We start from the raw sequence: 244,226 nt of genomic DNA on the forward strand, positions 1-244,226 counted from the left end.
TGGGTGCAGGGGCCCAAGCACCTGAGCCACCCTCCACTGCTTTGCCAGTCCATAACCAGGGAGCTGGATCAGAAGTTGAGCAGCCAGGACACAAACTGGTATTCATATGGGATGCTGGTGCTGCAAGGTGAAGGCTTGGTCGGCTGTACCACCATGTAGCATCTTAATACCCACCTTACTGAATGATAATGTGACGCTTACAGGGAGGATACACTGGGTCAGTGGAGGAGCCTGTCCACAGGCTTTCACACATGGCTTGCTGAGGTTTTATGTATCCACGCGCAGGAAGAGCTGAAGCATGACAACAGCTGGGGCCACAGGTGCTGACAACTTGGCCATGTTATGAGTTTTTTTTTTTTTTCTTTTCAGATTTATTTGTTCTTATTGCAAAGTCAGATATACAGAGAGGAGGAGAGACAGAGAGAAGATCTTTTATCTGCTGATTTACTTCCCAAGTGGCCACAATGTCTGGAGCTAAACCAATCTGAAGCCAGGGAGAGTCTAGTTCTCCCATGAGGGTGCAGGGTCCCAAGGCCTTGGGCCATTCTCAACTACTTTCCCAGGCCACAAGCAGGGAGCTGGATGGAAAGTGGAGCCGCTGGGATTAGAATTGGTGCCCATATGGGATCCCAGTGCATTCAAAGCAAGGACTTTAGCCACTAGGCTACCTTGCCAGGCCCAGTGAGTTTTGAATCGTTCATGTAGAGTTACATGGTTTAAGCCTCAAATCTGCCAATGATATACCCAAAGACATTGAGATGTGTTGAGGTGTTGGAAGGTTCCCAAGGGCAGGTGACTAGAAAGTGGAGCTGGAGTTACCTGTGTGGTGAGCAGGAAATGGGGTGTCCATTTTCCAGTGCACTCAGCCAGCAGTCAGCAGTCAGCAGTACCCTAGTCTGGAAATCCAATTCAGGGCCCAGGCTGTGGGGAGGCTGCTCACATCAACTGTGAGTGCAGAGTAAGTGAGCGCAGTGCTGGCCCAGACATGCAAGTGTCCAATGGCAGCCCTGAGGGGCGCGAGAAGAAGCTCATCTGTCCATCTCGCAGGAAAGAAAAGTCCCTGAGTCCCAGAATCAATGTCAGGGCATGGTGGCGAGGAGGGGCCTAAGGGGCCCAGCTGCAGGCTCGCATGGATGGTGGAGATGGCAGTCATGAGGCCCGGGAGAGTGGGAGTAGGGCACAGCCAAGGTGTCGGGGCTCTTGATACAGGTGTGCTGGGTGGGTGGGGAGATGGCATTTCCATGTTGGAGTGGACCCAACAAGGCTAACCAGACTCTGGGATCCGTGACAAAGAGTGAACCAGCCCAGGGAGGGGCAGGCTGGGATCAGCACTGAGGGGACCTGGAGCCTGCTGAGTGGGCTTGGGGACAGAAACTTCTCTGGATTTTGAAATCATTGTAGGAAGGGCACACTCTTCTTCAGGGAACAGGAAGCCCAGTTCTTTCATTTTCTTTATTTTTAAAGTTGTATTCAGTGCCCCCAATATTAAGTCTGACAAATTATTTATTTTTATGTTTGACTTGTAAGGAAAAGAGAGAGACAGACAGACAGAATGACACGGAGACATCCCCACCTGCTGGTGGAGATACCTCAACAGCCAGCGCTGGGCCAGGCTGAAGGCAGGAAGCTGGAACTCAGTCTACGTCTCCTACATGAGTGGCAGGAACCCAATGAATTGAACCATTACCTGCTGCCTTCCAAGGTGCACATTAGCAGGAAGCTGGAACTGAAAGTGGAGCCAGAAATTGAACTCCAGCAAGACAATATGGGATGTGGGAATCCCAGATGGTGTCTCAGTCATTGTGTTCAGCACCCACTTAGGAGCATCACTTACATGGCCTGGGGAGTGGATAGGGTGTCTCAGTGCATGTGCCAATGAAGAAGGGCCCTCCTTCCAGTGAGGGGTCTTGTGTTGGTTGCACCACCCTAGTGCCTGCTGGAAGAGGGACAACCTTAAAGAGCCCAGCTCTGAATGCTGTGAACTGGGCAGGGTCAATGGGCTGCGCTGCCTGGGAGGAACTTGACCCAGAGAGGGTGACCTAGAGGAAGCAAAGCCTGGAAGGCCAGAGATCTTGGGGGTCTGGCAAAGCTGGGAACCAGGATTATGGGGTGAAGTCCTTGGAGCGTAAGAAGTAGGTAAAGATCCAGAAAGTCTTGGCAAAGGATGTGAGCACAACACCCACTGTGCAATGGAACCATACCCTGCACAAGCTACCCCTGGGGACTGCTATATGAGAAGTGGACTGTGAACACCGTGCAGCTGCACGGGAACAGATGCAGAGCACACAGAGCGGGTTGGTTGGCACTAGCGCACTTCCATTCATAAACTGACACAGACACGCACAGTCCCAGCGTCCAGCTTACCCTGTGTTGTTAATGCAGCTTGTCCATTCATTCCCCCACCCATCTTGGCCATGCATCTATGGTAACCCACAGAACGCAGGGACATCAGCTGGCTATCCTCCTACCAGGGGTCAAGGTCTCTGCTGCCCTGGGCCCTGGAACAATCAAACCTACAGAAATCCCAGGAATTTAGCTGCTGCGTTTCCTTATGGTTTACACGGCCCAGCTCACTGTCAGACAAGAGTATCTTAAGGGACCGGGAAGCCTTTCCCAGATGGGAATATTGGGCCAAATAACCCCTGTGAGGTGCCAGACATGGGTGAACCCTGAGATCTAGACCCTGGTTCAAGGGGTCCGGGGTATAACTGCCTACCACGCCTAGATGGGCCCTTTAAACTCTGCTCTGGGCCTGGCAACATAGCTTAGTGGCTAAAGTCCTTGCTTTGAATGCACTGGGATCCCATATGGGCACCGGTTCTAATCCCAGCAGCTCCACTTTCCATCCAGCTCCCTGCTTGTGGCCTGATAAAGTAGTTGAGGACGGCCCAAGGCCTTGGGATCCTGCTTAGCAGGAAGCTGAAACTGGAAGTGGAGCCAGAAATTGAACTCTGGCATGACAATATGGGAGACCCATGTGGGAGACCTAGAAGAGGCTCTGGGCTCCTGGCTTCAGATTGGTTTAGCTCCAGTTGTTGCAGTCGCTTGAGGAGTAACTCAACGGATGGAAGATCTTCCTCTCTGTCTCCTCCTCTCTGTGTATCTGACTTTGTAATACAAATAAATAAATCTTAAAAAAAAAAAAAACCTCTGCTCCGTTGAACACATGGGCAAGGGCAGAATCACAGGTGGACACTGAGTTACTGCCTTCCCCAGATCATCACTGCTTAGGTTGAGTCTGGGACTCCAGCTTTGTCTTCACAGAATTGTTGTCTAAGCCTGGATTCCCAAGCCTCCAGACTTCAAGAGCTCCATTTTTAAAAAGATTTATTTATTTTTATTGGAAATGAACTGATCAAAGCTAGGAGCCAGAAGTCCAGGGACTTGCCATGTGAGTGTGGGGTCCAAGGTTCTGAGCCATCCTCCACTGCTTTCCTGGGTGATAAGCAGGTAGCTGGATAGGAAATGGAGCAGCTGGGACATAACCTGGCACCTATATGGGATGCTGGTGCTCAACAGCCAGAAGATTTACCAATTGAGCCATCCATTGTGCCAACCCCATGGAAGTTCATTTTTTTTTAAAAGACATTTAGTTATTTTGAAAGAGAGAGAGAGAGAGAGAGAGAGAGAGAGATTCATCTTTAATATATTGGTTAACTCCCCAGATGTCTGCAACAGCCAGTGCTGGACCAGGCCAAAGCTAGGAGCCAGCTACAGGTCCCCCAAATGGGCCATCCTCTGTTGCTTTTCCAGATGCGCCAGCAGAGAGCGGATGGGAAGAACAAGTACCATGTGGGATGCTGGCATTACAGGATATGGCTTTACTTCGTATGCCACAGTGCTGGCCCTAAAGGGCTCCATCTTCCACTTTCAGGCCGAACTGATCTCAGAAGCCATGGAACTGCCTGGTATGGAACACAATGATGAGAAAGGCTGCTGCCCAGACACACCCCCTTCTTCCTTCTCACCTAGCCAACGACACAGCTCCTAGTGTGTCAGTGCACGCGTGGGCTGGCAAAGGCTAGGAAACTCAAGAAGGAGCAGGAAGGACGCTCCCTGCAGGTCACCTGACCAGCATGTTCTGTTGGATCAGCATTCCCCTGGCAGATTGCTTACCAAGGGCCATTCCTTGCCGGAATGCTGCCAGTGCATCTGATGGGGCCACTGCACCTGCTGTTTGCCAGCTGTGGAGCTGGACAGGGCTACTGGCTTCTGAGGCCCCCCACAACAAGGTCATTAGCCCCTCATATTAGGTATGTTCTACCAAGCAGACCAGGGACCCCCCTGGGGCTGCAAGAGGCCAGACTCTGAAGCTTACTTGCTGATTGGCTTGGCAAGTCCTGCAGAGGAAGATGACCTTGTCCCCAAGGTAGATGACCTTCGGAGGGGCTGCTTTCTGTGTGGGCAGCAGGGTCCAGGGATGGTTTTCCAAAGTCTGTGCTGGAAGATAAGGGCCAGAAGACAGAGAACCCCGGGTCTCCCAGAGAATGCAGGGACCTTACCCCAGGAACAGCAGGAGCTGACAGGACCCAGGGGCAGCTTGTGACACTCAGGATGACTGGCAAAGCTCCCCATCTCTGCATGCCACAGTCCTGGGGAGACTTCCAAGGGCTCAACTTCCCATTTCCCCCAAACGCTGAGCTGATGTATATCAGAGCTGCAATTCTGGTGCCTCCAGGGAGCAGGCTGGCAACCAGCAAGAGCAAAGGCAGGTATGGTACCAACGGGTGTGGTGGAGGCTGTTAAGAAGGCCTGGGTTTAATTCCCAGCCCTGGCTCCTGACAGTAGTAGCTTCCAGCCAGTGCAGACCCTGGGAGGCAATAGTGATGGCTCAAGTAGCTGGACTCCTATCACCAATGTGGGAGACCCAGATTGAGTTTCTGTCTACCAGCTCCAGCCCTCAGCTAGCCCCTAGCCAGTCATTGCGGGCATTCAGGCATCTCTCTTTGGTTCTCAAATTAGACAAAACAAAACACACGCAGCATGCACTAACCAAGTGTCCGAATAGAGGTGGCCTCCATGGTCCTTAGTTTCTATGAGACAGACCAAGTGAAAGAGACGATCCAGAGCTGAGAATACTCGTGGATTTGCATCCTGCTTGTTGGAGGGGAGAGGGGTGTAGACAGCAGTGTGTGTTGATGGTGGGGCTATCTTCCAGAAGAGGGAAATATTTGAATCCTGGTAGTATGCAGTCAGAGGTATCGTTTATCTTTCTTCCTTTGAAGCACAGAACAGATGATCAGGAAGCTGCAAGCCTTTTCCCCCTGAGCACTTACCTGTACCTTCAGGTGCATGTTTTTCTTACTCATTCACTCAGTCTTTTTGGGTATCACTACTGGTTTACAAGATCAGGCTGCAAGGAGGGTGGTCTGTCTCTCATTCATACCTGCTGAGGCCGAGGGCTCATGATTGTGTCTGGGAGGAGTCTCAAGAGGCCAGATGTAATGTGCGGAGGAACAGCTGCCCGGGGCGAGTCAGGAGTGTCAAGCAGCTGCCTTCTTGCTCCCGGAGTGAGCATCCTAGGGTGTGCAGGATGATTCAGTCTTGTACACCTGTCAGGAGATATCAGGGACTCACTCGACGAGAAAGCTATTCCTTTTCTGCTCTCCTTTCATCCTGCCATCATGCTGGTCTGTCTTAACACTTCCGTAACACTTGCTGATCCGTCAGCCGCAGTGTCTTAGCATGCAGTAGTAGCTGGAATCTGATAACGTCCTCCCCACCCCCATTTTATTTTTATGTTTTTGCAGATGCCTCTACTTTATGGTAAGATGTTGACTTCTCCATTTAAGGCAAAAAATAAAAAGTAAGTAAATCATTAACTGCTGATGGAAGAAATAGTGGCAGGGGCAGCTGGATGTGGCACAAAAGTGGTCAGGGTAGTTGAAAGTGACCCCCTGACTGGCGCTGTAGTATAGTGCTAAGCCTCTACCTGTGATGCCAGCATCCCATGTGGGCACTGGTTCGAGTCCTGGCTGCTCCACTTCTGTTCCAGCTCCCTGCCTCATGTGCCTGGGAAAGCAGTCCAGGATGGCCATGCACCCACATGGGAGACCTGCAGGAAGCTCCTACTCCAGGCTTTGGACCAGCCCAGCTCTGGTCATTGTGGCCACTTAGGGGAGTGAACCAGTAGCTGGAAGACTTTCCCTCTGTCTCTCCTCTCTCTGTAACTCTGCCTTTCCCATGAAAATAAGTATTTTTTTTCCAAGTGACCCCTGAAGCAGGAGAGAGTTCAGGGAGGACAAAAGGCCAGGCATCTCAGAAGGCATGCATCTGGCATCCCAGTACAGCACCTTGCTGGGTGCTCCATGCCGCTAGGCTTCCCCAGGCTCTAGGAGTCCACAACGCCACATCCTACAGGAGGGCCTTCTGGGTGCGGGCTCTGGAGTCAGGACTCTTCTGTTGCACTGGGATTCCAGTTGTAAATTTGTCTGTCCCCAACCAGGTCATGGGGGGGGGGGTGCCTGACAGGAGTCCGGGGAGGGGACTTGCAGCACGGGACAGGCTCTGTGCCTACTGTGGCCAGTTTTTCAAGACAAATCAAAAAGCTACATTTTTTGTTTCTGTGAAGTCTATCTCACCTTTCTCAAGTGTTCTACCTTTCTCAACTGTTGAACAAATGTCCACCATGGCTGGGGGTCGGATCCAGCCTGACACCCTCAGGTGAGAGAGGTTTTCCAGTGAGGACATTGTCAAGTCGCAGTGCCCTCACACTCGGGCCCCAGCAATCGCAGCTAGATTGAGCTGTGCAAGTCATGTGTTTCCCCGAAAGACTGGGCCTTTCTGGCCAGCAGGGAGGGGCCTGGATCATCTCTGGATCCTCTGCCACACAGGCCTGGGGCAGGACGCAGCAAGGGATGGAGGGGGAGGGGAGTGAGGCAGGAGCTGAGGGCCCACAACGCAGAGTTGCGCTTCCTCAAGGGGAGCTCAGGCAGTCAGGGCCCCTGCCCTGCTGGACCGAGGGATGCTAGCTGGCCAGGAAAGTGCTCTGGCAGCCAACCTGCCCTGGCTTGGATGCTGCTCAGCTGGGAGAGGCAGAGGGCCGAGAGGGGCAAGCCAGGAGGCTGGAGTGCCCAGGTGGAATGGAGAACGGGAACTCCACAGCGTCCCGTCTGCGTGGGAGGCCTTGGCCAGAGGCCCGACGAGGGAGGGGAGGCAGAGAGGAGCTCAAAACTCCTTGCTAGCCCTTTCTCTCAGTAACTGACAGAAGTTGATCTTTGGGGTAGCCAGGGAGCTGGCCCCTCCCCAAACAGCATCATCCGACCTCCCCGGCCTCCACCTGGACTGCGAGCCCACCAGCCCAGGCAGTCCCAGTCCCCCCCCCCCCCCAGAACTTCGCCCGCGCCCACTCCCCAGGCCTCGCAAAGATGGATGGACGGCCCCAGTGCCCCGGGACTCTGCGGGGTGGGGATGCGCCGGCCGCCGCCTCTCCTCGCGAGGGCACCCGGCACACCCAGCTTGGCGGGCGGCGGGGTTCCCTGGCTGCCCCAGGCCGCCCGGCCCACGGCGCTTCTCGGCCGCCGCCTCGGGGCTTTTCTCTGCTGAGAGTCCGGCACCGCGGCGGCGGCGGCGGCGACGGCCGCGCCAAGAAGCGCCGGGTCACCGCAGGCTGAGGCGCCCGCCGCCGCCCTCCCCCCTCCGCGCCGTCGCCCGCCCTCCCGCCTCCCTCGCGCGCTCGCTCGCCGCTTCCCTCTCCCCGCCTTCCCTCCGCGCTCCCCGCCCTCCCCGCCGCGCCTCGCCTCCTCCGCCCCGCGCCCTGCGGTGCTGCAGCTGCGGGCGGCTCCAGCTGCCCCCAGATGTGGGCTGGGCGGCGCGCGGGGAACTTTCGCGCCGGCTGCGAGTGCGGGGCCCCGGTTGCGGTCCGGCTGCCATGGATCTGCCGGCGGGAGCGGCTCGCCGCCTGTTCTGCCCCGCTCTGCTGCTGCTGCTACCGCTCCTGCTGCCGCCGCCCGCCAACACCCGGCTCGCCGCTGCCACCGACCCCCCAGGTAGGTGCGGTCGGGTCCTTTCCCTACTCTGTCTCCCACCCCAGGCACCGCGACCCCGCCGACTGGCCCTGCCCCACGCCCCACAGCCCCCTCCCCAGGCAGTGTCCAGCCGGACTTAGGCAAACTCCTGCGCGCCCCGCCCGGGGCCAAGTTGGCCAACTTTGGGGCCGGGTTGGTCGCACAGGGGGCGCCCCGCGCCTCACCCGGGCGTCTCTGGCCGCGGTTAGATGGGGAGCACGGACACACTCGCCGACTGCCGGTGAGCACGGCGTGAAGACCGAGGGCCGGGAAAGCCCCACGGCAGGAAGCGCAGAGCCAGCTCCAGTGGGACCCGGGGAGCCAGGGCGCGGCGGTGCTGGAGCTCAGGTCCGGGGATGCTCGGGAGGTGCTGGATGCAGAGCGCACCGACTGGGGGCCCTGAGGCTTTGTTGGGGGCGCCCCAGAGTGGGATCCCCGGAGACCGGCGGGACCCTGCTCCATGCTCTGCTTGCCCTAGGGTGCGCGCGGTTGGGGGGGGGGGGTTGCAGGAGCCGGCTGCAGGCTGACCGAGCACCGGACAAGGAGGACAGGCGGCCTGTGCTCCGGGGGGGCTCCGAGGCAGCGGCGAGTGCGCTCGTGCCACGGGAGCAGCCGAGGGGACGAGGTGCACTGACAGGGGCCAGCCGGGTTTGGCTTCGGAGCAGCCCCTCATCCTGCCAAGGACGATAGGCTCAAGGGGCCGGGGACGCTCTGCTGGAGTCCGTCCTCTGGGGAACTGCGAGAAGGAACTAATGGAGCCCTGGTCCCGGATCAGGGCGGGAGGAGAGCTTTTGGCTGGCAGGGTCCCGGAGGGGCAGGGCTGGGCCCCACAGTAGGGGCGGGAAGGGCGGCTTGGTTCCGGAGCGGGGGGCTTTGCTAACATCCCTTCCTGATTGCGAGAAAGCCCGGGAAGTGTAGGAGCTTCTGAGGGGCCGCAGGGCGGAAGGAATGGCCCTTCCCCTGGCAGTGGGGCGGGACTGGGGGCTGCGGCGTTCACTGGTAGCCCTAGGGCTCACGGTCTTGGCGGGTCTAACGCCCTTCCCTGTTGCAGGAGGGCCCCTGGGGCCCGCAGCGGAGCGCATCCTGGCGGTGCCGGTGCGCACTGACGCCCAGGGCCGCTTGGTGTCCCACGTGGTGTCGGCAGCAACGACGGTCGGGGTGGGAATACGAGCCCGCAGGGCTGCCCCAGTGGGGACCCCGGACTTCCCCGGAGACAGCGAGGAGGATGCCGGTGGCCGCCTCTTCTACAATGTCACCGTCTTCGGCCGAGACCTGCACCTGCGGCTGCGGCCCAATGTCCGCCTCGTGGCGCCTGGCGCCACGGTGGAGTGGCAGGCTGACTCTGGCGCCACCCGCATGGAGCCCCTGCTTGGGACCTGCCTCTACGTCGGAGACGTGGCGGATCTGCCCGTAGCCTCCTCCGTGGCGCTCAGCAACTGCGACGGGCTGGTAAGTGCGCGCTGGCTCCTTTCTGAGCCTGGGTTTGGGAATGGGGTTACCCGGCAAGTCCTTGGAGAGGGCAGAACATGAACTGAGACCACATCTGCACCGCGACTGGGATGGGGGAGCAGGAGGGGACCCCAATGAAGAGATTGGCTGGAAGGCAGGTTATTTCTGCTGATCTGAGCAGAGGTGATTTATGTATTCAGAGGTGGGGTCACGTCTCCCAAAGTGCTTGTCAAGTGGGAGAGCATGCGTCCCTGCGCTTGCTGACGCCTGTGTGTGTGGCACAGCCGGGGCACCCATTCGCACAGATGATTTGGATTGGCAGGGTGTGCATGCACGTGCTGTCGCCTGCCTCTCGTGCAGGTGTGTGTTTGTAGGGTCTGTGCCGTGTAAAAATGTGGAAGTGTTTCAGCCTGTGTAATATGCATGGGGGGGGGGCGGGTGGACGTATGTGCTGATAGACTGCCTGCTTCTGTGTGTGCTGATAGTGCCAGCCCAGGAATCAGGCACTGGCACTCGAATGCCCAGTTACTCTGCAACCCCTGGCTGACCGGGAGCCACTACTTTTGATGCTGTGGTTTCCTGTTGAACTCCAGCTGCTTATTTGAAAAGTTGGTTTTCCTCGCTATTTTGAGCCAAGGGGAGCATTTGGAAATGAAGGCTCTAGTGCCTGTGGGCTTTTGATGTTGTTGGGGCAGCCCATGAGAGACAGGAGACAGAATGGGTGGGATAGAGTAGGATGGGCTGGGACCTGGGGTTGGGATGGACTCCCACAACTGCCTGAGCCCCCCAGTGTGGCCTGGGGGCCCACTAAGACTCTGGCTTAGTACCAGAGGGCCTCTGAGGGAGCGTGGATCGATGCTCAGGGAGGAAGCTGACGTTGGCGCTGCTGTGTCCGGCTGCCCAGAGGCCTGGCATGGCAGAGGCCACTGCAGTTTTTTCTATTTTAGATTGGGCGTGTGGTAGGCATGCCGTGCTGGCTGACATCTGCTGCCACCCACCGTGGGTTCCGCCCCTGACCGCTCCTGCCGCCTGCCCTGCTGGCCGCCCCACCCCACTTGCCCCTGCCCCAGCACATTGATCCTCAGGCGGCCGGATTGCCCCACTGTCTGCAGCCCTGTGATCGACCAGTGAGATGCAGGAGATTTATGTCACTTGTTGCGTTGGAGAAAGAAAAATCGCTGCTTTAGATTAGAGTTCCTTAGCAGCCAGGCACATTAGAGCCAACTCTAGAGAACGTCCTTGGGCTAACCTGGTGCATCCTTCACATTCCCCCTTGGCCTTAAGGACATCCTGGGACTCACAGAACATCTTGGAGTGGTCTAGTTGCATGCATGCATTCATTCATTTGTTTGTTTGGTGATTCATTTGTTCAGCTAGCATCTTCTGTGTTTATCTTGGGGACCGGTCAGCTATGCTGCCGGCCTAGAAGGCCTTCAGAGAGCTCGTGTCCGCAGGGTAGCTGAAGGGAGCCAGTCAGGGCTTTGAGAGTAGGCTCCTAGGGGGCTGACTGAAAGAGCTCTGGAAGAATGGTTGTCAGCTATCAAAGGCACATGTGGGCATTTTGTGCGGAGGAAGAGCCACCCGGTGTGAATTGGCCTGGGCAGGAAAAGGCAGGCAGAGATGGCACCGGTACCGGACAGACGCGCAGAGAGGCACAAGGCAGAGCTCAAAGGAGTGTGGGGGTGGGGAGGGGTGGTGGAAGGGAGGCTGGACCTGCCTGAGTGGCCTCAAATGCCTTGAGACACGGTGTCATCGCTCCGTCTCCCTTCCTAGAGGTGTCCTTTTGGGTTTTGCTTTTCAGCTTACAGGTGCTTTTGTGTTTCTGTGAGGGACCTACTGGCTGGTGAATGCCATGCGTGGCACCCTGCTCCTCATGGAGGCCCCTTAGGGGAGGTGTGCTCATCTTTGGTGCACAGAGGAAGGCCCGAGACTGCAAGAAGTTGCGAGCCTTGCCCAGGACCATACTGCTGGTGAAGTTGGGGTTCTGGCCTGGATCTGGGTAGCCCCTTATCCTCACAGTGCTTCTAAGTCTCGGTGGGGGGTGGGGAAGGATGCTGAGATGCAGGGTTATTGCTATGCTCTCACTCTCCGTGGGAAACGCATGGGCTGCAGCCAGCTGCACACAGCCCTCTCCCGCTCTTCCTTGCCATGTGGCTGAGGGCACCTTGCTGGTGAGTCATGCATGGGGATCCCAGGAATCCTGTTAGCACGCAGCTGTGCCTGAGGAGGCTCTTGCTCCTGGGGACACCCGTTGAGAAGCATGGCTCCTCTGCAGCCATTTCTGCTCTGGGAACACCTGCAGGCCTGCCCTGGGCACCGCACTTGCTTGCTGTGTGCAACCTGCACATGCGGGCTCGGAAGTGGGTGCCCGGCTTGGGGGGGTTCCCTCACTGGTCTCTAAATGTTGTTCCTAGACCCCTCCTCACCCATCATCCTGCACTGTGCACGCAGACTAGGCACAGGAGCCTTTCTCTGGACACATGGAGACCACAGCAGGCAGCTGGACTTCTGTTGTTCAAGGTGGGGATGAGTCTCTCCAAAGACATAGGCAGGTGAGGCCTGCCTGGTGTCCTACCCCAACCTGGGGCACATCCTTGCTCAGCTGCCTGCCTGGCCCCAGGTCTTTCTCTGATTTGAAAGCAGGTAGTGGTTGCCGTGTTATGTCTTCTGACTTACCCAGACAGGGATTGTGCACATGATTGTGTCAACCGTGGTCATCTCAATTTCAGGGGATGGATAAGCTGAGGCAGATTGGTTTCATGGAAAGGTAGAGGACCAGAGAGAGGCTGTGGGAGACTCCTGGGTTCTTGTAGTTATTGGGGCCCTTCAGGTCAGAGCTGAGGCACCTGCTTGGTGTCTGCTGTTACTGATGTACGCGATCACCTAAGGTGGTCTTCACTAAGATGTGCTCAGGTTAAGTGACAGGAAACCAGCCCATCTTGGATGAAGCATAAAGGGCCTTCCTGGGCACAGCTGGGAAGTTCTGGGAGTTCAGGCATGGCTGGATTCAGAGACTCAGAACTTGCTGTGTGTTTCTCAGGCCTGCTGCTCTCTGTGTTCATTTTATTTTAGAGATTTATTTGCTTATTTATGGAAAAGTGGAAAGAGAAAGAGAGAGAACTGATCATCGTCTGGTTCACTCCCGAAATGGCTGCCACACCTAGTCTGGGTCAAGCCAGAGCCGGGACCCAGAAGCGTCCCTGTGGGTGGCAGGTGCAAACTTGGGTCATTCCGTAGTGTCTTCTTAGGTGTGTCAACAGGGAGCTGGATCAGAAGTAGAGCTGCCAGTCTCCCTGGTGCACCAAGGTGGAATGCTGAAGTTGCAAGTGTCAGCTTCCTCCACTGGGTTTGTGTTCATTTTGACATGCTTTCCAACCTCTGGTGACCACTCAGGCCTAACTTGCCTGCCAAGGACACAGACTCTAAAATGGAGACCTGGATGATGCATGCCAGAACCCTGGGGAGGGCTCTCTTGAGGTCTGTGCTGCACCTGGAACTGATCTCACCCACATGTGGGGCCAATGGTGAGGGTCAGATCACCCTGACTCAGGAATGAAAGGGACTGGAGTGTAGGGACAGGCACAAGCATTGCCAACTCTCCCCCACCCCTGCCCTACCCAGGCTGCAAGCTCCTGGACCTGCTCCGACCTCCCCTTTCCTGGCTCCACCTGGACATCCTGTATTCCTCCAGAGGAGCTCAGGTCTCCCTATTTTCTCCAGATCGCAGCTCCCACCATCCCAGAGTTCTTGGGACCCAGTTCCCAGCTCGCTACTGCAGGTACTGATTTAAGCCCCATCATAGACTCCCCAGTGGTTCCTCCCTGAGGTCCCTCCCCTGCGTGGCCCTCCTCCCAAAACTTGTGTACCTCCTTCTGAGTGGCACTCCAGACCTCCCTTTTCAGGACCCAGCCCAGGAGCCCCCAGCCTTAGCTGTCCCTGTGTCCCCCTTATATCTGCATTATCGGTACATTGTGCTTTCTGTTCCTCTCACTCTGGACTGACCCTGAGCCTTTGTAGCTGTATCCTTGCCCTGGCCACCCTGTTGGTCTCAGCTGAAGTGGCACCATGTCTGGGACAAACCCAAGCCATTCTTCCCATGTACCTCAGGCTGTGTCTGCAGGGTGAAGCTGAGTGTTTGGAAGGCATGCAGGAATGGAAGGGTGGAACGGGGGTGGTGCTCCTATGGAGACCTTGTGCTCCTGCAGTCTAGGGCTGTTCCCCCGGCCCCCCACTTCCTGGTCTTCTCAGGGGGTAGGCCCTGGAGAGTGGGCCAGAGCACTGCTGCCCTTCCCACAGGACGATGCTTGTGCCTGCATGTTCTTGGCTCTGCCAGAACCCCAAGATCACCTCCTCTGGCTCAAACTCAACTGAGTAGGGAAGGGAAGCCCCCATGGGTTATCTGGGCCAAGGGCTGGGAGGGCAGGGGGCGAGGAGACCTGGAGCTCTGGCCACTGTTCACCTGGCCCTGATTAACTCACTCTTCTTGCCCACTGAATTTGTGGGGGTGGCAAGTGGATGACTCCAAAAGCAGGGCTTTCAGACTCAGATACCTTGGGGGCCAGGTGGGGTTGAGACAGGGCCTGCAGAGGGAAAGAGGGTGGTCCTGTCTAGCCCAAGCCCCATCCATGGCCCCATGGCCTTGCTGCCAGCCCTCCCCTGGACTTCCAGAGAGGCAGCACTTCTGTGCCATGTCTTGGACCCTCTGGGAGTTGTCTGGGCCCAAGAGGCCAGGCTGTCATGAGGAAGCCATGGTGGTAGCTGGTGTAATGCCGGTATAGTGCTGGTGTCAGGATCCTAGACCAGCCTGGAATCCCTGTGATGACCTTGGGAATCAGGGGCTGAAGGACTCGGCCTGACTGACCATACCACCCTTTTCTCTCCTGGGCTATTTTTTTGGTGGGGAGCAAGGGATGGGGCTTCCCTGGGGCCCTGTTCTTTGTGGAGTGTGGCTGCGGAGCACTGGGCATTGACTTGTGGCTACCAAGACCAGGCTGACTTGTTGGGCTGGGATTTGTGCTCTGGGTAGCCAAGCCACAGCCAACAGGTCCATTGCCTGACCTCCAGAATTTGTACTGTGTATCAAATGGTTATGGCCAAGAAGGCCTCTAAAGGACCTGCCACGATGGCTCGATGGTTAAATCCTCACCTCGGAAGCCCCAGAATCCTGTATGGGCACCGGTTCATGTCCTGGCTACTCTACTTCCCATCCAGCTCCCTGCAGTAGAGGGCAGCCTATGTGGGAGACCCGGAAGAAGCTCCCGCCTCCTGGCTTTGGATCATGTCAGCTCTGGCCATTACAACCATTTGGGGAGTCAACCAGTGAATGGAAGATCTTTTTCTGTGTCTCTCCTCAGTAAATCTGATCTGTCTTTTCAATAAAAATAAATCAATCTTTAAAAATAACAAAAAATAAAAGAAGGCCTCTGAGGGTTGGTAGGCTTAGCTTGGGGACACTCTAGATTGAGCAGCAACCCAAAACTCCACCTGCTGGTCCTCTGTGTGATTGCTCCTGAGGGGAACTCCTGACTGTGTGTGACTGTCCTCACACCTTGCATGGCCCAGGGATAGCATGTGGAAGAGAGGAGGGACTTAATTTCTGCAGGTTTCCCACACAGCCCTGAACATCGCTTTGATTGAATAGACATCGGTGCCGGGACCTTTCTGCAAGCAATCATTGTGGCCCTGGGAATGCAACTTGCTGATTGTGGCTTGAGTCACATGTTCCACCCCATGGCCTGGTGTGGTAATGAGGGAAGCAAGGGCTACTGGGAGACAGAGCCTAGCAGTGTGACCTCATCCCTGTTACCTGATCTGAGGGCCTGAGCTGAGGCCCTCTGCTCTAGGGGGCCAGGGGTGTCCCAGGAGCCATCCTTTGGTCAGGCTGCTTCTTCCTTGCACAGGGGTCCTGACCCAGCCAAGCCCTGCAGTATTTCTATGAGCCAGGCATGGCTCCAATTCTATAGGAGGGAACCTGGGCTTTGGGAATGTATGCAGGTCCCCAGGCCCTTGCCTTGGGATTCTTTAAGAAAAGGGAGGCCCTGGCCTGATCCTACGGGGCACCAGCTTGTCCTGGTCCATCCTCCCACAGTGATCTGCCCCTTGTCTTGCAGTTCTTCTGGCCTGAGGACCAGGTCTGTTGGCACCCCTGTGGCCTGAGCCTCCTTAGTCTGGGATCTTCAGATAGATTTACAGGGTACTCATCCTCCTGGGATCCTGGGACTGTATGGGCAAGGCAAGCAGGTCTTGGTCAGAGTTTCTTCTCTGGCATGTGCAGTCCGCATGACCTTGTTTACCTGTGCCTGGGGAGTGTGTGAATCTGTGTGTGCCTTTGTGTGTCCTATATGAAGGAATATATGGGTACATAGGTGTGCATGTGTCCCTCTACATGTGCACCCATATCTGTGCACGTGAGCATGTGCAGTGTGTGTCTGTGTGTGCACTTGAACCTGTGTGAATGTGTGTGAGCATTTAGGGGTGTGTGTGTGTGTGTGTGTGTGTGTGTATGCACTTGAGTGAGTCTGTGTTAGTGTGTGTAGACTTTGGTGTATTTGCATATGCGTGTGTGTAAGCATGTGCATGCTCTTGGCAGTGTTTCCTGAGAGCGAAAGGGGCTGAGGTGGGGTGGCTGTGCGTTTTGTTCCCCTTCCTCTGGGGGGCGCTCTGGAACAGGAAGCTCAGGCAGGCAGGCGTCTCCGGCTCTGCGGCGTATGTCTTTTATTAAATGTCAGCTGTTCACTGGGCCTGTGGTGCTGCCATTAATATGGAGAACTTATTACCAGGCCTAGAGCCGGCTCCTCAGGCTCATCTGTGAATTTCAATTACGATGCACGCTGTCTTCATGGCTGCAGAGTGGGATGCACAGCTTCTGCTTGCGGGTAGAGAGGGCTGGGGTGTCAAGGCCTGAGGTTCAGACCCTGCCAATGGGCCAGCAGGCTCCCCTTGCCCCTCATCACACCCCAGTTCCGTGGTTATCAGGGGCAGCAGAGAACTCATGTGTGCCAGAGCAGCTACAGGTCCGCAGCCCCTTGCAGCTGTGTGGCCTGCATACAGATGTAGCACAGCACACCCCCCCTCAGAGCAGCCCCCTCTCTGTGCTTTGGGCAGATGGGGAAATAGCACCTTCTCAGGCCAGGTCTGGGTTGGGCAATTTTTGCATTTTCCTAGCTCTAAGATGACACCAAAATAGGATGTGCCATGACTCTGTGTCACTGCTGACCAAGAGGAGATATTCTCACTGCACCTGCCGTGAGGTGCCTCAGACACAGACCCCTGCAGTGGAGGCCCAGCTCTGACAGCCCTGCTCTGTCCTGGTTGCTATCCTTAGCACAGGAAGGAGCCCTTCTCCTGCCTGGCCATTACTTTGCCTGAGTCATGGTGACCAAGCACTATCTGGTTAGTGTTGTCCCCTCCTCACTCCAGGGTTGAGCGTGTGTCTCGCTGATGCCCAAGCTGCACGCTCAGCCCTCTCTGGCCCTTTTGCACATGCTCTGACTCTTGGTGGTCACATCTTGGGAGACATTCTGAGTGGCGAAGGTCTCCACCTGAGAGGCACTATCACTGCCCAGTCCCCAGGGAAAGCGATGGCGGTGTGGAATGTGTGTCCAGCTTTGCTGTGTGCCATGTGAGACCAGCCACCCCATGGTTCTGAGACCGGACAGTTTCATCTGGGTTTGCAGGTTTCAAATGTGAAAAAAGTGTGTGTAAGAATTCTGAACAAGGGGCTTGATGACTGTGGGATAGCTGAACTCAGCACTCTGTCCATTGCTGCCTTGTGAATTCCATCCCAGGGAAGCAGGACAACACTGGAGGGGGCTGTGGGTGGCAGAGGGACCAGCCTTTAGCAGCTCTGTGAGCCAAATATTCAAGGAGTCATCTCTGAATTTGAGGGTTTTTCCTTTGAAGGCAGGGATGGGGACGCCTAAGAAAACCATCTGTACACTTCATGCCAGGTTGACCTAAGGTCCAGTGGCCACTGTGGCAGGAGCCTCTGCCTGTGTCATGCAAAGTTCCTGAGATCTGTGAACATGCACGTTTGTATGAGGCTTCTTGGCAGTGTTCATGGAGTAAATTAAAACATAGTTTATGTTGGTACCACAAAACTTGAATTCCATGTCTTTAAAAGGTGTTCAAAAAGTCCCTGAACATGCTTACTATGGAACGATAATAGGGATTGGTATTGGGGTATGGCATATTAAGAGCTTTCTGTAATGGCAGGTTCCCATATAGATGCTGACTTGAATTCTCGCTGCTCTGCTTTCAATCCAGCTTCCTGCTGGTGCACCTGGGAAAGCAGCAGAACTTGGCCTACGTCTTTGGATCCCTGCACCCATGTGCATCTGTGTGGGAGACTCAGATGGAATTTCAGCCTTCTGATTTTGGCCTAACCAGCCTGGCTTTTGGAACTGTTTGGGAAGTGAATCAGCAGATAGATTTCTCTCTCTCTCATTTTTTGTCTCCCCTTGTCTCTCCCTGTCTGTAATTCTGCCTTTCAAATAAATAAATCTTTAAAAGAAAGAGCTATATATGAGTTTCAACTTTTGGGGGACACCAAAATAAACTTGCTTTTAAATTCCTCTTTTCACAATGTTCGAGAAAAACCCTATGGCTGTGTGTGTGTCATTTTTTCCCCCTTCTTTCTAGTTATGTCACATCTCCATTCCATTGCACATGGGTCGTGGAGTTATGTGTATTCCAGACTAATTCTGTTTTTCTGTCAGTCTGTACTGCATCCATCCATTTTCCGTTACTATAACGAAATGCCTGAGACTAGATTACATAGAAAGGAGGTTTATTTAGCCTGTAGTATTGGAAGCTGCCAAGCCCAAACAGCATGGTCCTGGCTCTGGTGAAAGCTGTGCCACTCCAGAGAGGACAGTGGCTGCACGGTGACAAGGAGCTGAGAGCACTAACCATCTCATCACCACCCACCAGGCCCACCTCTGAGAGTTCCTCTGGGCTCATGGCACCACACTGGGAGCACCCACCATTTCATTGCTACCCACCAGGCTTACCTCTGGGAGGTCCCTTGGGTTCACAGCACCACACTGGAAGCTAGAGCCCTGGTGGACGCACTCACACAGTGGCATGTGTCCATTAGTTGTGCATGTGAAGTAGTGAGAGCTCACGTGTTGGAGACTGGGAAGCTGCTCTGTGCAGTCCCATGGTGGTAAGCTAGGTGAAGTCCTGAAGCACAGGATGTGGCCGTTCCCAATGGAAGTACACACCTGGCTGCCCAAAGTTTGTGTATGGAGATAAAGAGGAGTTCACCGAGAAAGTGCTGGCTGCAGATTGAAATGATAGCATGTTGGATCTGTTGGGGTTTAACAAAAACTTGACTAACATCAATTCCCCCTGTGCTTCTGCCTTTCTTCCTCCCTCCTTCCTTCCCTTCCTTCCCTCTCCCGCCTTTCCCCTCTCCTTCCTTCCTTCCCTCTCCCACCCTCCCTCCCTCCAACCTTTCTCACACATGGTAGAGCTGCAGAAGTTGCCCTGTGTTTCCCAGACAGTGCCAATCCAGCCTTGTAGCTGGACATGTACTGCTTTGCTGTAAGTCCTTCACCCAATTTTCTCGGCTGGTCACATATGTTTATTCTTCTTGATCAATTTTAGAATTGTTTTGTCAGGTTCAAAAATCCCTTGGGAGTTTGATTGACTGACATTAAACTTTGAAGCTAATTACAGAAGGAATTGACATAATTTACAACCTTTACCAGGAACATGGTGTATTTCCTGATTTATTTAATTCTGCTGTATTGTTGCCTCATACAGTATTATAAATTGTTGTTTTTGATTTTTAAATACAGGCTGCCCATTATTCTGAGTCCAAGGTTATTTCAAGGATTTGGCTTTTCTTTTTGAGAATTGAATCCTTTCCATCTGCATTTGGTATCCAAGAAGGCCACTGGTTTTTATATGATCATCTTTTATCAAGTGACTTGAGGGAACTCGTTAACCCTTCACTCTCTTTGTGGATTCCCTAGGGTTCTCGGGTTATAGAGTTGTTCTGACTGCGGATGATGACTTTTGGCTCCTGGTTTCCCACCTGGGTTACCTGGACCCTTCCTTCCCAGGGCCATGAGCTCTGGCAGTGGCTGTGATGGCAGCATGGCTGCGCATCCTCCTCAGTGCCTGGCTCTAATGGGAATGCTCCGGGCACTTCTCTGCTTAATATAATGTGTGCGTGCATGTGGATTAAGATGGATTGCAGGTGAAGGCAATATCCTCTGAATGCTAGTTTGCTGTGATCCTGGTTTCATCGGCAAAGAAGCAGAAATCTGCATACCTCCCCAGCCTTTCCTCACAAACCCCACCAGCCAGCCAGAGGCACTGCTGTCCCCCCTATCCTGCACTGCTCCCTGCCAGTACAGTCCAGTGTCCTGCTCACAGCACATGGGGTACAAGACTTTCCTGAAAGTGCTGCTTCTGGTAGGATGGGACCGGCCCCATGGTTGGGGTCTTCCATCTTGAATTGTGGACTTCTTTCCTACACCTGTACCCCATCCTCCCTCTCACAGGGGCCCTGGCTCCATTCCCAGCTTTGTCCCTCCAGGGCCTGAGAGATTCTGGTCAGCCTCAGCTGGGCCGGGGGTGTGTACCTTTTCTGGTTCCCTCCTCTCCAGGCAGCTGTCTGCAGAGCAGGATGCGTGGCTGCTGACCCGAGGCCAGCCATGGGGTATAGGAGTCCACGGCCCAGAGCCCCCCGGTCTCCCAGCCATGATGCTGCCTGACTCCTAGGGCATGTGCTCATGTGACAGCAAGGGTCAGTAAGGCTGGCTGGACTGGGCCAGGAAGAAAGGAATTGATGACCGATAGGGGCAGGAGGGATGGTCAGGCCTGCTGGCAGGTAGGGATGCAGGAAGTTACCATGGGGGTGGTGGCTCCTGCCTGTACTTGGGTTCCTCACTTGGGAGTTCACGGTCCTAGCAGAAGGACTGGCCGCTTGCAAGCTCATCCCCTAGGCTCCCACAGTGGGCAGCAGGGGCAGTGGAGATGGTGGCAAGCTGGTGTTCCATTTCTGCAACTCTATGAGTCCTGGGCACTGATCTACAGACTGGGTGGGGCCTGCTTCTCTGTGACCCCAGCTGGGCCCTCAGCCCCTTCTCTTTGGCTGAGGCCTGGCCACTGGTCTGAACTCAGCAGCCTCAAGCTAAGGTCTGACCTTCCCTGTGGAGGCTTGTTCTCCAGCCTCCACTCCCAGCTCAGACCTCCTGAGTGATAGGAGCAGCTTTTGTCACACTGCTCTCCCTGAGCTTCCTAGTGCTGAGGTCCCTGGAATCACTCCAGTTGGTTGGAGGGCAGTATTGGAGGGAAGAGAGCGACTCTTGGGTGCTAATGGGATGACTTCTGGTGTTGGGGGGATGCTTGTGAAATTCCAGGGGCAGGATTAAAGTGGGCACCCTTTAGTAGTACCCTCCCACCCTCCAGGGAGGGGAGTAATAGCACTTGCTGGAGACCCCTAGGGCTGCAGAATGGAAGCCACTGTGCAGTTATGGCCAGGTGGTACCATTGTAGCAAACTGTGGAGGGCTTGGACTGTAAACTGGAGGTCAGCATCAGCCAGGCGGGCCTGAGCTCTTTCACCCTGTAGGGTCTGTGCTCAACTGCTCTAAGCTGTGCCTCGCCTACTACACCTCTGCCACCAGTTCCCCCACAGCCCCAGTTGCAGCTGCAAGGAGAGCTGTCGGGTGAGGGGAGGAGAGCCTTGTGGGGGGGTCCCTCCTCTGGATCCCTGGCCCACCCCTCCCTTCTCTCTTAGAAGCCCTTCTCTCTTCTTCCTCCCCTCCCCTGTCCTCTCTACCCCTTCTTTCCCAGAGTCTTGCATCGGCTGGGATGCTTGGGGGGGCAGGGCAGCTCAGGACTGGGGACATCAAAGGCAAAGCCAGGGGAAGCTGCAGGGAGGCTACTGGCCACAGAAAGTGGCTCTGGTGTCTTTGTAGCCTCTGGTGTCAATCTGCCCTGATTGACTGGTGAGGCTCAGCATCCTCACTTGTGGCTTGAGTGACCTCTGTCTGCCTGCCTGTGTGCCCTCTCCATCTTTGTAAACTTCCAGGAGGTGATCTGGTTTATTTCTGGTCTCTCTGTTTTATTTATTTATTTATTTATTTATTTATTTATTTATTTGCATGAGTCCCAGGCTCTTCCATCACTGTTGTTTAGGAATGTGTTCAAATAGCTGATCACCATCATGGATCAAGGATCACCATTGTGGCTAAGAAAAGGTTGTAGCTGCTTCGGCTCACTTTCCAGGTGGCTTTTGGGTTTGCTTTCATGGTCTGAAGCTGCCTCCAAAGAGGCTCTTCCTTCTGGCTGTTACCTGTCTCACGCAGCTGGGCAGCCAGCAGTACCGTCTCAGCTAATCTTTGCTGAGCAAGTGATCGACATCTTCATGATGTTTAATTTTCAGAGGGAAATGAGAACATTGATTTGAATCTCTGAAATGTATCCCGGCAGGCTTATTCCTTGGTTTTAGAATTTTGTTGCCATTACAAATAGAATCTTTTCCATTACATTTTACAGCGATTATTATAGATATCTAGGAATACATTTTTTTTTTAAAAAAAAGATTTATTTGAAAGGTAGAGTTAGAGTGAGGGAAATAGAGAGGAAAGAGAAGAGAAATCTTCCATTTGCTGGTTCACTCTCAAGAAGGCTGAAACAGCCAAGGTTGGACCACGCGCTCCATTTGTATCTTCCATGTGGGTGGCACGGGTCCCAGTATTTGGATATTTTTTCTCTGCCTTTCCCGGTGCATTAGCAGGGAATTAGATTGGGAGTGGAGCTGCCAGGACTCGAACTGGCACTCCTCACGTGGGATGCCCATATCACAACAGCAGCTTAACTTGCTGTGCCACAATGCCAGCTCCTAGGGATACTTTTAATTTACAGTATGTGCATGATCATTTCCTCAGAGTACGTGGCACCTACTTATTGCAGCTGAATGATATTCTCTAAGTCTTTATGTCTCCCTTACCCATGAGCAAACAGAGCAGATACCAATGATGTATTTGCAGAAATGCGGCCCAACACTTGGCGAACCCCCAGCCCCAGCACTGCCGCTGCCCTGATGTGGCCCCCGGCCTCTCACCCTGTGCTCCTGCTCACTGGCTCCCAGCGGCTGGCATCTCACCCTGTGTTTCAGCACATCAGTCTTCTGCAATGGCAGTGGCATGGATACAAACCACAGATAATCACCAAAAATCCTTTCAAAATAAATCTCTTGCTTGGATGTTTCCCCTGTTTGCATTCCCAGATATCCAAGGGCCTAAATTTATTTTGCAACTAAATGTTTTCATAGAGTTCCTCATCGTTATATTTTTTTCCTTCTCTTTGGATTTCTTCGTGCGCATGAGGGTAGGGAGGCTTTTCTAAGCATGCAGTCATCTTCTGCAATTCATAATATATCAGTGTGTGCTTTTTCAATATTCATTCACTTTCTTACTATGTGGACTAGAGTGTTCAGTGGAATTTGAGTAGTTTTGCTTTTTGAGTCCTTCTGTATGGGAGCCACAACTGTGTGGCTCCCTCCAGACATGTAACCCAGCATCTCAGGAAGTGGAGGCCCAGGGTGACCCAGCCCAAGTGGACAAGTCAAGTTCGAACCCGTGCCAGGGAGCTTTTCCTTTCCCTGCTGTGTTGCATCTGGTAGACCCTCACCCATGGGACATGCCTATGCATGGTTTTGTGGGTCCCTTTGGGGCTGGGGAGCAGCTCTTAACCCTTGGTAGGCTGGGAGGTACCCTTGACACCTCCTGCCCCCTGCTGTGGCCCGGACATGTACCAGGTCAGGTGTGGCACTGCGAGAGCAGCTGCCTATGCCATATATCTGCTGTGACTGTGGTTCCAGGGGCCACTTTCAGGAGATGGCTAGCGCGTAACCTGGGAGTTCCATGCAAATGTGGATTTAGGAGCTCCGTTGGCATCCCTGTCTTGCCCCTTCCCAATGAGCTCCTGTTCTGAACTTGCCTGTTCCTGTCGTGCAGGGTGGGTGGCCTTACATTCCCATGAGCTGCCCCTCCCACCCACCCATGTCCAGCCACACCTGATTGCTTTGCATTCCTGGTTACTAATAGATATCTCCCAGAACTCCTATGTTCAGTTTCTACAGAAAGCTTGTTGAGGAAAGAGTTGCTTGGCCCCGTGACCTGAGGGTTGGCAGTGAGCAGAGGCTCCACCTGCATTTGCTCTAGCTGTCCTATCGTCTTCAGCCATGTCCATTTCTTGCCCACTTCCTTTGTGAGCACCTGAGACTCTGTCTGGCATCAAGGTGAGCTCTTGCATGTGCTTTGGAGCAGGCTGTGTCTGCCTCCTTCCTTCCTGTGGCTTCAGTCAATGGCCCACTGGCTCTGGGCCAGATCCTGATGTGGCACCCAACTCCATCCAGTGTGACTCCAGTTCCCTCCAGCCCTGACCACATTCCCGTTGTTCCTCTGTGAAGAGTAAAAGTCGGTTGCGGTGACTGCCTTGCTGGGTGGTGACAAAGAGGATGACATTCAGCCTGGCCTTGGTGGCCAAGTGTTGTTGTCACTTTGAAGTAATGGCTCCCTCATGGCACGGTGGGTAGGAGCCAGGGCATGAGGGGGCTGAAGCTCATGCCGCCAAGGGCTTGCTCTGTGGGTGGGGTGGCTAGGGTGGGGCTGGGGAAGGGCACAGGCCTGGGTCAGCTTGTACCCTGCCCCTATCTTAGGACACTTGGCCAGGCCAGGCTGTGACTGTTCTGAAATGGAATTCCTGGGTCAGAATCAGGAGAACAGATGTTTACGGGAAGAGACCAAGAGCTGCTGACATCACCCAGAGTCCCTTAGGAGACAGCCGAGGCTGTGGGTTCCCGCCCCCCCCCCAACAGCTTCCTGCCAAGGCCACAGGCTCCTGGGCAGTTGCCAGACTAGGGGTGGACGCACACATGCGCATGTGCACACACACGCCCCCTCTCAGCTCCCCCTCCAGACCGTCCCCACCTGAACACAATTAGTTGGGATATGGAAAAGATTTCCATCTGGAAGGAGAGAGGAGGGTCTCGCAGGAGGGTGGGGAGCTAGAAGCATAGGCCTAGGTGATGCTGGATCCTGTGGGCTACAGGGGCAGTGTTCATGGTGGAAAGCAGAAACAGCTGTGGGCCAAGGACTGGGGACACACACATCCCTTCCTCCAGTTGTCTGAGCCTGTCCTGGCCTTGACTGTGGAGCCTGTGATGAGAGGCCACTGGGCCCTGCCCTATCCTTCCCATCCATACTCATGCAGCCAATGCCTGTGGCACAGTGACCAGATTCAGACTCCTGTGGCTGCAAGCGAGAGAAAACAGTACATTTGCTTGGACCAGAGAGGGAAGTAATGGGCCCTGGGAACTATTTCCACTCTGTCTCAATTGCAGTGGCGCCCCTTTAGCACCTCACTTGGCTTCCAGCCAGTCACCCGGGACCACCCAGCAGGATGTCAGCTGGTGATCTGGCACTTTCTGTCATTGGTTCAGGCTGGGTCATGTGCCAGACTTTTAGCAGCAAATCCCTGTGGTCGGGAAAAAGCTGGGCTTCAATAGGCCAGGCCTGGTCACACAACCATGTTAGGGGTAGAGTCTGTTGTCTGAACCGCTGGGCTGGGAGGGGCTGGGAAGGCTGGGCTCCCGCTGCATTTTCTGTCTCTGTGACCTCTGCCCTGGTTCCTGCTCCCAGCTTCACTTGCTATGATCTCGCCATCAGGTGATGTTTAAACTGCCTCCATCCTGAGCCTTTGCTTCAGAACAACAGCTCCTTTTTGCCCACTGGGTGTTGTACAGACCTTGAGACCAGCAGTCACCACTTCTTTTCTTTTTGTTTAAAATAAAGCAGATTTACACAGAGACAGAGATCTATTTGCTGATTCACTCCCATAATGACAATGGCCGAAGCTGGGTCAAAGCTGGTAGCCAGGAGCTTCTTCTGGGTCTCCTGTGTTGATACAGGGATCCAAATATTTGGGCCACTCTCCTTTGCTTTCCTAGGTGCATTGGCAGGGAGCTAGAATAAAAGTAAGACAGCCAAGATTGGAACCAGCATGCATACGAGTTGCTGGCACCACAACGCAGTGGCTTTACCCATGGTGCCACAGTGTTGGCCCCCAGTCCCTGTTTTTTCTAGCCATCATATTCTCACCTTCCTTCTATGCTGTAGACCTGGACAGAGCTCAGAAAGGAGGTGCATTCCCATCAAATGCAAGCTTTTGCCCATGTTGGTGCAGCCCTTTAGGGCAGGTTGAAGGGTCTTGGTCCTTGGATATGACCAAACCTGAAAATGACCCAAGGAATGGTCAACAGGTCTGTGAAATATCAGTATCATGAATCATCAAGGAAGTGAAGTTCAGACCACAGTGAGCTGTCCTCCACCCCAGTTAGACTGGCTGTTATGGGAGAGATAGAAGAAAGCAAACGATGCTGGTGAGGCTGTGGAGGCAGAAGAACCCTCACACACTGCTGGGGGAAATGTGAACTACTAGGAAGACCGCTGAAGACATTAAACATAGAAACACCATGTGATCCTGCAGTCCCGCTGGAAGGGAAATTGGAACGTGGAAGAGATATCTGCATTACTGTTCGTTGTAACACTATTCACAATAACTAAGTCATGGAAACTGTCTGTGTCTACCAGCAGGTGAATGGGTGAGGAAAATGTGGGGCATACACAGAGTGCAGTATCACTCAACCATCATGAGGACAAAGCTATCATTTGCGATGATTTGGGTGGACCTGGAAGACATCATGTTCAGTGAAATAAGTCCAGCACAGAATGACAAGTGGTTTATCATCTCATCCATGTGGACTCCAACAATTGGGTCCTGGGGAAGCAGAGAGTAGAGCAGTAATTGTCTGAGGCTGGCAAGAGGAGGAGAGAGAGAAGTTGATCAGTGAATATGAGGTTACAGTAAGACCAGAAAACTGGGTTTCTGGGGTTCTCATGCACAGTAGGTGACCTCAGATCCTCATGATTGACACAGACATTTGATGATTTCACAGATACCAGAAAAGAGAGAGTTTTGGGTGTCCTCACCATTAATCCATGACACATGCTTGAATACCAGACCATGTCTTTGTTGCAGTGTGGACAAGTTTCAAAGCCATGTGAGCTGAATAAACCTCTTTGCTTCTGAGGCAGCCTATCTGAAGCATTTTGTTATAGTAACAAAAAAAGCTAACATGATGTATGTATATTGAAGCATCTCATGATTATGCCATCAGTATACACAGTTTCTATGCATCAATACAAAAGAATGAATAAGTAGATACAAACCCAGACAAAATAATCCCAGGGCAGGTGATGGAGGACATGGAAGCACTGCAGACCATAGAGTTAGGGCAGAAAGGGTGGACTTGCCATGGAAACTGCTGGACTTGTGTTCCCATGTGCCTCTTTCAGAAAGCCTTCCTGTCCATCGTGTCGTGGGACTGACCCCAGTTACATGGCTGAACTCCTTTCCCAGCTACTTCCTCTCACCTGTTTCGTGTCCCTCTTGTATAATTTGACAAAACTCCTGCACCCCTTCTCAAAGTAATTCCTTAAAAGGTTATTGATTTTCATCTACTTGAAAGGTAGAGTCAGTCTCTCTCTCTTTCCCTCTCTCTCTCTCACACACACACACACACACACATACACACACTTTTCTGTCTGCCAGTTCACTCCCCAAATGCTGGCAATAAGTGTTGAAGCAAAATGAAGGGGTCCAAGCACTGAGCCACATCTGCTGTCTCCCAGGATGCATTAGCAGGAAACTGGACTAGGAAACGGCATAGCTGATACATTTTTTTTAAAAAAGATTTATTTATTTTTATTGGAAAGGCGGATATACAGAGAGGAGGGACAGAGAGGAAGATCTTCCGTCCGATGGTTCACTCCCCAAGCGGCCGCAACGGCTGGAGCTAAGCCCTTCCAAAGCCAGTAGCCTCTTCTGGGTCTCCCACGTGGGTGCAAGGTCCCAAAGCTTTGGGCCGTCCTTGACTGCTTTCCCAGGCCACCAACAGGGAGCTGGATGGGAAGTGGGGCTGCTGGGATTAGAACCGGCGCCCATATGGGATTCCGGCATGTTCAAGGCGAGGACCTTAACCACTACGCTATTGCGCCGGGCCCAGCTGATACATTTTTAAGGCATACAACAGAATGCAGTGGAACTGAATTCTATAGAAATTGTTACAATAGATGCATATACTTGCTCTTTATCATCAGAGCTTTTCTCTTGGTAGTACTTTATTGAGCTATAGTTCAACAAACATATCTATCACCTGTTTAGTGTCAAAATTAGTGGTTTTAGTATACATTCACAACTGTGTGCTCATCACCATGGTGACTTTTAGAACATGTTCGTCATTCTAAAAAAACTGCACACACTTCGCTGATCATGAGTTACTGCTTAGCCCCAGCTCTCATTATCCACTAATCTACTTTGTCTATAGATTGGCTGTTCTGGGCATTTAACGTAAATAGAATCATACAGTTTGTCCTTTGGGGCCTGGTTTCTTTCACTCTGCATAATATTTGAGGTTAGAGCCTGAATGAAAACTCCATTCTTTTTTTTTTCCCTTTAGATTTTTATTTTGAAAAAAAAAAAAAATTTAAAGGCAGCAGAGGCTGGGGTGGTGAAGCAGCAGTTTAAGCTACCACTTGCATGACGAGCCTCCCCTATGAGCACCGGTTTGAGTCCTGGCTGCTCCACTTCTAATTAAGCTTCCTGCTAATACGTCTAGCACAGCAGCTAAAGATGGCCCAAGTGCCTGGGCTCTTGTCACCCATGTGAGAGACCTGGATGGAATTACTGACTCCTGTTTTCAGCATGAACTGGCTGGCACCATTGTGGCCATCTGGGGAGTGATCCAGTGGTGGACGCACCCTCTCTCTCTCCTTTTCTATGACTTTCAAATACATAAACCTTTAAAAATACAGCAACATGCAAAAAAATACAGCAACACATTAAGAAGTTTAAAGTTTAAGGAGTGCATATATTTTAAAGTTTAATATTTCATCATACTCGCTTCATATGTGGATATTATACACATAAATATACAGAATTTTTCTAAAAACAGGAATGTAAATATCATGTGGACTTCATGACAAGGATGATGATGTGAGGTATGCAGTGAATATTAGGGTAGAGGGTATAATTCAGTGGAGACAATTGTTTATCAATTTCTAGGTACCAAATACTACAGCGTTCCCCATGTTTTGATGTTTATTTCAGCTTACACATATGAGGGAAAACATCTGATATTTGTCTTCCTGTGTCTGGCTTATTTCATTTAGAATGCTCTCCATGTCTCTCACTTAGTTGCATAATAGTTGAATAATATTCTGTGGTTGTACCCCACACACACACACATCTCCTATCTGCTGATTCACTCCCCAAATGGCTGCAATGGTCAAGGCTGGACTAGGCCAAAACCAGTACCCTGCAATTCCATCCAGGTCTCCCATGTGGGTGGCAAGGACCCGAGTGCTTGGGCCATTCTCTGCTTCTTTCTCAGGGGCACTAGCAGGGAGCTGGATCAGAAGTGGAGCAGCTGGGACAGGAACTGGTGCCCGTATGGGATCACCAGTGCCCATACGGGATGAGGGTGTCACAGGCAGCAGCATATCCTGGTGTAACTCAGCCAAGGAAGAAGCAAGTGAATGGCAGCTCCTCAGATCCGGGGTTCCTGGCACCTGGGAAAGTTGAGCATGACTGATAGTTTTGTGCTTTCATACGAAACAGCCAAAGGCAGGAAGTGGAGGCGCGGTGACCCCAGCCACAGGCTGAGCACCTCGCCCTGCATATCTCCTGGAGCTGTGCACAGTTACATGCAGGCTGCCCGGAGAGGGCATCTTGTGTTGTGTGAGCTGCTGCACACATTTCTGCCTTTGCAGCTTCCATCGGAACAAGGTGGGGGGAGGCCATGTGCCTGAAGAGCTGAGGCGCAAGTCAAGAAGGAGAACCTTAAGCTTCTGAGATGGAAGGGAAAGAGTCAGGCAGGATGGATGAGCAGTGTGCAGGGGGTTGCACGCTAGGGAGGAGTGGGGAGGCAGGGAGAGTTGGAGGTGAGGACTCTTTGTATGGAGGCTATGGTGCTGTCACGTAGGGAGGGTGGGGCCAAAGGAAGAGACTGGCTGGAGGAGGACAGAGCTGTCTGGCCCCAACCCTGTGGGAGGGAGGTGGGGGAGGTGGCAGAGTTCACAGAGACATGCTGCTGGGTGCTGGGGGAGGTGAGAGAGCCTGCATTGAGTTCCCTGCTCCATGAGACAAGCTCAGCCATGAAGAGAGCCTGGGTCGCACTGCTGGGACCTGGTGGACATTGGACCCACAGGCTGAGCCACCGGGGAGAGGGCATGGAAGGAGGAGTGCTCTGTGGCACCAGTAAGGGATGCTTGGAAACAATGGGCCAAGGAGAGTTTGCATTCGGAGGAAGGGCTGTGTGCGCACATATTTGAACTTGACCACTTCGCACAGTCTAGATGTTGGATATCTAGACTTTGTTCCTGTTCTTGAAAGACTGAAGCAGTTTGAAGCTATGCAAAGAGTCTAGTAGACAGGAATTATTTTTCAAGTGTCAGACATACAAGTGCAATTGCTTAAGCAAACGAATTTGGTTGATAGCTGCAAAAAAAAAAAAAAAAAAAAAATCAGGTCTCTGGTTTTCGGTGTGGCCGAATCCAGGTGCCCGAATGAGTTCTGAGTCAGTTTCTTTCCCCTTGGCTCTCTTCCTCTCTCTGTTGAAGCCTCCTCGGACAGGCCCTTTGCTGTGAAGAGGCTGCCTGGCAGTTCCACAGGTAAGATACTTGGCAAATCCACTTTGCTTTAGCAGAAGTTCCAACATGAGCCCTCCAGCTTTAATCTGATGGGTGAATGTCTTAGTCCCTCTCTCTCACTGTAACAGACAGGATGCTAGAGATAGGGAAGCCACATGTGGTGACGCCTCATGGCTCGTGATGGGAAGTGAAAGGCCACGAGCACACTGCAGAAGACAAAACCCAGGTCAGCCCCACCTTACGGCTGCTAGTGCACTCTGGCTACCTGACTCAGGCCCTCAAGGGAGAGTTCACTAGGCCGACAGGGACACTGACTGTTCTCAGGGGCGTGTTGTGACCCACGCAGCTCCCAACACTGACATGACAGGGTAGAGCATCACCATTTGTTATTATTTGATGCATTTTTTTTGAAGATTTATTTACTTGAAAAGTGATTAGGAGGAGTGGGGTGCATCTTCTGTTTGCTGGTTCACTCTCCAAATGGCTGCAGTAGCCAGGACTGTGTCAGGCTGAAGCCAGGAACTCCATGGAACTCCATCGAGGTCTCCCACATGGGTTTGGGGGCCCAAGCATTTGGTCATCCTCTGCTGCTTTCCTAGGTGCATCTGGCAGAGAGCTGCCAGTTTTGCTGGGGACACACCATGGTCCAGCCATGACTGTGGCAGCCTGTCTCTGAGCTGTGTTGTCTGTGACCACGTGCTGTTACATTCTGCTTCCCTGGGTTGGGTGCTATGCTCTTTCCTCCTGCAAATGGAGGGAGGACAGGTGTCTTCTTGGGGACCACTGTATTATCAGGTCTGTGGAGTCTAGGCAGGTGCAGGGCTCCTGAGCGAGAGGTTGAGGCAGGGCTGCAGAACCCCAGGAGGCTGGCGGGGAGCTGCTGTCTGCTAGGATGAGGAAGGAGAGACAGGAGGACTTGGAGGCAGGAGCCCGTGTGGCAGCAAGGGTTTCTTCTCCTTGCTCTCTGGGCAGCTGGGTTGTTTGACAGGAGGTTGGCTGGGGCCAGGCTGCAGGAGGTTGGTTGGTCGCTCTGTTGCCTCAGGAAGTTGCATGGGGTTGGTCAGCGGGAGTGGCTGAATTTTGAACAAGTGCTGGAACCAGACAGGTGGTGTCCAGCTTTGGGAATTAGAGCACAGGAATGGTCACCCGTGGGAGACTGGCCATGTGGCAGGCTGGGTACAGAGGCACTGATTGACAGAATGTGGCCTGAGAGCAGACAGTTAGGCCAGAAGGACTTTTGGGGGGGGGCTACACTCATTCTTATGTTAGTTCTGTGTGGCTGCTGGGGTAACAGGGTCACAGCTTTGCCTCAGCAGAAGTTGTGGGGGGATTCTGTTCTACTGATACATGTGGGTGGGAGACAGGATGAGGTGGGGACATGAACTATGCAAGTGATTGAATAAATACAGTTTTGTGGAGTGGTGAAAGCTGGGAAAAGAAATGAGCAGGTTATGACTCCGGGTGCAAGCAGTAGGGTCTGAGTGTGTGTGTGTGTGTATGATGTGTGGGCATGCATAAGGCTGTGGTGTGCATATAACTGTAATGCCTGTGTGCACATGCAATGTGTGTGAGGGCATGGATATGTGTGATGCATGTGTGCAATTTGTATACCTCATGCACTTGCACCTATGTAAAACACATGGCACACAGGTGTGGGATAGGTGTGCAATGATTATGTACAGGTACAGATAACACATATCTCAGGCATGTGTGAGTAAATATGTGCCTTACATGTTTTTGCCCATGATTCATGTGCACCTGTATAAAATGCAAGCATGGAGCCTTTATGCAATGCCTGTGGGTGTATTAAGCATGTAGAGGTGAGCATGTGAGTATACATATGTGAGTATACATTGCCATACGTGTTTTGTGTCTATATAGGGACTGCAGCATGTGCCTGGCTATTGTGAGTGCATGCCTGATGTTTGTGTGATTGACTGAGGCCTCTTCCCAGAGTGCACAGCACGTGGGGTCTTCCATGCCTAGTGACCTCTGACCTGGTCATGGCTTTAGACTTAGGGGACTGACCTTGCTGGGGAGTGCATGAGAGGTTTCCATCCCAGAACCTGAAGGACAGCACACATTGCACCCAGAAAGGCTGCTCTGAGAGCTCCAGCTGCACTCCAAGCCCAGGTGGGCTCTCTTGACCCTGCAGGGGTTCTCGGGCAGGCACTGTCCCTTGTTTCTCTGCTGTCTCACAAGGACAGATGTCAGGGACTTCTAATGACCAGGCATTCAGGAGGACAGAGCCCCAGCTCTACACAGCTCTGGATGCCAAAGGGTCACTAATTCCTCCACTTCTACCCCCACCCCACCCCCGGCTCCTGTGAGAGAGCAGCTGGATCAGTAGTTCACAGTGCGTTCATCCCTCCTGTCTGTGCCGGTCTGGCCCGCCCTGCACCCCACCTGCGTCCCTCCCTACCTGGATCCATCCTGCTTCCAGGCTCAGCTTCCTGCTGTCTTAATGAGGGCCTGGCCCTCTGTGTGCGATGCTCAGCAGTGGGCATTTAATTAATAATCTCCCATTGCATGCGGCTATGAATTCCTCACTAATTGGAACAGGCTGGTTAAGCTCTGCGATGGATGACCCTTTCTGCCAGCTGAGTGGCCATGCGTGAGGGTCTGGGTACTCCTGTGGTGGTCCTGGCCTGGGGCGGTGGGGCTTGCTGTATGCTCTTCGGCCAGTGGTCAGGGCAGAGATCCAATCCAAGCTGTTGCCCGTCCCTGACCTTGGGGAGGTCGTGCAGTTTTACTTGGAGGCTCCCCAAGGTCTATTCCTAGTGTTCTGGCTCCCATCCCAGGCCCAGGGAACCTCAGTGGACTCCCAGAACCTTCCTCTGGCCTACTGCTGACTTCCCTCCATGTGATTCAGCCGCTCCCACCAACACCCTGTGTTCCTCATCTTCCTGCGTCACCTGGCAGGGAGTCTGTCCAGTGAATCTCAACTAGGCACCAGCCACAAGGTAATTCTTCGGCTTCACAGATGTTAAGATGATTTGCCCAGTAAACCCTTAACCTTACCCCCTAATAGCATGGAAGGTACCAAGGCTGTAGTGTCTGGGTGACCTGTAGGCAGCCCACAGCAAGAGCTGGAGAAGTACCTGCCCAGGGCGGCTAAGGCAGGCCGGAAGTTCAACCTGCCTTCCTACCCCGCTCCACCACTCTGGAGCTCAATGGCACCCCTATGAGGAAAGCTGTTTGAGCTCTATACCCGAAGCTGGGGCAAGGGTAGAAGCCCCAGGGGCAGATGCACACTGGGCAGGACAATCTGATGGCTATGACCATAGCACAGTGTCCGTGCACACTGAGGATGCCCGCATCTGTGTGTGTGTGTGTGTGTGTGTGTGTGTGTGTGCATGTGTGTGTGTGTGCATGTGCGCGCGCAGGCAGGAACTCAGCTGCCCAGCACACCCAACCCTGTGATTCATTTGGAGCTGATGTGCAAGATGGGTTTGCGGTGATGCCCTCATTGACTTTCTATTTTTTTTTTCAGATTTATTGATTTTTATTTGAAAGGCAGAGTTACAGAACCAGGAGGGGAGGGGAAGAGAAAAATCTACCATCAGTGGTTAACTCCCCCCGTAGCCATGGTGGTTGGGGCTGGGCCAGGCCAAGGGCCAAAGCCAGGATCCAGGAGCTCTCTCTTGGTCTCCTGGGGGCTGGCAGGGGTCCGAGCCATCCTCCACTGCTTTCCCAGGCATGTGTGCAGTGAGCAGGGTTGGAAGTGGAGCAGTGGGGACTTGAGCTGTGTAATGGATGCTGGTGTCGCAGGCAGTTGCTTCACCATCTCACCACAGTGTGGGCCTGGTGACTTTGACTTTCTTTGTAGGGAATACACGTGTGTTTATGTGATAATCATCTGTAGGCATGCCTTGCATAATCCTGAGAAACTGGTGGCAATCTTGTCATTGTGTGAACACTGGAGTACGTGAGCCTAGAGCTGAGAGGGCCAGGATCACATAGGCCCAGGTGAAGATGGTGCAGTCAGGAGGTATGCCCTGTGAGATGCAGGTGGCTGCTGCTGGCAAAACACACACATTGCAGCATGGTCAGTGCCCCAGGAGCAGGAGGGACACTCTCTACCACAGGCTGTGGAACCCCCAGCCCTCTGCCCTACAGGGCTGCAGCATCAGCAGGTCTGACGTCCCAAGGCAGCTGCAGGCAGAACTCAGAAGTCAATAAATCCACAGCAAGCAAATTAAAATAAATTAGTCTACTTATTTGAAAGGCAGAGTTAAAGAAAAATAGGTCTTCCATCCACTGGTTCATTCCCTAAAATGGCTATCGCACCTAGAACAAGGCTAGGCTGAAGCCTGGACCCAGGAGCTTCTTCTGGGCCTCCCACCTGGGTGCAGGTATCCAAGCACTTGGGCCATCTTCTTCTGCTTTCCTAAACATGTTAGCAGGGAACTGGATTGAAAGTGGAGCAGCTGGGACTCCATGAGATCGACAGCTTTACCCTTTATGCCACAATGCTGGCCACTGCAGACTATTTTAAGGTGATTAATTTTGTATCGCCTGCGAGTGATATTATAAATATCCGTATAATCCTTGGCAGGAAAAAAAAGAGGCTTCCATCCTTGCTATAAAACAACAGCAAGTGCATCACGGGCAGTGCAGAAGCTAACACAGCCACTTACTGCCATGATCAAGTCTCCTGGGCAATGCAGAATTGCGCTTGCACTACGGCTAGTGAAGGAGGAGTGTTCACAGTGGCAGTGCCACGTGCCCGGAGTTGGGGGGAACATGTGGCACTTGGCAGTCACCGTGGCCTCGCCGCTAGGGGACAGGAGGTGTCCAGCTCTGTTGTAATCTTATGAAGCCACTACAGTGTGTGGGCTCCATCTTTGATGCAGATATCTTTGTGGCATGTGACTGGGATGAGGAGGAAGTGGGGCGTTTTCCTCCTCTGCACACATGCTGGGTGTAGGAGCAGAGCCATGGACAGTGCAGGCTCCTGTGGCCCCAGGCTTTGTCCTACACCCCTGTGCTCATCCCTTGCAGGGAGTTAGCTGGTGTTTCTTTCCTTTGGTGCCCCTCACCCCACCTGCTGCCACCTTCTTCCAGTGAAAGTCAGTTTAATTGATCCCAAAAGAACATGCTCCATCAGTGATGGGACACGAAGGTGTGTCGCTGTCCTTCTCCTTTTGCCCTGTTCCCTCACTCCGCACAACTCCATGGTTCTCGCCTTCCTTTTGCGACCCAGGTGTTATGGGACCTACGTGGAGGGCCAGTCAGGCCCGAGTCCATCCTCAGCTTGGCCATTGTGTCTTTCAGTATCTTTTCCTCTTCCAGGATTCATGCCTGCCTCCTGTGCCTTCTGTCCCTTGAGTTCTTTCTGAAGCGTCCAGCAGCTTATCTGACCGGCTGACTTTGTCTACTCCATGATGCCAGTGCAACACCAGGCCCTTGCCTGGACCACTGTGTCCGCCCTCACAGATGCTGCCCTGGGCTTCCGGGCCTGTGCTTTATGGTTCACCATCCACCCCCTTTATTTCAGCTCTCCCTCTTCTGTAACAGGATCTCTGGGGGATCAGGGTATTTATTTCAGAGCACCCCCACATGAACTTGTGTCCCCAGGTGGTCAAAGGCCATGCCTGGGGGAGGGGCAATGAAAGACTCATAAGCAGCTTCTGGCTCACCACCCTTCTTGTGAGCAGGACAAGGACCTGAACTGACTTTGCACCATTTCTGTGTGCACCTGCTCTCGCCGGCTCCCATTTCCTGAGCCAGAATGGTGGGAAAAGAGTGCCCCACAGGGAATCCATCAGCCCCGGTTCTCTGTGAGACCCTCAGTGTGCTGTGGGAGGCAAGATGCTTTGTCACCCCACCCTCATCCCCGCTGGTTTGTGTCTCAGGAAGAGTTCTGGAGTGCTGGTTGGGGTGTTGTGCTGAGTGGATAGGGTTTGAGTCAGGGAACCTGACTGAACAGAAGAGAGATGTGAGTGGTGGTGTGGCCAGGCATAACTGGGAGGTGGGTGGGCCTGCCTGGCTGGGGAGGAAGCAGTGTGGAGGTAGAACCCAGGCATGTATAATACAGGGAGACTGGATATATAGAGAAGCAAGGTACCCAGGAAGGAGAGAGCTGTAGGTTCCCAGGGCTGAGCCTGAGGGACATTGCTGCATCTCTTACTGGCCCTTGACACAGGAAATGCACAGGACTAGGAGCATGCCTGGACCCTGGAGTCCCTGTCTACTGAGTGGGGAAATCTACTGGGGTGATGGCCCCAGGGCACTGAACTTGGAAAGGAGAATGCCTGGACTCACATACAGACAGGATTCTGGTTTGAGTCACCCCTGTAGGGCTTTGCAACCTGGTGGGGCTGTCAATCTTGGTTTCCCTTGACAATGAGGGTACAAAGTCCACAACAGTGGGACAGTGGAGACGTGGCCTGGGGACCCTAGTGAAATGGGCAGCCCCAGGCTGAGCAGGAGCTGGGGGTCCAGCAGGGTTGGGTTCCTGCTTATGCTCCAGGCACAGTAAGTTTACTACTCTTGTTTCACAAAGAAAGGGAGAAACAGTTTGTGTTCTGGCCACTCTATGGAATGGGGGAGGAGCTGTCTCTGCCGGCCCCCAAACCCCTTCCTGCACACACTTAGCTCAGAGCTGGCGGCTGCCCAGCTCCGAGTGAGACGTGGCAGCCAGGAGGCCGAGGCCCAGCCAAGCCCCAGATGGCTGGCGCGCGGTGCTTCCCTGAGCAAGACTAGGATGGGTTGGCCTGGCTGGGAGGGGCAGGAAGGGACTTGGAGTGGGGGAGATGCCGTCCCTGCCTGGAGCTGTGGCATAACCTCCCTGTAGGGGTGCAGTAGCCTAAACTTCTTGGGGACTGGGCTGTGGACTGGAGAGAGGGCATGTGGAGAGTACCTGTCAGGGTCTGGTTGATTTGCTGTGGTCCTGGAGTGGATGCACTGGCTTTGTGTAAGTGTGTGTTTGTGTCCTGAGCCTGCAACCTGTGTGTGTACTTCCCTGAGCTGTTTCTGAAGGAGGAACAGTCACTGGTGGGGTTTAGGCTGTGGGTTGGTGAGTCTTTTGTTTTTTGTTTTCGTTGCTATGTTTGAAAGCCACAGACTGGGTCATTTACACAGGGGAGGCGTTTGTTTGGCTAGCAGCTCAGGAGGCCAGCAAATCCAAGGCTATGACACCAGCCTCTGGTGAGGGCCCTGGGCTTCAGTTGCCCCAGGGCAGATGATGTTCCCTGGCCACACACCAGCTGACTGTTTTAAAATAAGAGTCCTTTTTGTTACTTGAAAGACAGAGTTGTTGAGGTGGGGGTGAAGGTGGGGATGGGAAGGGCATCTTCCATCTGCTGGTTCATTTCCCAAATGGCCACAATGGCTAGGGCTGGCCTAGGATGAAGTTAGAAGTCAGGAGCTTCCTCTAGGACTCCCAGGGCAGGGGACCAAGCCCCTGGGTCATCCTCTCCTGCTTTCCCAGGCGCATTAACATGGAGCTGGATTGAAGGTAGAGCAACTGGGACTCCACTTATGCCCAGATGGGGGTGCTAGCATCAGAAGCAGTGATTTAATGTGCTGCACCATGAAACCAGCACCCCTTTCCCTCCCCATGTAAAGTCATGAGCACCACCCTGGGGACCTCCTCTGTGGCCTCCAGGCTAAGGTTCTCCCCCAGCAGGGGGTTATCAACATGTTGTCTTGTTGCATCTCCAACCAAGTTTCTCGTTGTGTCCAATTCCAAAACCGGCTTTCTGAGACAAGGGAGAAGCGCTTCAGCTGGTTGGTGGTCTGGCTTCACCTCCCCATCTCACTCTTCCTGAATGGATGGTTCTGTTGCAGCATCTGGTTCCTGGCCTAGCTCCCTGCTGGTCTGGTTGCTCCTAGCAGCTGTTGACAAGTTCCCACCATCTCACTTTTCTGGAGACTGGGGCCCCAAAGGGCAGTGGGAGGACTGGCAGAACCAGCTGTATGACTTGGGCAGGCTGGTGTGGCTAGCCAGATACTGGCTCCTGGGGACCGTTTTTCAGTTGACTCCAGCCCTTGTCTTTTTGTTGCCATGTTCACACCTTTGCTGCTGATTCCATCTGCCAAGGCTAGGGGTTTGTTGTCCTTTGTGCCATGGGGACATTGTGCCCCTCATCTCCTCTCACATCTGTGTGAGAAGAGCAACTGATGACAGCTGTGCAAGCTCAGGAAAGCCAGCCTTTTGGGGACCCTGTTGTAAGTGCAGGGCCATCACTGCCCCCTCTGCAGCAGGGATGGATGGGGTTCAACTCCTGGGGATATAGCACTTGTGAATGAGTGGGAGAGAAGAGGCAGAGTTTTGCAGAACCCCACTAGCCAGGAGGCTCAGACTGACTGACCTCCTAAGATTCTCGAAGAAGATAGGCCAAGAAAAGGTGATGACCATGGAGCTTATTGGGCTGTTGGTTTTTGCTATGATGGCTTTGCAGAGCCTGAGCAGCTGGGTTTCGCAAAGCTGTGTTACCCTAGGCCCAGGCAGAGGGCAGGGCACCTCCGTCAGTGTCCACTGCTCCCATGCTTAGCTGTAACCGTGCCAGTGCCCACACGTTTACATTACTGAGATTCTTTGCCTGTGGCTCACCCTGGCCCATCTCAGAGCTTCAGAGCTCTGCCCTGTTTCCCCACGCCCCCTGGCCAGAGAGAGTACAATGAGGAGGAGCTTGGCTCACAGCCTGCTCAGGCCAGACCCCAGACAAGGCCCTTCCCTGGAGAACATCCAGTGACAACCAGCTCCTCCTGCCTAGGAGAGTGGGTGGGGATGGATAGATTTGCTGTTCTTGGGGCTGGGGGGGATTCTGTGCAGTGCAAACATCTGTTGAACATACGTGTCCTTCCCTTATATAATCTGGGCTGGAGAATGGCTTGGAAAAAATTGTTTCCTGTTGTTGAGACAGGAGACAGAACAGCCCCAGTCCTGCCTACTGCCAGGGGGTCCTGAGCTGTGAACAGCGGTAGGGGAGGGCAGAGACAGGTGGGTTGCTGCAGGCTGGGGCAGGTGCTGTGGGCCCCTTCAGCATTCTGCTGTCCTAGGCCAGGTCTCCCTGACCCCAGCAGGGTGGCCACTGTCTGTGCTGGTGGCCCCTCACTTGGCCCCCAGAGGCTGGCTGAGTCGCTGCTGCCTCTGCTTCTGCTTCGTGGCTTCTCCAAGGCCTTTCTAATACCTTTGGAGGCTGAGATCTTCCTCCTGTTTTATAGCTGGGGAAAGTGAGGCTCATCGGGGAGCAGGAAAGCTTTGCCCTCCATCCGACTAAGGCTGTGTCCGTAGGCTGGGGAAGGTTCTCTTGGCACCCATAGTTCTTGTTGGGCCGCTGAGCAGGGCTTCTCTTGACCCTCCCTGGGCTCTGGGTCATGTGCCAATTGGGGACTTGCAGATTGGGTTCAGCAGGTGTGGGCTGCATCTGGGAATCTGCATCTCTAAGGAGTGCCTAGCTGCCTGGCTGGTCCTCCACCCAGCCCTGGTTGTAGGGACCCCAGAGGCTAACTGGGTATTTTGTGGCCACCTCAGTGTACCTCCCTCACCCCCACTGAGGCAGATGTGGCTCTTCCTGGGTCGTCCTGAGTGACAGCAAGGGGCAACTGGGCCATGAACCTAGGCATCTGGTGGTGGCTCACAGCTCTGTAGCTCAGTGGCGACCTCAGCTGCAGGTTGGGGGGGCGCCGACTGCAAAGCTGTGTACAGATGGGGCTGAAGGTCAGGCCTCGGTGACTGTTGCTGGGAGAACAGGTGTCTGCAGATGTTAAATGGGGCAGATTGGGGATACTCCATGATGTGGACCTCAAAGAGGTACCAGCAGTAGCCCCAGGACTGTGGCTACCCGAGACAGAAGGTGGTGGGGCTGTGTCTGCTCCAGAGAGTGGCTTGGCCAAGGTCGCCCCATACAAACCTTGGGAAGCATGTTGGCTTCTTACCAGCTTCAGGCAGGGAACACTGGATCATCTAGCGTATGAGTGCCAGTGCTTGTTTGCTGAGCTGCGCCATCTCCCCCACAAAGTGTTATGGGGGATGCAGCTGCAGGAATGCCGGTAGCAGGAGGCGGGTCAGCTGCCAGGGTCCAGGGCGTTGAGATCCAGGACAGGAGCCCACACTCGTGCAGCCCTCCTCCTCAAGCCCTTCCCTGGGCTCAGAGCCTGGTGCACCTGGCTGAATGCATCAGTAGCCTAGAGGGTGCAAAAAACCAGGAATGCTTTCCAAGGGCATCTGTAAACACATCTTTGGTGTCGTGTGGGGCTGGCCCAGCTGTACTGCAGGGCCCCTGAAGTGGGGCGGCAGGCAGAGGGTTGGAGAACCTACAGGAGGGCAGAGCTCTAGGCCTCCCAAGAGTATGCAGGTGTGCCTCAACTTGGGAAGAACTAGTGGAGAATCTAACTTCTGTCTAGCAAAGAAACAGGGCTTCAACAGGGGGCTGTTACAGGGATTCTGGGGGCTCCTTGCCCACCTGCGCTTTCCCTGTGTCCCCTTCCAGCTCAGCCCCAGCTCACCAGGGGGCTTTCTGCCAGATGGTGCTGGTGCCTGCTGCTCAGTCTCAGGGAGTGACTTCCCACCTCTGAGCAGGCAGCCTGACTGGATGCATTACAAACTAGGGAACGCCTCAAATCCAGCATCCCTAGCACCAGTGCTGTCTTTGGGTCTCCCCTTGTCCCAGAGGCATGGACTTTGCTCAGTGAGTGTGACAGGAACATCGATGTACCTTACAGCACCATCAAGTAGGGGCAGTGGAGCCACCAAAGCTGATGTGATGTGGCTTTCCTACCTGGAAGAGGAGAGGGACTTCAGAAAGGACAGAGAGGAGCCCTGTTGCTGGTTAAGCCACCACTGCTTCGAGTCCCAGCTGCCCTGCTTCTGATCCAACTCCTTGTCAATGCACCTGGCAAGGCAGCAGATGACAGCCCAAGTACTTAGGCTCCTGCCAGCCGCGTGGAAGACCCAGCTGGAGTTCCTGGCTCCTGGCTTCACCCTGGGCCGAACCCAGCCAACACAGGTGTTTAGGAATGAACCCACAGATGGATAATTCTGTTCCGTCTCTCTGTTTTCAAATAAATGAATTTTTTTCCCCTGAAGTACATGGAAAATTTGTATTAAGAAAAAATAATTCTGGATTTCTAAAAATGTTTACAACAGGATACATTTTTCATTCCATTCTCCCATGAACATTTTGAAATCTGTTCCTATTTACCAAGGATCTGTGAGGTGCCAGGCGCCAGTCTAGGTGGAACTAGTGAGGAAAGCGCTGCTCTCCTGAGAGCATCTGGTCAGGGACAGCCACTGATCCCCAGCAAGCCCATCTGTGCATGGTTGGGAAGTGGCGCTGAGCAAAAAATAGAACAGGATGACAGGGTAGAGTGCGACATAGAAGGGAGACTTTCAGCCATGGTCCTTCTGGTCAGATATTTGTGTCCAGGCCTGGGCATCTGAAGAAAGATTATTCTAGGTAGCAGGGACAGCAGGTGCAAAGGCCCTGAGGCAGGGACTGAGTTGAAGTGTGCCAAGGACAGAAAGTAGAGCTCTGGCTGGGACGTGGAACCAAGAAGGACTCCGTAGTGACGAGGGCAGTCACGAGGCGGGATCCCACTGGAAGGGGCTGGGCAGGCAGGTTCCAGCTCTGAATTGGGTCACAGAGCTCCATGGGGCAGCCATGTGGGTAACAGAGAATGAGGTCTCCTCTTCACCTCCTTCCCCCAAGGCTCTGTGTGCCCTGGCTCTCAGCCTGGGCGCTCCCTGGCAGATGGGACAGCCCAGCATGGAAGCCCCTGCAAGGTCACAGGCCTCCAGGACTGGGCTGAAGTTGTGCTCAGTTGAGGACAGTGTCAGAGAGGTGGAACCAGACCCTGCAGGTTAGACCTCTCTGCCCAGCTCCCACCCAGCAGCTGACTGACTTCCCATCTCCTGTGGGTGTTTCTGCAGTGCCTCAGCTCATGGCTTCTGTCAACCATTGGCCAGGACAAATGCTTACTATGTTCCCAGTGCCTCTGGGAGCACTGGGTGCTATGGGAGATGGGCTCCTGGCTTTGATTCCTTCCAAGGTCAGGTTCCTCTGCCTTCCTGCCTCTGTTGGCCCAGGATATGATAGGTCTATTGAAGCTAGTACGTGAGCAGGGAAACCTGTGCTCCCACAAGCACCCTGGACCCCGAGCTTCGCTGAGGAGCACAGCTTTGGGAAGCCTGTCTAGAGCCCCTTTTTGCTCAGGCTACCCTGGCCAGAAGGCCTGTTTCAGTGTGTGTATGGGGGAAGGGAAGTAGGGAGTTTGGTGGTGGTGGTGGTGGTGGTGTGTGTGTGACTGTGTCCCCTGTTGAAATGCACAAGCATACTTGAGCGACTGCTACTGTGCCTAGAGCATACATTTGTGCGTGTGTGTCCTTGTGGCCATGTATTTGTGTGTGTGTGTGTGTGTGAATGTGATATGTGTCTGTGTGTGTGTATTTGTGTGGTTTTTGTGTTCATGAGTCATGGTGGTGTGTGGTTGTGTGCATTCTTACTCGGAATGTCTGACTGGCGTTTGGAAGTATGTGTTCATGTGACTCTAATGTACCTATGTGCACAATGAGGTTATGTATTTGCATGGGAAATGTGCATTATTTTCCATGTGTGCATGGGGTGTTTGGGGCCACTGTGCTGGAGGGCTGGGGTGAGGCAGCTGCCTGGAGTCCCCCTCTCTCATTCTGTGCCACGGTGGGCTCCTCCAGGTCTGTGGTCCCCGAAGTTCACTGTCTCTGACCACTAGAGCTTCGAAGATTTCACAGCAGACTGTTCCCCTTCAGAAAAAGAATGTCTAATTTCAATGAATGCATCCACTTTCATTCTGTTTTAATCACCCAAGTTATTTGCATATGTTCTTGTAAAACTCACAGCCTTGCAAGCTTCAGAGAAGCCCTGGGGTTCTACCCAGGATCTCCTTGCCACCACCCGTGAGGGAATGGGAACATTTAAAAAATACCCTATAGGCCACTTGCCAAGAGTTTACAAGCACCTTGGTATGCTCAGAGAAACCAAAGTATTGTTTATACCTTTTGTCTCTTTCTTTAAAAATATTGAAACCCGAGCCCGGCGGCGTGGCCTAGCGGCTAAAGTCCTCGCCTTGAACGCCCCGGGATCCCATATGGGCGCCGGTTCTAATCCCGGCAGCTCCACTTCCCATCCAGTTCCCTGCTTGTGGCCTGGGAAAGCAGTCGAGGACGGCCCAATGCATTGTGACCCTGCACCCCAGTGGGAGACCTGGAAGAGATTCCTGGTCCCGGCATCGGATTGGCGCATACCGGCCCGTAGCGGTCACTTGGGGAGTGAAACATCGGATGGAAGATCTTCCTCTCTGTCTCTCCTCCTCTCTGTATATCCAGCTTTCCAATAATAATAATAAAATCTTTAAAAAAAAATATTGAAACCCATGTTGTAATGGCAATTTTAAAAATATTGAAAACTATTACTGTAATTGCAATCCTTCAATTTGCATTTTCACTCAAAAAAAAAAAAACATATCCTGCAGTCCTAGCCCTACTGTTGCAGACAGAGCAGCTGAGCTCACTGGGTAAGCCTCGCCTAACACAGCATCCTATGGTCAAGGCAGAACTCTGGCTGAGGCAGGGCCCTTTTACTGCTGACAGCTGGCCTCAGTGGGTCTGCTCCCTAGCGCTCCCTGGTGGCAACAGCCCTGTCTGAAGGTGGTGTTTGTATGGCAGGGCACCTAGGTGTTTCTGGTGATCAAAGGTATTGATCCCTGCACATCTGGCTTCCCTGTGCATGGGAACTCAGGCCCCATCAGCTCCCTTCTCTTGGCTTACCTCCAGCCTTTCCAAAAGCTGTGTGGGCCTAAGATTGAGTCTGAAATGAGGAGGGGTCTGCAGATTGAGTAAGAGTTTTCTGAGAGTAGAAGAGTTTCAGGGCATTTAGGAGCTGTGCAAGGGGCTGCCAGGAGTTTTCTGAATGTGGTGTATGCAGAGTTTGGAGAGCACAGTGGGTCTCAAGGGACAGAAGTCAGGTACACAACCCCAGGCATGAGCTGTGGGAGACTCAGTCCTGCTGTCCAGGGATTTGCAGATGCTCATGAAGCTCACCTGTGAGCACTTGTGAGGAAGCATTACCTTCTCCCTGCTGTTGTTCAGGATGGTTTCTGCAAAAGACGCAAGTGTGCTGGAATTGCAGGGACATACTTGAATCTGTGTGCTCTGGTGTGAGCCAAATTGTCCCTTCTCTGGCCACCACTTCCCACCTTGGGGCTGTGGCCCGCAGCCAGCTATCTCTAAGGGCACACATTGGGGGCCTTGCAGAGCCCCTCACAGTGAGCCTCATTGATTTTTCTCTCTCTTTTTTGCCAATACCACATTGTCAGGTATTCAGGGCAGGTAGTGACTCCCACTTCTGCATTCTTTCTCTTCAGAACTGTCACAACTATTCTAGCTTCTTTACTTTTTCATATAAACTTTAGAATAATCTTGCCTATATGTACAAAATACTTTTTTTCAGCTTCTATAGAATGAGTCATGAAGATTTGATATTTTTACACTTTGGAGATCATCAGTCCATGAACATGGTCTATCCTTCTACTTACATGGCTCTTCTTTAATTCCTTTTTATCAGCAGTTTCTAGTTTTGGGAATACAGATCTGCATATGTTTTTCAGATTTGTATCTAAGTGTTTTTTAAAACTTCGTAAATGCCTTGGATTTTTATTTACCTTTCAAGATTCATTGTTTGAATGTAGAAATAGATTGATTTTGTTTTTGTTTTTGTTTTGGACTTGTATACTAAACTCATTTACTAGATGTAGAAATTCCATGTGTAGATGTCTTAGGATTATCTGTAATGACTGTTACGTTGTCTTTGAATGGTGAGTCATATATTTTGTTCTTCCCAATCTGAATGCCCTGAGTGTTTCTTGTGTATTGCATGACCTGGTACTTCGACAGTCTGTGGGAATTTCCTCATCTTAAGGGAAAATGATGTACCATTATGGTTATCATGTATGTTTCAGTTTCTTAAAAAAAGACATCAAATCTCTTTTTGTATCAGTTGGTTGAGAGTTTTAAATCTACTCATGAATAGACATGTTGAGTTTTGTCATATGCTTTAAAAAAATCGTCATTTGGTATGATCACTTGTGTTTTTTCCCTTCTGTCTGTTAACGGTGTATTACACTGATTCTCAATATTGTGCCAGCCTACATTTCCAGAATAAATTTGACTTGTTTGTGGTGTGTTTCTTATTCATTGTTGTATTGGAATTGCCAGTATTTTGTTGATTGTTTTTGTGTTGATGCTCACTTTTTTCTGTATTGAACTGTCTGTCTGATTTTAGTATTAGGATAACATTGGCTTCATAAAATGCATTGGAAAGTGTTCCCTCTTGTTCTCTTTTCTGAAAAACACTGTGTGCAATTGGTGTAATTTCTTCCTTGCGTGTATAGTAGAATTTTCCAGTAAAACCATCTAGGCCTGCAGATTTCTTTTTTGGAAGTGTTCACGTGGTGAGTTGGATTTCTTTAACAGTTGGAGGGTTTTTCAAGTCATTTACCTCATTTCCAGGGAGCTTTGGGACACTGTGGGTTTTGAGGAAATCATGCATTTCACCAGAGTTGTTGATGGTATGTGTAGAGTTATTTGTAGCCTTCCAAGTGTCTTTATAAAGCCCGTGAGATCTTTGGTGACAGCCCTTAAAAAAGCGCAGATGTTGTTAATTTGTGTTTTACTTCCTTTCTCTGTCTCTCTCTCTCTTTTTGTATTTTAGTCTCATTGATTTTCTCTACTATTTTTTGCATTCAGTTTCATTGATTTTTTTTAAAGATTTTTTTATTATTATTGGAAAGCCGGATATACAGAGAGGAGGAGAGACAGAGAGGAAGATCTTCCATCCGATGTTTCACTCCCCAAGTCAGCCGCAACGGGCCGGTGCGTGCCGATCCGAAGCCGGGAACCAGGAACTTCTTCCGGGTTTCCCACGCGGGTGCAGGGTACCAAAGCTTTGGGCCGTCCTCGACTGCTTTCCCAGGCCACAAGCAGGGAGCTGGATGGGAAGTGGAGCTGCCGGGATTAGAACCGGCGCCCATATGGGATCCCGGGGCGCTCAAGGCAAGGACTTTAGCCACTAGGCCACGCCGCCGGGCCCAGTTTCATTGATTTTTACTCCTATTTTTATTATTATTTTCTTCCTTCTGCTTGCTTTTGGTGTATTTTGTGTGTTGCAGGGACTGCACTGTGATGGGGTGCAGCCAACTGACAGCTAGCACCTGCTTGTGGGGTTAACTGAGAGCTGGGACAGCACGGAAAGGGAGGAACCTCTGCACTCTGCCCTCCCGATCCCCTTCAGTGCCATTCAAGTTAATTGAATGCAGGAAACTGGCTTGTGGGGCTCCTCACATGTGCCTTGCCCCTCCTGCCCTGCCGTCCATATCATTCAAGTTAATTGACAACCTAGAAATGGCTCTGGATGCTCCGAGCGCCTGGCCCCTCCTGCCTTCTCCTGTGCTACTTTAGATTAATAAAAATACAGGGAAACTTTGGGCTCTGGCAGCTCCTTTCCTGCCTCCAGACAATCAATTGAATGCGTGGAAGCTGTTCTATACTGCGATTTTCAATCTGATAGGAGTGTGAGAACTTAATAACCTCTGACTTGGGCTGCCCAGTGCAGCGGCTCTTGGAGTGTAGTAGGAGCTGCTGTCACCAAGCTTGGCCAATAAAGACTCCTCCTAACATCCTGCACTTGTGTTTGGCATGATCTCTCGCATCCTGCAAAACAAGCACCTAACCCTGTCATCTGCTGCTGCCTTGCAGGGTGTGTGTTAGCAGGAAGCTGGATCAGACGTGGAGGAGTAGGACTGGAACCAGCGTGCCTGGTGTCAGACGCAGCCATCCCACACGGCACCTTATCAGCTGTACCTGATGCCCATCCCCGCGGCTGCCTGCTGCACCCCTATACTAACTGGAAATCTCATCAGACTGTGCTTCAATTTCTGGTTATTTCAAAGTGCTCAAGAGTCTACTTCATTCCCCCGCATATACATGTACTTTCAGCTGTTCTTTCTTCTTGGTGTTCAGAATTTCCTTCCGGCATCACTTTCTGTCTGAAGAGCCTGCTCTAGCACTCATGTTTTTGTCTGTAGTTTTTTTTTCTTTTTAATTTAGCAACTTGATTACATTATGGGGGCAGTATATTTCCTGGGTTTATTCCATTGAGTCTTCGCTGTACTGTTGAATCTGTAGGTTTATGTCTTTCACAGCATTCGAGAGTTTTCCAGCCATTTTTTTCCCCCAAATGTTTGTTCAGTAAGTTGAACCTTTTTCTCCCTCTCATTTTATGGGGCCTGAATACGAAATCTTCTGGTATTTTCCCACGGACCCATAAGACTCTTTTCATTAAAAAATGTTGACTCTCTGTGGTTCAAATTTGATAATTACTATTGATCTTGCCTCAAGTTCACTGACTCATTCTCTGTCATCTCCATTCTGCTCTTGAGTTTATCCAGTGAATTTTTAAGTTTTTCTTACTGTGTTTTGAGTTCTAAAATTTCCATTGGGTTTTGTAAAAAAAAAAAAAAAGGATTTCTTGTTGAGAAGGCCTTTAAATTAGTTCCCGGAGTGTTTGCCTATAGCTTTATGAGGTCTTTTTGTAATAGCTGCTTTGCCGTCTGTGTTAGATTCCACTGTATGTGCTAGCCCGGTCTTGGTATTGGTTGATCGTCTTCCCAGAGTGGCCAAGACTTTCCTGGTTCTTCCCGTGCCAAGTAATTTTGGATTGTATCCTGGACTGTTTCGCTATGAGACTTTGGGTCTTGTTTGAGCACAGCAGAGAGGGATATTTTTCTTGCACTCTGTGGAATAATTGATCCTGATGTGTTCAAGCTGTATCCAAGGTGTCTTAGGGTCAGAGACATTTTCAAAGTCTTCCCAGAACTGTCCGGATCGCCTCACGCCTGCATCACCTGGTGGCTAGGGTGGCTCACTCAGGGTCAGACCCACGCCAGTTCAGCCCTGGGGGGCCTTCGCTCGCAGCACGCCCCCTGCACCACCCTTCCATCCCTTGCTCTGATCCAGCAGCTTTGCTCGGACCTCTGGGCCTTGCATCTACTATCCCCTCTGCCTGGAATCTGCTGTCCCAGTTCACAGGCTATCTCTCATCTTTCAGACCACAGTGCCAGCTTCACCTCCTCCAGGAAGTCCTCTAAGCTCCACGTTATCCTGAACTGCTGTCATCCTTTGTGTTTGCCTGTGTCCTGCTTGCTTGGTGGCTGTCTGTTTGATCAGGGGGCGGCCCCTGTGGTTTGCAGCTGGCCCAGATCATGGACATTGGCCTCATGTGTGCACGTGTGTGGCCACGTCTCTGGCGGGTAGTGCTAGCCAGGTGGAGATTGGAGAGCTTGATCTGGGCCACAGATTTTCAGGGATTCTTCCTATCTCATGGAGCCCCCCTGGCTGAGGAATCTTGGGGTGCTCTGGCTTGACTACCTTAACTTTTTTCATGAAAGCAGTAGGGCAAGAGGCAGAGAGGTGGGTGGGGAGATGGGTCCCTCTTCCAGTGCCCAAGCTGGGAGCCAGGAACTTCTACTAAGTCTTGCATGAGGGGCAGGAGTTCAGCTACTGGAGTTATGCCTGCTGCCTCCCAGGGGCTGGGTCAGGAGCCAGACCTGGGCACTCTGATGTGGGCTGCAGGTGTCTGGTCTTCGCTGCTAGGCCACTCATCATCTGACTTCTGATTCCTTTGTCAAGTAGATAACATTGCACTATTTTATACTTTACAGGTGAGGAGGGTACAAGAGGAGAAATAGCCTGGAAATGACAGAACAGGGATAAGTCTGAAAAAATGGGTTGGTGAAGTGATGGCTATGTGTGTTACCTTGATTAACTCCTCCTACAGTGTATCCCTGGATTGAAACAGCACGCCACAAATAAGTGTGTTACTTGTCAATTAAAGAGAAAATGGGGGAGAATCAAATTGGCGAAATAGGGCAAGGACATGTTTAAATGGACAGAGAAACATTTAATCAGGATGAAGCAGAGAAGACACATTCCAGGAAGTAGGAAAGGACAGAACAACAGCAGAGGGGTACCTGGAGAATGACAGATACAGGAAAGCAGCAGGCACAGCAGTGTGGTGTTGCAGTGACTGATACTCCAGCAGCATTCAGCTAACAGCGATCTGAACTCCACCAGCAGCCGGAACTCCACCAGCAACCAGGTGGGAAGGGACTTTCACTGGGAGCCTGGGAGGTGAACCCAGACAAAGAACCATCCGTCCTGCTGGTCCGTTTGATTTGACCAGGAGCAGAGACAGAGCAGCAGATCCCAGACGGGCAGTGCGAGAACAGGGTGGATTTCACAGCCCAGTCAGCAACCTAGAGCTGAATTGGGCACCATTTTGCATAAGGAGGCAAAGGAAAGGACGGAGCATACACTGAGCTGGGAGTGAACTCATTTCTGACTCAGTGAACTGCAGCAACGTGTCATTCTACAGGTTCCACCCAAGACAGGTCTGGGTAGCCCTCAGACCTGATGGCCAGCAGATCAAGAACTCTAGTAGTGGTACGTCAGGTGCCATTTTGTACACTGTGGCAAACGCTTTAGGACTACAGGGGACAAAAGTGAACTGTGCATGTGCTGAGCTTGTGAGAACTCACTGAGTTTCATGGATTGCACTGGTCCCACAGGAAAATAATACTGACTGTGGCATCAGACAGGTCAAAATAGGTCCGTGTGGCACCCAGTCCTAACATCCAACAGGTTCCGGTAAGATCAGCAACACCAACAACCTAGCTAAATAGGACACCTGGTGTCTCCCTAATCCTGAGACCTGCTTCGACCGGAAGTGGGAGAAGGGTTGTACAGACAATGGTGCAACCTCAGCACAATATCACAGGAGGTGGAGAGTGGTGAGCCAGGAGTTTGGGGCTACATGAGTTCTTGGTGGAAATCTAACATATGAACCCAGACCTGGAACTCACTGGAAAGAGTGGCACAAGTAGCTGCAAGCAAAGAGTTGTGTACCAATTGCAATAAGTAAAATCGAACTATATACCTGCGGGTGACATACCTTAGAAACCTGCCCCAAGGAGAAGAATCTGATAACCAGAAATACAATGACCAAGAGCAAAAGAAGAGATAAAGGCACAATGGATGTTACTGAAAACTCCCCCGTAAAGGAGCAAAACCCTATGCCAACCTCAGAGTTAACTGAGGAAGACATCGAGAAAATGGTGGACACAGAATTCGGAAAACTCATTTTAAAGCTTCTGATCAACAATGAGAAGCACATACAAGAGTTCAAAGAATGTAAGGAATATTTTACACAAGCAATAGCAGCAATAAAGCAAATCAAGGCTGATATATCAGAAATTAAGAACACAGTAGAGCAAATTTAAAGTACAATGGAGAGTCTCTAAAATAGAATGAAGCAAGCAGAAAAAGGAATCTCAGAACTGGAAGATATTTCCTGTCATCAGGGGAAAGCAAACAAAAAGCTTGAAGTAGAGCTGGATCAGGCCAAAAAAAAAAAAAAAAAAAGTATTCAAGACTTGAAAGACACTGTTAAGAGGCCTAATGTAAGAGTTATGGGAGTCCCAGAAGGTGCAGAAAGAGAAACTGGTTTTACAAATATATTTAATGAAATAATAAAGGAAAATTTCCCTATTCTAGAGAAAGAATTGGAAAACAACATCCAGGGGAGACACAGAACTCCCAACAGGCCTGATCAAAAGTGATCCTCACCAAGACACATGATCTTCAAGTTCTCGTCAATTGAACATAAGGAAAAGATCCTGAAATGTACACGTGAAAAAAATCAATTGACATATAGAGGAATGGCAATTAAACTCACAGGAGATCTCTCACAGGAAACTCTACAGGCCAGAAGAGAATGGAGTGACACATTCCAGATTCTAAAAGAAAAAAATTGTCGGCCCAGGATAACATATCCAGCCAAGCTTTCTTTTGTCTTTGAAAATGAAATCAAATTCTTCCACAGTCAAGAAAAGTTAAAAGAATTTGCCTCTTCCAAACCTGCCCTACAAAGGATACTTCAAGATGTTCTCTTGACAGAGAAGAGGAATAGCACCCAACAAAACCAAAGGCAAATGGGAAGAACATCCCAGTAAAATGACAACAGAAGACTAAACCAATGAACAACCCATTCCTAAAATGACAGGACCAAAGTACCATCCATACATATTAACCCTGAATGTAAATGGCTCAAGCTCAATGAAACATCATAGATTAGTAGACTGGATTAAAAGACAACACCCATCTATTTATTGTGTAGAAGAGACACACTTCACCAACAAAAAACCCAGCGGAATCTATTTTGCATGGGTCTTGATGTTTTCTGTTAGTTTCATCTCTTCAAAGTAGCTTCTTGTGATTAAATTATTCAGTGACTCACAGATCATACAGTAGCATCTTTTTCTTCAAGAAGGTTCTTGATTTTCATTTCTTCACTTACACGTTAATCATTTAGTACCATGTTATTTAACTTCTTGGTGTTAATTTCTTTTTTCTTCCTGATGTTGATTTTGTTTTGTGGCTCTTTATTTAAGGGGATGTATAGTAGCTGTGTAATGGAGACTGTCATACCTAGTAACATGTTATTTAACTTCATGGCATTGTAAATTTCTGTTTTTCTTTCTATTGTTGATTTTGTATTATGGCGTTTCATTTAAGGGGATATACAGTAGCTGTGAAATGGAAACTAACATCTCCAGATGTGAGGATACAATGTAGTATGCATTTCTACTTCCAGACAAATATGGACTCTCAATGAAACTGTTTACTATATCTTGACAATAGGTTGCTGGACTCTCTGCCATTCATTGTCCATGCCTGCAATGATGGACATATGACTGTGTATGAAGAACTATACTTTAGTAATGATATAGAGGAACTAGGCCGGGGGGGTGGGGGCGAAATTGGGGCTGGGATAAGGGAAATGCCAGGAGCCTATGGAACTGTATCATAAAATGATGATGATAATAATAATAATAATAATAATAACAAATAAACCTTTAAAAAAAGAGACAAAATGGGAAAAATTTAAAGGATTTATTTCTTTTTATTCGAAAGACAAATTTATGGAGAAAAAGAGAAACAACGATCTTCCATCCCTTGGTTCACTCCCCAAATGACTGCAATGGCCGGAACTGTTCGAGCTGAAGCCAGGAGTCTTCGGGTCTTCTGTGTGGGGGCCCAGGAAATTAGGTCATCCTCTGCTGCCTTCTCAGACACATTAGCAGGGAGCTAGTTCAAAAGTGGAACAACCAGGACTTGAACCAGCATCCTTTTAGGAAGCCAGAATCACAGATCAAGGCTTAATCTACTACAACGTAATGTCAGTTCCCAAACAGAAATGTTTAAAAGCTTCAGACAGGTGTCGATCTGGCCCAATTCTTTGTCCTTGCCCAGATGGCACAGTCCTGGGCGCCCAGCAGTGTCTCTGCCTATCCCCGCCCCCCTCCAGGGTTCCTCTCTGATGGACAGGCACAGATCACCATGGTGGGGTCTTGCAGCAGGGTCTAGTTTGTCCTTGCTGGCCAGGCTGAGGATCTGAGGCCATGCCCAGGCTGGAGGTCTGGGTCACCAGGGCAGCTGCTGGCTCCAGCCTGGGCATTGGGCTGGTGCTCAGCCATGGGGATCATTGCTTCTGGTCTGTGGGGCCTCCCCAGCTGGTTCTGAGCAGACCAAGGATTTTCAGCAGAGCTGAAGCCCTAACACTGGATCTGTCTGCTGGCTCACTGTTCTCAAACTCCTTCGGAATCAGGTTTCATGCGTGAGGATGTCTAAAGGGTATTGTTGTGTTGATTTGGATCTTGGCTTGAAAGTGCCCATTTCAGCATACAGATCATTCCTTTAGAAAGAGCCAGAGGTTTTTAAAATAAATAAATAAGTGAATGAATAAGTAAATGTGAGTCAGTCTGAGCTTGAGAAATAGCTGCCAAAACCTGTTGTGCTGCAGTCTCTGTGCTTTGTGCTGGGACACAGAAATGAAAGGGTCTGGCCTGCCCTCAGGCAGGTCACTGCAGGAGAAGAATAAGCCACCAGCCAGAAGGAGTGCAACAGAGGCGGCCTCAGCAGGTGCTGTGGGGGTGCTGGTATGCCCCTTCTTTGCCTGTCCTACTCATATCTTCCCCTTGGCTATGAAGGTTTCAGCATAGCAGTTCTGGAAGGACAACGACATTTAGACTGCAGCAGCAGGTGTCAGGTACCTTCCACAGCTGCCAAACTCTGTAGAACAGAAAGAGATCATTTCCATGGAAACCAAGCAGGTGCTGCCATCCCAGCTAGGGTGACCTGGGTGCTCTGAGCCTTGGGACATTTCGGAAATTGCCTTCGCCCCGCTGGTGTTTGCTCAGCTTTTGTAAATGTTAGGTGGGCTTTGGCAGGGAACATGTGTTCTGTGGTTTAGGGTCAGTATGTACAGTGGCAACAGGTGGCTTCTGGTGCCATGGAAACCAGAGGGGAGCCAGAGAGAGGCTATGAGAGAAGGACATGATCCGTGGTGGCCTTGGGGAGGAGGGACAGTGGCCATAGGTGCTGGGTAGGGGGCAGAGGGCAGCTAGAGCACCCTGCTGGGGAGGGTGGGTGTGAAGAAAGTAGGGATGGGTTGTGTTGGTACCTGGAGCAGGAAGTAGGACCTGCATGTTGCTGGGCTGAAAGGAAAGACTTGTAAGCGTAGGGGCTGAAGAAGGCACAACAGGGGCAGGGGACAAGAGCCCAGACCCTGGGGAGAAGTGGGGGCTAGGGGTATGAACTATGTTGGCTCAGAGGAGGAGCCCTCTGATAATGGGATTAAGGGTGTAGGGAGTCAGGTAGGGGTGCTGCCCCAGGTTCCAGTCTTCCCTGGAGAGAGCAGGGGTGTCTTAAGGGAGGGCTGTAGTGGGTAGCACAGGCTGTGAACGCTGGGTGGGTGGGTGGGAATATGAGGAGGGTGTGTACAAGAGCAAGGCCTACTAGTCTATGGCTGGAGAGCAGTGCCTGGGGAGGGCTCCCCTATGACCCAGTCTCTTGGTTCTTGGTGCAGGAAGCTGACTCCAGAAGCAGTCTTCAGTAGTGGCTTTGCTGGGTGGGTGCAGGGGCTGCAAGCATTCAGGATGATGGGGCTGGGAGATTTCAGCCTTGGCAGGCAGGATGGGTTGCAACCGTGGTCAGCTATGCCTCCACAGCTTATAAAGAACAGCCGATTGCCTTCAGTGGTATGTGGTCATGTTCACCCATAACTCAATCCCCTCGTTCCTTTATTAAAATGACTAATGCCCTGTGCTTAGGCCTGGGCCATCTGTCATCTGCTGGGAGTGGCCTGGTGACACTTCCCCCTCCACATGTCGAGCCTTGTATTTCAAACATCATGGATGTTATGTGACTTGATTGCAGAATGTGGCTACCATGCAGCTCAGGAAACAGCAGTGATGTTGCCAGCTGCCCATGTAGGAGACCCAGATTGAGTTCTGGGATCCCGGCTTCAGCATCCAGCTTTTGACCCCAGGGTGAGCCCTTGGAAACATTTGGAGAAGTGAACAAGCAGATAGGAGCTAGCTCTCCACCTCTCAAATGAGCAGAAAACCCCCCAAAATTCTTGCTCTGACTTGTTTGATGACGTTGGACTTACTCTGTTTTCTGCATTTCTTCGCTTGGGTAGTTGTCATTAGTGACATAAGGAGTACCTGATTGTCTCCACTCATTCTCTGTTACTAATAGGGCAATACCACAGGCTGGGTACTACTTGGATTCAAGAGTTGAAACTTTGGAAGAAAAGAGGTGTGATTCGGCACATGTTCTGATCCAGGGTGGAAGGGCTCTGTCTGGTGATGGCTTCTTGTTGGCAGAATCCATGGGGGTCCAGGGCATCCTGTGGTGAGATACAGGGAGCAGATGCATGGGAGACCCAACCAAACTGGCTTTGAGAGCTGATCTGCTTCCAAGAGAGCTCATGGACGAACTCATTCATCGAGTGGCAGAGCCCATGCAGTGAGCCAGGAACTACATCTAGATCTCAGGGACCCAAGTACTTGAGGCATCATCTGTTGCCTCCCAGGTGCATTAGCAGGAAGCTGAGTTAGAGATGGAGAGCAGGGCCGTGAACCACAGTCTGGCAATGTGGTGTCCTGATAGACTTTCCACTGTGCCAGAAGGCTGACCCCAGTTCCATCCCCTGCTGTCTCCTAATGGGGACCATGTGTCAGTGAGAGTTTGAGAGGACACGGAAGACCACTTACCCATCTCCACCCCAGTCCCCCTCACTGCCAAAAGTCTGGCCAGTGGTGTATCCTCCCTTCCCACCCCTGCTCCCATGGTCCATCTTCAGGGGCTCAAAGGGAGCTGATATCACCGTGCAAGTCTGGCCCCAAGTGCAGCTGCTAACCACCACCCTCTCCTTCCCACTCTTTGGAGCCTGCCTGCCTTCTTGCTCTCCATACCTGTCCCAATGCCACAAGCTTTTGCATAGACCCACTTCACCTCTTGGTTCCTATCTGCCAGCCTCCCGCTGACCTCTCCTATAGTTCCCTCCCCCCTTCTCCTCCTCCTCCTCTTTCTCCTCCTCTTCCTCTTCCTGCTGCTGCTGCTTCTTCTTCTTCTTCTTCTTCTTCTTCTGCTTCTTCTTCTTCTTCTTCTTCTTTCTCTCTCTCTCTCTCTCTCTCTCTCTCTCTCTCTCTCAAGATTTGCCTATGTTCGTTGGAAAGGCAGATCCACAGAGAATAAGAGACAGATCCATCTTCTGGTTCACTCCCCAAATGGCCACAAGAGCTGGTTGGTCTGGAGCCAATCTGAAACCAGGAAACAGGAGCTTCCTTCAGGTCTCCCACATGAGTGCAGGGTCCCAAGACTTTGGGTCCTCCTTCTCCATTTTCCCAGGCCACAAGCAGGGAGCTGGAAGGGAAGTAAAGCAGCCAGGACACGAACCAGTGCCCGTATGAGACCCCTGCACTTGGAGGTGGAGGATTACCTGGTTGAGCCAATGTGCTGCTTCCCTGCCCACCCTGCTTGCTCTGGATGCACACTCAGTTCCTGGCCCTGCCCCTGAAGCCCTGGCCCTGCCTGCTGTTGGGGCTCCTGAGCTATCCTGCACTCTCTTCCTCACCAGTTTTCTCAGTAGCCCCCAGCCCCAGGTTCCTCCACAGCCCCTGGCTGTGGCTATTGGAGTTCTTTGCCCCATCTTGGGCCTCCCTGCTTCTCTTGCTTTGGCATCACCATGTGGCCCATGAACCATGAATTCTAGGCTTTCCTCTTACACTGCCATCTTCCTCTGGCCATGTGAACATGGTAAGAGACCTGGGGACTCAACTCATTCCCCTTCCATGACACCTCCTTCCAGAGCATTCGTGACTGTCCTCAAGCCCTGGGAAACACCCATTTGGCTCAGGCCCACCTGCTCTCCTCCCATCCTGCTCAGCTGTCTTAAGGGATCCTTTAACTTCAGCCCTCGTGTCAGGACAGAGACACCACCTCAGTCCCACTTCTGCCCCACTTGGCAGGGTTGCTGCCCACTGGGGATTGTGGCATTGGCCTCTGGCCACACCTTGCCTACCCACCTCTGCTTACAGCCAGCCTCTTTTTGCCTCCAGTGGGAACCTGGGAGCTGGCCTTCCCTGGCTGTGTTAAGGACACCTCCTGTGCCTCCTCCATGTGCCTGCTGTCTTTCGCAGGGCCTGAGCACCTGGCTCTGTCTGGCCCCGATCCAGCTCCCATCCTTCCTTCCAACCTGGCCCTGACCTGGGCCTCCTTGCTCTCCAGGGTCTGCATCTTCTCCAGGTCCCAACAAGCATTTCCTAGAGTCATGGGTTAAAGAGTTTCTTTCTTCTTTTTTTTTTTTTTCCTGCATTTTCCCCCATTTTGTGATGACCTGGGTGATGTACTTCCTGCTAGTCATTACATGTCTGTTTGTCAAATTTAACCTTAAGCTTCTCTGAGCATCAGCGAGAGGGACTAGGCAGCATCCAGGGCCCTGTGCATCTGATGGGACATTTCCCTGCATCCCACTGCCCGCTACCTCCAAGCAGAACCCTTCTTACTGAGCATAGAGTTGGGGACTGTTCAGACTCGTGATCATTGCTGATGAACGGAAATAGCATGTATCTTCTGCTTCAAGGGTGGTCTTAGATTTGTGCTCTGTGTGTGTAACTGTGTTTGCTCAGGCTGAGTCTTGACTGGTTCCTGGTGGTTCTGCTCTTGTTGCTTTTGGCCTGAGTGCTCCCTCTGCCTGCTCTTCATTTCCATTCCTCCTCCCCACCTCTAACTGCAGGGCCAGCTGGGTGCTCAGCCAAGTTGCTTCAGTGGCGGTCTGTCAGGAGGGCTGTTGGGGTGTCATTTGATCCCTTCCAGTACATGTGGCTCACTCCTCTCTGACTCCATGCTGGACAGCAGCAGTGGCAGGTGTGTGTGCCTCCTGCTCAGAATGTTCTGGGCCAGTTTGGGACACTAAGCCTGTTAACAGTTGTAGGCAGCAGGCTAGCCCTGTGCCCTGATTTTGGGGTGGAAATGAGGGTACAGTATGGAAACTCTGTCTCACTCCCAAGAGGCACAACTAGCATGTGTCCCTGGAGAATGAGAGCTGCTAGGGGCATAGGGACCAGAAATGAGAGCCCCAACCTTGGATGTAGCGTGAAGATATCACTCACAGACTTTTGGGCAGAGTCAGTGGAGCCCACAGGATGGGCAGAAATGGTTGCACTCTCTTCGACGGTGAAGAGTAGGGGTGTGGTCCATGCTGGTCCTGGTCTGTGGCCCATCAGCTACTGCTCGTTCCTGAACATGAGCATGTGACGTTCATGTTCCCATGTGGCTTAGGCTACAACCTGTCATCCAGGACGTTTGCTAGTCGCCAGCTTGCTCCAGTCCCCAGGGAAGGGAAAGCTATATTCCACAACTCTTCGGAACCCTGACCCTAAACCATTGCTGTTCAAAGGGAAACGCTGCTGGGGGCTGAGATGTCATCTCTTGCTGTGGGTCAGGCTTCTGATCCGTCTACACAGCCTGCAAGTTTCAGATGTTTCTCCTGCTCTTGGCTGACTGAGGGGACCGTGAGGCAAAGCAGAACAGACTGTCCCCCATGGACAAGGCAGGGCAGCACCAAGATGGCACTATAGCCAGGGCTGCAATAGAGTGGCTGTGCCTCATCACCAAGTGAGCTCAGGGAGAAGGGCATGAAGGCAAGCTCCCAGGGCTGGGGCTGAAGGAGATGGGGAAATGGGATGCCATGGAGGCTCCGACCAGTAAGAACCAGGGTTGGTTCAGGCGGGAGGTGCCTTCTCTTGGCTCTGGTCACCTCATGGCTCTGTCTCAGAGGCACACTCCAGGGAACAAGAGTCACCTCGGGTAAACTGGCCCCCGCCCGACCTGGCCTTCATATTAACATTTCTTCTGGACGATTCCCAGAGGCGTAGCTGGACAGGCTAGCAGGAGCCCTGAGCGTGCTTTTTCTTTTTCTTTTTCTTTTTTGTTTTGGCAGGAATTCTACATATGTAGACAGATTAGTTGAAAATGAGTGACATGATTCCTTCCTGAACCTGTGCGGGGGGTAGTAGGCATGCTCCCAGCAGGTGCATGGAGTGGGTAGAGGTGCTGATGTCATCAGCCAGTGGGTTCAGGTCCATTTCTTCACTTCCTTTGCTGTGCAAAGTGGTGGCCTTGGTTTATTTCATATTATGTCTCCCACAGCAGGGGTGGAACAGAAATGCTGTGCACAGCACACGGCTCTTTGGAACCTGTTTGTGTAGAGACCCTGTGGGTTTTCCAGGTTGTGTTTCCCACCCCCACGTATTGAGTCTGATAGTGCTGGAGGGAGTGCTGGTCTACATGGCCTCATTAGGGATGATCTCTGACAGTCTCCCACCCCCACCCCCGGCCAGAGCTGCGAAAGAACAGGGATTAATAATCACAGCCTGATCATTTTTAGATATACCCTATCTGAAACTTCACAACCTAACGCAAGGGCCAGGTGTCTTCCATCTGCGTCTTCTCTGCAACCTGTAGCCCACAGGGAGGATGCACCTATAGGTGGATTGGGAGCAGGGGATGTTGTCCACTGGGATGTGCAGGGCCCAGAGCTCTTGGTCATCTGAGGTCTCCACGCATGGAGTAGAAGGGAGCCACAGGGAGTGATAGGGCACCCCCTTGTGGATGTGCTGACTGAGACCATTACTTGGGCACCACCGTCCACTGTCACAGGGGTTTGAATGTGTCCCCTGGAAGCTTATATGTTGGACCCCATCCCCAAACTCGTATGTGAATGGGTGGAGGTGGGGCCTTTGGAGGACAGGCTCGAATTGGGTGATGTCATGCAACCGGAGACCCCCTGTGATGACACCAGTAGCTTTCTAGTAGGAAGAGAGGCCCAGTGTGCAGCTAGCTCTGAGCCGGGGCATCATGAAGGCCCTTGCCAGAGGCTGAGCAGAGGCCTTTCTAACCTTCAGAACTTCTCAAAATACATCTCCCCAAAGTGTCAGTCTAAAGAAGTAGCAACATAAAACAGACCAAGACAAGAGACATGTTTCCCTAGTGTTCTTGGAAGGTGTCTTACTCCCTCCCCAAGGGAACTTGGCACTTTGCTGTACCTTTCCCAGAACTCACTGCGTCCTGCAAGGCACAGTCCCTGGACATCTGGGCTGCAAGCGCACAACACCAGCCTCCGATGCAGCAGTGGAGAAAGAAATATTTGGGGAGGCCTAGGGAGCAACTTCCATTCTTCTAGGTTTCAGTGAAATAACTTTAGACTACATTGTTTTGTAAAAATAAAAAGAAGAAAAGCATTATAGATCTCCTATATGCCCAGCACCCAGCCACCCCTAATGTTAGCATCTGCAGTCACTGTCAGTTGAAGTTGGAATGGGAACTTTTGGGCCACGTGTGGTGATGCAACTGGTCAACTCACAGCTTGAGGTGTTCATGTCCCTTTTGAATGCTGGTTTTAGTCATGGCTGCTCTGCTTCTGATCCAGCTCCTTGCTCATGTTCCTGGGGATCAACATATAATGCCTCAAAAATTTGGTTCCTGCCATTCCTGTGGGAACTCCAGATGTAAGTTCCTGGTTCCTGGATTCAGCCTGGCTCAGCTCCAGCTCTTACAGCCACTAAGGGTAGCAGGCTGGCAGATGGATGGGAGAAGCATGACTGCAGCCTGCTCCCAGAGACAGATTATAGTTGTAGGATCACAGGTCAGAACTGGGTGGCCCCCAAATCTGGCATCTGTGGGGCTTCCTCAAGCAGATCGCATGGTGGATTGGGAAGCAGATAGAGAGGGAACAGCTGGGCACAACTTGCACTCGAATAGCCACCTGCTGTAAGAGCATATCCCTGGTGACCTAAAGCATCTGCCACCAGCCCCAGTTCCTGGCCACCAGTTAGATCCATTAACCCATCAACTGTGTGTGTGTGTGTCCAAGATTTATTTATGTTTATTGGAGATACAGATTTACAAAGAGAAGGAGAGACAGAAAGAAAGATATTCTATCTGCTGGTTCCCTCCCGTAGTGGCTGCAACGGCTGCAGCTGAGCCAATCCGAAGCCAGGATTCAGGACGTTCCTCCAGGTGTCTCACACTGGTGCAGGGTCCCAAGGTTTTGGCCCGTCCTTATCTGCTTTCCCTGGCCACAAACAGGGAGCTGAATAGGAAGTGGAGCAGCCAGGACACAAACTGGTGCCCTTATGGGATCCTGGCATGAGGGTTTAACCACTAGGCCATCTTTCTGGGTCCAATCCATCTTCTGTTAACACTAATCCATCAGAGTTGAAGCATCTGTGTGAGTTTTACGGAAGATAAGTGCTACTCAATCCATAGCATTTCCCTGACCTAATTCGCCCAAAATCCATATCCTTTTCACACATTCCATATACATCAGTTCCATCTTCAAGTCCCAAAGTGTCCAGTCAGCCCACCATCCATTCCAAAAGTCCATAATCCAGGAGCCTCTTGTGAGACATGAGGTAGACTCTCTGAGCTATGGACACACCACATCGTAAAAAGCAAGATAGGATGAGTGCCATTTTGTATCCCAGCTGCTCCACTTCCCATCCAGCTCCCTGCTTGTGGCCTGGGAAAGCAGTCGAGGACGGCCCAAAGCCTTGGGACCCTAAATCCAAGTGGGAGAAGCTCTTGGCTCCTGGCTCCTGGCTCCTGGCTTCAGATTAGTTCATCTCTGACTGTTGCAGCCACTTGGGGAATAAACCAGCAGATGGAAGATCTTTCTCTTTGTCTCCTCCGTCTCTCTATAAATCTAACTTTCCAATAAAATTAAGTAAACCTTTAAAAAAAATTAAGCACGGTAGGAACTTCCAAAGGCAACTGGGAGGCTGGCAAAGGGTGTGCATTTCCCTTCCACATGGGCAGGCTGGGAGGTAGCAGTCACCAGGCCAAAGCAAGATGGCAAAGCCACAGTGGGAGCCTCCGTACTGAAGCCCTCTCCCGGCCCGCAAGGTGTTGCTCTCAGCACTATGGCCCCTGCCATGTGGTCTACATTTACTGAGGTCCAAGGTGGGAGGGGCCAGCCCATCTCCTGGTGGCTCCTTCTTCTGCTATTGATATGTACCAGCCCAGAGGCACAGATATTAATTTTATTCTCTGGAGTGTGATCTGCTCATGTGTTTATTTATTGTCTTGATCACATGACCCTGGGTTTGGCTGCTGAGAGCATCTTCACGTGGGAGGCTGTGTCCCCCTCGTATAGAGAGCGGGTGTGGCAATACAGGGCCTGATGAGGGAACTGTGCAGAGTAGGGAGTACTGACTTGAGCAGAGCCCCAGGTGATAAAGGGTGCCTGTGGAGAGCCTAAGTACCCACCCATCGTGGCTGCAGCCTGCTTCTAGGGACAGCCCAGGGTGTGTGTGGTCTGCACCTGGCCTGCTGCTGGCTGCTGTCCACTCACCTGCCTGGCTTCTTTGTACCTGCCAGTCAGCAGGGCTATGTGTGGGCACCATGTGGGGTCGTGGAAGGGGAGTTGAGGCAGGTGAAGGCCCTGGACATAGGCCGATACCAATTTTCATACCTAGGACTCAGCCAGGGTCTCCCACTATGACAGCTGGTGGCCAGGACCCCAGTGACAGTCTGAATGTGTGCCATCCGCCTCCCTCAGTCTGCACTGCCATCCGATGATGGTGACATATTTGTTTGCCTTCGTTCAGGATGTGGCACCTGGGGTCCTTGCTGGCCTTGCAGGGTGGGGCAGGAGGGGCTCCCTGTCCAGACTCCAGTGACTCACAGAGGACACAAAGCCGTGTGGATCCCCATTCCTGCTCTGGAATGAAGAAACTTCCTAATGTCTCCAGTGAGGACTAGCGGAGGGTGTAGGGCAGTAGTGTCTGAAGGCCTGTGGGGTGGCCTGGCCCCGGCCCAGACAACCTGGCCCTGAGTGTCCCGTCTCTTCCCATAAATAAACCAGACGAGATCCTTTGTCAGATGGCATGGCCTGGTTTTTGTTTTGGGAAATCTGGACTTAGAAGGGGCAGCCGACTGCCTTGGGGCCTGGCAGGGCTGCCCGCCCAGGAGTGGCAGGTGGGCAGGCGGGCTGAGGACGGTCGGCGGTCAGCCTGCCCCGGATACCGTGGCGGGCCCTAGAGAATGGGGCAGGAAGGGAAGCCGGATTTTAAGGAAATCAAAGGCGGGCTGGGCGCCAGGCTGTGTTGGGGGGAGGCCTGGAGAGGGGTCTCACAGCTCCCTGAAGCGTGGTGGGGAAAGTTCAGGCCCTTTGTACACCGTCTCCTCCATGTCTCCTTCTACACCTGAGGAAGCAGAGACCAGGGGCTAGGAACAGCTATCCACACCACTCAGTGGAGGCATGGGCTGTATCCACCTGCGCACCCCTGGCCTCAGTGTTCCATCTTCCTTCCGTTCTGCTGTGGATACCACCCAGTCCACTGCTGCCTACGGGGCCTTGGCTGTCCCGCGCTCCATCCAACCCTCATTGGATGTCTGTTAAGGAGTTCCAGGATGACAGAGGCTGCAGGCTCGCTGTCCACCAAAGCTGCCTGCCCTCACTGGACTAGTGGTGGACAGTGACCTCTTCCCTGGTCATCACAGGCTCTGGGAGGACACCCACGTGGGATGCAGCAGGGCCATACCCCTGCCAGAACCCTTAGACTAAGGGCTTCTTCTCTAGGCCATGCTGCCCTGGACACAAGGCATTGGGTCTTCTTAGAATCTACCACTTCTCTCAAGTCCCCGTGTCCCACCTTCTGGCAGCTGCACAGACTCAGCCTTGGTGTGGTTAGGGTGCTGTGGGCGTGTGGGGAGCCACTCAGTCGGGACAGAAGTGCGGTTGGTGAAGGCGGGATGACAGTTCCTGGAGGCACCACCATCCAGTGCAGGGATGGAGAATGCTAGCCAGTAACCTGCTGTGGGGCCAGGGAGGTCTTGCTGCTGCCCAGAGGGAGAGTGTGGCCGTGCTGGGAGGAGGGATCCTGATGGCCACCCACTTCCTGAGGCTGTCCTTCGTTTCTGGGCCTGTGTTCTTGGCTCTGGGATGTGTTCAAAAGGAAGGGAGCCCACAGCCAGCCCTGGTGGGCTTCTACTCCACAGGAGTCACTATGTTTCTCCTGACCTGACCTGAAGTCCACTGAGGGCAAGCAGACCGTGACCTGACCAGGCAAGGCCCTTCTCTCCTGACTGTCAAACCCACTTCCATGACCTCAGCTGCCAGCTCTGACTCTGCTGGGTGATGGTGGTGGCTAAGGTGGGTCCCGCTACTTCTCAAATTTGGGTATTTCAGTCCTGACCCCCAGTATCTCAGAAAACAACTATAGTTGGGAGTTAGAACCTTTGTAACAAGATTTATTTATATATTTAAAAGACAAAGTTAGAGATAAAGGGAGAGACAGAGGTCCTTGGTTTGCTGGCTTACCCAAACATCCACAACAGCCAGAACTGGACCAAGGCCAAGGCCAGGAGCCAAGGGCAGGTGTCCATACTCTTGGGCCATCTTGCAGTGCTTCCCCCAGGTACATGAGCAGGGAGTTGGGGAACACAGCCTTTAAAGACATAGCTAAGTTAAGATGAGGTCCCTTATCCGTGCAGTTGGTGTCCTCCTTCCATGGGACAAGGACACAGGCACACACACAGAGCACTAACCAGGTGGAGCGCAGGGAGCAGACAGACACCTGTGAGATGACCAGGAAAGACTTGAGAAGAATACTTTAACGACACCTTGCTTTCAGGGGTGCACTGCTGAAACTGGGAAGGCTTCAATTCTGGTGGTTACAACCTCCCCCCAGAGCCCCTAACCAATGTTCCTTTGCTGTAACTGTGCCAGTAAACTGACTCTCGGTGGTAGGGCCTTGGGTCATCTGGGATGAGGCTTGCAGGCCCTGTCTGCTCACCAGGGTGTCTCCTGAAGACCCTGGGATGGTGTGTATGACACTGTCTGCAGGTCCTAGCTCCTGTGAATGGAGGTGGTTGGTGACACCTTGGCCCCAGGATCTTCACATCTTCCTTAGGCCTCCACCCCCAAATGCCATGCATGGAGAAAGATGGGTTCATGGGCACTTTGGAGCAAGGACCCTTGCCGGCCCAGCCCCCTGGCCATTCTGTGTGGGGTCTGTCTGCCTGTTCAGATGTGCTGGCCCCCAGGATACAGAAGAGAGGAGGGGCAGTGTGTGTAGGCCTGCAGTGTGCAGGTGCAGCCTGAGTTAGGGTGTGGTGGCTGGTGAGACCTCGAGCCTTCTCCGCTGAGCACCCCTCCACCTCACATCCCAAGGCCACAGTCTGCCGTGGGAGCTCAGAAGAGCTATCTCGTTTCTGGAGAGTTCAACAAATGTTCCTGCAGCCGGAGCCATTTTTCTTCCATTGCAAAAAGAGACTGCCCTGTTATTTATGTGAATGTTAATTTGTGGCTGGGGACATTCCCCGACGCAGTCTTCATGCTGAGCAGGACCCGGGAAATGTCAGGCAGAGCAGCTGGCAGGCATGCACGTTGCTTCTTGTGATGGATGGCCCGGCTCGGCATGGTCTCAGAGTCTGAACCTGACCTGCTGACCCCTCTATGCTGGCCAGGGCATGCAGGCCAGCTCCATTTGCCAGAGGTCTCTCTGATGTTTGCACACACAGAGGTCAGCGTAATAGCGAGATGGACTGGAGGGGCTGAGTCTGGAGCCTTCTGGAATCTCTCAGACAGACAGGCAGGTCTGGTGGAAGCAGTTCTCCAGTGCTGCCTGGTCTGGCGGGAGATGGCCCACCAGCCTCTAGGGAGGCCTCCTGTTAGCATCTACTCATCCCATCCTCTCCGTCTTCCTCCCCCTCTCATCTTGTGCTTTGCCTGCTCTCTCCTTCAAACGAGTTGTCTGATTTGATCTATGCCCTTGGTAAAAAAATATCCCAAAGCACAGAAAATGCTAATAAAAAAAAAAAAAAAGCGAAACTCAGCCCAAACCTTAACACCATTAACTCTTCATTATGTAAGTCTCCGGGAGCATGAGAATGGCAGTGGTAATGAAATAAGCGATGTTGACCAGGCCTCTGCTGAGAGCTGTGCACACAACCTCTCCTTTGTCCCTGCCACCTGCTGGTTTCACTGAGAGGGCAGGGGCTCCAGGGGCCAGAACAGCCGCTGTGGGAGTTAGCGTGGGGGTCTGGAAGGTGATGCCCTTTGCTGGGCTGTACTGAGCACAGGGCTGCAGCCAGGAGTGCTTCAGGAAGTCTGTGGAAAGTGAAGTGAATGCAGCCACATGCACAACAAGAAATCTCCAAAGAGTTTGTGGGAAACTGTATTATACGGAAATGTATATGTGTTGTGCAGAAATGCACATGGATTTCCAAATGTTTTGGCACTAAAATCTGCTCTTTAGTTTCATGTTCTGTATGAACTTTGTTGGGGCTTGGAGCTCAGCCTGCCTTGCTCAATAACCTAGAAGCAAGTGGATCTATTTGTTAATTAAGGGGGTAAAGAGTCTGCAAAACCCTTTGCCTTGACATAAATTTGCAATTTTTGATTTTCGGAATGACTGTTGACATTCATTGAGATGACAGATTTGCTTACTTTTTTTTTAAAGGTTTATTTATTTTTATTGCCAAGTCAGATATACAGAGAGGAGGAGAGACAGAGAGGAAGATCTTCCGTCCGATGATTCACTCCCCAAGTGGCTGCAACGGCCGAAACCAGGAGCCAGGAACTTCCTCCAGGTCTCCCGCGCGGGTGCAGGATCCCAAAGCTTTGCCGTCCTCCACTGCTTTCCCAGGCCACAAGCAAGGAGCTAGATGGGAAGTGGAGCAGCTGGGATTAGAACTGGTGCCCATAAGGGATCCTGGTGAATTCAAGGCCAGGACTTTAGCAGCTAGGCCACCTCGCCAGGCCCAAATTTGCTTACTTTTACTTCTGTCATTGGATTTGTGCTTTTTTAGTGTGATTTCGTCCACTGACCACCTAGTCTTCCACATTTATTACATGATATGTCTTCAGTCCTTGGGGAGGTTCATACGGTTTTACTAACTTGGTGTTCTTAAATGTGTCTCTTGGCACAAGTCGCTATTAACGTGCAAAAGACTGAAGTTGGGTCCCTTCCTCACACCACACAGAGAAATGACCTTGAGTGTATCAAAGAGCTGCATGTTAGCGCTGAAACCATGAAACTCTTAGAAAGTATAGGAGTCAGTCTCTGCTACCTGAGGTTAGAGTCTTAGATATGACATCAAAAGCAAATGTGGCAACATGCAACCAAAGATAAACCGAACTTGATGAAATCCTCCATTGTATCAGCGGACACCTGCAAGAAAGTGAAAGGCAACCCCTAGAATTAGCAAATGAGGGACTTGGGTCCAGAATACATGAACAGCCCTTGAAATTCAGTGGAAGAAAAATCACCCACTACAGGTGGGCAAAGACTCTGACTAAGCATGTTTCTTTCTTTTTTTTTATTAATTTCATTGCATTATGTGACACATTTTTTTATGCACTGGGATTCCCCCCGCCCCTCCCCACACCCTCCCCCCACGGCGGATTGCTCCACCTTGTTGCATTTCCCTAGTTCAAATTCAGTTGACATTCTTTCATTGGAGGTTTTGACCAATCATAAAGTCCAGCATCTTATTGTCCTGGTAAGTTCAATGGCTTCTTGGTGAGACCATCTCTGGTCTGAAGGTAGGACCAGCAGAGTATCATCCCAATCAGGTAAAAAACCCAACATAATATTTACAACCATTTACGACATTATGGCATTAATTGACATGGTATTGATTAACCAATATGTTACTAGGGAAATGCAGGTTCTCAACCACAACCTGTGACTTCTTCATAGACATTTCAATTTTGGTTCATATTCAACCATGTTCTATATACTTTAAAATAGATAGACAGAGAACAACTAGGCTAGCTTAGAAACAGACAGGAAGCGCCAGCCAGGATGCACTTATAACTCACTGGGTGGGACACAAAGATCAGTTACTCCTCTCTGGGGTGATAAAGATTTCTCTGCACACCCCTCCCAAAAACGTTCACCTAAACTGTTGACATATGTCCTGTTAAAGTTATAGAGTTAGACTACCCGAAAAACAACCAGGTTCAGCAAAATCATGCTTCAATGCTATAAAATGCTAAATACTAACATTAAAATAGACAAGAGACAGCTGAATAGCAATCTAAGCATGTTTCTGATATGAGAAATAAATGGCCAATCACAGCAAACAGCTGATGGGAGAGCTGTTGGTATTCTTACCTGTCACGGAGTGTAAATCAAAGCACAGTGAGGTACCAGGTCACATCTTCCAGAATGACTAGAGGGAAGCCCAGAAGCGAGCAAGTGTTGGTGAAGATAAGGAGAAATTGAACCCTCACACATGTGGACATGTATAATGGGGTAGCCACTCTGGAATGCAACCTGATCCAGAAATCCCACCTCAAGAACAATAAGGCCATCCGTCCACACAAAATCTTACGAAAAAGAGATGTTCATAGCATTATTTGTAGCTGTCAGCAAGTAAACAACTTAAATATCCATCAGTCAACCAGCTGATAAGTGATATGTAGTTTGTGTATTGGATGGAATATTATTGAACTGTGAAGAAGAAATGAAATGCCAATCTGTGCTACAGTTTGGATGCATACTAAATATACACTGAATAAAACCAGAAACAAAAGGTCGTGTGCTGTATGTTTCATTTCTTGGGAGTGTCTGGAATAGGCAAGTCACACATAGACAGACGTAGAGGAGGAAATGCCTGGGGCTGGGCAGTGGGAATGAAGCAGAGGTGGGAGGTATACAGGAGATGTGTGTGGGGTTTCTTTTGGGGATGATGAAACAGTCTAAAGTCTATGGTGCTTCTGGTTGTACACTTTAATTTGTGCATCGTGTGGCACATGGACTATAGCTCCAGAAAGCTGGTATATATTTATCAAAAACATTGAATAACATAGTAGAGATAAAATTTCCTTTAAAATTGTCTTTGTAAAAGTTTTTCAAGATTTCTCCTTATATATTAAAGATAAAGTATTTTTAATCTGCTTGAAAGTGGGAGAGACTGAGCAAAAGAGAGCTCTTCCATCTGCTGAGTCATTTCCCAAGTGGTTCTGATGTCCAGGGCTGCGCCAGGCCAATGCTAAGAGCCCCCAGTTTAATCCGGGTCTCCCACAAGAGTAGCAAGGATCCAAGAGCTTGAACTGTCACCTTTTGCCTTTCAGGGCACATTGGTAGGAAGCTGGATCAGAAGTGGAGCAGCTGGGACTTGAACCAAGAACTCCAAGATGGAATGACTTAGCATGCAGCACACCAGCATTCACCCCTCAATTTCTCTTTAGGTCAAGGGGAGTCTCTGTTTGCTCACATGTTTTTCACACCTCTCTACAATCCATCTCTGCGTTACAACTGAGAGACCAATACTCAGGCTCAGAATCTTAACAGACAAAAGTACCGAGCTGAAATGAAAGTCAACAGAGGCAGAGTTGAGGATGGTATTGAAAAGAATGTTGTGGTTCAGTGGCCCCAGTGCCAGTCCATTGCAGTGAAGCAGGCCTGTCTCCTGAGCTGGCAGCTTCCCTTCTCTGCACCCTCATGCCCTCTGTAAGTGGAGGATCCATCTTGCAGTTAGGGGAGTCTGAATAGGCCCCATGTTTGAAAGCCCCATGTGTGACACCCGGTATAGCATGGGGACTCAAGCTTAGCGGTGTCTTGGCTGTCACCACATTTGTTGGGAGAAGATAGGAGTTGGTAGGTGCCCCAGAGGAGGACAGGGAACTGGCCTTGAAGTTCCAAAGGAAGTCCGGACTCGTGGGCCCTCTCAGGGTTAAAGAGGGCTGCCGTGTCTCCCAGAAGGCCTATAATGCCAGGAGACAGCTATGGCCTTTGTCTTGTGAACAGAGGTGGCCCTCTCGTGGGGACAAATTAGTCTGCCTGTTGGTCTCTTCCCTCTGGTTCCATCAGAATTACGAAAGGATAAATGAGGCCCAAGCCACAGGTCAGTGGTCAGCTCTTGTCTCTGAAGAAGTAGGAACTGGGGTCTGCAGAGGGGACAAGATTGATTCACGACTTCCCTGCAGGTGGCACTGAGTGACCTGTAACCCCCATCCATCCAGCCAAATCTCAAGGTTCATTGCCAAAGGGGGAGACAGGGAGAGAGGCTGCCACTCTCTGAATAGTTTCAGGAACGAGTGCCCTGCTAGATGCCAGCACGCTGGGGGAGTCCTGTGACAAGTGCACACCGTGCTGTTTCTTGGGGTAAGATGAGGTTAGGGAGTAGCAGGGGCTGATTGATGCTGCTTTGTCCTCCGTTGAAGTTGAGGACCCCTGAGTTGACATCAACTTCTCTTTTTCCTTCTTCAACCTTAATTTTAACAGACATCTGACCATCTGGGCTAGATGTGGCCACCACAAGCAGGTTGAGTGGCAGACCTGACCTTGGTCACACATGCACACGAGGGCCTGATGGCATAGGGCTTCCTGTGCCATTCATGGAAGCAGCCCATGAAGATGGCTAGCTGGTGCCTGTCCTGTGGAAACACAGGGCAAAGCCCACGTGCATTCAGAGTAATGGTTGGGAACAGTTCAGTTTCTGGAATCTAAGGGATTTTTAACTTTTAGTTTTCATTCTAGGACTTCCCCACCCTAGAAAACAGTTAGGGAGCAGCCACAGAGATGGGAAGAGGAAGAGGAAGGTGTGCCTTTTCTGCTTCACAAGCTCTAATTTGATGACCGACGAGCTATGGTGGCACCCTAGGGTGGGGGCGGAGGCCTGCCTGGGATCCTCCCTTCTTCCCAAAGTGGGGAGATGATGGCTGGATTTGGCAGACAATGCAGGCCATCGAGAGAGGGGAGAATTGCAGTACGAGTCAAGGTCAGAGGGGTCAGTTTGTCTGCAGGACACCGGCTGGACAGATGGAGGCCTGAACAGTCAGAGCACGTCACACTTGTGCTGCAGCAGGATTTCCTGATTTTTTTTTTCTTGGATGGGGACAGAGTTCCGATTCTGATGGATGAAAGTTACATGTAAAAACAGATATGCTTGTCAGGAGCAGGGAAGAACTCAGCAAAGTGCACTCACATTTTAGGCCTTGTGTTCTTGTTGACTGTCTACTGCAGTTCTTCATACAGGCCATTGCTGGGATGCATACTGGAGTGTTTGGCAGTGAGTGAGTGCTGCCTGCTTCCAGACCTGCCCATCCTCCATCATCATGCTGGGCCATGGTGCTGGGAAGAGGTCAGTTCATAGTCTTGAAGACAGGTAGTCACTAGAGACACAGTGGTCTGCTACTAGTCTTGTGCTGGCCAGCTGTTGGTCTTGGAGCAGAAGCTGTTGGGGTTCAGTAGTAAGCTTGGGTCTTGAGATAGCCAGCCATAGGTCTTACAACAGGCCTGTATGTGCCTTCAGCCACCATTAGCCATAAGCAACATGTGGGCGCTAGTGATGGCTGTACCAGTCACTTGGAGGGTTTGGTGTTCTTCAGGAGGCCAAGGAAGCTGGCTTCACGCTCCTGAGTTATCTTGGCATGCCGTTCAACTGGGCACTTGGGAGAGTCTCCTGTTAGGTGGCTTCAAGTCAAGGCAGTGTTGAGTGGATCCACCATCCTCAGATCACCTTGGCCCAAGGACCTCCCTCTAGGAGGACAGCAGGAAGGATCAGGGAGACTCCACACTGTCCCCTGGGGCCACCCCCACCAGAGCGAGGGGTGGCCTTCACAGAGGCAGCCTTGGCCTTGCTGCACTGTCCCCACCCCCAAACCACCCTATTGAGTAAAGCTTCCTCCAGAAGAGGGGGCTGCCCTGCTGGCCCTTGTTGGCCTACCGTCCTGCCCCATCAGAGCTGTCCCTTGCAAGGAGGCCTGGGTTCTGAGTGTGAGCTCCTGTGCCTGTTTGTAGGCTTTCTGCCCCAGGGTTCCCTGTTCCTGTTTGCAGAGCAAGCAGGCTGAATCTTGGGGTGTGGAGCAGCTAGGATGTGGCCCTGATTCTGAATAGGTCATAGGTTCATGCGTGCTGCATGACCCTGCAAGGGGAGGATGGCCAGTCCCACTTACATGTGAGAAATTGCAGGCCTGGGGGCTTTGATACATAGCCTGAGGCTTTAGGCCAGAAAACAAGGGGATACCAGACCCCGAACAGCTTACCCACTGCCAACCTGCTGGAGTTCATTCCCATGCTTCCTCCAACTAGATCTGTTAATGGATGGGGTTGAGATGCCACATTCCCCCTCAAAGCACACTCATCTGTCCAAGATACGCAGGGCAGCAGAGTAGATCGGGAAACTGCTCCCAGCTGCACACGCCCACAGTGTGCATAGGGAACTGCATGTCCTGCTCTCTTCCCATCTGTTAGTGTCTCTCTGGGGGATGCGCCCGGCTCTCGGGGCAAGAGTGGGGGCAGTGCAGGTCAATCCATTCACTCATCCTGCAAGCATTGGCTGACTCCTCACCAGGCCTGGCTGGACTGGGACTCTGGGATGAGTCACAACTGTGGGGGTGTGCAGGGTTCCCACCAGCCCCTCCCCCTGTGGCTCCCCCATGACCTCATTCCCCTCATTCCTGATGCCTTTACTCAGCCTCCTGGGCTGAGTGAGTCTCACGCCCAGGGTGTCTTTGAGGGTCTTCTGCCTGCCCTGGCTTCTACCACCACTTTCTTGTCACCCACCGAGGTATTTACCGTGGCTATTACAACAGAGGACTGAAATGAGCACTGGCTGGGGAGAGAATGCGCTGCACACCTCTCACGATTTCCTGGGGCCCCACCAGTCTGCTTCGAGGTCACGCCTCTCTTTTCGTGTGTCTGATGCCTGTCTTTTTGATGCCACTGTCTTAGCAGCTGCCCTGGTGATTAGGATCATCTCCCCAACCCTGGGGCTTCCACTGAGTGCACCTGCCAATACCTCTATCTCCCTAGAGGCTTTCTTCACCACCCAACAGGGGTTGGGACCTCATTGACCTTTGGGGAGTTGGGGCTAGGATTTTAGCCAGCTTCAGACCCTATCTGCCACCTGAATTGGACCTGTCCTGGATTCCTGCTGATGGGATGTCCCTGGGCTCATCCTGGGCCCTGTCTCCTGGGTTCCTGCAGTCCCACCCATGTCCCCACTATCCATTCTCACTGTGGCCACCAGCTGGTGCTAAGCAGAGGCAGGTGATGGCACTTCCTGCCCAGGAGCCTTGCATGCTGCCTACTGGCTTCCCCCTGGGTCTCTGCCTGTTTGATGATTGGCCCCTTGGTCCCTTGCTCTTCATGTTGCCATCCATGCAACTGGTGAACTTCATCCCTCAGCCTGGGTCCCTTTCCTCTTCCTGCGCAAGCTGGGATGGGCATGTGAGAGGCCAGGGACATTGAACTGGGGTTACCAGCTCGAGGACATGACTCTGATCAGCTGGGGTCCCTGACGAGAAGGGTCCATGGCTAGTACTGGCTAAACCAGAGTGTCCCACAAGCAGCAGCAGACACACCAGCTTCCCTAGTTTTTCTGGAGGATGTGGAAATCTGATCCCTGGTGTAGCATCCCCTGAGCAGCTCCTCATGCCTTTGCACCCCCACCCCCGTCGTGTGAGCACTGACTGGTGTACAGGGTGCAGGGTTTGTTGAATCTGGATGGATCCAGTGAGGAGTTTATAGCAAGGGACGGCCATGTCCAGTCTGGGGGTGGGGAGCAGTAGCAGTGGGTTAGCGGCTTGCAGCTCTTAGGTGGGTGACTGATGTGTTGGAAGGGATTGATGGTGGCAGAGCCACCAGTGTGTCCGAGGCTGAGACTGCTGGGCGGTGTGCAGCCAGCTGCAGTCAGGCCTGTGTTTTCCAAGAAGAGCCAGAATCACATTCCTGGAATCAGAACTCTTGCCCACATGGAGCATGTCTCTGGGCGGATACAGCCCTCCCACCACTGGTCATCTTGACCTTGCTCTTGGAAGTGGAGTTCCCAGGGTTGGGGCTGGCCCCTGGCCTACTGCTGAATGTGAATTCCTTTTGGTTGTTCTTTGGGTTTTGACAGCTAAGAGTGTCTTTTTTGTAAGGAGGGCATGTTATGCTATGGGGTGGGGGTGAGCTGGCGGCAGCAGCTCTGGGCTGGCTCCTGGCTCCAGTTGCTGGAAGTGGAGCCCAGGCAAGGGGGAGAAATCTAGGGGCACCTGCCAGCCCTCCTGCCAGCCCATGGTTCAAGCTGACCTCTAGCCACCACACTGGGTAGCGCTGCCCTCTGGGGCCCTTCATAGTATGTACATGCTGAGAACTTGAACACCTTCCCCTTTGCCCCTGCAGGCTGGTCTGATTCGCATGGAAGAGGAGGAGTTCTTCATCGAGCCCCTGGAGAAGGGGCTGGCGGCACAGGAGGCTGAGCAGGGCCGTGTACATGTGGTGTATCGCCGACCGCCCACCCCCAGGCCCCTGCCTCTTGGGACGACACCACAGGTCCTGGACACAGGTGAGGCCACTGGTGGTGGGTAGGCTATATGGAAGCCCCGGCGTGTCTCCCTTTGGCTGTCTGCAACACTGTACCCTGGGTGAAGGCAGGCTCCCTGGGTGGGAGGATTCAGGCACTCGCTGAGGCTCTGAGGGTCAGCCATGAGCCACTGCCTCGTGGAGCACATGGCACAGTGTAGAGTGCTGGTCTGGGGATCCCTGATGTAGGAACTGAAGATTACCCAAGGGGCAACTTTGCTGCCAGGGGCTGGCAAGTGTGGAGGAGCGAGGGAGGCCCAGACCAGGCCTGCATCTTTGGCTCAAGGCCACACCTCTGTTGGATTCTGACAGGCCCTTCCACCTGCTGTGGTTCCAGCACTTGGCTGGTCACTGGAGGATGAAGGCTCCCAAGTGCTCCTTGTAGATTCTGCTGGGGGGATGTGCTGACGGCGGCTCCTGAAGTGCTGATTTACACAGCTTCCTCCCAACCAGAGTGTCCCCAGTCAGGTTGGGGGAGTGAATGGGTAATCAGGCCTGTGCCAACCTACACCTCCCCAGTGCTCTTTGGAAGCCAGGGTGGGAGGCTGACCATAGCCCTGAAGCTTGCAGTTCCCAGGGTCTCCTGACTTGTGCCTGAGCTCTCAGCCTCTGGCTCCAGGGCTCCTGGTTGGGAGAGCTGCACAAGGGGTGGTGACCTCCATAGACCTGGGGTGATAGTACCCAGACAGGTGCATCTGCCTGTTCATGGCTGGATTACCCTCGGGCACTGCACCGTGGTGAGATGCATTAATCCCTCCAGGGTGGCCCTGCTCATCTGTTTCAGATCCCTGTACTCCCTGGCTTGGCGCATCATTTGGATGTAGCCTGACAGGGCTCCATTCTCAAGTCTGGAAGCCCAGGGTGGCAAGATGTGCCTGCCACGGCCCCTCCACTCCCAGCCCCAGCCTGTGTCCCTGCTGCTTCATGCCTGCCCCTTTCTGCAGCAAGCTGGACAAGGAGTGTCCTTGGCGGGCAGGAGTGAATGGGGCATCACCTTGCTGTCCGTGCCCTTCGTCAAGTTTAGGCCTCTGCTTACCCACCTGACCAATGGGCTTAGAAAGTCCTGTCACTTGGAGGGCCCAGATGGAGGCATCTTCTGCTGAGTGCTAGCTATTTCTGGGCCAGGGTGATGCCAAGGACCTCTGTTCAGGCAGGGTGGGAGGAACTTGCACAGCGGAGCTGGCCAAGTGCCCTCGGCCGCGCCTGCGATCCCAGGCTCCATATGGTACTTCTCTTAGCATAGCCACTCTTCCCCTGTGACTGACTGCCTGGCCTGACCCGGTTTGCTGTCCTTCTGCTCGTATTCTGGTGTCTTCTGCTGAACCCTCTCCCTCCACCCCCCATTCCTACAAGCCCAGTCCACACATCTCTAACACAAGCACTAAATTCTGAACCTGGAGAAGGCATCCCAACTCTGAAGATGCCCAGAAACCAGTGGCCTTGGCAGGTGCTGGGTGAGAGCAGCTGCACAGGCCAGGGGTCAGGCTGGCCTGGAGGAGGGTGGGCTGGGAAGGAGTTGAGCCTATCCTGGCTGGGCTGTGAGCCCAGGGCCTCCCACTGGGATCCCAGGCTGTGGGTGTGCATGTGGCCTTGGGCCAAGTGGCCCTGGCCCAGGTGCCTCTGTCTGGTGTTAGAATGACCCGGCGCAAGTGAGTTCTGTCCTCAAAGTGTGTGTCCCTCTGGAAGTGCCTGCTTGTTCCCACGTGGCTCAGTGCTGAGGTCAGGTCTATGACTGGAGGGGATCCAGACACAGTTTGAGTTGGGCTGGGCTCAGCTGAGGGCCTGGGGTGAACTCGGGAGGTTCACTGTGCCAGCAGCCTGGGCTTGGTCTAGGCCCAGAGTGGAAGCTGAATGTCACAGCCATGTCCTGTGCTGGGCATAGCAAGGGGACAGAATTTGCTGGGTCCGGGACCCAAGGACATCAGGGCAAGGATTTTCTCTGGCTGAAGCAGGCAGGCGGGAGGCACTGGCTGAAACTCCTCCAAGGCAACTTCTGCAAGTGGTTTTGGTGTGATGGGTGGTGGTGATGGGAACCTGAACAAGGGTAGGCACTTGTTGTGACTCTCCACATACACTCTAGCCAGCTGGCCCCCAAGGCCCTCATGGCTTCTCCATGGGTTGCTGAGGGCATTGTATTGTGTCCCCTGAGGAGCCAACAGCTGCCTGGGTAGTTCCAAGGCTCAAGGAGTCTCAGAGAATCATTTCCATTGGCTCTCAACATAGAAGATCAAGGTTTTCGTGCATTTATTCAGACCTAAAGGAGGGCTGGCTGCAGGTGCACCAGGCAGCTTAGTACATGATGGTGCTGCCTTCCAGCTCTGGTGGGGGGTTCGGGCAGGTCAGGGGCTCAGGAAGGCAAAGGGACACTTCCTCATTTCACTGGCCATGCTGGGGACCTGAGAGCCGAGGACCTAAGGCAGAGCTCAGAGGCCAGGGACCAGGGCAGCCTTCTGGGGAAAGGTGCTGGAATTGTCTTCCGGGCCTCCTGGTAATGTGCCCTGCAGCCAGCCCCGTGCCCAGATGTGTTACATGGATAGAATGTCATGTGCCAGCAGCTCCCATGGAGTATGTGTGCACACTTGTGTGTGTGTGTGCGCGCGCGCGTGCAAGCACATGCTCGTACAAGAACATAAACAGGACCCAGCTCTGACTTCTGGGCCCAAGCTTGAACTCTGTCGCAACTTTCATGCCTCATCCCTTCCTGAGATTTTGGAGGAATGTGGGATGGAGAGTACCCCTTTCACTGACCATACCTGAGGAATTCTGTGTTTGTCTCCTCTGACTGTTATAAATGTGACTTACACAGCTGGAGTTTATGGGCTCATGTTCTGGAGACTCCCAAACCAGTGAGACCTGGCTGAAACCAAGTGCAGCAGGACTGTCCAGGGGGGAGCTACTCCTGGCCTCGTCCCGTGCCAGGGGCTGCCTACATTCCCTGCCTGGTAGCCATGCCACTGCAGTCTCTGCCTTTGTGGTCACAGTGCCTCTGTTTCCTCCTTGTTTCCTTCCTCTATGAGTTACTAATTTATTCACTTGAAAGACAATGTGACACATAGCAATAGAGATCTTCTATCCTTTAGTTCACTCCCCAAACAGCCACAAGAGCCGGGGCTGATCCAGGTGGAAGCCAGGGTCCAGGAACTCCATCTGGGCCTGCTACATGGACAGTAGGCAATGAATTACTTGGACTGTTTTCTGCTGCTGTCCCAGACACATTAGCAAGGAGCTGGATCAGAAGTGGAGCCACTCTAACTGGCACTCCCATATGGGATGCTAGTGCCTCCATTTGATTTTGTCTGTGCTGGTCCTGCTCTTAAAAGGACCTGATTGTATTTAGGACTCACTGGGATAACCTAGGATGATCCCTTACCCAGAGACCCCCTAATCTAATCACATCTGCAAAGATCTTTGATTTTTGCCTCATGGACATCCCCTGTAAGGCTGACTGTGGCAGAGGACAGGATGTATCTCCGTGGGGTACTCAAGGAGAGGAGGAACTGCCTCTAGCCTCGGCCAGGCAGGTGGCACACACCCACCCAACAAGGCTGGGCCAGGTAGTGGAGGTTTGCCCCCACCCAACCTGCAAGTAGGGAGAAGCCAGCCTTGCTATTGCCTTGGAGATTCCAAGTGGTGAGCTGGGCGTGTGGCCTCTCAGGCTCACAGCGCCATCTGCAGGGAGTCCTGCAGCCATCCTAAGACAAGGCAAACTCAGCGGTCAGCCTGGGCAGACAGGCAGTGGTGATAAGGATGGAGCTTATCCAGGCTCCTAGATCCCACCTTTCATTGTCAGATGGGTGATGCAGAACATGTCTCTGCCAAGAAGCAGGCAACAGTGAAGGCTGGCAGCTGTGGTTCCAAGCAGACATGAGACCTCATTGGAAGAGGCAGTGGCTCCTTGGTTTACATTACCTTGAACTGTTGGAGACATGTGTCTAGGGCAGCTGGTCTCCCAGTCGAAGAATGTGCACATGAACCCTCCTGGGTGTAAAACATGGTTCTGAGTTTTCACAAAACACTGTGTAGACCCAACAGCACATCATGTCCCTGGCTGGCCACTTATATTCCCTGCCCTCCTCCTCGGGTTGCACTCCCCAGGTGTCTCCTGGGCATGACTATGGAGTAGATAGGAGGTCAATCCTATCCCAGGGCCCTGCTGCTTGGGTTGGCCTGCTCAGGAGCCCCACTGTGCCTGCTGCCCCAGGGCTGAAGGAAGAACGGAAGTCAGACAACTGTGCTAGTGACCTTGGCCAGTGCCAAAGCCTCTGCCTGCTGCTGTCAGGCTGCAGTGTCCTCCCTGATGGGCTGGGGAGGCATGCCACTTTGGGAGCCGCTATGCCCTGCTGCTGTGCCCCTGCCACTGCCAAGGCCAGTCTGCAGGGGCAGGAAGGGAGAGGCTGGGGCACCTCCAGGTGGCTAAGTCTCCACTTGGTGACCCACTGCCAACCCTTTCTTACCGAACCGGGAAGTCTCTCCCTGCCCCCCCCCCCCCCCCGCTGCCCTGTAACTATAGCCTTGAGCCTGGCAGGAATCCGCCGGCTGCCTTCCTGGGAGTTTCTTGGAGGCTTGCTGAGCTGGGAGCTGGCTGGGGTGGAGTGTGGAGTTGGGGAGTTAGTGGGGGCTACAGCCTGGAAGGACCCAGGATCTGTCTCATCTTCCTGAAGCTGCTTAGATGAATTGTTAGAAGCAGGGTGGCTTAAGACAAGCACAGAATACCCTTGGGGGGCTGGAACAAGAATGCTCCCTCTGCACCTGTCCCTCACCTCTCTCCGCTTTTTGGGACCTTCTGTCCTTTGGCTATGGCCACCTTATTGTGGTCTCTGCCTCTGTGGCCACCTCACTGCCTCTGTTGTCTGGTCTTCCTCGGCCTCTCTCCTGCGGGCTCCCCATGGCGAACATTTTTACCCATGTCTGCAAAGTCTCCTTGGCCATGTGAGGCTGCACTTTGGGGATTTAGGGAGTGCATATGTAGGGGGTATGGTCTGAGCTGGGTCTGCAGCCTGAGCTCTGTATGCAGGTGCTCTCCACACATCTGGCTTGGGGATCTCCGTGCTGGCCGCAGAGCCTTCTTGCAGGGCAGCCCCCCAGGGTCTTTCACATGTGGACTTGGCCAGGGCTGTGTTTCAGCTGGCTGTGGCCAGCTCCCCATGCTGCACCTTGCTGGCTGCTTCGTCCTTGGGGCCCCATTCTTCCCCTTTATTCCACTTCCGAGCTCTGCCCGTGGCCCAGGCACCCAAAGGAAACCCAAGGAGAAGCCCTGATTGTGAAACCCAAGGCAGCTGGCCCGGTGCCTGGAGGCATGTTTCTGAGCTGAGCACACCCTTGGCAGAGGCTGCAGGCGGCTTTCCTGTCCTGTTGTGGCCCGGGCCCTGGGATGGCTGTCGGAGATGCTAGGGGTGCCGATGTGGCTCCACGCCGGGAAGAGGGGACTGGGCACCACGGGGATGGCTGGGCCTGCTTGTTCTTTGACATCTGGAGTTGTCTGGGGTCAGACTTGGGAAGAGCTGTGGGCCACTTAGGAAGCATCCAGCTCTCTGGCCTAGACTGCTCATGGCTCCACTTAGGTGCCTTGTCCCGTGTGAGCGCCTCCTACAAACAGGGCGACTGCTTGCAGCCAAGAGCAGGGCTCCAGCGGAGCCACAAGGGGGCCAGTGCTGACACCTGCCCCACTGCCTCAGGTCATCAGTCCTGCCCCTGGGGCTCAGGACTGTAGCTCCACCTGTCCCATCCACCAGCTCTTCGCAGTATGGCCCTGACCATGGCCAAGCCCTGGAGTTGCTTTGCCCTCTCTTCTCTGCCACAGACAATGTGAACAGTTGGCTGCCTGCCTTAGCTATTTGTGTCACAAATTTTCCCCAGAGACCTTGCTGGAAGTTCCAGGGTGAAGTTGTGATCTGCTTGCAGCCACACCTGGGCATTAGAGTATAAAGGGACCTTATACATTAGCAAAACCCCAGCAGGCTGCCGTGTGCAGACACCCATTTGTGGCAGAGATGTGCCATTTCCCAGGGCGACTTGTGTGCCTATGACCCATGTGTCTGAGCTGAAGCAGCCGGGCCTGTGGGAGGCTCCCTCCATGGGTGGCTGTGACACGGTGGTCCCTCTGGAACTTGGAGGGGGGCATGCCTGGTCCCTGCCAGTACTGCAGTAGGGGAGAGGAGCAGCTGCAGGGACATAGGTGGGGATAGAAATCTCTGACACAGAAATGGTGCAGGCAGCCCTGGCTCAGAGCCTGGCCTGGAGCCTAAAGTCCGAATTTGGCTGGTGTCTAGCAGCCAGAGCCTCTGACCACAGACCCCGCTTGCTCTCTCAGAATTCTCGGCAGGTCGGCAAACTCCACTGCAGCCGGCCCTGAGCCTGAAGTGTTTTGTCTCAAAATTTCCAATTTTCCTTGACCCATTTCTCTTTGAAATTAATCCCAAATAGCGCTGTGCTCTTGGCCCTGCAGGAACACTCAGCTGGGAAAAGGTCAAGCAATTAGGTGGCACTATGGCTTCTGCCTCTCGCCCTCCTCCTCCCAGGCCTCGTCTCCTGTTCCCTCCGCCTTGCCTTCCCCTGTGCTCACACAGTCATGCATACCTGGAGACCGTGGACTGGGTTCCAAAGTCAGGGTGTCCCTCCTGAGTTCCTGCTGTGGCCCCCTGGGACACCTGGCCCAGGCCATGGGAGCAGTCTCCTAATTCATTCATTACACCTTCTTAGTGTGTGCCCAGTATGTGACTGTAGCAGCTGAGCCCTCTAACTGGAGGTCAGCCGGATGTCAATGGGCAGAGGCATGCAAAGTGGAGATGGACAGGGAATGAGGAAGGCAGGGAGACGCTCCAAGTACAGGGTGGCAATGGCTGCATAAGTAGTGGAAAGAATGGGAAGGCAAGCCCCAGCATTGCAGGTAGAGGGAACAGTGTGTGCAGGAGCCCCTGAGGCTGGGATCATCTCCCTATGGTCCAAGGGTGAAGTGCGGAAGCCAGGTTGAGGGCCTGACCTGTGATGCCACAGCATATCCCCTTTCACTGCTCCAGGAGGTGCTAGCTACAGACCCCAGACTTCCAGGGTGTGGGACTTTTGGGCCAAGGTGAGCGGGCTGTGGGGTGTGTTGACGGCTGCGGGGTGACCGTGCTGTGCCATGTGTGGACCTCCACGCCCTTTTGGCAGGCCAGGTCCTCTTTCCCCAGCCTGGCACTTGGGGGAAGGCATTGACAGTAGAAACTGGGGCTTAGCCCATGTGGGGTGGGGAGCATGCTGCTGCCTGGCCCTCGAGGTGTGTAGGGACATGTGATACTGACAGTCATGCCCATGCAATGACTGTCCCCTCTCCCGGTGCAGCTGTTCCTGGAATTTGTTTGTGGTCCCAGTCCTGTCTCAGTGACTGTACCTGTTGCCGACCCTGCAGGGTGGTGGCCTAAGCCATCCTGTGTGCCCTGCAACTCTGGCTGTCAGCAGCTGTCAGGGACTCCTTGCTGCTGCTGGGTGGCTGGATGCATTATGCACTGCAGGTGCTTAGCAAACTCACCCCTTGAGTGAAGCCGGCCTGGTTCCCACCATGGCCCCTGGCTCCTCCGCACCTGCTCACCCACCCTTATGCAGGGCCTGGGGCGTTGCCATGGACTGTTTGCCCCTCCAGAGAGGGAGGCTGTGTGGCTCTGAGCTTGCATTTGCGCTGCTTTGATCGCAGCACGGAGGAATGATCTTCCTTGTGTCCAATGCCTTTGTACATCCACTCTGCCACTTAGGTCCTTTGCCTGTTTCTCTGGCATCTCCCACGCCGGGGTACGCCTTTGATCTCTGAGATGTCAGCAGTCTGTCTAGTTGGACACAGGCCTTTCCCCCAGGCTACAGTTCCCCTTTGTGTTACTGTTTTGTAAGAAGCATTTCTTGCACCAAATCCCAGTTTCCCAAAGTGGGTCCATGCATGATTCTTTGTCTGTCCGTCTGTGTCTCTCTATTTCTGCCATTGCCGGCTGCAGGGTAGGCCCAGGATGTGCACGGGTCATTTAATTCACATGGCAGCCCTGGAAGCAGATAAGAAAACCGAGACCCCGGAGGTCCTGCTGTCCAAGTTGCAGGGAGGGAAGACTTGCACAGCTGTGTTGAGCATCCACCTGTACTAACACTGGGGTTCCTGCTGTCGCTGTACCCAGCTTACAGATGATCTGCCTGTAGCTACACAGTTGGTAAGCTGCAGGAGTCCCATTGAGGCTCGCTCATGGGACTCCTGTGTGAGAAAAAGAACAGACTAAAACCAGGGCTGCTGATATCTGATGTGCCTGCCCAGAGCCTGGGGTGCAAGTCCCCAGAGTCTCAGACACCCTCTTCAAGCGTCCTCTGGGTCCCTTCTCCAATATGTAAACTGAGGCCTTGCCATCTCAGGTCTTCCCACTGGCTTGGGAAGAGCCCTCTTCTGGCAGTGGGCTTCTCAGTGTGTCAAGGAGTTTCTGGTGTACAGCTGCTGCCTAAATCTCCATGAAAAAGAGGTGAGCGGGCCCGGCGGCGTGGCCTAGCGGCGAAAGTCCTCGCCTTGAAAGCACCGGGATCCCACATGGGCGCCAGTTCTAATCCCGGCAGCTCCACTTCCCATCCAGCTCCCTGCTTGTGGCCTGGGAAAGCAGTCAAGGACGGCCCAAAGCTTTGGGACTCTGCATCCACGTGGGAGACCTGGAAGAAGTTCCTGGTTCCCGGCATCGGATTGGCGCGCACCAGCCCGTTGCGGCTCACTTGGGGAGTGAATCATCGGATGGAAGATCTTCCTCTCTGTCTCTCCTCCTCTGTGTATATCTGGCTGTAATAAAATGAATAAATCAAGAAAAGAAAAAGAGGTGAGCACATGGCTGCCCGGTGAGCCCGGCCACAGTCCTTGGTCCAGAAGCAGCTGTCGCTCCCCCGTGGGCTGTTGCACCACTGCCTGCGCTCCTGGTGTGCACACTCCTCTGGGGCCGGTGGGACACCATGTGCTGGTGGCAGTGGCAGGCCTTTCCCTGGGACTGTTTCCTGGCCCCCATGCAGGGCGGGCTTTGTAGGCACAGAGGGACCTCTGCTTGCTTGCTTGCAGATTCTGCTGTAATCCCGCTGCTGAGCCCGACTCCCTCTTTGCACAAAGGGTCCTTGCATTTTCCCTTTGCGCTGGGCCCTCAGCTGTTCTGCTCATTACCCTTCCTCCTGGAATTCTGGCTTCTTGGAGCTGTTATTCAGACCCCAAGGTTAAGGATACCAAATGGGTGATGCACAATGGTTCAGACTGGAAAGGCCCAGCAGAAGCCGGCTCTTTCCCTCTAGGCCTGAGAGGCAGCGCTGATGTCTGGTGTCTAACTTTTGTCTGGGAATGCCTGCTGTGAGCATGCCAAGGACTCTGGATTTTGGTGACAGGCCAGGCCTTTGGAGGCGAGCCCCAGAGGCTGCAGTATTGTGCCTCTCTGCCTCTGCCCTGGGGAATCTGCGAAAATGAGGCCCCGCCAGCCTCCGGTGTGCTATGGTTACTGTCCCTGAAAGAGCCTTGCGGAAGCTGTAGCCCTGATTCAGTTACTCATTATCCATGACAGGCTCTGGACACAGGACCAGCTCTGGGGCCCAGTGAGCCCTGGACAGATTCAGGCAGCCCCTGGCCTCCTGTTGCCCTCAGCTCATGGCTCGGGCCACAAATACCTGCACAGCTTGCATTTCCAGGGAAGTGCATGGAGGAGCCCCCACAGGAACTGGGTGTTGAGAGAGAGCTGGGGGGGGCGCAGTGACTGTGGCTCCCCAAAACAGGAAAGGGGTGAGGGCAGTGAGGGCCCTCAGATGGAGAGGACTTGGCTTCCTTGGGGATCTGGCAGGAAGAGCCCATGAAATGGGTCCTGTGCAGGGGTAGAGGCTGCTATGTGCTGGACCAGGGTGACTATGGGCATGGAGTGGCTCTCTTAGTGACCGGAGGGAATAGAGCAGCGAGCATGCACTCCTCTGTGGTTAGAGGAACCCCATGCTTAGGGAGCAGAACCCCCTTTCCCATTGGGAACCACCCCAAGATCAGGGAAGAGCATGGCCCAGTTCCTCACAGAGGCCGTGCTTCCAGGATTCTCCTCCCTTTCTGGAAAGGTCCATGTGCCCCCTCTAGTGCTCTCTGGACACCTGTTTGAGTATATCTGCAGATGCCCAGCTGGAAGAAACCCCGCCCTGCCTTCCAGGCTTTCTTTGGCTTGCAGCAGAACCTCTCTGGGCTGTGCCACAGGGACCTGTGTTCAACCTCTTTGTCCCAAGCCTTTTAGCAATATACGTGGCAGAGGTGGAGTCCAAGGCTGGGTGCCAGGCTTGGAGGAGGAGCCAACGGACTTGGTAGATGTCAGACCATGGAGTAAGGGGGACCAAGGGCTGGGGTAAGGCAAGCTTATCTGGCCAGGATTAACAAGTAAGAAGAAAGACCCTGGGCCACCTGAGCTGCCTATGCCAGAGGCACAAACTGCCAGTGTGGGCCGTGGTGGGGGGGTCAATGGGAGGAGGAGGGTTGGGCTTAGTCTCAGTTGACCCAAAGTGAAGTGAACTTCCTTCCGGTCAGGGACTTGGGCTAAAAGTGAGGGCCAAGGGCCTATGCCACCTAAGCACCCAGCCTGGAGCCACAGCCAAGGGCAGCCTCAGTTGTAGCTTGTGCAGAGGATCTGGGGAATTGAGTCCCTGCCCCTAGATTCAGGAGGGGCAGAGCTGTATGACACAGACCTCTGGGAAGGTCAGAATCCCTGGGGCTAGGAGCTCATGTCCCGTTAGTGCTCCCTGGGGCGGGAAGCAGGGAGAGGTCACACATGCTCAAAGGGTGCAGGTGTCAGATGGAAGCAGTGGTGACTGCTGGCCAGGTGTTGCAGGCAGAATAGGCTGGTTGGGAGAGGCAGGATCACAACTGGATGTGGAGTCAGTTGATTGCAGGAGAACCTCTGGTGTTTTTCAGAAGAGCTGGAAATGAAGATTTTATGTAAAACCTCTTTGTTTGCAAATCTTGGCAGCATGTTCGGTTGTTTCTTGAAGCTGTGGAGGGGCCAGGGCTGGTGTCAGTGTTGTGGAGGGAGACATTGTTTGGTGGCTGCGGTGCCAGGGCCCTTCACTTTGGCCCATGGCACTCAGGCGGCAGCTCAGCTGGGCCTCTTGGCCAGGGCTGGAGCTGTCTCAGAGTTGAAACAGACTTCAGAGGGATTTTTATTTTCATTTCGGGAACGGCGTGAGAGACTGTCCAGCAGTTTGGTTTCCGTGAGGAGTGATCTGGGCCGCTGTTTGTCTTGGAGGCCAGCACCAAGGCCATCTGTGGACCATTAGCAGGGGGCAGCTGGGGTGGCTCCAGCCAGACCCAACTAGAGTTTGGGGTACCTGCTGGGGTGCCTGCTGGCTTGGACCAGCCTCTAGCTCCACTTGGAAATGACTCTTAGCCTATGGCAGCCCCCGGGGAACACGTGGCTGGGAGGGACAGAGTCTGGTAGCAATTGTATGCCTAACATTGTCAAGGCTCCTGCAACATGAGGACAAGTGGTTGAGGACAAGTGGTTGAGGACAAGTGGTGCCCCTCTTCCTCTGTGTGTGTGTGTGTGTGTGTGTGTGTGTGTGTGTGTGTTTGCTGGTCACTGAACCATGCTCTCCTATTCTGGGCAATGTCCCAGGAGCCACTTACGTACTTGGTATTGGTTACAACCAGAATAAAACTGGGCTTGGATTTACCCTAGGACCTTTAACTGGGAATGGCTGTGGGGTCTTCCTGCCAAGCAAGAGGTGTGGCCTGTAGGGACCACACTGAATCACATAAAGCTTCCTGGTGAGGGGTGGTCCAAACCTCTCTTCTGTGGTATCCTCATTGCCTAGGATGTGCTGAGCTCCTTGAGGGTGGTGACAGCCCCAGGAGAAGGCTGGAAAAAAACTTACGGGGGTAGTGTGAGCTTGTCATAGCCTTGGCTTACTGGGTCTCCGCTCTGGTCTGGCTTCAGTTCTGTAATTTAGAAATGCATGGTGTTTCCATTTTATTTGAAAGAGGTGAGAGAGAGAGGGAGAAAGAGAGAGATCTTCCATCCCCTGTTTCACTCCTCAAATGCCTGCAACAACTGGAGACTGGACCAGGCTGAAACCAGGACCTAGGAATTCCATCCACATCTCCAAAGCAGGTGACAGGAGCCCAAGCCTTCAAACCATTATCTGCTGTGTCTCAAGATGTGCATTAACAGGAAGCTGGATCAGAAACAATCACTGGACTTGAACCAGGCATTTCTGCCTGGGATGCGGGGGTCCCAAGCAGCAACCCAGCTGCTGCAACAAATGCCAGCCCCAGTTTTCTGGCTTGTTGGACTAAGGCCTGCCTGGCCCCATCTTTGTGGCTCACAGACTATGTCCTTGTACTTCTCTTGCCCTCCACATGTTTTGCTTGGCCCAACCACAGTGCTTTGGAGAACTTTGTGCAGGAGGTTTCACCTTAAACATTTTCCATTTCTTCCAAGATCAGAAGTCTTGAAAACCATGAGGAAGTTCCCACAAAATTGAGTGGGTGGCACTGAGCTTTTTGCTGCTCCTCTCCCAACTCTTTCAGGTCCACCACTCATTCTGCTCATGCCCATGGATAATGGAACTTATGACTCCTGGGAAAAGGTTGGCTTCGGTTGCTAATTAGATGTGCATAAAGTCTCATCTCTCTCACACACATGCACATATGCATGCCTGTGCACAGAGCAGACACACTCATGCTGGGATGGAGCATGCCTTTTGCTGAGCTGCATTGCTGGAGACCCTGTATGTGTCAGACCCATCTCTGGACAGGTCCTGCTCTCTGTGGGTCTTTGTCAAGTTCATGGGCTCTCCAACTCCTTGATGGGGAGAAAGGATTGCTGAGAGAACTGTGGAAGCCAGGCTGCAGGAGGCACTAGGGGCCAGGGAAGGGAACCGGTGGGTGGCTACAGCCAGTTGCCTGGCTCCATCATGACTGTGTAGAGGCTCCCAGCAGAGGCACAGGTGACGGACACCATGCCACCCTCAACACAACAGCCTGGTCCCAGCCCTGCTTCTGTTCCCCATGTATAAAGATGGCAGGCCCAGGGGGAGTGATGGGTGCAGGTGGTAACTGAGCCCACTTGCTGCCTGTCTGGATGTCTCATGTCAACGTGATTGTATCCGTACAGGGTTTGCCTCCCATTCCCTCTCCTGTTTCTGGATAGAGCAAACAGGCCAGAACCTGAGATGAGAGAATCCTGGTTTCTGTAAGCAAGAACAGGATGAAATAATCGCTTGTGGAGTCAACTTTGCAGGTAATGGCCAGAGATGGGACCAGTGGTTTGATTCATTTTTCCATTCTGTTATAGAATAGGAACGGTTAGATAGTTCATAAGAAAGGAGGTTTCTGTAGCATAAAAGTCCAAGGTTGGGGAGGGCCTCAGGGCAGGTAGTAGCACAAGGAGGGAGTGTGAGTGTGAAAAGTGGGGTGGGGAATCACAGGTATAACAGGAAGCTAGGGACCAAGGAGGAGCCAATCTCCCTCTTCTAGAATGATCTCATGAGAACTGACCAGGAACCCATGGGAATTGCACTAATTCCTTCCAATGTAGGGCGTGATGCCCCCAATGATCTAATGACTTCCCATGGGCCCTGCCCCTTAAAAGTCCCACAGCCTCAAAATTGCCACCCTCAAAGACCAGCCCTCCAGTACACAAAACTCCAAGTACATCTAAAGCAGAGCACCAACTTCCAGGTCCTTCTGCATGGCTCAGGGGCAAAGAAAGGCTGGCCAGGACAGGTGCAGGCTGCAGGGAGCTTGTGTACCTGTCTGCTCTCATTATTGATACAGAAACGGGGTTAGGTGGGCTGCACGGCTGTGTATCTCCGTAGCAGGCTACAGCATGTGTTTAGGGAGGCCAGGATGTTAAAGTGGGGGCTGTGGAAAGAAGAAAATTCTAGCCATTGTCTTGATTTAGGGGTGGCTCCTTTCAGCTCCTCTCCTGGCACAGAGCTGACACTGGGGTGGCATTGGCCATCAGCCCCTATGGCATGTGACCATGGCCTCTGCTCACCTGTGCACCAGCCAGGAGCTGCTGGAGCCACCAGGGACCTCACAGCACAGATCTTCACTTCCCACCCAGCTAGGCTGAACTGCAACCAAATTCTGACCTGGTGTGCACATGCACATGTGTGCATCTCTGTGTGCACCTATGTGTGCACATGACGCTGAGGTCACAGGAAAACAGAATGGAAATTGAAATAATGAATACAATGGTACGAACCATTCCAAGTGATCAATAATCCATGTCAGTGGGCTAAACTCCCCAACGACAAGACAGAAACCGTAACCCAAACTGCAGCTGTAGCCTCTGTCCAGAGGTAAGGAAAGATGCTGGTGCCAAGTGTGAACCACTAAGTCTGGGCAACCAGAGGCCAGCCATCACACGACATCAGTGTCAGCTCCAGTTGTCTTGGAGACAGGCGATGTTGCAGGGGGAAGGTGGGTCACTGCCTAATGAGAAAATTCATTTCCCCGTACCCACACAGCTGCTCCAAAGGGGCATCCATTTTGCAGAGCAGCCAGCATGTACTGGCCATGCACTTTGATATGAAAAGGCATATCTCTCATCATCTTGGGAAGATTTCTGCCATTCTTTCCAATTAATATTGGGTTAAGCAGTCAAAAGGAAAAAAAATCAGTGGAGATAAGGAAGTTCTGAGTAGCACACGTAACAAGCTAGATTTAGTGAACGAAGATGTGTCTTGTTCTGGCGGGGGGGGTTATCCATTTTCCTCCATCGTGTTTGCAGCGCTTATAAAAAGTCATCAATCAAATGCAAATTTCACGAACACTCGGGGCACAGCCAGGACACGGCCTGTACCCACCCACCAGGCCTCTTAGGTTGGGAAATTAATAACCCCCCAAATAAATGTTCTTGTTCCTTGGAAATTAAAAAGAAGTATCTTAAATAATTAATGAATCAAGGCAGAAATAACAGTGGAACTTTAAAAATACTTGTAATAAAAGTACTAAATATGAAAACTAGGATGAAAATATATATTGGAAAGAGGGGGGGAAAGCTGCGTATTAAAGAGATCCATTTCCAGAGTGGGAAGTTGGGTAGGGATCGGGTGTCCATGGAGCAGAAAAGAAGCAGACGATAAAAGAGGGTACAGTGTGGGCTGAGAGGCAGCCAGATGACAGCTGGCAAGATGCAGGGTCTGACCAGCCAGGTCTTCTGGTTTTTCGAGAGATGTTTCTGAATTTTCTAAGTCTTCTGTAGCTGTGAGGAACACCTCTGTAGGATGAGTTCTGGTCCAGATGCCCCCTTTGTGACCTGCCCCCTATTCGTGCACACATGGCAGTGGGAGGGGTCTGTTCCCTGGGATTCCACCAGAGATGACATAGCTGGCTCAGTCAGAGTGGCTGTACTGGGACTAGGGTACCTGTGAAGTGGGGCCGGCATTGCCAGGCCCTATGCCTTGGGACCCTGGAGCTGCCTCTGCACACAACGCTCCCACCATGCACTGTTCCCATTTTGGTAGAGTCTCAGGCCGTGATCTATTGCTGATCACACGATGCCTCAGACTGGGTACACTGCAAAGCAAGTGGTGGGCTCCAGCTGACAGTTCTGGTCCAAGGTCAAGGAGTCACCGTGGTGATGGCTCTTGGTTGGCATGGTCTGAGGAGGCAATGGCAGCATGTGGTGTACCCTCTGGTTTCTCTCTCCCTTCGTGTCAAACCACTGAGATTGGTCATATAGATCTCCTTCACATCCCCTTGTAACTTTTATCTAATCCTGGTCATGGGCCAGCAGCCCCCATCTCTCCATGCCAGGCGGGTTGTTCTCACCCCCTTCAAATGGGCCTCATGATAATTGTTTAACCTTCCAAGGAATGATCAGACTCTTTCCAACATGCCTGAGCATGCTATTGCCAGGGCTGATGACATCCTGGTAGCACCAGGCCAAGGCTGGTGAGTATCGGAAGAACAGCACAGTACCCAAGGATCCCTCTTTTCCCTTTAAAAAAGAATAGATTGACTTATCCAATAGGCAGCTTGGTAGAGAGAACTTTCATCTGCTGTTTCATGTAGTCCAAGCACTTGGACCATCCTCTGATGCTTTCCCAGGCACATTAACAGGAAGCTGGATTGGAAGTGGAACAGTCAGGACTTGAAGCTACACTTCAATATGGGATGCCAGTGTCGTAAGTGGTAGCTTAACCCTTGTGCCACCATGCTAGACTCTCTCCTGCTCTTGCTCACAGAAACCAGGATTCTCTCATCTCAGGCCCTGGCCTGTTTGCTCTATCCAGAAACTAGAGAGGGAATGGGAGGACTCTGAGCCTCACTTCTTGTGACTGAAGAGTGATTTCTGCATTGGGCCTGTGCTAAAGTGGCTCTCCCACCAGCAGAAATACAATTGCTGAAGCATCTCTGGCCTCAAAGTACCAGCCTTGCCTGGGATGCCTCAGTTTTACTCTGGGACTGTGTGGATGTCATTTCCACAGACGTTGTTTCCCAGTTATGGGTAAGAAATGGAAGGCACAGAACTGGAGCGATTGAGGAAGGGTGTCACCCGGATTGGAACCCAGGCTGAACCTGGGCCTACCTGCGAGAGTAGCTGCAGGTGTGAGCTAAGCACCTGAAAGCATGAGTGAACCCATGGAGGCAGGATGGCCTGTGCAGCAGGGGCCAGTGGGAAACCTTCACTCTAGACCTTTGTGGTCAGGGACTCTGGCTTTCTCTTGTCCAGTGTTTTGGTGAAGATTCCACTGGCAGAGGCCATGCAAGGGGACACAACAGAGTCCCGAGGGTACTGACACAGCTATCAGGGGACACAAGCAGGCTAAAAGTCATGAGCAGCTATGTGGGGACTCCGTGGCTTCCTAGATGCTTGAGTACTGTTGAAGCTAGGCACAGAGACCCCGTCAGTGTGGACAGTCTCTGGTCACACACACTGTTGCCTAGGACCTGGGCCTGACTAGAAACAGATTTGGGAAGTCAGAGGTGATGGAAGAGGTCATTTTGTGACTCTGATCTTTCCTTTAGGCTAGCCCCCTGAGGAGCAGGTCACATCCACTGTACTTAAGCCACCGAAAGTGCACAATCCTGTGGGCATCCAGGGAGTCTAGGAGCTCTATGACCCATGGGCAGTCAATCCATGGCCACTTCTGTCACACTACAAAGAAACCCTGAACCAAAGAGCCATTAATCCCTTTCCCCTTTCCTCTCCAAGGTTTCATTTCCTTCTTGTGTGTAATTGCTCAGGCTGACATGTACAGTGTTGTGTTGAATAGCTGTAGCTGAAAGTAAGCATTCTTTCTCATTCCTGATCTTAAAGAAGTGGCCTTAAAACGTTTGCCTTGGGCTTTTCCCAAACGCCCTTTGTTTTACTGACCAAGTTCCCTTCTAATCATGAAGGATATTGGATTTCTGAATCAGCTGAGATGGCCCTGTGTTCATTTTCCTCCACTCTCTGCAGGTGGTGTGTAAATTTGCGATTTTGCTGCACTGAGCCATCCTTGCATTCCAGGGATAAGCCCTGCTTGTTTATAGGGTATAATCCTGTTAAGATGCTGCTAAATACAGATTGCTAGACATTGTTGAGGAGTTCTACATTATTTACATAAAGTACATTTGTGTAGTTTTCTTGTGATCTATCAGGGTATATTAATTCTTTAAATTATTGGTAAAATTCACCAGTAAAACCATTTTGTCTCAGATTTTGCTATATTGGAAGTATTTGGTTAATAATTCAGTCTTTTCTTTTTATAGGCATATTTGAACTTTCTATTTCTCCTTTAGTAGTTTGTGTGTTGCTAGCAATTTCTTCACTTTGTTTTGTTTAAAGACTTATTTATTTTGAAAGTCAGAGAAAGAGACATCTTCCATCTTCTGTTTCAATTCCCGGGGGGCCACAAAGGCCAGGGTTGGGCCAAGCAAAAGCTGGGATCCAGGAGCTCCACATGGCCATCTCTTGCTGCCCTCTGAGGTTGTTAGCAGGAAGCTGAATTGGAAGTGGAGCAGTCGGGACACATATCAGCGCCCATATGCTAATAGTGCAGATGGCACACAGTTTTGTCTATTAACTCCACATAGCTGAGCCCCCATTCCTTTCATTTAATATGATCTAATTTGTGGTGTACAATTATTTATAATATTGTCTTACAATCCACTTTTATTTCTATGATGTAGGTAATATTGTCCCCATTTTTTGTTTCTTATTTGGGAAATTTGAGCCTTTTTAAAAAATGTATGTATCTGCAAGGCAGAGCAATAGGGAAGGGAGCACAGGAAAGAGGAGGAGAAGAGAAACAGATAAATGAGAAGGAAGAGAGAAAAGAAAGGGGAGAGGGAGGTTTTATCTTCCATCAATTGCTTTGCTGCTCAAAAGGCTGAAATAGCCAACTCTGGCCCAGCTGCAACCAGGCACCTGGAGCTCCTTCCTGGTCTCCCTCATGAATGACAGGGACCTAAGCTCTTGGCCCACTATCTACTGTGTTTCTAGGAGCATAAGCAGGAAATTAGATTGAAACTAGAGCAACCAGGACTTGAACCAGTGCTCTGATATGGGATGCTAGCATTCTAAGGGGAGGCTTAGCCTGATGAACCATAATGCCAGATGTATTATGTTCTCTTCAGCTCTCTCTTGTTTCTTTAAGGAAACCTATGACCTCCTTGCACCCTTCTGAGTAGTCCAGAGTGGTTTAGATGCTTAAAGTACTCTAATTTTAAGCCTTTACCACCAAATTGAAAGGCTCTGTATGTCAGAAGTGGACATCTTCAGATATACATAGACTTTTCCATCTATTTGTCACATTGTAATTATCGCTTTATATGATTTTATGTGTACAAAGCTGAGAAAATGGGTGCAAATTTGACATAATCATTAAGACATTGCTGGGGATGCCTGTGTTCTAGACCTATAATTTGAGTCTCAGTACTTCCACTTCTATTCCGATTTCTTGGTAACATGTACCTGCGGGGCAGCCAGAGACGATCAAGTGCTCAGGTCCCTGACACCTGAGGCCCAGGTCGGCTTCTGAGCTGCTAACCTTGGCCTGGCCCAACCCTGGCCATTGTGAGTGTTTGTGGGGATGCATCGGCAGATGGGAGGTCTCTCTTTCTCTATACCTTTCCAAAACAAGTAAAAATAATTTTTAGAAAAAATGTTTTCAAGAATGAGGAAAAGAGAACAAATATGTTCTTACAGTTTGCTGCACTGGTATTCTAATTTCCCATTTCTTGTTCTGTTCCTTCTGTTTCTATGGATTCAGTTGCCATCTGTTGTCATTGCTTTACACCAGTGTGACTTTGTTCCCACCACTTCCATGATGCCACTGTTGTCAAATAGATTACATTTTGATAGATTCGGGCCCAACAATATGTGTGTGTGTGTGTGTAAGATATATGTAACACATGTTTTTAATAGAGTATGTTTTTTCAGTAAAGGGAAGAAAAGAGAAAACATGTGTTTAAACTATTTGTATAATTGCACAATTATTTACTCATCTTTCTTTCATGTGTGAATTTGAGTTATCCAGTGGAGTCACTTGCTTTCATCCTGAAGAACTTTCTTGAACCTGTGCAAATATATTCTCACAACTCTTGTGTATTTGAGTTTGTATTTCCCCTTTGAAAGATAGCTTTGCTGGATGTAAGATTCTTGATTGATAGCTTTCTTACTTGTTCTTCTACTGCCATTTGGCTTCCAGTGCATCCTATCAGAAATCAGCTGTTAATGCATTCAGAAACTCATTTTCCTCTTTCTCATCTCAAAATGTTTCCTCTTTATCCAGCATTTTTTTCCCTGATGGCACTGGGTGTTATGTCTCCATGTTTATCTTTTTTGTGTGTGTGACCATCTCATTGACATTTCAATTTTAGTTTATACACAACATATAACATACATAACATAACATGTTATACATAACATCATATCATCTTAAATTAAGGCAAACATGTGGTACTTAACCTTTTGGGATTGGCTGATTTCCCTTAGCATTATGGTTTCCAGTTGGGCCCATTTGGCCACAAAGAACTGCATTTTGTTTTTTTTAATAGCTGAGTAGTATTCCATGGAGTAGATGAACCATAACTTTCTTATCCAATTCTCTGCTGATGGGCATTTTGGCTGCTTCCATGTTTTTGCAATTACTGATTGTGCTGCTATGAACATAGGGGTGCATGTTGGTTTCTCATAAAACAAGTGCTATAGACGCAGAAAAAGCTTTCGACAAAATCCAACACCACTTCCTGCTAAAAACCCTAACCAAGGTAGGCATAGATGGAAAAATCCACAACATAATCAAAGCAATATATGAAAAACCCAACGCCAGCATCATACTGAATGGAGAAAAACTGGAACCCTTCCCACTAAGATCTGGAACAAGACAGGGATGTCCGCTTTCTCCACTGCTATTCAACATAGTCCTACAGGAGGAGGCTTTTATCCCAAACCTGAAGACTCCTAGATCCTCACCAAGGACTATCAGTATGAGCACCGAGGACTACATCCCTACTGCCAAGGAGACCACGGGGAAATGGAGTGCCTTCGGAGACCAAGAACTCTGAGGTTACCCACTCCCAATTGGATCTACCACATGGGATGGAAGAAGCCCAAATCCTGCCTTGCAGGATCCAAGGTCATTGGAACAACAACCAGGATCCCTGAGCAGTCCGCAGAAACAGAAGAATAGTAAACTTCCTTCAGGACTAGGGAGAGGAGCTTTCTCTGGTCCTTGTCTGCTTCCAATTTTGGGTCCCCACCCCCTCTCGTAATAACCATCAGGAGCGCTCCAGAAACCCCTCATAACAAACAAACAAACAAACAAACAAACAAAACTAGAATAGATAGACAGAGAACAACAAGGAAAGCTTAGAAACAGACAGGATACGGTCAGCGGGGATGCACTTATAACTCACTGGGTGGGACACAAAGATTAGTTACTCCTCACTGGGGTATGGAAGATTTCTCTGCACACCCCTCCTAAACATGCTCACCTAAACAGTTGACATATATCCTGTTAGAATTTAAACGCTTTAGACCACCTGAAAAACAGCCAGGTTCAGCGAAAACGTGCTTCAAATGCCATAAACTGCTAAAGACTAAAATTAAAATAGGCATGAGACAGTTGAATAGCAATCTAAGCCATTTTAAGGTGTATAGAACACGGTTGAATATAAACCAAAATTGAAATGTCTATGAAGAAGTCACAGGTTGTGGTTGAGAACCTGCATTTTCCTATTAACATATTGGTTAATCAATACCATGTCAATTAATGCCACAATGTTGTAAATGGTTGGAAATATTATGTTGGGGCTTTTAATTGATTGGGATGATACTCTGCTGGCTCTACCTTCAGACCAGAGATGGTCTCACCAAGAAACCATTGAACTTACCAGGACAATAAGATGCTGGACTTTATGCTTGGTAAATACCTCCAATGAAAGAATGTCAACTGAATTTGAACTATGGAAATGCAACAAGGTGGAGCAATCCGCCGTGGGGGGAGGGTGTGGGGAGGGGCGGGGGGAATCCCAGTGCATAAAAAATGTATCACATAATGCAATGTAATTAATTTTAAAAAATGAAATGCAATAAAAATATGTTTAAAAAAAAAAACATAGTCCTAGAGGTACTCGCTGAGGCCATAAGACAAGAAAAAGAAATCAAAGGAATCCAAATGGGAAACGAAGAAGTCAAGCTTTCACTATACGCAGATGACATGATTCTTTATGTAGAAGAGCCAAGAGACTCAATACAGAGACTGCTAGAACTTATACGAGAGTTTGGTAGAGTGGCAGGGTACAAAATTAATGAACAAAAATCAACAGCCATCGTGTATGCAAACAGCCCCAAGATGGAAAAAGATTTAACCAGCAAGATACCTTTCAAAATAACAGAGAAAAGTATGAAGTATCTGGGAATAAATCTAACCAAAAATGTAGGAGACCTATTTGAAGAAAACTACAATCTACGTAAAAAAGAAATTGAACAAGACCTCAAAAGATGGAGTAACATCCCATGCTCCTGGATAGGTAAAATCAATATCATTAAAATGGCTATACTGCTAAAAGCAATATATACATTTAACACAATCCCAATCAAATTGCCCAAAACATTCTTCATGGAACTGGAAGCAATGATTCAAAGGTTCATCTGGAAACACAAAAAACCACTAATAGCTAGAACCATCCTGAAGAACAGGAAGTTAGCAGGGGGAATCACAGTTCCGGACCTCTGGACATACTATAGGGCAGTGGTTATCAAAACAGCGTGGTACTGGCACAAAGATAGAGAGGAAGATCAATGGAGCAGAATAGAAACACCAGAAGGGAACCCACACAGATACAGCCAAATAATCTTTGACAAAAAGACAAACGACAATCCAGGCAAATGGGAAGGTCTGTTCAATAAATGCTGTTGGGACAACTGGTTGATAGCCTGCAGAAACCAAAAGATAGACCCACATCTCTCACCATACACTAAGATCAAATCTAAATGGATAACAGATCTAAACCTACATCCAGAAACCTTCAAACTTTTGGAAGAAAATGTTGGAAATACTCTGCAAGATCTAGGTGTAGGTCCCGACTTCCTAAAAAAGACACCAAAGGCAATAGCAATCAAGACCAAAATAAACAAATGTGACCTCATCAAACTAAGAAGCTTCTGTACAGCAAGGGAAATAATCAACAAAGTAAAAAAGCAACCCACAGAATGGGAGATCTTCGTGCACTACGTAGGTGATAGAGGGCTAATCTCCAGAATATACAAAGAGCTACAAAACAACCAAAATGTCAAAACAAACAAGCCACCCAAGAAATGGGCACGGGAAATGGGCAGACACTTCACAAAGGAACAAACCCAAATGGCAAATAAACATATGAAAAAATGCTCAAGTTCCCTGGCAATAAGGGAAATCCAAATTGAAACATCAATGAGGTACCACCTAACACCAGTAAGACTGGCTCACATGAATAAAAGCACCAACAACACTTGTTGGCGAGGTTGCGGGGAAAAGGGAACCCTACTCCACTGCTGGTGGGGCTGCAGGCTGGTACAGCCTCTATGGAAATCAGTATGGAGAACATTCAAACAACTCAAAATCAACATACCGTACGATCCATGTTTATCTTATTTGGAGTTTGTCAAGTTTCTTGGGATACACACACTATGCTTTTCATTAAATTTATAAACTGTTTGTTCATTTTTCCTGCTTATTTCTCTCACCTCTCTCCTGCTAGTACCCTTGTTAGCTGAAGGGAGTTTAGCATTGCCCCACATTTCTCTTCCTGTCTTTTTGTTTCTCTCCAGTCTATTTTTCCCCTGTGTGACCTTCAAATGTTTAATGTCTGTTGGTCTATTTCCCAGAATCCCTCTTCTGCCAGCTCATATGCTGTGTTTCTTAGTTATTGTACTTTTTTTAAAAAAAGGTTTTATAAAGATTTATTTATTTGAAAAGCAGAGCTATAGGCAGAGACTGAGTGAGCGTTTTTCCATCCAGTGATTCACTTCCCAAATGCTGCCACAAGTAGAACTGGGCCACACTGAAACCAGGAGCCTGGAGCTCCATCTGGTGCTCCCAAGTGGATGCAAACACCCGAGCACTTGGGCCGTCCTCCAGTGCCTTCCCAGTGCATCAACAGGCATCCGGATTGGAAGTGGAGCAGATGGGACTCTAACCTGCGCTCATGTGGGATGCTGGTGTTGCAGGTGGTGACTTAAATCTCTTGTGCTTTTTCCAACTCCAGAATTCTTGCTGGACTGCTGTCTATAATTTATTTCTCTTTGTGGTGTTCTTTAGTTGATGATACATTGTCATTATAGCTGTCTGACTTGCTGTCTGTGCCTGTGAGTTCCACGCCAGTAGCTCCTGCTCAGTCTCTGTGTGTTGGTGAGCCCCAGGGTACCATCCTTTGGAGGTCTTTTGTACCCTTTTCCTCTTGTTCTTTGTCCTGTTGGTTCTAAATGCTGTTGACTTGAAGCTTAAAGCTCACAGAAACATGTCTCCACGCAAAGGATTCACCAGGGATAGAGTACAAGAAAGTGAAGTTGCAATTGGGGCCACAAGCATAGACCAAGGTGGCCTCAAATATGCCCAGAGAACAAAGGTCAAGGTTAAGGTGTACTGGAGAAAGAGGGGGTTATGCAAGATGCCTCAGAGAAAGATCCCTGGAGCTGGCCGTTACCTCACAGGAACTACTGAGTTCTGATTTGTGAACATCAGTAGTTACTAGGTGGGATCTGGAATCCAGCAGATATAATCAGACCCTTGGGCTTTGGAACAAACGGTGTACGACACGAGCATTTCTTGCCATAGTCTGTTTAATCCATTTGAGCTTGAGCAGGACATAAGTGACTCACTTGGTGTGTTCATGGGAAATGAACATTTGAAAGATGAGCTTCTTTTGGTGCAAACATACTGAAATTCATGCAATTTTCTCACAGTACACATTCTATGAGCTTTTTCAAAGATTCCGCAGTAGAATCAGCCTTACCCTGGAGCTCGCTCTCACCACCCGCAAGTCCATGTGCACAGGCTGGCCACCCCCATTCCCACAGCCTGGCCCTGGTATGGCCATCCTTTGCTCTTCTGTTCCCTGGCACTCCTGTCTTCAAGCAGGATCTGTATGTCCCTTCATTATTGTCCACCCGTTCTGCTAGCTCTGCAGTGCGGAGAGCTGTGTGTGTGTCTCTGGAGCACCCCTACCGTGGAGTCAGCCTCTGGTCCATCCCTGAAGCATGGCTGCTGGGTCAACGTACAAAAAAAAATGAAATCAGTGTATCAAAGAGATGCCTACATCCAGTGTTCATTGCCAGTGCTTACTAGAGTCTGCTTTAGCAAGAGGTTCCCGTGAAGACGCAGCATTGGGCGTTGAACCCAGGCATCCTGATGTAGGATGCAGATATCTTAAAGGCTAGGCTAACTGTGCACCCCTTAATATGTTTTCTAAAGAACTCAAAAGAGGAGTTCAAAGGCTCCTAACACAGAGAAATGATCTGTGTTGAAGGAAATGGAAAAGCCTGTCAGGCTGATTTGGCATTGTACATTGCAATTGCGTCGTGTTGGTTGATCATGTTCCACTCCGTACATATGCACGATAATTAAGTGCCGTTTAAAATAGAATCTCGGGCCCGGCGGCGTGGCCTAGCAGCCTAAGTCCTCGCCTTGAAAGCCCCGGGATCCCATTTGGGCGCCGCTTCTAATCCCGGCAACTCCACTTCCCATCCAGCTCCCTGATTGTGGCCTGGGAGGGCGGTTGAGGACAGCCCAATGCATTGGGACCCTGCACCCCAGTGGGAGACCCGGAAGAGGTTCCAGGTTCCCGGCATCGGACCGGCGCGCATCGGCCCGTTGCGGCTCACTTGGGGAGTGAATCATCGGACGGAAGATCTTCCTCTCTGTCTCTCCCCCTCTGTGTATATCTAGCTGTAATAAAATAAATAAATCTTTAAAAAAAATAGGATCTCGCGAGACCTCACGAAACGCCAAGCGAAAGAGTAATCTTCTGTTTGTGGAGTTTCAAGTTGGTTTGGAAGGCTGAATATTCATCAGAGGACAGGGGTTCCTTGCCCAGACCCCCAGCTCCTGACACAAGTTTCCTGCTAATGTAGATAGCAGGAGGTAGAAGTGAGGCTTCCTGCCACCCACATGGGAGACATGGGTGGCATTTCTTGTTCTGTGCATCAGTCCCAGCTCTCGCAGGTGTTTAAGGAATGAACCAGTGGAGGGAGAAGATGTCTGATAGTAGACAGGTTGGTGGAGTATGGCTGTCTGAAAGTCCTAGAAGGATGCTTGGAGATCCCTGGAGTCAGGCTGAAGGTTCAGCAGCATGAGGGGTCTTGATGGTTAGGAGCCCCCTGGCTTTTCATCTCCTGGATCATGTGGACTCAAACTCTGTGTCCCATGGACTGGGGTAGGGGAGTTGGCTGTGTGCGTGTGGGAAACTCCTGGGAAGAAGCCTGGTCGCTGTCCAGCAAGGGAGAAGATGGACCCTGGGCTGCCCACTCCAGCCATGGTGCTTGTTCCCCGGCACCTATGGCTTCCCAGGAGCCCAGTGGCTTCAGGCTTAGCTTAGCTTGTATGTTGTGCTTTGTTTGTGTTCTCAACATGACAGTTCAGTAAGCACAGCATTTAAGATACCAGACACTGCAACACACGCACAAAGATACACTACCATGAAAATCAATGTGTTTTGCTTTCTGTGGTATCAGTCACCCATAATCAGCCATCATCCAGAAACATGAAGTTGGAAAATTCCAGATTTCATGCCATTCTGAGAAGTGTGATAAAATCTTGTCTAGGACGTGAATGACCCCTCTGTCCAGTGTATTGACTGTGTGTGCTACTCCCACTTAGCCATTTAGTGGCTTACTCAATTGTTGATCAGCTACGTTCGTTTCAAGTAACCACTGTGTTATGATCCAAGATGTGAGCTTAACAATGCTGGCAAGTAAGACATGCCAATAAGAAGCCAAATCTTGCTTGCTTTCAGTAAAAAAGCAAAAATGCAATAAGGCATTTTGTAAGGGAGATATCATGTCCACATACTGTATTTTTTATAGAGACTTACTTATTTATTTGAAAGTCAGAATGTCAGAAAAACAGACACAAAGAGATCTCCTATCTACTGATTCACTCCCCAAATGACTGCAATGACCAAGAGCTTCTTCTGGGTCTCCCACATGGGTGCAAGGACCCCAGCATCTGAGCCATCGTCCCTGCTCTTCCCTGGCAAGTTAGCAGGAAAATGGATCAGAAGTGGAGCAGCCAGCACTCAATCCAGCACCTCTATGGGATGTCAGCGTCACAGGTGGTAACTTTACATGCTATGCCACAGCACTAGCCCCTACACATAACTTCTGTTACAGTCTGTTTTGTTAGCTTGTGATCTTTTTTTTAAAGTTACTGTTGTTAATCTCCTACAGTGTCTAATTTTATAAGTTAAACCTTCTCATGTGCATGTCTAGGAGGATAGCTAGGATATTCAGGGTTATCCATCATCTGAAGTTTCTGGCATCTTGAGGATCCAGTAGGTGGAACATAGTGCATGTAGGTAGTGGGGTTGACAGATTCGTCTCTCATAGTCGGGGACGATGGTGTGGAGGTTGTTCCACCAGTGAGTGATGACTGACTGAGCAGCCGCAGCAGCACGGGTTTCCTTGCATGGAGTGTCCACAACTCCTCCAGCTGCACGTGACCTCACCGTCCTTATTTATTTACTGGAAAGCAATCCATATAGTAAGCAGTAGCTCACATCCAGTGGTCTGTAATGACAGAAAATATTTTAACTTGGGTTTCATGAGTTTCCCTGGAAAGTTTGGGCAAACATGTGTGCAAGTGCACAGCTTCCCCTGCTTTTGTGTGCAGACCTGTTGCAAAGGCTGGAGTTCTGTTTCTCATTACTGCCGTGAGTGGAGGGATCCAATGTTGAAGCATTCAACCCAAGAGAGTGTCTTTCAGCATGAGGGAAGAAGACACAAGAATACCTACAAATGTAGTCAGGAGAATCAGCAACATCTCTGTGTTTTAAAAATAATAATAAAAGTAAATATGAAAAACTAGGGTCACTGTTGTGGTACGATGTGTTAAGCTGCCATCTACAATGGCCTGGTTTGAGTCCCGGCTGCTCTACTTCCAATCCAGCTCCCAGTTAGTGTGCCTGGGAAAGCAGCAGAGGACAACCCCAGTACTTGGGCCAATCCACCAATGTGGAAGACTGGATGAAGCTTCTGGCTTCAGTCTGGCCCATCCCCAGCTACTCTACCATTTGGAGGAGTGAACCAGCAGCTAGGAGAGTTTCTCTCTCTCTCTCTCTCTCTCTCTCTCACTCTCTCTCTCCCTCCCTCCCTCCCTCCCCCTCCCTCCCTCTAAAGTAAATTAATCAAACAAGAAAAATGTTTAAGATTATAGTAACTGATGGTGCTAGCATGGACTCAAGGACAATCAGCATGGAACTCATGTTAATTCTATGTGCTCTTGTCGGATGGCACTTCACAAACTGTACAATAAAGTGGATTCAAGGTTCAGTTCGTTTTGGTGCCCAGAACTGCGGAAGTGCATGCTTCAGAGGGGGGTCTTCAGAGGGGAGTCTTTAGACTGTTCATGGAAAATTAAGTTAGTGAGCCAACTATGCATGGATTTCAAAACATGTTTGTGCCAAAGTAAACTCGTTCTGTCATTTGCTTTCCACCACTGTTCTGAAACATCCTCATGTGAGAATATTCTAAGTCACACTGCACTGCAGCCAGAATTGTCTGATTTAATGATCAGGGGCCCAAAATATGGTTCACAACATGGCAGGGGTTTCTTTAGGCCGTCTGGATGAGAATGTAACAGCTGCACCCAGAGCAGCCTCCTTAATAAGGCTTTGAGAGGTGGACACTGCAGAGAAAGGCCCGGCTCATGGCCTGGTGCCCAGTAACTGGGAAGTTCAGACATTGCTGATTGGTTTCCTCTTGTGCAGAATGAGGATAACCACATATTGGTCATGCAGAGAGCTGTTGGGTAGAGCAGGCTGGTGGCTGGAGATCATGGACTGGGAGCCTGGCCTTAGTCATTGTAAGAGCCACATGCACAACTCTTAGGGCACTCTCTGTTTCCATGGCATCTCCCAGGAAGCCAAGTCGTAGTTTTAACAGGGTTGACACCACACGTGGCTGCCTTGTAACCAGCCTTCGTAAGTACACTGGCTGGCCACACTGGAATGTGACTGACTCATTTAACAACACAACAGAGTGGAGCATAAAACCCAAGGAAAATGCAGACTTTTATGTGGAAGCATTCATTATAGTTTCTAAAAAATCATTTGGCTTAAGGGTCTCTTATCTGAATTGTGGGGCACCCAAAGAGGTCCAGATTTCAGAGTGGTTTTTGAACTTGGGCATATTTGTATATATGTCATCTTAGGGATAGAACCCAAGATGAAACCAGGAATTCTGGTCTGTTCTGTGTATACCTTAGAAGTAGGACTGCTGGTCACAGTCTTTTGGCCATGTCTGTGTTTTCACTGCCACCATCAGGGTGAAGTCAAGTGTATGATCTTCTGCTTGTAGCATGGTCTCGGTGCTCAGAAAGTCTCCTGTTTGTGAGCATTTAGGATTTCAGGTTAGGAATGTCCAAACTGTACTCTGTTTGTTAATGGGAAGCTTCTCCATGGCTTTAAAGACAGAGTGAGAGGGCAGCAATAGTAAGATAAGGTGCATGAGTCCTGTCTTAACAGCCTGAAAATTTGGTTCACTTTCTGTTTCCTTTATGGAAACTTGGGTACAAATGTAGATAAACTCAATGTGGGCAATATGGATCCAAAGGCAAGTTTGGGTCCTATGGTTTTTGGGACTGAGAGCATGGTGTATACCCATGTATTCTGAATGCAATCAACCTTGAGGGCCTGGCAGCCCTGACTTGTGGCACTTGCCCTGTGTGATGAGGTTGTGCTTAGACATGGTTGCCAATAGGCAGCTTGCTGCTTAAGCAGGAGATGCATTGCTTCATAACTTAAAAAAAATCACATATTTATATGAAAGGCCACAACAGCCAGTCTTGGAACAAGCCAAAGCTAGGATCTCCCAAAGTGAGTGGCAGGAGCCCAGGCATGTGGGCCATCTTCCATCGCTTTCCCAGGTGCATTAGCAGGGAGCTGAATCAGATAAGGATCAGCTGGGATTTGAACCACAAGGGATGCTAGTGCTGCAGGCAACTGTTCAGCGTGCTATGTCACAGCACAGTGCACGGGTGTAGGGGTGGGGAAGGGAGCAGAGGGGTTCCCCACCCAAACAGCTTCACTGAGGGATCATTGGTAAACAGAGCCCTGTGCCTATTCAGTTTGTGATGAGCTTAGACACCAAGGGCACTGCTGGTACCATTCCCCTCCCAGGGTTGTGGGCCCCCTTCCTGGTGACCTCAGTGAAGCAAGGCACCAGCAGGAGCTGTCACACATACAACAATGCCCTCACAACAAAGACAGAGATCATGGGGGATTGCTTCCAAAGCTGTGGCTCCCTGAGCTACGGAACTGGGAGTCTTGAGGGGTACATGAATATGCAGTAGAGGAGGTGCTTGTTGTCGAGTAGAGAGGTCAGTACCAGCTTGCACAGCCGTGGTCTGAAAACGTGGGAAGGCACAGTGTGTTTTAGTATGCTGTAGGTGTTACAGTGAGGAGACCGAAGGTGCTCCTGGGGAACATGGGAACACGCCATATGTTCCAGTGTCCTATAGATGTTACGGTGAGGAGGCCGAAGGTGCCATGGGAACAGATGTGATCATGTGAATGATGTCTGGGTGGCCTTTGGGCACTGGGTGATCCCTGTGCACAAGCATTGCTTGCAGTAGGGTCTGGACACACTCAGAGATGGCTGGGGATTGTGTCTCCCCAGGCCCTCTTTGCAAATGTGTGGGAACAGCTTTGGGTGGTCCAGGCACTAGGGGAGCTTTAGGCTCTGGGCACCAGTACTGGGTAACAGTTGAGGTGATAGAAGTGAGCCAGAGCTCTCATGGTCCCCTGTATCCTCCCCCTCTTCTCAGCCATGACAGCTGACATGGCATCCACTCTCAGCTGGAGTGAGCAGTACCCCTCATCCCTCGCTCCCATGGACCTGACCTTGCCCAGCAGCTGTAGAGCCCACTTGCTAAGTGTGAGTGAAGCTTCACACTCACTGGGCAACAGCTCTGCTTGGCCCAGATCCCTGCTTCTGGCAGGATCTACCTCTGTGAGTCTGATGGATAGAAGTCCCTCATCTGCAGGGCATATGTCCGAGATAGCTCCCCTTTAATGCCTGAGACCATAGATCATAGTAAGCCCAAAATATTCTGTGGGTTTTTTCCCCATGTAGCTTTAATAATGCTTTACATATCAATTAGGCAGTGGTATTAGCAATAACTAAAAATAGAATAGAAAAGTGCCAACCACCTACTTGAACACAAATGATAGAAAACAGAAATGGCTCATTTCTGGAACTTTCCATTTGCTCTTTTAAAAAAAAAAAAGGTTATTTTTATTGGAAAGGCAGATTTGTGGAGAGAAGGAGCTACAGAATGATTTTCCATCTGCTGGTTCACTCCACAAGTGGCTGCAATGGCCAGAACTGAGCAGATCTGAATCCAGGAGCCTCCCCCAGGTGTCACACTTGAGTACAGGGTCCCAAGGCTTTGAACCATCTTCTCTTGCCCCCCGAGGCCACAAGCAGAGACTTGGATGGGAAGTGGACCAGCGGGACATGAACTGGTGCCTGTAATGGGATCCCAGCACTTGTGAGATGAAGATTTAGCTATTGAGCCATTGCACCAGGCCCTCCATTTGCTCTTTTGGGACACTCCCATGCACTTCTTGTCTAGAATGAGTGGGTGAACGTAGTCACAGACCTGAAAGTGCCAGTACATGCATGAAACAGAGGATGGGTTAGACAGGCCTGAGCACCCCACGTGCAGCAGTGACCTCCAGGTTCACCTTTGGAAGTGGGACCCATTCCACAGAGGAAGGCTTGGACAGCCTGGGCACCCCATGTGCAACAGTGACTACCAGGCCCACCTCCAGAAGTGGGACCCAGGTCTGGGTGATTGACCATGTGCTGCCTTCAAGTCTTGTCCTCCCTGTGCCTTGCTGCATGGCTTTCCTGGAGGGCATTCAGGGTTCAGGCCAGATCTTCCAGTGGCCTGCCATGAAATGCACCTTGAGGTGTGTAAGCCAATGACCACAGCCCACATGCACACTCACAACTGAGCTGGGAGAGCTCCGTGGCCAATGCCCCACACCTGCTCACTCAAGTGGCCAAGTCTGACTCTGCAGTGATTCCATCCAGTCCATCCACCCTGCTCTCCACCCTACCCACATGCCCTAACAGCCTGCCCACTCCCTCTGCCCACCAGCTCACTGGGACCTCCCCTTGCTGGGCCACTGGTTTCTGTGTGCTGTGCTGGCACAGCCATATAGTCCTGCCAGTCAAGGTTTCCCAACAAAGCTAGCCCAGGTCGCTGTGGGCGTTCTACCGAGAAGAAATCATCATGGTGCTTTGGTTCTGTGTGTCAAGATGCAAGGATGTCAGGGGTAGAGATGTCAAGAGGAAAGGGCATAAAATGAAATCACCCATGAAGAAAGCTGAACACCAGCAAGGGAGGCTGGCATCAGGCCGAGGCTCCAGTGGTTGAAGGACCGTGAGATGGGGGTGTTTTAAAAAATGAGCCCTTTCAAGCTTAATCACAGATTCTCAAAGTGCTTAAGGCCTGAATGCAGATAGTTATCATAATGAAACAGCCATGGTGTCCAAGGCTTTTTTCTTATCTGGGGATCTCTGTGCAAGTGGGGCAGTTCCATCTTCTTGGAAACTGCTTATGGAAAGAGGCTTCCTGGTGGATACAGGACCTCTGATGACAGCTTATGCTGTGGCCTGTGAAGGCCAGGAGGTGGGAGAGGTGTCTAGGGTTTGTGACTCATGCCTGCATTTTGATCAGGTCTAAGCCACTTGCACCTAATTCTCTGACTGTCATTTCTCGGAGTCTGTGACAGGAGCTTTGTGGACCCTTTCTTGCCTGATATGAGTCTCAGTTTTTAAGATTTTTGTTTTAATTTGAAAGACAAAGTAACACAGAGAAGAGAGAGATCCTCCATCTACTAGTCCACTCCCAAAATGGCAGCAGTGGCCAGAGCTGAATTGATCCAGAGCCAGGAGCTTCTTCTGGGTCTCCCACATGAATGCCCAAGGATTTTGACCATCCTCTGCTTTCTCAGGCCATAAGCAGGGAGCTCATCAGGAGTAAAGCAGCTAGGTAAGACTATTGAGATGCTATCATTTCATGCAGAGGATTAGTCTACTACACAATGGCCCTGGGCCCTACACTTATTCTTTTGCCCATATGTGTGAGGATATTTGTAGGATTAAATGATGCAACCACATTGTTGTTTCAAAGTGTCTCAAGATTTGTCTTATTAATTTGAAAGGTAGAGAGACCGGGAAAGATGGAAGAAAGATAAAGACTATTCCATTCACTGGTTTACTTTCCAAAATGGCTGCATGGTCAGAGCTGGGCTAGGCTGAAGGCAGATACCAGGAGCTCCTTTCTGGTCTCCCTTATAGGTGATAGGGACCCAAAGTCTTTGGAGCATCTTCTGCTTTCCCAGTAGCATTAGCAATGACCTGAGTTGAAAACAGAGCAGCCAGGACTTGAACTGGCATTCCAAGATGGGCTGTCAGCATTGTGGGGAGTGGTTTAACTTGATGAGCCACAGTACCAGCACCTGTCTGTGCATTTGAAGTCTTGAGCTCTGTGATGAGCTGGATCTTTTCGGAGAGTGTGCTGGATACGTTCCTCTCCTGAAGTGCTTCTCATCCACACCTTTTCGGCTTGGCAGTCTGATGCAGGTTTTCCTTTTGTTCAAGGTGAGGTTGAATATCTTTGCATACATTTTAAAACTACTGGATTTTCATTCCTGAGAACTGCCTGTTCATAACACTTGCACATTTCTGTTTTGAATTGCTGAACTGTTGGTTGATGTTTCACTTTACACATGAAGAGCATCAGTCCGTCATGCAATGTGCATGAGGTTGTATGAGCCCTTGGCTGTGTGTGCAGCTGGACCAGGACTTCACTCCCACCCCTGCCCCAACTCTGGCTCAGAAGCCCCATTCCCATGGGACTTCTCTTATGGGAGCAAAGTTGCTCAGTCAGCAGTGCACACACAGCAGCTAAGTCAGAAGGCCACCTGTTCCAGGGAAGAATGGGATACAGCGTGTTTCTTCCTGGAGATGCGGATGACTATTCCGTGTTGTGTCAGTAAGGTCTGGGTCAAGGACGGCATCATGAAGGATAGCAGTCCAGTTACCTGGTCCGATCAGTTAGCAAGGCCCGAGTGAGCACTGCTTTAGTCCCATGACTGGCAGCCCGTGGTCTGAGTGGCACCTTTAAGCTGTTGCTGTGTGCCAGGAGCTGTGTGGCAACTGCTGTCACAGCAGGAAGGGGAGATTATGGGCAGCTGCAGTGAGCTTGTGCCAAATCCACCTGCTCCCAAGCACAGCCACCTCCCTGCTCCTCTCCTACACATACCCCATCTGCAGCTGCTCTGCTTTCCTGCCCTGGCGGCCTCTGCCCATCACACATGGCACCAAGGTGACAGTGGCTTTGCCCCATCCTACACGTGAGTGGGACCTCAGCTTCTTCTTTTTCATAAGTCCTGCATGATTCCTGAGGACTGGGGGAGGAGTCCCAGGCCACCTTAGCTGCCAGGGCTTCCCTGCAGAATGAGCATGAGCTGGTGTATAGATGTGAGCATGTGTGTGCAAGTGTGTGTGTATGTGTGTGGGCACTGGAATACACGTGTGAGTGTGCACACGTGTGACTTCATGTGAGAGCATGTTTGTGCATATGTGTTTGTGCACATGTGAGTGTGCATTTGTGTGTGTTTATGTGTTACCGTTGGGGACAACCATGAGATGATGATGGATTGGGCCTGGCCCACAGTGTGAACAGACAGCTGAATGGGCATGCACTGGGAGTCAGAGAAGATAGCAGCCCCTGGCTAGGTCTGGTAGAGGGCCGGAGACAGTGCTGGCAGACAGAAGCCGTCATGAGGAGGAGCAAGGGTTGCGGGGTAGGATGGGGCTCTGGGGAGGGCACCCTATTCCAGGAGCAGCTGCTACACAGAGGCAAGGAGGGGTCTGGGCAGGAGTCAGAGCAGGTGCTCTTAGTCTCACACACTGACCCAGGGCGGCGCTGCCAGACAGGGTTCCACCGGCGATGCTGTCTACCATCTCTGCAGCCCTGGCCTGGCACAGTGCCTTCTCCCCTACCTCCCTAGTTCCTTGGGAGGCCTGGCCTCCAGCACATGTCCCCCTCACACCTTGCTTTTGTTGGGGAAGGCCCCTGTGAGGCTTAACCATGTATTAAATTCACAGGATTCAGCAACTCACTCTGACTTCCGATTTCCTCCCTCTCTTAAGTGAGGCAGATCAAATTAAGCCTTGTCAACACCTTCGTCTGATGGCAGGCTTGGTGCTGTGTGGGGTGCTTTGAGGACCAGGGGACTCCTTCCATATCTCTGCTAAGGCAGCTGCTCTGTCTTGTGTCGGGTCCCTTGTCCCCTTCAGGCTTGCCCTGTGGTATTACCCTGTGCACCTACACCCCAGCCCCAGCATGCCATTACAGACACAGACCACAGGACTGGCATCCCTGGGGCTATACTGGGCAGCCTTGAGCCCAGGATCCTTGAGAATGGACCCTCTCCGTTCCCATAATTCAGCACACCTGGGAGTTCCCTCAGCATGCAGACACCACGTCCTTTGCCTCCACCTGCCCACCTTGGCTTCCCCAGTTGAGCCCTTTGTTGAACAGGTGAGTGAGGACACTGTGAGTACCACACTACCATGCCACCTTCCCACATGTAGGAACCCTATTCCCCACCAGACAGCTCGGCAGCAATGTGACACCAGGAAGTCCCCACCAGTGATGGTGGTGATGGTGGCACTGGCCAGGTGGACAGTGGGGTGCACTTCTATAGCAAGAAGCTGTCACCATCCCCCAACCTTGCGTCAGAGCCACCAGCCTAAACGGGCCTCTGTGCCTCACCTAGACTGTAACACCACAAGACCAGGAACAACAAAACAGAGACAGGGGAAGCCATAGTCCCCTGTGGGGCAAGCCCTGGCACTTGGTGGGTGCGCAGTGGAGGCTCTGGACATGGACCCATGAGGCAGCAGTTCCTGCCAGGGTACTAGCCTGGGGGCAGCAGGTTCCACACACTTAGGCATGTGGGGTAGGCAACCTTAAAGGACAGGGAGAAGTGGTCCCATTTTCCATGTCAGTTGTGGGTGGATGCAAGTGCCATGTTATGAGGGGAAGGAGTGGGTAGGGTGAGGAAGGTGTCCAGTGCCCCCCTCAGGCTCCTGGGCATGCTGAGTGTGCAGTGCTTGTGGGCATTCCAGGAGCTGTGTCCAGGGGGCAGCCCGTGTCCACACCTGAGACTGAGGTGAAGCAGCGCCCGGCCTGCTCCGCGGCCTGGGATGTGGGCCATCAGCACCCCAGCGTGCTGACCTTGACCTTGTCCTGCCGCATCATGGGCAGAATCCGCAGAATTCCCTCCTGTCAGTGCCTAGGTGTCTATACTTCGTTCTGAAGTTCGCTGCCAGTGTCTTCATATCTGCTTGTCTCTCCATTGGCTCCCTCTGGGTGTTGGGGAACCACGTGCTCAGGGAACTCCTTGCCTGTTTTCCCTGGTCATCTGCCTGATGCCATGGAGACTGGAGGTGGGTCCCAGGAATCCCTGTTAGCTTGCAGGGCATGGTCAGACCAGGCCCTCAAGAATTCTGGGTGGGCTACAGAGACTGTCTGGGAGGTAGCTCCAAGAGAGTGGCAGGTGAGGGAACCAGGCAGTTGAGGGGTAGTATGAGGCAAGGGGCTAGGAAAGCAGCCAGCAGGAATCCGGGAACCCCCACACCCACCTTGATCATCCAGCACTGCCCCCCACCCCGTGGCATTAGCCTCCAGAGCCATGCATTTGGGCACCAAACCAGAGCCTGACCCTGGCCCCTGGGGTCAGAGACCTTAGCCACACAGCATGCTTTATCCTCCCTCCACACTGTAGCCTCTCCAGAGAGCAGGCGGTGCGGGCAGAGGGAGGAGAGGGTGGTACCACCTCATAGCTTGGTGGCCTGGGCGCATATGGTCACATCTGTGGAATGGGGGTGAGGGAGTGGATACGTTAGGACTCAGGTGGCTGTGAGGGCCGGGAAGCTGGAAATGTGGACTCCTTGAGCTGTAGCGTCCAGAGCAGCTTCAAGCACAACTGTACTTGGGGACCTGCGAGGCATCCCCAGCATGTGGCTCCACTCAGGGTAAGGTGACCAGCTGCTCAGGAAAGACACATTATTTTGGTGCAAAAAATCTTGAAGTCCATCTGTAATTTTTTTCATGATGTACATTTTCAATTTTTTTTAATTATTTATCTGAAAAGCAGAAAGAGAAGCAGGGCGTGGGAGACAGAGAGAGATCTTCCATCTGCTGGTTCACTCCCTGAGCTGGCGCCAATGGCTACTGCTGAGTGAGTCTGAAGCCAGAAGCCAGGAGGTCCTTCTCTCCCATGTGGGTACAGGGACCCAAGCACTTGGGTCATCTTCCACTGCTTTCCCAGGCACATCAACAGGGAGTTGGGCAGGAAGTAGAACAGCCAGGACTTGAACAGACATCCATATCAGATGCCAACACTCTAAGCGGTGGCTTTACCCACTGTGCCACAGCACTAACCCTTCTATAAGCTTTTTTAAAGTATTCTTGTATTCCAGCAAGACGAGGGACTGGGAGCTGGAGTGAAGGAGGGCACCCCCCGAACAGGCTGGAGTGTTGTTCTGTGTCTGCTGTTGGGGATCTTTCCAGGTGCAGAATGATGGGGAGGGCTAGGCAGGCACAGAAGTTTCTGGAACGTGCAGCCCTGAGTTCTGGTATGATTGCAACAGGGCCATCAGCCTGGTGGACACATGCTCCAGGAGCTGCTATGGACTTTGCCATTCCACTGTGAGCTATCAAAATGACACTTGATGAGTTGCATCTGCCGGAGCTGGGAAAATTAATTGAGATTGGGTAATAAAGTTATCAAGGACTGGGATGCAATCAATGTAATGAGCTTCTTTTAATAAAGCTCACCAGTGGGGCTCTGTGTGATGGCCCCCGTGGGGCTGGAGCCTGCTCTCTGCTTCCCAAGGCCTCCGAAGAGCCTGCTGCTGCCTCCAGAAGGGTCTCTCCCTTGGGCCCGCCTGTGCCCACATCCCTGTGCATTTGCTGGGTCTTAATGCCCACCATCCCGGGAATTTGCTGTCAGTGTGTGCTTGTCTCTGGTGGTGGAGCAGAGAGGGGCGACCTTCTTCCACGGTGTGCCTTGACTGGTGGTGGCTGGAGGCTGGGCTTTGGTTGTCAGAAGCAGGACCTAGACTAGGCTGTGGCCTGGACATTTGTTCACAACTGTGGTGCTCATCCACTTATGCCAGCTTCGCTCCTGACCCTTTCTGAGCAGTACGGTGGCCCCCATGCTGGCAAGAGCCACTGTTAGGATTTCGGCCTAGGGGACTCCAGAGCGCTGGGGAAGGGACAGTGATTTGTTCTCGTCTGCCTGCTTTTGGGGGTTGGGGCAGCAGAATGGCACCTGGTGCCCACCTACCCAAGAACGTAGCTGGCATTGGCCAGGGGAGTGGGAAGTGGCCCACGGGGAGGGTGCCAGGAAGAAGGGAGCTAGGCCTGAGCCAAAGCCTGCGCATACACCGAATCAGAACCTCGCCTGCAGCTGCGTTTTCTTCTAGCACTTCTGTATCTTGGTCTCAGTGATCCCAGATCGACAACGATCCATCCGGGCTTTGTTTTTGAGGAAGGTATGAGGTGAGGCCAGAGTCTGATCCTTTGCTCTAGCCAACGGTCTTAATATCATAAAAAGCAAATCTAACCTACCTCCTTCCTGTTGCTTCTTCCCTGCAGTGGGCAACATTCGAAGTCATCCCAAGCGTGTGTTTTTCTTCTCTTTTTCTTTCTTTTTTTTTTTTTCTTACAAAATGAGTGTTTCTGCTCTGGGTCTGTGTTTTTAATTGATGTGCTCAGAAATTAAACCGCTTCTCTTTTTTAAAAGTTCATTTAAAAAAATTATTTGAAAGAACAGAAGCAAGAGAGAGAGAAGAGAGCTCCCAACTGCTAGTTTACTCCCCAAATGGCTGCAACTGTTGAAGCTGTGCTGAGACAAAGCAAGGAGCACAGAGCTTCACATGGGCACAAGAGCCCAAGTACTTGGGTCATTTTTTGCTGCTTTCCCAGGCACATTACTAGGGTGCTGGATCAGAAGTGGAACAGCTGGGACTCAAACTGGTGTCCATATGGGATGCTAGCATTTCAGACAGAGGCTTAACCCACTAGTTATGCCACGACCAGCCCCCATTCTGGTTGTTTTTTTTTTTTTTTTTAACTTTTGAATTTGGTACTCTGTTTTTCAGACTTGTCCATCCATGTGATAAACAAGTTTTTATTTATTTTCATTTTATCTGAATGAATGACACAGTGAGACAGAGAGATCTTCTTATCCACTGGTTCAGTCCCCAAATGCCTGTAACTTCCAGGGCTGCACCGGGCCAAAGAAGCCAGGAGATCACAATCCAGTCCCCCAGTGCCCAGCAGGGTATGCATGAGCAAGAAGCTATCAGTTGGGAAGCGAAGGAACCGGGACTCAAGTCAGGCACTGGGGGATATGCTGTGGGCATCCCAGGCAACATCTTGGCTCACCCTAGCTGGTGCCTTCTCTTCTCTGTGGAGCACTGGGTGGGACACACCCTCCACCTCTCACCTACTGACTGCCAGGCCGTTCCCAGCTCCCATCAGTCCACCCAAAGGAACGGTTCTCATTTGCTTTCGTTCCAACTCACACGGGCTCCACAGGGCATGGATCACTCCAAGGAGGGCACGGGGATAACCCTGTGACCACCCTGTGTCCTTAGGAAATGGGCTGTCAGGTGTCCTTGCACACACTGACCAGTAGCAGACTGCGAGAGCACCTGTGGCCACTCTGACCTTGATCACCGCTATTCACCGCCTTTATCATTCACTGCCCTAGTTATTTCACCATTGGACCAACAACTTACAACTTGTATCTAAGTGAATGACAATGTGAGTTACATTGAAACAGGGCAGACACACACACACCAGTGGGTAAAGGGAAGGCAGCACTGCTCCCGCCGGACGAAGCTCCAGGTGGAGGGGGTGGACGAGTCCCCAGGTCATGGTTGGTGTCTGCTTCTTTGGGAGTTGAAGAGGCCCCTTCTAGGAGTATCATGAGCATAGGATTCGGTGCAGGCAGGCACCTGGCAGGGCTGAGGTGGGCCCCAGGTACTGGGTGTGCAGCCAAAATACAGCCAGAGGGAAGGGGCAGCCTGGTGCCTTCTGCCTCCAAGCTCCAGTGGTTGACCCATGGCTCTTGGAGAGAAGAGCAGAGAGCCCCTCATCAGCACAGGATGGGCCAGCCTGGACAGGCCTGGGCTATCCCTGGCACTCTGGCCCAATGGCTCTCAGAGAGGACCTGAGGCCCAGCCACCTTCACACCTGGTGCAGAGCTGTCCTCATGGAATCACCCCTCATCAGCCTCCAGGGGATGCCCTGGTCACTTCTGTGCCAGGCTTCTGTCCCCTGTGTTGGTGTCCTTCCCCTTGCTTGGTTGCACCTTTGTTTCCCTGAGCACATCCTCCACTCCCTCTGAGATGACGGTTGGTTAAGACTGCACAACGTATGAGGCGGCTGTAGAGGAGAAAGCTCACTCAGGCGCCTGAGAACATACAGGTCTGGGGTGCTTTGGTTCCGTATGCATACTCAATTCAGAATTTGGGTACAGTTGTGGTTGGGGAGTGATGATTCTTCTTCAGAAGTTGGAAGGTGTCCTGCTGCTGGCTGCTTTTGAGAAACCTAAGCCATTTCAAATCCAAGTCTTTGCCTCTGATCTCTTTGCAATCTGCTTGTTCTTTCCTGTGTTCTGTGAAACCTTATAGAAAGTTCTGGAATCTCATGTGATCTGTCATGGCATGAATCTCCTTTCACTGCTGTGTGGAGTTGTAGCTTCTGGTGTAGACATTTGTTTGCATTATTTCATAACAAGTGCGTGGACCCCATTTCCTCCTTTTGGTTCTACAAGAGCATTCTGGAACTGAGTTACGGAAGCAGGCTGGTGTCCTGATACTTAGTGCAGTACTGTCAACTACACCCTTATAAGACCTGTACCGCCTTGTATTCCTTCCAGGAGAGAGTGAGCCTCTAGACCAAGCTGGTACAGAGGAGGGGCTGCTCCTGGGACTGGAAGGCAGGACATAGCATGCCAGGCCTCTAGCTAGTCCTGCTTCCTTCGCCCTACCTTCGCTGCTACGCGCAGGGGTGTTTGGTGCCACGAGGGTTGGAGCCTTCGCTGGAACCTGTGAAGCAGGCTGGCGAGCTGCCGCTGTCCCAGGCTGGATGTCAGTTCTCCCAGACACAACCACATCCATACTCATGGAAAGCTCCTCTGCTTTCCAGGCCCTGAGAGTTCTGTTTTCAGTTCTTCCTCTTCTAATGTCCCCATCTGCATAGTCCAGTGGGTATTTGGTGGAGCAGTTAAGCTGCTGATTGACACAAACCACATTCCAAGAGTACATGATCTTGAGTTCTGCCTCTGCTACCAATTCCGGCTTCCTGCCAGTGTCTGCCCCGGGAGGCAGCAGGTGGTGGCCCAAAATCTTGGACTGCTGTCATTTACATACCACCTGGCCTCTATCATTTGGACATTTGGGGAGCAAACCAGAGGATGGGTGATTCTCTCTGTGTGTCTTGCAAATAAGCTGTGTAACTTTTAAACATTTCAAAGCTCCCTTCAGTGCAGTACAATGCTGTTCCAGGAAGAAGTTGAATTATATGTTTTCTGTTTCTCTTCTCACCAGGAAACCCCACACAAACTGGGACCTGTCTGGGGACTTTCTATGAAGTCCCGTTGGTCTGTCTGTCTGAACTCAGTACCATGATGTCCCCTTGGTGTTTATTTCATTTTATGTTCTGTGAGTTTGAAAGCCACATGTATTCTTCCCTGTTAATCTTTCTCCATACTTTTCTGGCTGTTCACACTTGGGTGGTCTCCAGTGAATTCTGGAATTACTTGGTTGGACTCCACAATTCTCTGGTGCAGATGACAAATTTAGATTTTCCCAATCCAGGCTGATATCATGGTATCTCCTTTTCCTAGGTTTTCTACTCTGTTTTTGCATGTTATATTACTTTTTTGCATACTACAATATCGTATTACATTTCTGTGATCTTCACACATTCATATTTTGTTTGTTCCTAGGTATTTTATGGATTCTACTGCTAAGTTGACAAGCCTGTCTCCTTACTATGTTTTTTAGTTCGTGTTGCTATGAACAAGAACAGTATTGAGCTTTGGGTACCTCTGTATGTGAGGCAAGGATTATCTATTCCATGCAGGTTTGGTAGAACTCTGCTGTAAAAGCTTCTGGGCTTTTCTTTGGCCACATTTCCAATTTCTTCATAAGGTTTTGATTTATTCAAGCTTCCTACTTGAGCCAACAATTGGAGTGTGTTTTCTGTTTAGCCTGAGCTTATTAGAATGGTGCTTTTAATTCCTGGCATTAGGCTTTCTTGAAGATTTGTTTATTCATTTGGAAGGCAGAATTACAAGGAGAGATGGGGAGATGGGTGTGGAGGGTTCTTGCATCTGCTGGTTCACTCCTCAGATGCCTACAATAGCCAGCTCCAGGCCAGGCGGAAGCCAGGAGCCAGGAACTCCATCCAGGTCTGCCTCGGTTGGCATCTTCCAATGCTTTTCCAAGTGCATGAGCAACCAGGACTCAAACCAGTGCTCCAGTATGGGATTCCTGTGTCACAGGCTATGACTTAATCTGCTGTGCAACAACACTGCCCTGCATTTAGGGTTTTAAGGTGCCTTCTTTTGGTTGCTGTTTCTGATCTCATCTCAGTGTCAGTGATGGTTGATACTGTTTCTGAATTGCCTGTGTGATTTGGAACTTGGGCCACAAGTGCTTATAAAGGACAATTTGGGGGGAGGGGCCGGTGTGATAGCCTAGTGATTGAATCCTTGTCTTGCATGTGCCAGGATCCCATGTAGGTGCCACTTTGTGTCCCAGCTACTCCACTTCCCATCCAGCTCTGTTTGTGGCCTGGGAAGGCAGTGGAGGATGGCTTAATGCCTTGGGATGCTGCATCCATGTGGGAGACCTGGAGGAGGCTTCTGGCTCCTGGCTTTGGATCGGCTTAGCTTTGGCCATCGCAGCCACTTGGGGAGTGAACCAGCAGACAGAAGATCTTTCTGTTTGTTTCTCCTTTTGGTAGATCTGCCTCTCCAATAAAATAAATGAATCTTTTAATTGGATATGCTGAGACTGATGTTGTGGCACAGCATGTTAAGCTGCTGCCTGTAATTTCAGCATCCCATGGGAGTGTCTGAGTCTCAGTTGCTCCACGGCTGATCCAGCTCCTTGCTCATGTGCCTGGAAAGGCAGCAGATAGATGGTGGCTCAATGGCTTGCAACCCTGCCCCCACATGGGAAATTCCAATGAAGTTTAAGACTCTTGGCTTTGGCTTGACCCAGTTTATGGACTGCTTTGGCCATCTGGGGAGTGAACCAGCTACGAAGATCTCTTTGTCTCTGTTTCTCTGCAAGTCTTCCTTTCAGGTAAATAAATATTTTTTTAAAAGGTGGGGGGTATGCTTTCTGGTTGTTGGGTTTAAGCCTGAGGTTGTCTAATTCAGCCATATCCTCACATGTTTCCCTAAGCTCTGGTGGAACTCCTGTGCTGTGTTCTGGGATCATCATGTTAGCGTGCGCCTGTAGCTGTGGCCGTGTTGCCTGCTCCCCAGGTCCAGCCGCAGCTGTCAGGAGCACTGAGTACACACCTCCCATCTCCACTAGATAAGCACATCCCCTGACGACGATAGCACCAGGGTCCTGTTGGTTGGCAATTACACGGCACACATGTTTGCCGTCCTGCTAATTCTAATCATTCTATCATCTTGTTCCATTGTGCCTCCCACAAGGACTGAATGGCTGAGTTTTATTCTGGTGTGTGCTTTTCCACCTGTCTCTGCACGTTTATTCTCCATCCCTCCTGGCCCTGCTGCACCTGGCACGTCCTGTCAGCCCAGCTCCTTGCCCCTCCAGGGACCCTGACTCCCCTCTGCTGGGCCCTGGCTGCCTCTGCCACAACTCCTACCTGTGGGGCAGTGAGGAAGTGAAGGCAGCTGGACCTCGATCTACAAGGAGGTGGTCCATGCCCGGCACATTCACAGGGGGAGACGAGAGCTGCACTTCCTGAAGCCGGACCCTCAGTTATGGGGGGAAAACGCAGGGCAGGGACTGTCTCCATTTAGCAAGAAATAAGGAAACATGGGGGAAATGAGAGGATGGTTGGTGCACAGAGAGGGGGCTCAGTCCACGTCATTGGAACCCCTGTGCCTTTTGTCCCCAGTGGTGTGCAGTAAGGATGGTGAGGACCGTGGTGGGTGCCAGTGGAGACAAACGGGTCTGTGCCTAAAGGGGCTGCGGTGTAGCCTGAGGGGTGTGGGAGCTCCAGGGCTTCCACTGCAAGGGCTGATGGTCACTTCCCTCTGGACCTTTTTAGGGGGTGTCCCACAGGGGCAGTGAGGGGTTCAATATGAGCAGTTTTCTACCCCTGCCACCCACATGGGAGACCTGGATGGAGTTCCGAGCTCCTGGCTTCAGCCTGGCCTAGACCTGGATGTTGTAGCAATTTGGGGAGTGAGCCAGTGGGTGGAGGATCTCTCTTTCTCCCTCAAGTCTTCGTGCATGTGCGTGTGCCTGTGTGTATATCTCCCTTCTTCTCAGTTGCTCTGCCTTTCAAAAAAATAACCATTTTAAAAAGAAAATACTGATGCAACAATAGTAATAATGCTTGAGGTGGAACTACATTTTCAGAATGTTTGGAGAATTCTGTTCTTTCGCATTGAGCAGTAACATCCACCTGGCTGTAGACTGTGCGTGCCTGGTGGAATCAACCTCACCTGGGGGAGGGAGGTGGGAGCAGTCAGCTCTGGCCCCTTAAGCCCCCCGTGGCTTCTTATCAGAGTTGTCTGGCACTGTCCCTGCACATTGAGCCCAGGGCACTGGTCAGGAGGGCACAGCAATGACTTTGGGAGCAGGAGGCATGGAGGTGGCAGACAGACAGCAGACTCCCAGACTCCCAGTTTATTGTCCAGGCTACTCCCCACCAAGGGGATGGCCCTAGCTCCTAGTTTCTCAAGAGAAATGGAATAGTCTAGATTGTTTAAAAAAAAAACATGAGATCATCCAGTTTTCAAAACTGATAACTAAGCTGGGTGTTTTTTAAGACTCTGTGGCCCTCCTGAGTGCCTGTGTCCTGGCTCTGGCTGGCAGCTGCCCACATGAGGTGGGAGGCATTTTCTGTGAAAAATCACTCTCTCTCTCTGCCTCCCAAGGTGAGCCTTCCTGCTCGTGGGGAAAGCAGAGACAGAAATGTATAGAAATAGAGTGCAGGTCCTCAGCCCGCAGTGGCAGGCTCCAGTCCCCACCGTCTCCTCTGAGCATGGGGATTGCCCCAGTCCTCTGCCAGCCACTGAGCCCAGCGTTGCTGCGCTGTGCACTGGTAGTTCCTGCGGGGACTGCTGGCCCTGGGCAGTGCCTGCCAGGTGCATCCATGTGCATGTGCACACGTGAGTGTGTGCATGGGTGTGGGTGTGTCTGGGGGACACAGGGACTGCAGAGCCAAGCAACAGAAACCCAAGCAGTTGCTAAGCCCCTCTTGCTCCTGCCTGCACCCCTGCCCTGGTCCTGCTCGTGTCTCCAGCCTGCAGAGAGAGCCCTCTGTCACCTTCCAGGCTGACAACAGAGGTAGGGGGAGGCTATAGCACATGGTTAAGAGTTAGTCTCTCCAACTGTGACATGGGGACAATAATTCTTACCTGGAATGCGTGTTGTCCAACTTGGATGAGAAGGTGTGCATGCCGGGGCCTGTTGGGAGAAAGGACCTTGTATGGGGAGGCCCCATCGGTATTTCTATGAGCTGCTGTGCTGCCTCCAGAGCCAGTTGGGGCTATCCCGATGGCAGGATGTGTTTAAGAGGCTGGGAGAACAAAAGAGAAGAGTGTTTGTGGAGGTGTGGTTGGGAGTTGGGGGAGTGGGGGCAGGGCACACTACCAGCCGGACTGGCCTGGCCTCTTAGTCCTTGGCCCTACTCCCCGCCCCACCAGCTGTAGGGACACTGGGCCTGTACCCTACCCATGAGTTGGTGGAGTTATCTGTGTCCCTGGTCTTTCCTTGGACAGGGGTCCCTGAAACCAATGCAAAGGAGGTGAGGGGCACCAGGACAGTGGCACTGAGGCTGCCAACCAGGCAGGACACCAGCTGGTCAGCTTGGCTCTCCCCCTCCCCCAGGGCCCCACAAGAGGGCTGGGGCCTGGAACTGGGGTGCAGGGTGTGCTCCAGACTCAGCAGGAAAGTAGAAGGGAAGGGTGGCAGAAACCACAGCTAGGCAGACAGTGGAAGTGACGGCTTGAGCCCACGTGGCCAGGAGCTGAGCCTGCAGGGGCAGAGCTAGCCAGTGCTTACCCAGGGCAGAATCAGTGGTAGTGGGGCACCATGAGAGGGGCTCATTTGGTCCATGCATTGGTGGCAGGCTGCTGGACAGAGGCAAAGCCCTGGACAGGGGGTTCCTGGCCCAGCAGGACCCTTCTGATGGCCAAGAAAGTTGGGGTGGTGGTCATGCTGGGAAACCCACCCTGTCCATTCCAGGCTTGGGTTTCCCCAGCTACAGTGGGTGGAGACACCTGGGATGCCCATCCCCTTGGAAATGAGTGAGTTGGCAGCAGGGGGCAGGGAACGGCTCTGCTCTCACTATGGCCCTGGGTGCCTGCCTTCCCAGGGCTGGGCAATCTCAGGAAGGCCCCTGCTGAGTGGCTGGAGACTCTGTGAGGCTAAGGGGAGGATTAGCAGGGTGTTGGTTTAACCTGCCGAGTGGGAGCACAGGGCTTGGTGGCTTCCCCAGGGCTTGGTGTGCTCTGTGTAAAATGAGCACAGCAGTGCGTTCCGCTTGCTCAAGGGCGTAGGGTGCCTGGTGATCCTGGCCGCTGCTGAAGCCTGGGTCTTTCTGTTGCAGAGGCCTCTGCCAGCAGCCTGGACAGCCTGAGCCAGGCGCTGGGAATCCTGGAGGAGCGCATCAACAGCTCACGGCGGAGAGCACGCAGGCACATCACAGACGACGACTACAACATCGAGGTCTTGCTGGGTGTGGACGACTCCGTCGTGCAGTTCCACGGCAAAGAGCACGTGCAGAAGTACCTGCTGACGCTCATGAATATCGTGAGTGGGGGGCGGGGCCGGGGGGCTGGGCGGGGTCCAGCACGGGCGGGGCTGGTGGCCTGTGTGCTCTGTCCAGCTGCCTTTCCTGGTGGAGCAGGAGGTGAGTGCTGTGCTCTGAGGGCAGCCCACAGGCGAACCAAACCAAGCATCCCCTCGCCTCCTTGGGCCTTGCTCCCTGGGGAGCGAGTCTGACTTCGCAAGGGTCTGTTAGGAAGAGTCGCTTGGCCCTAGCAATCACCCATCCTCCCCACACAGGGACGTGAGCTACTAGCATGGATGCACTGTGAGTGTTGAGAGTGTGTGTGTGTGCACTTTTTCAGTCTCAGTGAAGGGCTGCTTAGCCCATAGGATCAGATGTAGCCACAACACATGCAGATTTCCCCGGAAGTTGGGTGTCCTCGGTCAGCAATGCATGAGGCTGGGGCTCATCCACCTGCCCCTGTGACAGGTGGTCTGAAACATAACCTCGGCTTTGGCAGTTAACTTCGCTCATTCCCTCATTGTAAGTTGAATGTGATCAAGCCAGCAGTGATAGCGGCAAGATTCCTAGAGAGAAGTCCAGGTGGTTGGCAGACCACGCCTCTTTTCTGGGCCACACAGATGGGTACTGACTGCTGGTTGACCACACGCTTGTGGCGAGGGGCTTGTGGCAGAAGCCGGTGCTGGTACAGGGCAGGATCCTACAGCTGAGTTTCTTGGGACTCTGCAACTCGATGGGCTCCAGGCTGGGGGAATAGGTGGTACAGAGGTTCTGGGGCACATTTGGAGCAATGAAAATTGGCTGGGACTGCAGGCCAGGGGCACAGGTGGCGGGGTGGAGGCCAGCAGGGCAAGGGCAGTGACATGCCTAGGGCTAAGGCTTCCTTTCTGCCCAGCAGGGCGGTACCCCATCCCCATCACCTAGGGAAACCAGGATGAAATTACAAGTCTTCCCCCACCCCCCCGTCTTCATCTCAAAACTCCCAGAGGCAGGAGGGGTGAGAAACACCTGCTGAGGATTCCATGGGACCCATCTGGTGCAGGGAGGCTCTCCCAGCACTGAGACCGCCGTCCCTATCCCCGACAGCCCATTCTGGTACCCCTGCCACTCCAGGCTGCTTCTCCTCTTTAAATCCAAAGAAGTAACATTTTTTTCTTTGCTTATTAAAACGTTCTATATTTAACACAGATACTGTTTTATTTACGAAGGAGCATTAGAACAAATTTATGAAAGTGTGTGCAGCTTTTTTCCCGGCGCTGAGCTATTGCCTCATTTTAACAACTGCATCACCCTGGCTGCACCATCCTGAGTGGAGCGCCCCATCTTATAGTACCTGCTGGGGGAACAAAACTCACTTCCCTTTTAGAGATGGGAGATGCCGTGAGAAGTGCTACCTCTTTACACACCTAAGTATTTCCTCAAACTCGCTTCCTAGAAGTGAAAGGGCTGACACACCAGAGCCTGCCCCAGGAGGGTCCCACCTGCGCATGCGCATCTCCCCCATCCCTCCACCACAGAGGCCTTTGTAGCTGTGACAGCACAGTTGGAGCATTTGTTGTATTTGATGGTGTTGAGGCTATAGTCTCAGGCCGTGGTGTATTTTTAAATGGACCATTTATGTGCATGTGTGTGTGTGGTTGCCCTTAACTTACTGGGATTTCAGTTTCTTTCCTGTTTCTCGGGAGAGTTTTTATTCTCAAATATGTAACCTTTTTGTCTGTTTTGTGAGCAGAAAATATTTTCCCGTTTTGTTTGGCTTCTGTTCTATTTGGATTTTTTAAATTTAATTTATTTATTTCATTTTGTTTGAGACACACACACACACACACACACACACACACAAGGAGAGAGAGATCCATCTTCCAGCTTCCAGTTCAATGCCGAAATGCTGACAATCGCCAGGGCTGGGCCAGGCTGAAGCAGGAATTGGGAATTGGGAATTCCACCTGGGTGGCAGGGGTTCCTCTGCCTGAGCCTCCTGCACTGTAAGTTAGCAGAGAGCTGGATTGGAAGTGGAGGAGTTGACACCCCAACCAGTACTCTGACCTGGGATGCAGACCCCCTCCAAGGGGTGGCTAAGCTGCTGTGCCAGACGCCCGTGGGATGGTTTCCGCCAATGGACATGCTTGTGCATGGTCTGGTTCTGCTGCTGGTCCTGATGCCCAACCTGCTTGGGTACTGTGATGGGCATTTTGTGCCCTCTTTGACCTTCACTGCATCAGTGTTAGGGGTGAGTGCCAGGGGCTGTGATTGACAGAGGGATTTCCAGGCTTTAGCCCCTGCAGCCCTGACCACCAGCTCACTCATGTCATACCCATGCTGAGCTTCAGCAGCCTGCATCTGGAGTGTCTGCAGAAGGGAAGAATGAAGGGCGCACTCCCAGGGGCCAGACTCCTGGGTGGCATCTGTTAGGACTTGGTGCAGCATCTGGCCAGACCACCAGGATATTGCCCATGTCCCGGCCCCTCCCCCTTTGGGGAGCACTGGCTCATGGGCAGAGCAGGTACAAAACTCCTGGGTGGCATCTGTTAGGACTTGGTGCAGCATCTGGCCAGACCACCAGGATATTGCCCATGTCCCGGCCCCTCCCCCTTTGGGGAGCACTGGCTCATGGGCAGAGCAGGTACAAAACTCCTGGGTGGCATCTGTTAGGACTTGGTGCAGCATCTGGCTGCCCCCAGATCACCAGGATGTTAGCCGGGTCCCATCCCCTCCCCCTTGCGGAGCACTGGCAGAGCAGGTACAAAACTCCTGGGGCTGGCACAAAATGAAGAGACAGGAGCTCCTGTATGAAAGATGGGGGAAATGCTGTGAAAAGCATAAATAAATCAAGCCTCTTTCTGTCTCCCTCAGTCTCTCTCTGAACCTCTCAAGGGCTTGAAATTGACTTTTTAATATCTCCCCGCGTCAGGAAGACCGGAATTTAAAAATTGCGATCATGTATTTTGCTGTTCATCTTCCTGTTAGGCCATGCCTGTTCTATATGCAAGTATGAGAGCCTTTGGCTTATATTCAAAATCGCCAGGATTAGGCAAATTTGTATTTCATAGTTCATCCCCAGAGGGTACACCTCAAACCAGGCTGATGGACTGGAGCCAGAAGGCCAGGTAGGGGGCAGGAGAAGAGGATATCCCTCCCCTCCCCACAGCTCCAAGTGACTACCCCTTCAGGTCCTGGCTGCTTGTAGGGTGGGCTGGCACAATGCTGGGACCCCCTAACAAGGCAGAGTGCACTCTGTGGGATCTGACAGCTGCTGGGCCCCCTCCTGCCAGCCACGCAGGATACACATGTGACCCTGTGTCCTGCCCAGGGTGTAACCCTATTCCCAGGGCACATGGTTAAGGCAGAGTCATTGTTCCCACGTGCTGCCTGCATACACTCAGTACCTCGCCTGTGTCGACACAGGCGACACAGGCCCAGACTGGCTACCCACCAGGTGTGCCCACTCACTGTGAGCCGAGGGTGGGAGGGAGCCACTTCTGTGCCCTGTCCTGGAGAAGCCATGGGTATGGTTGCATATGCTGGGGGCAGTGCCAGCCGTCTAGCCTGCTGGTGCATTGTGGTAGGATTTTACTTGCAAGGCACATGAAGCAGTCGAGGGGAGCAGATGGAGTGCAGCAAGTGTGCATGTAGGATCCTCTTGTGTTGTCTTCCCAGGTCCTTCAGCAGGGAGTTAGATCAGAAGTGGAGCAGTTGCTGAGATTTCAGGTTCTACAAAGCCCTAGAAAAGTGTCAGTTCCGACTGCTGCCCTTGCAGGCAGCCCCCACTCAGGCCCACACTCAGCTTCTGGAACCCCACAACCGTAGGCCAGCCAGTGGCAGCTGGACAGATGTGTCATCTTTCCATCCACAGTGCCACAGTGCCGCAGCTTTCCTCAGGTCCAGAGGAGAGAGGGCAGCAATTGCCTGCCCCTGTCCTGCCCTGTGATGGGGCAATGGGTGCTGCCCCCAGGGTTACTGTGAGCCTCCTGGGGGTTGGACAGCAGGGCAATTCAAACGTTAATTTTATGTGACATGAACCTGAGCATATCACTGAGATAAAGCCAGTTTCCTTGAATTCTTTGAGATACACTGGAGACTCTAAAGCAGAACTGCTACACAGTCACCCTAGGGCCCAAACGTGGCCCTTTCATGTGTGGTTGTCCATAAAGTTTCATTAGAACACACCAGGCCCACTCACTCGGTTGTGGATTGCCTGTGGCTGCTTTTGGGGTGCAGAAGCAGAACTGCAGTAGACACCATGTGGTCCTCAGAGCTTCCACTGTCTGGTGCTCTAAGGAAGCCTGCATGCTTAGTGCCCACCCCATGGTGTGGCCTGGGTGCCCAGAATGAGCGCAGCAGGGAGTCGCTGAGCAGAGGATCTGCATGTACTGGGCTTGGCAGGATGCCTGAGTCCTAACTTTGTTCCTTCCCTGACAATGTACCCTCCATTTCCTGAACTCGGTTTCCTCCTTTTTTTATTTTTAAGATCATTTATTTGGAAAGCAGAGTGTCAGAGAGAGAGAGAGAGAGAGAGAGAGAGAGAGAGAGAGAACAGGGCAAAACACACTGAAGGAGAGAGATTTTCTGTCAGCTGGTTCACTCCCTCAAATGGACTGCAACAGCCAGAAATGGACCAGGCTGTAGCCAAGAGCTCCATCTGGGTCTCCCACAGGATATAGGAACCCACGCACATGGGCCATCCTCCTCTGCCTTCCCAGGTGCATTAGCAGGGAGCTGGATCAGAAATGGAGCAGCCAGCACTCAAACCAGCGCCTATATGGCATGTCAGTACTGCAGACGGTTGCTTTACCCACTGTGCCACAGTGTAGACTCCATTAGCAACCATTTTAAAACAGCCAAGCAAGACAAGTAGATTCCCCAGCTGGGTCCACTGCTTGTGCTCCTCTGCTGCTGGGCAAGATGGGGATCTTCTGTGCTCTTTGACTATTCCTCACCTGCCTGAAGCCCAAGGTCCATTCTCTGCACAGTGTTCTCTGAAACAACTTCTGTCCAATGAGTGATGGCTGTGCATGCCAGGTCCAAAGCACTTCCTTTTTTCTCATTGAATCCAGAAGTTAGCCTGGACTCGAACACCCTTGCCAGAGTTCACAAACCATCAGAAAGCTGATGGCACAGCTTCCCCACAGCTCACAAGGACCAGGGGCAGGCAGTGGGGGGACAGAAGAGAGTGGCCCCGAGAAGCGGCTACCAGTGCCCCTGGACACAGGTCTCCAGCTCTGCATTCAGAGGCAAACATCTCTGAAACCAGACTCTAAAACTTGAGTTCCCTAAGATACTAAGGGCAGGGGTGGGGTGGAGTGGGATACAGAAGCCCTTCATCTATCCCAGGTGCCAGGGGCACATTTGGGTTTGGGCCTGACCATGGCATGGGATGGAGAATTCTGAGCAAAAGTTCCCTCTGCATCCTCACTCTCAGCTTCCCAAGGCCCTGGGACTCCATGGTTTTATGGGCTGCACCGGTGGGTGAGTGGATGTTCCTGGCGGTGTTTCTGTTCTTCATGCTTACCCTGCTGCCCGGGAGCCCACTGGACATGCAGCTGTGAGGGCCAGCGGTCTGCAGGATGAGTGAGGTGGGTGTCCCTGGCTGAAGTTGCAGGGAGCAGTGGGCACAGGTTGGGAAGAGGGCTACAGGTGAGGCCCTGCCTTCTACCACCCTAGATGTCCCCCTGGGTTTCAACCACTTGTGGTCAATCAGAAACAAGCAGGCCCAACTGTTGTCAGATCAATTTTTTCCCCCTCTGAGAACATGGAAATACAATTTTCATGGGAAATCTAATTATCTTCCAATACAGGCAACAAATTGAAATTAAGAACCCAGAAGGCACAGGTGGCTTTGAATGGCTCAGAAAGTTGGCTGTATGGATTGCCGCAGCTTTCCTCAGGTCGAGAGGAGAGAGGGCAGGGACTGCCTGCCCCTGTCCTACCCTGTGATGGGGCAATGGGTGCTGCCCCCAGGGTTACTGTGAGCCTCCTGGGAGTTGGACAGCAGGGCAATACCCAGCAGAACATCTCTGGCAGTACCCTATCCTTGGTCAGTCCCAGCAATCCCCAAGGCCCTGGCCTGGGGTACCAGTGTGTGTGAGATGTGCCTGGCACCCTAGGGGCTGGATGCCAGGGAGGGCATGACAGAGTTACCATCAGGAACTACACCTGAAGAAAGAGTGGCCTGGAGTTAGGGGTCTCCGGGTCCAGAGCCCACCCCTCTGTCTGCCGCTCACCCTGGCAGTGGCACAGCAGGACAAGGAGGTGCTCCTGGAACTCTCTCCCACTGCCTTAGCCCAGGGGTCTTCTTTCCCAGGGATGTCACTGTAGTGGGTGGAGCTCCTGCCAGAGCACAGAATGTCCCCCGACTGTTGCAGTATGATGGATGAGAATGCTGGAATCCATCCTCTGCCTAATCCTGCCCCCACACCCACTCATCTTGGCCCCTTGCAGCCTTCCTCCAGCATGGGGGCATTACTGACCTCAGGACCCCGCCACTTCCCTCTGTCTCCGTGACCCTCGTATATCTCCCCTCAGCTGCCCCATCCATGGTGTCCTCACCCTCCCACGTATGCAACACATGGCACCCCCCTTTTTAGCACCACCTTTTGTTTTAGATTTCTTTATTTTTATTTGAAAGGCAGAATTGAGTTCCAAAGGGAAAGAGAGACACAGACAGATATCTTCCATCTGCTGGTTTATTTCCCAAATGGCCATGACCACAATAACCAGAGCTGGATTGGTCCAAATCCAGGGGCTTCTTTTGGGTCCCCGATGTGGTGAAGGGGCCCAAGGCCTTGGGCCTTCCCAGGCTATAAACAAGGAGCTGTTTATGGTAACTGGAGCAGCTGTGCCTCGAACCGGTGCCCATATATGTTCCTGGCATTGTAGGCAGTGGTTTAGCCTGTTATGCCACAGTACCAGCCCCCCACTGCACGTTTGAGCGAAACTTTCCTAAATGTTGGAAATGCCCAGTGGGGCTCACATGCCCCAGGGTAGTGGGGTGAGCTGCAAAGCCGTAAAGGACCAAACACCCTCCACGCACCCCCGTCTGCCTCGTGGCATCTTTCCCCACTCCACTGACAGCTGAGACAGGAAGCTGGAGAGCAACCCGTCGTTGGCCTCCCTTGGGGAGCTGGTGGTTGTCAAAGCAGGAGTTAGTGTCCCAGTGGACAAAAAGGGCTGGGCGTCATCACTCCTTGGTGACAGATTGAGATGGCTATGCAGCTCATCTCGTGCGGGCTCCTGTGGGGAGGTGACAGCTGAGCCAGACAAGCAGACAGGCCACGAAGCGCCACACTGGCTTTCTCAGGCGGGGCTGATGATAGCTGTCATTCCGGCCCAGCTGCCTCCCAGGCAGCTGCCTGTGCCAAGGCAGAGGCCAGCAACCCTGGCTCCGGCTCCCTTGCCTGGGGAGGTGGAGGGGGCTCTCGGTGGAGTATTGGGGTGAGCCTAGAGCTTGCATGAAGGCACTGCAAGTTTCATTTCACATCTAGAAAGGGTCTCCCGACCTAATTGATCTTGCTTTGTTGGCCATGGGCTCAGCACGTTGCCAGCAGATTGATGAAGGCTCAGAGCAACCACAGATCCACAGGACCCAGAGTCTCAGGGATTTCCTGACCAGCGGGCCCCCGTGACCACTGAGGTGGTGAGGCGACGAACCACCAGGGACAGTTTGGTTGAACATGTTTCTTTATTGTAAAGCAAGCACAAGCTTATATAGACTAAGAAGGGGGAGACAGAAGGGTGTCTTCCGACAGTCTTCCCACACAACAATGGCTCTGTAATTGGCTAGAAGGCAGCTCTGTGTCTCTGGACCCTCCAATCATGTCACAGATTATGTACAATAGTCATGGTTGGCAGGTGAGCTGTGGATTACGTATACCAGGTACGCTGGCATGTAACACAGACCACACCTGACTTCTCAGATTTGCTTATCAAGGGAGTCCCAGCACAGCTCGTCCAGTGATGGAGAGAGTGGGGTGCAAACCACCACTCTCATCTGTATGACCAGTGAACAGGCCAGGTTGAGGTCTCAGTTATCCAAAACCATTGCCAGGAGTTTCCCCGGGGAAACGATATGCCGTGTGCTTATGACCTCCCATATAGGCCAAGCAGGCAGAGATCCAGGGGCGATCTCCCACACCAGAGAAGACGTGCAGTCCACCTGTCAGGGAGACAAGGTTCAGTGCCACACTGTATATCCCTGGGCAGGGCACAGGGACTCCAAAGTCACAGGAATGCACCCTTTTTAGCCTCAGCAGTTTTGAAAATTGTTTCATGGCTTCTCCTACCTGATGCTCCCACCCCCAGGGAGAACTGCTCTGTTTCTCTGCCTTACTGAAGCAGTGTGTGACGATGTTCTCTTGTGGTGGAGACTGGCACAGCCTCCGGCAGGGCAGGGTTGGGTGATGAGGGGCAGCTGTTATTTCTTGGGTCGATGACATTCATGGGTGAAGGCAGGCAGCCAGTTCTGGACCCAGCTCTCATGGGAAAAAACACCACCCACTTACCCTAGCACGGCAAGGAAGAGAGACCCTGGCAGCCCAAGGCACGGTCAGCACCCCATGCCTAGCTGGATAAGTGGTCACCTTGGGATTGGCAGCAGATTGATATTTTCCAAGAAGGGGGTGAGGGAGATGTCATTGCCTACAGAGGGAACAGCCTGTGCAAATGGGAGGGCAGGCATGACCTGGGGTCATGGGAAGGGGTGGAGGGTGGGTCATTGGTGCCAAGGCTGCATGGGAAGCTTGCTTGATTCATGTGAAGGGTTGAAAAGGAGCTTGGTCCTGAAGCCTTTGAGGGAGGAGACAGGCAGGTGGTTAATCTGCCAGTGACTAGAGGGGTATCACCTGCTTGGGAACAGTATCTGGGTTAGCATGGCTGTCTTGGGACACAATGGGATCAGAGCAAGTGTCTGCTGAAAATAGCATGGTGGTCAGCATAGAAATGTGGGCAACAAGGCCCACAGGCAAGGTGGGGTTGATGGTTCATGGGCAGGCACAGCCTTTCTGCCCCCTCCCTTCGGTTCTGGGTTTCAGGACGGGACCCAGGATGGGCCAACAGCTGAAACCCAGGTGGACTGAGTATAGCTTCCCACACACAGCTCCAGTGTCTGACCCACTGTGTGCCATGGATTGTAAACATGTGGCCTTCAGTCTGTTGTGGACCTCAGCATCTTGTTTATTTCGGGTTTTCCCCTACAGAGGTAGGAATTTCAAGCAGAGGCACACTACAGTGCACAAGGGAGAGCAGGGAGTGAATGCACATTCACCCGTGGGTGGGGGCCCACCCCTCATGGAGGGAGCACGGGAGGGGCCTCAATAAGCAAGAACCAGAAACCAGAAAGCCAAAGGGTCTCTGCAGAATGTGTCTGTCCCTTTTAGGGGATAGGGGGCAGTGTCCTACTTCAATATGCAAATGAGGTTGAGCTGGGGTGATGTTTTCTGGGAGTTTCCTGGTGTTTCCCTCTGGAGTTTAACTTCCTGATGGCTTTCATAGCGTTCCCCCTTTTGTGGTCCTGGATGAGACCCCAAGTGTGTCATGGGAAAGTGGGCATACTTGATTGAAAAGCAACAGGGTGGTGGTAAGTGTAGCACTGCACAGAAATTCGGATCAAAAAATTCTTCTGCCTTAATGCATTCCTACCTAACTCCCTGGCTAGCACACTCTCACCAGATCATGAAAAAGCTTTAAGTGAGGAACTATCATCAGTCCCATTTCACAGATGTGAAAACCGAGGTCCCAAGAGGTTAAGTTAGAGGTAAGATCCTGAGACAGGATCACAGCAAAGCTCTCCCTGGACCGCATGCTTATAGTGAGGTAACTACCCCAACCCTCTGCTAACCCCCAAAAATTCAGGAGAGGGAGAGGAGCAGCTTCTTGCATCTGCTGTTCTGGTGTTGCCCACAGCTGCCTGCTCACTAGATATCCCTGAGTTCCCCCTGGGTTCTGGGCACTGCCCGCATGTTTGGGAGGTAAGTGTCCTGGTCCCCACACTGGGACACCCACAGTAGTATCCTGGGGCCCTACAGTGTGCACAAGGGGGGAGAAACAGGCACAGATCTCCCCTGAGAAGTCAGGCGGTGGGGGACATGATGGAGACCGCATCCCTGCTTGTCTGGCCTGATGCTCCAAGCAGTGGTCAGGGTCCTGTTGACCCTTGCATTGCCTCGGAAGCACTTTCTGAGAAAGGCGAGCATTAGGGAGATGTGCACAGGGCTGTCGGGTATGATTGCATCCCTGCTGCCTGTCTTTCCCTGCACGCTTGCAGGGAGCTGGCAGCCCTAGCTGCCCTTGCATGCCTCTCTGCCTCCTCGCCTCCTTGCCTCCTGAGGGTCCCACAGAGGATGCTTGTTCTGAGGGCTCCCACAGCAGCCTGGGCTCACAACCTGCAGACCCCGTGCCTGGCTTGCTCCCTGAGAGGCCAAGACTGCCTCCGACTGTCCACAGCTCCTCTCTGCAGAGTAGTTGAGAACTTTCCTGAAGGTTGGAAGAGGGGAGGGTAACCGCAGCCTTCCTGCTCTGGCCTGGGCTGGCTCTCTGCCCTGTCTGTGTCCCTTCCCCTGAGTCCCCTCTGTCCCTGGCCACCTTGGTGAGGAGTCGGGGCAACCCAGCAACGCCCCCCCCATGGAACTCCACCACCCAGGAAGCAAACTTTCACATTTGCATGCAGTGCCATGTCCTTCCTTATTGTGGATTCCAGAGCAGAAACTTGGCTGCGTCTTCGCATAAGCAGAGATGCATTACCATGTATTTCCCCCAACAAGAAGGCCCTTGGCCTCTCTGCAGAAAAGGTCTGCGGCTTTGAACGTCTTCCCCAAGGTTTCAAGATTCCAGGATCAATTTCTCAGCAGAGGCTCAAGGACATCATCTCCCAGGGCTGCCCCTCCCTCCCGCTGCAGAGACAGGCAGTGGGGCTGGCTGGCTGGCTTGGGGTGGGGGAGGGGAGGCATTTCATTGGGGCCTCAGGGACCCTGGCAAGCCTCATTTTGCCCAATTCCTATTGCTCCACATGCTCTCAAGGACGCACTTGCTCATCCATGCACTCAGCCCCTCTTTGGTGACGACCGGGGGTGTGCTGAACACTGTGACTGCAAAGGTCCTGGAGAGGGGGCAAGTTCCCGTGCTTGGAGCCGCACCCAGGCCTTGACACTGGTACCGCGGTCCATACTCCAAGACTGGTGAGAAGGCCTTAGAGCAGTGAGAATTTTGCTCCTAGGAAACAGACTTCTTGCTCTGACATTTTTTTTCCTTCTTCTTTTCAAATCACTCTTCAGCTATCTGAAGAATTTAGGGCTGGAGGGGGAGAGACAATTCCGGGCTAAGGCAACAGGCTTTGGGAAGGGGGCCCACCTGGTACCGAGGAGCCAGCGCTGCAGGGAAGGAAGGAAGTGGAGGAGGGAAAAGCCAGCCAGGGCCAGGTGAGAGGAGGAGCTCCCCAGCCTGGGCTAGAACTGCTCCAGAAGAAAGGCCCAGAGCAGCAAGGCAGCCTCTGGAGGCACAGGCTGGCTGAGGAGGGCAGTGGGCAGAGCACAGCTGCTGGTCCTGTTGCCTTCTGTCCCTTGCCGCGTGTTTGGCTACCTCTGTCTGATGTCTGCATGTACTGGGCATTTTACTGCCAGTTCCAGGGGACTGAGGGCTTCCTTAAGTCAGTGAAGAGCTGCCTTCTGCTGCTGAGCCATCAAGTGTGGGCTTGGAGGCCAGCCGCGGGGAGATGCCCTGTCCGTGAGTGCCCATGCCCGGGGACAAGGAGAACACCTGGAACCAGCTGCTCAGTGGTCAGCACACGGGGGTCCAGCCTGGCTGCCTGCAGGTGGGAGCTCCACCGGCCCGTGGGGGAGGCCTGACACCCTGGGCTCTGCCCCTCTCCAACAGGATGGGGTCCAGGGAGTTACCTTTGATGTGTCCATCTTGTCCCAGGGTCTTGGCACTAAGCAGAGTGGCTAGAAACAGGCTTACCTTGCTTTGTGTCCTGCTCCCTGGGTAGGAAGTATCTACTTGGTGGCTCCTGGCATGGAATCCCATTTAGAAGTCCTTACCCAGCCCCTGTGCCCCTGGGGTCTGGCCTCAGAAGTTCCCTCCGAGGGGTAGGATCCCCCAAGAGCCCCCGAGTGCAGACTGGAGCTGTCTGCTATACCGCTGAGTGTGTTCAGAGGGCCAGGCTATGAGCGTCCCATGCAGCAGCTTGCTCACCGTCCCAGACCCCTGCCTGCTCCCTGCTTCTGACCTCAGGACTTCCGTCCATGCTGCTGCCCTCAGAAAGACCATCTCGGTCTCTTTTCCTCAGCCCTCATGACATGCCAAGTCCTCAAGGACCCCCTACATTGCCCCCATGCTCCTGGCGGCTTCCCCACACACCCTGCAAAGCCCCCCTCCACCCCGAGGGTAGAGCAGTGTCCCTCTCCACAGCAAAGAGCACTGCAGGCACAGGTGCCTTTTGTGTGTGCTGCCGCCAGTCCCAGCACAGAGGACCAGACGGCCTGGCAAGGTGGACTCTGCCTGCTCCCGTTCAGCAGCCCTTAGAGGACTTGCCAGATGGGCTGGAAGTTAAGCTCAGAGCCAGGATACTTGGATCCGTGGCTTCCACCTGTGTGGATCCTACCAATCACTGCTGGAAAGGATTGGAGGGGCAGCATTGAGGCGCAGAAGATTAGCCACCACTTGCATTTAAACCACATATGCTTCATTGCGATGGGAGCAGCGAGACTGGCAGCGATTCAAACCTGTTGAACTATCAAAACTGCTTGAGCAGGACCCTCAGAGCATGCCTCACATAGGGGACCTGGGGTGGGTGGGAGGCTGGGTGGGGTTTTTCCCTTTGTTTCTCCCCTGACCCCAGATACAGGAGAAAAATGATGATATTAGTGTGGAAACAATGGTCTTACCCACTTTCCTGTAGCCCTTGACCCTTTGTACCTTAATCAACTAAAAAAGATTATTAAAAATAATAATAAAAATAAAGTTTCATTGGGAGTACAAAAAAATAAAATAAAATAAACCACGTATGTGAATGCCAGTTCAAGTCCCATCTGCTCCACTTCCAATCCAACTTCCAATTAGTGCACCTGGTGTATTAACAGCAGCCAATGGTCTGAGTGCCTGGACTCCTGCCACCCGATAGGGAATTCCGAATAAGCTCCAGGCTTCCGGCTTTGGTCATTTAGGCTGTAAACCAGTATATGGGAAGGTCTTTTTTTGTTCTCTCTGTCACTCTGTCATTCAAATACATAAAATGAATCCTTTTTAAAATATGAGTTTATTTTAGTTCTTTAAAAGTTTATTTTTATTTGAAAAGCAGAATTCCATAGAAAGAAGGACAGACAGAGAGAGGTCTTCCATTTGCTGGTTTACTTTTCACATGACTGCAATGGCCAGAGCTGGGCTGATCAGGAGCCAGGAGCGTCTTCTGGGTCTCCCATGCAGGGGTCCACGGACTTGGGTCATCCTTTGCTGCTTTCCCAGGTCACAAGCAGGTAGCTGCATTGGAAGTGGAGCAGGCAGGACACAAACTGGTGTCAGTACATGATGCCAGTGCCACAGGCAGAGGCTTGGTTTGCTATGCCACTGCACTGGCCCCTAAAGAAATAATTAGCTTAGAACAGTTGCCTCTGAACTGCACATTTTGTATAGACCTTTGCTTTGTCCTCATTCGCTTGATGATACAATACAGCACAGCAGTTTCCTACAGGTTGCCCAGGCCATTGTAGCAGGTATTGCTAGTCATTCTGGAGCTGATTTAAAGTTTAAGGAGAAGACTGGTGCCATGGCAAATCAGGTTAAGTCTCTGCCTGCAGTGCCAGCACCCCATATGGACTCCAGTTTAGCTGTTCCACTTCTCACCCAGCTTCCTGTTAATGCACCTGGGAAAGCAGCAGAGGATGGTCCAAGTCCTTGGCCCCTGCACCTGCCTGGGAGACCCGTAAGAGGTTACTGACTGCCAGCTTGGACCAGCCCAGCTCCAGCCATTACAGCCATTTAGGGAGTCAACCATCAGTTGGAAGAGCTCTGTCTTTTCTTCTCTCTAACTCTGCCTCTCATAGAAAAATTAATAAATCTTTAAAAAAAAACTAGATGAAGTGTGTGGGTTTCATGCAAACAACACATACATTTTCTATGCAATGTGTGTCTGGGAGCCCTCTCAACCATAGACACCAGGGGTGATGGTGTTGCCTGGGATGTTTGTTCCTTAGTAACTCAGGAGACACCAAGACCTGGCAGGGGCTCTGAAATCTGTCTCCACCCAGGTGGGGACACCACAGCTGCCAACAGCAGTAGCCATGCAGTGTTGTCTGCTGGGGGCAGGACCACACCACCTGGGCTGCCAGGTTTTGAAGGAAAGATGTAATTCAGACAGCCAATACAGGGCTTGAATCCCTGTCTAGGCTTTTGCTCCGGATGAAGAATCCTGGGGCTGGACCTGAGAGTGACTCTGGGGACATCCAGGGCAGCAAGCAGGAGAGGGGTGTATGGAAGGAGATGTGGGCCCAGAAGGGCAATGCTTGGGGGGGTGGGCACTGCTGACTACAAGCTGGTTGTCTTTCAGGTCAATGAAATCTACCACGACGAGTCCTTGGGGGCCCACATCAACGTGGTGCTGGTGCGGATCATCCTGCTGAGCTATGGGAAGGTGAGTGAATACCCAGAGCATCAATCCCACAGCCTCTGCCCCACGGGATGCTGAGGCCCTGTCTGGACACGACCGCCCTTAGGGGACATGAATGTTGGAGGAAGGATGTGCAGTGTCATGAGAGGCCATGGGGCAGCTGGTGCTTGCCAGGAGGCCCCAGGGTATGGTGGGCTAGCAGATAGGAACCGCCTACTGTGGAAAGTCCTGGGTGCCCCAGGCTTCAGTAGCCCACCTGCAGGATTTTGTTGGGCCCTGGAGGAAGGGCTGTGCTATGTCCTGAGGGGCCACAGCGCAGCTGGTGGCCTGGGTGAGGCAGACTGGTGGATAGGAACCTGCTGTGGAACATCCTTGGGGTCTTAGGCCTCAGCGGCCCCCCTGCAGGGTTTCAGTGGGCCTTGGAGAAAGGGCTGTGCCCCTGAGTGTGCTGCTGATGGACAGTGGCTCAGCATGTGAGTCCTGTAGAGGACTGGCTGGGGATCTGGACTGGCATGGGCCAGTTTGCTGAAACTGTTTGCTGTGTCTAGGCACTGGCTGACCCTGAGAGAGGCTGTCCCTGTAGGGTCAGTGAAACCCCCAGTGTCAAAGCATCAGGCCACATGGCTACCCAATCCCTCACTGAGCGTTGTGCCACTGCCTTCAGTCTCTGCCCTCCTCTCCTCCTGCCTTACGGGTTGGCCCCCACTGTCCTACCCTACCCCACTTCTCTTGTCCTACCCACTTCCTCTTGCTCCACCTACCTCCTCTTTCTGTTTCTTAAATTATTTTTATCATTTTCCATGATTTGTAGTATAGGGAGTCCCCTCTTTTTCTCCCCTTTCTTCCTCCCTATTGTATCTTCTCATTTTTCCCCTATTTTATTTACAGTAATATAGTCCTTTAGTAACAGTTAACATTTTGCTATTTATGTGTATCAGGGCTTGGGTATAGGCAAAGGTAGTATTGAAATATATTTGTCAATATACATTTAGCTGTTTCCCTGGGAGGTCTCCTTTTACTCAGGAGCAGAGATGCCTACTGCAAGCTGTCTTCACTTCTCAGCATACTAGTCTCCATTATTCAATTCATCCATGAGAATACACACACACACATATATACTAGTTCACCTATATATCTATTTGTTTTGCATTTTGTATGAATCCTGTGTTATATCAGAGAGAACATACGGTATTTGTTCTTTTGGGATTGGCTTATTTCAATGAGCCTAATGGTCTTCAATTGGGACCATTTTGTTGCAAATGGTAGAATTTCATTCTTTTTAGTGGCTGAGTAGTATTCCATGGAGTAGCTGTACCCACAGTTTCTTTAGCCATTCCTCTTTCAATGGGCATTTGGGTTGTTTCCCTGTTTTCACTATTGTGTATTATGCTGCTGTAAATATAGGTTGCATGTCCTTTTTTCACTATTGTGTATTATGCTGCTGTAAATATAGGTTGCATGTCCTTTTTTCATATGCAGATTTCACTTCATATGAATATATTTCCAGCTATTACCTCCTGCCATTTGACTTAGAGGCCTCTGTCCCAGCTGTATGTGGATTTGGGTCTGGACTTAGGGGGCAATGGCTTGGGATGCTGAGGAAGGGCGGGCCTGGGCAGTGGCCAGCAGGGACTGCATTTAGCCTGGATCCGCTTCATCCCCAGGGTACAGGGCAGGTGTGCGACATGACAGCCTATTTCCCAGATAGGAGCCCAGTCCCCGAGGGTCAGCCGCAGTGATGATTGCCACAAGACCCTTCTCCTGGCAGAAGAGAAGTATCCAGGCACATTGGTCTGCAAGAAGCAGCTGTGAGGACTGCCAGGCCCAGCCTCCTCTGCAGGTGTGACCAGGACAGCGAGCTGTAGGGCCTTCTGTCCCCATGGGTGTGACCCAGCCAGGACAGCGACCTATGGAGTACTCTGCCCCAGCAGGCTGGTCTGTCCCAGTGACCCTGCCCTTCTCAGCTCTTGCAGCCCCAACCAGGCTCCTCTGGCATCTTAGGAACACTCTGGTTTCTGGTGGGCCTAGTTACAACCCTTGGCAAATTTTTTTTATATCAAATTATTTGTATTTGAAAGGCAATTACAAAGAGAAGGAGAGATAGAGAGGTAAAGAAGAGATCTTCCATCCGCTGGTTCACTGCTAAAACAACTGCAATAGCCAGAGCTGGGCTAGGATGAAACTGACACAGGACAACCAGAGTCCTGAGGTCCAGGTGCTCCACCACAGTGCTGGCCCCTCAAGGTTTATACTTTAGGTCTGCAAATATGTCTTTCTTCCCCTTCATACTTCCTTGTCTTGGATTTGTGCCTAGGAATCCCCTGATGTTCAATATCTTGGGTCAGGTGCTTCTGGGGCAAGCTCCCTGTGCATGGTGAAGAGCATCAGGGTTCATCCATCTGGATGGAATCCTCTCCTCAGGTGGCAAACATGCTGCAGAGCTAACTTTGGGAAATGCCAGCTTGGGGGCCGTCGAGGGCAGCCGTGTTGCTGTGGCTCTGGGAACTCAAGAGGAAATTAGTACTGGCAAAGGGCATACAGCGCTGTCACCGATCTGGGTCCAGAAGACCCCCAAGAATGAGTACACAGCTTGTCCAGCCAACAGAGGAGGACAGTGAGCCAGCCAGGTGCCACCAAGCCACGCGGTCACAGGAGTGTGTTCAGAGAACTGCACCATTGCGCACCTCTGTTGGGTGGCCAGCACAGTATGTCCCTAACACTAGACAGAGGCCCGTCGCTGGGACATGGAGCCTGCCGGACCACCGTGCCCTGAATGGTCCCTAAGTGACAGCTGTGTCCTGGTGCAGGCAATGGCCCGATGAAATACTTGCATACAAGACCTGGCAAGCCCTGGTTTTAGCCACGTGTCCTTGATGGTAATCAGCAGAACTGTGAAGTATCTGGAGTGGTCCTAATAAGACAAACATGGGGTCTTACAGGAAGAAAATTGCACTTTGCTCATGATGGGAGAAAAAGTGGAAATAAGTGAAATGATATAGCTATTCCTCATAAGGAGACTAGGTGTGATAGAGATGTTGATTTTTTCCCAGATTAAAAATTGGAAATTTGATGAAGTGACTCCAAGGTTTATTTAGAAATATGAACCATCAAGAATGGCTGGGAAATCTTTGAAAACCAAGCAAACAAAGAGATTTAGTTCAAATGTCATGAAGTGAAGGTAATTGGAATAAGATTGTATTTGCATGGGAATTAACATATATTTCACTTGAATTAAATAGATAACTGAAAACAGTCCCCACAGATAACCTAGCATAGGGTAAATGTAAATGGAGGGGGTATACATAATATAAATAAATGTGATAAATACAAATCTAATAAATAATAAAGCATCACATACAATCCAGTAAAACATACAACCACACAAATATAGACCCAAGATATTGAACATCAGGGGATTCCTAGGCACAAACCCAAGACAAGGAAGTGTGAAGGGGAAGAAAGACATATTTGCAGACCTAAAGTATAAACCTTGAGGGGCCAGCACCGTGGTGTAGTAAGCTAAGCCTCCACCTTTGCCACCAGCATCTCAGCAACAAGATAGCTGGCTGCACGTTCTTCCACATGCAAACACCAGAAACAGGCCACACTGTGCAGCAACCAGGCTCTGGTCAAAGAGCTGGTGACCCATACCCTTGTGGTGCTGTGTCAGGCTCCAACCCACCGCCTCTTCCAAGCATGATGCGTGGTCCCCAGGGAATGGTCACCATAGAAAGCCCGGCTTGTTGTTTGTTTGAAAAGTGAGATATAAGTTTACAATGTGATCTCAATTTCATGCACAAATATTTACACAGGACAAACTGGAAAAAGTACAGGAAATGTTCACTGCCTTTGTCACGGGCAGGGTACTGAATCTCCAGTTTCTTCTTGTGCTTTACTGGATTTTCTTTCTTAGGAAGATCAAACATGTTCTTATGTAAGGGAAGCAATGTGTTCATGAAAGCTTAGTTTATCTATTTAAAAATAATGGTTGAAAGTGAGAGGATCCACCTAGTGCTGGTGGGGAAGGGCAGGAAGGGCCTCGGGCTCCTTCTCGGGTGCAGCCTACTCTTCCGAGGACAGTATGGGGGCACATACAGGCGTGTCTGGCTCCCACCACCAACACCTCAGACTCTCGTGTCCATGGTGGACAGCGGGGCAACTTCAGTAAGGCCAGAGGCCTGTCCAGGGCAACACAGGCATGTCACAGGTTGAAGCTGCCTGTTGGCTTTCGGCTCCTGACCTGCCCATTGTTCCTGAGAGGAGTGGAGACAGGACAGTTTTAGGGTGTCAGGGGCTACAAAGCCCAAACCACCAAGCGCCCAAATGCAGTGCCCTCACCCTACCTTCACAGCATCAGCATGTTGCCCATCCCTCTGCTTGTCCCTGGGCATGCAGCCAGGCATGCTGGCTTCCTGTGGCTACCCCAGAATGTTCTGGAACCTTGTAGATCTTTGCTCTTTCTCAGCATGTCTCCCTCCATAACCTGCCCATCTTTTTTCTGTTCCCCCTGCCCACTAGGTGAGCCCTGATCAGATCCAGCCAGGTCCCAGGGAAGCAGGGAGGAGGGATCGTTGCATCTCTGTGTGTGATGAATGCTGGAAGCCCCCATTAGTCAGCTAGGTGTTGGCTGTGGGGGTGTCACAGGGCCAGCCTGCTGCCCTGTGTTTCAGTGAGTGATTCTCAAGTTCCTTAGAGTGGGTACCGTGGAAGGCCAGGAGCGAAGCAGCAGAGCTCGCAGTGCACAGCGCTGGCCACCAGGCCTGGAGGCTGCTACGGAGACATGGGCCAAAGGAGGGGCCTCAGCCCAGGGCAAGGAGCCAGCAGGGGCTCCCAGGTACCCACAGGAGGGTAGAGCTTGGGAACCTTCCCTGCCCCACCCCGCTGTCCCCACCTCAATGCTGAGTGTACCACTGGGCGTCTTTATCTCTTGTTTCTCACTTCCCCACCCTAATTTCTAAACTATCAGACGTCAGTACTTTTTCACTTCTAACCTACATTTAAAAGGAGTTCTTAAGGCCACTGGTGCCATAATAAAGCTAGTTAAGCCTCCACCTGTGGTGCTGGTATTCCCCACCCCCATGGGTGGTGATTCAACCCCCCACCCCCCACCCCGGCTGCTCCACTTCCCATTGTGCTCCCTGCTTATGACCTGGGAAAGCTGAGGATGGCCCAAGTTCTTAGGCTCCCCTCCACCCCCTCCCCCCGCACCCTCCCATAGGAAACCCGAAGAAGATCTGACTGTTGCAACCAATTGGGGAGTCAACCAGCAGATGAAAGATTTTCATTCTCTCTCTCCATTACCCCCTTTAACTCTTGCCTTTCAAATAAATGAATCTTGGGCCCCGGCGGCGTGGCCTAGCGGCTAAAGTCCTCGCCTTGAAAGCGCCAGGATCCCATATGGGCGCCGGTTCTAATCCCGGCAGCTCCACTTCCCATCCAGCTCCCTGCTTGTGGCCTGGGAAAGCAGTGGAGGATGGCCCAAAGCCTTGGGACCCTACACCCGCGTGGGAGACCTGGAGGAAGTTCCTGGTTCCTGGCTTCGGGTTGGCGCAGCACCAGCCGTTGCGGCTCACTTGAGGAGTGAATCATCGGACGGAAGATCTTCCTCTCTGTCTCTCCTCTGTGTATATCTGACTTTGTAATAAAACTAAATAAATCTTCAAATGAATAAATCTTTAAAAGGGAAAAAAAAAAAAGGCAACTATGACAAAAACCTTGTTCAAATTTGAGGATGAAAGCGACAGAGTGAGCTCTCACCTGCCGAATTCCTCCCAAAATACCTACACTGGGTGGAATTGGCCCAGTCTGAAGCTGGGAGCCAGGAAATCAGTTTGAGTGTCTCACTGAGCAGCAGGGACCCAATCGCCTGAGCCAGTACTGCAGCCTCCCAGTGTGGGCTTTAGCAGGCAGCTGGGCTGGAGCTAGACCTGCAGCTCAGACCCCATGCTCCAATATGGGCTGTGTGGCCTACCATTAGGTTACATGCCTGCTCTCTAGTTCCTGGTGGCTTTTTTTTTTTTTTTTTTTTTTTTTTTTGGTGAAATCCTACAGATACAAACTCACTCCATCCAGCCAATAGCTGCTGATGGTTCTCATATCTGCACTTGTATCCTTTGTGTACCACAGCTTGTGACCACCCTCTGCCCAGAGCTGGGGGCTCAGGTTGCTGCGCTAGCTGTGTGTCATGTAGGCTTCAGGCCATGTCTCTTGAGAGTCCCCCAAGAGATTCAGGTCTCCCAAGGCACAGGCATGAGCTAGGAGAGGCTTGAGTACTCCTTGTCAGAGCAGTGAAGATGATTCCAGCACAACAGAACTTTACAGAGAATGGCAGGCAGGCGGGCAGCTTCCTAGCAGGGCCTAAGAGCCAAGGGGCACAGTGTCCATGCTCAGGGGCCGTGGGTCCTGCTGGTGCTGCTGGACTGATGGCGAAGCCCAAGCTTCCTGGCACAGAGCCTGGTTCGAGGAAGGAGGACTTCAGGGGTCCAAGACTCCCATGTCTGCAAGAATTGCAGTCTGAGAACCCAGGTGGCTGCAGCCAGGAGGGCCTGGGCTGTGTGGCCCCAGGTCAGGTGCTCCAGGGCCCCTTGGGTCATTGAGACGGGAACCAGAATAGAGCCGTCTCCCTGGCCCTGCCCCCTCAGGCTCCAGTGTGGGATAAAATTGGCAGCACTTGTGTGAGTGACATGGCGTTTGTCTTCCAGCGCATGAGAAGCCTCTGAGTTATCTCGAGTTTTTCCTAAAACAACATTTTTCTCCATTACCAAATAGCACAGGCCAAGAGATGATCTTATTTTCTGCACCGTACAGTGGGCCTGGGAGGCAAGCGTCCGTGGCTCGCGGGGTTGCCTAGCAACCGCTGTTTCAATTGATTGTTTGAGAAGACAACCAGAGCTCTCATTTTAAATATTTTCCCAGGACGGGGAAAGCAGTGCATGTGGCTGTGGGAGACTTGGGGCTAGTCGGAGAGGGGACAGGAGGTGTCTTACTGTCCAGGGGAAAGGACTGAGGATCCTGGGTCCCAGGCCCCTACTCACTCCAGGGTAGGGGACATAGTGTGGAGAGGAGGGTCAGGGAGTCAGGCAGTCTGGCCACAGCCCTGAGAAGGGCACCAGGAGGCTCTGGGTTCCAAACTACCAATGTGGCCTGAGAGCCGGCCAGGTCATCCGTGGTTTGGCTCCCAGTGCAGACCTTCTGGGCCCAGGGAGCGCTGGGGCCCAATGCTGCTCTTGCATGGCTATCATGGAAAACCCTGCCATCAAGATGTCAGCTGTGAGGTCTGTTCCCCATAGCCATTGCCTTCTGACTGTGTCCTCCCAGGGCAGGCAGGTGGGTGGGCTTCCTCTGGCCTTACCACATGTGTTGGGGGGCCAGCCCTTAAGACCTTGGTGTTGGAAATTGGGCTCTGGCACCTGTGCCCAGCCCAGCTCCTGGCTTCCCGCAGGATTCACTGGCAGGATCCTAGAGTGGCAGCCTGGCTCACCTCCAGAAGGGTCTCCCAGGTATCTTGGTGGAACGTGGAAGTAAGGTGCCTTCACCAGGTAGGAATCTTCCCTGATGCTTGCCACGCTCCTGAAGGCCAGTCAGGAGGAGGTGGGAGCTGTCTGCATGGCCACGAATACCCACCAGGGCATGTGATAGGACGCTGTGCCCTGGGCTAGGGGGTTGGGGCCAGGCACTCAACCTGGCCTCGTGGTGCTCATACAGCTTCCTTGAGTGATGTGGCACTGCGGAACCTTGGTATCCCCAACACACAAGGGAACCAGGGGCAGCAGGAAGGAAGGCGTGCAGGTGGCCATCTGCCACAGCTGTCTGGGCACACTGGCCACATCCCCCCTGCCTGCTGTTACAGCCTGTTCTTGTAGTTGTCCTACTCTGTTAGGTAATGCTGGTTTTTGTTAGTTTTTTTTATTATTATTTTTTAAAATAAAGATTATTCATTTGAAAGGAAGAGCAATAGGGCTGGGTGGTGGGGCAGGGAGAGAAAGAGAACTCCCATCTGTTTGTTCACTCTCAATAGCCAGGGTTTGGCCAGGTGGAAGCCAGGTGCCAGGAGTTCCCATCCTGGTCTCCCACGGGTGTGGCAGAGGCCCACGCACCTGGGTCAGAGCCTCTGCTGTCACCAGGGGTCTTCGCCGGGAACTGGATTAGAAGCCGAGTAGCCAGAATCCTAACTTACATGAAATAATAATAATATGGGGTTTTCTCAGAAACTTAGTGGGAAAATGAATTGAAAGGGGATGTGTAGAGCTTGACCTTGTGGTGCAGCGGGTTAAACCACAAGTGACGCTAGCATCCCATCTTGGCACGGGTCCCTGTCCCGGCTGACTCACTTCCAACTCCTTGCTATTGTGCCTGGGAAAGCAGCAGCCAATAGCCTAAGTCCTTGGGTCCCTGCATCACATAGAAAATCTGGAAGAAGCTCCTGGCTTTTGGTTTCCACCTGGTCTAGCCCTGGCCATTTTGGGGAGTGAACCAGTAGATGACAACTCTCTGGCTCTTCTCCCTCTTCCTGTAATTCTGCCTTTTAAATAAATAAATCTTAAAAAAGAAGAGAGAGAAGTCTGTTTGGGGGCAGAAAATGTTGAAATCCACACATAGTTTCCATGTGATACACACTTCCCATGACCTCCTTGAAGGTTCCTCTGTGTGTGGATTTCAAAGTGTTCTGCAACAATTGACCTTACATTCCACTCCTGTGAAAGAACCTTTGGAAGTCCACTGACTTCTACTGGGTGTGATGCTCTGCTGGGTTTCAGGGGTCTCCTCCAGGGGTCTTGGAAGGAGAAGCTTCTGGGGTCATAACTCTCGTCCCTCCTCCCGGGGCAGCAAGAATATAGGCTCCAGAGGGCAGCCACCTGCCCAAGATGGCACAATGGAGGAGCTGCTTTTTTGCACCTGCCTCCCCACCCCTCACCTCCCCCTGCCCTGCCCCGATGTTGCCTCCCACCCCAAGCCCTCCTGGGGCACATTTGACCTCTCAGGGTGTGCTGCTGGCTGCCAGCATCGGGAGACCAAGGAGGTTGCTCCCCAGCCCAGAGAATACCCTGGCCCCATGTCAGCAGTGCTGAGCCCAAGAGAAGGCTGGCTGTGGTAATCAGGCGCTGTTCTGTTCCTGGGCCACGGACATTCCGAGAGCTGTCGGTGGGATCAGGTCATCTCTTTGTCTTCATCACCATCACATGGTACACAAGGAGCAGCCACACGCTCTAGGCTCAGCACTGGGGCTGTGCCCATTTTTCAGATGAGTTGTGCAGGATATAGAACCCACTTTTGCAGGAATACAGAGCAGATGAATGCCCTGGACCAGGCCTCCAATGACAGGGCCCTGTTACTGCCCAGGTGAGCCTCAGCTGTCACCTGCCATGACCCTGGTTGAGCAGGAGTGTGGCGTGGGGGGCTCACAGGCACACAGCCAACCAGGGCTGGCTGCCATTCTGGGGATGCCTCGCCTCCGGGCTGCCCTTTGGAACTGGCTCCTGAAGAATGAGGTCGTGGAGCACAGGTGTCCCTTGGCAGGCGGCAGCTGCAAATCCAGCCCCGGGATTGGGGCGTGTCCCTGGCCGAGGCATGCTACCAGTGGTGTCATTTCTGTGCAGACAGCACCACCTGGTGGCTTTCTGGAGCTCCGTCCTCCCTGGAAGCTGTGTAGCTCCAGGGGATTCCTCTGCCCAGCTGTGGAGCTCTGGGTGAGTTATTGCAGTGTTCTCAGTCACGAATCTTCTTCTCAAAAGTTGGATGCTTGCAGCGCCTGAAGCCTCTGGTGACTGCAGAGTTTAAACAAGGAGTTAGTGACTGCCACTCCTGGAGTTAGTTCCTTCACCTGGAGACCCACTCCTCCATCCCCTTGCTACCTGCTGGCCCCTGAACCTTGTACATCCTTTTCCCCGCCTGGCTGCAGAGTGTGCGTCTAATTGTTTATTCATTCATTCATTCCCTCTGTCAGCAGGCACACACAGTGGTGGCTTCGTTCGCTGCTGTAGACTCTATGCCCTGAGAGATTGCTCACTATTTGTGGGATGGATGGATGAAGAGGGGCTAAAATGAATGCAAGGGTTGAGAGACAGACCCAGGTCCAAATGGCCCCTTTTCTCTTCAGGAGGTAATAGTTCAGCTAATTGAGAAAAGCCCTCAAGGAGAGGACAGCCCTGTCGACATTGGTGTGGCCAGGGGACCTCACCCAGGATATGGGAGTGGGGGTGCAAGTCATGGCCTGGGCTACTGGTGCCTTCAAGCTGGACAGGAGCCACTTTCCCACCTGGGCCCACTGGAGTCACTCTAGCCCTGATTCCTGCCAGCTCTGGGAGAGTTCTGCAGAGTCTCTCTCGACCCCAAGGCAAGGGGTCACTGACCCTAAGGGGAGTGGATTGGGAGCCCCAAATGACCTTATAGCCACTCTTGGGCTGAGCAGGCATGAGCAGTGCCTGCCAGCCAGGCCTCTGGTGTTGTTAGCAGGGGCCCCCTGATGGAGGCCCTCCTGTGCCTGGCAGCTGTGCTGGCCAGCCTAGACCCTGGGCTCCAAGCTAGCCTGGCAGTAGAGCCAGGAAATGAGAGATGTGGCTTCCAGACAGGAGTTTTGGGTGGCAGAGCCACTGGGGTACCAACTAAGTCCACAGTGGTGCAGAGCAGGGAGAGGGAACAAACGTGTCCCTGGGCCCCCCTTGGAGAGCCCCACAAAGCCTGCTGGGAAGCTTGCCTGTTCTTGTGGCCCCAGACACAGTCTGCCCCACCCCAACCCCAGGACTTAGAGATCCTCGGGCACTCAGGAAACAGATCCCAGAGCTGCCATCAATCCCAGAGTGTGGAGCTGCCTACCTCCCACTGTTCACTGGATGGCTGGTGCCCAAGGTTCCCTCCGGGAAAGAGCTGGTGGACTGTGACCTGGAGTGGCTTGGGGCTCACCCCTGATCACCACCTTTCCCCCCAGTCAGGGAAGCTGAGAGCAGGTGGAATCCACACACACTGCTAAAGTCAAGTGGGCAGCCTGGACTCAGATCCCCTGGGGCAGGGATGGCTGCTGGCCCGACACGCCAGCCCAGCAGGCACCTCTCACAGGCTGCCACTTCAGAAGGCAGGCACAATGGGAGCGAGGCAACACTTCTCTCGCGTGCTGGATTTGCTTTCCAAGAATGCAATCATGCATGATCAACTGAAGGCTGGAAACAGGGGATGGGAAATTGCAAACAAACCCTGCGCCGCTCTGCCTGGTGGTGGCATCTCACAGTAGCTGTGCGCTGCCTCTCCCAGATCGCAAAGCAGCCTTCTGACAGCGTGTCCCGGCTGTGAGTGCTAGCCACTCGGGAACCGCCTGCACCAGCTCAGATGTTGCCACACCCCTGTGCTCACCCTCCAGTCACCACTGTCTGACTTAACAGTGGCCCTAAAGAGCAAGAGCATGAGAGCAACAAAGAGATGGCTCAGAGGTGGCAGAGAGAAGCCGACAAGTTCTGCATGAAAAGAGGAACTCGTCACCGATACCTACGGAGAGGAAAACGTATTATGAGGGTACTGCAGCACACTGGTGGGAAGATTGCCAGTGAAGACTCCCACAGCCTACATCAGAGTGCCGGGGTTCAAGTCCTGGCTCCAGTTTCCTGCTGATGCACATGCCAGGGCAACAGATGGCACCTCATGTGGTTAGGCCCTGCCACCCACATGGAGACCTGGACTGTGCTCCAGGCTCCAGCCCAGCCCAGCCCCAGCAGTGGCCACCATTTGGAGAATGAACCAGCAGATGGGGTGCTCTTTTTGCGTACACGCTTGCCTCTCTATGTAAAATTCTAAAGAAATTGAAACTGGAATTAAGGGTTTTTTTTTTCTCCCCGAGTGCTTTTCCCTGTCCACAGCCAGCCAGACCTCCGTTACACGCCCCAGCTGTCCTGAGGTGGCTCGCCCTGGACTGCAGCCCCTGGGAGGACCTTGGCATCCCGAGCAAAGCACACAGCCAGCATCAGCAGTTCCCCAGACTTGGGAGGAGCAACGGGATGCAGGGCAGTCCTGATGCAAGAGGCAGAAACAGATCATCCAGTGACAGGTCTTAGGAACCAGGCCTCCCTAGGCCTTGGGACAGTGAACCTGGACTGATCATCTCTGAAGGTTGTGCCCTAAGAAGCGGCAGAGCTGCCCAAAGCAAAGCTGCCAGCCTCTTGCCAAGCTAGGGATCTGTATAGCAAAGACGACCCCATGACAGTGGCCCCTAGGTGCTGTGGCTCTAACACCATCCTTACCGATCACCCACCCTCGTCCTACACCTTCTCCACAGTTCATGCTGGCACCCTGTCACTGCTCCATTGGAACCACTCACAGCTCAGACTCCATTCAACAACTCTTGAAAACCAGAGTTCCAAAGAGAAAGAGAGACAGCTCTTTCTTCACTGGTTGGTCCCTCAAGTGTCCCCAAGAACCAGCTATGGGCCAGGCTGAAGCCAAGAGCTTTCTCTGGGTCTCCCACTGTGGGTGCTGGGGCCTAGGCACTTGGACCGTCCTCTGTTGGTTCTTCTGGGGCCATTACCAGGAAGCTAGATCATAAGTGGAGCAGCTGGGACATTTACGGCCTCCCATGTGGGGTCCCACACCCCAGGAGGTAATTTTACCCAATATGCCATAACACTGGCACTAAACGCACCGTTTCTAATGAGGGACTTGAACATTTGCAGACTTTTGTATCTTCAGGGGTTTCTGGAACCTGTACCCCATGGCACTGTGAGGCGAGGCCAAATAGCTGAAACACAGCTTCAGGAAGGATGGAGGTACAGCCAGGAGTCAGGGCCAGCTATGAATTTTGTTCTGTCCACAGATTAATTTTGGTCAGAGCCAACATTTGCTGTTGAGTAGGATTGTATGTACAGACCCAGAGTTAACGGCTGGCTTGACCTGCCCTCTGTGCTTGCTGGTGGGGTGTTGCTGGCCTTGTTCTCCAGTTTCCTGTGAGGTAACCTTGGTCCCCGGGGAGGTGCTGGGAGACATGTAGGAGGCAGGGAGCCTCATCTGAGTTATGCAGAACAGACTTACCACTCTACAGAATGACGGTAGACCCTGACAGCCTCCTTGGCTTGCTACAGCCCTCACTGCTGCCTGTTGCTGCCCTTCCTTATCCCATGGGGAGGACTCCTCAGGGCCCTGCCAGCACACCTGGGCAGACATAGGGCTTCCTTCCCTCGCATCCAGCCTAAAACATCTTCCTAGGTCCACAGGAAGCCCAGCCACAGTGGGTGAAGCTTCTGCTTGGCCCTAGCCTGCTGGCATCACCCCCTTCTGCCTGGCTCTGCCTTTGTTTGTGTCCTCTGCTTGTTGGGGCTGATGATGGAGTGTGTAGCCAGAGCTGTCTTCTCTTGGAGTGGGACATCACAGCTGGTCCCTTGGCTGGGGTCCCCCTGGTCCCCACAAAGGAGGAAGTACATGGCTCTACCCTCATATCTGCAAGGAATAACAACACAGTTCACAACCAACTCTCATCAGATGAGAACTTTCTAAAAATATTTAGTGTATTTATTTGAAAGGTAGAGTTACAAAAACAGACAGAGAAATCCTCAATTCGTTGGCTCCCTCCCCAAATGGTTGCAATGACCGAGGCTGGGCCAAACCAAACGCAGACCTGGAATTTCATCTGGGTTTCCAATGTGGGTGATGGCCTAAGTACTCAGGCCATCTTCCACTGCTTTGTCCCTCACGTTAGCAGGGAGCTGGATCAGAAGTGGAGCTTTTGGGTCTTGAGCTCCACTATAGGATGCCAGCATTTACAAGCCATGCATTAACACACTGTACCCCCGTGCCAGTCCCAGGAACTTCTTGAATGAGACCTGTCAGGAGCAGGCAGTGTCTAAGGCAGTCTTGGTAACCCTACTTTTGGGTGCTTGTGGCCTGGCAGAGTCCCCACCGCTGGGCTTGAACCAACTGTGATTAGATTACACGGACAGTGGCTTTTGTCTTGAATGTGTGACCTCTCACTGTCTCCGTGGTCCATTGTGTTGGGAAGCCAATGGCTGCATGGGAGAGCCCCACTTGCCTGACCTGGTGAGGAGCCCTGGGTCCTGCTCATGGCCATGTGTGTAAGCCTGCATGCTGACCTTTGGCCCGCAGCAGCCGCATGCTGGGCAGGCTTCAGGCTTGAGTGGATGCAAATACTTGGGTGAGGATTCCAGGAATGAATTTCCCTTTGACCTGGGCACTGTCAGTGTGGCCTGGATGCTGCTATGGCTCAGATGTGGTTGTCACCTGAGAATTTGGGTGTTGAGAATCTCAGGAGGTGGTAATGGTCCTTGTGGCAAGGTCCTTGGGGGTGGCCCACAGGAGGGATTCAGTAGATTGTCATGGGATGCTGCCACTGCTCACAAGAGGTCAGAGGGTGTTAGAAACAGGGCAGGCTTGGCCCTCACTTGCTCTGGAGTCTGTTTCAAGATGTGACTTACCTGCCTCGCTCCCGCTCCCAGCCCCCATCACATATAGATGGAACTGTTTTCAGTTTGTACCTGGCTGAATCTGCAGATTGGAGGGTAGGCTGTGCTTTGTGGTGATATAAGAGCAGATTTTTAAAAAAAAATGGGTGAGGGCCCAGTGCAGTGGCCTAGCAACTAAAGTCCTCATCTTGATCGCACCAGGATCCCATATGGCTGTCATTTCTAATCCCAGCAGCCCCACTTCCCATCCAACTCCCTGCTTGTGGCCTGGGAAAACAGTCAAGGATGGGACAAAGCCTTGGGACCGTGCACACATGCATGGGAGACCCGGAAGAAGCTCTGGGCTCCTGGCTTTGGGTCAGCGCAGCTCTAGCTGTTGTGGTCACTTGGGGAGTGAATCATCGATTGGAAGATCTTCTCTTCTGTCTCTCCTCTCTGTATATCTGACTTTGCAATAAAAATAAGTAAATCTTAGGAAAAAACTGGGTGTGCAAATGGAGTTAAAAGATTGGCTGGGGCAGACGTCTGGCTTAGTGATTAAGATACTTGCATCCCATATCAGGGCACCTAGGTTCATTTCCTGCATCTGGCTCTCAGTACAGCTTCTTCCCATTGTGGACCCGGGGAGTTAGCAGGGCACAGCTCCCCTGCTTGGGACCTTGTCATCCATGTGGGAGACCCAGCTGGCGTCCCTGCTGCTACCATCTGGGGAGTGAGCCAGCTGATTGGGGACAGGCAGTAAGAGCAGAAATCAAAATACCTGGGATGGAGAAGCGCCTCCTCCTTTCTGAGACAGCCTGGCATGTGCTCTAGAGAGTATTTCAGACAGTGGACAGAGGGAGAGTTGGGTTTTCTGGCATCCTGGTTCCCAGCACAATTTCTCCCTGTCTGTGCGCCCTGGGACAAGCTACTTCTCTGAGCCTCGGCTGCCTGTCTCTCAAGTGAGTGGGGGATGAATGAGAGTGTGGGCCAGTGCTCCACTGTGCAGGGCAGGTGCACAGGCCTGGGGGTTGGGGAGGAGTCCATGGCCGGCCTCAGCCACCTGTGGGACCATCTCAGGGGCTTCTTGTCTGTGTCCCTGTGGGAATCACCAGTTTATGGCCCTGACCCTTACATGGCCCATGGTTCTGTCACGTGTAGCTCCTTTTACCATGTTTGTTTTGTGCCTTGTAAATGCCTTCAAATGGGAGAAAAGCAAGACCTTTGCCCCCTACCTCTTGCAGGTCTGATTGGGCCTTCCAGTTGCCCTGCACCTACATCCTGCCCAGAGCCCACTCAGAATAGAGGGTCTGATACAGCGGCCCTCCTGCACCTGGAGGAAGGTGAAGGGACTGGGTGAGGCAGCTTAGGAGTTTGAGTGCCTTCAGTGAGACCCCAGCAGGGACTTAGTGTGAAGATGCTGGGAAGCACCCCTTCTCATTCAGAGGAATGCAGCCCAGCGAGAGGCCTGTCCTGAGCTGCTAGAGCCAGGACACATGTCTCTCCAACCCCAGTGGGAGGAGCCACGCCATTCCCTCTTCTGTCCCTCCCCTTTCCCTACAGTCCATGAGCCTCATTGAGATCGGGAACCCTTCCCAGAGCCTGGAGAATGTCTGCCGCTGGGCCTACCTGCAGCAGAAGCCAGACACAGACCACGACGAGTACCACGATCATGCCATTTTCCTCACTCGGCAGGACTTCGGGCCATCGGGCATGCAAGGTGAGCTGCCCTCAGTGGGGAATTGTGGAGGAAGTGCAGTGGGAGGAGCGTGGTGGAGGAGCCATTGGCTTTGCCAGATGCACCTGTGCACTTGGCCCATCCCAGGAAGGAGTGTCCGGTGAGGGCCCCTAGGCCAGTGCTGGCAATCCCACCACACCCCAGGGGTGGGGAAATGGGAAGAGACTGGGCCTGGCATCTCGAGACCAGTTTGGGTTTCTTCAGCTTTATTTTAGAGATTTCAGGAAAACATATTTGAACACGTTTCCAACCCTTGCGAATTGAACTTTTACTCAAAGACTTAAACTGTATGAAATGGCAGATCTGAAAGAAGAAATGGACACATCTACAATCCCCATTGAAGAGATGAAGGTGTTTTTTTTCTCAGTAAGTAGAACAGATGAGAAAATCGGTAACAGTGTAGACATTTGAACTAAGCAACTTGACCCACTTGAAGTAGGCAGAATGCTACACCACATCATTAGAGAATGCAAAGTGTCTAAGTGCACATAGATGCATGTCCAAACAGATGATGCTGGGCCACAGGGAAAACCCAGCAAAGTGTGAAGAATCAAAAGCCTCACAGAGACTATTCTCAGGCAACACTGGAAAAGGAAGACAAGAAATACTGAATGTTTGCAAATTAAATGGCACAGTTAATGATAATCCATGGGTCAAGTTAGAAATCTCGGTGTAGATGAGAATACATTATCTGAATGATGATGACAGCAGTGACGGAGCAGAAGTTGTGGAGACAGCCGGCCCCGGGATCAGGTGGACCTTCAGAGCCTCGAGTGCATTCATGAAGAAAACTAAAAATCACGGGCCTGGCATGGTAGCCTAGTGGTTAAAGTCCTCATCTTGTTTTTTTTTTTTTAAAGATTTATTTTCTTTTTATTACAAAGTCAGATATACTGAGAGGAGGAGAGACAGAGAGGAAGTGGAGCTGCCAGGATCAGAACCAGCGGTCATATGGGATCAAGGCAAGGACCTTAGCCACTAGGCCACGCTGCCGAGCCCCAAAGTCCTCATCTTGTATGCGCCGGGATCCCATGTTAGAGCCGGTTCCAATTCTGGCGGCCCCACTTCCCATCCAGCTCCCTGCTTGTGACCTTGGGAAGCAGTTGCGGTTGGCCCAAAGTTTTGGGATGCTGCACCCACTTGGGAGACCTGGAAGAGGGTCCTGGCTCCTGGCTTCAGATCAGCACAGCTCCAGCCATTGGAGAGATCTTTCTGTCTCTCCTTCTCTCTGTATATCTGACTTTCCATTAAGAATAAAATAAATGTTTAAAAAAAAAGAATACTAAAAATCACTCCTGACACATCTTTACCAAGAAATTGGACAAAGAGCAGCAAGTTAATCCCCCTAAAAGAAGGACATAGAAATGATAAAAGCTGAAGGGTGGTGGACAACCAAATTTGGCTCTTTGGAATCCATGGATTACAGTTGAAAAACTGGGGCCAGTGTTGTGGTGCAGATGAAGCCCTTCCTTGCAACACCAGCACACGCTCATCCCGTGTTAGGGCACTGGCTTGAGTTTCCACGGGTCTGTTTCCAAGCCAGCTTGCTGCTGATGTGCCTGGGAAAGCAGCAGGTGAAGCCAAGTCCTGGGCCCTGCCACCCACTAGAAGACCCCGGGGGAGTTTCTGCTCCTGCCTGGTCTGGCTCAGTCTTGGCTTGTTGCAGGCATTTGGGGAGTGAACCAAGGAATGGAAAAATCTCTGGTTCTCTCTCTCTTCCTCTCTTATTCTGATCCTCAAGTAGATGGAAGTAAACAAACAGTAAAATACATAAGAGAGATGGAAATGGCACATCTTGGTGAGGATGTGGTAATGAAATTGTCCTTCTCCATGGGTTGGAATAAGTCAGGCCACTCCTCTGGAAAGCCACTTAGCTGTGTCAGCTAAAGCTGCTGCCGCCCCTGCCAGCAACTAGACCTACACCTGCCAGAAGCGGGAGCACGTGTGTGCCAGAGACCCCGGGGCTGTTCATTGCAATAATTCCTCCACATGATGGAAAAACGTAACCCTACCAACAGGGGAAGAGGTAAATTGTAGTGTATCCACACAGGCGAGAGGCTGACTCCTGTTTACGGATGTCATGTATTTATTCAATGATGAGGTCAAGAAGCCATTCGTATTGATGATTTTTTTTTTTAAATGAGCAAGACTAATCTGTCGCTTGGTACTCTGAGGTGGTAAAGTAGAAGAGCTGCATTCTGGGATCTGGGGAGTTTCATATCAGGCGGCACAGATGCCGATAGCTCCAAGGGAGTTTCCAAAGGAGCCAGGGGGAGTGGGCCCTTGTGTAAGTGAGCAGCACTAGTTTACTACAAAGGAGGAGACACTCCGTCAAAGGAAACTTAGTGCTGTCAAATGGGCTGCACGATTAGGTCAAGAAAAGAACAGATAAGTAAATGCATATGTACAGTGTATCTAGGGAATAGATATAATAAGGTCCATTAAGTAGAAGTCCGGTAGCCTTTTGCATGCACCTGGAATGCTTCCTGACACCTGCAGTCAAGGAGGGGAGGTGACCAGGAGTTGACATTCCCCAGCAGCAACTTGACAGGTGCAGTAAGAGCTTTACTTGGCTTGTGGCTGTAGGGAGCTCAAGTCCAAGATCAGGCAGGCCCACAGTTTGTCCTCTCACAGGGGTAGTAGATGTCCGAAGGAAGAATGCAGGGGGAGCCAGGAAGCCAAGCCGGTGCCTGGGACCCACTCTGGGACAAGGACTACAGAGGGCCTTCAGCCCTCCCTCTAGGCCCCACACTCTAAGGGCTCCCCCAGGTCACCTTAGCATCACCCCCTGGTCCAAGCCTGTGCCCATGGTGCCTGGGGACAGTGTGTGAGGTAAGCAGAGTGGGAAGGAGAGACAGCGGTGTTTAGAACTGGAGAAGGAGGTGTGTGCTGCTGATTCTTGTCCAGCATGGTCGCTTGATGAGGTTTCACTGTTGTATCCTGATAATTTGTACATTAAAAAAAAAGTGTGGGTATCTTAAAAAAGAAAAACACTTTAAAATTGTATAAAAATGTGTGAGGATATTCAGAGAAGTGCCCAGGTAGCCATTTGATCACCATGATGTAATGGTTCGTCTCCAGTCTGTCTCCCAGGGCCTCTGTAAAGGTACAGGGTGTATGTGTGTGTGCCCCCAGCACCTTCATCCACTAATTATCTGCATCACTGCTCTTCCCCTGGCCCTGCTCTCCTCCACACACTGTCTGCTGACTGCCTAGCCCCTGACTGCATAACTAGGGAGACGACTCAAGTGGCCCTGACCAGGCTGAGACAATTGCCCCATCCCATAAGCTCTCTCTGTGGCACCACCTTTGCCCCTTCTCCCACACCGATTGGTAGATGAGGTGCCAGGCTTCTGGCTTCGGATCTGCTCAGTTCTGGCCATTGCGGCCACTTGGGAATTGAACCAGTAATGGAAGATCTTTGCCTCTGTCTTTATGTCTTGTCTTTGATCTCTGTCTCTGTCTCTCCTCTCTGTAAATCTGCCTTTCCAATAGAAATAAATAGTCTTAAAAAAAAAAAAAAAGCAGAGTTACAGAGAGAGAGAGAGAGAGAAATCTTTCATCTGCTGATTACCTCCCAAATTCCTGGCTGGGCCCGGGCTGGGCCAGAGACCAGAGGTTTCTTCCTTGTCTCTCATGTGGCTCAGGAGCCCAAACACATGGCCCACCTTGTTGCTTTCCCAGGCCATCAGCAGCAAGCTGAATTGGAAGTGGACAGCCAAGGCATGCATTGGAGCCTATTTGGCATGCTAATGTCACAGGCCATCCCTTAAAACGCTGTGGCCCCCTCCCCCTGTTCTGCCCCTTCTTGCTAAGCCCCAGGAACAGCATTAGCTGGGGCTTCAAGGTTTCCTTAGCTTCCTGTGCACGTCGTGAGCTCCCTCAGCCCCATCCCAGGGAGTGGGACTCCCTGACACCTTCCTGAATTCTTCCCCAGAAAAATAGGAGGCCCCTCCCCAAATAATCTCATCGCCACAAGGGGCCAGCGGTCCCGTAGCAAGCCAGGACATCACAGCAGGTCTGGTTTTGCAGGTTGTCAGGTGGCTTGGCATAGCCTGCTAGAATGGGCAGCAGTGGGAACCAAAGGACAGTCGGGGCTCTGGGCCTGCCATTTGGGTCGGTTATGCCCATGAAGAGGGAGGCACTTCTGAAAATGGAAGTGAGGTTGAGGGACTCGTGCCTGACTTACCTGAACGTGGTTTGAGCAGGTGGCTGGCTGCCTACAAGGGCCTGGGCCTGTATCCACTCCACATGGAGAGACCAATGTGGGGACACATGTGAAGCTGTGGGCAGTGGTCTTTGCAGGAGGGGCCTGGGGCTGCCTTAGGTGGAGCTCCGGGTCTGGGAGCTGGAACTGCCTTTTGTCTCCTTGTAGGCTACGCTCCTGTCACTGGGATGTGCCACCCTGTTCGCAGCTGCACCCTGAACCACGAGGATGGCTTCTCTTCGGCCTTTGTGGTGGCCCATGAGACTGGCCACGTGTAAGTGGCCGGGAAGGCTTGGGGCTGGCCCAGGCCACCTCCACCAGGGCCACCCCTTCCCACATCTCCCCTTCCCTACCTTGGCTTCTATTCCTCTGGCTCTGAGAGGGACAAGGGCTGTGGGAAACAATGTTCTGATCCCCCACATCCTTTCATGGAGGGCCCCAGGTCTACTTGCTGTTCAAATTAAAGAAAGGAAACGACTGAGGGCCCAAAGGGTGCTGGGTGGGCCCTGCACCCCATGTCACACATGGTCTTCTGAGCCTCAGAGTGGGGGCCGCAGGTGCCTCAGCCCTTACCATGCCCCTCCTTTGGGACAGGATTGCGGAGGGCACACCTTGCTGGATGCTGTCTGTCTGGAAAGCTCCTGGTTTTTATGATCCTGTTAGCTGGGAAAATCAGTACTACCTGGCTTAGGGCAGACCAGGCCAGCCAAGGTCAGGGGAGGTGAAAGGCAGTAGGTGGGTGTGGCCAGGTGGGAGTTCATTTGGATCTGCTTGTTCCCTGTGCAGGTTGGGCATGGAGCATGATGGGCAGGGCAACCGCTGCGGGGACGAGGTGCGGCTGGGCAGCATCATGGCGCCTCTGGTGCAGGCTGCCTTCCACCGCTTCCACTGGTCTCGCTGTAGCCAGCAGGAGCTCGGCCGCTACCTGCAGTGAGTACCACCCTGGGACCCTCTCAGCCTAAGTTGTACTCTGGGAGGGGCAGCAAGCCTGCAGTGCACCTGAGTTCAGCCCTGCCTTTGGGTCTTGCTCCTAGGGCCAGGCAGCTGTCCTAAGCTGTGCACAGGCCTGGGTCCTGGTAGCTAACTCCAAGGAAAAGTGATCCAGCTTGGAAAGTGAGGCAACACAGCTGAGGCTGGGCTGTGGAGGGTGGAGGGATAGCCCCACTGCTGCCTGCTAGCCATACCAACATATCTCCTATAGCTCCTACGACTGCCTGCGGGACGACCCCTTCGCCCATGACTGGCCGGCACTGCCCCAGCTGCCGGGGCTGCACTACTCCATGAATGAGCAGTGCCGTTTCGACTTTGGCCTGGGCTACATGATGTGCACGGCGGTGAGTGTGGGGCCCCACAATCCCCCGCAGCGTCTCTTCAGCCTGGGAAGGGGGGTCCATGCAGCAGCCTGGTAGGCCTCCAGGGGAGGAGGTAGGTGTTAGGGCAGTGGCGGCCACTCAGCTGGCAGGTCCAGGCATGGAGCTAGCCAAGTGCAGGACACTGCAAGGACTGGGAGAAGCCTGCTGAAGGGCCTAGTGTCAGCCTGCAGGCAGGAAGACTTTCTGGAGGAAGGAATAAGGACAGAAAGGGGAGGAATCTGAGGTGCAGAGGCCCAGAGGAGAAGGCATGGCCCAGAGGAGGAACTGTTGTGCCCCCAGACTAAGTGCAGAGACGGCAATCAACTCTGGCCTTTGTGGCCCCAGTGCACTCGGAGCATGAGGGTCTGACTTAACATTGACCTCTACTGTGTGAAGAAAGTTACTGCCAAGTCCTCCGTGTCCTGGGTGAGAGAGCAGAGGCTTGCTGCGGCTGGCCGACCTAGGGGCGAAGCAGGAGAGTTAACTCCTCCTGTGACTCAGCAGGGCAGGGGCCCTGATGCTCTAGATGCTAGGAGGCTGTGGAAAGGCACCTGCTAGAAGAAAGGCTGCCAGGACAGGGAGCAGAGAGGCCATGGAGGAAGTGACTGTGGAGTGCAGGGCACAGAGGGCAGAGCTAGGTCAGGGAGGCCTGTAGGAGCAGAGGGAGGGCTTCAGGAAGTACAGTCCTGCAAGGGGTGAGGTGGGAGGAGGGGAGCAGGGAGAGGCAGCAGATACCCTGGCCCTTCCAACCTGCCTAATCCAGAGAGGGATGCCCACCCAAGCCTTCCTGTTCCATAAGGAGATGCCCAGCCAGGGGCAGAGAGGCAGAGCTTGTGGTGCCTGCCAGCCACCCAGGCCTGTTACAGGCCAGTGCTGTGGGGATGTCTGGAGCTATAGGACCCATGGGGTCCCAGGTCGCCTGCAGAGGGACGTGGCCTAGCCGGCGGCTTGTGCTCTCTTCCAGTTCCGGACTTTAGACCCCTGCAAGCAGCTGTGGTGCAGCCACCCCGATAACCCCTACTTCTGCAAGACCAAGAAGGGCCCCCCCTTAGACGGGACGATGTGTGCTCCCGGCAAGGTAAGTCAGGCTGAGGACAGGCCCGTGAGGCCGCTGATCGCCCAGTGCCTGCTGGGTCGAGGAGCTTTCTCTGTATGACTCCAGCGAGAGCAAGCCTGGTTCTCAGCCTGGTTCTCTATTTGTTCTCTATTTGTGCACCAAACCCCCCATTCGGGAGTCCTCCACCCCACGAAGCCCTATGGGGCTGGCTGCCTCTGTCACCCTTGCATACTGTCAGTAACTGTGGCCACTGGGTCTCTCTGTCCCCCACACTTGGGCATTTGTTCCTTGTCACACAGACCTGTCCCTTGGAATCACGGCACGACCACCTCAAGGCCCATTGGCCAGCTTCTGATGACTCCCTTGTTAGTCCAGCCAAAACTCCAGGCTGGGTTTCTCATTGGCTCAGGTGAAAGCACACACTTGTTCCTGGGCCAATCACTTGCACATCACTTGCATCTGGGCCAATCATTCCACATAGAGAGTTGCATATGCAAATGAATGTAAGTCAAAACCTTGGATTAGGAGGGCTCAAGCCTGCTGTCCAACAGGGGGCACCGTGGGGTACATGCCAGTGTATGAACTGCAGCATCAGGCCTAAATGGTCCCCGCTCAGTTTCCCAAGGCCTGTGGCTCTTGATGCTGATCTTTAGCCTGGGACAGGGCCAGCTGCCCAATTGCAGCCTCCTGCTAGAACTTTCAGAGACAGTGTCCCACGCCCAGCCCTGAAGACTTTGGTTTGGAAAAGGGCTTGAGATTTTTTTCGTCTGTTTTAAATTATGATAAAATTCATACAACACAAAACCCACCATTTTAAGCCCTTTAAAGGGCACCGTTTGTAGGCATTAGTATGTTCACAGTATTGGGAGATCATCACCAGTATCTGATATTGGAACTTTCTCATCAACCCCAAAGGAAAATCTGTGGATCAACCACCCCATCCTCTGCCTCTCCCCAGCCCTGGCAACTGCCACTCTGCTTTCTGTCTCCATGGAGACAGAATTATTTATGTGAAATTTTATATCTGTGGGGTTATGCAATGGGTGAACTTTTACATCTGGCTTACCACATCGAGTGTGTATATATAAATATATATTTATTTATTTATTTATTTTTAAGATTTATTTATTTTGTTTTTTTTTAATCTAAAGATTTGTTTATCTTTTGTTGGAAAGTTGTTGCTGTCCCGCAGCGATGGACTTGGTGCACAGAGCCAATAATAACACACGTGGACTCTGACTGATGGTCAAAAGTCGAAGTTTATTAGTGGCATCAGACTTTATACACTGAGGGTCATATTGGATAAGGGAGGAAGTATTGAGCTTATCAACAAACCCATCAACTGTTTCTATACTTTTGTTTGGAACTCCTTTTGTTTTATATATTCCACCAAAGGTTCTCATTCACATGCTGTCCACTCAACTGTTCTCATATAAATGATATCCAGTCAGTTATAAAAAAAGGTATCCATTCAGTTGTTATCATACAAATATTACCCAATCAATTGTAATCCTGTGCTCGCTGACCTTCCAGGGTCATAATGTCCTTCTACAGGAAGTCATATATACATAGAGGAGGAGAGACAGAGGGGAAGATTTTCCATTCACTGGTTCACTCTCCAACTGGCCACAATGGCCAGAGCTGAGTCAATCTGAAACCAGGAACCAGGAGCTTCTTTTAGGTCTCCAATGCAGGTGCAAGATCCCAAGGCTTTGGGCTGTTCTCAACTGCTTTCCCAGGCCACAAGCAGGGAACTGGATAGGAAGCAGGGCTGCCAGGATTAGAATTGTCACCCATATGGGATCCCAGCACGTGCAAGGTGAGAACTTAAGCCACTGAGCTACTGCGCTGGGCTTAAACAGGCTCATTTCTAGCAAGCAGGCTTCTGGCTCTGGAGGTGGGAACACCCAAGATCCAGGTGTCAGTGTCTGGTGAGGTTAGGAGCCGGCAGGGGAGAGTGGTACAAAGTGGTCAGACTTGTCCTTTGGTAACAAAGTGACACCCCTGAAAGGACCAGGAACCTCCCGCTGGAGGCAGAGTCCTCATGGCCCAAACATCTTGTCAGGCTCCCACCTGTCAGTGTGGGCATGCTGGGGGATGGGGTCAGTAAGATTCCAACAGTGGGACACATTCAAACCAGAGCAAGAGGCTTTCCTGCCTGCACCTGCACCTGCCTAACAGGAAAAGGCAAGGAGAGAAGGCATGGGGAAGGCCGGGCCGGGCTGAGGGAAGAGCACGGACCTGGGCTGCACCCCACCCAGCAGGGCCTCAGGGTCCCTGGGACTCTCAGCAGCAGCCAGCAGCACAGAGCTCAGGTCTTGGACACCACTGGGCTGCCTTCTCCCAGCCAAGGGGTCATGAGTGTGTCCCCGTATCTTGGTCTCTGGTGTTCCATTCCACTTGTGCCTACTCAACATCTTTTTGTTCTGTTTTGTTTTTAATTCTCCACTGGAGTAAAAGCCTGCAGCCACACAGGCAACCTGGAGAGGAGCGAAAAACATCCACAAATGAGCTGTCTCCCTCCCCTGCCCTTAACTGGGGCAGCTTGCTCCTGTCTGCTCCACTGCACCATGGGGCTGGGAGGATGGCGGGGCTGGGGTGGGGTGTCATCATGGCTTTGAGGTTCAGAGCCATGGGCCCTGGGGGGATGCAGCAAGAGGGGTTCAGAGTCAATGAAAGACAAGGGCTGTGTGCTCAGCCAGAGAGCACTCCTGTGGCCTGCCTGGTGCCTGCAGCAGGAGGGAAGTAGCCTACGGGGCCAGGTCCAGGCGGCTCCTCGTTCTGTGAGTCCCCATTCCTCATCTGGGCTCCACGTGCACTCGGGCCACCTGACTTTGCACCACCCCCGAAGCCTATCTGGTGAATAGTGAATCTGTAGGCATTTAAACCCTGACTATTTGAAGCATTTTTTTTTAAAGATTTATTCATTTTATTACAGCCAGATATACAGAGAGGAGGAGAGACAGAGAGGAAGATCTTCCATCTGATGATTCACTCCCCAAGTGAGCTGCAACGGGCTGGTGCGCGCCGATCCGAAGCCGGGAACCTGGAACCTCTTCCGGGTCTCCCACGCCGGTGCAGTGTCCCAATGCATTGGGCCATCCTCAACTGCTTTCCCAGGCCACAAGCAGGGAGCTGGATGGGAAGTGGAGCTGCCGGGATTAGAACCGGCGCCCATATGGGATCCTGGCGCTTTCAAGGCGAGGACTTTAGCTGCTAGGCCACGCCGCCAGGCCCTATTTGAAGCATTTTAACACCTAACCACGTGAGAGCCAGACATGAAGCTGCAGGTTTAAGGCAAGTACACTCCACAAATTCTCGGTCACCCAGAACCCTAAGCATGCTGGGTGGGGAGGGACAACTTCCTGTCTGCTTTGTTTGCTTTCTTCCTGCAGCGGACAAGCAATGCCTCTTTACAGGTGGCTGAGGGTCTGCTGAGCCTCATGGGTGTCCTGTGTGGCTGTACTAGGTTCCCTGTGCCTGCTGGAACAGGGGTCACAGTGTGATCTCCCCTTATTCCTGGGATCCTCAGGGCCTGGGGACTGTGCCCCAGATCTATTGCTGGGAGGACCCACCCATTCTGTCGGTGAGGGCCTCTGCTCCTGTAACCATCACGGCAGGAACCAGACTTCCCTTCCTGCACAGGAACAGAGCACTCCCTCACCTGTGCCATCCCCCTGGCCTTTCAGCCCCATTAAGTGCCCCCACTAGGGACAGCAGCCAGCATTTCTGTGTGTGCTTCCTCTGTCCTTTTGTGGGAACAGAGGGGATGACTGTGGCCCAGCACAGACATAACCGGAATCCCTGGTGGCCTGGAGCCAGCCCTGCTGGACCTCTTTGGTTTTCTTCTTTTTTTCAATTGTTACTTTATTTTAGCATTTATTATGAAGTTGAGGCGGTTGCAGATCCATGTGGGCCTCTAATTAGGATGAAGAAGACTGTGGAGTTGGGTAGGGTGGGAGCAGGAAGGTGAGACAAATGTTTCCATAGGGGTGTGGGATATGATAGCTCCTTGCTGTCAGACCATATCAGTTGCCTTAGGAGTCCCAGTGAAGGAAAAAATGTCCCAAGAGTGTTACTCGAGTGATCTTGACTGTTCTGAAAAGATGTCAGACTTGATACACCAGAGTGAGAAATTCTAAGGACTGTTGGCCATCCCTGCCATCCCAGTATGCTTGCTGTAGAACCTGGCATGGTGTGTGTTCAGCTTGCCCCTCTTTCCACCCTTTGATGAGGTGTTCTAGTCTTTTTGCTTGGATGAGCAAACTGTCTTGCCTCTTGAATACATCTAGGTATGTTCTCTATCCTTCTATGAGAGTCAGCGCTGAGGTCGCTCAGTCCTATAATATGTGCTGCATGGTCAGATCACATGATTTTCCCTGAGGTCAGGGATTGATCAAGCACAATGGTCTAGTTGGGAAACCCCTTAAGAGTCCCCACTTAAGAGATTCTCAGACCTCATGTGCTCTGGCTGGTGCAGGGGGCCCAGAATGCCCCCCGCGTTAACCCATACACATGCTAGCAGGTGGCCAGTCCTGATCTCAGTCCAACTCTTCACATGAACTGGTGAGTGTGGTGCTCTAGTAAGGATATTCTCTCTCTCTCTTTTTAAAGATTTACTTGTTTTTATTGCAAAGTCAGATATACAGAGAGGAGGAGAGAAAGAGAGGAGGATCTTCCATCTGATGATTCACTCCCCAAGTGACCGCAATGGCTAGAGCTGACTGATCTGAAGCCAGAAGCTTCTTCTAGGTCTCCCACGCAGGTGCAGGGTCCCAAGGCTTTGGGCTGTCCTCGACTGCTTTCCCAGTCCACAAGCAGGGAGCTGGATGGGAAGCAGGACTGCTGGGATTAGAGCCGGTGCCCATATGGGATCCTGGCACATTCAAGGTGAGGACTTTAGCTACTAGGCCACCGTGCCGGGCCCAAGGAGATTCTTAAGAAGCACCTCCATGCCTGCCCCCAGTTCCGGCTCTCATGTTCACAGGTAGGTGCTGTAGCATAGCTGGTATAATTCCAAGGGACCCTCCCAGCAGGCTCAGCCCCCAGCCCTGGCTCTCTCATGTGCCATTGGGTATTGCAGCCTAGCCGAGGAGACCCTTAAGAACCCCCACTTCAAGCTCTGGCTTTTGTGTACATGAATAGATGCTATGGCCCTAACCTGGCCTGTGCTGTCTTCAACCCTGGCTCTTGTGTATACCAGCAGGTGCTGTGACCTAGTCGGGCAACTCTAAAGAACCCCCACCAGGCCCACTGGGCTTGTTAGTCCAGCTGGGCAATAGTGGAGGCCGGGGGAGAATTCAGAGAGGGACAGCCTGTGCAGCGGGCTCTGTTTGGGTTCAGGACAGGCCTGAGAACAGTTCAGCAGGCTGTAGGGGTGAGGGGTCAGGGGTCATGGCAGAGACCTGTGCACAGATGGCCAGGTAAAGAAGGACCTACTGGAGGGTCAGGAGGGATATGGGACACAGCCTGTCACAAGCAGCCCTGGTGGCAAGAGCTTTCCAGGTAGGCATGATGATGCATTGGACAGGGACATGGCTCCCTTTGAGGGCTCAGCCAGGTCCATTGCCTCTGGAGCTGGGCTGGCCAACCTCTGCCATCCATATATGTGGGAGACCTGGATGGGGCTCCTGGCTCCTGACTTTGGCCTGGGTCAGCTCCAGGTGTTGGGGAGTCAAGCAGTGGATGGGTTTCTCATCTCTGTCTCTCTTTCTCCCCTCCCCATAACTCTTGTCATCGTGCCTTTCAAATAAATAAAACACATCTTTTTTTTTTTTTTTTGAAAAAGGAAAAAGTAAGTCTGTCTTCAAAATTTGACTTTTAACAATAAATCTCATTTTGGATCAAACCAAGAGCAATCGTTGTACTTCATGAAGATGACAGGCAAGATCTTAGAACAGCCAGTGGGTGCAGGGGCAGATGAGCGAGTTGGCCAGGCATTTCACCTTCCTTCTAAGTTGACGTGAAATGTTGATAGCATCTGAGACAATGTAAAGCTCCTAAAGTAAGAACGTTGACAGCTTCAGGTTGCGAAGTGTCGCTCATCAAAAGAGCATTTGAAAGCCGAGCTCTGACCAAGAAGACAGGATACACCCTGTGAACCCTGTCAAGGAAAGGTGGCCTGTGTCCACCCTTTAGGTGACAGCACCAATGGCTGATTTAAATGATTGGTTCTAAGGAAGGGGAAAACCACTGCCTTCAACATGCTAGACAGGGCTGACAAGCTGCTCTGCGAAGGCCACTTCATCTCACCAGGTGACCTCATGCGAGGGCAGCCTTGGGCAAAGGACATTCAGTGATTCTCAGGATATTCACGGAGCTCTGCCGACTCTCAGAGTGAACAAGTTTATCACTCCAGCCATCATACCCTGGTGGCCACTTCTCTGCTTTCTCTGCAGATGTCCTTTCTCTGTAGATTTTCCTACTCTGATGTTGAAAAAAAATTTTTTTATTTGAAAGTCAAAGTTAAATACAAACACACACACACACACACACACACACACACACACAGATCTTTCATCCAGTAGTTCATTTCCCAAATCACTGGAGCTAGGAGCCAGGAGCTTTATTTGGGAGACGTGGGTGGGAGGCATTCAAACACTTGGGACACCGTCTGATGTTTTTCAAGCATATTACAGGGGAGCTGGGTCATTAGTGCGGCAGCCAGATCTTGAACTGGTGCCCATAAAGGAAGCAAGTGTCAGAGGCGACAGCATTGCCTACTACACCACGATGCCAGCCCTGCTTTGCTTAACTTTTTTTTAAGGTTTACTTATTTTTATTAGAAAGACAGATCCACAGAGAAAAAGAGAGACAGAGAGGAAGATCCTCCATCCATTGATTCACTCCCCAAATGGCTGCAATGGCCAGAGTGGAGTCAAGCCAGGAGTGAGGGGCTTCCTCCAGATCTCCCACGTGGATGCAGGGTCCCAAGGCTTTGGGCCATCCTGAGACCAGAAGTAGAGAGCTTCATAGGAAGTGGGGCAGCCGGGACACGAACTTGTGCCCTATGGAGTACTAGAGCTTGCAAGAGGAGAATTAGTCAACTGAGCCCTCACACCAGCCCCTGCTTTGTTTACTCTTTTATTAGTGAGTTGTAAGTTAGGGTTGTGTTGTATTACTAAGTTGTAAGTTAGTGTTGCAAGTGCCATTTATTTTTAATGCTTTCTTTTAATTTTAAGTAGTTTTTTTTTTAGCAGATTCAATATAGTTTGTAGATCTAATTCTCAGAATGTAATATTCCCTTTCTTCTTCTCTCTCCCTTCTTTGGTTTGTTTTGTTTTTGAGATTAACATTACAGTAAAAAGGCTTAATACTTTACCAGACAAGTTTAACCGATAAAAAGCAGAGATCCTCCTTTGGTGGGTCTAAACAATGTCTCTTTAATCATGAGCTGGATGCGCTGTTGTCACTCCCAAAATGAGCATGTGGGTAACCTTGGTCTTGCAGTCACTGTGTGGGGCATGCTGTGATCAGGAGGGCAGAGCCAGAGCTGGAGGGAGGCCAGCATGAGGCGCCTCCTCCTGCCTGAGCCCTTCCCCTTGGCCTGGGGAGACGGAGGAACATGAGTGCCCAGCCAGTAGCCAGACCTGGCCTTGAGTGTGGGAAGACCCTTCCTCATGTGGCCCCTGGTGCTTTGGCACAGGGCAGGTGTCCCAGGCCTACAGTGGGGTGGGTTGTGCAAGTAACCTGGTATGTGGGCCTCGGGTCAAGGGCGTGGCTTTCTGTGTGTCCCAGTCCTTACGTCAGGGTGGGCTGTGCAGGTAGCATGGTGTGTGTGAGTCAGGTCAAGGGCGTGGCTTTCTGTCTGTTCTGCAGCATTGCTTTAAGGGACACTGCATCTGGCTGACACCTGACATCCTCAAACGGGATGGCAACTGGGGCGCCTGGACTCCATTCGGCTCTTGCTCACGCACCTGCGGCACAGGTGTGAAGTTCAGGACCCGCCAATGCGACAATCCACCGTAAGTTGGCCCCAGTGTCTGCTCAGTGATAGCCGCTGTCACCCCACAAACCTCACAGGCCAGATTTACCCTGCAGGCCAGAGCAGAAGGGCAGGTCAGGTCCTGCCACCCACAGAGCCTGGAAACCTGGGTTCCTGACCTGTCAGCCATCCACCCACCGTGTCCTTGGGCATGGAGGGGACAGGTGCACAGCTGTGGAGGACACAGGGCTGGAGAGGAGGCGCTCTCAGTGCCCAGGAGACAGGGTTTGCAATGAGGGGAGAGACAGGGTTGGGACCTGCTACCCCAGAGTTGCCTGAGGGGAATAGAGCCTGTGGGGCTGCCCTTATCCAGCCTCGCCCCTCCAGGCAGGCCCCTCTCCCAATCCATGTCCTTCCCCCACCCATAGCCAGCTCTTCATTCCTACCCTCCTCTGATTGCCTGAGAGCATCCCCTGCCCTTAGCCCAGCCAGTGTAGCGTGTGCCCTGGGAGAGAGTGGACTGTGGGTGCCAGCTAGCATCATGGCTGGATCTCCCATTACACCAGCGCTTCCACCTGCTCGTGGGCCTCACCCTGAGGCTCTGTGGCTATGGCTGTGTGGACGCAGGAGGGTTGCTTTCTCTTGTTCCGTTCCTGCTTTCTTTTTCCCTCCTCCTTTTCTCGGTTTATCTGAAAAATACTAAAATGCTGGGATTTCACAGGAAATAGCACGAAACAGGGTTGTGGCTTCCAAGCTGAGCACCATAAATGCAGCTCTGGATTCAGCTCTGGAGGGCATGCATGTTCAGCCAAGTTACACCCCCTGCAGCAGATCGCCCTGTCCACCCACTTGGGCCATTAGACCATCTGTGATCAGGCTCTGTGCTGGCCACGGGGAGCCTGAGGCATCAGCCTTCAGGGCTCCTGGAACAGAGGTTCAACCAGCAAGCTCTTCATCACAATGCCAGAATTCTGGAGCCAACTCACTTTAGGAAGAGAAAAGATCTACATAGCATATGGCTTGCAGGGTTCAAGTCCAAGATGGCACTACCCCATTGGTTTGGCCTCTGGCGCAGGCAGCAGGTGGCAGTGGAAGTTGGAGGAAGCAGAGGCTGGTCTCTGTGAGAACCAGCGGCTTGGTCCCAGGGATGGGAAGCCTTCCCACTGAGCCCCGCTGCTAAAAGGTGAGGTCTCCACCTTCTGAATCTACAACCTCAGATCTGAATTCCTATCCGAGTCTGGGGATCAGATCATATCCAGACCACAGCAGAAGTCAAGTTTATCTTAGCCTCACAGGATCTGAGGGCCAGAGCTCAGAAGAGGGCAGCTCTCCTCCAGAGTACCTGTGCGTGGGGCCAGCTCCCAAGCTTGTCCACGGAACCCTCTCTGCCCGTGCTCACTCCTTCCTGTCTGCAGCCCCGAGCTACTACCCTGGGTAGAAGCTGAGGCAGGAAGGGGACCCTTGCATTCTCACAAACGCTTAGGGACATTTTAAATTTTAGTTATTATTTATTTATGAGAGATGACTAGGGAGAGCTCTCCCATCTGCTGGTTCACTCCCCAGATGCTCACAATAGCCAGGGCTGGGCCAGGCTGCAGGCAAAGGCTGGGACCACCACCTGGGACCCCCTGTTCCACAAGTGGCACCCCAAGTGCTGGCTACCCAGTGGCTCCCAGAGGCAGGTCTTGTATTTTTTCCCCTGCAGCCCAGCCAATGGTGGCCGCACCTGCTCAGGCCTTGCCTACGACTTCCAGCTCTGCAACCCTCAGGACTGCCCAGACACCCTGGCCGACTTCCGCGAGGAACAGTGCCGACAGTGGGACCTGTACTTTGAGCATGGTGATGGCCAGCACCACTGGCTACCCCACGAGCACCGGGATGGTGAGACCAGGGACAGCAGGGGCTCAGCATCTGGGCCGATGGAGGTGCAGCTGGGGCCTGCACCCTCCTGTACTTGGGGCAAGGTTGTGGCGATGCTTCTTCAGGGCCCACGGGCCTGCTGCTCGGGGTGGGTGGGTGGGACTTGGGTTCGGAACAGGGTAGCAATCCAAGGGAAGCCAGAGCAAGGCCAGAGAGGCTGAGCAGGACTGAAGTCCGCCGTCGCCACCTGGTGGGCAGGACTGGAGGTGCAGGGCTGGGCGGGCCGGGAATGAAGAGCTGATTCAGCAGGGATCCCTGGGATGGGACACAGGCGTTGTTTAGGAAAACACACCCTAAGGCGGCTGTGGCCTCACAGGACAGAAAAGCCTGGCAGCTGCAGCTGTGACATGTCTTGTGCAGCCATCGCTCGGCTGCAGGGCTGCACCAGTGCAGGGATCCATTGGGGACAGAGGCACTGCGTTTGCACATCCTGTGTGCCTTGTGCTGCTAGCAGGCACCACTGGAACAGAGGTTCTCGTCTTCCTGTAACAGAGAAGTCAGACGTGAGGCAGAAGTAGTAAGCAAGGTAGTGAGATGTAGTGGGGTAGGACATCCGTCAGCACTGGTGGTGCCTGCTCAGGATGGATCTGAGAGGCAGAGAGGGAGGGGGTGAGAGCAGCCACTCAGACCGCAGAGAGCAAAGTCACGGCTTAGTGGAGCGTGTGGACCTGGTGGGCCAGGCAGCCGGGCTGGCAGCTCAGGAGGGCACCAAGCTCGCAGGGTGCCCTGGGGCTGCGGCTTAGCTGCGAACAGAGATCCAGAACTTGCTGCCAGGGTTCCTGACGGGGTTCCCTTAGTGTGGGTGCTGTAAGCCAGCAGGCTCAGGAGCCCTGCTTCCCGGCTCCCGGCTAATGCCATACCACCTCCCTCCAGCCAAGGAGCGTTGTCACCTCTACTGCGAGTCCAAGGAGACCGGGGAGGTGGTGTCCATGAAGCGCATGGTGCATGACGGCACCCGCTGCTCCTACAAGGACGCCTTCAGCCTTTGTGTGCGCGGGGACTGCCGGGTGAGTACCCTGCGGTCAGGGTGGGCTGGCCACGGGAGTCCCCCACCCTTGCCAGGGACTGTGCTGAGCTCAAGGCCATGACTGGGAGTGTGAATTTGTCTGAGCACCCAGGTGTCCAGCTAGGCTCAACCCGCAGCAGGGCAGGGCTTGTGGAGGCAGTGGGGTTGGCCGGATGCAGGGGTAAGGGAGCGCCTGGGCCAGGTTCTGTGTCTGGAGAACCTGGGCCAGGGTCTCTACCCCCCCACCTCCAAAAAACTGCAAAACTAAGCAGGCACCCTTTTGGGATCCTTTATTTTTTTATTTTTTTATTTTTTTAAGATTTATTTATTTTTTTTATTGCAGCCAGATATACAGAGAGGAGGAGAGACAGAGAGGAAGATCTTCCATCTGATGATTCACTCCCCAAGTGAGCCGCAACGGGCCGGTGCGCGCCAATCCGAAGCCAGGAACCTGGAACCTCTTCCGGGTCTCCCACGCGGGTGCAGTGTCCCAAAGCTTTGGGCCGTCCTCGACTGCTTTCCCAGGCCACAAGCAGGAAGCTGGATGGGAAATGGAGCTGCTGGGATTAGAACCAGCGCCCATATGGGATCCCGGGGCTTTCAAGGCGAGGACTTTAGCTGCTAGGCCACGCCGCCGGGCCCAAATTCCTTTAAATAATACTTTAGAAAAGGTAGGAGGCTGTATTGTGGGGTCCCAAGCCCCAGCCTGGCTGAGGGCTGGGGAAACTGGCTGGGTGTATGTGGGTCAGGTGAGTCAGATAAAGACAATGTTGGGCTGGATACTTAAGAGAGGTTGCTTTGCATGTGGCAAGTGTGTTCATGGGAAGAATGTGAAGATGTCTAAATGGCAAAGTGCAGGCCAAGGGACACACACACACACACACACACACACACACACACTCTCTGAGTGCAGTCCCCCAGTAGGGGGCGCCGTTAGCAGTAGAAGCAGCTGTCCACGATTCTGAACCTGGGTGTGCCAGTTCACCATCTCATGGGCATGACTGCAACCTCACCTCTGACCCGGACAACAGAAGCAGAAGAGTGTCCTAATCCCTCTTGGGAACCTAACTCGGGTGAAAACCATGTAGCTGTTGGGGGATCATCCAAACCTAACGACTTTAAACAGGACCTGTGGCAACTACAGATTGTATTTCTGTGCTGTCCCCCACAAAGATGTACCATGAAAGTCATAATATCAGGAAGCAGAATGCATCAGGAAGGCTGTGTGGGAAGGTTACCATGATCCCCAGCAGGTCACAGCAAGATGGAGAAAGAAGAGGTGTGCCAACCTGCCCCCAGGTGCGGCACGCACAGCAGTGGCTTGGCGAACCAGGCATGAGCAAGGCCGACAGGGTCCATGCTTTGGTGAATTCAGAACGCTTCATTGCATGCAGGTTGTAAAACCCCTGTACAGTGGGGGGACCTGGTGGACAGGACTGTATCACAGACAGAAAAGCCAGATCTCGTTAGCTCCCCACTGCCCCCAACCCTACCCCCAGGGGATAGGCACCCGCTAGCACTGCAACATCTTCCACCCGAGTTATTCTCTGCACCATCAGCTCTTTCAGAATGAAAGGGAAGAGCTGGTAGGCTAGCAGCAACATTTACCCTTCACAGCCTCATCTGCCTGGTGTTCCTGCTCCCCTGAGTGAAGCCGGCTGCATGATGCTGGGTGTTGAATGGCACCTGCCATCATCAGGGGCTTTTCCAAGGATGAGATGCTGTCCCTGGAACCCCTGAGAGGGCTGCATTGCCTAGCAAGAGCAAGGCCAGCAATTCCCCTGTCTGTTGCCAGACAATATCCCTCCAAACTTCCGGGAAAAGGGATGCCAAGCCGCTGCTGCAGCTTGCCGTCTCTGCTGGACCCAGAGCTTGGCTGTTCTTTGTCCCTTGTGACTCACTCTGTGCCTCTCAGCAGGAAATCCCAGAACCACTGTGACTTCATATAGCATGCTGTACTTCTCTTCCCTCCTCCTCCCCATCTTCTTGCAGCCTGTCCAGTTGCCTGGTAGGACCCTCATTAGAAAGAGCTCACAATTCCAGGCGTAATTCCTAAGCCAGACTCTGTGTGTACACCAGGATGCAGCATCTTGACAGCTGCCAAGAATTCTACCCAAACACGAGTTCCTAAGATGTGCAGGGTAATGTCTGGGGCCAGATCCCAGCCAGCCAGCTACCCTGTGCTTAGAAAGCAACATCAGGCCCATTCCTGTTACAAATTTGGAAGCAAACAGTGTTTAGGAGCACCCTGTGGGGGTGCACAGACGGGGTGATGCCTGCGCTCCCAGGCTGGGCCCACCAGAACCTTCCATGTAAACACGAGCATGCTCCTTGTACAGAATGCTTTGACCCTGCTCACTGCCAAAAGTGAATAAAAAAGCTGAAAGCCAAAGATTGCGAACTTGATCCCCTACAGAGGAGCTGCTCTTAGAGCCCCCTGCCCGCCATGGTCCTGGTAAGACCAGCACCAGAACACACAGTGCCAGGAGGAAGAGTTTCTCCTAGTTGGCGTAGGAAGATTTCTAAGGGAGAATTAGCACCGAGCTTCCTGGCAGCCAAGAGGAAGGGGGGAATCTGTGATGCCATCAAGCACCCTGGGGGTGGTCAGTGGGCACAGACTAGCCCCAAAGAGGGATTTTCCTTGTTGAGCCCAGCAGTGGACACTGCTAGGACTGTGGAAAATCAAATCACTTCAGTATGCTGTTGCCTCCCCGCCCCCCCCCCGTGGCCTGGAGCGGAGCATCACCTTTCCCTGGACAGAATAATTCTAGTGCTAGTGTGGTGGTGTTGAGTGGACTGGCCAGGGAGTGGACCTTAGGGTAGGAGCCTCTGAAGCCAGGCCTCTGCTCTACAGTGCCAGAGCAAATGAGTCCCCTGAAGGCCTGCTGTGTCCTAACCCTTGAACCTCTGGGGCCGCAAGGGGGCATCTTTCATGTCACACTCCCAAGAGAGGGCTAGCCGGCTCTGACTTCCTCCTGAAATTGGAGCCCGATTTTCTACCCTGATAGTGTGCAGAGGGGTAACTGGTGCCAGGTCACAGGCAGGTGCCAGGTGTGCAGGTTACTCACAGCCTGCTCCCCCTGCAGAAGGTGGGCTGCGATGGGGTGATCGGCTCCAGCAAGCAGGAGGACAAGTGTGGCGTGTGCGGAGGAGACAACACCCGGTGCAAGGTGGTTAAGGGCACGTTCACGCGCTCCCCCAAGAGGCACGGTGAGTCCCGCCGCTGGGTCAGTCCTGTCCTGGCAGAGGTGGGGGAGGCGGGAGCAGAGGGAGAGGGCCCCAGGTGACTGGGCAGAGAACAGGCCTTAGGAGGCTCTACTGGAGTTCTGCCTTGCAGCAGCCTCCCCCCCAGCTGGCTTTTAGCAGCACTTCCTTGGGCTGCTAGGTGACGTGGAAGCATGGAAGGTCTGACTTCTCAGGCGCCGTGGGTGGGGCTAGGTGCTACAGGTCCCTCGCCAGGGGAGGCAGGCTCTGGGGTGGGCTTCTGTCTTGGTCTCTTGCATTGTTGTCTCCACTGTCCAGACTTGGGCACCATGTGAGTGAAGAGGTTTATTTGGCTGTGACCTGGGTTCCTAGAGGGCCTAGACCACATGAGGTGGAGACGGTGGTGCTGTGTGGTAGAGGGCCCCCAGGCCCTGACTGACTCCCACCAGGCCCCTGTCCCTGTAGGTCGCACTGCTTCCTAACAACCACCAGCACCAGCCGCAGCACACAGGGCCCTTCCTGATGTGCTCAAACCACACTCATGCCTGGGGAAGTGCCTCCACCAGGCCTCAGCTCTTTGCACAGGCCAGCAGCTACCAATTGCATCCTTCTGGACCTCAGTCAGCCCACCTCTGTAATGGGGAGAAACCACTTTAGCTGACCTCTTTGAGAATAAAGCGATAGAATAAAGACGGGAGCTGGGGGCTGGCCTTACCACAGCCCCACCAGAGGTTGGATGTCTGATGACACCTGCCGAGCAAGCAGCTGAAAATTACATAGGTCAAGTAGGGGAACCCAGAGCCTCCCTTCTAAACATGGCAGCTCTGAGTCCCTGCCTGGAAGAATGCAGCCTGGACTCCGCACTGTGTTTCCAGTGGAAGAGGCCAGTGGGATGCCTGGGGACTGAAGATAAGCAGAGGGGCCTGGGCCACTCCCCCTTTGGCCCCTCTCCTGGTGGGTGGGTGGGGCTTGCCGTCTGCTCACTGGGCCTTGTCCCCCTGCATCCACACCAAGGCTACATCAAGATGTTCGAGATCCCTGTGGGAGCCAGGCACCTGCTCATCCAGGAGGCAGACGCCACCAGCCACCACCTGGGTGAGTCTCGGGTTCTAGACAGCTCAGCCTGTGGAGGAAGCAGAGTGTGGGGACCATCAAAGACCTGGGCAGCCCTGCTCACCTGCTGGCCTAGAATTCCTGGGGCCTCTGCCTTCAACGAGGCCAGGATCTGGGACCTGAGTGCCAAGGCGCGAAGGCGCGGAGAGCTCCTAATGGCACACCCCAGGGCGCCAAGGCCAGCCTGGGGAGAGCTTCCATGCTGTACTCTGGTTGCCACTCCTTTTAAATTCCGAAGATTCTGGCTGACAGGGGGCTTCCTGGCACTATGGACAGCATGGCTGTTTCAACAACAGCTTTAACAACCTCCCCAACGCCAGTCCTGCCTGTGAGCTGGTGTACTCCACCTCAGTGGGGCCTCCTCCCTCAACCCCCAACCAAGTCTTGGTCCCGCCCTTATCTGTACTGCCCTGAAGACTAGACTGGGCCAGGGTCTTCCAAACCGTGACCTTGAATCAACCACCCCCACACACACTCCCCAAAGTAAAACAAGCACTCTGCTCACTGTTAAGCCTCATTTTGTTGTGATTTAAAGAACTTTCGATCACTACCCAAAAAGCAAAACTTGTAGCACTTACATTAGAAGGCAAAGGCCAGAATCAGTCCTCCAGCAAGAAGGCTGTCTGCCCACACCCGGGCTCCTCGCCCGTGTCTAGGGCAGAGGCCACCCTGCTGATGGGGAGAAAAGGAAGGACTGGGCCCAGGACCACTAATGTGAGCCCAGGACAGGGCCTCAGCCCGTTGGTGTGGCCTAGAGAGCAGGAGGCCTGGACCGCCAGTGATTTTCTCACAAAAAGCCAGACACCAGCAGCCCACATGGCCATCTTTCACACCGCGGGTGGCAGGGCCTTCCTGACTGCTAGTCGGGCAGTGTGTGTGTGTGCCCAGCAGCTTCCATGGCCTTGTCCTTCAGGCCAGGCCTCCTGCAGGGCTGTAACCACAGCCTCTGACTGGGGGCTCTGTCTTTCCAGCTGGCTGACTGTTCACCCCATGGCAAGAGACCCTAGACCCTGGCAGACCACCGCTCTCTTGTCCAGCAGGTGCCCTGTGGCTGGTAGAGATGGCGCCATGATCCTTAGACACCAACTTAGTGCTCCAAAGAGGTTGTGGGGATGTGGCTGACCAGCGCAGGCCTGGGCCACCCAGGCCAGGGGAGGGCATGAGGAGAGTGCTGAACTGGACAGAAGCACATGTGTGCAGGTGGGAGGATTTACACAGGGGATCTTCCAGTCTCCTTGGAGCCTCCAGGCAGGGCTGGGCTCAGCCGGGAACAGACCCCAGGAGACCCAACTGTGAGGACAGGTGCTCTGTTCTCCCCCATCCCACCTGCCCCACCCCCTGGCCATGCTGCAAGCTGAGGGTCTGTGCTGGAGGTTGGGGGGTCTGTCATCCTCAGCTGTCAAGAACCTGGAGACGGGCAAGTTCATCTTAAATGAAGAAAACCATGTGGATCCCAATTCCAAAAGCTTCATCGCCATGGGTGTGGAGTGGGAGTACAGGGATGAGGACGGCCGAGAGACACTGCAGACCATGGGCCCCCTCCGCGGCACCATCACTGTGCTGGTGAGTCGGGCCTGGGCATGGATGCCACAGGGCCTGGGGTCCTGCCTGAGTGACCTCAGGGTGTCCCATCAGCTTGCCGTCCAGTAACGTTCACTGCTGGCTTCCACTGGGCGTGTTCCTAGGTGCCTTCACCTGTTGGGCCCCCGCTGGAAACCTGACCCACATCACATGGACTTTGTCTCCAATCCAGACCCACCCAGCTCTCCTGGACCTGTGGCTACAGGCTGCTCCTGACTGTGGGGAGAGCAGAGGGGGCTGGATTTTCAAACCATTGTTAAAAATTGGATTGTAATTAATTGTGAAACACACATGTTTTGCCACAGAACTCACACATTACGGGAAATGGATTTGTGAGATTCCAGTGCTCCAGGCATGGCCCTGCACCTGGGGAGCAGGTGTCAGGGTGGGCCAGGAGTGCATCCCTTCCACTCACTTGTGATCCCCACCCCAGGACCCTGTAAATGCCTCCCTCCATCAATGTTATCTGCATGCATGATATGCAGATTTGCAAATTAAAAATCACCTCTAGCCCGCAGGTGAAAATCTTTAGTCTACTGACAGGCACTGCTGGGTGGGTTGGAAACACCTACTGCTCAGTGTACTGGCTGCTGTTCCCATGATGTTGCCGGTGTCCTCTTGGCAGTCTGTTTGGGATCCTAGGGTCCACATGCTTAGGCATTCCTATGTTGGGCTATTGCTGAAGCCTGTGCAGGCTGGGATGTGGCTCACCAATGCCCAGGCTAGAGGGGGCACTGGTGACGGTACTGCAGGGTGCTTGTCAATGGGACATGTGAAGCAAGGTGACATTTACTGGGTGACTGACAAAAGCGTCTGGACCAGAGACTCAGAGGACCCTAGTCTTGGGCCCATATTCCTGCCCTGTCCTCCATGGAGCACGGGCAGCCAGCCAGCCAGACGCACTCACAGAAGGTCCTGGGGGGCATGGGTGGCACAGGTGATCCCCGAGGGAGACGCCCGGATCTCCCTGACATACAAGTACATGATCCATGAGGACTCGCTCAACGTGGATGACAACAATGTCCTGGAAGACGACTCCGTGGGCTACGAGTGGGCCCTGAAGAAGTGGTCTCCATGCTCCAAGCCCTGTGGCGGAGGTGAGCCGTGAGGATGACCACAGGGGGGCGAGGGAAACCTTGCTGGGCACTTCCAGAGTGGCCAGCACCCTCTACCTGCCCACCATGTGCCCAGGGTAAGGAGATAGGCCCCAGGGGCACGGAGAGTCACACCTGACGTGAACTTCTCCCTGGGGGGATGAGGCCTTAGCCTGAGCTTGGAGGGGCAGTTGGGTGGACATCAGGGCAGACACAACCTGAAGGGTAGGAGGATGAAGGGGGCATGGCTCGGATGGGTGTCCCCCACCAGCATCTGCAGGACACACTCAGGTGGGGCCCAGGAGGTCCTGCCTTTCACCTCCACCATTCATTTAGAAAAGCTCTTCAGAACTTCCTAGGGCAGGGCTGGTGTGCCACCCGGCCATGACCTCAGCATTCCTCCTTGGCTGGGAAAAGGTCCAGTCACACAGGGAGCCCTGAGCTCGGCTGGCCAGCCACTGCTGGGGGCTAGGTACAGGGCATACCTCCCTTGGTGCCACAGCTGGAGGACAAGGAGGTGCTCACAAGGGATGGGGCTCCTACTCCCATACACAGGCAGACATAAGGGCACCCCCACTACAGAGTCCCCCATCTGGCCCCTGCACCTACCCCAACCCATCCCACTGGGGCTGCCTTCCCAATCTGTCTGCTGGCCTTTGTGTCCACCCTGCACCCTGAAATGACCCACTACAGGGACTGAGTTGAGCATGACCCTCACGGCTCCCTGTGGTCTCAGCATAAAGAGCCAACTTCCTTTCCTGGTGTCAGAGGGTGCTTCTACCAACCAGCACCAGCCCTGCCCCTGGGCCATCTCTGACCTACCTAGGCCACAAGCCCTGGGGCTCCAACCTTGCTGCTGCAGGGGCTAGTGGAGTGGAAGCTGGGGGATGCCCCATGCCTCTGCCCACAAAATGCCCACAGCAACTGGTATACCCACACCGGGAGTAGTTCTGGGAGCTGTGATAAGAGGGAGGGGCAGAGACTTTTTCCTGCCAGGTCAGGGGCCCTGGCAAAGACATGGGAGAGAGGCTTGACCTGGCCTTAGCTGGCAGAAAGTTAGCAAGGGGCCCCAGGGGAGTGGCCAGGCACCTTGTGTCTCTCAGTCTTGCGGGAGTCTCGTCCTGTCCCACAGCCGCCTCAGCACCTGCACATCCTCCCTGGGGCAGATTCTGCCAGTGGAGCTCACTCCTTGGTGCCTGCTGCCTCAGGCCTTGGGTTGCCCTCCACCAAAACCCCATTTCTGCTGCGTTGGGTCGTCCCCCACTGAAACCCCATAAAGTTGTCTGTCTTCAGGGTCCCAGTTCACCAAGTATGGCTGCCGCCGGAGGCTGGACCACAAGATGGTGCACCGGGGTTTCTGCCACGCCCTCGTGAAGCCCAAGCCCATCCGCAGGGCCTGCAACCAGCAGGAGTGCTCCCAGCCTGTGTGAGTGCCCATAGCAGCCCGGAAGGTGTCCCCAGCCCTGTCCAGAGTCTTCATGGAGAGAGGGGGCCAGAGGTCACTGGGTTTACCACCACTTTTCCCCTCATACACACATACACATGCGCAGCAGAGGTGGGGTGGGATTTAGAGCTCTGAGTTTTGACCACCTGATACTTCCGTAGCATTCCACAGGCTCTTTGGGGTCTTGGAGGCTACAGATCAGAGGGAGTGTGTGTCCCAGCATCAGACCTGCTGAGCTGGATCAATAATGTGCGTCATAGAAATGACAATGCGTGGTGGCACCCAGATAGGGAAACTGAGTCCCTGAGTACCCAGACTGGCTCCAGCTCTGCTCTGCAGGCCCCGAGGCTTGGCCAGGCTGCTTTTCTGGGCAGGGGAGTAGGCCACCTCTCTCCATTCTGTGTTCATCAAGGCTACAGGGCATGACACCTCAACCCCTGGGGGCCAGAGGAACACTGAGCAGGGCTGCTCTGCCTGGCAGGTGGATCACAGGCAGAGGGGCTCTGACTTGAGTTGCTCTGCCCTGGCAGGTGGGTCACAGGCGAATGGGAGCCATGTAGCCAGAGCTGTGGGCGGACAGGCATGCAGGTGCGTCCCGTGCGCTGTGTCCAGCCGCTGCACAACAACACCACACGCTCCGTGCACACAAAGCACTGCAACGACAACCGGCCCGAGAGTCGCCGGGCCTGCAACCGGGAGCTGTGTCCCGGCCGCTGGCGAGCTGGCCCCTGGTCTCAGGTAAGGCCTCAGCCCCAGGCTCTGGCAGGTGTCCCACCTGGCCATGCCCACGGGGCAGCATACATGTGCATACACGGTCAGTGCTTCACAGGTGTACATGGTGGAGCATGCAAGTTCGCTGCCCTGAAGGAGATTTGCTCCTGGGTTAGCTCTATTGGGATCTGGAATTACAGGAGGTTGAGGGGGGCATCAGATGGTCAGGGCCACTGTGAACGAGGAAGGCCCTGAACTCATCTCAGAAGACCAGATAAGCCTGCAAAGAGCTCAGAGCATGGAAGCGGAAGGGGCACGGCCTAGTGCTGCAAGGGAGTAATGAAGGTGGGCGGGTGGGCGGTGGGCTACAGAGATGCTCCAGGAGGCGTAGGCAAGGCTGACAGCTGCTGTGCAGGGCTCCCCAAGACCAGTCTCAGGCTCCTTCATCTCCGCTGGGACTCCGGCGTCCCCCTCACAGTCAGAGTGTTTGACACCGAAAGGCCATGGATCAGCAAAGGGAAAGGCAGGTGGAGTGAAGCGAGTGGGAAGTGGACCCAGCTTCCAGGTGTTCCCTCCCCCAAGGAGGGACTTACTCAGGGCCACCACAAATAGTTCCTGGAAGGTGGAATGCTGTGCAAAAGGGGGGATTTTATTCATCTTATGTGAAAAATGCCTACGATGAGAAAACCATGCTCTGGTTTCAACATCTTGGGGTGCCAAATAACTTGCCTTTGAAATTCCACTTTCCGTGAGCTTTGTGAAGTGCCGTGGCATTCTTGAAGCGGTCACGCGTGACAACACTTGTGGAGTGCTGCTCTACAGAGCCTGGGAGTCCAAGTCTGCACTAGGGGAATCATGGCTTTACCATGGATGGTCTTGCTGGCAGGAACCACAGGACAACTGCAAAAGCAGAAAGCCTTCATGCCGGGGAACCACCCTGGGCCAGTCCTGAAAACAGCCCCTTTCTGCGACTGTGCCAGATGGGAGACCCCCAGGCCTGCTGAGTCCACTCATCCCATACTTGTGGCCCGTCTCCAGCCTAGTGAGGCTGAGGGTGTGGGCATGCTGAAGGGCCAGAGTTGAAAGCCAGGGTTCCCTTTTCAGCCCGAGTCTCCTGGGGTGGGTTGGTGATCTCCCGCAGCCCCGGCACAGGGCAACTCCCCCTGGCATCTGGCCCCTCCAACAGAAATGTACAAGCGGCCTCACAAAGTCCCTGGAAGATACCAATTATGCGAAACCTGCTCAGGGATTTCAGAACTTTTTTTTTTTTTTACACCAAAGCAAGCTTACTTTTAATTCAATTTTCCATAAAGTTGTTTTTGTTTTTTGTTTTTTTAGGAAATGCCTTATTTCAATAGATTTTTCCCCCTACTGCACATTTACTAGTTGTGTTGTTTATATGAATATGCTTTATGGATGGCTTTATTCCAAACATTTAAAAAATACTTTTGAATTGTTCTCATTTTAGTCTGTTTTTCCATTACTATCATGAAATATTTGAGGATGTGTCCTTTATAAAGAAAACAGGTGGGGGTTTTGTTTGTTTAGATTTTAGTCTTTATTTGAAAAGTAGAGTTAGAGAGAGGGAGAAATATCTTCTAACTTGTTCACTCCCCAAATGGTCACAACAGCCAGGGCTGAGTCAGACTGAAGCTGGGAGCCAGGAACTTCAGCCAGGTGTCTCATGTGGGTGCAGGGGCCCAAGTCCTTGGGCCATCTTGGGCTGCTTTCCCGGGCACATAAGCAGGGAGCTGGGCACATAAGCAGGACAGCCGGCAGTAGAGCTGGCACCCATATGGGATGCAAGTATTGAACGCAACAGCTTAACCTGCTTGGGACAGTGTCAAACCCGGAAAAGAAATACATTCAGTCCACAGTTCTGGAGGCTCAAGGGCCTGCTGCAGCCATCAGCTCAACTCTGAGGACGGTCTCCTGGCAGGTGGCGTCACAGCCCCAGCATTTACCAACAGAGAAGGCAGCTGGGAGAGAGACAGGGAGGGAACAGCAGCAACCTCCTAAGAGGCCCCAGCCTTGAAAGATGCCTCTGTCATCACCACACTGAAGACCAAGTGTCCTGCCTGTGGCTCCCACAAGCACCAGGCCACAGGCAGGCATCGCACACCTGTGTTTAACAGTCATTGGCTCAGAGATGGACACGTGTGTCCTGTCTTTGGAGCCCAGGAGGTTGGGGTGGCCACTGAGAGTGGGCAAGCTCTGACCTGCACTCTGCCCCTGGAGCCCAGCCAGTCTCCTTTGGGTCACATTCAGAGGAGGTGAGGCATGGCTGTCACAGCCTCTTCCAGCTCTCTCCTGGCCAGAGAACCTGCCTGGGAGATCAACCCTGACCAGTGATTCTCCCCCTGCAGTGCTCAGTGACCTGTGGCAACGGCACCCAGGAGCGGCCAGTGCTCTGCCGCACCTCAGATGACAACTTTGGCATCTGCCGGGAGGAACGGCCTGAGACAGCAAGAATCTGCAGGCTCAGCCCCTGCTTCCGTAAGACTCTACTGCCCTGCCCCTCCCCGCCACCTCCAACCCCCAGAAGCAGGCAGCAGCGGAGAGCGAGAGCACTGTGCAATGATTCAGGCAGTTTCGGCCTGCTGTATTTGGATGCCTGGCCAAGTGCCACACATCCGTCATCTCTATTGGCCTCCACAGCAGCTTGCAAGCAGATACTGCTGGTCACAGTTCCCCTCTTTCCTGAAGGCATCAGGTACACTGCAGGAACTGTTAGGGGCACCTGCACAACTGGGAGGCAAGTGGAGTTTCTCTTTCCCAACAAGCTGCTCTGTTATCCCAGCTCAGGACTGGAGCCACGGGATGGAGATTGCTGTGGAGCACACATGGGGGAAGAGATGTGGGAGAGCTAGCCAGGGCCTCAGATCCATGACTTGAGCTGGGCGTGGGCAAGACAACTGGGGCCTGTGTGCCCCAAGGGAGCTGTGTTGCTGCTCTGCCTAGGGTAGTGGAGTGGGGAGTCCCAGCCCCGTGTCCCAACAGCCTCTCTTCTCTGCAGGAAACACCTCGGACCCCTCCAAGAAAAGCTACGTGGTGCAGTGGCTGTCCCGCCCAGATGGCGACAGGCCCGTTCAGAAGATCTCGTCAAGTAACCGGCCCGTTTATAACTCTGCCTCTGCCCTCCAGTGCATGCCCTGCGCCCTGTGGAGCTTGCCTTGGGCTCCCCTCCTTTCTCTCTCTGGGAAGCTCCCTTGATTCTCCCTGAGCTCTCTTGGGTGAAATCTTGACTCCCGGGCCTGTGTGTGCTCGGTGTGTTTTCCGCGGAGCCTGTGTCTCCTGCAGCTGCTGCGAGCCGGGCCCAGGCCTGGCAGTGGCCTGGCCTGGGGCCCTGGCCTCTTGTTGGGGTGGGGGTGGGGTTTGGGAGGCCGGGAGCTGACTGGCGATGGCTTGTAAAGGGGCAAAGATCCGTCGTGGTGCTGGAGGGGCCAAAGGCCCAAGTGCAAATGTGACCACTTCGCCGCCGTGTGACCAGCTCGTGGGGCCACCTCGCTCTAGGCTGAAGCTGCTGCTCGGAAGTCCGAGGGGGAAGCCTGCCTTGGCCTCTTTCACACGCGGCCCGCCCACCCTGGGGGCGAGGCCAGAGGGGCTCTAGGCCGCGTGTTTTTCTTTTTTCTCTCTCCGTGCCGGGTGACAACCCAGCCCTGAGCTTCCGGCGGCGTCAGGGGCTTCCCGGCTGCCACTGCTGTTGCTGCTGCTGCTGTCCCTTGCTGAATGTGTCCTTCTGACTTGTGAAACTGTGGCCTGCTTCCGTCCGGCCCTCGCGTCTGTAACTCACACAGCCCTGCACCCCGTCTTCTCAGGGGTCCTGGTCAAGCAGAGGAGGCGGAGGGGACCTGTCCCCGCAGTGGGACCTCGGGGGACACACAACCACTTCCACTCTGTCCATTTGCTCTGATGGCCTTTCTTCATCGTGTGCGCATGGCCCTGAGCATGAGGTTGAGAGAATGGGAGGGAGAGAGAGAGGTTGTCTGATATGGCTGTGCCTCATCTTCCAGTATGAACAACTACAGAATTACCTCAATTTTTATTTTTTGCTTAGAAAACAAACTATGTAGAAAATGCCTTAAAGTTAAAAGCGAACAGAACAGGCTGCTAACTTCAGCGTCAGAGGGTATGAGGCAGGCAGGGAATGTGCAGGGGATGCCGTTCCGATTCACCCTGCAAGGGAAGAGCCGAGTCTGGATGGCCTTGCCCCTGCTGCGTCGAGACAGGTGCACGGGTCTCAATCCATCTCTGCAGGAAGGGCGGAGGGTTCCCATGTCGATGCCCACTTAGCCAGTCGGCAATGACTGTTGCGTGGAGCCTCCGTGGGGGCTCCGACTGCGAGGCCTTACACCCAGAGGGTGACACACCTGGGCCCTTAGCCGTGACCAATGTAGCACCCCCGGCCCTCCTGCCACCTTCGTATTAGCACTGCGTCCCTGCTGGACCCCGCCCGCCACCGCCGCCCCTCCCTCACCCCACCTCCCGGCACTAATTACTGTTATGTACATAATCGGTGTGTAACTGTGTCCTAATCCTCGCGACTGTTAACTCCCAGCTCTGACGAGGTGACGTGAGTGACCCGTGTGGCTGAGCAGACGCTGCAGCCCGCCTGGGGCCTTGTGCTCTCTGTCTATATGCACTTTGGTTTTTCAGGGATATTTTATTAGTGTTTTTGTATGTACTTAATGACGTACCCCATGGGTTCCATTGTTGTTGCTTTCTGTTTTACTTTTTGAAATGAGATGACGTTAGTGTGTGCCAAAGTGACTGTGAAAATGACCCTTTGTTTCTCCTGATGATGGAAAAAAACAAACAAACAAGACTTCCTGTCATGCATCTCACAAATAAACTCAATAAAACATTCAGTGACGCTGGGTGCTCGGCCTTTGGCAGGCTGATGGCTCCTTCTCTTCGCCGTCATGGTGACGCTGATCCTCTGAGTTCTGACTCAGGTGCTGTCTCTGCCTGACGACGGCAGTCTGGGCATGTGGCCCTCATGGGTACTTGTGAAACTAACACAGCAGCACCTACAGGGCTCCACAGGGGCTTTCTGAAGTTGCTTTGGGTTCCGTGCAGCAGGGATTGGCAGGATGGCCGGTCCCTCGCCGTTCTTACCGGGCACAGCATGCCTGAGGGCTCTCTCCCTGGATTTGGAGGCAGAGGACAGGGTCCGGGTCTTTGCCCTGGCTCCCAGCACAATGCTCAGTCTTAGGCAACCTGTTCAGGGAGCAAGAGGTGCTTCTAGCCCACACAGGGAGCTGGGCAGGGCAGTAGTGGCTCTGTCTGGTCACCACGGTCACAGGCATGTATGTCTGCGTGTGCATGTGTTATGCGTGCTTAGTGCCGACCACTGTGTTCCGAACTCTGCTCTTAGTGGTCCCTGCACCTGTCCATAAGGACAGCATGGATAGTCATGTGAAAGAGAGGCATGGAGCTACCCAGCCTTGTGGAAACGGCCTCTGGACCCAGGCCCAAGCTGCAGGGGCTGCGGCAGCCGTGGCTGCTTTGGCTTTGCAGAGCTACGCTTGTGACCAGGAGGCATCATAGCTTGAGAGTCACAGGGGCTGGTGTGCCACAAGTGGCTTCCCATTCTGACTTCCCTCCCAGGGTGAGTCAAGAACCATTTCGCTGTGAAGGGACACCCCTGGCTAGGGCTCAGGCTAGCACCTGGCCACCCAGGGAACATCCGAAGTGTGCACGTGGAGGAAGGGGACCATACACTTTTTAAACTAACTGAATTGTCTTCTGAATGGCAGGACGGACCCATGAGCCCACCATCCATTTATTAAAGAAAGAAAGAGGTTGTCTGCCTTCCAGCATCTCCAAAGGGTGGGCTACAGGGTGGGAGGGGGTGATTTGGGGTTTGCATAGAGCGGTCCCTGCCCGATTCTCTTCACCATGACGGCTTCTGAGCGGGTGTAAGAGGCTCTGTTGGCACCAGTCAGCAGCAGCTCCCTCACACCAGGCCCAAGTGCCTCCCCAGGGTTCGAGAAACCAAAACTTGAACTAGAGACTTAAAATCCTTGTGCTTAGGTTCAGGGTTGTTTTTCTATTGCACCCACTTTCTTTCTTTTTTTTTTTTAAGATTTATTTATTTTATTACAAAGTCAGATATACAGAGAGGAGGAGAGACAGAGAGGAAGATCTTCCGTCCGATGATTCACTCCCCAAGTGAGCCGCAACGGGCCGGTGCGCACCGATCCGAAGCCGGGAACCTGGAACCTCCCCCGGGTCTCCCACGCAGGTGCAGGGTCCCAAAGCCTTGGGCCGTCCTCAACTGCTTTCCCAGGCCACAAGCAGGGAGCTGGATGGGAAGTGGAGCTGCCGGGATTAGAACCGGCGCCCATATGGGATCCCGGGGCGTTCAAGGCGAGGACTTAAGCCGCTAGGCCACGCCGCCAGGCCCTATTGCACCCACTTTCTATAAAGGGCAGTCCTATTAAGCGCTCTCCTAAAATAAACGTGAAGTTTAAAAAGGAAGTGAGGCTAAAGGGAGACCACCCAGGGAAAATGCCACGTATGGATGGCATTGAGATTGCCAAGGTGGCAGGAGCAACAAGTTGCCCTGAAGGGTCCCCAGGGAGGGCTTGTATCCGAGACTCCTGCAGACACCAGGGCATGCAGATGCCCAAGTCCCTCATGGCAGAGAAGGGAGGGGTTTGCACGGAACCTTCACTATCCCCTCACCTACTTCAAATCACCTCTAGGTGATGCACAGCCTCTAATATGATGGGAAGGCCTGGAACGGTTACCACACTGAATATACAGGGCATATCACAAGAAAAAAAAAATTATACCTGTTCAGTCCAGATACATTTTTCCCCCAGATATTTTAAGGTCTGTGGGTGCAAAACCCATAGGTAACAGCGAGCCAACTGAATCCTGTAGAAGTTACTCGGCTAATGTGAGCATCATCAAGCTTTTGACTGGTGGCTTTCCTCATAGTTTTGCTCATTTCTGCATTTGTTTCACTGCTGAACCCCCACAGAGTGATGAGTGATGGGGCTGAGTGTCCTGAGGGAATCAGGTGCAGGAAAGAGGGTGGGAAGAGGCACGTGGGGAAAGGGCAGCTCCTGCTCTGGGCTGGAGCCGAGTGGGGACTCTTGTTCAGTTCTGGTCCAGCCATGGCCTTGACCAGGGCTCAGCCAGCCTTCTCGGTGAACAGTCGGGTAGGAAACATTTCCGACTCCTCGGGCCTGTGCCCAACTCTGCCACTAGAGCAAGAAGGCAGCCCACGGTGATAAAAGAATAGACTGACTGTGTTCCAGTAGCACCTTCTTTAGGAAAGCAGGTGGAGGGAGGGGCCACGAGCCTGAACCCTGTCCCAGGTAAATGTGAGCTGTGCTGTTCAGGGGTCTCAGACTTGATCTTCATATACAGGGACAGACAGGAGAGGGGGCGTGACTGTGTAGCTCCATCCAATCCAGTTCTTTCCCTTTCCAAGCCTTGGAGGAGGAGGCCCCTGATGTGCCCTTGAGTGCTGGGACCATGTGTCTGGTGCTTATGGCTCAGCTGTAGGGTGGAGGGGAAGGGATGACAGCCAGGAAGGAGCAGGTTCAGGAGTCATGTCTCCTCCACCCCAACTTGAACCCAGCTCTGACTCCACCTGGGTACTATAGAAGGCTTGTACCCAAGGGTAACAGCCTCCCAGCCCCAAAGCCCAAGGTCTGTCCCTCGTTCTGCCCACCTGGTTCCTGGAGCTCCTGCTGGGCAGGAGGCCAGCTCCCAGTCCCTCTACACCCAGGCACCTTTCTCGACCTCTGTCCTGGGGAACCACAGGGCTTTTCCTGAGCGGCCGTTGCTTTGTTTCTGTCTTACTCTAGCAGTGGCTGCTGCGGCCACTGGAAAGAAGCTCAGAGGCAAAGCCAGGTCCACTCTTGGTGCTGTATGCTTCTATCTAGGTGAGCTCCTCCTCTGCTGGGTCTTTGCTGTTTTGAAATTCTCAACCTCCTGGACTCGGACACCCTCAGCTACTCCAAGGTCTCCTGTTCACTTCTTTCTGATTCAGTGGCTTTGGCCCCCAGGCCAAAGGTGACCAAACACAGCCCAGGGATCTGCCCTTGAGGGGGCTTTGGCAGGAGAATGAGAATGTGAGGCACCTGCCGGCAGGGACCTGGTATTGGGAAGACATGCAACCCTGTGAGACCACCTACTATGGGTGGCTCACATCCTGGGCTGTGGTCAGGCTCAGCCTGCCCAGGGAAGATGTGTTTGAGCTGAGCCTCGTGGTGTTTGGAGGGAGGAAGTGTGGGAAGACACCGTTGTAGACGCCAAGGTCCTGTAGGGAACGCAGCACGAGGTGGTAGCCCCAGGCCTGAGTGAGGCTGGGAGGTGAATACAGTGACCTGTAATTTCAGGGATAGATGGTGGCACCTTCAGGTAGCAAATAACCTTGTGAATGGCCCAGGGTGAGCAGGGAGTAAGGATGGGGTTATGGAGGCCAGGAGTCAAGAGTAGAAGGAGAGGGAGAAAGGAATGTAGACGTGGCCAAGGACACGTCTGAGACAGTTACAGCCTTGGAGATGAAAGGGTTGCGGGTGAGGGAGCAGAAGGTGTAAGGGGTCACCAAGGCTGGAGCCCTGGGGTTCCCTCTGAGGCATTGCAGGCCGGACATGTTGAGGCTCAGGCATTGCTGGGACCTGTGGGAGTGACGGTGGGGCTTGGGCCATGGCCAGTAAACAGGTGTCTGTCAGGGTGTAAAGCTGCAGGAGCTGCTGGGTGGTTTAAGCCAGTCCCAGGCCTCGAGGAAAGAATCCCAGGCTGGGCAGTGTCCATGCAGGAGGAGTAGGAGGGTGCCAGGCTCACTAGCCTTTGGTGAGAGGAGGCTTTGTTTGCTGCCAGAAATTCCAGGGCAAGGCACACATTCAGAGGTAGGTAGGGTGGCAGACTGGGACAGAAAAACGGTCAGGTGGGGGTCCCATCCAGAGCCTGTCTTGTTTTGTTTCCTTCCATTCTTCCCTCTCCTCTCTCTCCTTTCAGAGATGGGCTCGGTTGAGGCAGGTGAGGGGAAGGAGATTATGGCAGAGCCTGGGGCAGGGTTAAAGTTACCTTTGTGGCTGAACAGAGGACCCAAGCAGACAGGACCAGGAACACGGACAGTTCCAAGATGTGCTCTCCAGTACCCAAGCTTTATATGAATCGTGTTGGCATGTGTGGTCTGGTTGGGGCAGTCAGGGCCAGAGAAGGAGCGTGGCAATCTGGGAAGAATACAGTGAGCACAGCAGGAACTGGATGGCTCGAACTGACCCAACTGCATCTGGCCTGCAGGCCAGGGCCAGCAGAGCCACACAGGAGGAGAGACGGTGGTGGCTTCTGTGGCAGAGTTCTGGTTTTCCTGCAGGCTGGGTCACACACTGTGGATAGTCATTCCTAGGATGGAAAGGAAGGCAGAGATGTCCTGGGCCCAGAGCTTAGTCTCTGCAAAGGTGCCAAGTTTGCTTGGGAATGGCCAGGAGCTCAGCATGGCAGGGCCCAAGCGCTAGAAAGAGCACTGGCTGGGCGTGAGGCCATGGGGTGAGTCAAGGCAAGCGTGAGAAAGCCTACACAGGCTTCTGATTTCTCTTTAGCCTGTGCTCAGTGGCCAAAGTCATTTGAAGAGGCAGAATAACAATGGGAACTAGGCGTGATGGGGCACAGGAGGCCACAGGTCAGGCCTTGGGATTGACTCTGCTGGGTTTTAGGAACTGACTACTTCAGGTTTGACTTTGTCTAGTTACCCCCTTGTAGTTTGAGTCAAATTCTGTCTGCCTACCATCGAATGTTCCCTGAGATTCCTTGTGGGGTGTCGATGGTGGAGCTCTGGCCAAGCTCCCTTCCCTAAGACGATACTGGAGTCATTCTATAAAAACCAAGTGGCCTCATGTCTGTCTCCAACCTTGAAGAACATGGGAAGATCTGCATTAGTTGGGACCTGCCTGGAAGAGGGGAGCACACGGCTGCTCACAGCTGTACAGTGCACTCTGGGGTGGGGAGCTCCAGGGGGACTTCCTGGCTGCCCCCATCCACAACCCACACTTTCTGTCTCAGCTCACCTGCCTCTCTGCTGCCTCTCGCCTCTGTCACACCACGCCTCCTCCTGCAAGCTGCACCCTCCAGAGGGGGAAACAGAGTCCTCCCCCACCCCTTCTCTTGTCCTTTGGTTATTTGTGCCACTTGTGTCTTTCAGAAGGCCACTGCCAGGGCGACAAGTCAATGTTCTGTAGAATGGAAGTCTTGTCTCGCTACTGCTCCATCCCAAGCTACAACAAGCTGTGCTGCAAGTCCTGTAACCTATACCGCAACCTCACTGCAGTGGACGACAGGCTGGAACCCCCGCCTGGAAAGCACAATGACATAGAGGTGTTCATGCCCACATTCCCAGCACCCACTCCGGTCACTGAGGCACCACTGTCTCCAGTCATCCCGCTGGAGGTCCCTGGCAACACCTCCAGCATCAATGCCACGGAGGACCAGCCAGAAGTCAACGCTGTGGATGCTCCCTACAAACCCCACGGCTTGGAGGAGGAAACCCAGCCTCCCAACCGGATCCCACGACGCCCAAGCCCTTACGAGAAGACCAGGAACCGAAGGATCCAAGAGCTCATCGATGAGATACGGAAGAAAGAGGTGCTCACAAAGTTCTAATAAAGTGGAAAGATAGCAGCCTAGCATTTTTGTTCTTGCTTATCGAGATGGCCCACAGGATAGCCAGTGCTGTGTTGTGGAAATCAAGTCAAACTTCCTGATTCCAAAAGGCTCTGAGGAGGCGGAGAAGGGGGCATGACAGCAACACGGGAGTGAGCACATGCTAACCAGGTTAGCAAGGGTTTCTCAGCGCAGGGACAGCCTCGATCCCACAGAAGTGGTGCCTGTGCCTGGGGAAGAGGGCAAAGTGGTTCTCCAGCTCCATCAGCAAGTGAGGGGAGGGCAGACATGGAACTCAGAGAAATTGGCCCTAAGCTTCTGAGAATCTCTTTTCCTGTGGCGTCATGGCACATTTCCTTTCCAATCCCTGATGCTCTGCCTCATGGTGACACTTAGGATTGAAAAGCAACCAGTCACTACGATGAGTACCGTGGAGCAGAGATCATGATGTGTAAGAGCTGGGCAGGTGGTCAGGATGAGAGTAGTGGCCAACTGGGGATGGCTAATGGCTGGTGGCTGATGGCTGGCGGTGGCCATTGCTGCCACACGAAGTGTGTGTGTGTCTCTTCTCCACTAACCCTGTTCTTGCCACATTATGCACTTTTCCAGAAGCATAGATTTACCTGTGACCATGTTCCATCTTGAAAGGTCTATTTGGAATACTTTCAGAGGATCTTGTAGTCTCTAATGTCCCACTCCACCAGGCGGCAAATTCTGGTCTCCTGTCTTGGCTTGATGCATTTTTGTTCATGAATGAAGGACTTAGGAAGAACAAGTTGGCCCATCTGGTGCTCATGCTGTACTGCATTTGAGGGCTATTTCTTTTTCAGGAAAGCAATAGAGGCACGAGGACAGGGAGCAATCCCAGGCCTCTTCTCCACTGGCCGCGGCCTTGGTGACCACCACCCAGGCTCTGATATTTGACCCCAATGTTCTCCAAGCAGCTTGGCCTCAATCCCTTCCTCCCCGGAATTAGCAGAAGGATGAGGGGGTCATGGGCTCTGCTGAGGTTCTCCTTTCCCAGCAAGGGCTGGGTGGGTTGGGAAAGATTGCAAGCAGCCACCAGGCACCAAGCTAACAGACTCCAAATCCTGGGCTTCTTGAGCCCCGACATGCTTCCCAGTCTCACCCTGCCCTGCCCTACTTCTGTATCAAGGGCAGGCAGTGTCAGGGGCGGAGGTGGAGTCGGCTTGCTTTGCCTCTTGCTCTTTCAAGCTTGAACATCTCTGTTGTCAGCAGAATGGTGCTTTGTGAACAAGGAAGCCGCAGCGGGACAGCAGAAGGGAAGCTAATTTTTGCCTTTGGCTGCACTGATACTTTGCAAGCATGCAGTTGGACTCTCCCAAACCATAAGCCCCAGGATCCACGGGCTCCTAAACTGGGCCAAGAGACAAGCAGTGCTGATGCCCCTTTGTGCCAGGGAAAGTTTTAGAGGTTATGTTCTCCTGATCACAGATCTTCTAGAAGTCTGTCTTGATCAAGTTCCCATTACATAAACAAGAACACTGGGACTCAGGAGGCTGTTGAGCTTTGAGGTACAGAGGCCATTTTCTGCATCTGCCTGTGTGGGTATGTCTGGGTGCACAGTCTGAGGACCACAGTGAGGGGGCAGGAGCCAGCCTGAGTGGTGATGCTGAACTTGCAAACTGGATGGTAGCTGTCCCCTGCAGGAGTCCCACCTCCTGCCAGCCTGTCTCATCCCCTCAGTCATCCCTGCCCATGCATGCCTGTCCCTTGGGGTCTCCCAGCCAACATGAGGAACTGCTTTTGACACTTCCTCCTGGTAGCCCTTCTTGATGAATATGTGCTCCAGAGCGTGTCTGCTGTCCTGCCTTCTCTAGAACCAGGGAATGGCGCCCACAACTCATCTTCATTTGTTGAGCCCAGGGCAGCTGGTGCTACTCAGACTGAATGACTGGACTTGCCTTATGTAGGTCTGCCCTGGGGCATGAAGGATGCTTGGGGGACACTCCTCTCCAGATCTGGGGAAGCAGGGCTTGACAGAGGCTCCCAGGTGACCTGTCCTTGGTTCAAGAGGCAGAGGTGCCCTTTGGCAACTGCATGTCTGCGTGGCTGTGCCACAAGTACCTTGGGCCAGTTATCCACAGGGTTCCCTAGAACTTGGTGATCCTCTGAGAACCACAGTTCCCCCAGCCCTAGTCCCAGGTGTGGAGACTGCTAGAAAAGGTGTTGCGGGACAAGTCTGCACGTCCAGAGGCGGCTGCTGAGGCAGAGGGCTCTGGGAGTGGTGCGGATGCAGGAGGACACCTTAAGGGGCTGGGGGTCCTAGCATAGGGCTGAGACCTGGGCTGTCAAAGGCACCAGCAATTCTGATGACTCGGTCACTTCTTCACGCAGACTTCCGGGACCTGGTGCTCCAATTTTCCATGGTTTTTTCTGTATAAGCCTTTCATTTGTATTTCAAGGGGTTTTTGTTTGTTTGTTTGGGGTACAGCAATGGTGCTCACTGACGATGTCTGTGTCAGCTAAAGCCTCGTGGCTGTGTGCTCCTGGGGGACAGCGACCACGATGCTCAATCCAGGTGCTGAGTTCCAATCACAAAACTATCTTTTCTGATAATAGCCACCGATACCTTTTTGTTCTATGCAATAAAATTCGACTCCTTACTTGGATAAGTTATTAAAGTTGAAAATGTCTGTTTTGCAAATCACATCTGTGTGTGTTTGTGCCTTGACTACCCATGCCCTTCCTCCTAGCCTGAGCTCTGGCAGGTGGGAGCCTGAGGATGAGCTGCCTTTACCAGGCCAAGATGTGGGGCAGCACTGGTGAGAGCTGAGCTGCGGTTGCTTGAGCCAGCATCCGGGAAGGGCCAGAGGCACTCAGAGAGGCACCATGGGGAAAATTGTGTAGCAACTTGAAGCCACACTGGAGAATGTCAGCCATCTGCAGCCTGTGGGCGAGGACTTCCACTGGCACCTCAGTATGAAATGTGGTGAGGTTTTGGAGAAGTGGCAGTACATCCACCAGATGGATAGTGTGGCCCTAAAGGGTGGCCAAGGCAGCACCTCTGTGGCAGAACTGTGTGCGTGGGAAGACTCCATCAAAATTCTGAGCAGCACAATCAAGTCTTATAATGTTGAAGACAATGACAAGTTCAAGACAACAGTCACGTTTGAATGCCGGGGCCTCTGTTGATTTCCAGCCTTAAGCCAGGCTTGTTACCAAAGGTGTGGAGTCCGGGAGTCTTCATCAGGCTGCAGGAGAAGGTTTGTCATGAGCAGGATCAGGAGTTGGGGGGAATCCAGGAGTTCACCAATCAGTTCCTGAAGTGCTGAACCCTCTGCCTGCATCCTTACCTTAAGGACTGAGAATGGCCTGGTACGGTGCCCTAGTGGCTAGAATCCGCAAGAGTCCCCAGCTGCACCTGGAGTGCAGACAGGAGGTGGAGACCCTTCAGGCACCATTTCCTCCTTCATCACAGCCCTTCCCTCCTAATACTGGAGTTCCATGAAAACAAAACAAAAGCCTAACCTTTAGGTGCTGAGTTATAGTTGAAGTTCAGAGGAATGGAAAATACTTTTGTCATATAAAAATGGAGTCTACTTACAATAAAAAAAAAAAATCCTTTCTTTTTTGCCTGGAATTGAAATTTAATTGAGAGGAGTCCTGTATTTCTCCTTGCTAAATTTGATCACCCAACCTGTCTTCAGTACACTGTATTTTGAGAAAACTCCCATTCTCTGTGGCCCCGAGGTATTACCGGGCGTTGGGGAGGTGCAGGGTGGGGGTTGGCAGAGGAAGTCCCTTCTGATAAGATTTGTAAGTGTAGCACATGTTGCTTTTAAACAATGTGGAACTGGCAGTTGTTGGATATTCTGTACATGCCTATGAGTCAGATTTGTTTTTAAATATTTTCTTTCTTGATTTTTTTTTTTTTTTTGTCTTCTAGTTCTAATAATCTGACCGAAAGTTGTTTTAATGTCTCCCACTGGTTGCCCTGACCAGGCTGCAGCACCCGCCAGTGTGCATGAGAACCAGGCTTGGGAGTGGGCAGGGCTGGGTTAGGCCACAGTGCCCACTAGTAAAAGCTGGGACTGGAAGCAGGTTGGGCTGGGCTGGGGCACAGCACCAACCAGCACATGTGAGAACTGAGCCTGGGCGCAGGTATGGTACCAACCAGCACATGTGAGAACCAAACTTGGGGGCAGGCATGGTAGGGGGTCATAGGGTCACCATGATATGGCTGCAGTACCTGCTGTTAATACGAAAGCCAGGCTTGAGGGCAGGCTGGGCTGGGCTAGGCCTCAGAATCAACCAGTTTCCATAAGAACTGGGGCTGGGGGCAGGGCTGACAAGGCAGTCTCTCTCACCCACCAGTACATGCATTGATTGTTACTAGGGGCAGACTGCATTTGATCTACACAACCAACGCACAGGAGAGCCAGGTGTGAGAACCTCCCAGGCAAGGTCTCTTGGGGAGGGGAACTCCCCAACTGGGCCACTGTGCTCAATCCCCAACCTCAGAGAAAATCACATAGACGTGGTTTAATCCTGGAGCACATGTTGCAGGAGTGGGCCACCTCAATTGTTGCTGACTCAGGCACAACAATAGAGAGTATATTCAGATGCACACGAAAGACAAAACAGGCAGCTCATCTAAGTCAACAGAAGACTTGGAGTATTTCACCCAAAGATGGAAAGCAGGACAGATTGAACAACAATGCAACAGGCTCTACAGGCACATTGAGGTAACAGTCACTAAACCTTGAAAGCAATTTCTCATGTTCATTGAAGCCAACAACTTCTCAGAATATTCATGACCACTCAAGTGACACCTTCAGAATGTTCTTTCCCACATTGGGGTCTCCAAGGTGACAGCAAATGACTACAATCGTTCCTGAGCACTGTAATCGGAAGCGGGGCACTTCCCCTGCCATCCCCTCAGTCACAGGAGATAAAACTGAACTGTCTCACCCACCTTCCTTCCGCCCTGACCCTCTTCACCCTAACCCCCCTCACCCAAGTAATCAATATTAAAATAGCAATTTTTAAAATCACTCCCACTCATTGTGGATTCTACTGTTTCTCCTAAACAATCACAAGTTTTCCCACTCTTGTTAAAAAAATAAAATAACAACAACAAAAAACAGTGTTTTATTAGCTGGATGCCATCAATAGGGAAGTGCAGAGACTTCTCATGGTTCTTACCTCTTTGGTGACATTATTCCTTCATCTTTATGAATTGACCAATTTTATTGCTAGAAATAGAAGCTTTTCTTGAAGCTTTCCCCTAAGAGTGAGCTGTCTTCGCGTGATAATAATTTCTATTACTCTATTTTCAAGTTCTCTATGTTCTGTGTATCTACTTATACCTTATACACATCATTTTAACATCGTCTAACATCTCAGTGGACTACATTTTAACTGGACATTTCACAGCATCACAGGTGCCAACACTGGTCTATAGGCCTCCTGTGTGTTCTCTGCTTTCTTCCCTTCCTCTAGATTTGGTGTTTTTCCATTTCACTTTAAATGATTATTCAAGAAATCTCAACATGGACTCTTGATTTGCCTACATCTGTTATTACTCTCAAGCTGAACCTTTTCAATCAACCGAAAGGCTTAGCACTGTGGTCTCCAGCTCTCAATTTTCATTTGCTTGTGGACAAATGAAGAATTTGAATAAAATAAAAATACAAGATATTTCAACACATCCAACTTAAAAAGTTTTCAAGTATAATAGACATGCAACAAACTGCATATGTTTAGGTGCATAATTTGGCAAGTTCTGGAATATGAGGGGACTCATAACACTCATAAAAATCATTAAAATACACACTTAATTCTTCAACATAAGCGCCACCAAGTTCAAGATACTCTGTTGCAGAGAGCAAGCACAATAGCACCAGACATAAATTTAGGATGTTAAGAAGAGTCTTTATTAGTCAAACTTGGCAACAGCAACTTCTTCTACACTCCAGGAACCACTGCACCACATGGCCATGTAGTGGTTATTTCCAATCAGCTTAGGTGATGGGTATTACAAATCACTCAGCTTGCATCTTAGGCCAATCAGGTACAGAGCAGATAGCTGTGTTTAGCCATGCTCAAAACCTAGTACTGCCTTGGGGTGCCATTAGCCAGCTGCACCCTACCACAACTCTTCTTGTCACCAATCTTTAAAGAAACACTTCAGCATATGGATCCCACTTGTCTAAAATTTCCATTGGATCTCTGCCTTTGTCTGCTGCTGACCCGCATGTGCAGTTTTGGGACTCACTGCAGTGATGTACGAGGTGAATGATGCAGTGGTCCCATGGCACTGGCAATCGTCCCTGCTGTTCATCATCAGTCCTCTTCACCCAGGGCACAGGCAAGGCTAGTTTATTCCCTCTCAAACTGATGTGAATGGTTTGCTGCTGCTGGCTTTACCTTCAACACACTATTCTCCATTTTATTTTTTTTTTTGAAGATTTATTCATTAATCTGAAATAGTTACAGAAAGAGAGATAAATACTCAGAAAGAGAATTTCAGCCACTGTTTAACTCTCTGGATGACTGTAAAGGCCAGACCTGGGTCAGGCTGAAGCCAGGAGCGAGGAGCTTCATCCAGGTTTCCCACTTGGGTGCAGGGGCCCAGACACTCAGGTCATCCTCTGTTGCTTTCCCAGGCACATTTGCAGGGAACTGGGTCGGAACCAGGGACAGGAAGCAGCACCTATATGGGATGCCAGCATCACAGACGGTGGCTTTTTCCAATACTTCACAATGCCAGCCCCATCATGTTCCTTCTAAAACTGAATTCTGTGTCTAAAAACTGGTAATATTCTTGATGCATTGTTGTTGTACTCTTTTTTGCTAAACACTTTTATAAAGGATCAAGGATTTCACTATTCTTCCATGCAAAGTTCCAATAAATTTGATGTTTGTGCTTGTTTCAGTTTTAGCAGAATTCATATTGTTCTGTGAAAAGCCCTTTTCAAACTGGTGTCTTGACATTCTTGGGACCTCCCCTGGATCCTCTTCAGATACATTATAGCAACTTAGTACAAGTTCATTTTGGTACCCCCCAAAATCAAGATCCATGCATAATATTTTCTAATACAGTTTTCACAAACTATTGAAGACCTTGTTATCTTACATATTTTACAGAAATTAACTGAAGATATATTACACATTTAATTGTAAAATGTATAAAACTCCAACATAACCATCAAGAAAAAGTTTTAATAGATAAGGTTAGAAAAAAGATTTCCTAGTTATGGTCTGTACGAATTTTTTTAAAGACTTACTCATTTTCATTGCTGGTTCACTCCTCAAGCAGCCACAATGGCCCAGAGCTGAGACAATATTTAGCCAGGATCCAGAAACTTTCCCAGGTCTTGCATGCAGGTGCAGGAAGCCGGATATGAAATGGAGCAGCCAGGACATGAACTGGCACCTGTATGAGACACTGGCCCCAAGAGGTGGAGGATCGGCCAGCTGAGCCGACGCACTGCCCAAGACTGTAAGATTTTAAAAAGATTAACGAAATTCTGCTATCAGCCCTTTCTTGCCATATGGCCCAAGAGTTTAGATTAGAAAGGATGCTGTTGTCAGTGACTATGGTATGCTTTCTGCAGCAGTCGGAACAGTCAGCCCAACCTGGCTTTTCCCTGATCTAGCTCACATGAGGCCCACAGGTGTTGTAGCCCTGCCTGGTCTGGTCTGCCCCCATCCCAACTCACGCTCTCCAGTGGGAGTGGCTGTCCAGCAGGGGAGCCCACATTCCCCCTGCCGGCTTTGCCCCCTCCCCTGCTGGTTATCACGTGTGCTGGTATCTGGTATGGGTCATCTCACCTTGGCATTCCATAATGTGCACCGGTTTGTGTCGTGACCGAACCTGGCCTGACCCACACTCTGTTCTGGTGCTCAGATTCGCCAGCAGGTGGTGTGAACTGCTTCAGCCTGGTCTGCCCCTGACCTATGCCAAATGTATGCTGGTGGGTATCTTTCTCTGGCCTGGTCTGGGTTGCTCCCTATCATCGTTCTTGCGCTCACCTGCAGGGACTGTGTCCCAATAGAAGAGTTTCCCAAGCTCCTCCATCAGAACCTCTCCCTGTGCCCAATCTTGCGCATACTGATGGGTCCATGGACCAGCCCTACTTAGTCTACCTCCTGTCCTGGTAGGATCACTAGCCTTTCTTTGCTGGTCTTCAATCCATTCCAGTTGTTACTGTTGGATGTTTCAGCCCAGCCAAGGCTCATCCATACCCAGACACAGCTCACACATGGCTCAGTAGGGGCAGAGACCCAGCCTAGTCCGTCCTACATCTATCCAGGTTCTCCAGAGCACCAGATGGTGCTGGCATCTAGCCCAGCCTGGTGCTTTCAGCTCCAGTTCACACTTGTGCCAAGGGAGATTGCAGCCATATCCAGACCAGAACGCAGCCTCCACACTCTCCCATGGGAACCCCAACCCAGCAAGGGTATACTCTCACAGCTCCCCAACCAAGCCTACTCCCAGTGCTAGATTATGCGCATGCCAGTGGTTGCTCTGACCCAGTTGGCTTAGGCCTTTGCCTTCGATGCTGTGGCCCAGTATCCCTGGTTCATGCAGACCAGTCAGTATAAGAGCCTAGCTCGGCATGACCTGTGCTCCATCCTGATTTCTGTTCTTCCTTGTGAATTGAGGTTTGCTCGGCCCCCCCGGCCCACCCCATACCCTATTTTAGGTGCACATTCGGGTGCTGCCTTGACTTGCCCAGACTATTGTCATTTCCTTTACCCGTAAGTGATGGCAGGTTCCATGGTCCCACCTAGCTCAGCCCATCACCACCCCAGCTTGCGAGCTAACCAGTGGGACTTGTACTTTCACAGGGTTCGGCCCACATTTCTCCCGGACCAGTTCTCTCACATGCTGGTTGGTGTCTTGACCCTGCCAAGTGTGACCCATCCCCAGTTCCACCACTCAGTCAGGTACTGGTACCTACCCCTGCCAGACAGGACCCCCATCCATAGCTTTTGTGTGGACTGGTGTGTGGCAGCCAGTGATGCTCTATGCTAACAGCCCAACTCATGATTACCATGTGGACTGGTGAATCAGTCTGGCCCAAATAGATCTTATGGACTCTCTTATCCAAACCAACAGGTCTCAGTCCCCATGCTTGTCAAAAGTTGTGTGACACCACTGCTGGGAATCACCCAGAATCCATCCCTCACCTACACTCTCTGACCTTATCCATGGATATCCCTAGGCAGCAATTACATATCCTAAAAACCCCAGAGCTTACCGCTGGGTGGCCAGCAGGCAGAGCCTGGCACCACTTGGTCAAAGCCTAGTACTCAGTCACCACCTGGCGGCAATGACTTTGCCCAGAGTCCCCAGCATTGGTTCTGGCTTGGCTGGGGCACCTCCCACAGCCACCACACTGCAGGGGGCTCCTTTTGCCCCAACCCCATGGCTGAACACTCCTCTCTTTCTCTTTGTAAATCTGCCTTTCCAATAAAAACAAATATATTTTTTAAATTTTCATTTAATTATTTTAAAAATATTATCTATTGTTGAAAATTTTGACATTTCCACTCATTACTGGAATGGCCACACTTTCTTAAATACTGTTAAAACATCTAATTTTAAAATCTTGTTTCATGGGCCTGGCATGGTAGCCTATCAGCTAAAGTCCTTGCCTTGCATGCACCAGGATCACATATGGACACCAGTTCTAATCCTGGCAGCCCCACTTCCCATCCAGCTCCCTGCTCGTAGCCTGGGAAAGCAGCCAAGGATGGCCCAAAGCCTTGGGATTCTGCACCCAAGAGTAAGAGCCTCTAGAAGCTCCTGGATCCTGGCTTCAGATTGGCTCAGCTCCGGCCATTGCAGCCACTTGGGAGTGAATCATCGGACAGACAATCTTCCTATCTGGCTCTTCTCTCTGTGTATCTGACTTTCCAATAAAAACACATTTTTTATAAAAACCTTGTTTCATAATTCCAGTCTCTATCATTTTAAAGTTAGTATCCATTGTCTCTTTGCTTACCAACGGTTGAAACTTTACTGATTTTTTTCATAATTCTGCATTGTATGTTAAGACATGTTCAGTGAAGCTCTGGATATTTAGTTTTTACAGGAAATGTAGGCCACTTATCTTCAACTTTTCAGTTGTGGTCACCAGTTCCATCCCACCTTCCATGGGCTGGGGTTTCCTGATCAGTTCAGTCTTCTGTGTATGTACACTACTGTTTGGCTCTATCCCATATGGCCAATATCAGACCTAAGCAATGGATCATCCTGTCAGTGTCAGATCTCCATATGCACAGATCAGCGTGAAACCTAGGACTCCACTACTACTCTGTGAGATCCCTTTCTTGGACTTGCCCTTCTGTCATTACCCTAACATCTTCCAGGTCCCAGAAGCCATTTCCTCTTCCAGTCTTCATAGAAATCCAAGGCTTTACAAGTCATGAATACGTCCAACTTCAGTACAAATGGGAAAAAGACACTAAGAGAAAGAAGCAGTAGGGATCTTCCCAAATCTGTGTGGCCCACAGTTCCTTACTAGTTTTAGATGCTCATGCAACCATCATTCTTACCCCAGGATTGCCAAAATGGTATTACTTAATAATACTCTGGTTTCCTTTCCAAATCTGTCTGCTACTATCACTTTTCAGGGTTGTGAGACAGATCCACAAACATACACAGTGAGAGAAAGTGGAGTGTGTTTATCCCATTTAGAAGTGGAACCAGTATCAACACCAAGTTATTTTATTTCTAATGACTGCATTCCTGGAAGATATACTCTTACTCAGAGATCTTCCAAGAATATGTGAGCATTCTGAATGGAAGCTACATGTTCATCACTTTACCCAATAACTTTTTTTTGGCCTCCATTTTTATTGTAAATTTAAACATGCAGACAAGCATAAAGGATGACCAAGGAGTATCTCAATAACCACCACAAAGATCCAACAGCAGTTGGCTGAGTTTACATATTTATTTGAAATATGCTGAAAACATCAAGAATTTTTTAACTTCAAAATCCTACATGCCTCTCCTAAGATTATTATCTTACATACCAATGCCATATCACATCTAAGAAAATTAAACATATCACACTAATATGCATTCCATCGCCACATTACTACATATATCCCCCAAATGTCTTTGACAGCCACTTTGCTTGATTTAAATCGGAAGTCAATGAAGGATGTCACTCTCCATTTTGGCTACTCCTTGCATGTGTTATTCCACAAGAGTCTACTTTTTCTTATACTGGCTTTTTGAAAGTCCAGAGCAGTTGTCATGCACAATGTCCCAAACTCTGGATTCATCTATCTTCTCACTGGATAACTAAACTTGCTCCTCTATTCTTCACATTTCTTGTAAAGAGGAAGATAAGTCTAGGAAAGACATTCAGCTGAAGTTTAGTTACACATTTTGGTTCTTCATTCTGTATCTTGTCAGGAACCAATTAATACCAACTGGGCCCAGGGGCCCCGGTGGGGTAGACTAGCGGCTCCTTGCCTTACATGCGCCAGAATCCCATATGTGTGCCAGTTCTAATCCCAGCGGCCCTGCTTCCCATCCAGCTCCTTGCTTGTGGCCTGTGAAAGCAGTCAAGGATGGCCCAAAGCTTTGGGATTCTGCACCCACCCGGGAGACCTGGAAGCTGCTCTGGCCCCTGGCTTCGGATTGGCACAGCTCCAGCCATTTCAGCCACTTGGGGAGTGAATCATCAGACAGAAGATCTTCCTCTCTGTATGTCTGACTTTCCATTAGAAATAAATAAATCTTAAAAAAAAAAAAATACCAACTGGGCCCATGAGAAAAGCTTAGGTTGACAACCAGGTCTCACCTCCCCACCCCACCCCCAATATTTTGAATAAATGGCATCTGTGATATTTTGATACCATGAAAATAATGTCCCTTGAAACTTTTTTTTTAACCTACAGATTTTATCATTCACGGATTTTTGCCAGTCTTAATTAAGGGGTACAAAATGGTACATTTGAAAGATGGCATTCTTAATAACTTTAGGAAATGTTTTCTTTTTTCCTTAACCATTATAAGCCTCCTTGTAGAGTATTACAGTGATCCTTCTGGATATCAATTTCCTAAACGTGGCCAATGCGAGAGGCTGTAAGATGGCTTAGGTGCTCCGGATATTACCCCCTTAGTCCTCAAAAGCAATCCTGAATTATCTTTCCTTCATAAAGATATTTCGGGCACACTTTAGACTTCTCCCATTCCAAACATGGAATCGGCCCTTTCTCCAAGGAATCCTGGCTCCTGTTAGTAAGGCATTTAGAAACCAAAATATTGCTACCAAACCTGCTCACTGCTACTAAGTACAGTGTGATAAATAATGAATTCTATTTAGAACCTCATTTTCCTTATAAATATACTGACCTACCTAAAATAATATTTTCTGATGACTAAAATAACTCAACTAAGGACTATACTATCTGAGGACGGAACTTGTCTTAATCTTAAAACCTTTCTCAGACAGAAGGGACAAAGTACTTGTGTTAGGACAATTTTTAAATTATATCAATTGTGAAAACCAAACACAAAGTTGGAGGAAATAGAGTCGGGGAAATGAAATGTTAAAGTGATGAATATATAGTTAATAATAAAACATGCATACATAATTTTGCACAAAAAAAAAGAGCCAAAAGATACGTAATAAGAGGATAGTGCTTCACGTGAAAACCTCAACGGTAATTGCATTCTCGGGACATCAGGTGAGTTCCAAGATTTCAGCATATTATTATAAAAGCAAGTGCCAAAGTGGACTAATAAAAAAAGGAATATGATTAAATGTCAAGTATTGATATTAAGGGGAGGGGAAATACTCCTATGTAAAGATAACTTATTAAATTGCTGCACTTTTGTCTAGCTGGATTATAAAACAAGTAGTATTCTTGGAGCCTCAGGTTGAAAATGAGCATGTGACCAGCAGAATCCTAGATCTGAGGACCTAGATTCCGGTCTTGATTCTGCTAAACTTGAATTCTTCATTAGTGAAACAAAAGCTATAACTGAACTAAAATCTCTCCTATCTATACTCATGAACCAGGCATACACTCTGAGAATCTGTCAAAAGTTTAACTTCCGGGGCCAGGCGCAGTAGCCTAGAGGCTAAAGTCCTTGCCTTACACGCACCAGGATCCCATGTGGGCGCCAGGTGAAAGCCAGCGGCCCCACTTCCCATTCAGCCTCCTGGTTGTAGCCCAGGAAAGCAGTAGAGGATGGCCCGAAGCCTTGGAACCCTGCACCCATTTGGGAGACCTAGAAGAGGCTCCTGGCTCCTGGCTTCAGATCAGCTCAGCTCTAGCTGTTGCAGCCACTTGGGGAGTGACTCAATGGACAGACGATCTTATCTGGCTCTTCTCCTCTCCATGTATCTGATTTTCCAATAAAAATAAATAAATCTTTTTTAAAAAATGTCTATCTTCTGCAGCACATACTGGCATGTGAATCCTCCCATTGTTTGCGTACAATACCGCCTACAGTATTACAGTAAGCCACTATTTTGATACATTAAAGCCACATCAGATTGACAAATAATGTAGGGAAGTAACAGGAAGAGGACTTCCCTGTGGAAATTTCCCTTTTTTTTTTTTTGTCTCTTTTAAGACTGTAACATCTGGTATTCCTAGATGCTTAAAAAACTAAATTCTAAGCTTTAAAAACTGTATTTGTAAAGCCGTTACTTTTGAAAAAAAAATATTTTCCAAAGCTCTGTATACATGTACAGATATGCCCATATGTATAAGATTGTTTCCATTTTTGATGGGTTATGTATACGGGGCAGTGATTCCAGAAAATTATAATGGAGCTAAAATGTTCCAAGCACCTGATGGTGTCACGGCCATTGCAATGTCTCAGCACAACTCACTACACGTCTGTGACAATGCTGGTGTGAATGGTGCTGCCGCCAACCGCATGGAAGCAGAGCACACATACTTGCAGTACAGAACAAAATTGATAATGACAACAAATCACTCTTACTAGTTTACAGCTTGACTTTACTATCCATAGTTACTTTGGAGTGTACTCCTGCTTACAGACAGAAGGCGGCTGGTTAGCAGTGCATATGCCATTTATGCCGGCTGCCACCTCGTTCAGTTCATGGCCAGTGTCCCTGACTGCAGCCAGAGTCCCCCTTGAGTGACTGACCTGGGGATCACTGTGACAATCACACAGGGATGAAATTGCTTAACGACTCATTTCTCAGAACATGAGCCACTGGTAAGCGATGCATGACTATATAAACACACAGAACTTGTGGATTGGGGCAGCTCATCAATATTTGCAGGAGTTAAAGAATTCCTATTTTCAGCTTCTATGAAAAGGAGAGTGGCTTCTGTTAGCTTGCCATTTTAGAAAACAAGGCCTTTCACTCACATCATCAGCTCCATGACTGACTTTCGAAAAAAAATTCACTTACTGAAGCTTATTCTCAGAAAGTGGTTATCATGCAGTAAAAAGGAAAAAAAAAAAAAAACTATTTTCAATCAGTTTTCATGGTTTTCAAGTGAGGCCTTTTACTCTTCCTATGCATCTAAAATTGTTTCTAGAAGCTTTAAAATGTAATGGTTTTCAGAAAATCTGGCAAGTGCTTTTCGTTTTCGTTGATCAATTTTTACCATTCCATAGTGGTAAAACTGGGATATTTCCCGCAGGAGAAATAAAAAGGGCTTGACCTACTAAGGCTTTGTGCCCTATTCATGATTCTCCTAGCCATCCTCCAGTGAGGAAATCTCCAAGGGTCAGAGGTGAACTAGGCCTCGGAGGGACTTTCTTCTTTGAGAAATCTCTGAGTAAGGGAGGAGCTACTGTAGATGAAGGGCTCCCCGTACTCCTTCCACTTATAGAGCTTCTCCTTAGTGTGCACTTTCTTGTGTCTGCAGAGGTTTGATCTGTAACTGTAGGCCTTCCCACACTCCAGACACTTGTAGAGCTTCTCTCCGGTGTGGATTCTCTCATGTTCAGTAAGGAAAGAATACTGGCTGAAGGCCTTCCCACACTGATTGCACTGATAGGGCTTCTCACCAGTGTGGATTCTCTGGTGCCTATAAAGGTTGGATTTGCAGCCAAAGGCTTTCCCACATTCTTGACACGTATAAAGTTTTTCCCCAGTATGAATTTTCCGGTGTTCATTAAAGGAGGAGTACTGGTTGAAGGCTTTGCCACATTCATTACACTGGTAGGGTTTCTGTCCAGTATGGATTCGCTGATGTTCGATGAGGGTTGAGATCCGTGTGAAGGTTCTCCCACATTCCAAGCATTTACACAGCTGTTCCCCGCTATGCAGTCTCTGATGCTCAGCTAGGGAAGTAAACTGACTGTAACCTTTCCCACACTCACTACACTTGTAGGGTTTCTCACCTGTATGAATTCTCTGGTGTCGATGCAGTTTTGCTCTACAATTGAAGGCCTTCTCACATTCACCACATTTATAGAGCTTCTCTCCAGTATGGATTCTCTGGTGCACAGTGAGGGTTGAACACTGGCTAAAAGCTTTGCCACACTCTCTACATCGATAGGGTTTCTCCCCAGTGTGGACTCTCAGGTGTTTGATAAGGGTTGAGCTGCTACCAAAGGCTTTCTGGCACTCGCCGCACTTGTAGGGCTTCTCCCCAGTATGCACCCTCTGATGGGCAAGCAGGGAGGACCTGTGGCTGAAAGCTTTCTCACACTCGGTGCACTTGTAGGGCTTCTCACCTGTATGGATGCGCTGGTGCTCAATCAGGTGAAGATTCTGGGTGAAACTCTTCCCACACTCATTACACATATAAGGTTTTGATCCTGGGTAAGCCGGGAAGCATCTCATGAGATCGAAATTCTGTTTAAAATCTTTCCCTAAGGTGTAAGGCGTTTGCGGTGCCCTTTCTGTAGCATGCTGTTGTGAATCCAGAACAGTGTTGACAAGTAAGTCTTCCCCCAAGGAAAGACTTGCACGACCTTCTTCCCCTTGGAGGGTTTTCTCTGGTGAGGCCTCCATTTGTCCCAGTGACTTCTTCTGTTGTCCCTGTTCTGTCTCACTCTCAGTTTTAACAGCTCCTCCAAAGTTGGCATCCCGGTGGTCATCATCAATGGGCTTTTTCTTTAATACTCCCTGAGAGGTTTCTTTGACAAAATTACTCTTTTTGGGATGCCAACCTTCTGTTTTAGGACAAGTCTTGAAATCTGGAATGAATCAGAAGAATTACTGTTGCCTCTGCCAGAAAAGGAACGTGATGCAACGGCAGGACAATGGAATTGGCAACTCTCTATACACAACAGATAGTTGTCATCAGATCGCAAACACAGACCTGGTGTGCAGCACACCAGGATTGGATCATGGACAGACAGGCAGACAGGAAGAAGCGGTGTGGCGAACACACCACAGATTAACACTGAAAATGAAGACACTGAACTCTGGGAAAAGTAACGTCAGACACACTGAAAGAGGGGACTGATGTCAGATGAACAGCTAAAGTGACTGTTGCAGTTTCTCATCATTCTCCACTCCATACACGAGGTAATAAGCAGCAAACTTGTCTCTACTTTCTCCTTTCCATTCACCTGTCACTTCCACCACATCTTCTCCCACGCCCTCTCCGAAGTCAGACACACAATAATTGTAAGATACCTGGATTTGTTTTCTTAAATTTTATGACTTCATATCAGACTGAAAGGAGAAAGACTGTTAAAATGAGGGCTGTTTTAAAAATTATATGACCCTAAAAAATAGCTGTTGATAACATCTGATCAGAGTTTAAGGTGCTAATTATAAAGAAAATGCTGTCAACCAGCCATGTGTCATAGTCTAGCTCTCACTGGAGTCATGATGACTTTTTCCATATGACCCTTCCATTACTTTGTCCTTTTTTCTCTTGGATAATGAGACACAGTCATTGCTTCTAATAATGTACAAGAAGAAGACAGCACTTTCTAGGAAAGTTGGGAAATACCGAAGATCTGCAGTAAAGCTGATATCACTATGCTTTAAGTTTCGAATTATGCCCAAACCTCAAACTCATCTTTGTGGTGGGCAACAAGAGTTAGTTTGAGCTGATTCTAAGGCTGGCTTTCTTACATCAATTCATGGCTGTAGATAGATCAAAACTAGATTGCTTCAAGCAGATAACAGTATGTTTAAATAAACCACACAGCTGAAACACACTTCTAACTAGTCCTAAGCATCTCCTTGGGGGATTGTGGACAGTTTCCAGAACACTGCCTCCTCATGACCTGTACATCTGTGAGGGCCACCCAGGGTCCCTTCCCAGGTACTCACCCAGACAGGTGTCTGGAGGGACCTCCTTTTCCTCCACACTAGGATCTTCTCCTCGTTGCAAGTGGTAGATGACCTTTGGCGTTGAAAATAGAATCCCTGATTACAAGGAAAGAAATGCAGCTTGAGGGAATGGCAATGAAGAGCAATTCTAAAACACACATACTATTCACTCTGAAGCACACAAAGAAGGCAAGCCTGGGTTGGGCAGGAAGGAGGGCGCGCTCTGCAGGCACGGAACATTGGGCAGGTGGAGCAAGAACAGGGTGTGCTGGGAAATAACAGGGTTCTGCCATCAGTGCCTCTAAGGTGGGAATCTGTCCTGTTCTTCAGATTCCTTTTTTGTTTTTGTTTTGTTTTTTAGCTCCCACAGCCACTGCTTCTCTGGTGTTCTTTAGAATCTTCACTGGGATCGCTTCTCGACCTTTGGGCTAGGATCAAGTACAGAATCTTCACTGGGATCTACTCCAGGGTGAAAATTTTGATTTGGGGTGGTGTGTAAGGCAAGGCAGAGGGAAAAGGAAAGAATGACATGAAGGAAACCCCAACAAAAATGCACGCGGTAAAGGTCAGCTTTACAGTTGACCTTTCTTGACCCTTGTAAGGCACTCGCATTGCAGATGCTTCACACAATGAGGGCAGAATCCATTACCAACTGACAGCAGGTTGCTGTAGTTCTCCAGCATCACCTCCCGGTACAAGCGGCGCTGGGCAGAGTCCAGGTGCAACCACTCATCCTGGCTGAAGAACACGGCCACGTCCCTGAATGCTACAGACCCCTGCAACGGCAAATCCAGCCCCGCTCAGCCAGGACCATTTCCTTGAAGGCAGGACTTAGTAAGAGAATGGTACTGCAGGTGTAGTCAACAATTCTGAAAACACAGCAGGATTCTATTGTATTTCAGATTAACTAGTTAGGCAATTTTTTTATATACTTATTATTATTGGAAAGCCGGATATACAGAGGAGGAGGAGAGACAGAGAGGAAGATCTTCCATCCGATGATTCACTCCCTAAGTGAGCCGCAACGGGCCGGTGCGTGCCGATCCGATGCCAGGAACCTGGAACCTCTTCCGGGTCTCCCACGCGGGTGCAGGGTCCCAAAGCTTTGGGCCATCCTCAACTGCTTTCCCAGGCCACAAGCAGGGAGCTGGATGGGAAGTGGAGCTGCCGGGATTAGAACCGGCACCCATATGGGATCCCGGGGCGTTCAAGGCTAGGACTTTAGCTGCTAGGCCACGCCGCCGGGCCCTAGTTAGGCAATTTTTGAAATTACTCTTAACTAATTAACTAAACAAATATTTATTGAGTACCCAATGATAGCAAAGATGCATACCACAGGCTGTGGGGGCAGGGTAAAAAGGGTGAAGTTTCTGCCAACAAGGAATTAAAGTTGCAGCCTGGAATATCTCTTTCTCTTTTCTTTTGTTTCCTTTCTCTCTCTATCTCTTTTCCTTCCTCCTTCCTCCCTTCCTTCATTCCTTTTCTCTTTTCCTTGACACTCTGCATATCTTTTTTTAAATTTTATTTTTTATGATTCAGTTCCATAGGCTCTGGGATTTCTCATCCCCTCTCTTCCCAGATCCCATGTCCCCACTGGTTGCCCCTATATTACAATATTACAGTCCTTCATAAACAATCATAGGCCCATCATTCTGCTATTTAAGTGTATCCTGACATTGTAGCTCGGACAATGGTAGAGGGTCCAGCATCCTACTGTAGAGATATATTCAACAGTATCATTGGCAGTCCATCTTTGATTTGGAAGTAGAAATACATACTACATTGTATCTTCACATCTGAATATAATAGTCTTATTATACAGTTGCTGTACATCCCCTTAAATGAAAAACCATAAAACAAAATCAATGGGGCCTGATGCAGTAGCCTAGTGGCTAAAGCCCTCGCTTTGCATGCACTGGGATCTCATATGGGCACTGGTTCTAACCCCAGCAGCCCGCTTCCCATCCAGCTCCCTGCTTGTGGCCTGGGAAAGCAGTTGAGGATGGCCCAAAGCCTTGGAACCCTGCACCCACGTGGGAGATCTGTAAGAGACTCTGGGCTCCTCGCTTCAGACTGGCTCAGCTCTGGCCACTGCAGCCACTTGGGGAGTGAATCAATGGATGGAAGATGGTCCTCTCTGTCTCTCCTCCTCTCTGTATATCTCACTTTCCAATAAAAGTAAAATAAATCTTAAAAAAATCAACAGGAAGAAAAACTGAAAATTTACAACATGAAGTTAGATAACATGCTACTGAATAACCAATGTATCACTGAAGAAATGAAAAAGAAAATAAAAAACCTTCTTGAAGAAAACGATGCTGTGTGTATGATCTATGTGTCACTGAGGGAACTAGTAAGCAAAAAACTTTTTTTGAAGAAATGAAAATAAAAACAAAAACATCCAAAAAACCTATGAGATATAAATAAAATAGTATTGAGAGGGACATTTGTAACATCAGGTGCTTACAAAAAAATAGAAATATCTCAAATAAGTGATTTAATAATGCATCTTAAGGACTTATTAAGGAAAAAAATGAACAGGAAACAAGAAATGATAAAAGCCCAGCAAAAAAAAAATGGAATTGAAACTAAAAAAATAACAAATTGTAACAAGAAAGAGCCATTTTTTTTTTAAGGAGATGAGCAAAAGGGCCTGGTGTGGGAGCCTAGTGACTAAAGTCTTCGCCTTACATGCTGTGGGATCCCATATGGGCGCCAATTGGTATCCTGGCTGCCCCACTTCTCATCTAGCAACCTGCTGTGGCCTGGGAAAGCAACAGAGAATGGCTCAAGGCCTCCTGAGTCGGAGACCTGTAAGAAGCTCCTGGTTCTTGGCTTCGGAATGACTCAGCTCTAGCCATTGTAGCCACCTGTGGAGTGAATCAGCGGATGGAAGATTTTTCCCTCTGTCTCTCCTTCTCTGTAAATCTGACTTCTCAATAAAAATAAATCATTAGGCATAAAAGAAGATGAGCAAAACACACTTTTAACTACACTAGCAAAGAGTAAAAGAGAAAAACCAAATAGAATTAGACTGAAAAAGAAAACATCCCAAGAAACTAGTGAGGTGATTTCTTCTTGCTGAATGGATCCTTTGCTCATTATGTGGTGTCCTTCTTCATCACTTTCAATATTTTTCACATAAAACTCTATATTATCTGATTGAAGAAGGGCTACTCAGCTCGTTTTTCCTACCCGCTAGCCTGGAATATTTTTTCCCATCCTTTCACTTTCAGTTTGCACATATCTTTGTTGGTGAGATGTGTCTCCTGTAGGCAACAGATAGATGGGTTTTTGTTTTTTGATCCAGTCTGCTAATCTATGACATTTGATTGATTGATTTAAGCCATTTACATTCACGGTTAATATCAATAGGTAGTAATTTGGTCCTGTCATTTAGCAATGGATTGTTCATTGTTTGATTTAGTCTTCTTTGGCTGTTTTATTGGGACATTCCTCATGTTGGTGTTTGGTTTTGGTAGGTGCTGTTTCTTTTCTCTGTTAATAGAACATCTTGAAGTGTCATTTGAAGGGCAGGTCTAGAAGAAGAGAATTCTTTGAACTTTACCGTGGAAGAATTTTATTTCATTTCCAAAGACAAAGGAAAGCTTTGCTGGGTAAGTTATTCTGAGCTGCCAATTTTTTCCTTTTAGAATCTGGAATATGTCAATCAGTTCTCTGCTGGCCTATAGAGACCTCTGAGAGGTCAGCCGTGAGTCTGATTGGGGTTCTGCTATATGTTAATGGATTTTTTTTCACGTTCATATTTAAGAATCTTATCCCTGTGTTCAACTGAAGAGAGCTTGATTATCATGCGTTGTGGTAAAGATTGCTTTTGGTCAACCCTATTCAGGAGTTCTGTGCCCTTCCTGTATTTTGTTTCCCAATTCTTTATCCAAATTAGGGAAGTTTTCCTTTATTATTTCATTGAATACATTTTTAAACTCAGTTTCACTTCTCCAGAAGTGCCGTCTGGAACTTTCATAACTCTTATATTCAGTCTTTTAATAGTGTCCCTTAAGGCTTGAATACTTTTCTTAGCTTGACTCAGTCCCACTTCCAGTCTGCTGATTGTTTTCCCATTACGGCAAGAAATGTCTTCCAATTCTGAGATTCTTTCTTATGCCTTGCTCATTCTATAACTGAGGTTTTCCACTGAATTTTTAAGTTGTCCCATTGTGTCCTTTCTCTACTTCTTTTTAAATTATTTTATTATTTGAAAGGTAGAATAATATAGAGAGGAAGACAAAGAGAGCAAACCTGGTTTGCTTTCCAAATACTGACAACAGCCTGGGTTGGACTAACCAGAAGACAGGAACTGTGAACTCCATCCAGGTCTCCCACAAGGGTAGCAGAAACCGAAGTTTATGGGCCATCACCTACTGCTTCCCACATCCATTAGCAGGAAGTTGAACTGGAAGCAACTCAGCTGTGACTTGAATCTGCAGTCTGATGTGGGATACTGAAAAGTGGTGGCTTAACCTATTATGCCACAATTCCTGTGACCTGTTTGATTTCATTTTAGCTTATACCCTTGACTCTCCAGTCAGATCTCTTTGTACTTTCAGTGGTTGATCTTAAGAAAATACACACTCTTGGGCACTCAGAGTTAATTTAGCATTGCTAGTACACAGGGCACCACTTCCCTTTGTGCTATAGTGGCTGTAGAGGATTCTGGGGCCCAGTGCAGACAGGACTCACTGGGCTTCACTGGGCTTACCCATGACAGCATATGGAGCCGCAAGGAGAAAGCCAAGAGTAAGTCCATGCGCAATCACCCTCCTCAGCACATCCAGACCATGCACTGTCTCTGGATCTCCATGAAGCACCTTGATCCAGAGGGCTCACGGGGGTGGGGAAGGGTACTCTCAACTGGGTCTTTTATGTAGCAGTATTTAGGCATTTGCTAACTATGAGTAAAGAAGCCCATTGGGTAACCTTGAGATCTTAATTATGTATACTGCCCTTATCTTGTGGTCAAGAGTAAAAAAAAAAAGCACATTCCTAGCACGCCCAAATACAATGGGGGAGCTTTTCCATAGGTGAAGATAGAGCTTTTCTGGTGGTAAAGCAACAGATTCTATGGCCATAGTCACCACAAAAATTCATCTCAGAACTGGTTCATACTGAGCATGTATGGAAGTCATAATATTTTAAATACTGGGGTAGGCAAAACATTTTATTAAAGCTAACTTACTTGCTTCTATTTAATATATTTTTAAAAGATTTTCAGTTGGATACATGGCTTGCATTTGTGGTTCATTCCTGCTGCAGAGTATTGGTTCATGGCAGGTAACTTTCATGCACAAATCTCATTTTTTGTTTGTTTGTTTTCTATTTATTTATTTTTTGTTTGTTTTATTTAGCCAAAAGGCAGAGTGGGTAGGGGGAGCTATTGCATTTGCTGGTTCAATCTCCAAATAGCCATAATGGTCTGACACCAGGAGCTTCCTCCAAGTTCTCTACATAAGTGGCAGGGGCCCAAGCACTTGAGCGATTTATCTGTTGCCTTCCCAAGTATATTACAGGGAATTAGATCAGAAGTGGAGCAGCTGGGACTTGAACTGGTGCTGATGTGGGATGCCAGCTTTTTAGGCAGTGGCCTTACCCACTATTTCACAGTGCTGATCCCTACAAATCTTTCTTTTTAATAGCTTGTGATATCATCTACTGTACAGATACCATAACTTAAAAACCATTTCCTTTGTCCATGAGTATTAAGATACTTTCTGGTTTTTACTGTTGCAAACAATATACAGTGAGATTGGTCATTGCATATTGTTTGTAACAGTAAATTATACACACACACACACACACACACACACACACACACACACCTGTATTTGTGAGCTAAACTGGGAGAGACTGAGTTGTTAGGCCAAAGAACAGTACATTGTTAAGATGAGGAAGACTGTACGTTCCTACAATGCCTGCGCCAGTGCTATCTCCCTTCTCACAGGCTCTTGGCATACTGTGACAGTTCTTCCACCAGGAAGTGAGCTGTTTCCTTCCTTAGAACCTGGGGAGGGGGCTAGGAGTGCTCTAACACTTCAGCATTGTGGAAGTGAGGCTGAGATTTTCAAGGAGAGGGAAGAAGAGAATACACTTTTCACCTGGCTCACTGGGTGTCACACTTCAAGTATAGGAAACCAAAGTCAAGGAGAAAATCATGAAAGAAGACAGAAAACTTACAGAGAAACAAGGATAGGATTTTCTCACGAGAAACGATGTAAACAAGAATATAGAAAAGCAAAGTATTTCAGGTGCTGAAACAGCAACAACAAAAAAAATGTCATTAGTCAAATTCTTTACCCAGTGAAATTATTCTTCAAAATGTATGAAAAAAATAAAGACTTTCTCAAAAAAACAAAAACAGAATTTAGTGCCAGCAGAGCTGCTTTGCAAGAAGTAGTAAAAGTTCTTCAGGAAGAAAAAAATTAAAGCAGGTCAGAAATCTGAATATAAAGCAAGGAGGAGCTACCTGCTTGCTCATTAATACTAATAACAAGGTTCGGGTAATTATAGATTATGGATGAATGAAATGGATAGCAGAAAGAAGTGGGAATACCGTGTTGAGATTTGTGTTCTGCCAGGGAGCAGCAGGGTGCTCTTTCATGATGAACTCAGATTAGCTGTAAATTTGTATTGCAAACTTCACAGACGCTGTTAGAATTGATTTCCCCAGGAAGCGTAACTGATATGCATATACGGTATTGAAATAATCCCAAGCAGATTTTGACTTACAGATTTTGATGCCCTAAGTGTGGGTTGAACACAGTGACTTCCTGCAGGTGGAAGGCCAGAGGTGGAGCAGCCTGACTGCAAGTACCTTACTTGTATAGGACCTCCTGGAAACGACACTGTATTTCCCCTGTTCCTCCTTTCCCAACCCCATAACTCCAGCTGAATAATAAGAAAAACAGCAGACAAATCACAACGGTGGCCCAGCACCCCTTGAAACTGCTCATCAGAAACAAGGCAAGCCAGATAAAGAAGAGATTAGGAAGAACTGTGACATTGAAGTGGAATGTGGCATTCTGCAGAGTCCTGAGGCAAAAAAAGGACCGCAGAAATCTGAATAAAGTAGGGAGCTGAGTTGTAATTATGTAAGAAAGCCAGGTAATCTTGCCTTCATCTTTGCCATGTTTCTCTAAAACTATTTTCAAAATTACACACACACACACACACAGAAACAGAGAATTTCCATCCACTTGTTCACTCCCCAAATGACCATGACAGCTTCAGCTCCCTGAAGCCTGGAACTCAAACCAGACCTTTCCAATGGGCCACAGGGACCCCACTTCCTTGAGCCATCACCCACTACCACCCAAATTCACAGGAAGTAGCAATGAGACTCAAACCAGGCACCATAACAGGAGGTGTGGATATCCTACGCAGTGGCTTCATCCACTACATGCACTACCCCTAGAAAACACTTTTTAAAAAAGTGACAGTATCAAAAAGGGTACTTAGCTGCTGCAGAAAGCTCAACAAATCACAGCTATTAACAATCAACACCAAGTTCCACCTATCCTCTCGCCAAATGATGAACTACATATTATACAGCAACAGATACTTAGAAAATTTGTAAAGATCCCATCTTTTCCCCGAAATTCAAGTTTAATGCTATCTAATTTTGTAACAGATAACACAGAGAAATTCGATCCTTAATCACCTGGAGGACAGAACTGGACAGTAGATATTAGCACTGAACTGACTGAACTTGTTGGTCACCCTAGGTCTCAGGCACTTCATCACATGGTTCAGATACTGAATTAGCTGTTGACAGAAAACAACACAAGCCTACTAGTTCTCAGCTGCATATGAACTTTTTTCCATCTGTCTTAGCTAAAATGAAGGCGCTCTCCAGCTAGGCAGCATGAGAAAGCTGCAGAAAAGTGAAGCATCAGAACTTCAGGCAGAGGGTATCCCAGTCACAGCTGAGTTTGGCTTTGCACTGTATTTTGGAGGTCTACCTTGACTTCCTGAAACATCTCTCTTTAAAATCAAAGTATCAAAGACAAATTGGGGCCTGGCATGGTGACACAGCAGATGAGGCCGCCACCTGTACAAGTCAGAAGATGGCTCAAATGCTACCAGAAATAGCCAAAAAATCAGAAGATGGTCCTTGCCACCCAAATGGTGGGCCAGGATGGAGTTCTAGGCTCCTGACTTTATCCTGCCCCATCCCTGGCTGCTGCAGCCGTTTGCGGAATGAACCAATAGATGCATTTTTTTTTCTATCTCCCCCTCTTTCTGTAACTCTGCCTTTCAATTAAATAAAATCAATGTAAAAAAACAAAAACAGGTGATGGCCCAGCGTGGTGGCCTAGCTGCTAAACTCCTTGCCTTGAATGCACCAGGATCCCATTCGGAAGCAGGTTCTAATCCCAGCGGCCCTGCTTCCCATGCAGCTCTCTGCTTGTGGAAAGTAGTCGAGGACGACCCAAAGCTTGGGACCCTGCACCCACGTGGGAGACCTGGCTCCTAGCTTCAGATTGGCTCAGTTCTGGCCATTGCAGCCATTTGGGGAATGAATCATTGGATAAATGACCTTCCTCACTGTTTCTCTTCCTCTCTGTATATATCTCTGCCTTTGCAATACAAATAAATAAATCGTAAAAAAAAAAAAAAAAGAAGAAGGAAGAAAGACTGATTAAGGAGAAACACAACAAGCTTGGCAAATCCTGAAATAATGCTGCCACCGCCACTTGTCATACTGCCTGGGCCAGCACCTACCATGTACTCATCAAGTAACACACGCTCTCTCCTAGCCTGATGCTAGCAGCATAGCCTGTCCTACCTGGCCAAGAGCCAGCTGTATGACCCTGCTCATGTCAGTTTCTTCTCTGTGTCTCAAATGTTCTCATCTGGGGGCCAGCACTATGGTGCAGTGTGTTAAACATCTCACTGCAGCAGCAGCATCCAATATGAGCACCAGTTTCAGTCATGGCTGCTCCACTTTTAACCCAGCTCTCTACTAATGTGCCTGAGAAAGCAGAAGGTAGCCCAAGTGACTGGATTCTTACACCACATGGGAGACCAGGATGAAGCTGCTGGCTTTGGTTTGGCCCAGCCTTGGCCATTGCAGCTGTTTGGGGATGAAAGATCTCTCTCTCTCTCTGTGTAACTTTGCCTTTCAAATAAATACATACATAAACAAATAAACTCTTGACAAAGTCCTCATTCGTAAAATGCAGGGATTAACAGCCCTTTGGTAAGATTCCAGGGGTATTATATAGATCTAGGAAGAATATTTTTATATACGGTAACATAGTATTTGGCACATACCAATTAGCATTCTTATTAATGCTTAACAGTTTCCTGCAGGATCTGTATTACTAACCTTCCTTAAACTGAGGAAACAGAGACTGAAGACATGCCCAAAGTCATTTCACCACCTGGGATTCAAGCCCAGGAACTCATGCTCCAGAATCCCCATCTGTAGCCCGCGGGCTGCCACAAGGGGCTTCTGGGAAAGCAGTCAACCAAAAATAGAGTTCTGGAGGGTGGCAGAATGGAAACTCCAAGGAGGAGGGGGCAGGAGGACAACTGATCAGATCTGCAGGAAAAGAACTGATTAAAGACAGGACACTGGGAATCCTTGCCAATGTGGAGCCAAGGCTAGCTGCAATCCTGGTTTGTAAGGAAATGCACAGACCAGGAACTCCCTAATTCTCAGGCTTAGGTAACAGGAATGGATTCTCTTGGTCTTTTGGCAAAGGTGGGGGAATTCCCGTAGTTGCAAGTCAACTCCCATTTACTGTTGATATGTAAATGCCTCAAAACCTCCTCCTAGATGCCTGTGGGACCCTCAGTCTTTAAAAAGTCTGATGCTGGGGCCCGGCAGCATGGCCTAGCAGCTAAAGTCCTCGCCTTGAACACCCCGGGATCCCATATGGGCGCCGGTTCTAATCCCAGCAGCTTCACTTCCCATCCAGCTCCCTGCTTGTGGCCTGGGAAAGCAGTCGAGGACAGCCCAATACATTGGGACCCTGCACCCGCGTGGGAGACCCGGGGGAGGTTCCTGGTTCCCGGCATCGGATTGGAGCGTACCAGTCCGTTGCGGCTCACTTGGGGAGTGAAACATCGGATGGAAGATCTTCCTCTCTGTCTCTCCTCCTCTCTGTATATCCGGCTTTCCAATAATAATAAAATCTTTTTTAAAAAAAAAAAAGTCTGATGCTGTTAATAAACTTCGGCTATGGACCATTAGTCAGTAGTTCATGTGTCTGATCATTGGCTCTGTGCACTAAGTCCATCGCTGCCAGCAGTGTACAGGAGGGCAATGGGAAAGAGGAAGACAGGACTGGCACATGGGAACACTTCTTCGGGGCTGGAAAAGGCAGGCTGGATTGCCAACACAGGGCAAGGCCTGAGGTCAGAGATTGGGGTGGTGGGGGGGAACCTGCAGAAAATGAGCATCCAAGTAATGGACAAGGTCCTCAGGAGGGGACAGAGTAAGACACAGGGCTGCAGGAAAGAGTGTGACATAACAGGAAAACAAACAAAACAACAGAGGAGCAGACCAAAGCATTAATTAGCCAAGTAAGTGGGACATTAGGACGGTTTAACAGGAGAGCTGCAGCAGGTTGAGGAAGCCCCCAGTGCTGTGTCCTCCCAGTTTCCAGGTGCAAAAGCCAAACAAGCTGAGCTCCTTCGGGGGAGCCCCCCGGCTTCTCTCACCACCAGCATCAAACTGATGCATTGCTGGGATGTTTCCCTGAGTCTTCCTGCACACTGGATCATGTGACCTTCGTTAGACAGAAGCCCTTCTGCTGCTTTGGCTCCCTAGTGTACCGCATGGCATCCATAATGCAACCAGTGCTCACTAAACGTTATTGACAGTGGCCTGGAGACCCCTGCATGTCTTTGTCCCAAGTGGGATACTATCCTCTGTGAAGACAAAAACTGTCTCAAACCCCAGTCTCACCAAGCACCTATGGTGGCAGGACCTGACTCAACTCTTGGTCAAGAACTGATTTTGGAGTGACTGGGGACAAAAAAGGCACCTTCCTTAGTCCAAAATCCTGGGGAGAGTCTACAAGGCTTTCAATGGATACTCCATTGAAAGAACAGAGACATGCCCACCGCCTTAACCCGAGACAACACACAGTTCATTGATTGTCACCTGAGCGGGTAGCAGGTCCACGGCCATTCCTTCCTTCTTAGTTTTCCTGTGGCAGAGGCGTGGAGTGCTGACCAAGTGGGTCTGGAGGGGAGAAAGAGATGGCTTGGAGAAAGAAACCACAGGTGCCCACTATGTTCGTCAGGTCCCAACCATACCACCCTGTAAGGATGCAAACCACATTGACCAAACTACCTGGCCAGGCTCCACCCCCTACTCCCACCCCTGTATTAACCATACCTCTAACTTATCTAAGCTGATACTTTAACACCCCCTCAGGCCTGTGTGCTATTCTAAGGCCACTGGAACTCACTCAGACACATCAAGAACTTTGAGAGGTTTAAACCACACATCTGCATGGTCACAGCAAAGATGAACTTCTCGGGGAAGCAGCGCTCCTACACTTGCCCCTCTTTCTACTGTGTGACCCACCTGGGCTTGCCAGAGAGGTCCTCTGAGGACCACAGCTCCCCAAGGAACTCTGAATACCATACAACCAGTAAGATTTCCCCTAGCCTCTCTTGAACTACCTCTGGTCATCCCATATCTCACCCAAGGTGATGTAATGAAGATGCCCCTTCCCAGGATAAATATGTTAGCATTAACCTCTCCTAAATACAGATTCTGTCTCTTACAACCTCCACAGCCCCACCTGCAGCAGTCAGAAAGACTTGGCCACATGCGTCTGCTCTACCTCAGCTTGCAGTGGGCTCCTCGGGGGCTATAACCTTGGCCCTGGGGCACAACATGCTACCCATGCTAGGAAATTTGCAACCAGCACACCGGCCAGCCGGCCAAAAGACGTGCCATTCTATGTAACTACTGTGCAAGAGATGAATGTTGGCCAACGGCACACACCTACCTGGTACCAGGAATCCTGAGCGCTTCCCATGTATATCTTTAATCAGTGCAACAACCTTAAGGAAATAAATACAGCAGGCCCAGGTGGACTCAACTCACCAACTGTATTAAACAAGGAAAACAATACAGTCTGGGACTCATTTATGGAGCGTTTATGTCGTACCAGGAATTTGAAATCACCTGGAGATGATTTAAAATAAACAGGGAGGCTATATGCATACACTACAACTTTTGCATTAGGGTCCATGCATTCAGGGGCTCAGGGTCCTGGGGCCAACCCTCCACGGACCCCAAGGGACTGTATTGTCACCCTATTTCCCCCTCCCCCACTACCTCACTTTTACAGATATGGGGAAGACCAAGGAGTCATGACTTGCCTAAACTCACAAAAACCATTAATTAGTAGGGCAGGTCCCAGCTCAAGTCCCAGTTAATTACTGGGCCGCCCTAGGCCTTGGATTCTTGCAAAACGGGAAATCGTGTGCACTCAACCTGTTGCCCAAATACGAAGCGCGTAAGCCTGCAAGCGCTGGGTTAGCTGTTTATTTTACCGCGGCTGCGTCCCGAAACAGTTTACAGAACCAGCCAGCTCGCGCCCCTGGGGCCCCCAGCTCACCTGACAGGGGTCCTTCTCCGCGGGTGCCCCGGGCCCCACAGGCTCCCGCGCCGGCCCCCACCGCGGCCCCCACCTACCGAGAGAGGCCCGGCCCCACCACGACGGGGAAGAACCACCAGGAGAATCTCCACCTCAGACTGTCCGGGCCAGCCGCGCCGGGGACACCCTCCGCCACGAACCCCAGAAAGGCCGCTCGAGCGGTCCGGGAGCCCCGCGCGAACTACAACTCCCGGCATGCCTCAAGTCACACCCAGAGGGCCCTGCGGCGAGGCGACTTCCGGCGCTCGGCTTCCCGCCATCTGCCTGGGCTGTCTGTAAAGGGGCAACCTTAGAAAGGAAGTCGACCGTGGGAGGGCAGGTCTGGGGGGTGCCTCAGAGGAGGAAGACATCAGAAATGAAGGATGACGGTGTTAAATATGGTTGCCTGATGAGCTAAAATCAGTAATCCAGCAGGAAGGGTACAGGGCAGGTGTCCACATGAGTCTGGTATTCATGAGCAAGGTCAGGGATGGTTATCTTTCTCATAAATATTACTGAAATCGTGATATCAGAAGGAAAGGACAAGAGATGGACAAAAACAAGTGGCCTGGAGACTTGGCCTTCAAGCACTTTCTGTTTTAAAGATCGAGAACACGAAGAACCAACTAAAGAGAATTCCAAGGGAAGTGAGTGCAGCATGATATTGTGTGACATAAGAGGTGTATTTGATCTTCATCCCCACTTCCTGGCACAGAGGTCCTAAAACCATGGACATATTTAGGGGACATGGAGTCAGATGGGACGTAGGCAGTGAGAGTCTCTGATCCCTGGTAAAGTTGCCTTTTGAAATATAAAGCTGTGCTTGTCCCCACTTCTTACCCTTCCAAGAGCAAGTTTTTCTCCTCTTGAAGGAAAACCAAAGGACAGAATCAACATATCTATTCCCTTCTTTCATCATAATCAGAGTGGAAGAAGGAAGCCACCCGAAAGATTGCAGACATGTTTGAGATGATGGAGAATTATTAGACAGGGTAAAGAACAGAGAACAGATTACAGAAAAAGATAGGGGTCTTGAAGTGAACAGGGAGGTACCTGGAGAACCCCTGGATGCATGGAAGAGGTGATGACAGCAGAGCGGTGTTACAGGGAACAGAAAACCCACCAGCTACCGGTGAGCCGTGATCCAGTCTCCAGCGATTAATCAGGGATCCAGAGGCGGCCACACATCAGCCCTTGAGACAGCCAGGTGAGAAGCTTGGGTTCGCACGGGGAGCCGGGGGTGGGGGGCGGTGAAGGCAGGCTGGGACTGGCTGATCCTGTGGAATACTTTGGCCCAGCAATGAACAGAAAGGGAGCTGCAGATTCCACAGGGCAGACTAGTGACGGGTCAGAGCTAACAGCGCAGGGATCAAATGTTGGAGTGGGCCTGTTTCCAGCTAGTTACATCCGACTGACCTCACGGGGAGGACAGCACCAGCTTCGCGTCCTGCAGGATCTGTGTGGTCCCCGGATCAGAAAGTCAACAACCCCAGCTCTCCAGCAGTGATCCGCTGGGCACCATCTTGTGTGTTTAGACAAGATCGGTGCTGCCAATAAATTATTTATCTGGGACAGTTGGCATCTTCCTAACCCAGGACACTGATTGAACATAAAAATTGACTTGTAGACCTGTAGGTAATACATCTTAGAAAACTGCACTAAGGAGAAAAATGCACCAAACAGAAGGAAGCCTGCAGTCCCACCGTTTGGTGCTGGACAAGGTGCTACATTGCTGCCCATTGTGAATGAATTCTCTCCTCTCTTTTGGCCTTTGAGAGACTCCCCTGAGGTGGTGTATAAGAAGCACCATTTCCACCATTTCTTTGGGTCTTTTCCTTGCTTGGAGCCCCTCCTGTCAGTATGGCAGAAGAGCTGTCTCTTTCTTAGGTTTCCTCAGGTCTTTCCTCCCTTGGAGCCCCCTCCTGTCACTACAGCAGGAGTCCTTCCTTCTGCATCTTCTTCAATAAAGCCTGCTTTGCAAACTAGAGTTGTCTGTATGAAAATTCTTTCCCGTGAGACAAGAAGTGAGGTTGCTGCCATGTTTTGTGTCGAACTCCCTGCAACAATAGAAGCATCATTTATTATATCTGGGTTTTTCACAAAGCTTCTAAAAGCTCTATAATTTCCTGAATGGCAAAGGTAATTGGAGCATATGGCTGTCCCTTGGTGTCCTTGGAGGCTTGGTCCTAAGATGCTTCAGTCTCTCATGTAAAGTGGTACAGAGATTTCATCGGACTGACACGAGTTTTCTCTATACCTTAGATCATCCCTAGACTATTCATTATAATACAGTGTCAATGCTGTGCAAGTCGTTCATGTGCCATGTCAACTGTTTATGGGATAACTACAAGAAGAAAAGCAGTGTGCGGTACAGATACATTTTCAAAAACTATTTTGCATCTGCTTTTAGTTGAACCCATGCATATGGAGTCTACTTGTATAGATGCCTGATTATATTGTCATTCATAATGAACCCTTTTTGCTCATACCTGGGTTTTTTCTATTGGGTAGACTTAGGGTTGGATCCAGAGATAGTTCAGCCACCAGAAAGACTAAGTGCCCTGACCTCTGAGTGAGTAAACTCTGTAAAATAATAATAATAATAATAATAATAATAATAATAATAATAACAACTCCTCTTGGGGAGCTTTGGCAATGAAGGACACATGGAGGCACTGGAAGGGTAACACCATTATTGTTTGCATCCTGGGCGTGCACCTGCTTTGGCATGTCAGAAGAACAACCCTGCTTACCTGTGGGTAAGATGAGGGACACATCACATGCAATGCTGGCCAAGCGTCAGGGAAGATGAACTTACTTCTGGTGCATCCATGCGATGTCTGACAGCCCCACACACAGCAGGTGAACAACAGAAGCAGGCATTCCAGGAGTTTGTGACATGCCATTTGTTCTGCCCTGATCACAGCCAGAAGCTGTCCGCAGTGATGAAGCAGCCTCTCCCTGCAAGCATCTGGGGTTGAGTCGCCCACACTGGATCCAGGCCAGCCCCAGGCTGGTCCCTGCGATGCTCTCATCCAACATCCCCAGATGGAGCACTGACAGGAGAGTTGCCTCAGTTCTGCCAGATCAGAAAAATATGGTATCCTGGGCACCCTGAGGGGCAGGTGTGGGTGGTGGCAGAAATGTCAGGTAAGGCAGGCCTTGGGGGAGTGAGGAGGCAAGCCCTACTGTCTGCACCCTAACTTCTTGTCCTTTGTTGGAGTTGTAATGTCATGAGCATGGGCAGGAGTGTGGGACATGAGGAACCAGAGATGCCCGAGCTAAGTTCCCTGTGACCTTCAGAAGGTGAAAGGTCAGAAACAGACTCCAGGTCAACGATGTGTCACCAGGAAGGGCTCTGGGTACCTCTGAACAGGTGTCTCCACTACCATGAGGCCCCACTCATACCCTGGAAAGAGATTTGTTCCTGTCCCAACTCTTGGGTGTCAGGCTGCGAACAGCCTCATGACTGTCACCCTAACCATCCCTGCCAGCTTCGCCCCAGGGACTTCCTGTGCTCTCAGGACCCCCGGGGCCTCTTGTGGAGGCTCCCAGCTGCCTGACTTCCTTTATGCTTTCCAGCTCAGGGCAGGGCAGCAAAGTGGGTGGGGGGAGGCTGACCCAGGGTCTGACCAGAAGGGCTAGCCTAATTTTCTCACCTGTTCCTTCAGCACTCAGCTCTACCCTGACAGCCTCTGTAAACTCAGATGACAGGGTTGTCTGCCCCAGCCCAGCTTCTAGAGCAGCCATGGGTATGAGGAGGTAGAATTGGGCAGGAGGAGGGGCTCACACTCCCTGTGCCAAGGGTCCCTATGGGCAGTCCCAGGAGAGTCGGAAGACAGGTACCTAAAGGATGCCCATTGATGGGACCAGGTTGGGTGACAGAGTAGCCTCTCTGAAGATTCTTTCCCATTAAAAATTGGAGAAAACCTACTTGAGTAGAGGTGGGAAACCCCAGAGAAGCCAGTGCCACGAGCTTGCTCTGCTCTGAGTGTGGTCTTGAAGGAACAGGGCTGGGGGTGTGGCAGCGCTATGCCATCCCTGGTCCAGGGGCACACCAGTCAGAGGAGTCTGCTCCGCAGTGGTCTGCTTAGGCTACCAGGGTGTGGCACCACACCTTCAGTCAGCCCGGAGACCAGTGTCTCAGCTACTGTGCCAAAGACAGGAGTGCAGAGGGCTAAGGCAGAATTACCCTGGGCCTGCCCCCCAAGTGCAGGGCAGCGCCATCCCTCACAGGAGCTGCCTTCATCCTGGGACAGTGGCTGCCCTCCTGGCCATGTTTCTTTCTGGGTCCAGATTGGTAATGCCCCCTCGGCTGACTTCTCCTTTCTTTGATGTTGCAGTTTGCTGTGGGGTAGTGGTAATAATGATAGGAATGCTGATCAGCATAGGATCAGGAGGCGGTTGCCTGGGGCTTTTCTCCTCCTCCTTCCCTCTGTGCTTGAAAGAGCCAGGCCCAAAACTCCATGAACTATGGGATGCCTTGGGTCCCTGAGAGGTTGTGGCTCAGGAGCGCTCAGGGTCCTTCTAAGGCTCGGGTGCTGCTCCTTACACAGTGCCTCTTTAGTGGCTGGAAGGGATAAGAAAGTTAGTTGTAGGACCCCTTCCCCCACCCAGGATCCCCTGGCGCTCCTCAGGCTGAAAGGAGGTGGAACTGTTCAGCCTAATGTAGACTCCACTGGAGGGCACCAGAGGACAGGACAGAGCCTCTCCTGGCAACAGGAGGCTCCAGGCTTGAATTCTTTGACATACATCTTCCTGGTATGCCCAGATTTCAAAATACTTTCACACTAAGTTTATCTTTCAATGAATTTGTTCATGAACGTCTTGAAGCTAACTAGTTAGATCACAGAAGGATAGGTGTTGGATAAGAGATGATAAATGGTAGATAATAAATGGATAGAGATGAGTATATTTGATATATGTGACAGAATAATTTTGAAATGTTTTAAACTATTTTCATTTAAATGGCAGGGAGAAAGAAAGACAATGATACAAAGGAAGACCATTCAAATTTTAAATATTTATTTATTTGTATTTGAAAGTCAGATATAAGGAGAGGAGGAGAGACAGAAAGGAAGATTTTCTGTCCACTGATTCACTCCCCAAATGGTCACAAAGGCCGGAGCTGCACCGATCCAAAGCCAGGAACCAGGAGCCTCCTCAGGGTATCTCACACAGGGGCAGGGTCCCAAGGCTTTGAGCTGTCCTTGACTGCTTTCCCAGACCACAAGCAGAGAGCTAGATAGGAAGCAGGGCTGCTGGGATTAGAACCAGCACCCATAAGGGATCCTGGTGCACGCAAGGCAAGAACTTTAGCAGCTAGGCTACCATGCCAGACCCCATCATTCATTTTCTAATGTAGTCACCATATCCATGAGGGCTGGGCCAACCTCTAAGTTAGAGCCTAAAATTCAAACCAGGTTTCTTTCTCACGTTGGTAGCATGGATTCAAAGCCATGAGCCATCACCTACTGCCTCACATGGTGTGTGTTAGTAGAGAGCTGGGACAGAGCAGAGTAACTGAGACTCAAACTGGGTTCTCTGATAGGAGGTGCAGGTGCATGAGGCGACATCTTCACTGCTGAGCCACGTGCCCAGCTGCACTTTCAGACTTAACATCTTAGGATCCTATCCGTTATCTATAGTGTGTTGCATTCTAGAACACCTCAAAAGCAATGAGAATTTCAGAGACATGACAGAATCAGAGTAGGAAAGCCCAGAAGCACGTGCTCTAACCTACAATAGTGTTTCTCATTTGTTTCTTTTTATTTCTTCCCTCATTTCAGCACATACCTGCTTCTACCTGTTGTCACAGGCTAATGTGAAGATGCTGGAGACACTGTGGTTGGCATGTCTCAAAACTACCACTGTTGTCACACTGGAAATGACAGTCGCAAAGTATCGAATCACAAATTGTGATGACATCCATACCATTATGATTGTTCTTTCCAAGTAGGCTCATGTAGAAACCTCAGGTAACCCAGTTGTGTATGAAAGAACAGGAAAGAGGTCCTAGGTCAAGTATTTAAAGGATTCCCCAGTAGTCAGACACATCAAATTCGGCCCCAGTCTAAGAGAGCCCATATTCCAACTACCTGAGATCAATGATGATGAATTCATTGTGTCTGCTTTGCCTTGGAAGTTGGGTTGGGCTGATAAGTGTCATCTGGTTAGCTTGATAACTGACAGTACCTTTTGTTAGAAAGATTTTTTGTACTCTTGTAGAAACTCTGATCATATTGGAATACTTTAGAATTTTACAAGGAAACAAATATAGGAGCTGCCGCTCAATGCTTACCATCTACTCTTAACCTCTTAGAACGTCTTGGAAATTTTATAGGAGCCTCTGTTGATCAGGACCCCTTAGATGCTAAACCATAGTGTAGACCCGCTCAGTGTGACTAGATGGCACAGAGACAGAAGACTCCATCTCAGGGACTGTGCTGTGCCTTCGGTGGCTGCTGAACTGGACTGCAGCTTCTTCAGCCATGTCATTGACTCACGTCAAGACAAGCTGAACATTAAAACACAATCCAGAGCAGTAGCCTAGCAGCTTAACTCCTCGCCTTGCATGTGCCAGTTCTAATGGTGTCGGTTCTAATCTCCGCAGCCCCACTTCCCATCCAACTCCCTGCTTGTGGCCTGGGAAAGCAGTGGAGGATGGTCCAAAGCCTTGTGACCCTGTATCTGCATGGGAGACCCAGGAGAAGCTCCTGGCTCCTGACTTTAGATCCTTGGCAGGCATATCATGTGGGTGCCAGTTCAAGTGCCAACTGCTCCACTTCCAACCAGCTTCCCGTTGTAGCCTGGAAAAGCAGCAGAGGATTGCTCAAGTTCTGGGGACCCTGCACCCACATAGGAGATCTGAAGCAGCACCTGGCTTCTGATCCTTCTGACCAAGCTCTGGTCCTTGAAGTTCTTTGGGTAGTGAATGACCACGTGGACGATCTCTCTCTCTCTCTCTCTCTCTCTCTCTCTCTCTCTCTCTCTCTCTCACTTGCCTTCTCAGATAAAAGCAAATAATTTTTAAAAAATGGCTTAGGGCTGTCCTCTACTGCTTTCCCAGGCCATAGGCAAGAAAGCTCAATGAGAAATGAAGCAGCCGGGACACAAACCGGCACACATATGGGATCCTGGCACGTGCAAGGTGAGAACCATAGCAACTAGGCTATCATGCTGGGCCCTGATCAATGTCTTTTAAAATTATATTTTCTCATAATGAACCATAAGTTGTGTACATTTATTTAAATTTTATAGATGATGTATTAAAATAGTGGAATCAGTTGTATAGGACATTCATTATCACCTTTAAGATTATATTTAATAAAACATTTTGTCATTTTTAGGATATATTTACTATCAATCAACAAAGTACATTTATCCAATAATTTTCCCAGAGACAATTTATATGGAATTTTGCACAATATCCTAACAGGTCCTCTTTCACTTCCATGATACCATTTTGAAAAAGAAAATCTGTAACCATTTAGAAACATAAAACCTGGTCTTCAAATATTCTTTTGCGCAGAAAGTCTTACACAAATACTCTTCTAGGAACATCTTAGATGTGTGTTGTATTTGGGAACAAAATTGGAATATTTGTTGCCGTTACTATCCATAAAGTGACAACATTGTTAAATGGTAATATTTATTTGTTTATCATGCCATATGTATATTATGTATTGATAAGTAACTGGGCCCTGGCAGAACCACTTCCTGTGATCAGTCCACCATGAATGGCACCCACAGTTTGCATTACAATATCCCATTCACATACTTGGAACAACAGCACAATTTTGCTTTGGAACCCAATGATGGGAAACACGTGTCTGGAATCAGTGTAGAGTTACGATGAACGTTTACTGTGACATATTTGGTGTGAAAAATAGTTCTCTGGCTATTTTGAACATTCCTACTCCCTTTGGATGGCACTGCTTTTGTCTTCCTCACCTCATCCAAATCCCTACCAGGTAATATTTGCACTTGAAAATGTAAATGAGTAATAATCAAAGCTATACAAATGAGTACAGCTCTTGTGGAGTTGTTCTCCATGTACATCTGAGGGAAAGGAAATGGACATTTGTAACAAACCTTTTAGCTCCCATTTCATTGCAGCATTGTCCACAGTAACCAAGACATGGAATCAACCCAGGTGTCCACTGATGTACGAGTGGATAAAGAAAACTTCATAGAGTGCACACATATGCACACACACACACACACACAGGAGAGAGAGAGAAAATCAACCACTGAAAGAATGAAGCCTGGAGCTGAGCTGATCCGAAGCCAGGAGCCAGGAGCTTCTTCCAGGTCTCCCACATGGGTGCAGGGGCCCAAGGCTTTGGGCCATCCTCAACTGCTTTCCCAGGCCACAGGCAGGGAGCTGGATGGGAAGTGGGGCTGGTGGGATTTGAACTGGTGCCCATATGGGATTCTGGCATGTGCAAGGCAAGAATTAACTGCTAGACTACCGTACTGGGCCCAATACACAGAACTTTGAAGAAGCTATTGCACATACATTATAAGATTTCAGGGTCAAAATCCTCACAATGACTGAATAGAAGGTACTCTAGAATTAGAAGGTTAAGAAACAGTTGCAAATTTTAGAATAGTAAATAACATCTGAAATGAAAAATCTGCAGGAATTACAACTAAACCATTACAACGTCAAAAGAAAACAAGAGATTCGACATGGAATTCAGAGCACCACAGATTATAAAGATGTTAATGAACACAAAGGTCAATTTTAAAATTCTTTTAATGAAAAGTAAAATCCATTGTTTCGTGTGAAGGTGACAAGAGGATTGAAGATATATAACAGTAGCATAACAATTAAGTGTGTAAGTGTGTGTGGATAGGAGTGTTCAATCAGCTATCCCACAGCAAGCTTTTGACACCTCTTCTGTATTGTGCTACAAGTAAAAAACCCAATTAGACAGTGATGAAGGATACATTTTTAATATTTACAGCAACCACTAAAGTCAGTGTACAATGTACTAGGTGATTTTTGGAAAGGCAGAGTTAGAGAAAGGGATAGACAAGAGACAGAGATCCTCCTGTGGTTCACTCCCCAAATGTTCACAAGTGCCAGACCTGCACCAGGCCCATCTGAAGCCGGAATCCAGGAGCTTCTTCTGGGTCTCCCATATGGGTGCAGGGGCCCAAGCCCTTTGGCAGTCATCCACTGCTTTGTCAGGCACATTATCAGGGAGCTGGATGAGAACTGAAGCAGCCAAGTCTGGGACCAGTGTGCCCATGTGGAGTGCCAGTGCCATAGCTGGTGGCTTTACACACTTCACCACAGCACTGGTCCCCAATATATTACATGCTAAATACAGGCAGAGACAAGTACATTCACCCAGATTGGACCATTACACACATGTACTGAAACAGTACCTAATATCCCATCAGTAGCTACCATTTATACATACACACACACACACATAGTGGAAATTTTTTAAATATTAAAGAGGGATTTCTGACAAGCAAGTAAATAAAATGAAAGTGAATGAAAAGTGGAATGAGGCAAGACGAGACGGCACAGGGGACATATCAGCACAAAAAGTCATGTGAAGAAAAAATAAGAAACAAATAGAAAAATGGTACAACTAAGAACAGTATGAGTCCATTAAGTGAAGGGAGTAACCATTCCAATGGTAGATAACGGCTAATGCATTTAAAATCTGCACTCCCTTCCATTTTTAATATGTACTCAAACGCCTAGAAGAGACACAAAAATGTGATCATGTTTCCATTCGCCCCAGTGAGTCCCTGTGGTTTCACCTGTACAGATTCAGCTCAGATATCTTGGTTTTTTCAAATACTGTAAGTAGTGGGCCCCAGGAAGGGGTGTCCTGCTCGGATCCCGACTCCAGCCACCATGTGCACGTGGTGAGCTGTCCCCGGGCAGCCAGTGCGCCATTTGGCACCAGGCTCTGCCTGCTGGCCGCCCGGCCAGGGAGCTCTGGGGTATTGGTTGTCTGCTTAGGTAGCTCCAGGTTGATCCCACTGTGCTTCTGGGATCCGAGTCAATCCTAAACATTCCCAATGGCGGTAACTCTTCCTTTGAAGAACTTGTAATCCCATAACAATGCTGAGCGGTGAACACCAGTTCATGCAAAAGCTAAGGCTCGGGGCTTATCCAGCAGGATATCCTTTTACCTGACATGATGATGGATCAGGAGACTGGTCACATTAGGCAGGGCCATAACATTAAGCAGCACTCGAGAACCATATCCGGTGGTAGGTTCTGTGGGGGATGTGTGGGTCACACACTGTGGAAAGTTTAGCCCCAGTGGTAAGCACAAGGGTTTGGGTGGTTTTGGATTAAGATAGGTGTGACCAAGGAGCCTGCCATCAATCACAGGTAAAGGAACCGACAACAGTCTGGAATTGTCAAGGCAGCAGCACCTGAAAGTGCATCCTGAACAGGGTGTGGGGTGGGCCGGGCTGCAACATTCACCAGCTCATATACGGCCAAATGGAAGGCGAGACTGCACTGGGCACTGGCCTAAAACCCATTGGCATGTATGAGAACTGAATCTGGGAGTGGATCAAGTGGAGGAACTTGGGAAACTCTCCTGGGGAGTCACAGCTCCCACTGGTGAACATGTGGTCCAGACCTGGGGGTTGGACAAGCTGGGCAAAGTAGCTCCAACAGCTGGCTAATGTGTAAGTTGGTAAAGGAACGGGATGTACTGGGCAGGACTGAGCAAACCTTAGCCTACAAACAAAACCAGAAGCCAGGATGGAGCACAGGTCATGCTGAGCTAGGCCCTTGCACCTAATGGTCTACGTGAGTCAAGTACGCTAAACCACAGGGTCTAAGGCAGAGGCCAGGACAAGTGAGGGACTGAGCCAAGCTGAGTCAGAGCAGCCACTGGCATGCGCGTGATCTATGGCTGGGAACAGGCCTGGTTGGGGAGCTAAGGGGACACCCTAACTGGGTTGAGGTTCCCACCAAGGGGCGCGTGTGCTGGAATGGGGGCTGCGTTCTAATGAGGAAACAGTTGTAGTTTCCCGTGGCACTAGTGTGGACTGGGATTGGATGCACCAGCCCAGCCCAGACTCCAACACTGTCTGGTGTTCTGCAGAACCATGATGGATGTGGGACTGACTAGACTAGGTCTCAACCCCCTACTGAGCCATGTGTGAGCTCTATGTGGGTATGGACAAGCCATGGCTGGGCTGAAACATCCAACAACAAGAACCAGAATGGGCTGAAAGCCAGCTAAGAAAAGCCACTATTCCTGCTAGGACAGGAGGTGAACTGAGTAGGGCTGGCCAATGAACCCCCTGGTATGCGCAAAATCTGGCATTGGGAGGGGTTCTGATAGAGGAGCCTGGGCAACTCCTCTGGCAGGACACAATCCCTGCAAGTAAGCGCAAGAAGCACGATAGGAAACAGCCCAGAATAGGCCATGGAAAGTTTCCCACTGGCATACATTTGGCATGGGTCGGGGGCAAACCAGGCTGAATCAGTTCATGTCATCCACCCACTGGCAAATCCGGACACCAGAACAGAGTGTGAGTCGAGCCAGGTTTGGTCGCGACAAAACCCAGTGCACAATATGGAATGCCAGGGTGAGGTTGCCTGTACTGGATGTGATCGCAGCACCCAACCAGCACGCATGAGAACCAGGAAGGGAGGGGCAGGGCTGGCAGGGGGATTAAGGGGCTGGTCCCCTCGCCGGACAGCTACTCCCACTGGAGAGCTTGGGCTGGGATGGGGGACAGACCAGACTAAGCAGGGCTGCAACACCTGTGCGCCTCATGGACTAGATCAGGGAAAAGCCAGGCTGGGCTGATTATTCCTACTGGTGCAAGCATAAATCAGAGTGGGTGAGGGTTGTTTGGGCTTAGCCACAGCATCAGATGGCAGAAGCTGGCACTGGGGGCTAATTCTGTCAAGTCAAACCACAGAACCACCCGAAGAGTGCATAAACCGGGATTGAGAGAGACCCGGGAGGGAAATAGTGGGTTCTCCCCTCTTGGGTTACTACTCCCACGGAAGGGCACGAAAACTGGGATGGGGTGGCTAGACAGAGAGGCACTCAACAACACCCGTGAGGGCTGGATAGCTGAGTTGGTTAGATGGAACTAAGCTTTAACACCCACTGACAAGTACAAGAGCCAAATGGGATGTGGGATAGACTGGACTAGTCTGCTACACATACTGGCAAACCAGGGTAGGGGGTGGGCCTGGTGGGGGTTATTGTGGGTCACTCCGCCTAGGCTGCAGCTCCCACTGGTTGATGTGAGGGCCAAGTACGTGCTGGGCAGAGCCAGGCTGGACTGCAACACCCATTGGTTCCAGTACAAGTCGGGACTGAAACCAGAACCAACCCAGCAACTGCAACCACCAGCTGATCGTGGAGATGGACTGTGCCAGGCCCTGTGCTTCCTAGAACATACAAGAATCTGGTCTGGGAATACCTCAAAGTTTCTGTGGGGATCTCCCCAATCGAAATGCTGGACTCAGAACCCTAGCCAAGAAAAGACAGAAGAAAGAACAAGTCAATCAACCACCTCAGCTATATGTTGGCAGCGAAATATTGGCAAATGAAGACTCTAACAATCAGTGGATTCTTCAACGACCTCACCAAGCTGGGAGCGGCAAAAATGGCAGCAATTCATAACTAGTGAACTATTAAAACCACTTGAGCATGCCGCACATCTGGGACTTGGGGAGGGTGGGAAACTGGGTGGGGCTTCTCCCTCAATATCCCCCTTTACCTCAGATACAAGAAGGAAACAATATGGACTTAATAGTCTTACCCACTTCCCTATAGCCCCTGAACCTTTTTACCATAACTAACTATGTAAAGATTATATAAATAAAAAAAATTTTAAAAAAACCAAATACTGTAAGTAGTAGTATTGCCTTGATATTGGTATTGATCAGACTATTTTTTTCCAAATTTTGAATTTTTATTTCAAATTTTGAATTTAATTGCACAATTCTGTGTCGTCTGGGATTCCCAGCCCCCCAATTCCCATGCCTGACTGATTTTTCCCATATTGGATCAGACTATTTTTAAGAATTGTGTTGAGGCTACTACTGTGTTTAGGACCCAGGACACTGGATTCCTCTCTTGCAAAGGACATCTGCCAGTAACCACGATGTGACTACAGACCTGGAAGCCAACCTCGTTCAGGAGCAGCTCGCCAGCTGGGGTCTCCACTCGGCCAGGAGACAGGCCATGGCCACAGTGTGCCAGGGATGTATCTCAGAGGAAGTCATAATCATGGAAGCACCATGTTTCTCTTGGGCATAATGAATCCAACTCGTGGTGTGAGAACTCAGGGATAAAGTTGGAAATATTCTGTAGTCAGTCAACAAGCAAGTGACGCTCTAAGTGCAGAGCCCGTGTAGATTCTGTGCTGATAAGCCCTGTTCAGATTCTGAGCGAAGGAAACAACTGGGCATCTCAGGTTTGTCTTCCACTAACACATTCTGGGATTCCCAAGTTTTTTGTCATTAAAAGCCTCAAGGCCGGGCCCAGTGCGGTGGCCTAGCAGCTAAAGTCCTCACCTAGGCTGGGTGCTGGTTCCAATCCGATGGCCTTGCTTCCCATCCAGCTCTCTATTTGTGGCTTGGGAAAGCAGTTGAGGATGGTCCAACACCTTGGACTTCTCAAAGAAGGCTGCGGGAGTATGTACCAGTGTGCCACAGACCCAGACCTGCCAGGGAGCTTGACTGCTCAGGTCCCCAGACTCGAGAGCACCACACAGCAACATCCCAAGTAGCAGCACCTCTTTGTCCTTTGGGAGCCTGCGTGTCAAAGAGGTCCTGGCTTCCTTTGTGCCCAGGCCTGGGCCTCTGAAAACTACCCTGAATCCTGAGAGACAGAAGAGGGAAACTGAGTTCCCCTTCAAGGTGACATGGACCAAGCAAAACCCTATCACCAGCTCCTACAGCTACACCACAGGGTCCTGGATGCTCACAGCAACTGAGTCCCGAGCTCCTGTCAGGACATCACCACAGGCCAAGATCCCCAAGGAGCAGTCTCAGAGGGTCACCCCAAAATCCTGGGTGCCCCACAGGAACCTCATACAGAGGGCAAGGCTGCTGGAAAACCACTCCTGATGCCACATGCCAAGACCACTGAGGAAAGGCAGAAGAACATGGTCCGCTCCTCTACTGAGCACAGCAACAACCGACAAAAGGCTGAGGGTGAACATGCTGGTTTCCCACATGCCAAGACCTGCAATGGAGGTCAGGTGGCTGACACCAGAGCCCCCAGAGGGTCAAACAGTGACATACTGCTGGAGAATCTTGCAGCAAAATCCCCTAGTGCACAACATGACAACATCCAAGAGAAACAACTGCCAGTAAGCACACCCACTTCAGGGCACACCGAAGGTTCACTCAGGAGAACAGAAAGGTTGCAGGTGCTGCCACACTGGGACCAACTTTGAACACTCATGAACAAGACCCACGGGACTGACAACGGCCATGCAAGACCAGGAGGAAAAGGACTTCCACTCCACAGAATAGAGCAAATACTCGCAGAAGGATATGGGAGCCCTGGCCACTGTCTTCACAGACCATGACAACTGAGGCAGGACAAGATCCTGGCTAGGATAACTACAGTGTGTTGCACACGGACATTCAGCTTGAGAAGACGCCCGTGGGACAACCTACCTGTGCAACACAAAATTCACAGAACCTCTAGCAACTCTCCCAGGCCAGTGCCACAGCTTCCGTGGAAACCAACCAAGTGCCACAGGAGACAGTTGTGGACAACTGGTCCTGGGCACCATTTGCAGACACCCCTGAGGAAGGAATGCAGGACAGGAAGACCTCCCTGCAGGAGCAGGAAGAAAATGCCTCCTCAGTAAACAGCCAAATCCTGCAGAGGAAGGTAGTGGGAGCTCCTGTCCTAGACCCACAGGCCAAGACACCTGACAATCACATGCAGGCTGGTCTCCCAGGCTCCAGGGCATCGCACAGGGACACCAGGCGGAAGAGGAAGGCTGCGGCTGAATATGCCTGTACGGCACAACATGCAGAAATATCTGAGGGAGGCCAAGACAAATCTCCTGCCTCTCAAGGGCCCTACTGGGCCATGCCAAAGAGGAAGGTCATGGGCGCAGCCTCTTGGACACAACGTGTGCAGAACTCAGGCACACAGGTCAGAGCCCCCAACTCCGTGAAGCATAGCATCAGTTCGCAAGCGAAGGCCGTGGGCAAACTCGCCAGGCTGTCATCTGCCAAATCACCCAAGAAACACCCGTGGGCCGGTGTTCCTGTGACCATGGAGCAGCACGGGTACATCAGACTCAACAGGAACCCTGAGGGCATATCTGCCTTGGCACCACCTCTGAAGACTCCTGAGGAAGGCCCACACGCAGTCAAGACCACCCAGAAAGACTCACAAGCCAGGGCCCCCACATGCGTGGAGCACGGCCACATTCCACAGGTGAAGGCTACTGGCGAATTTGCCCTGGTGCCAGTTGCCAAGACCCACGACGGACACATGCAGGAATCAAACACCTCCCGGGAAAGCCTGCAAGCAAGGCTCCCCACATGCACGGAACACAGCTACATCCCCCTGACTGAGACGACAGGTGCCTCTGTCCTGGCACCACAGGCCGAGAATCCCCAGCAGAAACTGCAGGCTGGCACCCCAGCCTCCAGTGCCCTGCACAAGAACATTCGGCATAACAAGAAGGCGATGGGTGAACTCGCCTGTGGACAACAAGCGAAGAACATCGACAAAGTCCCACAGGCCAGAGCCACGGCCTCTGTGGAAACCAACCAAGTGCCACAGGAGACAGTTGTGGGGGACTGGTCCTGGGCACCATTTGCAGACACACCCGAGGAAGGCCTGCAGGACAGGAAGACCTCCCTACAGGGACAGGAAGAAAGCGGGGACACCTCTTCAGTTCACAGCCAAATCCCGCAGGGGAAGGTAGTGGGAGCTCCTGTCCTAGACCCACAGGCCAAGACACCTGGCATAGGCCTACAGCCTGGCTTCCCAGCCTCCAGTGTGTTGCACAGAGGAAGTGAGAAGATGGCCGTGGGACAACATACCTGTGCACCACAAAATTCACAGAACCTCCAGAAACTCTCCCAGGCCAGTGCCACAGCTTCCGTGGAAACCAACCAAGTGCCACAGGAGACGGTTGTGGAAGATTGGTCCTGGGCACCTTTTGCAGACACCCCCGAGGAAGGCCTGCAGGACAGGAAGATCTCCCTACAGGGACAGGAAGAAAGGGGCGACACCTCTTCAGTTCACAGCCAAATCCCGCAGGGGAAGGTAATGGGAGCTCCTGTCCTAGACCCACAGGCCAAGACTCCTGGCATAGGCCTACAGCCTGGCTTCCCAGCCTCCAGTGTGTTGCACAGAGGCAGTGGGAAGACAGCCGTGGGACAACCTACATGTGCACCACAAAATTCACAGAACCTCCAGCAACTCTCCCAGGCCAGTGCCACAGCTTCCGTGGAAACCAACCAAGTGCCACAGGAGACAGTTGTGGACGACTGGTCCTGGGCACCTTTTGCAGACACCCCCGAGGAAGGCATGCAGGAAAGAAAGACCTCCCTGCAGGAGCAGGAAGAAAATGCCTCCTCAGTAAACAGCCAAATCCTGCAGGGGAAGTCTGTGGGAACTCCTGCCCTGGTGCCACAGGCCAAGACACCTGACAATCACAGGCAGGCTGGTCTCCCAGGCTCCAGGGCATCGCACAGGGACACCAGGCGGAAGAGGAAGGCTGCGGCTGAATATGCCTGTACGGCACAACATGCAGAAATATCTGAGGGAGGCCAAGACAAATCTCCTGCCTCTCAAGGGCCCTACTGGGCCATGCCAAAGAGGAAGGTCATGGGCGCAGCCTCTTGGACACAACGTGTGCAGAACTCAGGCACACAGGTCAGAGCCCCCAACTCCGTGAAGCACAGCATCAGTTCGCAAGCGAAGGCCGTGGGCAAACTCGCCAGGCTGTCATCTGCCAAATCACCCAAGAAACACCCGTGGGCCGGTGTTCCTGTGACCATGGAGCAGCACGGGTACATCAGACTCAACAGGAACCCTGAGGGCATATCTGCCTTGGCACCACCTCTGAAGACTCCTGAGGAAGGCCCACACGCAGTCAAGACCACCCAGAAAGACTCACAAGCCAGGACCCCCACATGCGTGGAGCACGGCCACATTCCACAGGTGAAGGCTACTGGCGAATTTGCCCTGGTGCCAGTTGCCAAGACCCACGACGGACACATGCAGGAATCAAACACCTCCCGGGAAAGCCTGCAAGCAAGGCTCCCCACATGCACGGAACACAGCTACATCCCCCTGACTGAGACGACAGGTGCCTCTGTCCTGGCACCACAGGCCGAGAATCCCCAGCAGAAACTGCAGGCTGGCACCCCAGCCTCCAGTGCCCTGCACAAGAACATTCGGCATAACAAGAAGGCGATGGGTGAACTCGCCTGTGGACAACAAGCGAAGAACATCGACAAAGTCCCACAGGCCAGAGCCACGGCCTCTGTGGAAACCAACCAAGTGCCACAGGAGACAGTTGTGGGGGACTGGTCCTGGGCACCATTTGCAGACACGCCCGAGGAAGGCCTGCAGGACAGGAAGACCTCCCTACAGGGACAGGAAGAAAGCGGGGACACCTCTTCAGTTCACAGCCAAATCCCGCAGGGGAAGGTAGTGGGAGCTCCTGTCCTAGACCCACAGGCCAAGACACCTGACATGGGCCTACAGCCTGGCTTCCCAGCCTCCAGTGTGTTGCACAGAGGAAGTGAGAAGACGGCCGTGGGACAACATACCTGTGCACCACAAAATTCACAGAACCTCCAGAAACTCTCCCAGGCCAGTGCCACAGCTTCCGTGGAAACCAACCAAGTGCCACAGGAGACGGTTGTGGAAGATTGGTCCTGGGCACCTTTTGCAGACACCCCCGAGGAAGGCCTGCAGGACAGGAAGATCTCCCTACAGGGACAGGAAGAAAGGGGCGACACCTCTTCAGTTCACAGCCAAATCCCGCAGGGGAAGGTAATGGGAGCTCCTGTCCTAGACCCACAGGCCAAGACTCCTGGCATAGGCCTACAGCCTGGCTTCCCAGCCTCCAGTGTGTTGCACAGAGGCAGTGGGAAGACAGCCGTGGGACAACCTACATGTGCACCACAAAATTCACAGAACCTCCAGCAACTCTCCCAGGCCAGTGCCACAGCTTCCGTGGAAACCAACCAAGTGCCACAGGAGACAGTTGTGGACGACTGGTCCTGGGCACCTTTTGCAGACACCCCCGAGGAAGGCATGCAGGAAAGAAAGACCTCCCTGCAGGAGCAGGAAGAAAATGCCTCCTCAGTAAACAGCCAAATCCTGCAGGGGAAGTCTGTGGGAACTCCTGCCCTGGTGCCACAGGCCAAGACACCTGACAATCACAGGCAGGCTGGTCTCCCAGGCTCCAGGGCATCGCACAGGGACACCAGGCGGAAGAGGAAGGCTGCGGCTGAATATGCCTGTACGGCACAACATGCAGAAATATCTGAGGGAGGCCAAGACAAATCTCCCGCCTCTCAAGGGCCCTACTGGGCCATGCCAAAGAGGAAGGTCATGGGCGCAGCCTCTTGGACACAACGTGTGCAGAACTCAGGCACACAGGTCAGAGCCCCCAACTCCGTGAAGCATAGCATCAGTTCGCAAGCGAAGGCCGTGGGCAAACTCGCCAGGCTGTCATCTGCCAAATCACCCAAGAAACACCCGTGGGCCGGTGTTCCTGTGACCATGGAGCAGCATGGGTACATCAGACTCAACAGGAACCCTGAGGGCATATCTGCCTTGGCACCACCTCTGAAGACTCCTGAGGAAGGCCCACACGCAGTCAAGACCACCCAGAAAGACTCACAAGCCAGGGCCCCCACATGCGTGGAGCACGGCCACATTCCACAGGTGAAGGCTACTGGCGAATTTGCCCTGGTGCCAGTTGCCAAGACCCACGACGGACACATGCAGGAATCAAACACCTCCCGGGAAAGCCTGCAAGCAAGGCTCCCCACATGCACGGAACACAGCTACATCCCCCTGACTGAGACGACAGGTGCCTCTGTCCTGGCACCACAGGCCAAGAATCCCCAGCAGAAACTGCAGGCTGGCACCCCAGCCTCCAGTGCCCTGCACAAGAACATTCGGCATAACAAGAAGGCGATGGGTGAACTCGCCTGTGGACAACAAGGGAAGAACATCGACAAAGTCCCACAGGCCAGTGCCACGGCCTCTGTGGAAACCAACCAAGTGCCACAGGAGACAGTTGTGGAGGACTGGTCCTGGGCACCTTTTGCAGACACGCCCGAGGAAGGCCTGCAGGACAGGAAGACCTCCCTACAGGGACAGGAAGAAAGCGGGGACACCTCTTCAGTTCACAGCCAAATCCCGCAGGGGAAGGTAGTGGGAGCTCCTGTCCTAGACCCACAGGCCAAGACACCTGACATAGGCCTACAGCCTGGCTTCCCAGCCTCCAGTGTGTTGCACAGAGGAAGTGAGAAGATGGCCGTGGGACAACATACCTGTGCACCACAAAATTCACAGAACCTCCAGAAACTCTCCCAGGCCAGTGCCACAGCTTCCGTGGAAACCAACCAAGTGCCACAGGAGACGGTTGTGGAAGATTGGTCCTGGGCACCTTTTGCAGACACGCCCGAGGAAGGCCTGCAGGACAGGAAGATCTCCCTACAGGGACAGGAAGAAAGGGGCGACACCTCTTCAGTTCACAGCCAAATCCCGCAGGGGAAGGTAATGGGAGCTCCTGTCCTAGACCCACAGGCCAAGACTCCTGGCATAGGCCTACAGCCTGGCTTCCCAGCCTCCAGTGTGTTGCACAGGGACATTCAGCTTCAGAAGACGGCCGTGGGACAACCTACATGTGCACCACAAAATTCACAGAACCTCCAGCAACTCTCCCAGGCCAGTGCCACAGCTTCCGTGGAAACCAACCAAGTGCCACAGGAGACAGTTGTGGACGACTGGTCCTGGGCACCTTTTGCAGACACCCCTGAGGAAATGCCACTATCCAGCACTGTTGCTTACATTATACCCCAGTGGAATATCTGTTGCAAGATACAGGATATTCATGAGCCTTCCTGTGTACTTGCAAAATCCTCTACGGTTCATACTAAGGCCAGCTCTCCTGCCTCCATGACACACTGCAACATCTCCCTTGAGAAGGGTGTGTGCACCTGGGTGACTGCACCCCATGCCAGCATACCTGATCAATGCCTGCTACCTAGTGCTCCAGGCTCTTGGTCCCCCCAGAAGGAGAATGAAACTTTATGTGTAACTGCCTGGGCACCACATGCACAGACCGCCGAGGAAAACCCTCAGGAAACACAAACCCCTGTGGAATTGTCACTCTTTGGCATCTGCAGCTTCACAGAACACAGCGACACCATGCAGAAAGGTGCTGGCAGGCCCACCCAGGCATCACAGGCCAACATCCCTGGAAAAGGCCTGCCATGTGGCTCCACCACCTCTGAGGCCTTGCACAGGGACATCCGTAGCAGGAGGAAGGCTGCAGGCAAATATGCCTGGGTATCACATGGAAACATCTCCGAGGAAGACTCTCAGGGTGCAAAGGTTTCCATGGAAGCCACACAAGAGAGAGTACCTGACTCCACAGAGCACAGCGACACCATGCAGGAGAAAGCTGCTCATGAACCCACCCAGGTGCCAGATGCCAAAACCCCTGAGGAAGGTTGGCTGGTTGGTGCCCAAGCCTCCAGGGCACCACACACCGAAATCCCCAGTGGCAGGGCCCTTTCAGCCTTTAGGCACCGGTGTGTCAATGGGGTCCTGGCTTCCTTTGTGCCGAGGCCAGGGCCTCTGCGAAAGACCAGGAACCCTGACAGACAGAAGAGGGAAACTGAGTTCCCCTTCAGGGTGACATGCACCCACCGCAACCCCATCACCAGCTCCTACAGCTCCACCACAGGGCCCTGGATGCTCACAGCAATCAGATCCCAAGTTCCTGTCAGGGCATCACAGGGCGAGACTCCCAAAAAATACCCTCAAGGAGACACCCCAACCTCCTGGGTGCCCCACAGGGACATCCCACTAGGGAAGGCTGTGAACAAACCTGTGTGGACACCACACGCCAAGACCCCTGATGCAGGTTGGGGGAACAGGGTCCCCTCCTGTATGAAATGCACCATTATCCCTCAGAAGGCCGTAGGCCAAGCTGCTGGTGCACCACATGCCAAGACCTGTGAGAAAGGCCGGTTGATCAGCGCCCAGGCAGCCAGGGTGCTCCACAGGCACATCCCACAGGAGAAGGCTGCAAGCACTGCTATGGGGAAGACTGAATTCCTGAAACCTCCTGTACTGGAGCGGGATCCATCCAGGCCCCAGCTGCGGAAGACCCCTCTGCTGCTGCCCTACAGGAGACGAGAGCCACTCATTCTGCCCGAGGCACCAGACCCCGGCTACAGAGTCACCGCAAAGGACGTGGACAAGGAACGCCGTGTTGTGAGTCAGTGGATCAACACGGTCCTGAGTGGTAAGCATGGTTCCTGTCCGGCATGCCCCTGCCCCCGGCCCTTTCCCATTCCCTGTCAGGCACCTGCCCTCCTCCTTGTGTAGGGGTTAGAAGGAAGAGGGCTCTGGCCTGCTCTTCTTGCCTCTATCCATTGGGGGTGGCCGCTCTGGGGCTCCTCCAGGAAGCCTGCCTTGTTGGGCCAGGTTATAAGGACCCGGGTGTCCTTTCCTGGGGCCCAGGGCTCCTTACTGTGCCATGAGACCCCAGCTAGTGTGTGGGATGAGGGTTGTGCAAGGTCATCCTGAGTCTGCCCAGGATACCCCCTCCTCCCAGTCAGCAGCCTGGCCCCCAAGATGGTCAGCTCCCAGAAGGGGTTTCAAGGTACTGCTTGCTGGCTGGAGGCAGCAGGGCTGGGCCCTGTGTGGTAGCAGAGGGACAGGTTTCCTGGGATAGCCCCTCCAAGCCCACAGGATGCCTCTCCCTGCTGCTCTGACCCACACACGGCATCCTTGGCTTCCTTTGACCTGTGTGTACATGTGCACAGGGACATGCAGCCTGAGGAAGGCGTCACTCCACAGTGTAATGATTGCCTGAGAGTTCCAGAAGGACTCACAGCCACGGGATGAGGGTCTGTCACTAGTTTGGGCTCTAGATATTGGTAGCACGCATGTAGGAGTATGAGCTTTGCGCATGTATCCTGTGCACAGGGTCAGCTCTGTAAGGAAGGCAGAAAGCGCTGGAGGAGCAGGCTCCTTGGGGTCACAGAAAAGGCACAGTGTCCTGAGATCAAAGGTCAACTGATGCTCCAAGTTTTCCTGATAATGCAACTTGTGAAAAAACATTTTTTTAAAAATTTGAAAGGCCGTTAACAATATTCACAGATCTTTCTCCTGCTGGTTCACTCTGCACATGGCCACAGTGGCCCGGGCTGGACCATCCTCCAGCCAGGGACCAGGAGCTCTCACTGGTCTCCCACGTGGGTGTCAGGGGGACCCTCAGGGCCCTGAGTTGCCTTTCCAGGTTTTCCCAGGTGCACCAGCAGGGAGCTCAATGGGCAGTGCTGTGTGTTCATCCCCGTGGCTGGGCTAGGCTGAATTATTCTCACTCCAGCCTATCTTCTGGCATCTCTCATGATTTTTCTCTGTGCTGTTTACCAAGACACCATTTAATTGCCATACACTAGGGATTTGCCCCACTTTCTTGGAGGTTTTGATTTCTCAATTTATTCTGCCGAGGCCTCAAATCCATATTTTATGACTTCAAATCTTTGTAACTTACCAGGACATTTTTTGGGTGAAACATTTTATGTTTGCTATGGATACTCTGTGTGATGACTAATCTTATTCCCATTTCTTAAAATGTTAGCACATTTGCTTTTAAAAGAGAAAAGATGGATTCCTTTTTTAATTTATTTGAAGGTCAGTTAGAGAGTGGAGGGTGAGATTGAATCTTCCATCTGTTGATTTCCTTTCCACGTGACCACAACGGTGAGGATAGAGCCAAGATAAAGCCAGGAGGCAGAAGTTCCATCTGGGTGTCCCCCGTGAGTGCAAAGGGGCCAAGCACTTGGCTTTCCCAGGCTGTTAGTGTGGCGCTGGAACAGCAGTGGAGCAGTCAGGACAGGGACCAGTGCACTTACAGGGTGACAGCACTGCAAGTGGCGACTTTACCTGCCGTGTCAGATGTTGGATTCTAGCTGCTTTAGAGCGCATCATTTATTATAAAATAAGTGTAATCACTGCCTTTTTCTTGGACTTGTTCATGTCTTCACAAAGAATATATTAGTGCCATGGTTGGATTGCACTTTTCTCCTTTGCAAATTGTTTTCTATTGATTTGTCTCTGTGGTTTTATTTTTTTCCTCCTTTTTGTCTTTTGCCCTTCAGTCCTTCTGTGTTTGTAGATATTTTCTGTGGATTAGTCTAGGCCATTTTCTTTAGGGGGGCTGGCACTGTGCTTCAGCACATTACACCCCAAGGAGGCACCGGTTTGAGTCCCGGCGGCTCCACTCTGATGCAGCTCTTGACTGTTGATAGTTTCCTTTACCATGTAGAAACTTCTTAGCCTGATGGAATCCCCATTGGCTTGAATTGTCTGTGGTTCGGAGTCTTACCCCGGGAGTCTTTGTCTATGCCCATGTCTTGAAGCAATTCCATCTAGTCATTTGAGGGAATTTAAGACCCTTGAGCATTTTAGAGTTGCCTTTTGAATAGAATAAGGTGTCTAGTAGGGATCTTCTTGCATACTTCTGCACAGTTAGGTCCTGTTTTTCCAAATCCCTTTGCTAAAGACACTGTCCTTTCTCTCTGGATTACTTCAGTTGGCTTGTTGTCAATGAGTGGGTGTAGATGGTGGGTTCATTTCTGGTGTTTTGATTCTGCTCTATCGGTCTGGAGGTCTGTTTCTGTTCTGGTGCCAGGCTGTTGTGATCACAGCTGCTGTGTGGCACATCTGGAATTCTGCTGTTGTGATGCCTCCCGCCTGCATTGCTTCACATTGCTGTGACACTGCAGAGTCTCTTGTGTTTCCGCATGAATTTCTAGATCTGTGCAGAATGTTACAGGTGTTTTCATTAGGATCAAATTTGTAACTTGCTTTTGGAAATATGATCATTTGGATATTAATTCCCCCCAATCACTGAACATGGAAGATTTCTGCATCTAGTGATATCTTCCCTTTTTTATTCCTCCCTCCGCCCTCTCTCCCTCCCTTCCTTCCTTCCTTTTTTTCTGGAATTCATTTGCTTTTCTTGGAAACAGCAGTTTCACAGAGAGGAGAGACAGAGAAGGCCCTTCTACCTGCTGGTTTTCTCCCTAAATGGCCACAACAGTTGGAGCTGAGCCAGTCTTAACCTGAGAGCCAGGAGCTTTTCCCGAGTCTCCCATGTGGCTGCAAAGTCCCAAGGTTTGAGCCCTCCTCATTGCTTTCCCAGGCCACAATAGGAACCTTAATGGCGAGTGGAACAGCCAGGACATGAACTGGCTTGCATATGGGATTCCGGTGCTTGAAGGTAGAGGATTAGCCAGTTGAGCCATTGCCCCAACCCCCTTCTATTTCTATGCTGAAAGAATATACTGTTATTAGAAAGGAAGATTTTAAATGTGAGAGGAAAGTTTTGATAGAGACATCTTGCAATCACTAATTCACTCCCCAAAAGGTGGCAATGGCTGAGCTGAGGCTATCCAAAACCAGGACAAGCAGCTTCTTTCTGGAGTTCCCATGTAGGTGCAGGGACCCTAGGACTTGGGCCAACCTCACTGCTTTCCCAGGTCATAAGCAGGGAGCTGCATCAAAAGTGGGGCAGCTGGGGCTACAAGCAGCACCCATATGGGATGCTGGTGCTGCAGGCAGAGGATTAGCCTGTGATGCCACTGTGCCAGCCCTGTTCTTCTAGTTCTTTCTCTCAGCATGGTAGAGATTCCTCACATCCTCGGTTAAGTTTATTCCCAGGGATTTAAGTTTTCTTGTAGCTATTGTGAATCCCAGAAAGTTCTCCTTGCAAGTTGGACATCTGTGTTTCTCAAAGGGTGAGAGTCAAGCGTGCTGTGTCCTTACACCTCTCTGCCATCTTTGCTGTTTTCCTCATCTGTTCTCTGGGCCTGCATTCACTCTTGTTGACGTCATGGCTGTCAGTCATTTCCTGTCTCCAGGGACTTTGCCTGGGTTTGAGTGCTCCTGTGGGTGAGAGGGTGGGCATAAGTGCTCCCTCTGAGTAGAAATGTCCTTCTGCCCAGACAGGCATGCAGAGTTGGCTGCAGACACTGCAGGTCTGGGGGTTCTTGTCTCAGTGTCACTTCCCTGAGGGTGAGATCCTGGGCTCCTCATTGGGGAGCTGCTCACGCAGACGTCAGTCCTGCGCATGCGGGCACCTGGTGGGCGTGTTCTCCTCAACAGGGCCTGCCCTGGTGTGCACTGGAGGCCTTGGCCGTGGCCCTGGTGCAGCCCCGGCTTTGTGCTCACAACCTCTCTGATACCTTCTCATGCGCTCAGTGCTGTCTCTCTCCCTTTCAGACAACTACCTTGCCAGCCAGACGAGATATGCGAATCGAGGAGGCCTCTTCAGGACACGGCTGCTGTGAGCTGGCCCCAGCCAGCACCTGGCTTCGCTCCGGACAACTGCTGCAGCAACCCCATTACATGCCAGTGCATGCTGACGTGTTCTGATGCCTGAACAAGATACTCACATAAATTCTCACCTCTGGCTGATTTCTCCTACTGTTTAGTGTGCCCGTGATGCCATGTCATGACTTGAACTTCTCTTGGTCCC

The 244,226-nt window shown here is 51.5% G+C and overlaps 2 protein-coding genes, 1 long non-coding RNA gene and 1 pseudogene across 8 annotated transcripts; 2 read left to right on the forward strand and 2 right to left on the reverse strand.

Annotated features, from left to right (window-relative positions):
* Window positions 1–7,716: 7,716 nt before the first annotated feature.
* ADAMTS2 (ADAM metallopeptidase with thrombospondin type 1 motif 2) lies at window positions 7,717–189,715 on the forward strand. Of its 4 annotated transcripts, none has more exons than XM_058668836.1 (22): window positions 7,721–7,988; window positions 9,058–9,455; window positions 73,762–73,924; window positions 120,502–120,704; window positions 135,215–135,298; window positions 151,210–151,366; window positions 155,760–155,865; window positions 156,378–156,521; window positions 156,793–156,925; window positions 157,908–158,021; window positions 165,819–165,964; window positions 167,630–167,805; window positions 168,718–168,851; window positions 171,937–172,060; window positions 173,069–173,149; window positions 174,564–174,730; window positions 175,686–175,845; window positions 177,136–177,268; window positions 177,817–178,024; window positions 180,364–180,493; window positions 181,014–181,103; window positions 188,169–189,715. In XM_058668836.1, exons 1-22 carry the CDS (start codon window positions 7,871–7,873, stop codon window positions 188,621–188,623), a joined length of 3,624 nt encoding a protein of 1,207 aa, XP_058524819.1. In that variant the 5' UTR covers window positions 7,721–7,870; the 3' UTR covers window positions 188,624–189,715. The 4 variants fall into 4 exon arrangements, 3 of the variants coding, with proteins under 3 accessions (XP_058524819.1, XP_058524818.1, XP_058524820.1); XM_058668835.1 differs by having other exon boundaries at window positions 7,722–7,988; window positions 188,166–189,715; XM_058668837.1 differs by lacking the exons at window positions 151,210–151,366; window positions 155,760–155,865; window positions 156,378–156,521; window positions 156,793–156,925; window positions 157,908–158,021 and having other exon boundaries at window positions 7,722–7,988; window positions 188,166–189,715.
* LOC131481168 (uncharacterized) lies at window positions 185,412–193,640 on the reverse strand. Its single transcript, XR_009246109.1, has 3 exons — window positions 193,349–193,640; window positions 187,049–187,197; window positions 185,412–185,512 (listed from the first exon to the last, which is right to left on the reverse strand). It is a non-coding gene; the product is annotated as an uncharacterized LOC131481168 (long non-coding RNA).
* On the forward strand, window positions 189,901–192,002 carry LOC131481167 (CXXC motif containing zinc binding protein-like; annotated as a pseudogene).
* A 9,598-nt stretch (window positions 193,641–203,238) lies between the features above and the next one.
* On the reverse strand, window positions 203,239–218,909 carry ZNF354C (zinc finger protein 354C). 3 transcript variants are annotated; one of them, XM_058668849.1, is made up of 6 exons: window positions 218,534–218,909; window positions 217,842–217,896; window positions 216,983–217,063; window positions 206,501–206,627; window positions 205,852–205,947; window positions 203,239–204,758 (listed from the first exon to the last, which is right to left on the reverse strand). In XM_058668849.1, exons 2-6 carry the CDS (start codon window positions 217,869–217,871, stop codon window positions 203,350–203,352), a joined length of 1,743 nt encoding a protein of 580 aa, XP_058524832.1. In that variant the 5' UTR covers window positions 217,872–217,896; window positions 218,534–218,909; the 3' UTR covers window positions 203,239–203,349. The 3 variants fall into 3 exon arrangements, with proteins under 3 accessions (XP_058524832.1, XP_058524831.1, XP_058524833.1); XM_058668848.1 differs by having other exon boundaries at window positions 217,842–217,942; XM_058668850.1 differs by lacking the exon at window positions 218,534–218,909 and adding an exon at window positions 218,457–218,493.
* Between the last annotated feature and the right edge of the window lie 25,317 nt (window positions 218,910–244,226).

This window comes from Ochotona princeps, chromosome 9 (assembly GCF_030435755.1).
Source record: "Ochotona princeps isolate mOchPri1 chromosome 9, mOchPri1.hap1, whole genome shotgun sequence".
In the NCBI taxonomy this organism is placed as follows: Eukaryota; Metazoa; Chordata; class Mammalia; order Lagomorpha; family Ochotonidae; genus Ochotona; species Ochotona princeps.

Excerpts from the sequence above, each read along its gene's own strand:
- ZNF354C (XM_058668849.1), bottom strand. The coding sequence starts at position 217,871 with ATGGGAAGCGCTCAGGATTCCTGGTACCAG. Across the intron at positions 217,064-217,841 it reads CTCAGGATTCCTGGTACCAG|ACCCACTTGGTCAGCACTCC; the intron begins GTAGGTGTGTGC and ends TCTCCCCTCCAG. Across the intron at positions 206,628-216,982 it reads TGGACCTGCTACCCGCTCAG|GGGTCTGTAGCATTCAGGGA; the intron begins GTGACAATCAAT and ends TTGCCGTTGCAG.
- ADAMTS2 (XM_058668835.1), top strand. The coding sequence starts at position 7,871 with ATGGATCTGCCGGCGGGAGCGGCTCGCCGCCTGTTCTGCCCCGCTCTG. Across the intron at positions 158,022-165,818 it reads CGATGTGTGCTCCCGGCAAG|CATTGCTTTAAGGGACACTG; the intron begins GTAAGTCAGGCT and ends TCTGTTCTGCAG. Across the intron at positions 177,269-177,816 it reads CAGGAGTGCTCCCAGCCTGT|GTGGGTCACAGGCGAATGGG; the intron begins GTGAGTGCCCAT and ends CTGCCCTGGCAG.